The sequence below is a fragment of the Nipponia nippon genome, unplaced genomic scaffold, assembly GCF_047370975.1.
Source record: "Nipponia nippon isolate SJK-2023a ecotype South Korea unplaced genomic scaffold, ASM4737097v1 scaffold_2, whole genome shotgun sequence".
Lineage (NCBI taxonomy): Eukaryota > Metazoa > Chordata > Aves > Pelecaniformes > Threskiornithidae > Nipponia > Nipponia nippon.
In genome coordinates, this window is record NW_028262336.1 from 56,501,527 (window position 1) to 56,789,884 (window position 288,358).

The following is a 288,358-nucleotide window of genomic DNA, read 5'->3' on the forward strand; positions in this document are numbered from 1 at the left end:
ATCAGCAGCCCTACTGCAGTATTCACGTTGCTGAGAAATCACAGTTTCTTCATACGTGGTGCAATTAGAATACTCCAGTTTTTAGACCAGCACACATTGCTTTGCACCTGTTTCACGAGGTTAATGCAGGTATCATTTCAATACTCCATCACCATCCATTTTAATATCATTTTATGTTACACTCTCTACTGTAAATAAAGAAACATTGTCTAATGAAGTCCGGAAACTGCTACTGCAATGGCGTAGTCACAACTGGAAACGGAAGACTGGAGCAGCAGCTTCTCAAGAGAGTCAAGACAGACTCCTCTGCCTTCTGTGAGGTTTCTGGAAAAGGCAGTTGTATAAAAGCACAAGTTTCATCTGTGATTATAACTGGAGATGAAATGCGGGGGCACCACATTTGGTTCAAGAACATCCTCCTCCTCCTTTTTAGCCCTACTTAATTTGTGAGCTCTTACGAAAGTGGATAGTATGAGAGATGGATATGAGATTAGATAAAGAACAGAAAAGAAAAAGGTGCAGCAACAGAAGGAATAGAAGGGTGATAAAGAGAAAAGGATTTCCCCTGGTCAGATGCATCTGAGCTCCCAAGGTGAACGGGACAGGACAACCATTGACTGAACAGCTTCGTATCACAAAAGTTACGTATGGTTTACCTTCATTTTTCAAACTGATAACACTTCAGAGTCCCTGAGTATGAAGTGCTTTTTTTAATCAATAGAAAACTTTATGGGGAGAAAAATCCCAGCCTTGCACACATTGTGTTGTGCTATGAGAGTATTATGAGCTTTTTTTAAAAGAAAAATGCCACACTAAGTTGTGTGTGCCTGGCTGAGAATATGCACCACAGCCTTTCATCAATTACACCCAAAATATGGTCCTCTAACGCTGTATGTGCCTAACCCTGTGTGGGCACTTCATTGTATCTGTATTATGATTTAGAATATAAAATAGCACAGAATTTACTTCTTATCTTTTGATGTGCAAAAAAAAGGTATAGTGACGTATCATACATGGTCTATCGTACTACACCAGAGAGAAAGGCTATGCCTGGCACATCCTATTCTCACAACACACCCTCCAAGAGAGAGGCTCTCATTGTGAAATCCTGCGAAGTACACACATGTGTAAGCAGTGGTTTCAGACATCTCAGCTCCTGCAACTTTGTGGTTCGCCAGTCACCTATTTAAAAAAATGTTTGGCTTTATTTACTTTTGTAGGAAACATCCATTAAAAGTGAAAGCAATAACAAAAGGTGTGCGTGAACTAATGCCCTCCAGCTAGAACAATTTCAAGACTCACTTTTAGAAAGAACAGGTGTAATTTCAGACTGCTGTTTGGCCATTAGGTGTCAAATTTCACTCTTCGCATACAATGAAATTAGCAGAAATGACTGACGGAGACCAGGCCTGTCTTGGCAGGGGCAGAGGCCCTGCCGTCAGTGCCTGCCTGGGCAACCTGCTGAAGGGCTTTTCACAGCATCTAGCTTGGAGCGCCTAAAGAAGAAGCCGGGACCACGCTTCCCCACTGTCCCTCCAGGAAAGCGCGGTTAAGTTCTCTGGCACTTCGTTGTCTCGGATCTGGCCGTAAAGCCCGGCACTGCGACGCCTGGCACCGCAATGGTGAGGAGGAGCAGGTGGGCACAGAACCTGGAAACAAGGAGATGCCTTCGACCAGCATTACCCTGAGGGTGGCGAGCACGGAGCAAAACCCGCTGGCCCCAAATGCGCTCCCCCCCTCCTAACGGCCGCTGCCGCCCAGGGCCCCGCGCAGAAAGCGGTGCCTCCATCCCGTGCCGGCCCCCCGCCGCTTCCAGCGCCGAGCCGCCCAGCCCGCCCGGCTGTCCGCGGGACGCGCTCCCTGACCGCCCGGGCTCACAGACCCCACACCCGCCCCTCCGCCGCCTCGCACTCGGCGTCGCCTCCGGCCGCGCGGGGCTCGGCGCTTCTGCCAGATGTGACCCGTTACGTTGCACCGGTTCCTGCGCGCTCCGCCGAGAACGGCGCAAAGCGACGGGGAAGACGCTTCAGGAAGCGACCGTCGTGGAAAAAACGGTGCGAGCAGCGCCGATCCTCGCGCTCCGCTGCGGCCCGGGCGAGGCCGAGGCGGGCCCCGCTGCGGTGCCGCGTCCACCGCCCCCCTCCCCGCGGGGGCCGGGCGGGGGCGGGGGCGAGGCCTGTCGCCCTGCAGCGCTGGAGGCGGCGGCGGCGGCGGCGGCGGCGGCGGCGGCGGCGGCGGGCCCGGCGGGCCGGGGCGCCCTGGGCGACGCGGCGCTGCGCCACTGGCGCCGCAGGGGCGGGGGCGGGGGGGGGGGGCGGGGCCGGCGCCGCGCGCCCCGCCGCCCGCCATCACCGCCGCCCTGAGGCGACCCGGCCCCGCCCTCCCCGAGGGGCGAGGCCCCGCCCCCGGGGCGGTGCGGCCAATGGGGCGCTGGGGGGCGGGGCCGGCGGGGCCCGGCATTTAGCTCATGCGCGGCACCGGTCCCGCCCTTTCGGCCTGAGCGGCAGCGGCATCTCTTTCCCGGCGGCTCCGGCGCGGCGCGAACATGGCGGACCAGGCCATCTCCTTCCTCAAGGACTTTCTGGCGGGCGGCGTCGCTGCCGCCATCAGCAAGACCGCGGTGGCGCCCATCGAGCGGGTCAAGCTCTTGCTGCAGGTCAGCGGCGCGGCCGAGCCCGGCGGGAGCGGGGGCAGCCCCGTCGCCGGCCCCCGCAGACGCCCGCGCAGGCCCGCGCGGGCCGGGCGGGGGGGGAGAGGAAGTGAGGGCGGGCGGGCGCGCGCCGCCCCCGCGGAACAAAGGGCGCGCGCGAGGCGGCGGCCCGGCGGCCGCCGGCCGGGAGGTCACGTGGGCGGCGGGCGGCGGCGGGGAAGCCGGTTCCGCTATGCGGGGCGCGGCGTTGCGGCGGGGGCGGGCCGCGGGAGGGAGGGGCGAGGGGGCGGCTCCCGGTGTCACTTCCTCCCGTCCCGCTCCTGGCGCCGAGCGCGCAGAGGGCGAGGGGAGGAGGGCGGCAGCGCGCCGCCATCTTGGTGACCTTCACGTGACGGCGCGGCCGGGCAGCGCATTGGCCCGCCGGCGGGGCACGCGCGGGGCCTCGCGTGACCCCTGCGGGCGGGGCGGGGCGCGGGGCGGGCGGGCGCCCCAAGGTGACTCGCCTGACCTTCGCCGGCGCTGGCGGCCGCCGCTCCGCACCCCTCTGCCCCCGGCCGCGGGCTGGCCGCCCTCTCGGCGGCATGCGGCTCCCGCAGGCGCCCGCAGGCCCGCCTCGGTCCCTGCGGGCTCTCGGCTCCGGGTAGCCCCGGCCTTCACGTACGTGTCCTGTGCGTGCCCTTGTTCTTCACGCCCGGGCCTTCCTGTCTTGGCACGTCCTGAGGTCTGAAGAAGCTGGGAAGCAAGGTTAAGGCTTTTTATGGTTCTTAGGATTGTGCCAGGCCTCCTGTATCTATGGTTCTTCCTTCACATGCATTCTCTATTGTGTGTGTGTAAAACCTAGGCTTTTAGTTCTTGAGAATTAAGTCAACCAACTCTCGAGTTCTTTCGTCTCCACCAAAATACAAATAAATGTCAATTCTTTTCAGTCTCAAGATTCAGACTCTTCCAGGAGCTTTTGCTTCTTGGAAGTTTGCTGTCACGGCTGGTTTGTCATGGCAAACAGAGGCTTAATCTCTGTGTATAACTGCCATCGAGCATTCAGGCTTAAGAGCTCTTTGTTTTATAATATAAGCACACTAAGCCCAGCTGTAGTGCAGGCCTGCCAAGGCATACAGTCAAAATACATCTTTTTATTTGCAGGTGCAACATGCAAGTAAACAAATTGCCGCTGATAAGCAGTACAAGGGTATCATCGATTGTGTAGTGCGTATTCCAAAGGAACAAGGAGTGCTGTCTTTCTGGCGAGGAAACTTGGCAAATGTCATCAGATACTTCCCAACTCAAGCTCTCAACTTTGCCTTCAAGGATAAGTATAAGCAGGTGTTCTTGGGAGGTGTAGACAAGCACACTCAATTCTGGAGGTATTTCGCTGGTAACCTGGCTTCTGGTGGTGCAGCTGGAGCCACTTCCCTCTGCTTTGTCTACCCCTTGGATTTTGCAAGAACCCGTTTGGCTGCTGATGTTGGAAAAGCTGGTGCAGACAGAGAATTCACTGGTCTAGGGGACTGTCTAGTCAAAATTACCAAGTCTGATGGTCTGCGTGGCTTGTATCAAGGGTTCAATGTCTCTGTCCAAGGCATCATCATCTATAGAGCTGCCTACTTTGGGATCTATGATACAGCAAAAGGTAAAATTTCAGGGAGGATCTGATAACCCTGTTTTCAGAATTGTAGTGTCTCTTCATGTCTGTTCCTGGATGTTACTCCATGTCTGTCTGTAGTAACTATAGTTTATGTGAGTGTGGTGGAAGGGGGCAGCATTGGTGCGAACATCAGTGACACTGCAGTGTTCAAGGCAAAACTCAGGCACGTATTGATGGCAGCAGGCTGCTTTCAAATAGTCCTGGTTTTGTACTTGTCCTTAAAGGAGTTTTTCCTAATGCCAGCAAAGCATGTTGGTAAACATATGCAATTACAAGTTCTTTTTTTGTTCAGGGCAGTCCTGTAGTTATATTAAACCAATTCAAGTATGTTTAGCAGAATGGGATTGAGCAATGCTTTTACAAAGCACTTGTTTGTTAAGCTTGACATCTGGGCACAGAGGTCGTTGATACTAGCTTATAGTTCAGTGTAATTCACGGGGATGATGACTTATTTCTACAGAGTAGGGAATAGTTAGATTTCTTCTTATGCCAGTCTGTAAAGAATCCTGTTGCCTAAATGTTACCTGTTTTGATTACTGAGAAGAGAATCCTGTGAATTTCCATGATTTTTTTAATACTGCTTCAGCATGTTTAAATTTTACCAAGTGTCTTGGTGCAACTTCAAAAGTATGGCTTTACCATGTTTCATAATACTTTGTCCAGTAAAGTAGCTGTCATGCAGTGAGTGAAATGGAGGAGGATGTACAAGATAAAACGCTAATTGCTTTTTTTATTGCAGGCATGCTCCCAGATCCCAGGAACACTCATATTGTTATCAGTTGGATGATTGCCCAGACAGTGACTGCTGTGGCCGGTGTGGTCTCCTATCCTTTTGATACAGTGCGGCGTAGAATGATGATGCAGTCAGGACGCAAAGGAGGTAGGCTCTTAATTTGTGCAGTTCTTTAAGCAGCATTAACGAGATGGAGTGCTTTTTTGCTAATAGTCATCCCTCAGCACTTACAGTTCCTTGTTCCATAAATCTGATTTAAGGTATAGTACATTTACATGATAGGAGGAAATGCAGTCGGGCCATAACTTGCAGTGTTTGTCTGGAATTATGCTGAGGACTTTTCTTTATAGAATATGAAATGGGCAAATGGACTACCTGTTTGCCATGACAAATTAAATGAAGGCAATCAGGGGACAGTGTAATTGTCAAAAAGAGCACTTAACATTTTTGTTGTATGACTTCGCTTTTAATAACTAGGCAAGCAGATAGGAAGCTTTTTTACTGCCTGAACTAGTATTGTGTTACAGTCTTAAAATGTGGTTTGGGACAACACAAAGTAGCTAGAGAAGTGAAGCAGGGCAGTTGTTAAAAACATCTTAGATACAATTATAGGAGTTAAAAATGACTCTTTGCTCTTTTTCTACAGCTGATATCATGTACTCTGGAACAATTGACTGCTGGCGGAAGATTGCAAGGGATGAGGGAGGAAAGGCGTTCTTCAAGGGTGCATGGTCTAATGTTCTCAGAGGCATGGGGGGTGCTTTTGTGCTTGTGCTGTACGACGAATTCAAGAAAATCATTTAAGCAGCCTAACTAGAATTGGAAATCAAGTTGAGCAGATCATGTAGAGTAACTACCATTATGGACCATTGACCTTCAAGAAATTCCTGTGAGTCTTATTTATCGGAGCCAGATGATATTTGTAGATGGGGCTAGAAACTGACATAAAGGACTGATCCATTTCTCAGTAACATACATGAAGACACTGAATCTGGCAATTCAGTGTGGTGATTTTTTTTTTTCAGCAATGAGGAATCAGTGGTGTTGGTGCTGGGTCCAAAGTGGCTGGGTCCAATTTAGGCAGAAAAAATTGTTTGCCTGTGGATCAGTCCCCGGTTTCAAGTCCTATCTTCTAGGACCATAAAATTGTATTTGAAAGTACTTGCTAACAAATCATGTTCTTTTCCACTTGTACTGAAGCACTATGTACCATTTTGCACAGCTGAACATCTAGCAATTTTGTTCTTAAATTGGGGCATTCTGCTGTAAAACAATAAACATACTTACTCTGTCTGTGTTGAAATTATTACATAAAAGCTTTGGGAAAGCCTCTTTTGTTTGAAAACTTGTTTCAGATAATGGTTCCTCTGATACACTTACACTGCACTCTGTAACAGAATAAGCTTGATTTTTTTTTTTTTTTAAGAAATAATTGAATGTGAGAACTTTGGGGGGGAGGGAAGCATGGGTTATACTAATAGAAACCACTCCCATTCTTTGTGCCTGATAGTATATGATGGGCTGCTGCAAGTGGCTTTTTGCATGATTCTTAGAAATTGATTTGCAATTTTTCATATGATTTAAAAAGGGGGGTTTTCTGTTGTAGTGCTAGGAGAACCCAAAGTCCCAAGGACAGTCAAAAAGTAGTACTCTTGCCCTTGGTAAAACAGCTTAAAATGAACAATTTTTTTAAATCAATATAGAGAGCAACATGGCATTCATGCAAAAACCCAGGAACCTAGTAAATGCCTTCAACTTCCGAGTAACCTATGTATTGTATTGTTGCTGCTATTTGGAAATGCTGATTGTGCCATTCAAGATATTGTTTGGCCTGATCTGTAGCAGTGGTCAGTACCCTCTGTGGAAGGTGAATTTAATCTGAAACGAGGCTCATTCTAAGAGGTGAAGTTGATGGGGTGTGTGGGAGGAATACGTATGCTTCTGTGTAGCTGTAAAATGTAGATCAAGGTAGGTCAGCCCTTCAATATTAGCTGATTGATGTCTAGTTCTGAGGATTGTCAGAAGACCAAAAACAGCTTAAATAATTTCTCATACTGCTATTTGAGATGATGTAATACTTACGTGCTGTTCTTCATATGTATATAATCTTACTTTTGTACTTTGTAATCTGCAGACATGGTAGGGGGACCAGTAAAGGAAATCATGTTTTTAAGAACTCTCCCTGTATCTTGAGAAGGAAACTGTGTCATTTTATGAGTCATTGAAGGCTGACTGAGCTGTCTTGAGTTCTTTTGTGTGCCTTCTGAGGTTGCTGTTCAAGATGAAGTATTTAAATTACCCACTTGGCTTTGGCTGATTATTACCTTTCTCTTGAGCATAACTTACCTTTTTCCTTTCACTGTTGCACAAGCACTGCTTTCAGCATCTGTATGTGAATGTATGTATGTTACACAGGTACTTTGTACATGGACTAAGAGCAAACTTTACGTACCTACTACAAGTGTTTTTATCCTGTTCAGTAATGGTAGCTCTCTCTTGGTGCGGGCAGGTCATTTGATGTTGACCTTGCCAATCAACCTGCTGTTTCAGTTATATTAATTTTGGAGGGTAGGGGAAGAGGGTTTTTGTCTAGATAAATACGTTGCTTAGGTTTATTTTCTATATCGGAGGAAGAGATAATGATGGAATACCTCCCATAACCTCCCTGCGGGCGTATGGCGGCCCTAGCTTTGTGAGGAAGCACCAAACATGACAGTTACTTCAGCTTTCTCCCTTCCCTCCAGAACTAGGTTTTAACCAGAAGAAATAGGAAAAGAAATCAATGCAAGTGTGGGTGTGGGGTTTTTTTAAGTGGAACTGCAATTTACCTATGCTGTGTGTTCAGCATGTACTACTTGGTGTTCATTTTTTTAGTATATGGCTTCCCTTAGTTGTGCAGCAGCAATTTTCAATGTGTGATTATGCAGTGTGGGAACATAAGAGGCAAACAATAAATGAGACTTTTAAAAAAAGCATTTGTTTTCTGCCTTATTGAAGCACTTGATGAAATGTATTTATTTTGAAAAATATTTTTAACAGGAAAACATCTAGCATTTGTAAAGAAAATACTGGCATCTAAAGCCTATATTATTTTAAAAAGGTGTTGAAAATAGGGCTTGCACACTTAGAAGGGAATAAATAAAATGCATTGGTGTGAGGGAATCTTCACATCTAAAATCCAGTTATTAATCTTATTACAGATTTAATTCCAGTTCTTACAACTGTTAACTGGATTTTTTTGAAAACTTAAATGCTATATGTGTGTTGAGGCCATACTAACATTGCAGAGGTTCACATTTGCATTGGCAGTACTGAGCTAATGAAATGGCTGGCTGGCAGCCGAACATTCAGTTACTTTTGGCAAGTGTCGTCGTATTTCCCATTTTCTGTTTTGCGTCAAGTTTGTTGAATATGCTGAGGCAGTTTGGTATTGCTGGTTGCAAGGTTGAAGGGCAGTTTTAAACACATTTTTGAATAGCTTCCCCTTCAGAAAATACTCTGAGTATATAAAAATTATAAGCTGGGAAAACTAGCTACTGTGGCATTCTCAAGCAGTCCTACCATTCTGTAGGAAATCATTATATTCGGAGGAAAGAAGCATCATAACAATAAAGATGGGAATTAATAACAAGTTTCTTCTGTGTTGTGGGTGAGAGGCCTTGTCTCGCATGGTGAAGACAATCTCAACAGGGTTAAGCAGGTCTTCACAGTAGGTGTTTGCAGAAAAGCTTGGCTGCCAGGTACTGTGTTTTTGAAAAAAGGGAAAAGAATAAATTTCACTGATTTTTCTCCACTTTTTTTCCCCCTGCTCCATTTTAGTTGGATTTTTATGGGACAAATAATTTTATAGGTGATGATATTCACTTATAGTCTGTGCTTTGAAGTAATTGTCAGGAGGATCCATGATTTTCTTTCATGTTGGGGAATCCAAGTGTGTTTTCTTCTCGGAAAGTTAAGTCATCTCTTCAACCATAGTTATTTCCTCGGTAGGACTTTTTTTTGGTAGATTTACGTATTCTGTCTAAAGAGAAAGAAAATTCTGTAACATGCAATAAGCTACAGACTCACTGTTGGTCAGAGAACTTTTCTAAATGTTAGATACACCAGTACCAAAGGCACCTCGTCTTGCTACTTTAATACCTAAGAAATGCTTGCAAAGCAGGAGAAAACAGTTAAGGATTGTTTGACTTTTAACATGTATGATCAGTGCTAGCTATTTGTCAGCTGAAGGAAAAGGAATAAAAGTTGATTTAAATGCTGGACGATCTTAACTGAGACAATAGAAGAAATTTATTCAGTGAGTATTGCCCGAGTTTTCCATGTGTAGGCATTAACTAGACTTAGAGAAAACATTTTGGTTGCTGTCATGAGGTTTTACGTTGGTTAACCTAGAGTTCTATGAGAGTGGAAGTTGCTGGGTAAGATCATAGTACTGATACAGGGCTTGGGGCTTAAAATATTGAGGGGAGATAAATTTGATTTTTAAAAAAGTAGGAGGGATAGTACTGGAAAAAGTAAAAAAAAAAAGGCAAGGTAAAAAAAAGCAAGCTTGCTGTCATATTGAGGGTGTGTTGCAGAACATGGAACCAAAAGGTCTTGGGGAATTTTGTCTAGGAGATCTGTGGGCTTGGTAAGCACTGCAGGGCTTCATGGTCACGGTGTTTTACGCTACTCAGCCATTCACTGAGGAAAGCAATGCATCTGCACGCAGAATGTCTCTCGCAAGTTCTTGGAATGTATTTAATTCAGGAAAAGAGGAAAACGAAGTATTAAAAGTGTAATTCTGAGTGAGGGTGAGGAAAGCATTTGGGGTGAGAATGACCAAAAAGTGAAGGAAGAGGAGTAAAATAAAATGGGTTAGAGGAATGCAAGGTGTCTGATGAACTGAGTGAATTGGTTGGTAGGATCTTGCCCACAGCAAACAGGAAAACTGGGAGTTCTTGAACACGAGCGTTAAGGGTACAAGTGCAAACTCAGTGCAGAAAGGTTAAGGTTGTAAACCATGAGGTTTTTCAGTGATCTAAGGAAAAGTTGTCTTGTGAAACAGGAAATATAATGAGAAAATGTGAAAGGTTGAGTAAGTAGAGACAAAATGAGGGAATGCAAGCTTTAAAAAGGTGTGGGCGTTTAAAAAGGGTATTACAGGTTCAAAATATCTCATAAATATATTAGCACTAAATGCCAGGAAGAGATAATCCTGGTATTCAGTAGAGAAGGAGAGGTCTCCTGAGGTAACCTATTTGTGCTTTATTATCCACTTTGAAGAATTGCAGCATTCAATCAGTGTTAGATATCTGAGTGTGGAGAGAAAAGGTAAAATAAAACCAGGCTTTAAGACTGGATTAAAATAGGCAAAGAAGAGTCTAGAGACTGTTTAGACACGACAGACTTATGAATTACCTTCACGGTGCCTGTTGACAGGTATGAGGCAACCGGAGCTGAGGGCTTCACTTGAACTTTGACAATTACTGCTGCTAAGTTGCTGCCTGCGTGGAAGTGCCTGTGCCACCGTTTACAAAACCACATCCACAAAGGCTTATGGGTTGTAGCGGAGTGGTTTGAGTAATTCCAGCAGCATATGCACAGGAATAATCTGATAGACTATGGACTGCTGCTCTGTAGCCTTAGCTCTGGCAGCCTGATATGAAGTATCGGGTATTTATGACTTAAGATAGATGAAGAAACTCATCCAAGTTACATTGCTACCTGCCTTTCTATTAAAGCCAAAGATGGTAGGATCCACGACAAGTAAGTTAGGACAATGTGCTGGTATACAGTTACCAAAATTGGGAAGATTTAGTAGTAACAGCTTTGAGGATTCTTTTTAAAGGATTGATGGAAAACTTCTGTGTCACTTTTGAAAGCCTCATTGAAAAGTGTGGTGGTGGTCACTGAAACATTGTAGGCAATAAACAACTGGTCTGATTTATTGACTTGCAAGTACCTCTTCGCTTTAGGCAGTTGATACAAAGCATTCCCTCACTATGCAGACACTGTGCAAACTGCTCTTCAAGTGGACGAATGAGCAGAGAAGCATGAATGGTTTGAAGCCGGGTTGTCCTGACATGTGAAGAAAGACTGGAAGAGTTAGTTGCTGTTGACAGTGTGCAAGTGTGTAAGATGCTGTAAACAGGAAAGGAATAAGGATAAGATGTAATGGATTTTAAGTGCAGTAAAACAGGCTATTAAAAAAGCTTTCTAAAAATAAAGATAATTAAACATTGCAATAGACTGCATAATGATGCTATAGAATTTCAACTGAACACAATTTGCACAAAACGTCAAAATTGTCACAGCTAATCCCATGTTGAAGCAAAGAGGAAGGCTTGTTAAGCTGGTGAGACTTTCCAGCCCTGCTTTTCATGATTCAATGCAACAGGGTTTTTTTACACGGGTATAGGTCAGACTTATAAAATATATATTCACATTGTATTATGATCATTGATATTTGAAAGTGCTAATGGCAAATGCTTTCTCTCTTACGTTATTTTCAAAGTATGAACAGCAACCTAGCAAAGCTGCTACACGCAGAAATTACTGGTCTCAGTAAAAGCGGTAACTGGCCTTAAAATATGGCTGCAAATACGTACAGGATAATCACTAGTCTCAGCGCTGGCATAGAGCATTTCTAGTTTCAAAACAGCATACTTTGCATGGGAGCAAATTAGTTTTTAATGGACCAAATTTAACTCTCATCTTTATATACCAATTATTCTAGTCTTTGACCTATTGTGGTTTATAGTTAACAAATTTGACGGAATTGAAAAGAAAGCATACCTGGATATCTTCATCAGTTGATGCATTAAATTTGTCTCTTGGCTGCGGAATGGGAGAAAATATGCTTTTGAAACTGCAGTACCTTTGGGTAGAAAATGGGATTGTGAAAGAATTAAAAATAGTGGTAATATAACTTACACAAACATTTTGTGTTGTACCTTAAGGACATTTTTTACTTTCAAGATTGAATAGCTATTGCTCTACAAATCAATAAGCGAGAAGGAAAATATTTTGAATGTGGACTGGTGGGTAACTATCTTATCACTTGGATAACTAAAATTTATTTTGTGACAAGAGTCACAGTAAATACTTTATTAAAAAATTACTTTCAATAAATCACATGACATAACTTTCTTTCACCGCTAAGTGAGAAGTTTTATCAAACTAGTGACACGTTCACTTGTCCTCATTCCCTCTTGTCTGGTATTGTATGAAGCCAATGGCTTCAAAGCAATGTGGATGTTAAATGCTTAAAAGTAAGAACAGAAATGTTTTTGCAGTATCTAGTGGAATCAATCACTTACTAACTTTAACATTCTTTCCCTCTTTTTCACCTGTAGTGGTTTTGCATGTCAAAGTGGCATCCAGAACAATACTGATAATAATACTTTATGACATAAATAATTTGATTATTAAAGCTTGCAGGTAGGAGATAGGAGGAATGTGTTTCATAGAAATACTACTATATCAATAGTTTCTACATCAATAAGGTCGATTTACCTTTTGAAAAGACAATATTGGATCAGTGCCACTGAGATTGTTCCAAGTGCTACCAGAAATAAAATCACAAAAATAAAGTAATATTTCCCTTGACCTGAAACATCCAAGAGAGAAAAATATCTTAGCATGCTGAAAAGCTACCTTTGTGACTGCCAGTAATGAATGCAAATTTCACCCAATTTTTCAAATAATCTGAAGGATTTCGACTTGAGTTCTTAGAGAACCTTGTCAAAAAGTTCAGGTATGCTTGATGCATTTAAAACCATTTTGAACATTTAAAATGTAGAGAAAAAAGAAAAAATCCAGAGAAGCAGAAACAGTGTCACAGTACAAAAAACGGAGCAAAAGTGGTGGAACTGTAAAAAGAGTGTTGAGAAAAGGGTGAAAAGGAAGATGCAGAAGGAAGAGGATTATATTCGTGGCAAAAACTTAAAGAACTGAAAGGTAGCCTCAGCACTGCAAACTGATGACAAGACTGGGTCTGCCTCAGCCTGTTCCTGTAGCCCTGACGTCTGAGAAACTGCTGCCTTCACAATCCCAACTAATCAAAGGCTGGTATCAGCCTCCATTGCTATAGTACTGAAGCATCTCCTCCACATTAATAATTTCTACCCGGTTGCTTCCATGTCATTGGGAAAGAATTAAGATTTTATTTGTAACTGTGAGTGTGAGGGAAAAAGGGAGGCAAACATGGTAATACTGAAAAAAAAAGGATCTATATTAAAATAATATTTCACAGTCTTACCAAACTCGATGGGTCCACTCCATTCCCCCCAGACTGAGCTTACAAGACAGCTTTTTCCACGTGCTCTGATTTTCAGAATGTATTTTTTTTTCTCGTTGTAATTTTGGAATTCATATCTGTTTTTCCGTACCTAAAATCAAAGCAATCAGACTGTGCATTTCACCCCATAGGCAAATATAAATAAAATTTGGGGTTTAGTTTCCTGATACAGTTTCTATAAAAAACTAACTTGTATGACTTTGTAAGTATGTAGTAGTTGAATGTTCTTCTCCCCAAATTTAAAAACGTGATAAATTAGTTCTTCCTGCCACCGAATCTTTCTGTTTTTTGAAGTTTAAAGTTGGATTTTGAAGTTTATTGGGTGATTAATTTAATTAGATTTATTATGCTTTAAGGACATGTTTTTTTCCCTGTCCTTGTTTATGGATCCTAAAAAAAACAGGAGGACAGAAAGCTGAAACTGGAGAAGTACCCTGTAAATTCACCTTGGTAACCTTTACGGGGATTAATCCTGCAAATATTCCCTGGGTGGTGTCTGTCTTTGCTAAACAGACTTAATGTTTCTAAGACAATCCAATAACAGATATCTATCATCTGGCCTCACGATACTTTATACAAAGTCTGGAATCTGCCAAGCTTAAGATGCTTCCAGGGCTGAAAGGACCACTCATTTGTCAGGAGAAGACCAACAGTGTGTATTGGAATCCCAATTAACTTTCACAGATTTTGAAGATCTCGGCATTCCCTCTGTCTAGCTGTCCTGAACTACAGTGGTATTTTTCCACCAACAGGGAGAAGAAAGAAAATGTTTCCAATTATATTAAGCAAAATGTCACAACTGCCTTAATCAAAATCTATTTGTGTGATAAATGGAAAGTATGAAATTTTGTGAAATTCATCGAAAATTTTGCCTAGTGTAAGCTACCCCATCCAAAAGGGATATATTAAGAAGTTTCCACATAAAGACACCACAGGAACATTTCTTTCTGAATTCTTACTGCTATATTGATACAAAAACTATCGTTCTAGAAGTAACTATATTGTATATAATTGTATTTATATGCTTAAGTGGGCAAAAGCACAAATTTGTGTAGGACAAGAATACTTACCTTTACAAGATGATCCTTTTTCTCTTGTTTGGGCTCATCCTGCAAACCAAACACAAATATTCATTTTTATTATTTTCTTGTCAAATAATCAAATATTTCTCCCTCTCTTGTTCTCATTTTCTTGCTTATAAAGATCATAAGTAATTTTAAACTGAAAAATCAATTGGATATTCTGCTCCAGTAATGTCCCAGAATATAGCACTTTATTCAGAGCTTTGGCTTCCTCCATTTCATTTTAGAAAAGGAAGGAAACATTATTAACATGAATTATATATCAGTGGTTGTGAGTAACTGTATTTGCCTCTAAGGGCATATTTACACTGTGCATTCTCATCCAGCAGAAATATATTCAAATTACACAAGCAATCAAATCATCCTCCAAACACAGCAGACCTGGAAGCTGTGATTTCTCAATAGTTTGATAACATGGGGCATAAAACTGATGTGAACAGCAAATTTATCCTCCTTCCAGTCCGAGTCTCTGTTAGACATCTGAGAGATCCATACTCAGGGGCTTTCCCCAAAGTGCTGTGGAGAGGTACTTATGCATTCCGTACAATCAAAATTTAATTATCTAGCGTCAAACATTGACCTGGATCAAAGAACCTGAAAATTTTGAAAAAAGGATAGGTTCAAAAATGAGTGAACAAAATCAACAGCAGTGATTTTAGCAAGGATCCCAGAAAACATTAAAAAGCTGAGGCCCTGGAAACATCTACCACCTGTAATGTCAGAAGGATAGCTAGCATGATAGAAAAGTCAGAAAGATGTTATTGCAAGGAATGTCTCATTTCAGAAAATTCACCTGTCATGTATGTTGTGTTATAAAGTATCGTAGAATCATAGAATACCAGGTTGGAAGGCACCTCAAGGATCATCTGGTCCAACCTTTCTAGGCAAGAGCACAGTCTAGATGAGATGGCCCAGCACCCTGTCCAGCTGAGTCTTGAACGTGTACAGCGTAGCAGAGTCAGCCACTTCCCTGGGGAGATTATTCCAATGGTTGACTGTTCTCATTGTGAAAAATTTTCCTCTCGTGTCCAATCGGAATCTCCCTGGGAGTAACTTGTACCCGTTACCCCTTGTCCTCACCATGTGACTCCTTGTAAAAAGGGAGTCTCCATCTTCTTTGTAGCTCCCCTTTAAATACTGGTACATGGTGATGAGATCATCTCTAAGCCTCTAATGACTTCTTTATCTCTGCTGGTGATGCCCTTTTTGATGCAACCCAGCATCCTGTTGGCCTTCTTGGCTTCAGCAGCACACTGCTCACTCATGTTGAGCTTCCCGTCCACCAGGACCCCCAGGTCCCTTTCCACGGAGCTGCTCTCCAGCCAGGTGGTTCCCGGCCTGAGCTGCACTCCTGGATTCTGTTTTCCCAGGTGCAAGACCTTACACTTGTCCTTGTTAAACTTCATAAGGTTCTTGTTAGCCCACTCTTCCAGCCTATCCAGATCTTCCTGCAGGGTGGCTCTCCCTCCCAGAGTGTCTACTTCCCCCCTCAGTTTGGTGTCATCTGCAAACTTCATTGGGCTACACTTGATCCTGTTATCCAGATCACTGATGAAGATACTGAATAGTGTTGGGCCTAATATCGATCCCTGGGGGACCCCACTTGCGACGGGTTGCCAGTTTGAAAAAGAGCCATTTACCACCACCCTTTGGGTGCGGCCCGTCAGCCAATTCCTCACCCACCACACAGACCACTTGTCCAGGCCATAACGCATCAATTTCTCCAGGAGGAGGCCGTGGAGAACCGTATTGAAAGCCTTGGAGAAGTCCAGGTAGACAGCGTCGACCGCTCGCCCCATGTCAACCGAGCAGGTCACTTTATCATAGAAGGCCACCAGATTAGTCAGGCACGATCTGCCTTTTATGAAGCCTTTTATGAAGTGTTGGCTTTTCCCAGTCACATGCTTCGTTTGACTCGTGATGGCCCCCAGGAGGATCCATTCCGTAACTTTCCCGGGGATTGAGGTATGACTGATGGGCCTATAATTACCTGGATCCTCCCTTGAGCCCTTCTTGTAGACAGGGGTAACATTCACCTGCCTCCAGTCCTCTGGGACATCCCCCGATCTCCACGACTTCTCGAAGATTATGGAGAGTGGCCCCGGCATGACATCAGCCAGCTCTCTCAACACCCTCGGGTGGGTGGTGTCAGGGCCCATCGATTTGTAGGGGCCAAGCTCCTGTAATAATTCACATACTAACTCCTCCTTCACTGATGGTGGGTCTATGTTTGGATCATCCTGGATTTTTTTTCCCAATGCCTGAGACCCAACAGTGTTGGTAAAGAGAGAGGTGAAGAAAGTGTTGAGAACCTCTGCCTTTTCAGCATTGTTGGTGACTGATTCACCTCTGCTGTTTAACAGTGGGCCTATGTTTTCCTTCTGTTTCCGCTTGCAATTTACATACCTGAATAACCCTTTCTTGCTATTTTTGACATCTCTGGCCAGTTCCAATTCAAGCTGAGCTTTTGCTTTTCTAACTGCATCTCTGCACACTCTGGCAATGCCCTTGTAGTTCTCAAAGGATAATCTTCCACTTCTCCATCTCTGGTATGCATCTCTTTTGGTTTTAAGTGGACCCAGGAGCTTGTGGTTGACCCAAGGGAGCCTCTTGCTCCATGTATTTCCCTTTCTTTTATAGAGGATGCACTGCTTTTGTGCTTTCAAGAGAGCATTCTTGAAGAACTCCCAGCACTCGCTAGCTCCTTTATCCTCCATGGAAGCATCCCCCAGAATCCCTCCCAACTGAGCTCTGAGCAAGCTGAAGTTTGCTCTTCTAAAATCTAGAACCCTTGTCTTGGTGCTAACCTTCAGCATGCTCAGCCAGATCCCGAACTCCACAATATTGTGATCACTGCAGCCAAGGTTGTTACTGACCAAGATATTACAAAGCAGGTTTTCTTGGTTTGTGAATAACAGGTCCAGCAGCACCTCCTTCCCGGTTGGCACATCTAACATTTGTAAGAGGAAACAGTCCTCTACGCATTCCAGAAACTTGACGGATGACATGCGAGCTGCTGTGTTGTATTTCCAGCAAATGTCTGGGTAGTTGAAGTCACTCATAAGAACCAGGTTCTGTTGACCAGAAGCTTGCTTTAGTGTCCCAAATATTGCTTCATCAGCTTTATCATCATGGTTTGGAGGTCGGTAGCAGATGCCCACTGTAAGGTCCTGCTTGGAGAAGACTCCTCTGATTTTAACCCAGAGGCATTCCATAGAGAACTCACAATCACTGTAGTTGACTTCGATACATTCGAGTTTTTCCTTAATATAGAGGGCGACTCCTCCACCTCTTCTTCCCTGCCTGTCTTTGCGAAACAGCCTATAACTGTCCATCATGATTCCCCAGTCATGTGAGTTGTCCCACCATGTCTCAGTTACTCCTATGAGATCATAACCTTCTGACTGGGCACGGAGCTCCAGTTCCTCCTGTTTGTTTCCCAGACTGTGTGCATTTATATACATACACTTGAGGTGGTTGCTCTTCTGGTTCACATCTTGGGAGACAGCTAAGGAACATTTGTCGCTGCTCTGGTTGGCCTGACTTACTCCCCAGTTGGATGTGATGGCATGAGCATTTCTGTTTTGGACCCCGCCCCCCAAGTCCTTCAGTTTAAAGCCTGCCTCACCAAGTTAGCCAGCCTGTTGCTGAAGATTCCCTTGCCCCTTCTAAACAGGCAGATTCCATCCCTCCCTAGCATGTTATAGTCATCGAAGAATGCCTCATTGTCGTACAAGCCAAACCCCCCACGACGGCAGCAGCCACATAGCCAGGAGTTGATACGCGTTATGCGCCTATTTCTGGCTACCCCCTTCCCTCAAACTGGCAAGATGGAAGAAAAGATAACTTGGGCACCAATGTTTTTCACTTGCACCCCCAGGGCTTAAAAGTCTTCCTTGATTTTACCCGGGTTCCGGCTTTCAGTGTTGTTCATGCCTACATGAAACACTAACAATGGATAGTAGACCAGTATTTCCCCATTACTCATTGTCAGCTGAGCTCTTTCAATTTAGGACATGATGGAAGTCATCAGCCTTTGCTGTGAGCAGGGAGGGTGCAAATGAGTTGCCTAAAACTTAGATGTATAGTGCCATTTTAGCAGCTACGGGGTATCCTGCCTTGCCTCTGATGGCCCCTCCCAAAAGGTGTGAGTTATATCTTCCATCTCCATGTTAGGTACCCCTGGTACCTCCAGTACCTATAGCACCTTAAGGGGCATGACGCACCTACTGCTCAGCTGCACGGAACCCTAGGTGTGCATTGACTGTTATGGGATATCTGTGCTCCTTTGCAGACACCTACATTAAGGTGTCTCAGTCTGTGAGATGAATGTCACACCTCGTGAGCTGTAGCTGGGAAATGGGGTAGATAGGAAGTCCTAATTTGTCACGGCACAGACGTTATCCATGTGTGGAAATCATGTAATGGTGAAACAGGTATCCCAGGGATGGGAGGAAGAATGGTATTTCTTGCCTTCTTGTCAAATTCATGGACTCAAAGAATTTTCCTGCCCTTTGTCCTAAGGGGTGTTAAAATCAGGTCCTTTAGGCTCTGAGATTTGTGGAGGAGGATTTGATACCTCAGCCTCTCTGTTCTGTCGTACTTGGTGGAAACCAGACATACTTCAGCTATGGTAAAATGACATGCTCTGTGTTGCCCTGCACTTTTCCTGTGGTCACTATGGTAAATCGGTAGTTGTCTGCTCATAGCGTAGGAGAAATCCCAGCTCACTTTTGGTACAATCATGTTTACACCTGAGATAGATAGCCATCTTAGGTTCCTCTCTTATAGCAAATGGAAAGAAAGAAGGACTTTAAGGACATGATTTGTCTGTCACCTACCTTGGAAGCAGATGGGTAACACCACATCTGACTGCAGAGAGAGTAGAAGGTAACCCACTGAAAAGCAAACGCATCCATTGCGGATGCCTACCCTGGGCCTGAGTGAACTTTCCCCTGAGTTGCTGGTATTTAATTTTTCAGAGGAGTGGTTTCTATTTCATCACTGGTTTCAACCTGGAGGTTTTGGCAGACACTGTGTAGACAGGCAGGGGTCAGGTTGGCTGAACTGGGCTCCAGGGGAAGGACAGCATCTAAGGGAAGGCTGCCAAAGGGCAATAGACAGCGGAAGAGGTGGTGGAGGAGAGGTGTGGAGGCTGCGAGGGGCAAAACAGTCCCACATGTTGAAATTGAGGGGCAGTTGTGAGCTTTCCAGCATCTGCAAAATGCCATCAGCGTGGCTGAAGCCGAGGTACCCTGGGAAGCAGGGCAAGCATGAGGGACTCTGGCCTGGGCTGGAGGCTGTCGCCCAGGCCATGGCCTCATTGCAGATCACAGACTGCCATCACACGGTCATCTCTGTGAGATGTACTCATGCAGGAGAGCATCTTAAGTGCTCTCCCAGTCTTTGGACAGAGACCCCTCATAGCATTTCCCTGCTCTCCTCTGCTTTTCTGCTTTGCACCTCTCGTGAGTTTGAAATAAGGTCATAAGTAGTAGGATGTGAGATCAGCAGGGCCAGAGGAGGAGGACACTACAGCTTATGAGAGAGAAGTTAATAAATAAAGGAAACAGAAGTTTGCACGTTATAGATATACGTGTACATAGGTATGGTGCCAAATACAAACCAAGAAATTGTTTTTACCTTATTTTGTATCCTAATTTCATACTGAAAACAGTTTACGTTTTCCACATGACTTGTAAGGGGTGGTTGCCATGTAATTATGCAATCTTTAGTACAAATGACAGTGACATTTAATGGAGGAGTGAGTATTTCTGGAAAAAAAATGAAATAATTAATGTAGACTTGGTCAGTAATCAGCTACAACTCATGTGCTTATAGCAAAATACATGTGAAGTTGAGGCAACTGATGTACAGCTGTGTGCTACTGATGTTAACAAATGTTATCTGGTAAACAGGAGTAAAATACAGTAGCAAAACTTGGGAATATAGCACTTCAGTTGTTGGACATCTGAAGTAACTGAAGTTTATGTAAAAAAAGTATGAAGAATTTTATGTAATTCAGTAGTACAACCATCACAGTGCCATTTTCTTCTACATCTAAATTTCACATTGACAATACAAGTCTCCACAGGAAAAAAGATAGAGGTAGTGTGGTCGTATTCAGTTGGAAGACCAAGTCATCGGAATTTCAGTGCCTACAATAGAGTTGACTAGGTGTGATCTAAGTGCCTAACTGCTGTAGTCAGCAGAGACCTCATCAGTAGTGCCCACAATGTCTGCAAAGCTGTTTGGCGTACCATGGAGCAGGCGTGCTTGGCTGAATAGCTCTGAGCTTTACAGCCTGCATCACCTGCAGGCAGGAGTCAGTCTCGCACTGTGCATTTCAGACCACGTAGGACACCCAGGAGGACCCTGGTCTCTCACAGGTCCTGGGCCACATCTGCAAGCCTTGTGGGTGCCTCAAGTGTCTAAGGGTGTCTCAAATGGCACTAGAGGCATGTTTTTAGGCAAGTGAATCCTGTCCCAGATCTCTATTGGAGCTTACACACCTAGCTCACACATAGGTACCCACATATTTAACTAACACAGTCTTAATTTGCAAGTTGAACCCTCCCTCTGGTTTTAGCACACGTAGCTCTTGTGGCTCTCAGAGAGGTGTGGAATTAAGGGATGGCAAAATGAGCCCATCAGAAAAGTGTCCTTGAAAGTTTAACCAATGCATTTCATCATTTGGATTCCATAGATATGTTCACACCACTTATCTGAGACATTATTTCAGGCTGCCTCTACCTTTGCTTGTTTTAGTTAATTTTTGGAACTATATTCTGTCAGCTATCAGGAGCGAAGTCTGTCCTGCAGTGGAGGATTCTGTGATGGCCACAGACTTTGTTTTATTCTTCATTTCTCTTCAGAGAAAAATTACCTGCTTCCTTATTCTATAAAACAGTAGGAAAATAAAATTGTTCGCTTACTTACCAATTTCATACAGTTGAATGTACTCATCATAGAACTGGATCAGGGAGTCTTTGCTAGACCCGTTCACAAGGAAGTAAGATTTTTCAGTCACTATGCTCACATTTTTGAATCTACATCCTGTGTTTCTGCCATTTTCATCTTTAATGTAAAGCTCACATTCCATTGCATCATCATCTCTGTATATAGCAAGGTATTTTAGTTAAACGTGGGCAGTGCGATGCGTTGAATGAGAATTCAGACTTCGCTAGACTCAAGCAGACCTACTTACCTCGAGTTCTGCCAGTAGAGAAAATATTGGGTATCTCCTGGAGCATCCCTACCTGCCTGCCAAGTGCAGTTCATGAGGGAAATGTTATAAATCACACAGGAGAAATTTTCAATGGCCGACCCATTCATACCTGCAAACACAGGAATATCTGTGGTGAGGAAAAATTGTGTGACTGCTTCAAGCTGGAGGATCTTGGCACACACTTAGCTATGTTAGACACCTGCAACTCCAGCTGGTTATTGTTTGGGTTAGGCATGACAACTGAGAGAAAGCTGGACTCTCACCCTATTTTGACTACCTCTGAACTGCAGTCACACAGGTAAAGGAAGGCACATTGCCTTTTAGCATCATCCTTGGTGCTACAGAGAGAAGTATTTCTCCTTTTGGAATTAATGCCCAGGAATCCACTCCTGAAGTGTTTACACACAGCATTTAAAAAGCTAAGTCTTTTAAAAGTAAGGTGGGGCTTTTTTCTGCCCTCTGATCAAATAGCCTCCTAGCTAGAACTTTCCACCCTGACGTGGGCGACAGCGACTTTATCTCTTCCTTTTCTGGAGCACATTGAAGTGGGAACCTTGTTTCTTTGGAAGCTGCCTCGTGGCTGGGCTGTGCAGGCATGCTCAGCCTCCTTCTCTCTTCTCCTTCAGCCAATTTCCTGCTTCTTTCTGTGGTGTGCCTCAACGTCAGTGAAAGGGTGGAAGCTTCCTCTCCTGCTGCCTCCAGCCCCCTCCAGCCCCCAGTACTGAGGACACCCTTGTGGAAGCAGGGGGGGATTCCCCTGGGGATTCTGCATGCTTGGAGGCTAGGGCCAGCTGGGGAGGAACACCAAAAGCAAGAGGTTTTAGGAAGCAGTGTGTCCTGGCCAGTATTTTGAGAGTCACTGTGAGAGAGTTTCCTCTGTCAAGTCCCCAGGAAGAGATGAGTAGGGAGCGTTTTCTCTGCTCAGATAGGAGCAAGCTGCTAATCTTATCACCTCTGTCAAGTCTGAAATACCCCAGTTACGCACAGCTGTGTGACAGAAATCTTAGTGGAGAACTCTGAGTTCAGAAGGAAGGGGAAAAAGGGACATAAAAACTTCAGGTTTAGAATTATGAACGTAGGATCTGCCTAAATCCCACTGTGCTTAACTCTCACACAGGGCAGACTCAGAATATCTTTGTAAACAGTTGCCTCAACTCAATGGGTGCACAGCAACCAAGAGAACCCGTGTGTATGTGTGTGTGCATGCACGTGCACACCAGGGCCAGATTAGGAGATTGCTGTATTCAGTTTGCCCCTTGTTGCTTATCACCAGTATTTCTTTTCCTCTTCTCCTCCCATTTTATGGGTTTCACTGATCCCCAGACTGTGCCTTTAGCTACCTCTGTGGTCTGACTCCTGACAAACTCACCAACAGCCCAGCAGAAAAGCATTTAATAAAGAAATGGGCGCTTAATTTGTAATAGTCAGAACACTTATTTGAAACCACCCTTAAACCACTGTAATTTAGTGGCATTTTGGAGCCCTAGTATGAAAGAGAGTAATGCAATTACTGATAGATTTGTAGTAATGCATCTCTTGCAGAATTGTGGAAACATTCTTCACCGAGCAAATAATTTCAGAAGATCTGCAAAAAATCATTTTTAACAGAAATTAAAGCAGTTACCTACCATGTAAGGAATTGTTTTCTAAGGCAATGATTACCTATAAAAGATTGCAAATGGAGAAAACCTTACCCAGACCATAGACCTTACCTCCAGGAATAAAGTTGCAGTTTTTTGAGATGTTTGTGTTTGGCACTTCAATGGTGAAGAATACGCCTTTGTGCAGAGGCAGGTGTTGTTCCACTGAAACCCTGCATAGTGGACTATTCACCTGAAAAAGAACATGTTGGTGGTTTATTTCTCTGTTTTTCTTCTGGTGGTGTTAGATGATGCTGGCTATGGAAGTGCAACTCAGAAATTCAATTTGCAGGGCCAAAATCTTGTGTGTATATGTATGTGGTTTAGGTTTAAGTGCTAACTTTCTCCTTTACCACTTGAGGGTGATGTAGAATGGAGCTGGGTGATCAAAAGCATAACTACACAAAAAGCTTTGCAGCTGAGGAGTTGGATGCTACACTAGTGTGCAACTATTAGAGAAGGCTAATAGTACCCCAGTGGTGTAACAGAAGATGGTTAATAAATGGGGGAACCACAATGGAATTTAATCAAGGATTAAGCAAAATAGAAGTCCTCATCTGACCTCCCCAGGGGTCAGACAGGTGTCTATGGCATTATAATCTTCAATAAAGATGTGATGTGCTTTTGTAATATGTATTTCTAATTAAGGCATCTGCTTTGCTAGGCTAAATAGGCCGTTTCTAGCTTTCTTTCTGTCAAGCTTCCTACTTTTCTTCTTGGATAATGTGGGCTTGTAACAACCTGAGCTACAGGCTTCATCCAATTTACTGGGAAACAAGTGAAGAACTTGAGATAACGAAAATCCATGGCAGTGTTTAGGGAATTCCTTATTTGAAGGGTCTCTTGCTCTGTCTCTCTAAATTCTCTTTGTCTCATAGCCCTTTTTTTCAGCAGCTACCTCCCTATTGATGATTCAATGTAGGCCCAGTTCAGGCTATCGCCTCCTTTCCACTTTGGTGCCAGAACTTCAGTTCTGTGGTATGCACAGGATGCTCCTCCTGCAGTAAATGCACCTTGGCATTGATGACGGCTTTCCACAGCCCCTAACAGATCCATCTGTAGACTGCAAACAATCACTGATCAGATTTTACCTGCAACTGATTCATTTTTTCAAAGTAAGTGAAATTGATAAAAGGTAAAGAAAAAGGTGCAATTATTTATCTCAACAAATAGCAAGTTTACCTCTTTCAGTACACTTCCCGTGTCCCTGCCCATGACAGTACATTTGTACTTAGAGAAATTCTTGCTGCTCTCCCAGGAGAGTTCCATTTTTCTCCAATTCATTGTCACATTCGTAATAGGTGATTCTTGTGCTTCAGCTGAAAATGTTACAGAATAAGTTCAGTAAGTATATGCCATTGCTTTTTGTTGAATGCAAAGGATAGTATCTGTCAGGCTTTAGATGAAAATTGCCAAATTAATTGCAAATATCTCTGATAAATGAAGAATTAAACCCTGTTTCTCATATTATATCTGCGAAAACATACTTACACCCCGTACACTGGATATCAGCATGCAAGGGATGAAATAGCATCATAGACCACCAAATCATGGAAATGAATCCAAGACTGTCAAACATCTTTTCTTCTCTGGAAAGAGAGAGTGAAGCCTTCAGGGGAAAACAAAAGAAAAAAAAAAAGAAGAAAAAAGAAAAGTGATGCCCAAGTGTACTTTGGTTTTTCCAAAGCTTCGTTTTTTTTCATGGGGAGAGGCAAAGATGCTGTCTAGTTCACCCCTAGAACATATTATTTAGAAAAGCCAAGCAGAGGGTGTGCTTCAGGACTTCTGGCAGGCACCTCTTCTTTGAAAGAACTGAGTAGGCTCACTGTTGTCAATTACAACACAGCAGTTTGAGATAGAGAGCCCATAGACTCTTGCTGTGATACATATGCTCACTGTATTTGGTGCAGAGACCATGACTTAGGATTACTGTTGTCCCACATATCTATCCTAACCATACCATCAGAAAGTCCGGTTTTCTTGCTTTCTGATCCTGTGCACATTACTGCAGATTTTCCTATGCAGTGTTCCAGTTTCTGCTGCAAAGTAAGCATTTAGACTGGCTTTCAGCCATTTGTTGAAGGCACCTTTTGGGAAGTGGATGGCTTGGCTTTTGGTTGTGTCAGGGTGTGGATGACTTACTTCTCCGTGAGTGCTCTGTTGAAGCCAGCATCACCACCAGGCATGTTCAGAGCCTGTACTTGCTCCTGCCAGCATGTCTTAGATGTGCATGGAAAACGTCCCTGAGATCTGAACTGTCTAAGCAAAGCGGGAAGAGAAAGGTCTCAATCTCCATCAGGTTTTAGCAGGAATTAAATGCTGACCTGCTTGCTTACCTTTTCTTGACTATGGCAAATCTACAGTCTTGCTTGAAAGGCTTTTGGGGCTGATTTCAAGATTTCGCATAGTAAGGCCTTAATAGCCCTTAAAATAACGTTTAGAGCAATGCCCTGAATCACTTCTCATTCCTTTCCTGGAGGCGACAATCAAAGCTGACTGCAGACAGACTGTTGGGTTTCTATATGTTATTTATCAATTTCAGTGCTATTTTCTATCATCTTTTCTCCTTTTCTTTTCTCACCACAGATCAGCTAAGAACAGCTTTCCATTCAGAAAAGTACCTTAGGAGCTGAAATTTTGATGGGCCTTTCCAAAGGCCATTTAGCACTGGATAGCCCTGGATTCAGCTGCTTTTTCATTGTCCTGAATATCCCAAATAGCAGCATTTATCATAAACTTGATGACACTTCTGCCAGTTCCTGACTAACCTGAATGAATTTTTCATTTTTATATGTGGTCTCTCACTTCTCACCTCTTTTCACAGAAAACTGAATAAACTAAAGAATCCCAGTTGTTAAGTGTAGTTTGCTGTATCTCACTATTAAATAAGATACTTTTTTTTATGCTTTCTTTGTAATTATTTGGTTTGGGTCCAGAAATTGTTGAATCTTACTGTGGACATTATTAAGCTTTGAAGATGTCTGCTCTGTAATCAAAATATGATGCTAGCTCATAGAATATGTCCATAATAATTTTAAACTAATATAACTACAGTGATGCACAATTGAGCTTGGGCTATAAAATCTACTTGAGAGGATAGGAAAAATGCTAAACCTGCTTAGAGCTATTTTAGAGAATGTGACTCTCAAGTCTTCAAGTACAGTTCATTTGAACAAAGATTTACATAATTACAAACGGTGTACACCTTCATTCTTGGTATTCTGGTCCTCTGCACCTACAGCTTGCTTTCTGTAAGTTGTGAACATTTTCTAGAACTTACTTCTGTCTTTGTGTCTTTTTCAGTCTAATTTCCCGAAATGAGTTAGTATATGCTAATGAACCTTTTCAATGAGGAATGCTACAAAAGACGAGATATTTCTCAGTGTTTCTTTCCCCTCTTGACTTGCTTCCATTATGTCTTGATAGTGAGACAGACCTATTAGCGTATCTATGGATATCCTGTGTGGGATGAATTTTGATATTGAGACATTTAAAAGTAACTACAAGTTGGTATTTACATAAGCACAAGTTGTTTAAGCTCCTGTCATAGTCAATGGAGATCTGGTTGAATTCCATTCACTGCTTCTGCTGCACATAAATAATTTCTCACTACTTGTTTTAAAGCCTTTCACTATTGCTATATAGAAGTCTTATTAACCTTTTCAGTATCTTCCTATTTTTTATACATTTGATTTTCTGTTTCCCTCTGCCAAGTTTATTTGGTTTGGAAGTATTTTCTGAAAGGCATTTTTTTAAGCAGCAACCAAATCTTACAGCTGGACAGACAGCTGTAAGATACAGGTTTCTTTTGCCTACTTTTTTCTTTTCTTGTCTCTCACAGAGTGTGTGAATATTGTCTCTGGTAAAGCAGTATATAGACCATGTGTAGGAGGTTATGCCTCCCGTTCCAGGCTGTGTGGGTGTAGGAGAGGGCTGGCGTTGCTGAATGGTTCAAGAAAGTAGTTCATGGCTGTGCTTTCATGTGTTGTCCTTCTCTAGCTTAAGAAGCACTTGGTTCTGGCTGGGCTGGAGTTAACTTTCCCCAGAGCAGCCTACATAATCCTGTGCTTTGTATTCATAGCTAGAACGGTGTAGCTAGAAGTTATGCCACCACTGAGTGCTGCCATACCAGACATGTTGGAACTCCAATATAAACTGGAGTTAAAGGCAGCCAAGTGGTATGCTACAACTGATATTGCCAATGTGTTTTTCACAATTCCTTTGGCAGCAAAGTGCAGGCCACAGTTTGCTTTCACATGGAGAGGTGTCCAGTACACCTGGGATCAACTACCCCGGCAGTGGAAGCACAGTCCTACCATTTGTCATGGACTGATCTAAACTGCGCTGGAACAGGGTGATGCCCCTGAACATCTGTGATACACCAAAACCACCACTGTGTAAGGCAACAAAGCAGAAGTGTTTGAGAAGGGAAAAAGAATAATTCGGATCCTTCTGAAAGCTTGTTTTGCCATAAAAAGAAGCAAGGTCAAAGGACCTGCACAGGAGATCCAGCCCTTGGGAGTGAAATGGCAGGATGAATGTTGTCACATCTGTAAGGATGTGATCAATAAGATAAGTGCTATGTCCCCACCAGGTAACAAGAAAGAAATGCAAGCTTTCCTAAGCCTTGTGGGATTCTGGAGAATGCATATTCCAGGTTATAGTCAGTTTGTGAGCCCTCTCTATTGAGTGAGCCAAAAGAAGAACTATTTTGAGTGGGGCTCTTAGCAACAGCAAGCCTCTGAGCAGATCAAACAGGAGACAGCTTGTGTGGTAGCTGTTGGGCCAATCTGTACAGGAACAGCTGAGCAAATTGTGCTCTACACTGCAGCTGGGGAGCATGGCGTCACCTGGAGCCTCTGGCAGAAAACACCAGGTGAAACTCGAGGTTGACCTCTAGAGTTTTGGGGTATTGAGGACTGGAAGCCTGCTACACCCTCACTGAAAAAGAGATACTAGCAGCATATGAAGGGGTTTGAGCTGCTTCAGAAGTTGTTGGTACAGAAGCACAGCTCCTCATGGCACAGCGATTGCCTGTACTACACTGGATGTTTAAAAGAAACATCCCCTCTACACATTATGCCACTGATGCAACATGGAGTAATTGGCTAGCATTGATCATGCAACAGGATCAAATGGAGAACCCCAACCACCCAGGAATCCTAGAAGAGATCATGGACTGGCCAGAAGGTTTTGGAGCATTGCCTTAGGAAGCGACTTGTGCCCAAGAGGCGCTGCCATATAAGTTATCAGAAGATGAAAAGCATTATGCTCCGTTAACCGATGGATCCTATCATGTTGTAGGAAACCATCGGAAGTGGAAAGCTACTGTGTGGAGTCCCACACAACAAGTCATTGAAGGAGAAGGTGAATCAAATCAGTTTGCAGAAGTGAAAGCCATCCAGCGGGCCCTAGAGACTGCTGAACAAGAAAAGTGGCCAGTATGCTGTCTCCATACTGACTCCATACTGGATGGTGGCAAATGCCCTATGAGGGTGGCTACAACAGTGGAAGCAGACCAACTGACAGTGCAGAGATAAACCCATCTGAGCTGCTGCATTGTGGCAGGACATCACTGCCTGGGCAGAAAACATTGCTCTAAAGGTACATCATGTAGACTCTCATATGCCCAAGAACCACACCAATAAGAACATTGAAACAATGAACAGGTAGACAAGACTGACAAAATTGAAGTGGCTCAGGTGGATGTGGACTGGGAGCATAATGGCGAGCTATTTGTAGCTCGATGGGCCTATGAAATGTTGGGACATCTAGGGAGAGTTGCAACATACAGATGGGCTTGTGATCAAGGGATGGACCTGACCATGGTGCCCATCATGCAGGTCACCCATGAATGTGAAAAATTTGACACACTCAAGTGAGCCATGTGAGTAAAGTCTTCCTGGAATAGAGCGTGGTGGCTGGGTTTTTGATGTGGCAAGGACTGGCAAATTGACTATGTTGGGCCACTGCCACGAACCTGCCAAGGCAAGTGTTACATACCATGATGGAAGCAGCTACCAGGTGGCTAGAAACATACCTGTAAACCATGCCACTGCCTGAAACACCATCTTAGGCCTTCAAAGGCAAGTTTTATGGCAACGTGGTAGCCTAGAAAGAATTGAGTCAGACAATGGGACTAATTTCCGAAAAAACCTCATAGACTCCTTGGCTGAGAAACACAGCATTGATTGGGTGTATCACATCCCCTATCACCCACAAGCCTCCGGAAAAATTGGATAGTATAACGGGCTGTTAAATACTATGCTGAGAACATTGGCCACTGGGACATGGAAGCATTGGGATTTAAATTTAGCAGAAGCCACCAGAGGATCTGCTAACTGTCCTGGTCCTGCCCAAACAAAGGCCCTGCATACCGTGGGAGGAGATAAGGTCCCCGTAGTGCACATAGGGAAGTTGCTGGGGAAGGCGGTGTGTGTTCTTCCTCCTTAGGAAAAGGTAAACCCCTTAGTAAGATTGTCTTTTCTCAAGGACCTGGGTGTACTTGGTGGGTAATGCAGAAGGATGGGGAGATCCAGTGTGTACCTCAAGGAGATTTAACCTTGAGGAAACACAACCCATGATGTGAATTGTATGCTGTAGGAAGTAACATAGCAGCAACTACCTGAAACAACAAAGAGTGACCTTCGCAAGGAACCTGTGAGCACAGCGATGAACAAAACCACGCTGGTGTTGGAGCCCAGCAATCAAACATGCTACTTCCCCCTTCCTGAGCAACGACCTTGACAGATGGGCCAAAGTCTTAGCCTCTTCTTATGGACATTTTGGGGAGTGACAGAGGCCCATGGAATGGGGAATAATATCTAGCTATTTGTTAAGGGACAGGGGATATTAATTAATGAGAATGTATAAATTTGTATGTTAGATATAAAGGTGCTTTAAGTATGTAGTATAAGTTGTAAGTGTTGGTAAGAGGGGGTTTTAGGAATGAAAATGAGATACAATGGGATGGTCAGAAGACATGTGAATGTATCAAAGTATGTGGGACCTGAGCATGATAAAAATAGTATGGAATAAGGGGTGGAGATTGCATTGGGTCTGGCTGGGATGGAGTTAGCTTTCCCCAGAGCAGCCTATATAGTGCTGTGCTTTGTATTTGTAGCTAGAACAGTGTTGATAACACACCTATGTTTTGGCTGTTGCTGAGAAGTGCTTGCACAGCGTCAAGGCTGTCTCTCCCACCCCACCCTACCCACCCCACAAAGGCCAGTAGTCTGGGGGTGGGCAAGAGGTTGGGAGGGGACACAAATGGGACAGCTGACCCAAACAGACCAAAGGGATGTTCCATACCATATGATGTTATGCTCAGCAATAAAAGCTGGGAGAAAGGAGGAGCGGGTGCAAGAAGGCATTTGTTATAAAGCTTCCGAAGCAACTGCTGTGCATATTGAGGCTCTCCTTCCCAGGGAGTGGCTGGATAATGTCTACTGATGGGAAGTAGAGAATAAAGAAGAGGAGGAGTGAGAGAGCGGCTTGGTTGGCACCTGGCAGCCAGCCAAGGTCAAACCACCAGAGTATTTTTTTCCTGTTTGTTATCATATATGGCTCTACACTTTTCAAACTAGATTAACTCCCTCTGTTCTTAGAGGTTTACATCCCTCACCCCAGAACAGTCAAATTTTGCTTCTTGCAGTGCCAGAAACTGAGGAGTCAGATGTTACAGACCACTGTAGGAAATTTAAATTACTAAGGAAGTGTGAGTACCTGCAAAGGGTGACTCCACATTCATTCCTGTGGTGTGGAGGTCTGAGCAGAGCTAGTCAAACACTGGCATCAATTTTTGTCAAGCATATCTGTGTCTTAGGTACCATTTTCCTTTTCTCAGAGGAAGTTAAAACTCTTTGGAAGAGACATCTCTATTCCCAGCATTTGTTTTTCTGGTTTTTTTTCTACATGAAGAAGCAACACTGGTTAATGTTTTTTTTTCTTTTAGTATTTCCTAGTAGTGTCACTTCCTAGTAGCAATTTTCTTGACTGCAGGTATTTCTAAGGTTAATTCTAAGACTGTGAGGTAAATTCTTACAAATTCAGGAAAAAAAGAAACATGGTAATATTTTGTTACTTGTCAGTTCTTTTATATTAATTTTTATGATCATTTCAGAGTGCTGATTCCAGATTGACTCCATTTGTGGTGAAAGCAAAAACCCAGACAGACCATCCAAGCAAGGTGGAGAGTTCAATATTTCCAGGAGGCACCTCACATTTCATGGAAATCGGCTTGATGTGACCCATCCATCATGGTGTCCAGCAATCAAGCCAGGACAGGACATCATGTCAGTGTTGCAGCAGAGTGAGATTCTTCACTGTAGCCTGATTCTTCTCTGCTTATCTCTTGCAGCATCAGTCTTTTTTTTTTGTAAATCATCATGCTACAGTAAGGATGTGGCCACAGCTGTTGGGAAGTGATACTGAAGAATCTTAAGCACAAACAGTATGGCAGACTGGATGCGAAATTCTATGTGAGATATTGATCTCAACAGTTATTTCCACTTTCCCATGCTCTCAGTGATCTCTCCAGTAATGCACATAGGAACCTTGAGACGTCTTGTCCTTCTAGTCTGCCCCTTTCCATATAACCATGTTTTTCTCCATTTTGTGCCATCTGTTCAGTCACTCTTAACACTTTCTCCTTCCTTTCCTCATCCCACATTCCTTTTTAGGCACTTATTTTCTTACTCTCTGGCAACTGTCTGCTCACCTTTCCTTAATATGCTTCATTCTTCTTGTCATCTCCCTCTGTCTGCTCTGATGACGACTCTGCTTTCAAAATCTTCCTCAGGTTTCCTACACATGACAGCAGCCCCATGCTGCAAGCAGTCTCCACGTTTTCTCATGGAAATGCTTGTCTGGAGCACTGCCGAAGGAGTCGTCTGCAGCCCTGCCTGCTTAGAGGAGCGTTTGCTTGGAACCATTGCCTCCAGGCTCTGGATGTGTCATTGGGCTTTCAGTGGGAATAGCAGGGCCTGTAAGTGTTCACTTTCCTCATAAGAAATGACCATTTCCATTGACCACAGCACTAAGGCAGTTTGCTTCTCAAAGGATTTGTGTTTCATGGTTAACTGACTTTTAAAACAAATTACATGAGAATGAATTAGTGTTGGCTTGTACTTATGTTCTCTCTATGGCCCCAGCTGAAGGTGCTAACACATAGCCAGGTCCCTTGGCTTTTCTGTGGCCTGCAGGCAGGATAAGAGATATAGGTGCTCTGGTGAGCCCTAAGCCATTTCCCTGACCCATCCATACCTTCTGGCCCGTGGCCGAGCAAATGGCTCCAGCATCACGTCTGTAGGAGCTTTGAGGCTCCAAGACCCCCACCTTCTCCCAGACTGGTCTTTTGCAGAAAGTTATGGTAAAACTCCCTCTGCTCTGAACAGACCTCAGTATTGAAGGTGTCAGAAGGAACACATACTTATGTCAAACTGGTTGGGAGTGTTATTTGGAGGATCAGACCAGAAGGGTCTGATATATATTCTTGTGTAAGTAAGTGGTATTTCCTCATATTTCATTAGTATAAGAGAAAATATAGAATCTATTATTAGGATGAAACCCCCCATCCTTAACTCTATGCTTGTTTCTGCTTTGCTTCTTTCCTTTTTCTCTCCTGGCCAGCCTCACAAGTGTCTTGACTTCTCAGCATGTGTCTACCCTGCTATGTAGGGGAGGGCTCCAGAGAGGACTCAAGCACCTGGTTTCCCCACTCCTCAATTCTTAGCTCACTCCCTATCTCTCTCCAAGACAGGTTTGCTATAAACCTAATATATCTACCTAACCTATGTGAATATGAGCCAGCCAGTGGTACTTGGCCTTGGAGCTTTCTTTTATTTAGAGGTACATGCATAGGCTGTATGTTTAAATTTTCCGCTAGCAAAATCTTATCAAGGAAAACATTGCTAAACTTACTTACTATCTAATGTTACCAGATGTATGATGTGTCTTAATCAGCAGTAGTGATCATATCCCTGCTAAGTTGGATGCTAGCAAACATGAGTCTCTTTGGCCTTTTGTAGCAATGCATGGTCAAACTCAATCTGCTCTAGAATGATCTCAGTATCAATGTGTCAGAAGGAAAATACAGTCACATTTAAAAGCTGTGGTATGCCTATAGCAGTTTTTACAGAAAGCATCCATTAAATACTGACTTATGCACTTTCTGTTCTTACCCTCGTAGTCTGTACAGCCTATTGTCTTCGCTCTTCGGTTGTGAGTGCAGGATATTACCAGAAAATGTCACCTGCGACCAAGGTTCCTTGGTTCTAATTCCCAGCTTTGCCAGTGACTTTATTTTCCTGAGTGTCATTGGGAAAGTTGCTCCTGCCCATGACACACTTCCAGAAATGAAAATTTGAATTTTACTCATAGAGTGATGTGAGGATAAACTGATGCTTATACATTGCAAACAAACTGATACTTATACATTGCGGACATACGGAGAGTACCATACACTTGCTAAGCATCCCAGGAGGCATAGAAATAGGAACAAAAACCTTACAATGCATACCAGGCAATGAAATAGTCCTCTCAAATTGCTGCCTAAATGCAACTTTCCCAGAATCAGTTCAGTCTTTAGATCAGTATTTTGATTTCTGTAGATGATAAACTGGAAGAAGTGGTTGATATACCACTATTGCGCTTCAGAGGGACCTGGACAGGCTAGAGAAATGGGCTGACAAGAATCTCATGAAATTCAGCAAAAAGGGAAGTGCCGAGTCCTGCACCTGGGGAGGAACTGCCCCTGGCACCAGCACAGGCTGAGGACGACCTGCTGGAAAGCAGCTTTGCAGAGAAAGCCCTGGAATCCTGGTGGACAACAAGCTAACCATCAGCCAGCAATGTGCCCTTGAAGAAAAGAAGGCCAAAAGCATCCTGGACTGCATTAGGCAGAGCATTGCCAGCATGTTGAGGGACGTGAACTTTCCCCTCTGCTCAGCACTGGTGAAGCCAGACCTGGAGTGTGGGTCCAGTTCTGGGATCCCCAGTACAAGAAAGATATAGAGCTACTGGAGAGAGTCCAGCAAAGAGCCACAAAGATGTTTAAGGGCTCTGACATATGAGAAGAGGCTGAGAAAGATAGGACTGTTCAGCTTGGAAAGATGAAAGCTCAGGGAGATCTTATCCATGTGTATAAATACCCAGTTGTGGGGAATAAGGAAGATGGAGGAAGACTCAGCTCAGTGGTGCCCAGTGACTGGACAAGAGGCAATGGGCAAAAACTGAAATAATGGAAATTCAATTTAAACACAAGAAAACACTTTTTGCTGTGAGGGTAGTCAACCACTGGAACAGGTTTTCCAGGGAGGTTGTGGAGTCTCCAATGTCGGAGATTCTCAAACTTAACTGGACAAAGCCCTGAGCAACTTGCTGTAGCTGACCCTGCTCTGAGCAAGGGGTGGGACAGAACAATCTCCAGAAGTGCCTTCCAACCTCCACCATCCCAAGATTCTGTGATTTACTTTTTTTCAAGAAATAGAAATCCACATATTTCTAGTTAGATTAATTTATAGAAAGGGTACAAAAATAGCATTTCTTTCAGTTATTGCAAAATAGATGTCAGATAACAAATATCAAATAGCAGACCAGTCATCATGGACATTTCATAATCTTCCTTGAATCTTGCAGAAATCTTTAGAAATTTTATATATACACAGATTTACATTTTTAATCAAATAGGCTAAACCATCACCAAAATTTTGCCCAGACTTTCTCAAACAGGAAGCTAATCCAGATTTTTTACGTTTGCTAGTATAACTGTATCTAACTTAAGTCTTGGCAAACATTTGTATTCTGCACAAAATCTTCTGTGGCACAAGAAAATCAATAGACAACATAGAGACATACCTTCTCTTGAAAAAGCCCTCCTCCTTTATCTTGTTTGATTTTGGATCACAGCAGCAAGGACACTTGAACCTCTAGCTGTGGTCATGCAGGCATCGGTAAGTGTCTTGCTCTGCCAGTTAACTTTTTTTACTGCATGCTGGTATTAAACAGCAAATGCTGCAAGTCCGAAAGTGACACAGTTTATCATTTCCCTTGCTGCTTTCAAACTTCCTTAAATTTCCTAATTTGCAGATGTTAATGATTTCACACGAACTGATCATGCAACTAACTCTTCCTTCCTGTTATGTTGGATGAACTAAGCCTTGTCACAATATGCAAACTCATTATACAAAAATACATAAATACTTAGTAGTCATAGCACACAAATATGCTCATAGAAATACCTCTCCTACAAATAAACACATTTTCATAAATAATATGTTCTAGAAATAACAGCAGTGTTGTGCGGCTAGTCCGTGTTGAAAGTGCTTACAGCATGGCCAGTTAATTCTGTCAGGACCTGACTGGCTGTATGCATCATTTATGACCGCTGCACCAGCCCACATTCTCCTTTGAGGAAGATCAGTCCTTAGCATGCATTTGCAAACAGCCAAGAAAGTTAGGTCTTACATATTTGCAGGCAAAGAAGTGGCAAGGAGAATATCAGATCCAAATTTCTGAACTTCCTCACTGCCCGATTTTGGGGTGGTTTTGTTTGGTTCATCTTAGGGTACAATATCATGGGTTAGGTGCAAAAGAATTAAAAGAAAATATGCAAAGCATTTGCTGAATTTAGCAATGTCAAGTTCGCAAAAGACTTTGCAGTCATATAAATATGAGAGTCTAAGCCACAGTGTTTGCTTTAACTTTCAGCAACTTTAGATGTGGCTCTGGGTCATGCTGAGTGTTAGCCACTTCCTAGTTTGGTTTACATGATATCTGGCATGAAGGTATATAATCTTAATTTAATAGATTCTTTTCACTTCTTGCTGTTCTAAGTGCATGTAGCAAGAGTGATTTGAATTACTCCCTACCTTCCACTCCCAACACAGGCACAACAGCAGGAAGGTGAAGAATTCCCCAGGCTTCTTAGGAGTGAGGCAGGATCCTTAGTAGTTAGTCTGTTAGAGGAACTATTCTTAACCCTGCTTTCCTTGAACCAAAATAATTTTTTTTTTTTTTTGCTTGTGTATGTGGTCAGATCCACCAACAGCAAATTGCTTCACAGACATTTCAAATTTTAAATGTCTCTGCTTTTCTGTCTACACTTCTCAGTCTTGCCCACCTTTACCCAGTGATTCTCATCAGAAGGGCATGTTAGTAATATTTTCCATTTTAAAACCTTGAGGTTATGGATGAAAAAAACCTATAGCTAAGTTAAGTGAGTAATACTGAAGGCAGTGGCTCAGCTGCAGAATTTGGCCTCTAGAACCACACACCTGACGCTGATGCAGTCCTTGCCAGCTTTCTCAGTACCTTGGGAAGAGGACTGGCATGTTTCAAATCTTATACTTACTAAAGGATTTAATTTGCTTATTTTATGTAGCCTAAAAGGAACACAGCTAGTACATGTGTCATTGTGGTCTGGAATTGCCTATTCATCAAATATGCTCTACTTGGGTACCACCAGCCACCTCAGTGACCACTACTACCTTGCTTAACTTTTCTATAACACCATCCTCCTGTGCCACACATATTTGCGATGCAAAGTGTGTGTCAGTGTGCCTGATTACTTTTGATGAAGGGATTTGCATCCTGTTGTGGTGGGATGTTTGGACAGGTTCTGGGTAACCTGAGGGTGGTCTCACAGCGTCATCTGACCAGTACCTTCAAGCTGCCCAAACAGTGGTTGAATTAGCTTTAATTGATCCATTTTAAACTCTAGCCTGGATTAATTCATCAGGGCTCTGTGTGCACCAACTGGTGCAGCCACCCTTCTCCTCTTCTTGGGGTCTGGCTGCCTGTGCTCCCTCGCTGGGTGGTATGGGATAAGCCCTGGTCAGGGAGGGCACAGCCCTGCTGGCACCGTGGCTGCCCTCAGGTCCTGGACAAGACCAGGTCTTTCTTCGGGACCATCTCCCTTCAGGACATAGGAAATCTTTTGTGTCCCCCTTCAACAGGCCCCACCTTCTCCTGGGAACAGTCATCTCAACAGCTTGTGAACTGCCGCAGTCTACAGCCTGGTGTTTATGGTGAGAAACGATTTTGCTTTTGTTTAATGTGCTTTTCTGTGGTTTATTCTAGTTTGGTATTGGCAATGTGAGTGGCTGAGACTCCCCCAAGAGTAGTCAAGGGTGGGAAGAGGCCTTTCTGGTTCTCCCAAGACAGTCCCTTCCAGCACCAGAGCTCTTGGTCCACGGGTATAGGGTGGTCTGCTGGGATCCCTTGCAGGTCGTGTTCCACACTGTTGATGTAGATGTTGCCAGCCAATTCATGAACAGCTTGTCATAAATGAAAGTCAGAAAATTCATTCTACATGTTCTGAAAAATCTGTTAATAATAATGTCTCAGTTTAGCATTAACATTTGCAGTGTTAGGAGGAGCTCTAAGAAAAACACCAGGCTAATTAAAGCTTTGGAAAAGTTACCAACCTTTCATAAGAAAGGAGCAGGTGGAACAACTGTGTTCATATCTTTCAAGAAGTTACCACATGTTGTATGAAGCTCTTTTGTAACAGACTAGCAAGGTCTGTAACACAGAGTTCTAGGAATTGCATAGCACGATTTTTCAAAACACTGTTTTTGAAAAAGCTATTTTAAAAGAATTATATTTTTTACCTTTTCCTTTTCTGTACAATGTACATTCAAGTGAGTAGTGAATGATTTCAAGGTTCCTTTTGGACTATTCCTTCAGCCTGTCTGGGTCCCTCTGGATGGCAGCCCCCGTCTTGAGCAAAGCAGCTGGTCACCCCAATTTGATGTCATCTGCAAACATGATGACAATGCACTCCATCACCTCCTCCAAGTCATTGATAAAGATGTTAAACTGGATACGTCCCAGGATAGACCCCTGTGGTACCCCGCTTGTCACAGGCATTTATCCTTGGTAAAATCGTATTGACTGTTCCCAGTGACCTTCTTCTCCTTAAAGTGCTCAGGAATGTGCTCCAAGAGGACTCACACCATGTCTCCCAGACTGATAGGCCTGCAGTTCCCTGCATTGAACTTTCAGACTTTTTTTGAACATGGGTGTAACACCTTTCCTGAATAAGTTGAAGTATGTTATCCCTTTCCAGGAGAAAACAGGAAACAAATGAGGAGTTTGTATAGCATCTATATAACAAGGCCATAATGCCATCTCCCAAGTGTCTCGATATTGTCTTTCTTATACCTTCCTATTCCCTTCCCTACAGAGAGACAATGAACGGATCATAGCTCATGGCTAGGTTTTGGTGGATTAGAGCCAAACTATGCTGCACTCTGGCAATTTTGCCCAAGAGTAAAGATATCATGAAAGGTTGTATAAACTAGTGTACAACATGTGTGTGTGCACACACATCATATCTAGTACAACCCCATCACTCTTTTAGCAAGTGATTGTGAGCATTTCAACTCTGGCCAGTGCTGCGTACTGAGAGAAATACAAAAATGGTTTGCATGTGTGTCCAGCATGAACTCAGCCTCATTAAGAAATTGTCCTTGTTCTGATCTGCTGCAATAAGCTTCCCAGGCAAGTCTTCGACCAAAAAGCAATCATTAATTTTGTCAAAGGCAGTAGGTGTGCCAAGAGCTGTTTGCATCAAGATACAGTAGAAGCTGGACAGTGTGGGGGATAGCCCCTGGCTGCACTGGTAACTGGAAGGCTCCCCACCGCTGGAACATGTCCAGGAGCAACTGTTCCCAGCACTGGTTCGGCCAGGATTTGCAAGCAATGTCCTCAACAACTGCTGGACATAGTCCAGAGGTTAGCTCAGGTCAGGGCTCATTTCTAAAGGCTGTTTTCATGTGTCCACTTTATTTAAAGGTTCAATAAAATGTATCTGGGCTCTTACATGGCAATTGGCCTCAGTGCAAGAAAGTAGTCCTGGGAGTATTTAGTCTAATAATCAAATGTCTAGTATCATTATAAAACTAGTCTAATAATCAAATAGCTGTGTTCAAATGTCTAGTACAGAAATCGGAGCCTTTGAGTCTCAAAGTGAAAAGCAATTTTACACCAAATCATAAACCTGATGTGTCAGTGATTCCTCATCCAATTATGAAAAACATTGTGAGACCCCCAATATCTGAATCTCAGAGACCAAAAGGAGCAGCAGGAAATATTAGTTATCAAAATTAGTGGGGCTACTCAGAGGATAAAGTTCTTTTTCTTGTGAATGAATGTTCTCAAAGGCTAATTCTGTTAAGGGGGAAAATTGCTGAGCATTTTCTCTTTGAGTCTTAAGGATCACCTTAGGAGTCCTAGTGAGCTTCCAGCATTGCATCCTCAGGTAGGCACAAGTAGGTGGTTCACCAATCAACCATCCAAACTAGGGAGGTGGATGAGAAGACTCCTTTGGTATAACTCCAGATCAAGGCTGAGCCTTGTATGGAATTAGACTTTAACAGAAGATGGAAGTTTTGTTTGTGCTCTGCTATTACTTGCTCAAATTCTGACTTCCTTGCTGGAATATGCTTCTTTCCCAAAGAAAGGAGCCCAGAAATCTAATTATACCAGTAAAATAGAGTTTGTTGCTGTGCTCCTGATCTCTGTCAAGGGTATCAAGAGACACCCCAGGGAAATGAGAGTATTTGCCTCTTGTCTTCTGTGCTGATGTCATGGTCTCTACTGATTACTTAGCTCTTACAAGGATTTACAAGGGCTTACATTGTCTGCCTGTTGCTGCACTTTGTAAGGGATGTAAAGGATGTAAGGGAAATTAGGTTTTTGCCCAGTACTGGTAATACTGTAATTCTGTAGAAATGTTACCTAACATTCTTTGCTTCTACAAAGCCTTCACATGTGAAGCCACTATGGCAGTACATGATAAGGACATGGCTATGCCCAGTCTGGTATCTTCCCACACAGTTAAATCAAACATTGAAATGTATTCTTTGGGTCCCATTCATAATACAAATAGATCAAATAGTAGGTTTTTTTGCCTCTTTAAAAAGAAAAATCTCCTTGATCCTGGCATAGCAAAGTAAAAGGGTAAGGGAGGCTGTACAAAATAAGAATGCATTTGTCAAAAAGTTGGAGCCCTCACCACAGAAGGAAAACAGGAAAGCATATGAATTCTGACAGGGTAAATACAAGAACACAATAAGTCAGGCCAAAAACATTTTTTTATGGAACAACCTGTAAAAGGAATAAAAGAAATCTAATAATAAATAATTTCCCAAAAAAGGAATCTTGTCAGAAACCATTGAGCAAATAGATGATTAAGGTAAATTAAAAGATTTGTTAAAGGAGGTAAGGTGACATCCGAAAGTATCAGTGAGTATTTGGTACTACAGATGCCCTCAAGGATGCTGTCATGCTAGGACTTTTCTTCAAGAGGAATGCCAGTCAAAGGGTTTAGGGAAAAAAATCAACATCACATCGTTAAACCAGGAGAAAAGTCTGAACTGCTCTGAGATAAGAAGAGGATCCTCACATGGATAAATAGTTACAAGTAGTTTGAGATAATAGAAACCAAAGATGACTGTGAGGAAGTTCAATAACCTGATAATAGTGAGTGACTGAATGATAAATTGGCAGATGAAATGCCAATTTCATGTCCAATGTACAAAAATGTAAATTTTCACACATGATGAAGAAAAATCCTAACATGCTGATGTGATGGATTGGCTGGCTGGACATTTTACCCTGATGCGGTACAGCCTTCATGCCCCTGTATATTGCTGTTGCTATATGATAAATTTCCAAAGATTTTTCTGTCTGGTCTAAAAATGCTTGACTTGGGAGGCTGCATCGTCTGAGCATGAGAGAACTCCACTTGTCCTCTGGAACAGGGAAGACACAACCAGCAGGACAGAATCCCTTCTGAAATCACTTATGCTGATAAATCGCGTGAGCAGTTCAGTGTAGGGATCCAGCAAAGCAAGAGTGTAAAGAAACCCAACAATCTAACATTGGAAAGAATAGCTACTTGTAAATTAATAAAAGTGTTAGCAGAAACGTGGCCCAGCGTTATCAGAAAGAGAGGAGAACATTAAGGGCTGAAATGATAACAGTTTTCTAAGGCTTCCTTCGAGAGATTGGCTGCAATGGTCAGCTAAATCCAACATTTAGCGACGAAACCTCTCAAGCCTGTCACATTTAGATACTACTGCTCTAAGCAGAGAAAACAGGCAATAGCGCTTTTACAGTATTCTACCCAGCAACACTAAAGGAGGGCCTCTCCTGCAGAACATAATTTCAAATTTGAAATATAGCAAAGTAAACCTTAGGTCTCCCAGCCTTCTGGGAAAATGGCCTAACAGAGCCTACATCAAGAACAATATCCCAGAAGATATCCCTATTCACATCTCTTCAGAAATAGTTCCCTTATGTTTATCACTTACCTGAAAAGGCTGTTTCTAGCCCTTTCAAAAGTGCTCCATCCATACAAATGAATTTATGGCAAGGTAAGGCCATGTCAGACACCTGCGACCAACAAAGGAATTAGAAATATTTTTCTGAAAACCTTTGATGGAGCTTATATGTTTACCAGGAGTGAACCTGTAAGAACAGAGGTTGGGTATACAATTCCCATAGAAAATGAAAGAGGAAAAAACAGTTGGTCCAAACCTAATGTACTTATCCTCCAAGATGAACCATTATGCTGTGCACATGAGTCTGATCTTTTTCAAACAGAAATGTAAGTCTGTGCTTGTCTCAAAGTCTCAGTATTAGGTATAGCACTTTCCAAGGAATACATGTAGTTGTTGTCTTGTGAGGATATGATACTTCTTCATAAGTCTGAGAATCCTCCAGTGGTCAGAAGAATCTAGGCCTCCTCAGGCTGCTTTCTCCAGCTGTATCTCACCTCATACTGGGAACTGTGAATGCTATTGGAAATGTCCAAACCCTAAAAAGGACAAAAGTTCTCACCAGACTAGTCCCTTTCCTTGCTGATAAGGATCTGCATAATTCTCAAATTCCTTGGTCTGCAGTATTGTTGGATCAGAAGGTGAGAACTATGTTCCTACATCTATATAAAATGAGCATATTATCAAAATGGGTTACATTCCTCCACAATAAGAAGACCTAAGCACCCTGTTTTTGCTACTGTACCTTGGTGCTTTCTCCTTTGAATAAGAGTCACAATTTATGATGCTTTCTGACTGAAAAGACTAGTACTCCTTTGGGGATGCAGCTTTCCTATGCTTCCCCAAGCCCTAACCCTAAGGCTGTATATTAGGTGGAGAATGCATCAGGAAATGAAAAAGAAGTGCTGGCTCAAACTGCCAGCTCAGCACTGAAAAGAAACCAGACCTTTCTGAGTCAAGCCCTGTTCCCAAGTGGAGGAGGCATGTGTTATGCAGTAGTTCTCTAAGCAGCTGTACCGGTACATAGTACGACTCCAGCTCTCCCAGTTGCTTTAAGTGTACAAATGGGTACCACTGTTTCACAACAGGGACTTAGAAAGACTGACCAGCTTTGATAAGAGCCATTTAGAGAAATACTTAGAGAAATATTTAGGTTGGCATGTACCTCTGAAGGTCATTGAGTCCAACCTCCCACTTAAAGCAGAGCCAACTTCAGTGTCAGATCCAGTTGCTTGTCCAGTTCTGTTTTGAATATATCCAAAGATGGAGATTTCGCAGCCTCTCTGGACATCTGTTCCAGAGACCATCCAACCACTCTCACCTGTAAATCATTCTTTTTCCTTATATCAAACTGGACCTCTTCCTGCAACTTGTGACTGTTCCCTCTCATCCTCACACTGCGCAACTCACAGACAAGTCTGTTCTGTCTTCATTACATGCAGCGGAAGACAGCGGTAGATCCCCTTAGCTTCTATTCTCCAGGCTGAAAAATCCCAGGTCCTTCAGACCACCATAATCATCTTGGTGCCCCGCTGCTGAACTAACCCATTTTGTCAATGTCTTTCTTGTACTAGGAGGCTGAAATCCGGACATGAAACTGCACATGGAGACTCAGGAGTGCTGAGTAGAGGGAATAATCACTGCCTGGTCCACTCCTCCTCGTATAGCCTACTATGTGGATAATTTTCATTACCATAAGGAAGCACTTCTGATTTGTGTTCAGCTTGTTGCCCACTGGGACCTCAGAGCCTTTTCTGCAGACCCCACAGTCAGTCATTCTTGAGGATACATGCAGTTAGTTTTTCCCAGGTATTTGGCTTTGCATTTGCTTCAGGAGGTTCTTATCAACCCGTTTCTTCAGCCTGTGAAGAGCCCTCTGAATAGCAGGCAGGCCCTCCAGTATATCAGGCAGCATCCTCAGTTTGCTGTCATCTGCAGTCTTGCTAAGGCCACATTTCAGCCCATTGTCCAAGTTACTGTTAGTACTAAACACTATGAGTCTCAGCATCGAACCATGAGGAGTGCTGCTCATAACCACTCACTGCATTCAACAACAGCCTGGGCTGTTTTCCCAATACCTTGTCCTAACCCTATGGCTCTGAAAAATTACTGTCCAGCTCAGCAGTAAAGGCCTCTGAACAAAAGGACACAGAGATTAACTGAGTCACGCACTCAATATTTTAAAATAGTAAGAAGTTAAAGAGGAATGAAAGTAGTAAAAAGTTAAGTGAGCAGTAAGAACATAAAGGGTTAGATACCTACAGAAGTAAATTCTGGGCTGATATCAAGTTAATAGTGGCTGATCTCTTAACTTGCAAATAACACACCTAAGCTCTAGGATTAGTTAGGGGTTTAGACATATGCCTGTCCTTTGAGATTCCTGTTGATTACAGGCCACCACTCAATGTGTCAGCCTGTTTTCAATCATATTCTCAATTTTCTGGTTGCCCACGTGTACTTTAAGAGATCTGAGGAAACTTCAAATATGAATAGGCCCATTCTTGATAGTAGAACAATGGCATTCAGGCACGAGAATTTTTCTTTTTAATTTTTATTCATTGTCAATAAATTCATATTCTTTTTAATATGAGACAAACCCATTATTTTTCCTTGAACAAATTAGAATGTAACTAAAAGTTCTTCACTGAAATACTTCAATCATATTCACAAAATGGAACATATCCAATAAGGACAAGTTACCCAAACAGTTAAAGTTAGCCAAAATTAAAAGCAAATACAATGGCATTTTAAAAAATTACGTGAGGTATCATTCTCTCTTGGCTGCACTACGTTTTTGTCAAGAAAAGGAAGAAAGTGAAGAAAGCCTATATATTATTCCAGACTTTCCACAGGAATATACAGTTGCTTGAGCTAAGAAATGCACTTTCAAATTCCTCAGTTTTTTTTTGGTTATTGCACTATGTCAGCAACTAATATTATCTCTTCCTTTTCAGATGTTTTTGACTGAATTTTGCTCTTCATCAGCTGAAAGGAAAATAAAAACTTCCATTAGTTTTATGCATAAGGTTAGGTTAGCCTCTACTTACTTATGCACAATTCTGAGAGTATTTCAGCTTTTGTTGCATATTTCACTTCTTTTTTTCTTAGCTGACAAACTTTCCTTAGCTGAACATAACAGTGAAATTTCAGCAAGTTTGTAATGCTGACACCTGATTTTTGACTGCCCTGGAAGTGGACAGGGACAACATGTGCTTTTCTCCAATGCACCACATGGATTACCACAAATCATGTCAAACAAATTAATACAAAAGGATTAACTTTGCTAAGGTGTCAAAGTAGATGAGTACACATTGGCCTGAAGTTTAGCTAATTGAACAGACCATGAGAAATTAATGGACATAACATGATAAACTGCTGGACAAGAAAAGGGCGCATGTGAGCTGCTGGCCAGTATGCTGGTCTGGTCAAACGCTGTGTATGACCACCGCAGTTTATCCTGTTACCTTACAAAATCCTATTTTGAACTGTTTTCTGTGTCACCTTGCTTTCTGTCCTGTGTGTCTAACTTGCTAGTGAACTTCATTGAAGCTGGACTAGTGGGTGAGTAGGAGAGACCTGTACCTGGAGAGATCAAAGGTGAGAGCTGGTGACCTGGTGGGGGGACCCAGGGTCCGGACACAGAGATCAGATGTGAGGAACTTGTGAATTTATGGTTGTGAATGAAGAGAGTGAGGGTGCATGCACGTCTCACTGGCAAACTTCAGCCCTGCTCAGTTGGAGAGGAGCAGGAGGACTGGGATGTCTGTGACCCTATTTATGGGACTGCTGCTGGTGTTGACGTGGTGCCAGCAATGGCATCTGTGCTGGTCGTTGTGGCTGGCTGCATTTGTGTCTTCTGTGTATGTGTATTTATACATGTGTGTGCCTCGTGTTGGGAAAACACACATTCCTTGCTGCTGTCTGGACCTACCAATGGGAGTATCAGTCCTTGTACCTGTGAGACTTGAACAGGAGAAACCCCCTAGTTCTGAAAGAGCACTGCGTTTGACTTCCCTTAACAAACTTGCCCGCTGATTTTCTCTTGAAATTCCTCAAAATATGGCAAAGAGAAGAGTTATTCTCTATGTTAAGTTCCTTATAATTTAATAAATACCTGCAGTGGAGTCTCATATGTATTTCACACATTTAATATAACATCGAAAGAACACATACCTCTGGATTTGTATCATGCAGTCCCTGAAATGCATTTTTTGGCTCTGGGATTTGTGGAAATGCTGCTTTCCAACAGCCAGTCCTGGAGATCAAAAGAAATGGAATGGAAAAGAAAAATTAAGTAACTGTCAAAACCATTGCACCCTTGAACCAGCTCTTATCTTCCTCTTCCAGGATGGAAGAGAAATGAAAAATGTACATCATCTCAGCACAGAATGAACACGTATTAGGAAAACACTAAGAATTTGGATGGTAATAATTTCTTTTTTGGTTAAAAATTCACTAGTAGTTGTGTTCTTCTTTAAAAGGAAAAGCAACTCCAAATTGTTGTGCTCTTTAAGTCACTATAACCAGTGAAAAGTGGATGTAAAAAGTTTAACAAGTTGGAAGAACCGTATCTTCTCCTCACTGCAGGAAGGACATCGAGGTGCTGGAGCGTGTCCAGAGGAGGGCAACAAAGTTGGTGAAGGGTCTAGAGCACAAGTCTTACAAGGAGCGGCTGAGGGAGCTGGGGTTGTTTAGTCTGGAGAAGAGGAGGCTGAGGGGAGACCCTATTGCTCTCTATAACTACCTGAAAGGAGATTGTAGCGAGGTGGGGGTTGGTCTCTTCTCCCTAATAACAAGCGATAGGACAAGAGGAAACGGCCTCAAACTGCACCAGGGGAGGTTTAGGTTGGATATTAGGAAAAACTTCTTCACTGAAAGGGTAGTCAGACACTGGAACAGGCTGCCCAGGGAAGTGGTTGAGTCCCCATCCCTGGAGGTATTTAAAAGATGGGTAGATGTGGTGCTTAGGGACATGGTTTAGTGGTGGACTTGATTGTGTTAGGTTAATGATTGGACTTGATGATCTTAAAGGTTTTTTTCAACCTAAACCGTTCCATGATTCTATTATTCTATCTTCTCTAAATTACTGTATATTTCTATACAAAGTGTGTGATATGGCAGAACATCCTTTTTCTTTCTGTTTCATTTCCATAGTTTATTTCAAGAAGCAAGCTGCTTAGCTTATGTGCTTTCAGATATATTCAGTTTGCTAGGACAATTCTAGTGAACGTTGTAAAATCTTTACTGGTAAGTACAACCAACCTGTGTGTCTGCAATAAATTCAGCAGTTCAAGAAATCAGAAACCCTATTGCATAGACAGTCTACATTGCAAATATTCAGAGCAGCTGTACTGTTAATAGGAGTAATTGCATATAATTGCTCTCCTCGCCACGTTAACAGAAGAGGCCCTGGAAAAAGTTATGTGGATCAGCCAGGGAGGGACACTGGGCATCACCATTAGAGTACCTGCCTCAGGATCATTCATATGGACTAATTTCTACTACAGTGTGAGTGAAAAAGTTTTATCTCTACTACAGAGACACCTCTACCTTATTTGCTTAAGAACTGCAGATATTTCACACACCCACACAAAATAAAAGAAATTCATAAATTAAGTTTACCTTTTGCAGAACAAAATTGTGACAATTGCCACTAAGAGTGTTGCAGCTGCTACCACAAGTAAAATCCATACTGAAGAAGAAATAATTTCTTCATTTCCTGAAACAGTCATAAAGTGTTATTTTTAATAAAAAGGAATAGATGCACAGCTGGGTCAAACATTTACTCTGGTGACCAACGGGTGAATGTCAGTCTGAAAGGTTTGTCTTGGAATAAAAATCAACTCTTTAATTTAGCACCTTAGCAGTAACGTCTGCTGGGAGGGATTAACATTGAGCCTGTTTGTCCATCCCCTGCAGTAAGCAGGTAAGCATTTCAGCTGCAAATGTGTAACTTTTTATGTTTATTTCCAATGTCAGAGTGTTAAGAGATGCGCTGTGTGCCTGTAGATGTGTGAGGTAGACAGGGCGTCACTGGGAGCAGAGTTGCCCAAGGCATAGATATTTGTTGTTACCAAACTCTACAGGTGCACTCCACTCCCCCCAGGCTGGGCTCACGAAGCAGGCACTGCCAGCTGTTCTCATTTTCAGGAGGTACTTCTTTCTTGTATTGGATCTTTGAAATGTGTGACTATTTGCCCATTCCTAAAAACAAAACAAAATTGAATTGTTTTTCTTTGTTTCTTGTCTAGGTGTTCATAATATGCAAGCGCCACTTACCAGTGAAACTTTTACAAGGCTAGGAGATAATTGCTTGTTAAAGTAGACTGGTGTTACAAAGCAAAAAATAAACATATGCATATTTATTATGTATATAATATGTGCGAATCTGTGTATCTCCTTTAAAAAATAACCTGTCACTCAGTAAAATTTTTATGTTTAGAAGCTTTTCGTCTTTTAAACTATATCCTGTAATTTCTTACAATATAGTCTGATATATTGATAATTTCCCTTGGCACATTGACGGAGGCAGAAAAATATCTTGAATTGTCTCATTTCAATACTGCTAGAATTGAGTGATTTGAGGAATAAACTCTCTGCATGCACCTCACCTTCCTCAGTCTTTGCATTACGACTTTCCAGGAAAAGCATAACTTTCCAGCCTAATCTGTAAAATGAGTAGAAAACTGCAATACCTAGTGTCACTACAATTTACTGAAATGTGCTTGCTCTTGGATACTTTCAGGATAGAGGTGGAATGTGCAAGCTGCACTGATTAGAAGGAAGTACAGCATACCTGAAGGACAGCCTCCATCCAAAAGGATCCCAAAGGACCCCAAAGGACTTTTGTGGTCTTTGTTTTCCATAAACAAAATTAAATTCCTAAGAGGTGTTTTCTCTGTGTCTCTTTTCTCTGCTGTCACTGATGTGTAACTTCAAATTCTGATCCAAATATTTGAGGGGGAGAGTGGAAAATATAATGTAAAATGCAAGGTTTTTCAAAAAACTTACAGAATAGTAATAAAGTTCTGCCCTTGAAAGTATAATAAATGACATGTCATGATGATTTAGCACTTTGACACATTCATGGAATTTATAAATAAGGATCCCATAAAGCATAGGAAATTGGACACATACTGATTTAAAGGCATTTGCATGCTATTCACTTTTCACAAATGACTACGGAACTAACATGTATTGATAATTAATAGAACAAACAGACTTACTTGTATAGAAATATAATTGGGTTTTCCCTCAGCTTTGTCCTGTAAATTGAGAAAAAAAAACCCTTTATTTTAATGATTGCTTGGTTTGTGTTTAGATAATAAGTAATTTTTATCTACTGTCCCCTTTTTCTGCATTACTCTTTCTTATCTGCTTGACAGTTTTTCAGAAGAACTGGTAATTTATTTAACATTTAGTATCTAATATATAATTCATCTACAATGCCAACTTTATATAGTAACTAATTCTTCCGTGGAAAATTATTTGTTTTCCTTACCACCAGAGTTGAGAAATAAATTTTATTTCAGATTGGTGATTAAACTCAAACACAAGCAAACCAGACCTGAATGAAAGCTGTAACTTCGTTCTTACACACACCAGGAAAAAAAAAAAAAGATAAAAATCTGTGAAATAAACTTTTTAGTTTACACCTAGTGTTTATATTTTCCAATAAATGTCACTATATTTAATTGCAAATGTTATATAAATATTGTTTCCTTTTCCCTCAGATGAAAATATTCAGGACTGACATGAATTCACAGATACTTTAGGCTGCCCTCCAACTACATTTTTGATAGCTAGAAAAAAATTCACTCATCTCTTCCAAATAGCCACAATGACTACCACGTAATGTAGTGACCACATACAACTGATGACTGCAGACTGTATTATCTTTGTTAGCCTGCCAGAGTTATGTATTTTTTATTTATTTTGCATTCTGTATTACTCCATTTTAAAACAAAATGAAATTAATCCAAACTTCTTTTGTCAAATAACTGCATGCATGCTCATGTGGCACCTGAACATGAGTTTGCAAGGCACGCTGCTATACGGGACAGCTTCTAGAATCTGCAAACGAGCTAGCTTAAGCACAGGGATCAATCTAGAAGAAAGTGCAACAATACAGTCTCCCTTTTTTTGTGTTTATACATGAGAAATGAAAACAGTGAGGTCATGGAAGACTTCAGAAATTGGAATTCCAGAAGGACAGCTGGTCTTTTGCAAAATTTGGAAGAAGAGATATATTAAAGGGCACTGCATTTGAAAAAAAATGAAGGAGAAAATGTGTATGATAGTTAAAAGAGATTCCTTCCTGCAGGGGATGGTGGCACCAATCTAGTGACCTGACCTGATGGAGGTCTGTTGCTTGCCAGGGGCCGGGATCCAGGATTCTGCAGAAGGACTGCCAGACTTGTCTGGCCATTGAACTATCACCCCTTCCTGCTCTTCTGTGTCGGCACCAATGATAAGGCCAGGGGTAATCTGGATGACTTGAAGGGTGATTGCAGAACACTGGGGGGATGGTGAAGGGCAGGAATCCCAGATGATGTCTCCTCAGTCCTTCCAGTGAGAGGGAAAGGCTTGAGCAGAATTGAACTCATCCAGCAGGTCAACATCTGTCTGAGTGGCTGGTGTCACAGGCAGGGCTTTGGCTTCTACAACCTTGGGAACCTTTCTGAGAAACGAGGGCTACTGAGCAGGCATGGGATGCATCTCACCAAGTGGGGTGAGTGTCCTTGCAAACAGGCTTGCTAACCTGGTCCTGTGCTCTACATAAAAAGGTGCCTTGAATACACAGAGCTCTGTCTTGGGACAAATGATGAACCAGTAAGAGAGCTTGTGAGTGGGCATCAGAGGACAGATCAACACAGGTGACAATGTAGTAGGTGTTTGTTCCAGATCTCCTGGTCAAGAAAAGGAAGCAGATGAGACCTCTTCAGACAGCTTGAGAAAGCCTCACAGCCACAGGCCTTGGTACTCAAGGGAAATTGCCCTGGAGGGCAAAGTTGCTGGTTGATCTACAAGAACAGCCTCCTCAGGGCACAAGAACGGTCCATTCCAGTGTGCAGAAAGTCGAGTAAGTGTGCCAGGTGAGCATGGCAGGACATGAAGCTTGAGGCTGAACTCAGAGACAAAAAGGAAGGATGCAGAAGGTAAAAGAAAGTATTTGGGAAGAATACAAAGACACCATCTGCACGTGTGTCAGGAGTCAGGAAAGCCAAAGCTCAGCTGGTGTTGAGACTAGTGAGGGAGGTGAGCACAAGAAAGGTTTTTATGACTGCACTGGCAGCAAAAAAGAGGTTAAGGAGAATGCAGGCCTGTTGCTCACTGAGTTGGAGGAACCTAGTGACAAGGGGCATGGGAAAGGCTGAGGTATTTGGTGCCTTTTTGGGTCAGCTTTCACTGGTAAGGTTTGCCTTCAGGTTTCCCAGATATCCTGATCTATAAGGCCTTAACTTAAAACATCACTGAAGAAAAATCCAAGATTCTCAGCAAATTCAGTTTATTGGTGTCAGACATGAAAAAATGTGATTGAAATTATGTTACTCATGGTGTTATCCTTTTTTTGTTTGCTCTCAAGTAATTTCCAATTGTGAAAATAAAGTTTAAAGGCTAACTGTAATACCATATATGTTGGTCATAGTGTATTGGTAAAACAATACAAGTTGACACCTGGTAGCGGTAAAGCAATAAATTTTGCAATACAGTAACTGCTGGACTTTGACAAAATTAGTAACATGAAAACTGCTAATGATTACTTAAAAAATGCTAGGCAATCCAGACTATGTGTGAATTGAATATTCTTTATAAACAGAATATTAGGCATATTAAAAGACTTTAAGAAGTATGTATTGCTTTACTGCAATGCCCTTTTATGCCAACGTCACACAAAGTTTTCAGTAAGCTTTCTTTGCTGCAATGGCCAAGGGATTTGGAGAAGTAATGCAGTTTTGTAGCAGTTAGTTGGGCTTGCAAGAAAGCTCATCTATAAAATAGCAAGCCTGATCCAGACTAAGAAGTTCCGATTGGCTTCAATCAGCCACTAAGTGGCCAAATCTGGTTGTAGTACAGACAGGTTTTTCTTTTGTAGTCACTATCTGCCACCCTGTGGTCATTTGACGCAATTCTGCCACAGTTACAGTAGTTTAGATCTACTCTTGCAGCGGAACACAGAGCAACTCCTTCCCTATTGCTGCAAAAAGACTTGTAAAGCCAAGGCCTGAATTTGACTTTCAGTAGCTTAAATGATTCCCTCAGTAACCTGTGCTTATTCACACTGCCTTTCTGCTTTCTCTCACATTTATTTTCCTTTTATTTAACATTATACAGCTTCAACTCTTGGGCCAACAGGTGTGTTGCTTATATATGATACCTGGATAAACTATTTACATTTCATATATATAGAAATTTCATTCACCTCCATCAACTCATGTTAAGTGGATGCACATTTCTCTGTTCTGTATTTAGAGCTGAGCTCTGCCCTTTCACAGAGATGCAGTCACCACTGGAAGGACTCCAATCCAGGACAGCTCCAACAGGTCTTAGTGAAAGAAGTACCTTTTCTGAGTTTTGTCACAGCCAAAGCTGTCCTATGTCCAAGTCTTGATTAACCGTGTTTCTCCTCTTAGTCCCACACAGTCACAGTCAACCAGTGTATCACCAACAATATCTCACCCAGCGGAACAGAGAAAAAAAAATTGGGCAGTATGGCATAACAGGGTGCTTGAAAGGCACACCCACAAAGGAATATGGTGCTACGTATGAGGAAGGCTACACCATACAAGAGAGATTGATATTCTTTCTGTCCATGTGTATTGATAAATGCAAACATATGTATTAATGTTAAATGTAGATGAAGAAATTCCTCTTACCTTATACTTTATGTTGATTTCATATTTAAAACACCCGTCTTTGTTAGAATGACTTATTTGGGGTCGTTGCCATTGAATTATGCAATCATTTTTAATTTCATCACAGTCAACAGTGATATTTGATGGAGGCATGAGCTTTTCTGAAATGATATAACCAGGAATTCAAATAATTAAAATCACTTGATCTCTTTTTTGCTTTGATAAAAGAGAATGCAATTGCAAGTAACACATCTATGAAGAAAGAATACTAATTTGTATCTATTTTTCTTAGAAACTCTGTTAGAAATAATTGAAAGACAAAAGTTCTTTAAATCCTGTCCCCAGGATCAGAAAAAACAGGAACTAAGCCAGGGAACATGACTTCGGAGCATACAAAGATACAAACCCCCTCCATTTACTTTTCTAGATGAATAAGGTAGACTCCTGTCTTCTTTTTATAAGGATGTTTTTTACCACAGAAGAACAAGCTGATGGTAACCCTAATGTAAGAAATCCACAGGTCGTTCCTTTCTTCAAGCCTCCTCACACTGTGCTGCTGTAACATGAAGGTGTTGCTTGCTTGGTGTTGTGAACTATGCAGTTTATTCCCCCCCTTCTAAAAAATTAGCCATACAAATTTAAAAATGACACTTCAGTTTTAAGAATCTAGCCAACTTCTTCAGGTATCTCTCCTAAATTCACAGTCGTGAGCAAAAATATGAGGACCTTTATATTTTGATCATCGCCAAGGACTTAATTATTGTAACAACAACAGACAGCCACTCATGACAGAAAGGGTGATAAAAGACTGATAGAGGAAACCTTACTTTAAGCTACTTTACATCAATATTTAGAGACAGGCCTGGCCTATCTGTGATGAGCTGTTTGGTCAAAGAACAGTCTTGTTTCATCTGTCATAAGTGATATCACAGCTCAATTCCTTCTCCTTATAGAATGAAGCCTTGTTTATCCATTTTCTGGAGGCAATACCAAAAACCGTGGCATTTTGCCAAAAAGGCTTTGCCACAGTAAAAGTAATTGCACAGGATGCTTCTAAGTAGAGCACCACATGTGAAAGAGCATGTGAAAACCTGGGGCATTTTCTATGCATATTAATTTCTTTAGTCAAGTGTATGGTGTTGGTGTATGCCATCCCCACTTGCAATGAGAAGGAGAAATCAGTACTCAGATAAACTTATGAAAAGTCTCCTCTGTTGAAAGGTCTTTGGCCATCATTGAAAGGACAGCAGGGGGAACTGCAATCTCTTAAGTCCTGTGGACCTTGCTGGAGAAAGACCTAAAACCAATAAAGGTAGATTGCTAAAGAATCTGAGACAGGCTGCAGCTGTGGAACTTTCTTGCTTAATTTCCCTCATTGCTCTTTTGCCTGAGGAATAGGTTTTCTTGAAGAGGCCACAGTCTCTTACTTTCAGCTCTAGGTGAGATAGGCTACTTGGCTCCTTTTCAGGGATAAATGCTTTACTACCCTCACACAATAATGAAAAATAAATCAGAAAGAAATTATATACTTACCAAATTGATACAGTTGAATGTACTCATCATAGAACTGGATCAGGGAGTCTTTGCTAGACCCGTTCACAAGGAAGTAAGATTTTTCAGTCACTATGCTCACATTTTTGAATCTACATCCCGTGTTTCTGCCATTTTCATCTTTAATGTAAAGCTCACATTCCATTGCATCATCATCTCTGTATATAGCAAGGTATTTTAGTTAAACGTGGGCAGTGCGATGCGTTGAATGAGAATTCAGACTTCGCTAGACTCAAGCAGACCTACTTACCTCGAGTTCTGCCAGTAGAGAAAATATTGGGTATCTCCTGGAGCATCCCTACCTGCCTGCCAAGTGCAGTTCATGAGGGAAATGTTATAAATCACACAGGAGAAATTTTCAATGGCCGACCCATTCATACCTGCAAACACAGGAATATCTGTGGTGAGGAAAAATTGTGTGACTGCTCTAAGCTGGAGGATCTTGGCACACACTTAGCTATGTTAGACACCTGCAACTCCAGCTGGTTATTGCTTGAGTTAAGAATTACTTGCTTCATTTTAGGTAGTAACACTGGAAGATATTTGCACTGACAGATTCAATGAAGAATTTGTTATGGATAAATCCTCCAAAGATATGATTATAGCTGCATCTGATTGAATAAGTTTCAGGGGAGCCTACACTGCTCTAGTACAGGCTGACACCTGAACTGGCTACCCCTGTGCTTTGAATTGTTCCTATTCAAAAGGAGGCACTGGCGCCACAATGCTACAAACTGAAACATTTGCCTGTCATCCTTCAGTACTCTGCTGTAGCATTTCTATTTGAAGGATATTCTTCAGCACCCTGTCAAATGAGTGGAGAGCATGAGAAGCTTCCCTGTAGACTCCAGAGAGGGAGAGAAACCCAAGTACAGAGCTGTGAAGTTTTTCAAGACTTTAGGAAGGTGTAGACGCAAACTTGTGAGGTTTTTGTGCTCTGCAGTGATACCTGGGGAATCTTCTCCTGATCACAAACATATGAATTTACTCCTTAACCCCCACCCCCAACAAAACCCAATAAGGAGACTAAACATACCTTTTAACAGGAAGGAATACTTATCCGTCCTTTTATAAGGAATCAGCAAATTGAGCTTGATGAGGCAGGAAGTAGTGCCATTTTGTATATGCCAACTCCATGTTGCTTAAATGAACACATCTTGTACCTCATTCTCTTAACAGTCTCATATATATTACCCCTCTTGTACAAATAGGAGTAAATTCTGTCAGACCTTTCATTATTGTGGATAGGACACTGAAAAGTGTTGGGCATTACACCATGAGTCATGCCATGATAAAATTCAAGGTGTCACAGATTTCTGAAGGAAGAACTTCAAAACTACAGCCACAAACCTGTTTCACTTGAATTTTTAATAACATTTTAAAGGCACTCAAATGCAGTCAATAAAATATTAGCACAAACAATTAAAAGAGAATTGGCAATTAAAAAGTTCGGGTTGCTCAGCCTGGCGAAGACCAGGCTCTGAGGAGACTTTGTTGTGGCCTTTCAATATATAAAGGGGGCTTATAAAAAAGACATAGAGAGACTTTTTACCAAGGTCTGTAGTGACAGAACAAGGGGCATTGTTTTTAGACTGACAGAGGGTAGATTTATATTGGACATAAGGAAGAATTTTTTTATGTTGAGGGTGGTGGGATGCTGGAACAGGCTGCTCAGAGAAGTTGTGGATGCCCTGTCATTGGAAGTTTTCAAGATCAAGTTGGATGGATCTTTGAGCAACATTATCTAGTGAAAGATGTCTCTGCCCATAACAGGGAAATTGGAGTAGATGATCTTTAAAGGTCCCTTCCAACCCAAACCATTCTATGACTGTATGAGCCTGCTTGGCCCTCAGGAGCCACACCAGAAATATTGTGTCTTCACAGGCTTCTGTGTCACACCAATCAGCCCTGAGCAAGCACATCTCTGCATCTCCAATGTCCCTGAATGCTTATGTCTTGTTTTTAGGTAAGTCAGTAAGGACCCATGTATTGAATTCAGTCTGTCCTTTGTACTTAAAATTTCTCATCTGCCCACCATGAGATGCCTCTCACCAAAGTTCCTCTGAAACCAGGAAAAGAGACAATCTAACACTTCAGTCCCATCAAGGGACACACAAGAGTCCTCTGAAGGCAAGAATCTCACAAGAATGGCCAGAGAGGACAGACATGCCTCAGTACCAAGACAGGTCTTAACAAATTCTAGAAAAGACTGCTAGAAGAGAGACTATTTTGTTCCTACCAAGGATACTTCTTTCAGTTACTTAAGGACATGAAAGAAAAAGAAGAAAGTGTAATGATTTATCTCCATTAAAACTTTACATAGCAAATTTACCATTGCAGTCCTGGTAAAATTACAAATTACCAAAATTTACCATTACAGTCTTGAGTCGGCGAGGAGCACAGCGGCGGCAATGGTAAGTTCTGCGGCTGAGCGCGAGGTGACGAGGATGAGGGGGGCTCCTGGAGCCCGGGAAACCCGCGGGCGCGCGGGGAGACTGGCCGGGAGCCGCCAGCTCTCGCGAGCGAGCCTGATGCGGCGGGGGGCGTAGCCAGGAGCAACCGCAGGAGATTTAAACGGCCCCTAGGGAGCGCGAGTGACCAGGAGCACGGCGAACAGGACGGGCGAACAGGGCGTGGCGCAGCCGTTTGCGCAGGCAGGGCATGCAGAGAGGGCGCTGAAGCTCTGCCAGCTCAAAAGGTAAGTTCAGCCGGTGGTCATCACCCTCCCAGAAGGACCTCAGCTATGGTTTCTACCCGGCAGAAGGCCATGTCCTCTACAACCACCAGAATGGATGTGGCAACCCAAACTGTGCTCCCAACAAACCATGCAGCCGCCCAGGTCTCAGGCTGCAGAGAGTGCCACAGCCTTTCACTGGTGACAGTTGGCAGTAGTGAGGACAGCTGTGTGAGGTGTGAACAGGTGGATGATCTGCTCAGCTTGGTGGCAGAGCTATGAGAGGAAGTAGAAAGGTTAAGGAGCATCAGGGAGTCTGAGAAAGAGATAGACTGGTGGAGCCAAGCTCTGCCCTCCCTGAGACAGAAACAGGAACAGCCACCAAAAAAAAACCCAAGATCAAGGGGATCCTGTATCTTCTTCCACCAGGCTGAAGGGAGTAGCTTAAAGGAAAGGAGTGAATGGAGGCAAGTCCGCACTCGGGGTGGCAGGCAAACTCCTTCCTTGCCCAGCTTGCCTTCCCAGGTGCCTCTGTCCAACAGGTATGAGGCTCTGGATGTGGAAGGCCAGTCCATGGATGATGTGGATGACAGTCCATCTACAGCAGAGGCGTCACCAAGGTCAGAAAGGCCTACCCCCTGTATCACGACCACCTCCATGAGGAAGGAAAGAAGGGTTATAGTTATAGGTGACTCCCTTCTGAAGGGGACAGAGGGTCCAATATGCCGGGCAAACCCTCCTCAAAGGGAAGTCTGCTGCCTCCCTGGGGCCCAGGTTAAGGACATCACCAGGAAACTTCCCAGCCTGGTACAGCCCTCTGACTACTACCCATTATTGATCTTCCATGTAGGTGGAGAAGAAGCTGCAACTCGTAGTCCAAAAGCTATCAAGAGAGACTTCAGGACCTTGGGACAGTCGGTGAGGGAATCAGGAGCACAGGTTATTTTTTCCTTCCTCCTTCCAGTTGCAGGCAGAAACATTGAAAGGAACAAATGGATCCAGTCCATTAATACATGGCTCTGTGGCTGGTGTCAACATCACAATTTTGGGTTTTTCAGCAATGGGATGGCCTACACGGCACCAGGCTTGCTGGCATCTGACAGGATTCACCTTTCTCAAAGAGTCTTTGCTCAGGAGCTTGTGGGGCTCATTGACAGGGCTTTAAACTAGATTTGAAGGGGGAGGGGGTTGATATCAGGTTTGTCTGTGATAAGGGGTGGAATGGAACACCATGGTTAGAGGGACAGGGTACTAGTGGGGGATGGGATGCTAGCAGGGGCCTTCAGCCTGTTGATCTGAGGCATGCTGGAGACACTGCAGCACAATCGAAGTCTTACGGGAATAAGCGAGGTGCTCTTGAGGTAATAGGAGCCAACAGGGAAATATCAGAGAAATTCTTCAAGGGAACCATGAGGTGTTCCTCCAAGAAGCTGACACAAATGACAGCCCAGCTGAAGTGCCTCTACACCAATGCACGCAGCATGGGCAACAAACAGGAGGAGCTGGAAGCTACCATGCTGCTAGAAAGTTATGACCTAGTTGCCATCACTGAAACTTGGTGGGATGAATCCCATGACTGGAGTGCAGCTATTGAAGGCTACAGGCTGTTCAGAAGGGACAGGCGAGGTAGGAGGGGCAGAGGCGTTGCCCTCTATGTCAAGAAATTGATAGAATGTGAAGAACTGTCCCTGAAGAACAGCCATGAGCAGGTTGAAAGTTTATGGGTAAGAATTAGAGACCGAGGCAACAAAGGGAACCTTGTAGTTGGTGTCTACTACAGACCACCTGATCAAGGGGAGCCTATTGATGAAGCCTTTTTCCTTCAGCTACAGGAAGTTTCACGCTCACAGGCTCTTGTCCTGATGGGGGATTTCAACCACCCCGACATCTGCTGGGAAAATAACACAGTGGGCTGTAGGCAGTCTAGGAGACTCTTGGAGTGCACGGAGGACAACTTCTTAAGCCAGGTAATAGATAGCCCTACCAGAGGGGATGCAGTACTGTACCTGGTGGTCACCAATGCAAGTAAGCTCATTGGTGATGTCAGGATTGGAGGCAGCCTTGGCTGTAGTGATCATGCATTGGTAGAGTTCACAGTCTGGAGAGGTAAGGGTCAGGTGAAGAGTATAGTCAGGGCCCTGCATTTTAGGAAAGCAAACTTCCAGCTCTTCAAGGAGTTAATCAACAGGACTCCTGGGAAATGGCTCTCAGGGAGAAGGGAGCAAAACAGAGCTGGCAGGTCTTTAAGGACACTTTCCATAGAGCGCAAGAGCTCTCAATCCCCAGGTGCAAGAAATCAGGCAAGGAAGGGAAGAGGCCGGCATGGCTGAGACATTACCTGTGGGTCAAACTAAAGGCCAAGAAGAGAATGCACAGGCAGTGGAAGAAGGGACTGGTATCTGGGGAAGAGTACAGGGACACTGCCTGGTTGTGTAAGGATGGGATCAGGAAGGCCAAGGCTTGGCTGCAGCTGAACCTGGTAAGGCATGCAAAGAATAATAAGAAGGACTTCTACAAGTACATCAACCAGAAAAGGAAGGTTAAAGAACGCGTACCACCTCTGATGAGCAAAAGTGGCAAGCTGGTAACAACAGACAAGGAGAAGGCTGAGGTACTCAACAACTTGCAACCTCTCTCCTCACACCTCCCAAGTCAATGGACCATTTGATGGGGATCAGGGAGGCAGAGGTCCTCCCACTGTAAGAGAAGATCAGGTTTGCAACCGCCTGAGGAACCTAAATGTACATTAGTCTATGGATCCCACTGAGATGCATCCCAGAGTCCTAAGGGAATTGGCTGATGTAGTTGCCAAGCCACTTTCCATGATACTTGAAAAGTCATGGCAGTCAGGTGAAGTCCCTGGGGACTGGAAAAGGGAAACATTGCAGCCATTTTTAAAAAGGGTAGAAAGGAGGACCCTGGGAATTACTGACCTGTCAGCTTCACTTCTGTGCCTAGGAAGATCATGGAACAGATCCTTCTAGAAGCTATGGTAAGGCACATAGACAACAGGGAGGTGATTCAAGACAGCCAACATGGCTTCACCAAGGGCAAGTCCTGCCTGACCAAACCTAGTGGCCTTCTATGATGGAGTAACTGCATCAGTGGACGAGGGAAGAGCTACGGATGTCATCTACCTGGACTTCTGTAAGGCCTTTGACACAGTCCCCCACAATATCCTTCTCTCTAAATTGGAAGGATATGGATTTGATGGGTGGACTGTTCGGTGGATAAGGAATTGGCTGGATGGTCGCATCCAGAGCGTAGTGGTCAATGCCTCGATGTCCAGATGGAGATCAGTGACAAGTGGTGTCCCTCAGGGGTCCGTACTGGGGCCAGTGCTGTTCAATATCTTCAACAATGACATAGTGGGATCAAGTACATCCTCAGCAAGTTTGCAGATGACACCAAGCTGAGTGGTGCAGTTGACATGCCTGAGGGACGGGATGCCATCCAGAGGGACCTGGACAAGCTTGAGAAATGGGTCTGTGTGAACCTCACGAGGTTCAACAAGACCAAGTGCAAGGTCCTGCAGGGCAATCCCTGGTATCAATATAGGCTGGGGGATGAAGGGATTGAGTGCAGCCCTGAAGGCTTTAAACTAAAGGAGGGTAGATTTAGACTAAACACAAGAAAAAAATTTTTCACAATGAGAGTGGTGAAACACTGGAACGGGTTGCCCAGAGAGGTGGTAGATGCCCCATCCTTGGAAACACTCAAGGACAGGCTGGATGGGGCTCTGAGCAACCTGATCTAGTTGAAGATGTCCCTGCTCATTGCAGGGGAGATGGATTAGATGACCTTTAAAGGTCCCTTCCATCCCAAAGCATTCTATGATTCTATGAAAATCTCCTTGCAGTCACTGAACACCAGTCCTCAGTGAAATTCATGCTGCTCATCCAACTCAGTTCCATTTTCCACTGAGTCAACATCAAATTTCTAATAGGTGAGTCTGGCATCTCCACTGCAAGTGTCACGTAATACGATGAGTAAGGTGCAGGACTGATTCCCAGATTTTTGGGTGCAGAGGTTACTGCCTAGCACATGTAAGACAGAAGGCAACTTAAGCACAACTACCCATAATGAGAAGCACGTTACACTCCACCTTGGAGGATTGCCCCATGGAAGTGTTTTACTCACAGTCTGTGCAGTGCCAGCCAACACACAACTGGGTGATCAGCAGCATCCACTGGGTCATGAAGATGAGTGAAAGAGGAGCACCCATCTCTTCCTCCTTGGAGACAGAAAACAGTGAAACTTGCTCACGGTGAAAGATGCGTGTATGAACCACTCTCCTCTGAATTTGTATAATCTGACCTGCTCATATGCCTGCTTCTACACCATCTGACCATCTCTCAGTTCTGGTGGGAGGAAAGATTAGATAGGCAGTCAGTCTGGTGGGAGGAAAGATTAGATAGGCAGTCAGAGAAATGTTCAAATAAACAGTAATAAAGTTAAAGAAGTCATCCTTTTCTGTAACAAAACAGTTTACGTGATGATTCGTAAAGCTGGTGATCGTGGGAGCACTGTATAAATGTTACATACATTTGATGACTGCTGTCTTAAGGTCTATCTATCTGCTATATACAAAGGTTAGGATGAATACACATCAAGCAGATGGGTAAGCAGCTGCAAACAGAAAATATCAAAATAGGTCACAGCAGTATCAATCAGCTCGAGTTACCCAATGGTGAATATGGTAAGTTTGGTGAGGGCATTAGTTCATGTACTTTCAAAGATGTTTTTGAGTATATGCTTAAAAATGGGTCTAGGAGTGGTGTCTAATTTCTACAAATTCAGTATCAAACCCATGAAGAAAATAAAAATTGTAGCTAGGACCTTTCTTAGCAGGCAGTAGATACTTTATTTGCAAAAAACTTCATTCAGTTTAGCTCCATGTATTCCTCTGACAGCTTTTTAGATTTTGCCTGGGACATCACCCCTCCACCCCTGGACTTCCTAAAGTCTCAGTGAATACCTCAGCAAACAAAATAGCTGGAAAGACAAAGATGAACCTACCTTCTATTTCGAAACATCTTATCGCATTTATCTTTCTATCATAGTCTTCAGGCTCAAGGACGGTGGAAAGACTTGTATTTTAAATGGTTGTATAGCTATATATAGGGCTGTGTCTCTTGCTGCTTGTGTTTTGGGGAACTGCCATACCATCGGAAGTGTTGCAAGACACAACGTTCATCACTTCCCTCCTGATTCTTACCAAATTCATGTAATTGCACAACTCATGATTTCACATAACATGAAAAAGCAGTTAGCTGGTTAAATTTCCCTTTCTGTTGTAGAGTCCACTGGTGCTTGGGAATCTGGTGAGTGCATAAAAATCTTTTCTTTTCCAGGTATTTCTCTCTAGCTCTAAATAATATTGAGTAGTACAAAGCATCTCTCAATACAAACCATCTCTGGGGGCTGGGAGCAGTGGGAGCTCCCCATGGTGGGTCAAGGCAGGGGCTGGCAGCCAGGGCCCATCCCACCCCAAGTCCGGAGCAGGGCAGCCGGAGAGCACCGGGCACCTCCTTGAGGACAGGGATGGGCCAAGGCCAGGCTGGGACATGGGCCCACGGGTGGGCCCGGCACAGTGAGGCCCATGGCCAGGCAGGGCAGGGCTGTGGGGAGCTGGAGACTGGCCCTGCTGCGGCATCACTGGGGCAGGGGCTGACAGCCCTGACATGGGGTCCTGGGCCCTGGGCAGGGATGGTCTATGGGGGCACTCAGGGAGATGACAATGCAAATTGTAAAAGTTTCTTAAACCTGTGGGAAAAGAGGATTTCAAATCTTGGATATGAAGTCTTCAAATAAGATATCTCACTATCAAAAGTTGTGATCTGGGTTTGTTCTCAGTCTGTTTCTCCCAGCATCAAAAAACCCCAAACCACAAACCACTGCAAAAACAGACAAAAAATTGCAAGTAGTAAGCATCTAACTACAAAAAGCCACTCCGGGGCTTGCTGTTGAGCATTTGTTCCCTTCTCAGGTCACAGATGTGCATTTTCTAAAGGAGAGGGTTAGTATAAACAGTATAAACCATCAAAAGTTTCTTTATACCCTGAAAGGCTTTGCTTCACAGAAGACAATGTAATTTACTTAATATGGAGTAATTTACTTAATTTGTAATCCATTTAAAGTAATTTCATTTCTTCACATGTTGAAATTGAAGCATCACTAGAAAATATGACATTTTTCAAACAAGCAAAAACATTTTTCCTCTGAAAAACAGGCAGATCTGTTCTGCTGGAGTTAAAAACTTGTAGGAGAGAGAACTGTCCAGGTGCTTCTCTACCACTCCCATTTCTTGCCTGCTATATTTGGAAAGAAGTCACCTGCTGCCCAGCACCCTTCCAGGATGCTCCAGAATTCACCTTTATCAAAATCCCAAGGTCATTCCTATCCTACTGTTTCTTTACTGACATACGGAGTGATATAACCGTATCAGCGGTAGTTCATATATCAGCTATTCATACATAACTACGATATAGTTATTTCCAAAAGAGAAAGCCAAAGATAGTGCAGTGCTGACTGCCTTTGAGGACAAAGAGGGCTTACTTTCTAGACACCCAGAAATACCTAGGCTCATGAGTATTTCTGCTTCCTAGATTCCTGCTAGAGTGTGAGATTGATGACTGATGAGCTATAAGTGTGCTGTCATTTTCCAGGTTCATTCTCTTATGTTGCTTGTAAACATGAATGATACCGCGTTATCACTGCGACCAGCCAACACCTCAAAGTGGATATCTGACCTGCTTTCTTCTCTGCAGCTCATACAGTATAAAGGGAACAGGTGTAGCACAGCAAGTTTACTCATCATATTAGCAACTTTTTGACTGCAAAAGTATTTTCTATAAAAATAAAAATTGAACCAACTCCACTTCTGCTCACATGCAGTACTAGAAGCCTAGAGCAAGGCCTGAACTCAAAAGCAATGTATTAAGTGACACCCTATGGTTCTGTTCATGCACTTGATCATGTCTGTCATGACAAATCAATACTGAGTATTGATTGAGGAGATGAACAACTCACCTTGAGCATCCAGAACTTAAAAATGCTCCAGTCATCCCTAGAAACAGTAGTCACGAGAGAATCAATAGAGCCTGGCCTGGTCTTTTGTGGTTACAGAGGGAAAGGTCTAAGGCAGTGGTGGCTTTATAAGGACCAGTTCACGGGAGTTCACTTTCTTCATATGCCAGGAGCAAATAAAAATGTAACACAGTTTTTCTGAAGCATATTTATGAAGGAAACAGTGGGAATGAGGAACAAATAAGAATAGGTGGATATTCTACCAAAGAGTAGATTTAGTCATAGAAGGAGCTCTTTTTGATAAGAATCACTATCACTATCATATAAAAAGTGTCAACAAAGCAACTGAAAGTTTAGACTTCAGGTTTGGGCCCAGGATAGTGTGACGGTGTGTTCCCCTCACCCCGCCACCCCCAGCCCCTGACCTTTCTCTCCCGCTCTGGCAGTAACCACCAGTGGTGGTTGGAATGGACATGCCTGGTCATGATGGCTGCATCTGACTCAAAGTGGATTCGGAAGACAGATAACAACACAATATCCAAAGGCTATTGTGCAATGCACCCACGTAATCACAGTGAGGAAACTAAAATCTGTGGTCGGTATGCGCATATGACTACAAGTCAATCATCTTATCCCCATGAATAGTGAGCAGCCCAAGAGCCCTTTGAGCTCTCCTGCACAACAGTGGGCTGCATGCCAGGATCTCACCTTGAGTAGGGATGCCTCTCAAGGTTACTCCTCAAGGCTGAGAGATTCCTTGCAGCAACAGATCCTTGGTAAGTGACTAATAGCATGCTAAACTTTGAAATCTTAGCTAAGTGATATAAAGGATTGATTGCATGTATATTAGACATAAACTGTTGACCAAGTCTGGGACTAGGATTGGATCCAGCTGCGCCTAGACTCCTCTCTGAGAAGGAGTTTAGAAAGCAAGGGGGTCCTTTCTGAACCTCATGACTCAAGAGGAGGGTCTCCCTGACAGTTTTGTCTGACCCTGTCCTCTATGCAGTAAGTAATCAAGTGTACCTTGCCATTGAACCTTATTAAACCACTGTCACATTTACCATTGAACTTTGTTAACTCAATAAAGTATATTTTTGCTTCCCTCTCACTCCATGCGCAACAGTCATTCAGAGGGAAAAGTAGTCCATTGTCAGAAGTTTCACTGCACTTCTAGGTTAAAGAAATTCCATACTTATCCATGTAGGTATTATTTTAACACTTACTGTGCTGTAAAGGTGGAAGAAAGGACTTCTGATCACAAAGAATGAAAAAAACACACTTTATTGTGTCCTCGTCTTTGTAAGAAAAGCACTCGATTTTGTGGTGGTAACAGACTACCTTTCATGGAGAAGTGGGGGGGGGAAGTGCCCAAGGTAATAAAATCAGAGCTGTAAGAAATGTCACAGAGAATCAAATGAGGTTCCGGAAAATGAAGGAAGACAGAGTTTCCATGCATCTGCCTTTGTCTCTCCTTTCTCCCAGCCTTTCACCTCCCTTGGTCTCCCTCCTCCAATAGGTCAGTTCCCAAGTGTTATGCAGTCTCCTATCCACTCCTGCAGCAGACACATCTGAACCAGGAGCTCTGCTCACCCTCTGGCACCTCACACTGCAGGAGCAGAGAAGGGAGGGAGTTGAGGTGAGCCATGCAGCCCAGACATTGAGCTGGGGAGAAGGAAGACTAGGATCAATTGCACTATAGTTGCATTTGATGATCCTGCACCACTTAGGGATGGTGTTTAAGGGCAGTTGTTGCTGTGAGGGGAGCATAGCTCCACAGACCTATGGAGATTTCTTTGCAGAAGCAGCTGGACCACAAGGCCGTGCTTGCTGACGGCTGTGGCTGGATTGTTGGGCAGTGTTTGTATCTTAAACACCCTTCAGCACATTGTTTAGGGCTGATGCAGTTGGATGTTGACTGCCCTGGGCAACTGTGTGTTTTTTCTGGGCTTAAATCTCGTTATGGGAAGTGCTGTCAACTTCCAAACTTTCAGTCATCCCAATTACACATCTTGCAATGGGTGGACAAGGACAAAGACATCTGTCCAGTGCCGGGTTCCCTTTCTCCAGTTGAACTCTCAACTGTGTGACAACGTGCACCCTAGGCAAAGCCCCATGCTCCCACTCTGAAGATCTCCCGAGCCTGTAGAGCAGGCAGCAGAAGAGCAGAGTGCTTTCTTGTGTTCCCTCAGATTATGCACCTCTGTAACAAAATGAGGAAGTCTGGGTTTTGAGGTTTTGGGGCTTGGGTACTTTTTGTTTTTAAACTGGAATATACTGCAGCAGAACAATTCAAACAGCCCACAAGGACAGTGATGTTACCACAGACAAAGGAACTCTCCTACCCAGGGGATTTCTTTGCTTGTTTATATTTAAGGCAAGTCCTGACATGAGGCTTTCAAAAATGCAAGCAATTAAAAAAATTAAAAAATCCCAAGCAAAGCTGGTGCTATTGATGGTGCAACCATAGTTTGTTATCTTTTCGAGGCCAGAAAACTAGTGTTGAATGGCCTCGCCATTAGCTGGAAGAGAAAAGAAAAGAGAAAGAGAAAGAAGAAGAGAAAGAGAAGAGAAAGCTAGGCAGAGACACTAGGGCTGTTTTCCAACTTTTGGCTCTACAAGGAGTAGAGTCACTGCAGGAACGTGATTAAAACCAACCTTGCTTAAAACTCCCAAAAGCTTGAAGAATAATTTATTGCTCCAACAACAATAGGAGTGCTCACAAGAACTACCTGGGCATTTTGCTATGCTGGTGTCTTACAGCTTTTGTGCAGACTACAAAAATACAAATGGGAGACAAGGCCTTCTCTTTGGTCCTTGCAGCAAGAACTTTCTAGTTTTTAGCAAATGCCTTTCTCTACAGAACACAGGAACAGCCATAAGAGACCAGAATACAGGACTTCTATCTGTGTGAATATTTGAACCACTTGGTTAGAATATTGTATAGCCTGCCCATCCTTTCCCAGTGTTATACTGGGCCTTTGCCCAGGGGTGGGAAAAGGATACCTTCACTCCACTGCTGCTCCCACCTCCACTACTCATTGACAGGATTTCTGGTGTTTGCATCAGGGTGCTAGTAGTGAATTCCAGTTTTCTGAACGGTTTTGCAGCCTCAGCAGCTTTCGTAGTGAAAGCAGTGGGGATGTAAGGGGTGCAATAATGGCCATGATCAATTGTGAGTGAAGCAGGATGGAGAGGATCCAGTAGACCCTATCTGTTTCATTCCCCTTGGATTAAAGTAAGCTTTGGCTTTAGTGGGCCACTTCTGATGAAGGTGCTCTTATCTTTTGGCAGTTATAACTTAAGTGGAAGGCTTCTTCTCTGGTTATATTTTAAAAAACTATTCAAAACAAATTGTTAATGAAACCTTATTTAGAAACACAAAATCATATAAAAAATTGGTTTCAAAGGTGGCCTCTTGGAGGTCATCTGTTCTAGTGGAATTTTATCACCCTGAGAGAGCTTTATCTACCATGAGGGAACTTCAGCCACCTGAGATGACTTTAACCATCCTGACACCTGCTGGAAGGGGAAAATGGCAGGGTACAAGCAAGCCAGGAGAACTATAGAGATCACCAGGAACAATATTTTGATACACATGCTGGACAAGACAACTATAGGAGGTACTCAGCTGGATCTGCAACTCATCAAAAAAGAACTGATCATGGATGTGACAGTGACAGTCTTGACTGCAAGGATCATGATGTGGTGGACTTGAAGCTCCTGAGAGAAAGGAGGAAGGCAAATAGCATACTATATATGTTGGATATTATGAAAGCAGACTTCAGCTTGCTCAGGGCAGGATAAGATCTGAGATCCAGTGCTCTGCCCACCTCTCAGCCCTTAACTGAGAGACTGGCAGTAATTCAGAGACTCCCACTATGGATGTGCTGGACAGAAGTCTCCTGCCAGCAGCTTGGGTTTAGCCTCCAGCACACCCTTCCTGTTCTCTTCTGGATACCGTGACACAGACCACAGCTCATCCCTTTCAGTCCCAGGAGCCTCTCTAAACGGCTCATGACATCTTCCACCTTTCCCCTGGCAATCTACTATGGCAGAGGTGTCCTCGCATACCTCACAGATCCAGGCCTCTGTGCCCTCTGCCACCACTTGCTTCCTCCTGACCTTGTGGATATCCTCTGCTGCAGGACCCCTCTTGGTGTCTGTCTGCTGGAGCTGTCACGGATGAGTGGTTAGGCTGCTTAAAAATCACCGTCAAAGATATTTGCAAATAGAGATTTTAATAGAAATCTATAAAAGTGTGATTTAACAGAGTTCGATGGCAAGGTTCACTCTATTACTTATTAAATGAATGGAATATATATATAAAGAGAAAGAAAGAGGAAATGAAGGCCGAAGAAAATACATGGAGGAAAAGGGGAGCCCTCCTGTTGAGTTACAAGGTTCAGAATGGAGCCCCTTGCTTTCTTAACTCTTTCTCAGAGAGGAGCCCAGGTGCGGCTGGATCCAATCCTAGTCTCAGACTAGGTTTATGTCTAAGGATTATATGTTTAGCAGCAGTTTAATGTTTGTTTGCAGCAAGGAGAGAATAAAAAAAATTAGCAATAACTAATCATTAATTAATCTAGCATCTACAAAGTGATTAAATGAGGTTTACTATAGTATTTGAATCGATTCACACATTATATTATACTCATTATATGCACAGTTAAAGGCACCAATAAAAATTCCCCACCGGGTTTAGTGAAATACTCACTGTAAATGACTGTGTCAAGGGGCGACAGATGAACCTTGAGGACCAAGGAGTGTCGGAGATCAGGTGAAAATCAAACCTCAAGGAGCAAGGAGCACCAGAGATCAGCTCATGCAAACTTAAGAGTTTGCAGCTCTGAGAGGCATCACTCTCAGAGGGAGATTCTGGTGCAGCCCGCTGCTGTCCAGGAGAGCTCAAAGGGTCTCACTTGGCACCACTGTTTATAGAGTTATGAGATGATTGACTTTAGGCATCAGTAAATTTCCATTCTACTTTCACAGCCTGTGTTGAAAATTACTGAAGTTCTCAAAAATTGCAGTGATGCTGGTACAGATCCTCCCGAGTTACAGCCTAGATAAGATAGGCCCCAAGGCTGCCACATGACGACTAGTACAGATGAAAAATATGTTCCAAGGTTGTCAGGGCTGCCTCCCTGGGACAGACAGGGCTGCTCCCACTTCAGCCATGTAAGAGTTTTGATATGGTCAAGGGATGCTTAACCACCAAACTCATTACACAAAGGCCAAGTTTAGATGGCAGTTACTGAAAGTGTAAAGCAGCTTCGCTTACCATGCTCTGCCAGGTGCACAAGAAGAAAAGGGGCTGGAGGGGGATGCACCACCACAGGAGCTCAGTTTGCAGTATGGGATGGCTGAAGGCATGCCTCCCTCCAGCCAGGGCTCTGCTCCAGACAGAAATGAAACTCCCATATGAAGCTCTGGTTTGATGAGGACAACTAATTGCAGCTTCTCCGTTTCAGGGCCACCATACTGAGTTTTTTTCACCTGGCACAGTCTTTTCTTAACCTTGACAACATCTCTTCTGTTTTGTAGGGATCCAATTTACCAGAACGTGCAAATCACTCGAGACGTTCCCCTGTGCTAGAGTTTGTCCTATGTATTTTTTTCTGGCAGAAAAGCAGAAACAAAGATCAAATCAATTTCAGAAGTCATTTTAGCAGCCTAAGGTAAAGCTTTGGAAAAGCCAGTCAGGAACAGAATTGCCTAGTAGGCATGGGAGATCTTCAGTGTTTATTCTGTAGAGACACTCTCCAAGTAACGCTGACATGAGGAAAAAACAGATCATTTGTAACAGCAGTATTAGTGAACTTTGTTGTTGTAACCATGAGGCCCTGTAATATGGTATTGCCATTGCTAGTAATGGACCATAAGCTTTGTAATGAGTTTTCAAGGCCTCAGGGCTGAAGTTTGTCAGGCTTGCTCTGCTTGAACTTTTCTTAACCTGTTCGTAATTTTGTTGGACCAGGTGTCCATGGCTAATTTGTTTTACTTTTCTTTATCTTTGCATGGTACCACCAAGGTTTTACAACTCCAACGTACCAATGCAGTGTAGGTCTAGAAGACAGCGGAGGCCTTTAGAAGTGGAGACACAAGGATATGGCATAGAGGTCTAGAGGCATAGGGCTGGATAAGAGGTGGGACTCAGGCACGGCACTGGGGACTTCATGGCTATAAATGGCCTCTAACCTTTGGTTTTCCAAATCTAAATAATCCATCCACAGAAGCACAATGTGTGATTAGCCTCCAAATTGGTGATTTTGTCTCGTATCTCCTTATTAATTGGAGGATTCAGGACATGCTGCTTCTGTTTTGTCCAGGTGTTATTAAACCACATAACCATCCTGTACCATTTGCAGCTAGCAAGTTGCAGGCTTCTCTTGGAGGGTTCAAAAGTTCAATTTCCAACATTTCCCACCCCACACATACACATCTGCTACTTGTTAGCAATCACATTTTAAGGTATTTTTTCATCTACCATGGATATGAAGTGATGAAAAGTGGGAGTAAATTTTTGGTTTTGTAAACAGCTGTGAGCAACATCTAGGGCATACGCTGCTGAAGGATGGAGCAACATAGTTTAAGGCAACAAACAGACTTATGAGAAAATCATAGAATCATAGAATCGTTAAGGTTGGAAGACCCTTAAGATCATCGAGTCCAACCGTTAACCTATCACTGCCGAGCCCATCACTATACCATGTCCTCGAGCACCACATCTATATGTTCTTTAAATACCTCTAGGGATGGGGACTCAACCACCTCCCTGGGCAGCCTGTTCCAATGTTTGACCACCCTTTCAGTGAAGAAGTTTTTCCTAATATCTAACCTAAACCTCCCCTGGTGCAGCTTGAGGCCGTTTCCTCTCATCCTATCGCTTGTTACTAGGGAGAAGAGACCGACACCCACCTCGTTACAACCTCCTTGCAGATAGTTATAGAGAGCAATAGGGTCTCCCCTCAGCCTCCTTTTCTCCAGACTAAACAACCCCAGTTCCCTCAGCCGCTCCTCATAAGACTTGTGCTCTAGACCCTTCACCAACTTCGTTGCCCTCCTCTGGACACGTTCCAGCACCTCAATGTCCTTCTTGTAGTGAGGGGCCCAAAACTGAACACAGTACTCAAGGTGCGGCCTCACCAGTGCTGAGTACAGGGGCACTATCACCTCCCTGGTCCTGCTGGCCACACTATTCTTGATACAGCCCAGGATGCCATTGGCCTTCTTGGCCACCTGAGCACACTGCTGGCTCATGTTCAGGCGGCTGTCAGCCAACACGCCCAGGTCCTTTTCTGCCAGGCAGCTGTCCAGCCACTCCTCCCCCAGCCTGTAGCGTTGCATGGGGTTGTTGTGACCGAAGTGCAGAACTCTGCATGTCTCCTGAACTCTTTAACAATATTAATTTTTTATGAGTAAATGATCATTTTAAGAAGTTTAATCTTGGCCAGTTTTCAGTGGATTTTCATACAGATGACAAATTTTTATTCCCACGACAGTCTCAATATAGCTGTACCTTTTCCAAGGCACTGGACCACAGGAGATCCTGTATAAACGCCTTAAGTTTGGTTGTTCTTAGAATCATCATAGAATCATAGAATATCCTGAGTTGGAAGGGACCCACAAGGATCATCGAGTCCAACTCCTGTCCCTCCATAGGACAACCCCAAAATTCACACCATATGTCTGCGGGCATTGTCCAATTGCTTCTTGAATGTTGTCAGGCTTGGCGCCATAACTACCTCCCGGGGGAGCTTGTTCCAGTGCTCCACTACGCTTTGGGTGAAGAACCTTTTCCTAATGTCCAACCTAAACCTTCCCTGGCATATCTTCCTACCATTCCCTCGGGTCCTATCATTGGTCACCAGGGAGAAGAGATCAGTGTCTGCCCCTCCTCCTTCCCTTGTGAGGAAGCTGTAGACCACGATGAGGTCTCCCCTCAGTCTCCTCTTCTCCAAGCTGAACAGACCGAGTGACTTCAGCTGCTCCTCATACGGCTTCCCCTCTAAACCCTTTACCATCTTTGTAGCTCTCCTCTGGACACTCTCTAGTGGCTTTGCATCCTTTTTGTACTGTGGTGCCCCAAACTGCACACAGTACTCAAGATGAGGCCACGCTAGTGCAGAGTAGAGCGGGACAATCACCTCCCTCGACCGGCTAGCAATACAGTGCTTGATGCACCCCAGGACACAGTTGGTCCTCCTGCCTGCCAGGGCACACTTTTGGCTCATGTTCAACTTGCCGTTGACCAGAACCCCCAGATCCCTCTCTGCAGGGCTGCTCTCCAGCCTCTCCTTCCCCAGTCTGTATGTACACTCAGGGTTACCCTGTTCCAGGCGCAAAATCTGGCACTTGCCCTTGTTAAACTTCATGCGGTTGGTGATTGCCCAGCTCTCTAATTTGTCCAGTCTCTCTGCAGGGCCTCTCTGCCCTCGAGAGTGTCAACGGCTCCTCCCAGTTTTGTGTCATCGGCAAACTTTGATAACAAACCTTCCAGTCCTGCATCCAAGTCATTTATGAAGATATTAAAGAGCACTGGCCCCAAGATGGATCCCTGTGGAACCCCGCTAGTGACTGGTCGCCAGCCCAATGTAACCCCATTTACTATAACCCTCTGAGCCCGACCCGTCAACCAATTGCATACCCATTGCATTATGTGTTTATTCAGCTGTATGCTGGACATTTTGTCCGGGAGGGTACTGTAAGAGACAGTATCGAAGGCTTTACTGAAGTCCAAAAAGATTACATCGACTGACTTCCCTTGGTCAGCTGGGTGGGTAATCTTGTCATAGAAGAAAATCAAGTTTGTCAAGCAGGACTTTCCCCTCGTGAATCTGTGCTGGCTGGGACCAATGACTGCATTGTCTTTCAGGTGTTTTTCAATAACTCCCAGCATAATCTTCTCCATGATTTTGCCAGGCACAGTGAGACTGACAGGCCTGTAGTTACCAGGGTCATCCCTGTTGCCCTTCTTGAAGATTGGGACAAAGTTTGCCAGCTTCTTAGTTTATGCTTTTGCATGGTGCTGAAAAACAGTGTAGTAACTTCCAAAGCACTAATGAAAGATTTTTGCTGAAAAATTGCAAGAATACTTATCATAAGAAGAAACAAAACTAGTCCAAACAACTCAAATTATTTATGGAAAATGCAATCAAATACAAAGATGCTTTTAAAAATAGGATACTGAGGAATTGTCTCCACAGGCAATGCTATTTTCTCTGCTTGCAAGAGGGAGAGAATATGAAAAACCTATAAATCACTGCCAACAAGATATGTATGTTTGAAAAAATCCAAGTTGCTTGTTTCACTTGCATGCCATTATGCCACTTCTTCAATAATTATTATTTCTTCAGTTTCATGCTTTATTAATTGATTCTTATATTCTGTCTATTAAAGGAAGAACAAAACATTTCATTAGTGTTTCATGCATGAGGTTAGCCACTAGTTTACAATTTATGACTCTCCTGTTATTCAGGGAGTTGTTATTTATTATATAGAAGCTGTAGTGGGACTCTGCCAATGAGAGGACTGAAGTAGACATGTCTAGATCGTGCCTCCATAGTGAACTCCCCAAAGAAGAACAAAAGACTTTTCAACTCAAAACCCAGAAAAATAATCTTTTTAAACATAGTAAAGTTAACATGACAAAGGAAAAGAAAGTAAAAGGACTTATAAAGGCTCACCAGTGATCCAGTGTGTCCTTGCACACAGTTTTGCTTCCAGACGTGGCTGTAGCCAACTTAAAGACTTTCAGCAAATTGCAGCAAACTTTGCAACATGCACTCTATATAGGTAGCTCCCCTCTGTTGCTTGTAATGTCTGTCTGTCTGTTCCTTCTTCTTCTCATGAGTCTCTCAAGCTCTCCACATGAGATAAAACCTCTCAGTTCCCTGCAATACTTTCTTGCTTACCATACCCTAGAAACTTTTCCTCCTTCAGCATCATTACCAAATACTAACATGGGTCTCAACAGCTGCTATGGCACAACTATTTTTGGCCAGCAGTAGATTTTTTTTCCCCTTCTCTCTTCCCATAGCTGACCAACTGTCTGATTCTGCATTATTATTGGGCTGAGCAGCTTAGGCTCAGCATTGTTCTAGTGACAGCATATAGCTTATAGGGAGAGCAGGGTGAAATTGTGTATTTTCTCCAATGCTCCAGGTAGACAAATGACAAGTGTTTCAGAATGGAAAAGGAAAAACAGAAGAATTGTTGCATATGGACCTTCTCTTTCAGTACCCCAAGAACAAGAAAAAGAAAGTTTATCCTTGCTTCTGTGCATCTTTCTGACACTTAGGTCATACCTTTGAGACTGCAATGGATCCTTATTTACAACAAATTTCAGGCGAATGGAAGGAAAACATACCTGGAAATCCGTTGGAGAGATCTCATGGAATTTGTTTCTTGGCTGTGGTACTGTAGCAGATGTTTTTTTCCAATAAATGCTTCTACAATGACAAGAAAGGTTGGTGAAGAAAAAACTGTATGCAAACATATGAACATGTACTATGTAATAATGATCCTGAGGTATTATTTTATTCCTCTAAGACAAAAGCAGTGAAAGAGTAACTAAAAATTACATCGTCTGAATACAATGGTATCATTTCATTATTCAGAATTTGGATGATAATAATTTATTTTATGACTTATTAAAGAAGCACAGGAAGTTGCTTTTTTAAGGGCAATATCCTCAAAACAAGGAAACAATTTCATGTACCACCCATCTATATTGCAGGGTCTGATGGCAGGAAAGCAGCACTGATATAAGGCCTTGTCCCAGTACTGGAAAGCATTGTGTTATACTGATCAAGTGGATAACAAGGTTGGGAATCAGAAATATAGAGCCCACTTGAGAAACATCCAGCAGGCCATGATGCCTGCTATAGTTCAATGTCGATTTTCCCCCTCCCTCCTCTCCTTTAAAAGGAGACCAGAAATTTTCTGTTGGGGAAAGAGGTGTTGTTTCAACTTCAGAATAAAAATTTTGCACAAGAAATAAGGCTTACACTGTGTAGAGAAAAAGTACGAGACTTGCTGCCAACACTGGTATCAGAAATAACATATATGATGAAGCAGATGTGAGTTGTTCTTTTCCTGAAAGACAAGCAATCATCAAAGTATTGATTAGTATCACAGAACAGGAATGATTGCAAAGGTATGTGCAATCTGCTTTGCATGACAGTGTCAAGCACTGGTATGAAACGGCTTCTTCTTTAGCTTAGCACCTCATTGCTTTGTAACATGTGAAGGAATGGGATGGATGACAGTATGTAGACTGTTTACGGTAACCTGAGACCTTACCAGGCATCTTGTGAGGAACTGAGGCCTAGAGAGTACTTCAGAATCCAAGGTGGCAGAGAGTAACAGGGGAAAAGAGAAGTTTATAAAGCCAGAAGTAGGAATGAAAGAAGGAAAAGAGCTAGCAATGGACCTCAAAAAGGTCTGCTTTATTCACTGCCTCCTTGCAAGAAGCACCCACTGTCACATCAGAATGCTTGGAGGCCTCCTTCATACTAAGAGATATGCCAATTCTTCTCTCCTTTTCATCCTAGCAAATTAATGTGCAAATATCAATGTGTTTTCACCTGTAAGTATGAAGTAATAAATGAAGCAGACAAGTAAGGACTGAGGGAAAACTAAGTCAAGGAGGTGACTTTCATTCTTACCAAACTCTACGGGTGTACTCCACTCTCCCCAGCTTGTGCTCACTAGACAATCATTGTCAGTTGCTCTGATTTTGACGCTGTACCTTTTTTCTGCACTGAAGCTCCCAAATATGTAGGAGTTTCCTGTGATGCTTCTTTCCTAAATACAAAACAACTAGACTGAGAACCTTTTATTCACTAGATGTATGATGTTAAGAATGCATCAGGTTCATTTAATGATGCAAACAATTACAAAAGAAAATTTTACACATAATTCTGTGAAAAGACTAGAGTGAAATAACAAATAGAAAATTATCTCTGAATAAATTGGCTTGTTCCATCCTAATTCCTTTTTCTGAATATTTTTGTTATTGGTGTTGTGAAGATGAAATTTGCAATATTCTTCCCCAGCTCCTTAGCCTCTGCTAAACAATGAGACTTTGGGAAAAAAAATCCAATAGTTTATTTTCAGTCTGTAAAGGTTTTATTCTGCTATAAGGTAATTCTTTAAAAATCTGGCATTCCCTTACCATGGGTGTTTTCAAAACCGAGGCAGAGTTTAACAGCCAGATTATACAGAAGGGAAAAATTTTACATATATTGAAATCCTTCTCAGAAGAATATTGAGCCTTCTTGAAAACCTGATTTTTTTTTCTTCCTTCTTTATACTGGCTTAATCTTTCAGGTGATATTTTCTTGCCTTCTGCATCTCAACCCCTTCCAGAGACCATTAATAAAGAAAAAAATTCTCCACATTTTGTGTGTCTAAGTGTAACATGGAATTATGATCCATATTTATATATATATATATGAATTTGGTAGGAAGTACAAAAGACTGTAAAATAGAAGATTTTGTGACTTGCACAGAAGTAATATAAAGTTCTGCATGTGCAGGTATTTTTTGTACCATGTTTTATAAACAACAGTTTAAAACTTTGAGTTTAGGAAAATTGTCAATAAAGAGCATACATAGTATACTGAAACTGGTAGTGTGAAACCAAAACAATTTGGTTGGAGGATGCTCTGATATAGGTGACATTTCAACACAGCATAAACATTAGATTAATACAGTAATAAAGACTTACTGTTTTAGTTGTGGTTTTCATGTTTTTCTCAGGATCAGCCTAGCAACAAGAGAAAATTTCAATTTTTATGATTGTTCTTTTTGTTACTATATAATAAGGGGTCCTGCCTTATGAATGTTTGATTTTCAGGAAAAAAAATAATATTTCAAATGTATTCTTTTAAAGACTATAAAGTTAAGCTGTTTGTATCGGGTTTGCATGGCAAGGGTTTGGTAGCAGGGGGGCTACAGGAGTGGCTTCTGTGAGAAGATGCTGGAAGCTTTCCCTATGTCCGATAGAGCCAATGCCAGCTGGCTCCAAGACAGACCCACCGCTGGCCAAGGCCAAGCCCATCAGCAATGGTGGCAGCAGCTCTTTGATAACGTATTTAAGAAGGGGAAAAAAAAAAACAACACTACACGACTGCAGCCGGAGAGGGGAGTGAGAATATGTGAGAGGAAAAACCTTGCAGACACCAAAGTCAGTGAAGAAGGAGGGGGAGGAGGTGCTCCACGTGCCAGAGCAGAGATTCCCCTGCAGCCTGCGGTGAAGACCATGGTGAGGCAGGCTGTCCACCTGCAGCCCATGGAGGACCCCATGCCAGGGCAGGTGGATGCACTTGAAGGACGCTGTGAGCTCATGGGAAGCCCATGCCGGAGCAGGCTCCTGGCAGAACCTGTGGACCCATGGAGACAGAGGAGCCCATGCTGGAGCAGGTTTGCTGGCAGGACTTGTGACCCTGTGGGGCACCCACGCTGGAGCAGTCTGTTCCTGAAGGACTGCACCCCAGGGAAGGGACCCACACTGGAGCAGGGGAAGAGTGTGAGGAGTCCTCCCCGTGAGGAGGAAGGAGCGGCAGAGACAACGTGTGATGAACTGACTGCAACCCCCGTTCCCCCTCCCCCTGCGCTGCTGGCAGGGAGGAGGTAGAGAAAATCAGGAGTAAAGATGAGCCTGGGAAGAAGGTAGTGGTGGAGGGAAGGTGTTTTTAAGATTTGGTATTATTTCTCATTATCCTACTCTGATTTGATTGGTAATAAATTTAATTTTTTTTTTTTTCCCAAGTGAAGTCTGTTTTGCCTGTGACAGTAATTGCTGAGTGATCTCTCCCTGTCCTTATCTTGACCCATGATCCTTTCCTTATATTTTCTCTCCCCTGTCCAGCTGAGGAGGGGGAGTGATGGAGTGGCTTTGGTGGGAACCTGGCATCTAGCCAGGGTCAACCCACCACAGTGTTCTTCCACTAAAAAGTTTTTTTCTCATCACTGGTGCTCTGAAATACTGTACTCCTTAAATTTGTTTGCATACCTGATTATCAAAGAACTAAACAAAAACAGGTTCACGTTGCCCACCAGTTAAAATTGTACATTTTACCTGTACAAAACAAAGTAAAAAAATACTAGTAATCTAGGACAATGTTTTTTTCCATTAAAACTTTTGTCTGTATAGTTTTTACATTCTTAAATATTTAATTTAGTTATATTATGTCTCTTTTTTTTTATTTTTTTGGTGTTGGAACAATGAACTCACAAATATTTTCACAAATATTTCACACTTTGTTTTTGATGGATATAATAATACTTTCCATATTCATGCAAGCCTTTAAAACACTTGCAATTACTGAAATGTATAATAACAACCATCTACAGTTAAGACCCAGAAAACCTGGATATTCTGTTCCAATAACCTGACATAGTAGAGTATTTCTTTTTATTCAAAGATGTGGATGGCTCTTTCCACAGTTAAAAAGAAAGGACACAGAACTTAATAAAACCCCATAATGAACAGATGCTGTATTACTGCCCCTTACATCTGATTGTGACAGCTGTGGTGCAACCATCCTGATTGTGTATGTTGCAGACCTACTTTAGATAAACTTAAACTCATAAACTTTTCAGCAACACCGTGCTGGTGTCAGTAAATGGAGGCAATAGGAAAAAGAAGGCAAGGTTGGATACACAAAGGGCAGGATGGAAAGTACGGGGGTCCAGGTGGAGATACTTAAGAGCTCTTGCAGCACATCCTAACTTACAGCTGCACCTTGGTAATAAAGCATGTGTTACTTCTTTGGACCTAATTTAGTAATACCGTAAACCTGACTGAGCAGTAATGATGACTACAAGAATTAGGAACAAATGCAAAGTGAGTTTGTGAAAGACATGATAAAAAGTGACTGATGGGATAGGAGACTGCAGAGAGGAAAACTACAGAACAGAAAGTTCTGACCTAACCATTGTAAACCAGCAGTAGGACTGAAAAACTACACTGGGACTCAAACAGCCTTACAGGGACACATAAAATTGGTTGTATCCAATTTAACAGTAGCTTTTATTTTTTTGTAGTATATTTAGAGTTCATTTGATGTATCCTATAACTGTTCATAATAAAGTTGTCAGGTAATATTGTCCATCCCCCTATATGTGCTAGAATAGCTATTCACCCTCAGTGTGGGGAATCCCTTGCCCAGTTTCTTTAAGGACCAGCTGTACAGTGGACTGAAAGCATTCTCTCAATTTGCTGCCCCTATTTGTGAGTGCCAGTAGTCTTCAGCTCATGTGCAAGAGGGTCACTACATATCAAAAAGGAGAGATTAGTTAAGTAAGGAAAGAGAACAGGGCATTGGCTGTATGGTAGTATGTGTGGAAATACAAGCATACAAAATGCTAATAAGAGTCATAATTATTCTTACCTTGTTTTCTATGACAATTTCATATTTGAAACAAGCTTGTCTTTTCACATGACTTGTGCGAGGTGGTTGCCACCGAATTTCACAACTGTGAGAAGCTTCTGAACAGTTCACAGTGACATTTAATGGAGGGGTGAGTTTTTCTACAATAATATAATTAGAAATACTATTGATTAATAATCAGATCTCTTCACTCTGCCTTTTTAAAATATAGGTTGATTTTCAAGCAACTGGTCTAAAAAGATGTAATGCAGCTTTACCAGAATTATTATATTAACTCCGTATTCTGAAGCACGACTCCCTGATTTAACACTCCAGTTGAAGAACCTGGAGTATCAGATGCAACAATAGATAAAATTAAACAACACAAACCATTTCTTAGACTTCACTGAATTCAGCATATAATCTGTGCAGGGTTGTTTTTTTTTTTTAGTACTGTGTTCATATTAAACAGAAGTAATATATATATTTTTTTAATTAGCAACATTCTTCCATTAAAAAAAAAGAAAGTTTTTGTTCACATTGTTAAGGTAATTAGTTCTTTTGTATTATGTGGATGAACAGAATTATGAGATAATGATATAAGACCAACGTCTAGATAGTCCCGCTCCTTAGCTTGTTAATCCCAAAAGATGACACCTTTCTTTCAGAGAATAAATATTTGACTGAAATGTTCACAATTCTCTGACCTATGATTTCAGATTGTCTCTGCATTCATTTGTTTTTGTTCATTCTTACACTTTTGACTTTTGAGGCATCAAGGCTGGGGAAAAGGAAAAACAATAAACCTGTTCTGAGGAGCAGTATTTTAAAAATGTATGCTTTATCCCAGGGATGAATTTTTCATTCTCTTAGCATAAAACTGGAAATAAAATTGAAAAAAAATAATCCTTACCGATTTTGTACAGAATAATCTTCTCCTCATACGACTGAATGTTTTGTCCACTTCTAGACCCATTTACCAGGAAATAAGCTTTCTTATTTTTTATGGTCACATTTTGGAATCTACATCCTGTGTGCCTTCCAGAATTATCTTTGATGTAATTCTGGCATCCTGTGAAATCTTCCTCCCTTTACATGATATATTACATCAGTTAAATATTGACAATGTCAGGTGTCAGGCCAGAAATCAAAATTCCCTAGATTCAAGCAGACCTACTTACCTTGAGGTCTTCCAGTACAGGAAATATTGGGTATCTCTTGAAGCAGTCCTGCCCACATGCCACGTGCAGTTCATGAAGGAAACATTAAAAATGACACAGACAAAATTTTCGATGGCTGTCCCATTCATGCCTGCAAACACAGGAAGAATATCACATGTCCACTCTGTGGAAAGACTGTATGACTGCTCAAATCGTGCAGATCTCTGCAAGCTAATTTAGTAACTTTTAGCACCTGATTAGTAAATCCAACTGCATATTGTTTGGGACTTGCAGTTACGTGCTTAGTTTAAGATAGCAATGATTTTATTTGTGTTGAGCCATGAGGATAATCTAGCATTGTTACACATGCTGAAGATGAGACTAGGATTTAATCAACTCTTTAATCAAATCAGGCACAGTGATGTAGTGGAAGCTAATAACAAAGGCAGTAACTAGTGTGTCCTTTGTTTGTCTAAGGTCCAGTCTACAGTGGAATATAAATTCTGCAACCATGAGCAAGGCAAGTTGTCTCTCCTGTGTTTGTCTTGGTTGACTTATAAAGGAGTAAGGATTTAAAATAAGCTGTCCACCACTTTCTTCTGTGTAACAGTCGGGTGATTACAACCTAACCCTGAGACTGCTTCCTGAAGCTAACCCCTGCAGAAGTGTCACGATTTTGAGGAGACAATGGCGTATTTTTCGATCTTGAATTGAAAATGGTTGCTAATCCATTCTGGCACTTCAGATTCAAGGATAGGGGGAATTTTGTTTGCACTGAACTTGATAGAAGCAGGCCTGAATATCGATGTCATTAGTGAAAAAACAAGACAAAATTGAAGCAGAAGTTGATAGCTTGCTTAAGTTAAAAGACTATTCGAGTTGTGTATTCACATGAGGAATTAATTTCTTGTGTGTTTCTTCCCTATCAAAAGGTGAGATCTCCAACAGGAAATAATAATCATGCAGTACCTCTTCTTAACTACTATCATTATGGATTGAAGGACTGGGTCATAGCTTTCTGAGACGGTAATTCATTGAGCTTAAGCACCAGATGTACCACCTTTATATGTACCTCCCCAGTTAGCCTTAAAGCTCCCTGTGTGTCTAACACAGGATCCCAAGCAAGGCTCAAAAGCCACCGTATTATGAGACCAGGTGACTGTCTCCTGTCTAAGCTTCACTGCAGTCCAAGCTGGAAGCCTCTTCTTCCTTATATTCTCACAAGCGTTTGATCACGACAGCACAGATTTCAAAAGAAATGCTGTTATTGAGCAGACCAAAACTTCTGACATCAGTGGATGCTTAGGGAGAAAAGTACAAGGAGAGAGAGAGCACCAAGCAGGCCTTTTCTTATAGGGTCTCTCATCTACCAGCAAGCAGTGCCCTATGGACTTGCAAAGTTAAAGGCTACCTCATAGATCACTGTGCTTAGCAGTCCGAGAAAGCCCGATCCCCCATTGATTTCCTTCATCCCTTTTGAACCCATTTACTTTTTTGGCTTCTACCACACCCCTTGCCAATGGAGCGATGGGAGAATTCAAAAGGTCTGTTTTCCTTCTGGCTCCTTTCCTCTCTTTAGCTGTAATGTGAGAAAAAATAATTCTTCTCCAGAAAAGAAGGAGCTCAAACACACTCTTGTACCTAATATTTTTTCATGACTTGTTCCAGGCAGCTATTGTGCTTCATGGAGGCTTTTGGGACTACTCTACAGAACAAAGTTTCTTTCATTTGTGTGTACTACAAGTGTAGGCATATAATAAAGGTGGCTAGGATCACAGTTTCCAGAGGGAAAGGCTATTATCTAGGAGACCTGACCTGTTGTGTAGCTTGGCTACAAATAGAGCTGGATGAATTAAACTCCGTCCCTGAGAACACCTCGGTCACACTCATCACACCCCAGCAGTTTTTGTTTCTTCTTGTTTTTTCATCTGGCTTAGCATCCTTTACCACAAACAGAACAAGCTCATCTGAGATGACAGTGGAGGTTAGCAACAAAGACCCAGAGGACAGCTGTCTAAGCTATTTCTGCTGCTGCAAGAAATGTTGATCCCTATCTAGTCACTAGAGGCACCTAAGCTCTCAGCATAGAGTCACTTATATCCAACTTATGTGTAAGTTTACATATATATGTATAATAAACCACTCTGGAGACTCCAGTGATTATGGTACTGTACTGAGGTGATGGACAGCCTTCCTCAGTTCTCTGGTCTGCCACAGATCCACTTTATGACACAGGGTCAATCAAATCTGTGTACTTCACTTCCTCATTTACAAAAGAAATAGAGAAGTTTTCTTCCCATCAAGAAATTGTGAAGTAACTGCAGCAGTCTGAAGTATGAACACAGGTGCTGTGCAAGAGTCTTAGGGGGATGGGCTTCATAAAGCCTTTGGCAATGCTGAAAATCTAAAGAAAAAAGGGTTATTCTTATTTCAAATCAGGTCACAACCTGGTTCATGTGCCCAACAAGCAGTTGAGTTGGCTGGCGACACAGGAAATAAGGTGAAAGGAACTCCTAAAATGACATTGTGGTCAAGGAAAAAGCAAATGAAACCACATTCTTGGCCTCTTCAGCGATGGCTTCAGGTTTTTTTATCCAAGAGAAGCATATATACAGCCAGAACATTACTCTGCCTACAAAACAACCATGATCAGCTGCACAGTGTCATGTTCATACAACATCAAACACATGCTGGGAAGATCACTCAGATATGTGTGAGTCACTCTATTCCCTTTGCTGACAGGATGTTTTTCCCAGGTTTTGAGGGGATTTATTTTTCATTTTTTCTTTATTCACCTTTCTGTGCATATGCCAAAGAAAATCTAGCAGAGTAGACAAGTATGACTACCTTTTTTTTAAGGTTTATTTTGACCCTACTGTATTCACCCCTAGTGTAAGTTTTACAGTTTTACTTTTTTTTTTAGCAACACCTGGAATGCAGCTAAGTCTTCATGAGACATTTCTCCCATTATCTCCCATTATTTCAATGAGACACTGAAATTTTTCTCTTTCCAGTTTATATACTTGAGGACTTGCTAAATTGTCCTAGTGGCTTCTTCCTTAACCACTTGTCATGGTTTAACCCCAGCTGGCAACTAAGCACTCGCTCGCTCACTCCCTCACCTGTGGGATGGGGCAGAGAATCAGAAGAGTAAAAGTGAGAAAAGTCATGGGTTGAGATAAAGACAGTTTAATAGGTAAAGCAAAAGCCACGCAAGCAAGCAAAGCAAAGCAAGGAATTCATTCACTACTTCCCATCAGCAGGCAGGTGTTCAGCCATCTCTAGGAAAGCAGGGCTCCATCACGCATAATGGTTACTTGGGAAGACAAATGCCATCGCTCCAAACGTCCCCCCCTTCCTTCTTCTTCCCCCAGATTTATAGGCCGAGCATGACATCATATCGTATGGAATATCCCTTTGGCCAGTCTGGGTCAACTGTCCTGGCTGTGTCCCCTCCCAGCTTTTTGTGCACCCCCAGCCTTCTCGCTGATGGGGTGGTGTGAGAAACAGAAAAGGCCTTGACTCTGTGTAAGCACTGCTCAGCAATAATGAAAACATCTCTGTATTATCAACACTGTTTCCAGCACAAATCCAAACCACAGCACTGTACCAGCTCCTATGAAGAAAATTAACTCTATCCCAGCCAAAACTAGCACACCACTCCTGTTTTAATAACCCCATATTTGTCACTTCTTTATCATTATTTCCTTAAAAAAGAGGTAGGACCATACTCTCATGATCCTCTTCTGTGAGCTGTGATGCAAAGAAAAGTTTAGTTTCTCTGTAGTACACTCTTCCTTCTGAACTACCTCCTATATTCTTTGATAATGATAATAAAATACATATGCAAGTATACTAATATCCTCACAAGGATCCTTTATTTCATACATGAATAAGATATTTTCCCATATTTCAGTATCTTTAGCTATATTTGAAAAATTTTTTGACATGATTTATATCTTTTCATGAAAGAGGTAAGGTACTTAACTGAGACAGATGTGATGATTGTGATTGCACCCAACTGCATAACAACCCACTGTTTTAAGCACACACAGTGCTTTCTTTTATTTATTTATTTACTTTTCTTGAGTCAGCTTAGATTACCTCCATCTCTTGGGCAGATGTTAGAAACTGTGTAGGAGTAGTAGCTGCAGAAAAATATCAGGGAAAAGAAAATCTGGCTCTGCAATCCTTTTTGGTGATCAGGATTATTAACAAGGAAGGACAGGATCTCACCTCTTGGCCTTGAGCCCAAGAGAATTTTTACTTTTATTCAGTAGTGCTTGAATAGAAAATGCATAAACTGCTCTTGATTCTCGGACACAATGGATCATATAATTTGTAAAGCGTTGTAAATAACATACGTGCTATTGGAAATGAATAAAAGGAAATTAAATTGCTTTAACCTTTTTCCCTAACTCCGAAGATGCTGTCAGTTGTGGGGTAGAGTTTGTCTTACCTAAACTTACCCAAGTGCTGTATAGATATGCCCACAAGGGAACCAGTAATTTCTACACTGCCTTAATAGTGGCTGGAAAGAAACAGCTACTTGAGACACAGGTTATTCAACCTAGTCTAGGACAAGATGAATGAAGGCTTCACTATGTTTATTTCCTGCCAGTCATGGAAAAGATAGCCCAGGGTGACCAGCCCGGAGTGATCCCTCTAAGACTAAGCTATCCACCGTGGTCAGGTGAATCCAGGAGGATTTATTCCTTTCCCCTCTTACATGATCTGGAATCCACATGTAAGTACTAAACAGAAATGCTGCCACTGTTCTTTTCTTACTGAAAACTGCAAATTTTTTTTTGAAAATGCCTTTTCCTCCTCTTTCTTATACCTGTGTTAGTATCATGTGCTGCTTCTCTTTAGAAAAACAGTTGCAGTAGAACAGTGCTATTTTCCCCAGAGGTGGTCCAAACTTTCTTTCACATCTCAAATAATTCCTGTGCAGATTATTGATCAAAATCTTAAGGAAACATAAAGTATTTTTGTGTGAAGTTGTTTCCTTTCTGCATTGTAGTTTATAAACTTTCTATGAAAACTGGCTACTGCTAGACTCCGTGCTACAGCACAAGCCACACTCTCAGTTACCTCTCAGGGCATGCTGAATCCTGACACATGTCCACAGGAGATGGTCATGTTAGGAATTTGGAAAGATCAGTGAGGTTCAAATCATGGTGCAGTGGCTATTCTCATCCAGGTTGATTAGAGAGTTGATTAGATGAGAATAAAAACTATCCAATAACCTGCTGATTATAAGTAACATAAAACCATGTAGCTTATCATACCTCGATATTGCTATGATTTTTATAACCAATGAAAAGGAAGGTTTGTGTTTGAAAAAAAAAAAACAAAACCTGACACTTTGGTTTTATATCACTATTTTTTATTAAGGAAAATATCTTATCTATGCTGGGTATAGTACTTAAGACTAGGTCTTATTTCCAAGCTTTGCCTCTGAAACACTTGGAAAGTTATTTTTGTCTGAGGGAATATATGAAATTGAACTATTGCTTACATGTTGGATGTGCTATGAGGATAAAATTATGCCTACATTCCTGCAACATTTTCAGAGAACCGTGTGTATGTGAAATCTTCTACTTCAGTATTAAAATTGTAATAAGAGAAAAGACACTGGCATACTTCCATTCTACTTGTGCCTAAATGCAGTACTCCTAAAAGGGATTCACTCTGCATAGTGATTTTGCTCTATGGATGTAAAGAGCTAAAACATGAACATTTCCAGTTTGACTGTGTTTTCAAAAGAATACAGAAAGTGACATAAGCACTCTTCAGTGCTGTAATGCAGGTTTTGACTTAACAAGCAAAATACTGCTATGTGGATGAGGCCAGTAATACTGGAAACTCTGCTAATTTTAAAATATTTTTGTATAATTCATTTCAGACTGTAGAAAAAATACATCATCAAAATTTTGGCTAAGATATTCATCAGACAAAAGCATGCATTTGCAGGTAGTATCTATCCACGCCTCAGTTATTTCAACAACTTTAAAACTAGCACAAATAACAAAATGCCATATTTCTTTGCCTAGCTTCTTTGGAGTAAAAGTAAACAACAGACAAAGACAAAAGTAAACCTACCTTCTCCTTGAAAACCCATTTCCTTGTGGCAGTTACAGTAATGGGGCACAAAAAGAACAGAACCTGTGAATTTGCCTTGGTGGCATATATTTGTGTGCTTTGACAATGTGATTTCTTTATTAAGCTCTTTTGAACCCCTAGCGTAACAGGGTGTAGAAATCCCGCCTACGTCTTACTCATTTCCCTTACCCTGTACTTCTGTAATGTAATGGGGAAAAGTGCAGTTACAGCCATTGTTTTTCTACGGGGAGACAAATAGGTCAGAATAGAAGGGCACCCTTTTTAATCACTTCATTCACATAATTTTCACTCATTTCTGTCACACATTTTTCATATGGGCATTTGTACAGGGCACAACTTCAAAGGTACGTGAATATATGAGTCTACCTTCTGGCTCAGGTATAGGTCAGGTACCATTGTTTCAAGCCATGCCACTATTTTCTGCTTATTGCTTAGGGTTACTGCCCTGCACAGGAGAATAGGTCCAGTGCTCTGGACTTCGTAACAGCCGTTCCCAGCTTTGCACTAGCCAGCCTCATTTTCTGTAGATGGGTAACGAACCAATGTCATCACCTTCCACAACTTTTCCACTTGATGTGTACACATTCTTCTGGGCTGGGTGAATTCAACACACAGACCAGGAAACGTTTGTTCACGTATGCAAATGCCCTGAGTGTACCAAATCAACACTACGTTACTTGTCTGTGCTCATGTCCTGGTCCCAGGAAGGTATGCAGTCCCCCTTGCTCTCTGGCTGCAGAGTCTGAACATCCTCTTTCCAACTGCATTCAACAATGTGAGCACACACAGTGTGGTGTTAACACAGTCCGTTGTGCACTGCCCAGGCATGGAGATCCACAACTGCCTGTGTTAGCAGGCTCCAAAATGAGTAACCCAAGCCTTTTTTGCCATCTTTACTGCTTTTGACACTGAAGAGTGTGCCTGGGTCCTGAAAGATGTTTGTTCAGCAAAGTAACTTTCTGTGCCTCTTCTGGGCAGAGGAGGAATTGAGGGTGTTCTTTAGAAGATGTTTCCTCTTCTTCAGGTCTCAATTCCTCAATTTTATTCATAGAGTAGACAAGAGGACACTGGCATGTTTCCTGCTAAGACACTTCATGTCAGGAGCTGAAGAAGTAAGACCTTTTGTTCTCTTTCTCACTTTCTATCGTAGACACTTCTATAAAATTGGAGTGAATTATGGTTTTGGGATAGATTTGCGTCAGTGAACCTGAAACCTCATTTTCTATAAGGTATGTACAACCTGCCCAGCTGGACGACAATAATGCTGTGTAGGGTGGAAGTTAACAACTGATTCTCATATGCACCCATAAGGTGCACAGAATGAAACAGGTCTCATCTGAAAAGGATGTAAGTATGTAATCACACTGACATTAAAGCTTTTCAGTATAGCAGAAAATACTAGTTGTTGTGTAGTGGACGCAATCTGCAATCCTGTTACTATTATTTTCTAGTTAATAAATGAGAATTTCTCAGAAGGTTTAACATTGTTAGAGGGATGAAATATCCAGGAAAAAAAATTATAATAGTCCAGTGATTTCTTGGATTTTTCTGGTTATGTTCTTTAGCCCATTGGCAGGATTGTTGCTTTCCAAAGTGTCAGTTAATTCTACACTCACTTTTAATGAACTATTGACAAAGCACATTGCCACCACATCCTTGAACCTGTTAAGGGCAGATTGCCTAGGAAAAAAAAGGAAGTTAAAGAAATGGAAGGATTTAGAAAGGCCAGAGCAGAAAAGCATCCAGATCCCATCAGTAGTACATACAAACTTCTAGACAATTGGACACTTGATGTGCACTCTCTACGTGCCAGCCAGGAGGAAAAATATTGGACCTGATCCAGAACCATAGGCATCACTAGGTAATCTATCATTGAACACACGAGCCTTCAGGTGAAGCTACTCATGAAAACAGCAGAGTGGGATCATGCAGAATAAAACTAGGGATGTTTTCTTTGTCAACAGTGGCAAAGGAAGAACTTGTTCTTGCATTTGGTTCAGACCTTAGTATTTAATTTAGCTCCAAGATGTGGTACCTAGTGAACTTGCACATGAGTTGCACTCACTACGTCTTCCCTGAAACAATATATGAATTGCTTGCAACTAAAACCCCCAAATCATGACCTAACCTCAGGAAATAAGTGTCACTGCCAAAACAGAAACATAACGGCTTTCGTGATGAGAGTTCTAGGTAAGGTACAAACTGGTTCATCTTTCAGACCAACTGGTAGGTCTTAGGGAAAACAAGATTTTCAACACTATTTCTCTTTCACTGTTCTGTAGGGTACAAAAAGGTAACCATCAGGTTGTGAAGTGTGATTTTATATTATGTTCAGGTTGAACAAAAGGTAATTGCTGATCTTGGGGCTAGTGTGCATACTCTGTTTGACCATTGAGGAAATCTCATTACTTACGACATCTTGCAATGACTAGAGAAAATTCAGTCAAACTAACTCTGCCTCTGTAGCAGATGTGGCAAGATGCAAAGTTGCCACCAGATGAGCTGTAACACTTTGTAAGACAAGTGCTCTCATGGCAATCCAGCATGCAAGTTACTCGTGTTCTGTTTACTGATGAGATAAAGAAAAAAACCCCAAGCATAAAGTGGTAGTCTACAGCTGCAAGGCAAAGCACCAAAGTTATTACCTTTCTCTGAAGGGGATTGCATAAAACATTTCACAGGATAAACATACCAAGAAAGGTTAATGTTGTAATTTCAGACAGAAATCAAGAAAGCCTCTTTGAGCCTGGTAGGATGAGCAAACTGTTGAGAAAGCCAAGGGGTGTCAGTAAGAAAACATAGAATTTGTTTAGTCTTCCAAAGCTGATGCTGCTTCTTGCCAAAGTCCCTTCAGCAAGAGAAACACCCTCCCAAAGCAAGTGAGGGGCTGAAGCACATGCGTGCCAGAGCATGTGGGACAATAGTGGTACTGATCTGAGAAGAGCTATGTTTTGTGGCTATTTATAGTTCTTAAAAGAATACTTGCATCAAGAATGACCATAAACAGCAGGCAAAAAGGAGAAGTCCACAATTCTGCCAAAAGTTCAGTTTAACAAATAGCATTATGGCAATGTCTGGGAGGTTGAGAGACCTTGTGAATTATGGGCCGTTGTAGTTATTCAGTACAATTATTGTCTTCATGAAACAGAAAACGGGAGAGAAGAAAAACTTAGTTGTTCTGATTGCTGCTCTGTAGAGGAATTGAAAGAGTCTTGCTAGAGGATAAAGATAGTGCTGAGACTTTTGTGTCTGCTCAGCTTCTGTAATTCTTTAAATTGGACCCTGCAGATTCTCAGAACAGAATTATTCTTGGAACCCCAAGTCCCAGCACTGGAGAAGCTGAGTCATGATGTAACTGTTACAGTGAATTAAGACACAGGAAACTGGGCTAGTATAAAAGCCTTAATTTATTATTAAGTGAATTTCCTTATTTATGAAAATTTTTTATCTAGATTGGAAAAGTTAAAACCTTCAATATTTACACAGAGTCAACTGTATGCTATCAATTTCAGTATAGGCAATTTAACTAACTATATGGAATGTATGACTTCATGAAAATTCACAAAATGCCCAAGATCACCTCTGCAGAGGATTTGGGGTAGTACATATGCATCCCAGTCTTGTCATTCAGAGTCTCATAATGAGTGTTTGAACTAGACGTGGATGTTTTCACCAAACCAGTCAACTTGAAGATGAAGTTTCCCTTAGCTGCTGTACAGTCTGAAGGATGATTTGGTTTGCTTAATGAAAGGGAGGGGAGTTGCATGCCAGAGTAGTCTAAAAGCATCCTTTACTAGACCAGCACGTTTTACCACAGACTTTTTGGGTCAATCTGTATTCTTCTTAAAACCAAAATAATTGTACAAGCTTTATATGACTAGCTTTGTAATCTTTTATTCAAAACATAAGAATTCAAAGATTTGCATTTAGTCTTCTTCATAGCTAATGCTAAGAAAGAACATCGTTGTTATAGTCAAGAAAAAGTTGGTAATCAAAAGAGAATCAGTCATTTTTATTTTAGTTTCTGTGGCTTAATCTGTTTTAAATTTATCACCTTTTATGTGAGGTATCAGAAGAAGAAAGCAAGTGATATTAGCAACTTGGATATGGCTTAGAATCAATTTTTACTTTCTGTGGGTTTTTTAATTTTTTTTTTTAATTCCACCAACAAATATACATGTCTGTGTAGTAGAATTCCCCGAGCCCCAAGCTGGCTTCAGGGCCAGTGACGTTTTCTGTAGAACACAAACACTGGCTTCACCTTTGGACATGACTAAGCTATGCTTAAAATCTTAGAAGCAGAGTTTATACCCTTCCAAGAAACAGGGCTAAGAATCTATTGGCTGAATTTGGTTCAAATCTGCAAATACCACCAGGTCTCCTCAAACTACAAAATTGGCTGATTTTGTCCAAAACCCTCCTTTTCCTTTATTTGTGGCATCCAGTCATTTGTTTTTCTAATAGGCATAAAGTGATTTGTTTTTCTAATGACTAAGACGCTCTGAGATTGTAGCAAGGAGATTTGATTTTACTCCTTCTGTTTTGCACCTTAGAAGAAAAGGGGGAATTGCAGGCAACTGCAGCTGATGATATGTTGACCTCACACGGTAAGGGAAGTGTAAGCATAAGTTTGCTACATATAAATTTGTCCATAACAGTGCAGAGCTCCAGACACCTAGCATATCTCGGTATAGGGCTATCCAGCAGGTATACTAGATAGCCCTATCATGGATGTTACACTACTCGGAAGCTGAAATATAGCTCATCTCCTCACTGTGTGGTGGTGACTGGTCCCGACGTTTAATTTCAGTTTACAAGAATTAATTTTTCACAATTTTAATTTCATGGTTTAGCCTGCTTGTCTCTGATCCTAGACTACCATCATGTGGCCACTTTGAGAATCTGCCCAAGTAACAGAAACAAAGACTGATTAGCCTGGAAAGCAGCAAGGTACTGCCTGTGTACAAGATGAAGGCCACATATAGCTTTCAGAGGGCTTAATTTTGCTTCTTGATTGCACTCAGCCATCTCTTAGACACTCCACCCTTTGGTTTGTGTCTGTTTGGTTCTGCTTTAATTCTTCCCCCAAACACTGACAAAACATACCCTAATTTCAGAAGGAAAAGGTGCAAATTTTTCTGTAAGTAGCGGCATTGGGCCACTCCATGCATTAAACTCTAAGATACAGGTTTATCTATGCTGGACATTTCTGCCCAGCCATTCCAAACTCAGAGTTTCAAATCATCCCTATGTAAATCCCTTCTGTAAGGCCTTTGATATGGTCCCCCCCAACATTCTTGTCTCTAGATTGGAGAGATATCAGTTTGACAGATGGACTGTTAGATGGCTACAAAATGGCTGGATGGGCACATCCAAAGACTTACAGTCAATGGCTCAATGTCCAAGTGGAAACCGGTAACGAGTGGTGTCCCTCAAGGGTCCACACTGGGACCAGTACTATTTGATGTCTTCACCAATGGCACAGATAGTGGCACTGAGTGCACACTCATCAAATTTGTGGATGACACCAAGCTGAGTGGTGCAGTTGATTCGCTAGAGGGAAGGGATGCCATCCAGAGGGACCTTGACAGGCTTGAGGGGTGGGCCCACGCAAACCTCATGAAGTTCAACAAGGCCAGGTATAAGGTCCTGCACCTGGGTCAGGACAATCCCCAATCTTAATACAGACTGGGGCATGAATGTGTTGAGAGCAGCCCTGCAGAGAAGGACTTGAAGATATTGGTGGATGAAAAACTGGACATAAGCTGGCAATGTGCATTTGCAGCCCAGAAAGCCCATGGTATCCTGGACTGCAAAAAAAGAAGCATGGCCAGCAAGTCAAGGGAGGTGATTCTGCCACTCTACTCCACTCTCATGAGACCCCACCTGGAAGACTGCGTTCAGCTCTGGGATCCCCAGCACAAGAAAGACGTGGACCTGTTGGAGCAAGTCTAGAGGAGGGCCACAAGAATGGTCAGAGGGCTGGAGCACCTCTCCTATGAAGAAAAGCTGAGAGAGTTGGGGTTATTCAGCCTGTAGAAGAGCAGTCTCTGAGGAGACTTTATTGTGGCCTTTCAATATATAAAGGGGGCTTATAAAAAAGACATAGAGAGACTTTTTACCAAGGCCTGTAGTGACAGAACAAGGGCCAATGGTTTTAAACTGAAAGAGGGTAGATTTATATTGCATTTAAGGAAGAAAGTTTTTACGATGAGGGTGGTGTGACACTGGAACAGGTTGCCCTGAGAAGTTGTGGAAGCTTCTTCATTGGAAATGTTTAAGATCAGGTTGGATGGGACTTTGAGCAACCTGATCTAGTGGAAGATGTCCATGCCCATAGCAGGGAGGTTGGACTAGATGATCTTTAAATGTCCCTTCCAATCCAAACCATTCTGTGATTCTGTAATTCTATAAAATATGATTGTAGTAAACACTCTCCAAACCTCATGCTTCTGAGCTATTATTTCAGGCTGTGAATCAAAGCAGACAAATATGGAAACATCTGATGCTACAGATTCACAGCTGTCAGGGTAGAGACAGAGATCTCCAGGTCAAACACAAGCCTATACTGTGGAGCAAAACTTTGTACCAAATAAAGGCTCTTGTTCTGGACTAATTTTTATTCATATAGTAATGGAAATAGTATTTAAAAAGAAACAAATACTTAATATATTCACTGCAGAACTGACTTGGATTCTTTGTTGGAGCTCTTCGTGAGGAAATAATCTGTGTTGGAGTCTATTACAATTTGAAACCTAAATCCAGTCTCCAACCAAATGGAATGTTTATTGTGGTGTTAACATTTCACCTTGCCCTTTTTCTCCATGTACAACAAGTTTTTTAAAAATTGGAAAAATAGAGATAATTTACATAAAGATTTTTAGCTACATTGTTAACTCCTGGTCCTGGCTTTTATTTTATTTTATTTTATTTTATTTTATTTTATTTTATTTTATTTTATTTTATTTTATTTTATTTTATTTTATTTTATTTTATTTTATTTTATTTTATTTTTTTCTATTTTATTTTCTATTTTATTTTCTATTTTATTTTATTTTATTTTATTTTATTTTACTTTATTTTATTTTCTATTTTATTTTCTACTTTATTTTATTTTATTTTATTTTATTTTATTTTATTTTACTTTACTTTATTTTACTTTATTTTACTTTATTTTACTTTATTTTACTTTACTTTATTTTACTTTATTTTACTTTATTTTACTTTATTTTATTATTTATTTGCCAGAGTTAAAGATCTTAAGCCTTTTTACCAAAACATAAGTTCCATTACCAGAGTTTATATACTGACAAGGAGCAGATCAATGCTGAATTTGCAGGCAGACTGACTGACCAGACTAAATTAAGCTTTTTTTTACAGTCATTTTATACATTATAGCTGCACACAGTGAATGTTAAACAAGACTTCAAGGATGGGATTAATTTCTGAAGTGCAGATTAAAAACTGCATAGTGTAGTCATCTGTACATTAGTTACATGACTCTGCTCATTTCAGACTCTGGAGAGAAATGGATACTTTCTGGGTGCAAATGAACAGGGTGGAGGGGAATGGTGTTTTGTCAGAATGGATTTCTTTTCATTGACAATAATGATAGCCAAACCTGATTTGTGCAGATATAAATATCTCCACTGAAAAGACATTTCTTCATTTCAGAATCCTTTGCCTTTTAAGTTGCAATGATGACAATAATCTGATTATTCCCAGAAAAGTGATATGCATCAGTCTGAAATTGGGGTTATGCAGCAGTAACGTAAGTACTTTCATTTCTTTCCCATGAACTCATTATTGAACTCTGACCCACAGAGAATTGTGCTCAGGTTCTTCAGTCATTTCCGGTCGAGGCTATGCTGAGTATTGTGTAAAAAAATACTAAGGAAGTAAACGTATGGTGTTCCTTTGCTCTTCTGTATTTCTTAGTAAACTTGGGCTTATCATGTTCTAATCGTTACTTTCTAGTGAGGTTTTGCATTAGAGCAGTTTTCTTCTTAGAAGTACCTCATTCATTGGTCTGTTGTTCAAGTTTGTGAGATATACTATCCAAGCTAGTTCTGCTTCTCTTTTTTTCTTTCAAGTTTTTTTAACAACTTCTTATCCTTTATTTTTCAGGCTGGTGTAGTTTTTCCTTTGAGATATTCAGAAAAGATGCAATACTTTTAAAACTCTAAATATTAAATAGTTGTTAGTACCCTTTCCACCCATATGGGGATAGTCTCTGTAACAGCAACTCTGTTTTTAGCTGTAAAACAGCACACACTGCGCTGTTGACTCTGTGAGACTGCCTCAGCCTCTCTAATATGCACTTTGCTGTATCAGAAAGGGGATACTATTTCAACAAGACATAATTGGGTGCAATGTAGGTAGTAAATTCTTGAACGAGACCTTGTTTGTTTCTACGGCACTTCAATCCGGGGAGCTGTTGGGACCTCTTCTGGTAGCCTAGTGTATGAGCACCTCTAATAAGACACCTGGTGATGGTGATATGCTCAGCAGTGGCAAGATGCCCACAGTGTTCTTCAAGGCATAATTGCTACGTGACTCTCCTGTGCTTCAAACTCTGACAATCCCCTCTTACCACACAGCCTTTGCTTTAGTGATAATACTTATTTAGTCCAAATCACGTGCAAAGACCAACTGAAAAGGCCTTGACAGTCTTTGTCAAACCCAGACAGCCTGAACTGTTCTGGCAGTAGTCTCTACAGGACACGTGTCTGAATATAGTATTTTTACAGCAAGGTTGAAAGGGTGAGCAATGACCAAAGTGACATGGCAAATGAATAAAACAAATCTTCTCCAAAGATTAGGTTACAACCTTACAACAGTAATGTGTTCTGCATTGTCATTACTAAATCCATAAAGCCTCCTCTAATGTCTACAGCATTAAACACTCCCAGACTAGTTTTGAATAGAAAATATCCCAGGCCTGGCTGCAGTCCGTCTTCATCATACTGACATGTCTTTCTCAGATTTAGCAGCCTTCTCTACTGATCTGGTGATCACAAGTTTTTCTTGATTTGGCTAATCTTCTTTCTGTTCAAATAGGACATGTCAAAAACCCAGCTACATGGTCATAGGTCTGATCTAACATGAAGTGATCAATGTTAGTCTTCCACCCAGCAGAAGGGCTGCATTTGGAAGAAAAGCACCTCTTCAACAATTTCTCCTGCAGGTATTGGTAAGTCTAGGTGAGATAAGGTAAAAGTATGTACACCAGCTGCAAACGTCATCTGCTTCTGTACTGCTATATGATATAAATCATTTAAAAGTCATATTTTGGTGCAACAGTCTGGTGGGTTAGCTTTGGCTAACTGGCAAACTCCCACCCAGTTGCTTGCTCACTCCCCTGCCTTAGAAAATAGGAAAAATAGAGGAATGAGAGCTCATGGGTTGAGATAAGGACAGGGAGATTGCTTACCAGTTACCACTGTAGGCAAAACAGACTTGACTGTTTTGAAAATTTGAAAAATTAATTGAAAATTAACTTTCATTTATTGCCAATTAAAATAAATAGGGGTAGTGAGAAACAAAAAGACAAACATTAAAACAACACCTGCCTCCCCCCCACCCCTGCCCAGGCTCCACCTCACTCCTTCACTTTACACTCCTCTACCTCCCAAGCGGTGCAGGGCGGATGGGGACAGGGGGACTATGAGCAATACATGAACAGTTCATCTCCAGTGCTTTCCTCTTCATGCTTGTTCTCTGCTCCAACACAGGTCCTCCATGGGCTGCAGTGAATCTGCGCTCCATGATGGAGCATTTCCAACTCCTCCTCCTCCTCCAACCTTGGTGTTCCCTCTGCTTTTTCCTCACTCTTTTTGCTCCCTTCTCCTCTCTCTATCCAGCATTTCCCCCCCTTTCTTAAATATGTTTTCCCAGAGGTACCACCACCTTGGCTGCTGGGCTCAGCTGTGTCCTGCTGTGGGTCTGTTGGAGATGGCTGGAATAGGATACAGGACAGCCCCTGGTGTCTTCTCACAGGGGCCACCCCTGCAGTCCTGGCCACACCTATCACCACATCTGACCACGTACACCCACTGCATGTTAAAATAAGTTTCTAGTGCTTTGCTTTTTCTTATGAAAATAAACAGAAGGGTGAAAATTGAGCTAGAGCTCAACAGCACTTTCTCTGGGATGTCACCTGTGTACAGTCATTCTCACCAGCAAAATAGTTACAGGTCAGAGTATGCAGGGACATTTCTTGCTCCTTAACTACTATGCTTATCAGAAGTAATGACCCAGTCAAGACAGGTTACTAGCAATTTCAGGAGAAGAGGAAGTGTTGAATAGTCTTCATGTGAGGTACCCAAAAGAGGCTTTGGTTTAAGTATGGGGATATTTTCCCAAAGCTGAGATCCTAATAGATATCTACAGGCCAGTTGTTACTGGAAAAGTCATTCCAAACCCATAGGGTGGGATTTATCTCTAATGTTAACCATCTAAAAATTATATCCAAGTCTGATCCAGAGTCTCACCCAAGAGGGCAAGACTCTGAATTATCCAGGGGATAATTCATTTGCTCTCCCTCATGGGATAAGATTAAACTTGTAACAGACACCTAAGTCATAACAAGTTCATTAATTCTTATTCCCTGTGAGGGGAACCCAAGGTTATGAGCCCAAACTTAAGGATATTTGACAGATACCTAAGTCATAGCAGATGAATCTTATCCTCCTAATATAGAGATAGATCTTTGCACAATGCCACAAATGGCACTCTGCTGATACCAGTACTGGTAGTTTCAGTGATGAGGTTACCCATTACAAATTAGCTAGCTCTGTCATGTTTGCACAGTGTTTACTCTATCTTCTCCTTAGGTTTTTCCAGCTATTGGAAGACTTACGGTGATTCTTCAGAAAGAAACCTTTGTTAAACTAAGGAACAACTGATTAAAAGGAAGAAAAACATTTAGCCACATACACTTGTCAGCTAACGCAAAATGGAAGTGGCTAAATTAATGACTCAGCCTAAAGCAGGGAGCAGTTTAACAGAGTGATGACAACCCTGACTCAGCTGGACAAACTTTGTGTCCTCTTGCATCAAGAGAATTGGTGCTACTTGCATGATCAAGTGCGCTAGTAAGGGTTGGAAAAGGAAGTAGTGCCTGGGACTGAACAGAGATCTGACTGATTTACTAGTCAGCTGATCTCGTTGCGCACAAGGAGGTGAGTAAGCTGATCTATGGGAAAAGGGCAAGTAACATTGGACTGAGTGCAGGAGAGGATTTGGAAATGTTAGGCAAGTTTGATCCATAGTGGAAGCTACAGCTTTGAGAAATCACCTCAGAATGAGAAACATGTCTCGTTGGGACTCTCCAGCATGCTAAATGGGGAATTACCTAAGCTTCACAGTTGGAAATAGCACCATAGAGGGCTTTATCCTTTCATCTTCTCCATCAGAAAAGTGTGTGCCTTTCTTGTGGGACTGAAGGAGTGAATCATGGATGGACTGCAACAGCTGTGAACCTGTGCCAAAGGTAGGTCTTAATATCATTCCTTTTTTAAACTTCACACCAGGTTCATTCTCTTCTCTCAAATTCTTCCCAGAGGCAGAAACCCTCACCTCCTCCTCTGTCGAGGAAGTCAGAGCTGTGCTAGAGTAGCCCTCCTCTGACTGACAGATTTTAACTCAGCTTCTCCTCCACCTCCTTTGTTTTCTATCCAGTAATCCTCAAGCAAAAAACTTATTGTTTAGTGAGACAAATCAAGTACCCTCCACTGGGAAACTGAAAAAAAACATCTGAACTCTCAAATTATTTTCAGGCAAAGTTGTAGATTTCAGAAGACTCTTCTTACAAAACTTTCTAAAATTTAGAATAAAACAGATTTGTTAAATGTCTAACGTTTTAAGATTTCATCAAAATATTTCCTGTTTTTTTTTCTACCAATGACAAATAACAGTGCCTGTAGATAAGTCAGTCTTTTGGGTGAGAATACAGTTGCTTCAAAGAGCACGTGTAATGGCTGCTCCAAGCTGAGCTGCGGCAATGCTTCAGAAGTGTTGTGACAAATGGACACAGTTCACTGTCTTTCAGTGTGATTTCTTGCTCAGTGTCTTCTCACTGATAGGAGACTGAGAAACCACAAGAACGTAATGGAAGAATTTTTGTTGATGAGCTCCAGATTAGCAATAAGGAGACAGAAGTCCGAACAAGCACAATTATCAATGTTGACGAATATTTAAGAGTGCTGAGCAGAGTGCCTAGAAACTTATCTTTCTCTAATACAGAAAGAATTTTTTAAAATTTCTCTAGGTGAAGCAGCCAATGACAATGATTTTGTTAGACAGTTCAGTTGTAAAGAGGTTGACATGTTTTGGCTGAGATTAGCAAAAGCTGTTTCACAAACAAGTCATTTATTTACTTGCACTTGATAGAAGGATAGACGTTTTCCCTCTACCTGTCTCTAGTGAGTTTTATGTCATCAGACTGTTTGGCAATGAGTCAATTTTCTTTCAACTGAGTGGTAAATGCTGCTCTTCACTATTGTGATCTTAGGCAACTAGAGTTTGGTAGGGGAGGAGTGCCATGAGCATGAGGAAGTTCTTCCAAAACTGATGGCTACAGCAGGTAGATAGACATTTTTCCCCTCCAGATTTGGCTGTGTTAAGGACTTGGATATGCTTGTCTTCACTGAGCATGTCATCTGCATATATATGGTGCCTTTCTTGGCTAGGCAAAGAGTACCCCGTGGTAGCACTAGAAGACTCCTTATCAAATAGTGGCTTGAGAGTTGAAAGAATCAGATGGAGGATGCAGAAGGCAGCACTTCACAAAATCTTCAGTATTCTAGATAGGAAGCAGTCTTTTAATAATGATTAGCGAACCAATAGAAGCTTTGCCAGAGCCAGTTCTAGTTCTTAATGGCGGAAGAATGAAAATTAAGATTTGAAGTTTAAAGATGTTATAAGGACAAGGATTGGTTTGGAGCACCTGAAATCTTTTCTGCATACCAACTGGGAAGGAAAACAGAACGAACCATCCTGAAGGACATTATTAAATGAATTGTATAGAAGATCCATGGAGAGAAATTAACAGTGCTTCATTAAAGGAATGGAAAGAAAAAAATGTTTTTTATTCTAAGTCCATTGCTTTTTTCAATCTGCCCATTTTTAAAGGTTTTATCTAAACAAGGGGAGCAGGGATTGCGTTTGTAACAATTTTAGGGGTCTGAAATTCAATTGTAATGAGGAGAGATCTAATCAATACAGCTTACAGTTTGATTTATCAGATTTACTGTATGGGCCTACCTGAAGGTGAGATGAGTCTTCTCCTCCCCGCCCAACCTCTTCTCTCTCTCTGTAGTTCACTCATTACTTTAGATAGATCTCCATTAGCTGTAATGGAAACATGGAAAACTAGCTCCTTGTAGATGCCAGTTTTCAGGTGTCTGAATCCTAGTCCTAAACTGCACAAACCCAAACTGAGGATTAATCCCATCCCCAGACTTTTGACTGAGAAAAAAACTAAGCATATATCTTAAGGCCTTCCCCACCTACCTGCCGCCTCCCAGCAGGGTCTGTTCCCTCATTTGTTTTCTGTCCATACGCTACATACTCCAGGTAGCTGCTAAAGTCCTCTAGAAATGGAGTACAGGTCTAGCAGGAACATACTCTAGACTGATGTGGTGGGTTGGTAGCTCAGTTTCATCCTGTTAACTGGGAATGACGAGTGATAAACAGAATTAAAGGAGGCATTGATGTCTCTGCCTCCTTAAGATGTACAATGATATACATGGATCTTAGTAGTTCCAATACAGGAACGGGCACACCACATACCTGAGACCACGCAGAGTTTCTGCTTGAGGCACAACAGCCATCAAATGATTCAAACTGACTCTAAGAGCTAAGCATAAATAAAGACTAACATGACATGCATTATTAGTCTCTTATTTGATTCCACAAGTTTGTAGCTGATAAAGTGTATATATTAAGTATTCTGTTGTCAGTGCTTGAATATCTGATCAGGAATATTTGCATAAATTAGCAATCAGATGCCAATATATATGCTCATAAGCGTCTATGAATTTTCTCTGTGTTAGGTTATGTTTCATGAGTTCCCTTGAAAGAAGAGTAATGGTTATGAAATACAGCTTACCTTTTATAATACAGCAGGCTCTCTTCCTAGAAATATTCAGGATGCATATCTATTGTTTTCACGCTAACAGATAAGTTATTATTTCAACCCTTAGTCTCTTAGGCTGCTTGTCATCGCAATTACTGTGATTCATCATGGATCTCACCATCACCCCAGAGGAATTTGCATGCATAATGAGATATCAGCTCCTGATCAGTGTTCTGAATTTTTCTATGTAGTTCACAAATTTTAAAAAGGAAATTTCAGAATAGTAACAATTCCTAGCTATTTCAGCTATTTCTGATGTGGTTTGGAAAACTTGTATAATCTCTCCCTGCCTCAGTTCCTCACTCAAAAAAGATTAGGACTATGTTTTTTCCCATTTTTTCCTTTCCTTTCTCTCCCCCGTTAAAAGTAGTGCATATCCTACCATAGGTGTTAAATGGCTCTGATTTAGTCTAATGGATTTGTAGTCACAATACTGTCAGCACTACCTTTTTAATTCAAACCTTTCACTGATTCCTTCTGATTAGCTGAGAACAAGCATATCTATACAGTATTGCACTCCTTTATAGGGCTCATTCCCACCCCGATGCAAAGTCAGCGTACCTTACAGTGTGCCCCAAACCTGCACATTGCTGTCTCATAAATCTCTGTAAGTAGGATTTGACTGTAATTGACATTAACCTCTACAGATGTAGAAAAACAGAGAAACTAGAAGAGAGGCATTGTATCTGAAGTTTACTTTCACTGTCAACAGATGACTATTTGCTGTAGCTGATAATATTTGGAAAGTAAAGAGACATCTTCTCCAAGAAATTACTTTCTCTGGCAAGACTTGTGTTGGTATATGTACATATGCAACTATCTAGTTTGAAAAGTGTTATGAAAGTAATCCACAACAAAAGAAACGTTACATTTTGAGACTGCAGGTGCAGAGTAGGAGGCCACATAGACAGCTGCCATCCCTATTATGTGAAACAGAAACATGAGATCAGCTTCAAAACAGGATTAAGAGACCCAGATGGTGGCAATTTAGTCATTCCAGTAGAAAACTATGATGTCAAAACTCCCTTCTGCTAACAAGCACATATAACTTTCAGGACATGCCCTTTACCTTACTGATATCCTTCAAGCCTGCCTCACTACCCCTTTGCAGTGAAACATTTCATTTTCAACAGACCAAATCTCTGAAACATCATTTTCACATCAGTGCAAAGCAAAAGATGAGATTTTCCCCTCTTCCTCTCTTGATGTAAACAAAGGTGGAATTAAAGAGCACCCCAAATGTCCCCAGCACGATTACAAACACTAGTTGTGCTAACACAACAAACTAGACGTCAAGGGAATGTGAGAAGGGAAAACCCATGTCCGTTAGTCACATGCATGTGACTTCGCTGTTGAATTCCTATCATTCCTGCTTTTCTGAATAAATTAACAATGTGTGAAAATTAAAAAAAAAAAAAAAATCCCTGAGGTGTAGCTTTCTTCCTTTTCATCTTTAATTATTTTAAATTATAAGAAAACTCCAGAAAACATACCACCAGGTAATGAATGGCTTTTCTCTGAAGTCAGCAATGGTAGTATTTTATTGATGTAAGAAAACTGCAACAAACATACTGCAATTACTAATGTGCTACCATCAATTCAATGTACAAACCACACTTAAACCAGATAAAATGTACATGTTGTCATGGTTTAACCCCAGCCAGCAACTAAGCACCACACAGCTGCTTGCTCCCCCTCCCCCTCCCGGTGGGACGGGGGAGAGAATCAGAAGAGTAAAAGTGAGAAAACTCATGGGTTGAGATAAGAACAGCTTAATAACTGAAATAAAATAAAATAAAATAAAATAAAATAAAATAAAATAAAATAAAATAAAATAAAATAACAATAACAATAACAATAACAATAACAATAACAATAACAATAACAATAACAATAACAATAACAATAATAATAAATTGTAGTGAAAAGAAAACCAACAATAACAAAGAGAGGAACAAAACCCAGGAAAAACAGGTGATGCAACCGCTCACCACCCGCCGACCGATGCCAAGCCAGTCCCCGAGCAGCACTCAATGCTTCCTCAGCCAACTCCCCACAGTTTATGTACTGGGTGTGACGCCATATGATATGGAACAGCCCTTTGGCCAGTCGGGGTCAGCCCCCCTGGCTGTGCCCCCTCCCAGCTTCTTGTGCACCTGGCAGAGCATGGGAAGCTGAAAAGTCCTTGACTGGTGTAAGCCCTACTCAGCAACAACTAAACCATCAGTGTGTTATCAACATTATTCTCATCCTAAATCCAAAACACAGCACTCTACCAGCTACTAGGAAGAAAATTAACTCTATCCTAGCTGAAACCAGGACATATGTTTTGCTAATAAGCAGAAGACACAATGGGAAAATAAGTTTTCTAGTTTGTAAAAATTAAGTACTGGGCCTGTGGTCAGGTTTGCTATGATTACCATGGGATTTGAGATTCACACCCTTCTCACTTAAATACAACATACTTCTAAAAATAGTCGAAGGTCTGAAGAATCATTTACCTCCCTTCATCTCGTCCATTGTTAGAAAAGTATGGGTTTTTTGTACACACCCAGCTTAAGCTCATGTCTGATAAACTTCAAAACAGAGGTAAAAGCTGTTGGTTTGGCCTTATGTTATATAATTGCATTATAAGCAAAACAGAAAAGCCAGTTTCTATGCTCTGGAAGGGAGTGCACCAGTTAGTAAATGAAAGAAATTATATTCCTTGATCTCTTCAGCCTTTTGTAGCAGTGCTTGTGAAATTAGACTTTTAAGAGGATAATAGCTTGTCCAAATTTGGGATTTTTTTTTTAAAAAGGCAGTAAATAATTTATTCTTGACACCTTAGGCTCATTTTTGCACCAAAACCTGATGTCAGATTCTCAGTGAATATACTTTTTAACATGAATGAAGAGGCATATCTGTTCCAAACCACATTCCCAGAAAAAAACTGAACAATTTTATCCATTATTCCCCCTCCAAATTCAGCTTAAAGTGGAAAGCTGGAATGCAAAATATCAGCTTATATCAGTAAAGTGATAAGCTGATTTCAAACCCACTTATTATCAAGGCAGTCAAACCCCCCAGAATGCCAGTCATAACATGGCTTGCAATTGTATATGTGATAACTGCTAACTAACCGCATTTATAAAGTAAATCAGGTAAAAGTAGGACAATTTCAGAGGCTAGGCTGGGCAAAGCTTCAGATATGGAGAGTTAAATAGACAGTGATACCTGTTCAAAATGTGTTCGTTCTTTTTCCTCCATTAGTTCTGGGACTTTTGGTTATCTGTCTAGTTTGTGTTATTTCTTTTTTAATTCGGTGTGTAGTGAAAGATGCTTATTAGCCACCAAAAAAACAGGAGAAAAATGGCAGGTGGGGTATGATCTTTCTGAGATTTTAATTTCACAGCCACCACTTGCTCTACATGACTTAATTTCTCCTATGAACTGTCTTTTTCTTAAAAGATGATCTCTTTACAATATGTAAAATGTTTTGATATCTTTCTCTTCTGTATGAAAAGAGAGAAAAAAATAGCAACAGCTCTGACCACTGAGTTACTCATCCAGAAGTGCACCTCTTTCAAGGTATTTTGAAGAACTTGGCTAAGGTTCCAGCTAATGTTTGTGTATTCAGAGGTATGCTACGGTCCCACAGCAGGAAGTGGCAGTGGAAATGGGCTCTTCTGAAGTGGTGTCTTATGAAAAGGGAAGTCTCTCAAATCAGTTTCTCATTATAGTCTTAAATCAAGACATTCTCCAGTGCTGATCTTTCCTGCTTCTCAGCCCAAATGATGCATAGGTATCCAGGATTTAACATACATTAAAATGAAGGTAAGATTTGAGAAAAAGAATGTAAATGGTACCGCTGTTTTGACTTTTCAGCTACCCAGGCCTTTAAAATGTATTTGACCTATATTGTTTATTTCATTATTCCTTAATCAATTTCTACATTGTCTACTACTAGATATGGGGGCTTTGAAAAATATGAATCGACAGCCTTAAATGAAGCATAAATTTTAGGTAGTCTTAATCAGACAAACAGTCCTAGTGATTCCCCTTAGCTAAGACTGTGCATTAGAGCCAGGAATAAAAAATTTCCTTGCTTAGTGATTGAATTTACCCTCTAAATCAGGCATAATATGTTTTTCAAGAGCACTTAAAATTGTCTTTTTGGACAACTTTGTTATTTTTTCCAAAGAAAATATTAAAAAATGCTGTTTCTTGAAACGTTAACTTTTGTATTTAGGAAGATATAATAATCAGCCCCACAAATTTTTCAAAAATTACTTTATTCAGACACATGGACAGTGAACAGATCTACACTTCAGGAAACTCTAAGGTCTCCTGAATTTTTAAAATTAAACAATTCATTTTCCCCACACTCAAAGTAACTGCTCTAAGTTTTGTGAAGATTGGTTTCACTACTTTCATTTTTCTTGCCCTGAGTGTCTGCTTCCCAGATTCACCAGGTGGGTTTTGCACAAGCCCTTGCAATCTCTGCAGCTGCTGCGGTGTATGGGTTGGCAGCTCCCCTTAGGTTACCTCCCCTTTCTCTTTCTTACTTCAGCAACCCACTATTGTAGAACCAGACATTGCTGGGCAGCAACCAACAGGCATTGGCTGTAGTTGAAGCTCAGCAATGAAAGCAAGAGGACAAGTGAAATACTAAAACCAAAGTAAAATGTAAGTGTAGTACTGTTTTAAAATATTAAGAATACTTTCCTACTAAAAAAAAAAGTATTTTCTGACAGTACATTTTTTGGAAAGCAATTTTTTTTGCATTATGGGGTTTTTTTTGGTTATTTAGATTATTGAGATAATTTCTATCTCATTAGATTAGCTGGACTGTCTGTAAGTATATTTGGCTAGTGTGCATTACTCCAGAGACAAAAGAACTAGAGGGCCTTTTTAAAAAAAATTGTCATGCAGTGAATTTTATTTTGCATGTCATAGACTGAGTTTCAGCACCATATGCTAACATAAAGCTCTTTGTAGCACAGGATGAGACACACACAGTCCTGTCTGCATGTATTTGAGAAGAAATGGTCTGTCTTTCTACTTAGCTATGCTGGCATAAGTGGAAATACGCATTCTTTGACAAGTGGTGGATCAAAAGTTTTTTCTGTATGGATGGCTTTTCGTTCCCTCCTGATCACCTTGGGTGTGCTTATGTTGCAGTTCTTTCGCTTTGCTGTTTTCTGGGAACCAATTCATTGCATATAAATATAAGAAATACCCTATGGGGTCAGCCCAGTGGTCCATCTGCTGTTCTGTCTGCAGCAATGGCAATAGCAGGTGCTACTTAGATATAATCCACAACTTTGGCCACCTACTGCAACCCATCTCCACGTATTCCCCCAGCATCTTCAGCTGCTGAAATAGGGTTGTTAGAGGGTACATCCATCTCTAACACTTGTTAGTAGCTTTTCATAGACCTGCTTTCCATTAATTTCTCTAGTCCTATGCTCAGCCTGCTGACACTGTCTGCTATCACAATGCCTGTGGGAGCAAGGTGCAGGATTTTATTGCACACTGCGTGGAGAAGTGCCTCTCAGTGCTGCACGAAACGTACTCCTAGGAAGAAGTCACCTCCAGGAAACAGCAACGATCTCTCCTGAAATGCCTTTCTTTGACTCAAGTTGGTTGGCTTTTTTCTAAGTCTATTCAGGCTTACGTTAAAAATCTTCCTTCTCTGCCTCTGTGTTTCCTTTCTCCAACTGAATGCATTTATATTACCTCACAGATGATTTCTATTTTTGTTTCTAGCACCAAAAGTTGTTGCTACTTTAAGATTTATTTTGTTCCTTTTCCTGTTTCAGGTCCCCCTTTGACTCGTATTTTCCACAAAAGTAGTCATGTTACTAAGAGCCACAAATATTTTAACTTGCTTAGTGTTTTCCATCCTCATCTTTTCCCTTTCTCCAAATTTAAATAAAGTATATACATGTTCCGAGGACTATTTTTGATTGTTTCATGAGAATGGATAAGCCCTTTACAGCCACTGCATGTAAACTCTTGAAAGCTCCTTGTTTCAGTTGTATATTTTCCCTGATTTTTGCCACACACCCTACCATTCCCGGGCCATCATTAATGAGAAATTAGGGTGAGAACAGCTCACCCCTTCCCTCTCCAGGCAATTAGAATTGGCTTCTTTCCTGGGCACACCAGCAGAATTCACTCACATTTTTCTTTGCCGTGCGCGTGGTGTGGCACACATACTACAGCTGCTGCTGCTGCTGCTACAGCTGAGATCAGTACCAAAATGAACCAGGTGGGGGAATCTCTGCCTTAAGGCAGATGTTATGCTGGAGATGGACTTTTTACAAGGGAGCATAGTGATAGGAGTAATGGCTACACACTGAAAGGGGGTAGATTTAGATTAGATATAAGAAGTTCTTTACTATGAGGGTGGTGAGACACTGGAACAGGTTGCCCTGAGAAGTTGTGGATGCGCCCTCCCTGGAAGTGTTCAAGGCCAGGTTGGATGGGCTTTGAGCAACCTGGTCTAGTGGAAGGTGTCTCTGCCCATGGCAGGGGGTTGGAACCAGATGATCCTTCAGGTCCCTTCCAACCCAAATCATTCTATGATTCTATGATTCTATGATTCTATGATTCTATGATTCTGTGATTCTGTGATTCTATGAAAGACCCCGAACACAGAGGTGTATTAATTCTGTGGAGAACTGGTAAGGTCTCAGAGGTTGTTTTACATTAAAGCAACCTTTGAATGAATACTCAGCCACCAAACAGCAATTATGTCTTTCTAAAACCAGTTCTGACAAGCGCAGAATCTGTTTTCTCACTGTATGCCAAATTTAGCAAACACCTGATATATTCTTGCTGACAGTCACTTTTGCAAATGGCAAGATTCATCTCTCCTCAGATAGTTACAGTTTGTATCCTTCTAAAGCAGATACCTAAACCAGGCAACATGAATCACAACCTAGAAGTGACAGTTGCTCTACTGCAACTAGAGGCTAGATAACTCATACAGTGACAGCTCCTGGTTTTGTACCTAGCCAAAGTTATGTCAGATGGCTCCTACCCAGGATGTCTGCTTTCGGTATCAGTAGTGTCATTTCTGTGGTCTTGCCTTGCAATCTAAGCGGTACTGCCATTCAAAACCAGCTCAGCATGGCACACCTGTCCCCTTGGGCCCTGGCACCCAGTTAAAGAGTGCACGTAAATACAAACATCCTGGGAATAGAAGGCACTGATCAAGACAACCCATTAAACATATGTCATTTCATATTTACTTCTTATACTTCAGACATCACTTAAGTGGTTGAGTGACTGTTTCATATTATTTCACAGATGCAAAATGAAAACATCATGTTCTAAGTGCTTTTTCAACTAAACTTGGAACTAAAGAGTCTCAGTGTCTGCAGACCTGTGGCCCAAAGCATTTGTTATGGCACATATTACAGTCGTTCCTGTCATCCTGATATTAAGTTTTTTCCAGCATAAGACACTATTTTCCACTAGCCTGGCAAGTGGACAACCAGATGTAGTGGGTAAGTAAAATATTAAGTAACAGTTCTTGTTGTCAAGGCACTTTCTACAGCCCATAGAGAGAAACAGAGACAACTAGGAGAGGTGTCCAAGATAGGTAAAAGTAAATCACCTAACATTTTGGGAGCTGCAGATAAGTAAACATGAATCTCACTGCTAAAGTCAGTCATATTCAACAGAGCTCAGCAACCACCTGCTCCATGTAAGAACAGAGCTCCTGGGGGAGCTACTGGGTATTCAAGCCTTACTGAGAGCCAAATCCTTTGTGTACACAGTGGTGGGACCTCTCTTCCTCTATGCAATTTCATTGTAATTGCAGATGGTCTTGGGCTACATAATGTTCTGCAGATTACCAAGCATGAGCCAAGAGTTATTCTGTCCTGGAACAATAACCTGACAAAAGAAGAAACTGAGAAGTACACTGTGAAGTATATTTTGAGTTATAAATTCTTCAATACCACTCATGAAAGGAAAGTAAGTTGTTTAATGGTTGCACATAGTTTAAAGTGAAATCATGTATTACTTCATTCAGTAGATGAATTTGCATAATTTCCCTCTCAATACTTAGTACCACCTACCTTCATGCAATTCCTTCTTCTTCCTCTTAGGAAAGACTGCAGGAGAAGAAAAAGATAATACGTCTTGAGTTACATTCTGGTTTTAATGCTAAAGTTAAAACACAACTTTTTGCAAAAGAAACAGAAGATGTAATTAAGGAGAGTGGCTGGACAGAAATTACTTACAAGGCACCTCCAGGTCAGCTATTTCCTACATGTTGTTAAGACATCCAAGTGTTCGTGATAATGTTCTGTCTTACTTGGAGACTTACAATTTCTGAAAGCTTATTATTTTCTTATGCTACTTTTTTTTGGTATGAATTTGTTAAGAAGATGACACATAACACCTTGGAATATTGCAGAATTATTTTCTTTATTAGACATGTTCAGATTCAGAAAACTCCAGCTCTCCTGACCAAGATGACAGAATGACCCAACCACTCTCTCCATTTTCACTAGCAACTCATGTTTCTTGAAGATTGCCTTCTGTATCACCTGGTTTCAAGAAATCTTAAAAGAGTAGAGCTTTTCAACTACTACTCTGGACATTTTTTTTCTTTAAGTGGGCTAGTAAGGCTTTTGGTGGTAGTAGCAGATGTGCCTCTCAGCTGTCATTCATTGTCCAAAAAGCTGAAAGACCCATTTGTTCTCACCTACCACTTATTCACGCTTCTAGAAATAAGACTGCATAATGGGTTTGTAAAGGCAACCATCATGGTGTTATTAGAAAATCCACGTAAAATAAACATCATTCTTTCTTTTTTCCCATTTCTTTGTTGCAGTATATATTCAGAATCTTTCATGCATCATATATAACATTTCTTTTTTCAATTGCACCTGGCATATTAAAGCAGAAGCTCCTGAAGACATCCAGATCTTTTTTTCATACAGGTAAGGGTCTTGTGCAAAATAAGTATGAAACCATGGTTTTTGTACCTAAGTCCTTGATTTACAAGACTCGTATTTCCTTCTCACAGACATGTAGGAAAAGATTTTGAATGCCAGCAATATATAAAAAATGCAAGGAAGAAAAATATTGGATGCCATATGAAAGAAATATATTTCCAACCATCAAGAAAAATCAATTTAAACATAACTGTAAGAGATCTGAGAAATAATTCAAGAGGACTGTCTTATTACAAAGCTTTTACACCTCAAACAATAGGTAAGTATTTTCTATTATTACCTATTATGAAAAGTTCATTTATTTCATTGGTTATTTCATTGGTCTGGAAAGCAAAGGAAAGAGGGAAGTGTGACAAAGTCAGAATATTAATTCTAACTTCTTATGCATTCATCTTGCTGGGAATTTTACACAAAGATTAAACAAAATGGATTGCTCAAAGGATTTTATTTTTTTCTCTGATGTAATATCATTGTTGATCTATAACTGGCATTTTAAAAATTTGATAGGATAGTGTGAGAAAATGCAATTTTAAAAGCATTATACCCTTCCTTTCTCCAGTTTTTCTTTTTCCTATCCTTTTTCTTTTATAATGCTGAAGAAAATGTGATTAAAAAAAAGGAACATATATAGACACAAGTGTCATTCGTAGTTGAATTTAAGAATAGGAATGTTCTCAAATATTAGTAACATTTTTATTTATTTATGACACCATTTTTCAGTTAAAAAGGCTTTGACAGTTATTTTTAATTATCAACAGTTTTGAATGATCATATAAAATTATTTTTCCTTACTTCTCTGGGAAGTTTGAATTAATCTCATGAGTAAGAAATTCACCTGAGTTTTAGCACAGACTGCAGACTCAAATACCTTTAAAACTATGAACATGTTGATCATATTCTGGACCTGTAACACGGGAATCAGTCATAACTCAAGGGATAGAAAAATGTCATTCAAAGCTATCAAAATCTATTCTTAGTTAGATCTCATTTATCTGTTCTAACATATTAGAATTATTGGCTTTACCTGAAGATTTACATTGCAATCAAAGCCAGCTATAAGCAAGATTTAATTTTTAGCAAAATTAAACATTTTCGAGAAAATCAGATTTTCCTGAAAAGACAACAGGAAAAAAAAAGGGGGAAAACTAATCTGCAGGAAGACTGTATTAGGTGTTTTCGTAGCTACCTGGGAAGATGCTCACTTCCAGACAGGATGCCTGGGTGTCATCCCATCCGCTGACTCCAGAGCAGACAGCTGCTATAGTACATCCAGTCTTAGGATCAAACGCTTCACACAGCAACAAAAGATTTCATATAATGTTCAGAGGTGATGCCTGAACTACTCTAATTTGCCTGATGACCTCCTGAGGGCTTGCCCAGCCCCACCTTGGCAGTTTCACATTTTCTCCCACCCCTCTGCTACTCCTGGGACAAACTTCCGACCAAGGGCCTCCCTGGGGAGCACAGGGCTGGGGTGGGCAGGAGCGAGCAGGGGGATAAGTAGGAGGGAGCAGGCTGTCCCTTCCCTGCTTCTCTCTCCATCTGCTCGATCTCCTTCCTTCTGCTCAGAGCAGCCACCACCTCCTCTTTGCAGAGCTCGGATCGCCAGCGTTTCCTCCCTGCCCTTCTTTCCTTCCTGTCTTTGCCATCTTTAGCCATCACAGCTGGCTCAGCCAACAGCTTCCCCTCCTGTCTCAGCTCCAGACACAAACCCTGTTATCTCTCCTTGCCTCTAAAACCCATTGCCAAGCCTTGGTAGGGCACAGCAAAATCTAAGTGAGTTTGCAGGGGACATTGTTCCCATTATAAGTAGTGGAATTACTCTTGCAAGGCTCCAACGTTACCAGGGCTGTCTTCTCCCTCCTGAGAAGGCAGTTGTACCTTTTTGGCTAAGAGGCATCAAAAAGGCTTGTTCGTATCCAGGCTTCCCTTCTTAAACAGGAAAGCCTCCAGCTGGGCTTTACCCAGCCTAGCCCTTGAACAGTTCTGGAGGTCCACTGTCCTGCTGCGAGTTACCAGCCCCTGCAATCCAAGCTTCCCTCTAGTAACATGCCGTACAGTCTGACAAAACAGGACTTACACACACCCTGTGCTGCAGGCAGCCCAAAAATAACTTAGTCCTGGCTGTCTGTGTGTGGGGACTGAAGAAATTTACAGATGACAGGTGACAAAAGGGTGAAAAAAAATTGTTTCCTACTCTTGGTATACTCAAAGAAGGGCGAGATGCTCTGGGAATAGTATTTCAGAGGTGAAAAATATATCTTTCCTACTACAGAGACTAAACAAAAAAAAAGCTGCTGCTTACTCTTCTCACCTTTCAAGGCTCATGGTGTGCCTCCACCCTCAAAGGCAGGTGTTGGTCACTGCCAACAGCTTCGGGGACAGGCAGATGTGAACAATTTTACAAGCTCGAGGTAGCCCTGGGATAAATGTTTTTGCTAAGTTTATGAGATCATTACTGAAAGAGAGGAGAGTCTTGCTCATCGGCTCATTTATAAAAGAACAAGTAAGCACATAGCAAGTGCTCTTTGGCTCATTTACAAAAGAGAGAGAAAGATTTCTAAAGCCTGTGTAGGAAACCTCATATATTGCATAAGACCTGCCAGGAGCTGGTACCCTGTCAGTAACCCCTCAGGGAGAGATGAAGTTCCATTTTTTTCGCAGTTATACTACCAGGCTCATGGGCAGACTTGGGGTATCCCACAAGACACAGTGGAAATAATCTGACATGGCATGGCAGGGAGCCTGTAGCATCCTGGAGGTCTCCTCAACACCCACGCAAACTCTGGAGGGTGAATTCAAAGGGCCCCAAAGGGCCTGTTCCTCCTGCCCACCCTCACTACCTTCCCTGGAAAGATACATGAAAAAAAAGACTTCCACTCTAGTTTGAGGCAGCAATAGATGCCACTTAGTGAGCAGCACTTTTAAAGAAAATGTGTCACTCACTGAACACCTTCTTTGGGTGTGATTGATATACTCCATTTTGTATTTTGTTGAACTGTATACTTTAGGGACTAATGAACTCTGTTTGTTTTGCATCATCATAAATATGACAAAGAGCATGAGGTACAGAAGGTCTCTCTGTGCTCCTTTTTCAGAGAAACTGAACCCGCCGATCAACGTTTCAGTTTCCCTTGAAAACAGAAGTATTAAAATTCACTGGAAACCCCCGCCTACTATTGGTTCTGCAAGTAACAAGTGTTTTTTGTATCAAGTGAAAATAACAGATCATAAGGTAATAGTTTTTTTGGTAATAGCATAACTTCCATAAAAGCCAGGCATCCCTTGAATTTAACAGAATTAAAACTCAAGCAAACTTTAAAGAAATCCCAAAGTCTTTCATGAAGAATCCAACTTTTCTTGTCTTTCTGGTCAAAAATGGAAAATCAACACATTTCATGAAGTCTTTCAGAGTCATGCTTGCATTTAGGTGGACTGGTTGTTTTTTTCTTTTAATCTTGAATTTGAATTGTACATTAGCTTCACATAGGTTATTGACTTTTTTGTTGTAGAAAAAGGAGTATTGATAAAAAGAAAAGTTTAGTAGCTACTTTGATAATATTTTTAAGAATAAAAATTACATGTTATTGTTGTTATTTCTACATACATCACTAAAAACATCACCCCTGTTCTTTACATACATTATATATATTTTAAAATCTTTCATGGTGTATCAGCAGTTTCTCTTAGTCTTAACAGTAAGAAATAGAACAGTGTTATAGTTTAGGTTATGCCATATGGTGACTAAATGCACCTGGCATTACCAGGTAGCATTTTTAAATTACCCAGAAATAAGAGCTGAAAATTTTTCATGCAGATTCTTATTTTAAATCCCAAAGAGCAGAGAGCCAAACATTTAATTCAGACTACGATAGGTATGAAATTCAGATGTGCATTGGAATGTGAATTTTCTGAATCTTTGGTGTTTTCATTCAAGCTGTCTTTGAAGCTGTGTTTTTCTTTAAGAACCTAAAACTTAGCTAACACTCACCTCAGTCAGCACACAGTACTCAATAAAAGGCTTAACTAAGCTGGCTGCAAACATTTAAGAGACAATTAAAGCCTGAAAGAACATATGACTAAATTGATATGCATCCACTCTGTTAGACACAGTAGAAAGGAGAAGGGCAATGAGGCAGACACGTTATTGATCACATAATGTTATCTTCATAAATTACAGTAGGGCTTATTAATTCGTGTGCAGTGGCAATACTGCTAAGCAGCTTCTAGAACAGGGCTGGCTCTTCCCACATTCCTTCAGTGCAGCATGCGGAAAAGGAGCTCAGGTCTGTACGTGGACATGATAAACCTTCCCAGTCCTCTGGGTTTTTCTGGAAGAAAGACAGGTAGCCTCCTCCACCTCTGCAAATAGTTATCATCCCCTTAACCATTCCCAAGCCCAATACTTCAAAACCCCTGCCAGAGACATCTGGGGGCTTGTCCCTGTCCATTCACAAAGCTCCCAATCACCAAAGGCTGCAAGCAGAGTGAGCAAGGGAGGTTCATGCTGGATCTTTGGCATCCTGTTCAGACACATCCTGGGGCCCCTCTGATCCCTTCCTGCCCATGCACGCAGATTTCCTTCCTGTTTCAAGACTCAGAGCAAAGGAGGTGGAAGTGGGAAGGGCTGGGAGTAAGGGGTCGCTTCCCACTTCAGGGCTGGGACGTGCCCAAAGTGAACAGCGGGATCCTGCAATCCACAGTGTGTTCATGTGACCACTGCAGCCCCTGTTTCCAGCTTCCTAACATCTTCCACTCTGTGGAAGAAAATGTCAAATACATAAAATAGTCCAGCATCCTTACTTAAATAGAATAAATCTATTTTATTTTCCTTGTCTTACACAGCTGCTCCTCTGCTTTGTACACATCTGCAGGATATAAACATAGGAGAGGAAAGCAAAGAAATATCATTTGGGCGTGGAAGTGAATAAACACTTACAGTAGTGGAAAATCATGGCTTTTTCTTTTCCACAGATGGGATGGTTTGGGAATACATGAGAGAGGCAGCTGCAATAGCAACAAAAAAAGACATAGAAGGGCACGAGATAAAAGAGGGGGCTTTAAGGTAGGTTTGAGGAGAATCAGTGTCAAAGTTAGTAATGACTAAAATGGTAGTTACCTAGCGAAGGAACAAAAACAAGGGGTGTGTGTGCCAAGTTAAGGAAGAAAACTGAAGCAGTATTACAGGAGACACAGGAGGGAGAAGAATGGAACAAGCCTGAGATTCTGTTTCCTGGTCAAAGTAAGGTCTTAATTGCTGTCATAGAGACTTAATGAGTTGAGGTATTAGGGTGTTCCTAAACAGGCTTGTAGATATTTGTTGAAGAACATGTAAGAGTGTAATGATTAAAATATACAAGTCTATTTATTTATTCTGAACACCTGAAGAGATGACTTGCTGAATACTTACATGCATAAATAATAATACTGTAATACAGATTGATAAAGCTTGAAAATAGGGAGTTGATTCTGCAGATGAAGAGAAGATAGGAAGGGTTGGCAAGTACTATGGGAAACAAGATTAGAATTTGAAATATTGGGTAAAAGTCTGAAATCAACAAACCAAAATTCAGTAATGAGGAAAATCCTATGTTTAGGAAGTACGGGTCAAATGTGCCAGCACAAAATAAGGAATTAACGTGTAGGCAGCAATGCAGAAGAAAAAAGGTCTGTGGATTACACTGAACCACAAACTGAGTCAATCATTCCCTGTTATTACACAAAGGTCAAATGTTATTCAAGTGTATATGACAAGCATGTCACACGTAAGATGTAGATTGTGACTAATTTGTCCTTTTAGCTACTGAGTTTCACCTGAAGTTTCAAACTGTGCTTTGGGCACCACTACAAAATATACGTATGCTGAAAAAGTGTTCAGAGAACATCAGTGAGAGTTATCAAAATGAGCATAAGCTTTGAAAACATGCTTTAGGATTGGAAGACTGAGGGACATGGTCTAGAGTAAAGAAGTGCAACTTGTATTAACGGTCTTCTGGTAAATAAAAGAGCATAGGGGTCACACTTACCCATGCCAACTTGTGAGTAGGATAAAAAGTGACTGGCTAAATTCGAAGTAAGGGAAACATAGGCTAAAAGTTAGGGAAAGTGTCCTAATTCCAAGGAAAGTTTAGCACAGGAACAGGTTTCTGAGGCTGCCTGGGGATGGCTCTATATAGAGTTACCAGCAATGGATTAGACAAACATCCTCCACGAATGTTCTGGGTAGATGTGTCATGACTGCCAGAAGGTGGCCTATGTAATTTTATGAGAAGTCTTTCAGCCTTGCATTTTGGTAATTCCCTACGATGACATAAGCTTATTATTGGCTCCTTAGGAAGAAATTTTCAGGCACAGCATTTGGTTAGCACTTAACCCTCATAGTCACTTGCAGCTTGCTTTTGAAAGCCCAAGGACTTTCCCACATTTTTACTTACTTTGGAAAAACTTAGCATGTGAACTTTTGGACATATTTTTAGCATCAGATCTGGAAAGATCTTAAAGAGTGTGGAGGAAGAGAAAGAAATGTCATTGTACATAGGCTCAAATCCACACCACACCCATCAGTATGAGGAGAGCAGAAGATCGCTTTTTCTTAAAGTTGGCCTTATAGTACTACCTCATCATGCTTTCCTAACACCAAAGAGGCAAAGATTCTGGACCCCTCTGCATCTGAGATGCATATTTTCTACTTCTTTGAAACTTCCTAACATTATTGTTAATTTTTATAAGCAAGAGTTTCCTCTCCTGGTTTCTTTTTTATTCCTTCTTCAAGTCTTAGTGTTGTTTATTTACAGCAGTTGGCTTCAGTTTTCAAAAGTGATGAATGATTTAGAGATCCCTCTGTCTTGAACTCTGACATTCTTTCTGTGGGCTTGATCTTTGGAACTGATGTGCTTTCTTATATAGGCACAATTAAAGATGTTTCAAGATAGTCACTAAAATAGTAGGCATCCCTCACCACCAGTCAGCTGAAAAATGCAAGCTTTTATTTTACCAGACAACAACGTATAGCAGACTACCCACACCAAAACCTTGAAACTTGCAGTTTCATAGTTACTGTACTCATCCTACACTTGATGTGACAAAAAATGAAAGAAGAATCAGTGTTTCAAATTCTTACTGTCCTACTATAGCTGATACCTCTTTCCATCTTATCAGTTCCAGGCTCCCCTTCATTTTCAGTCCTGAGTTTTAACACATGCCAGGTAAGAGTCAGATTGTGTCTGGACATAAACACTGGTTCTGAAAATCTCTTAATACTAGGTTTGAGATGTAAATAATAGTATTTGACATCCCTACATTTATATCAGTTTGAACCGCAATGTGAAATCACCTAAAATAACCCCCTAAACCTATCTTGATAGATTGTAGATGTCACTGCAGAGGAATATGAGTACCCATTTCATAAGCCAGCAAAAAAATGTGCAGCACAAGTGAGAGTAAAGAAAGAGATATGCATAAGAAACAAGATTTGGAGTGAGTGGAGTGAACCAGTGTTTATTCATGGTGGTAAGTTATCATGTATTTATTATTCATAACCCTTATCATTAGATATGTTATTACTATTCAACATATTTACTTCATTATTGCACCTGTTCTTCTCCTTGCTGTATTATTGTACCATAACAGTACCTAGAGGTCCATGGCACGCAGCAGGCTCATACAGCTCTAAGTGCTGCAGGGAAAGGCAGTCCTTGGTCTAATGAGTTATACTTCCTTGGTCCTAAGGCTGTCTAGCACAGGGCTGTTCTCCTGAGGTAATTTACATCTGATTCTTGACAGCCTTTAGAAAACAATAAAGGTCAGCAGCCGAAAAGCTCACAGTACCCCCCTGACTGCCCTGCAAAGGACAGCCCAAGCATCTCTACAAATGCTTTCAACTGGAGTTAGTAAGCCAAGAAACCCACAAAAGTCATAACATTCATCAAATCACATAGTCCTTAAGGACTAAGTCTAACATTTCTTTTACTACATCAGGGGAATAATTTCTTATCGGACAGAGGTAGGAAATGGTTTAGCTCTCATTTAAATATATGTGCTCTGGCCCCTACAGCTCACTTAAGCACGAATTAAACAAGAACCTTGTAATACTTTTCCTTCACCTCCTATGACTAAATTTTAACATTCGTGTGCTAACAAGAGAAACTTGTGCTTTCTGTGATGAGAAAAATACCTCCACATGCAGCAGCTTCCTGATGTCAGGTTAGGTAAAGCGGAAGTAGTATAATGGAGTGATTCTCTATTTATGGAGAGAAACTGGTGCATAGACTTGTCTCTGTATGTTGACACACAAAATAAAAAAGTACAATACTACTGGTAGTAAACCAAAACAAGATAAATATCTTTATTTAATGCGACAGACTGTGTATTTTGGAATATGTCTTTCTGAGCTATTAAGCTTCAAGTACATATTTACCTGAAGACACAGGAAATACAAGGCCAGACATTATTATTTTTGCAATGCATTGAATGTAAATTCAGTTATAGGGTTTACAGGATGTTGCCTCCCTACTCTATCAGATGCCTCACCACATGCCACTGGTCTGCTGGCACCTCTCAGCTGCCACCTTTTTTGGCCTAGATTCATCCATCTAATTTCAAAAGCATTTCACTTGTGAAATGCTTGGAGAGAGAAACCTAGTTGCGCCACAAGCTCGCTGTGGTGAAGGAGAGAACATGTTTCAGGCCATCAGAGACTTGAATTGCCCTTTGGAGACGCTTCTTTCTTCTCATTGAAGACAGGTCTGCCTGGTGTCAGGCCGGACACATCTGATGTGTAGACAGTGGAGGGAGGGGAAATTAGAAAGGCTTTTCCTGGTGGAGGAATATAGATTTACTCACTCCCTGCCAGCCTTTCACCAGAAGAAGGAAATGGAGTTGAACAGTCACCCGTCCTGGTTCCAGCCTACCAAACGTTGCTCTCAGCAGCTGCAACTCTCCTTCAACTGTTTTCAACAACGCTACTTCCCCAGCTTCTGCTACAGCTGTTGTTGAGGCTGAACAATCACAGCATGTTTCCTCCACTTCAGAAGAGTTTATGGTGGACAAGACTGCCATTGCATATAAGCTGTAATATCTGCATGTGTTCAGTGCATCATGTTGATTTACAACTGGAGTATACTACACATATACACGAGTTCATGTGATGTGGCAGTTTCCCTTCTTCCTTCCTGTACTTGGAGAGGATCGGTGGCTGTTATAACATGAAACTATGAGTATATTACATCAAGGAGTCACACGCTCAGGCAAACCTCTTTAAATATCTCCTTTGATGCCTAGAGAAAGTTTTCTGTCCATTTTATTTTGTATTCCGTTGAAATTATTTTGTCTGCTTCTAATTGGGAACATGTATAAGTGGACATTATGAAATGCATTTTAATACTGCCTAGATTTTAAAAAAAACCTGGTATTAGTAGTATCATTCATGGTAACTCCATGAAGTCATGGACCTAATTTCATAGACACAGTGAACTGAAAAAATTGAATCTCTTTGTGGAGTAACCTGAAAGAAAAAACATCCATTAGGTATTTTTACTTTGGAATGTGTCAAATTGTCTGCTGAAAGCTTTGAAGGAGTGTGCAATGACCTGCTTTTTGTTTGCTTCTACATGACATTCCAGTGTTTCGTTTAGGAAATGTGCTACATTTCTTTAAGAATGTATTTTTAAGAGGCATTTCAGCCTCTATTTAAAAACGCTGAAACATCAAAATGAAATAACATAATTCAAAACATAACTAAAATATTTGTTCTGAAATGTTCCTTTGACATGAAAAGAATTTGTTAATTTTCTCATGGGAAACACATTCATTTTCCATTGGAATTAGCATATGCCCTTGAAAAAAACCCACAATTTAAACTGAACTGAGCTGCTTAGTATAGAAACTAGCTGCTAAAAAAGAAGTGTTTGATCAGCTTTATTCATATATAGAAACTTGAAATAATTGGTCTAATTTTTAGAGCTGCTGAGCATTCATAGATCACTTTGAAGTTAATAGTAATTCAGAGGTGTTCTGCATTTTTGCAAACCAAGCCAGTTGTCTTGGTTTCCAAGTACTGTTATTTGTGACTTAGTTTAAGCATTTGCATCTGCAAAAACCCCACCATAAAATGGTCTGCCTAAAAGAATATATGTGCTTCTTTTTCTTCCTCCTTTCCAAAATGCATGAGGTAAGAAAGTAAGAGAACCAAGCCTCTTTGTGGTTTGGCTGATGTAAAGACCACTGCTTCCTCTTCTCTTGGGTGTGTACGTGATACAGGGCTAGCAGAGTGATGCAGAACAATTACCTCAAACAAAATAATTTCTACTACACGGTCCAGAGATTCTTCAGAACATATTTTCTGAGCCCTTATCTCAAAAGACAAGAAGGGAAAAACTCCCTTTTCATCTTAAAGTGAATAAAGAATAGTTTTGTATTTTAGTAGTGCATAAAGATTATTCTTATACACAGTTTTGCCCACAGGTTTGTGAGTTTTTCCTTGGTTTCATATAAAATTTGTGGAAATTCATAGTATCCTTGGTTTAAACTACAGATGGGTTCAAACTAGGAACTTTTGTACAATTCTTTTGTTCTTTGAATTTGATCTAGATTGATCCTAAAGCCATTGTGTAAAACTGGCCTCGGACTATTAACATTTTAAGAGCTGTTCCTGCCTGTTTTTCTTCAAAGTACTTAGTTCAAAGCAGTCCAAACTAGTTTTGGTTTTAAAGCTAGGTATTAAACAAAAGATAAAATTTGCCAAAAATACATTTTTGAGTCAACCAAAGACATTGCTTTTTGGTATTTGGGGTATTTTGGGGGAAGGAATGCAAGGTACAGAGCAGTAGTATTCGTTGAACAGTATAAATATGTATTGCTGGCATTTCTTTAGGACTATGCCTAGCAGGCTTAAAAAAGGTAAATATAATGAAAACCAAATGTTGCTTCTTGAGTCAAAGAGAATATTTTGTTTGACAAAAAGCTTTTACTTTCATTTTGCCTTAAACCAGTTACAGCTGTGAAGGGGTGAGGCAGCAGCGGCGGGGGGGCTCATGGTGCGTGGAGATAGGAGGTGGCAACAGCAGGAATCCAGAAACAGCTGGGGCAGCAGCAGGAGTGTCAACAGCAGATGGACAGAGGGTTTGATATCCAGAGGAATCAAGGCTGGATGGAAGAAGTATCCAGTGACAGGGCAGGTCATGCCTGGCAAGTGAGAGCAGAAATCCAGGAAAAGGAGGGGATGGAGTCTACTGGAGCAGAGGAAGCCAGGGAAAGTGCTGAATCAAAGCAGCAGCAAGGCTGAGAGCTCAAAGGAGGAGGAAGGAACAGTGCTGAATTCAGAAGCCCCTGTTTCCCCTAAAAAAGCTCCAGGAAATGCTTCTTTAAATCTGTGGCAGTTCAGGAATAGTGCAATATTTATGAGTCAATATATAATTCATCCATTTATGAACTACCTTTTCGCACATTATTAACATTACCTTTCCCTCTTCTTTTTAAGAAAAGACAGTGGATGTCATGCTGCTAAACGTCACATTGTTTTGTCTCCTGATTTTCCTTGGAGGTTTGCTGATATGTACATGTAGAAGGTAATGTACATTTCTGGAAGATAGTATAAATTTCTGGTGGAAGAGAGGTCAGGGTGAGGGTAAACAAACCATACAATGGATTAAAGTCAAACACAGATCTTCTCAGATAAATTATGTTTACAAGAAGCAGTTAATTGTGCATTTCCGACTATTGTTCTAACAAAGGAGTGCTAGCTGTTAAGACCTAGTGTAAGACACTGAGCCCTATCACTGTCATCTCACAGCTCCCATCACAGTCCCAGGAGCTCTAGTCTCACACCCTACTCGCAGATGTTTTTCTGCCACTGTAAATGACATTTTTTCATCTTCCTCTGACTGGTGCCTCTCTACCCTCAGTGTGACTTTGCCCCATGCTTTTGCAGGTTCTGCATTCAGGGCCACCAACATTAATCATGCCAAAGATGATGAACTGCATTTGCCACGTTGCCCAATTTCATTTCATAATCCATGGGTATCACTGAGAGCAGTCTTTTACTCTAAGCTGGACAGTTTACGAGAAATAAATAAAAAAGGAAAGTCAGGCTAATGGAAGGAATTTGCTTTGTTGTACTAAAGTAATAGCAGTGGTCCTACACACACCAACAATTAATGCAGCCAGCTGCCTCCATGCCACCACTTTTCTGCCTGGCTACATAGCTTTCCTGTTGACATGGCAGAGAAGGCTATCTTGAACTGAAAAATAAACTTCTTCAGGATAGTATTATAATTCAAGATGCCTTAATATTTGGAAGGTGCAATATGTAAATGGAACCTCTGTTAAAAGTAAATTGATTATTTAATTAATAACTGAATATTATTCCTGATTAGGATAAAAGAAGTTATCATGTGCTGTATCTTCTTTCAGTAAACAAAGACTCAAGGAACTATAGATGTGAAATAGCTAATATAAAAATACACAATAAAAATTTTTCCCTGGGGCAAACAAAATATGCAATTGAAAGCCATCTGCATCTAAACATAAAAGAATATTCTGGCCAAATAATGAGGAGTGACTCTGGCCCCAAGAGAGCAATTCAGCTGGTAGATCTTCTCAGTGGAAAATGTTCATAATACTCAAAACCAACAGATAATCCTTTGTGATGAAACAAAATGTTTTCATGGTTCTGTGCAGACACCACTCACACTCAAACCCGAATTCTGCTAGACCTCAGCAAATGAGTTACAAGATGTTTCCGATGCTATGCCTGCTCCCTGTCATCCGATGTTTCTTCCTTTGATTATTGCACTTTATAGGTAATATTTTTAATTATGAAAAGAAAATGTAGGAGTAATTTTTAGCTATAGACATAGTACATGCCGCAAGCTCTTGCTTTGCTTGGAAATCATATTTTTGTGCATATCTATACAGGTCTTAAATCTCTAGCAGGCTAAAAAACAGTCAAGCTGAAGAAGAGCTAGGAAAAATGTTGAGAAAAATGTCTGCAGTGAAACAAAAAAGGGTAGAACAGCTTTAGAAATGGTAGATGCTTGTCTAATTGGCATATCTGTTACAAAGAATTATTGACTGATCTGTTCCTGCAGACATTTGAGTCGCGTGTCTGTGTCACTCTCTTGTAGGTATAGATGCCTGGAAGTTATAACCATGCCTGTTCCACATCCTTCAGATAATATCAAAACTTGGTTAGCTGCAGATGAGACTCTCCACCAGGTAGAGTGTGTATGTCTTTTTTCTCTCACTACATTGACATGCATGATATTACTTGCAATCGGAATGGTGCAACATTACCTTTAGAGCAGCAGGTCATTTTTAAGAAAAACTGGGAAAAAGGTATGCACAATATTTGTAGTGAAGCCAGAAGAGAACAGAAAACTTGGGGAGGTTACAGGAGAGCGATCTCAGTAGACAGGGTGGAGAAAATCCTCAGGGGACTATTATCTCAAGTGTGCCTTGAAGTGTTTCAGCATATCCACACTCAATGAGCCAACATTTTAAGGAGCGATCACCCTGACTCCCTGCAGAATAGTCAGTTATGGGATATTACATGTATAAGCATGTGGGCAAGTTATCAAAGGGAAAGTTTTTGTGGAGATCTGCAAGTCATTGGCTATGTTGTAGTAAATGCACATTCTTATGGCAAATAAGAGCAGGCTTCACAATGTACACATCATAATCTACCCCAACTGTGCACCTGCTGTGGGATAAAACTGTGTAAAGAGGTGTTTACTTTGGAAGAGCTGATGTGTTGTAAGTTCAGATGCTAGCTTATGTGATGGCAAATTACAAGTCTTTAGTCAACTGGGCAAACGAGAAAATAAATGTTTGCAATATTTGTGTGGCTATCATTAATGGAGCTCTTTGGCTGGCACATGCAATGCTTCTTATCACTGTCTGTCATTGTGTGAGTTAGAGGAAAAAATGTGCTAGTCAGGCAGTGGTCTAGATTCCTATCACTCTGGTGAAGCTACAGAGTGAACTGTGCTCTAGGAGGCATGGTAAGGTTGCCTCTTACCTGGTTCTCCTGCAACACATGATGAGAAGGTTCAGGTGTACCCAAACTATGTTTTTAGGGGGGAAACATCATTTGAAATAGAAAACTAATGATGATTTTCTCTGTCCTATGTACGCAAAACATTTGTTCAGATCCTCTGCAGCATTTCTATTAATTTTACTCTGTTCTACTTCATTATTGTACTTACCCTGCAACATCAAAATGTATTCTATTAGTGCATTCAGCAATGTCACTAACAGTTGCCAATGAGAGCTGTTATGCCATCTTCTCTCCCAGGGGAAAAATGTATGTCTTCCAATATTGTGTTTCATTTTTTGTATAAATATACCTACATGATTGCAAACTCTGACAGAAACCATGGACCATCTCAATTCATTAATCACAATTTGAATTGTGAGGCAAGAGGCGTGGGTTGCTTGTTTTGTTTTATTTTACCTTTTCCAATACAAATGTATGGAAAAATGGATGTGCATATGCTATATAATCATATTACAAATTACAAGATTGAAGTGTTTTGAACTTGCACCTGGAGTTCATTCCACAAGTCTTGGGCTGGCTCCGAAGAGCAGTCTGTACTCCTCTTCTTCATTACAGTCATTTTCTCAGAAAAGAAAAGCCCAAGAGCTCCAGAACTGGACTGAAGCCAAGTCTCTTATTCTCAAGATTCAAAGTCACTTCTATGACACGTTTGGCCAAAATTATTTGACCAAATTTGTCCCAAAGGGTGCCACATTTACCACTTTTTCTGTGCAAAAATCCTTTGGCACCCTTTTGACCAGGTGTGGAAATTAACTAATAATACCCCTTGGGGCCATCACATATGGACTGGAAGAATGTAAAGATAAAATCATCACCATCAAACTTATATTCTGTATCTCCCTCCACCCTAGAACTGCATACACTGCTACTTAGGGCTCTTTGTATTCCATATGTAAATAAGAAATCACAGCAATCAATGATCACCACAAAAAATATATTTAATATCACTAACAGAGAAAGAAGAGATTTCTGTCCCCAAACTGTTACAAACACTGAATATATGTTCGACAGGAAGACCTCAGCATAGCTGTGTAATTATTGTCTAGGTGATTGCAACTAAGTGGCTGAGATGACTGTTGATGGCACTTCTAGGAAATATAAATTGAATAAAACATATGGAACAGATCAGTATCTGAAATATTGCTAACACGTGAAATAGCAAAGACATTGGCTTTGGACATACTGTAAGAGTTAAGACGACTGAAGAATGGTGCTGAGATAAGCTGTTTTATCCAACAAATAAATATAGCCCTTGAAAGCTAGACTGTGACTTTGACAGAAACCTTAGGTACATCGTCATATCATCCTGGAGGGTGACAAACAACAAAATTAGGGCGCAGAACAACTAAGCAAATTTGCCTGTGAGCACCTTTCAGACTGAGAAAGTAACTCATATGATCTCTGTATTCCAGCTACATGACAGAGTAATTAATCTGTACTAATCCCAGATACACCAAATAAGGAGCATGCTTGTAACAATATTCAGAATTTGTAATGCCACTGAATGCAGATGTTGTGCATAATGTAATTTTTGTCCAACAGAAACAAATATCAGTGCAAATGGAGACGCACTCAGAGGTTATTATGGGACTACCAGAAGAGAATGGAGATGAGAACGTTCAGCAACAGAAATGTTTGAAGGAATCTGGATTAGAAGACCTGTAGTGATGATACGCTTTTTTATCTGCATGCAAGAGTTACCTTTCTGTGAGGTGGACAATATTCTAATAGATCTAAGAACAGCTGATACTGGAGCTTGTCTGAGCCCGATAATTTGAAGCATTTTGAAGTCTGACATTGTGCAACTCTTAAAATGAGCTTTGGATCACAAACACAAAGCAGTACCTTGCAGTTTGTCTCTAACTACTACTGATGTTCAGCCCAGTAAAATTACAGCACCTCAGACAATATGATCTAATATTGAGGTCCGCTTGGGTTAAAATGGAATTAGAGTTAGTGTTTCATAATGCTGCAATAGTTTCCAAGTACTGTCTGATAGATCAATGCCTTTGAAGACTGGCTGTTCATACAAATCTCATACTAGCTATTCAATATCTGATTGGTCATGAGAAATGGTGGAAGAAATGAATGTTTCTGGAAACAGCAGCAGAAGCTCACAAGGGTTCTCTAAAGCTAAAAAAAAAAAAAAATCACTTTCTGAGGCACTGCATTGTGTAAGCAGACATCAACCAGAAACAAGAGTCATGTATGAAGACATATGGTCTTTTCATGTGATGGACTTATACCTTTGCAGTTAGTAAAAAGAGAAAACTCTAGACAAGGTAAAGAAAACAAAATTTTTAGCTGTATTGTGATTGTTTAAATAAGTATAACTCAGAAAAGTTAAAGTTCTGAACTGACCAACTATTGCTATATATTTTTTCCTGTCTTTTTAAAGAAATCTTTCTTTCCATTTCCATGAGGTTGTGAGCCATGTCAGTTCATTTTGAGGTACACAACCAGAGCAGAATATTTTAACTCTTAGTTGAGATAGTATTTGTTTGACTACAAGGGAAGGAATATAGGGCCTTGATTTTGCAAGACATTTCTGTAGACTTTTTATTGTAGGCAGGAAATACAAATAAATGATGGACCTAATTTTCTGGAAGGCTTGGAAGCTACCTAAAAAATTCTTGCTTTCATTTCTGATAAAATTCCTCCACATTCAAAATAATATTTGTTGAAGGAAATATTTGAAATAACATGTTTTGTATTATTGTAGGGGGCAATATAAAACTTTCATTTGTGCTTTTTTGAAACATTCCGTTTATAAGATACACTTCTGTGCAGACTTTTGACTCACCTGAATATGTTTTTTTTTTGGTAAAATGTCTCCCTCACCACAGTGGAGAACACCGCACTCTTTCTCCTTTGATACTAAGAATGACTGGTAACGTCTCGAGAGCCCAAGCTGGAAATGCCTGAACAACAAAAGGACTATCATGGAGTTTGTTTGCCCTAAGATCAAGTTCATGACCTCATGAAAAAACAATCAGCTTTACTAGGTAGTGTTACCTTTCCTGTTGCATTGTAATTTTTACAGAAGTTACGGGTGGCCTTACCTTTGAATATCAGTGCTCTTCCCCCCATACCTGATGCCTTCACAAATCCTCAGGGAGAAGATTAATGGGAGATATCAGGTACTGAATGAAGTTTCAGTAATGATAACTACTGTAATGTCTTCTTCTCTGTCTTGAGTGCAGATGGGAAAACCAGCAATCAACATACTCCTTTTTCCTCTTGGATGATCAGACACTGTCTCTGTGGGTAGACAAGGTAGTTTATCCCATCAGCCAAGGTCCAGACATGTTTTCTCAAGAAGCGGGGGAAGAATTACTACTTCAGTTAAAAATCATTACAGGAGGCATTTAGAAAACAAGTGTCATGAACTTAGAGATTCCTTTCTTGGTGAGGATACAGAACTGATATAATGAAAGAATCAGCATATGTGAGCTAAGTGGCGTAGAGAAGTACCACACATTGGCCAAACACATCTGGAATCCAGATTGCATATAGTGAAATCAGGCCACAGTGCATATTGTATCATTCCTTAAAATATATTTTATGTATGTATATTTTATATAGCTTTGGCTTGCAGCGCTTGAAGCCCACAACCAGTGCCAGGATTTAAAATAAGACAGAGAACATACAGATTAAAGTAATTTTACTATTTTACCTGAAAATAGAATAATTCTTTTAGATTAAAATTGTGTTGCTTACAAGAAGCCTCAGTTTTGGATAATACACACAGTTTGCCCACATGCACATGGCAACCTCCAGAGACATGCCACATAAAATGAAATCTTATATCAGTTGTATGGAAAATTAATCCTAAAGTGCAAATTCGATAGTAAAAAAATCAGTATCTGGACCCTTCTGAGAAACACTTAACCAATTTGTTTACAAAATGATATCATTTTTTCTTAAAATAAGAATATTATTCCAAACCCATCCTAGACCTATTCTCCAATAGTGGATTGATGTGCCATATATACATGAAGAAATATAATTATCTGAAAATAAAACTGTACCATCCTCAGTATGGCAATAAACACTTAAGTATACACAAAGTCTTACTCAGCTCTGCTAGCTTGCTCCTGTGACTGAAGTACTTGCCTTCACCTTATCTGTGAATGAAGCTCCTGTGAATAAGATTTCAGCTTCTAGTACTCAAGTGGCACAACCTGATGAGACAGTGGGCAGTGCATTGCACATAGAGAGATTGCTCTTCCTCTCCACTTACGCACATGCAGAGGGCTCTGGAGTCAAAATGCCTTTGTCTGGATCATAAAGCCCTGTGATATATCATGACCAGCTATTTTCATGCTTTCAACTCCAAGTCCCCACTTCTGCCAAGTACATATAGCACACAGGGACTTAGGGCTAGGAGTATTATCCAACATCTGTGTTTCTTCCTGAACATCAGTGACTATGTAGATATCAGGTGTACCTTACGGTAGCTTCTGAAGGCACAACAGCCCCTTCCCTTTGCTTTGAAAGGAGGATAATTGCAAGAGGATGAAGGAAATCAGCAAAGCAACCCCGAGACTTGGGACGCTGCACGAAGGCTGGTCAGGTTGTCCGTTGCTGCCACCTACTGTACAACCAACCTGCTTTTAATGAGAAATATTCCTGAAATTTTCAAACTGTTTAACTCAGGGCAGGTCTGCTGCTTTAAGTGCACTGATATAACTAAAGCAGTGCATCTTCCTCTCTATCTTGAAGACCTGGCCTTCATTAAGGACAGGATCCATCTCCCCTAATTTTAGCCTTCTCAAAGTTGGGCGTCTAATCGAATGTAACTGGCCAGAGCCCTGGGATACTGAGAGAAGAGCTCCAGTGAACACTTTGCTCCAACCTAAAATAGGTGTCCAAGGCAGGATTGATTCTTCCCTCTGGAGATGCCCATCTCTTTCTCATTAGACCCTAAATGACCAGACAGATTAGATGCCTACATTGGCAAACCATAGTTTTCTTAACCTAGTTATTCTGACTCTCCCTACCCAGGTGAAAGGAGATACTTTGGCCAAAGAACAGCTTGGCAGGTGTAGCCTTTGCCGCTGGGAGTGTTTCCAGCACAGTTAAAGAAGTCACAGTTCATATCTCATCATGTTTCAGACCAACATTATTAAGCCAGCAACAGCAGTTTTGATAGGAAACAGCCTTCATCAAGAGCAAGGGCAGAGAAGCTCAGCCTGCAGTATTTAGGCTGAAGTCTGAGTTCACAATTTTATTCTTCTGACTATCAAGTGGAGAGGCTAGAGGACACAAGCATCTAACTTATGCATAATTGTTATACCATTATAAGTTTCACCAAAGTGAAATGTATCAAACAGATAAATAAGAGGGGGGGGGTGTGTGTGTGTGTATGCATGTGGAAAGAACATGGTCAAGGAAATGCTGTCTGTATGGAAAAAAGCACCAATATTAATCAGATCCAAGTGTATGGTGAATGTTGTGTTCTTAGCATACTGTCTGTATTTCTCCGTTACAGCTGTATACATTATCTGCTGGCATTTGAATAGCCAATGCTAGCTGACTGGTACAACTTCATCTACTTATATCTAAAGGAACCAGATGGCCCCTACAAAGTAACTCTAAAGATAAAGATGACATTAAGAAGATAAACATGCTTTGGTGGCTGGTGCAGCACTGGGTTGCACTAAGAGTTGTATTACTGCATCTCATCAGAATATACTCATGACAGTATATTTTCGGTAATCTCAGAAAAAATCCAGGTCACAGCTTTGAATGCTAATTGCATATAAAGCCTGTAACCATGCTTCTGGTTCTCCTGAAACCTGGCAGGTGGTCAAACCCTTAACCATTGGACAAATATTTAGAGAATTAGATTTTGGTATTTAGTTCAGGAAAACTTTCGGAGTGATATAGACCCAGCGAAGCAGTCAACAACTTTGAGTCAAAACTACCATAGCTTTACTCAGCTTTCCTATTATCACCCTCTAATTTTGTAAAAGCTCCTACAAAAACACAGTCATACTTATCTAGCTGCAGTAAATCCAAAACATGTAAGCATAAAAAAAGGAATGTATAATACCCAGGCAAAGCAAGACATTAACAAAGAAGGAAAGAAGAGATGGAAGTGGAGGGAAAGAATGAAAGAATTAGTATTCCAGACCATACAACAATATTATTATGTTTTCATTACCTCACAAAATTAGTTTGGACACAGCAAGCTGCCACTTTGCATTCATAAAGATGAAAAATAATTGTATTTTAAAGCTTGTTTTGGCTTCTGGCTGCCACTTGGTTTTTTGACCAATGAAGAAAATGAGAAATGTGGTGATTAGGTAAATATTCTAGACCACAATAGCTAACAGATACTCATTTCATCCTTGATTTTGTGCAAAAGGCTACTATGTGGGGAAACCTTTTTCCAATTTTTAAACTATAGAGCTGCTTGCCACAGTAAGTTGAAAATGTACATCAGTTCAAAAAGAAATGGGACAAAACCATGAAAAAATACCTGTCAAAGACTTGCTAGATACAAAGTCAACTCTTCTGTCTCATGTGGTCCTCCACTCATAAATTGCAAGACACAGAGAGAATACATCTGCCCTTTTCTTATTTTCTCCCCTAGGCACATGCTACTGGCACTGTTAGAGAGAAAATGGACCACTGGTCTAGGCCAGCCTTTCAACTGACCAACTACACCCATATTTTTAGAGCAGTTGGAGGAACCTCTGAGGCATTGTATGTGTTTCCCAACTGAGGGACTAATGGATTCACTGCTAATGTTGAAATCAAGTGTATGACCTCTGTCTTCAGGAGAACAACAAAGTGTGCTGCTCAGCTAACATCTAAAGCCAGAAAACCTCAGAGCTGTATGGCTTCATAAAGTCACCCAGTTAATCTTCACTGTGTTAATGTGGGGAAACTATTAGCCTGGACTTCCAGTGATAGTATGGAGAGGGGATTTAGCCACTTACATAATTTCAGTAGCATCTTGAATCACAGGGTGTCTTTTATAAAACAAAATGTTTTATTTAAAACGCACAGGATGGGAAAGCTTTATCTCTGGTCCCTTTTGGACATTTAATAAAAAGAAATAGTGATGCATATACCATAGACTGTTCCAACATTTGGCAATGATAGAAAGAGATGGACACAAGTAAAATTGTTCCCACTTTGAGCAGGCTGAGGAGAATTTAAATTAACATGTATTCATTATATTGTGAATGTAGTCAGCTTTGATGCATTGTAAACCAGCCCTACTTGACTGAAAAGTCTGTGAAGTATGAGGTATTCAGGGTTATACAAAAAATGTAAATTATGTGCATCTTTATATCTCTCAATTTATTTCTTCATGAAAACCAATAAAGAATAAAATAACAGAATACTTGTCCCATATGTAGCATATATTTTGGATTCCTTTAGATAGAAGACAGTGTATGTTAAAGGGAAAGGCTCTTCAATGCCTTGTGAGCAGTTGTTAGTCCTAGTAATTTGAAATTAAGAGGCTTCAAGATAACCTGTTTGGGGAATTTATGTTGTTCACCTCCTGCCATATTCCTAGCATACGGACTTGTCCTAAACATGGTGAGGAATGGCTTTCCCAGCAGTGGAAACCGGGGCACTGCTGGGCTTTGCAGGAGCACAGAGGTGCCAGGGCCACCCCACTGGTGAGTGACAGGTCACTTCCCTCCCAGCTCTAGAGTCACGGGTTAGTCGTAACGGCACAGGAAGGTTTAGGGTAGAGGCAGCACACTTCAGACAATTAAGTTAATGAAAACATGGTGATTATCAGGTCATGGTGACTATTGATTTAGTAACCCAGTGTATCCTGTGATCTCTGTAAATGCTACTTTTCCAGGGCACCTCAGCCCTCGACTTGAAGCATTGCTGATGGGGTGGTACTTTGAAGCAACTGGGAGCTCTTCTCATGAAAAATAGCCCTTTTTCGTTGTTTTTATGTACACTTTTTTTCATGTGAATTGATTTTAAACACTAGGTGTCAGTCAGTCACCTCAAAAGCAAACTCTCAAGCCATAGCACATTTGTCTTTGGCAGCAGAAACTTTTAATGGGAGCATGTACATTAACGTACACATTAAATAATAACTGCAGTAATGCCAAAGCCAGCTGCAGCAATTATTCCACTGGGTTGTTTAGCAGCCACAGAGATTCCAGAGCCAGGGCATGTGGAGGAAACCCTTTTGTAGAAAGACCCTTGCACACACTGTGGTGAGTATTCACACTGTCTCTGTAAAACCCCTGTTAATCTGTTGTCTAATGCTACAGGTAACTGGTAAATTCCTCTGGTAAACCACTGATGCTACTCCAGCCTCTGGAGCATTTGTAAAAACTTCTGTTTCAAAAGAAAGGGCACCCTTCAGCTAGGTTGAAAAACAGGAGTTAAAGCAACACTCTTCTCTTTGCATTTCCTCCTAGGTAAGTTAGGACACTGGCAAGGCATCATGCATTTCAAGAAGTTTTGGGCCCCTCTTGTTTATCTGACCTTCAGAGGTTGCTCCCCACAGGGCAACATTGCCATACAGAAACTTACACCTGCAGCCAAGCTGTTGTGGCAAGTGAGGGCTGTTTAAGCAAAATGCTTGCATTGACAGTAGAGTTTGAGTATTGCTCCTTTTGCCAGTTCTCCAGCAAAGAGGCCAGTTGCCTGGTGGTGAACTGCAGCAAGAGTCGCCAGACTTTACAAGTCAGGCCCCTCAGGCAGCTCTGCACTGAGGGTCTTCAGTTTTGTGGATCTGACTTTTAGTGATCTGATGCCACAAGAGATACAGATACCTGAGCTGTCTCCATAGAATAATGATATACAAGACGAGCTGTTTGCTTAAGCACTGCTGTGTGACTACAGATATAATGCCTCAGGACCCAAATTAATATGTCCTCACTCTGCTCCCAGCATGGATATGTGGCATCCTGCTGACTCTCTGCTGTGTGACTTGGGCACACAGCTTTCCTTTTGGATTGCATCATGGACCTGTCTCAAATGCTCACAGCCCCACTAGATGTCAGGGCACATACATTCTCTGGGTTGTCTAACAAGTCTCTGAAATTTGGCTTTGTAGTTACAGAGTTTTTTATTATTCTCTTCAGCTACATTTTGATTCAGAAATCTCAATAATCCTCCAAAAATCCATTACCTGTTCTTGAAACACATCAGACTGTCATTCTTTCCTGGAACCATACACGTCTATCATTTCAAACACTCAACTACTTTTAAGGCAATGCCACTGTGTAGCCCAAATGGAAACTTACTCTAGAGTGTATGAAGAAATGTGTTCTACAATTCTGATCTCTACTCTTTTACACATACATTTAAAATTACTGCATCTCTGCTGTGAGACTCTGAGAAATGTCTTTTAAGACATGCTGACCCCACAATATACACTTTTTTGTCAGCCAGCCTATGAGATCCCAGGATGCGATCTCACAGGGCTTATGCTGCTCTCGACTATCTGATCCTGGGGTGCCAAAGGTTGGGTTAGCGCAGCAATGTCCATGTGTCAGTCCACAGGATGAAGGATCACCTAGGACATGTTGTCAGAAAGGCAGGTAACAGCTTTCAGGCTAAAAGAACAGAGCTGGATTTTTCACTGCTCTGTACTTTGTGAGGCAGAATACCGCCATGTGCAGGGCTACCCCGTGAGAGCAGTCGTATTTCCACCCACTCTTCACTCATCCTGCCTGAGCATAGGTCACTGCAGAAGGCGAGGGGACTGGAGAACCAGTCCCTTTGATGTCTAGACGATCACTGCATTTGGGTCTTTTTTATATTATTTAGTTTGTTTGATCTCACATCAGGGCTTTAGTACTTTTTTTCCTGGTGATGGGAAGAAACAGCAGTGAATTAGTTCCTCATCTATGTACCTGTCTTCCTGCTGTGATCATTTGGCCATCCTTTCTTGCTCCCTTTCCTTCAGGGTAGTTTTACACCTGCACATCATCATGATGGCCATGACAGCCCCTCAAATCAATAAAAACTAGACATATTTATATGGCAAGCCTTCTACCAAGACAAAGGCTGCCTTGTGAGGAGCAGTGTGCAAACACCTATACACAGATTCATCCCACTTAAGTGAGGTGCCTCTTTTAGAAAACCAGAACCCCTCCATAGCCCATGGAGAAAGACTGACACCTCCACAGGATGGTTCATTCCACCTGAGGATGTCTGTTTCCTTCTGCTCCTCTCCCTGGACTTTCAAGATCTTCCTCTTACTCTCTCTCTTTCTGCAAGACCTCTAGTTCAGCACATAAAGTTAGTTGTAAAGAAATAAGGGAAAGATATTAGCTATATCAAAGATGTAGCAACATAAATAGAAAACATAGTTAAAAGGTAGAAAATGAAAGATGGGGGAAAGCACTGTAGTGGTGAATAAGAAAATGGCTCTCAGGTGCCCTGTGTCCTCAGACTTGTCATCAGCAGGTGCCTTGTCTTGGCCATATATACCTGCTAATTTGAAAGTTCGGTCATTTTCATAATTCTTCTTTTGAGCAGATGCAAGACTGATAACCATCACCGAAAATGTCCTCTTGATTGCTTGAAATAACCATTTATGACTTCGTCTAAAGTCAGTTCAGAAAAGTAGGATGAATTTTGGACTTATTATCTGCTTGAAGCCTAAGATTGACCTGGTGTCATGAGTACTGTTTTTGCCTTACTCAGACCCGGAGCTCAGAACATGAAGCATGTGATACTAAGCTGATTTGATCTGTGAGACAGAGCCATAAGCAAAAAATTATATCCTTCCAAATTATCATGTGGGTCTTTTGTTCCAAACTGGCTATATGAAGCTGAATTTGGTGTTTTACTGCTGAAGTAAAACAAATGAACACTGTAACAAAAGAACTCTACATCCTTCGCCTATGGGGATCCTTTCATGGCTATGAAGGCTGAATGAATTGGCCTGACACAGACTCTGCCCTCTCCCTTGATGACTACTTCTTTAATGTTTGTGAACACTGAATATTTATCAGTCTTTTACCTTCAGTCAAACTCTGGTTGAAGTTGGTGAGCAGGATTAAAAGGAAAAAAGAAGAGATGACGGAGAGACATAGGTTCACATACACACACAGCATGATCAGTCCAACCTCATTTACCCACTAAATGAGGCTCAAAGTTCTTGCAGACACATTGCTGCTCTGAAAGATGAATTTATCAAAATACTAATATACCATGTGTAAGATCTGACCATTAATGAGGTTAGATAAATTTATTGAACTCAATTAAATTAGTCTCACACATACTTAGAAAACTTCAGCAAATGAGCTGATTAGTATAGTTCATACCTAATAATAACTTTGAAGACTAAATTCTATTTTTGTAATCAATAAGGAGTAAAAGAATTCACAGACTCAAAATGCTGAAGTTTTTTTTGCCTCTGTCAAAAAAGATCTTTTCTTAAGCGAATATGAGTGAAAGGGCTTTCTGAAAAAAAGCAATTGTTTTGCAATGCAGGTAAAAGCATGACATTATTTGTCAAAGAAACCAAGTGAGATAAACACTGAGTTGTTTGGAAATAATATGGGTTTATTAAATATTTGATTTTAAAAGTATACAAGTCATTATTGTGGTTGCACACATCCTAAAGATGTGTTCAGCTCTCTCTGTCATTAAAATATAATTTTTGCACTTGTGGTGTATGCAAATCAAACTATTACATAAATTTTATGAGGGCACACCAATCTTGCTCCCAAATAAATTGCTAGCAAAATTCTCACTGAGTATATGGAATTTATTCCATTGAAACACTGGAAAGTGCATACAATTCTTGCACAAAGCCCGGCTGTTCAGCACAGCAAGGTAGAGAAGAATTTCAGAGTCCAGAGTCATCCACAGAAGGAGGGAGAGGTAGACACCACCTGAGTATCACATCAGGATGAAGACATATTTTCCTTGGCTTAAAAAGCCAGTATAATAGTGTAAGCAGGAAGTATTTCATAACAAATTTGAAGATCCTGAAACAAATGTTATTTCAATATTATAAAAATCACATAGGAAACAAGATTAAAAGATATTAGTTTTGGTCGGCTGGCTGGGGTTTGTTGTCCGGGGTTTTGTTTTGTTTCTGTTTTGTTTCATTCTTTTGCCAAAGCTAGATGATACCTGATATAAAGCAGCAATTTGATCTGTTGGATCATAACACAAACATCCTGTCAAGGCAAACTGCTGGTCTATCTAGTTTTTCCCTATGTAGTGTGTGGGTGTGCTTTTTATCTACTTATTTATTGGTTTCCAGAATGTTTGGAATTAATAAGAAGGTAATGAAGAGCAAACCAGAAAATATTATAATGACATTGTAAAAATTCAGGGTGTATCAGTGGCTCAAAAACTGCATGCAGGTCTGGTTGTCCAACGTAAAAAGAATACAATAAATCTAGAAAGTGAAAGACAACGGCAGTGAAAGGTGTGAAATAGCTTGCACCTGAAAAGGAACTAGGTGGACTAGGATCCTTCAGACTGGAACAGAGGTAGTTAAGGGGAAGGATGGTTATACTGGCTATAAACTAAACAACTGGCTATAAACTAAACAAATCAGATACACCTCTTCCAACAACATGCATTGTCAAGCTGTAAAAATCTTTGCCAAGGATTGGTGTGGATGCTGATGGTCAACATGGGTTCAAAAGGTGATTAAAAAAATCTCATACAGTAACCCTTGATCCATCAAGAGCTATTAAGCCCACTTCTGTGACTCAGGAAGCTCCTGAACTACAGACAGACAGGGGAAGGCTGCATGCTACACTTGTCCCCTTCTTATATCCTTCCCTTGGCCTTTTGTGGTATGCCAGATGGAGGAGCAGTTGGGTTGGCAGTGCCAGGTGCCCTCTCCAGCTGCCCTGGGACCTCGTGCTTGGCATGGAGTCCTCCAGACTGAATGCAGAGCGGCTAAGGGGCTGCCCTGTCTGCCTTGGGAGGAGTGGGCTTTTGGGAGACCAAGCAATGCCCTCCCTGGGAGGGAATACAGAGAAGGTTTAAAGCTGAGTTCCTGCCTCTTTTTTCTTGTGCACCTCTTGGCAAGGGGAAGAAAATACAGTCTTTGAAGTGTAGATAAGCTCATCATCTTTGATAGGGGTGTGAGCAAGTTCTGGAATCTGTTCACTAAAAGGCTATAGAAAGTTCCTAAAAATGGTGAACAAGGTTAGAATACAACCTGGCACAGCAACAATGTCCTACAGAGAAGCCACCCATGATTTTGGGCAGGGGCACATGACCTTCTGGGGGCCCTTTTTAATGGCCGCACTGGCAGGGCTATTACCACTGGGTTGTGGGTGCAGGCACAACACTGGCTATGGCAGCTCACATCTCTGCATGAGGACACATGCCATTGCAGACGTGTGTAATCTGCAACTGGTGGGCATGTTTCATGTTTTGACTCCCTCCTCTATCTTATTCCTCCCTTCTTGGAAAGAAAAATGCCTGTCCAAAGATGCCTCCTGAGCAGGGATGTGGAGCAGAGAGAATCTATTTTGTTCAAAACAAAACTTTAAACTTGCTCAGTGTGTTCTGCTATCTCTACTTTGCTGCTTGATAAAGGAGATAATGAAATTGGAGATAAGAGAAAAAAGAAAAAAAAGGCCTATCTTGATCTGTTTGTTTTTTTCCCTGTAAGTACTGTGTGTTACATGTCACTACATTTCTCTTGCTTAATGTGACACTGACTTCAGCAGAAATTATTAGTTGCTTTTGTCATTTGTCCAGTTTGTCATCCCTACTAATCTGAATTTATTCATCCCTAATTTAAGTTTGTATTTAACAGAGAACTGGGACAGAGTGTGAGCCTGACTGACAGTTTGCTTCCCATGGTGAGAGGGATGGCAGAGATGGGCTGCAGCCTGGGCTGGCTCCCCTGGTGCAGCTGCCAGCCCACAGTTCTCCTTACAGCATAAGGTGGGCTTCCTCCTTCAGTGAAAGTGAGGAAAATCTTGTCTTTCATGGTTGATAACTGATAGATGGGGCGAAAAACTGAAAAATTGCCTTTCATGGGCTTGCACTGAAGACAGCAATTTACACCAGGGGAAACCAAGATAAAATTGAGGCGTTCTGTAATAGTGTTGTTTCACACTCAATGCAGAAGAGCAGTGAATCAATGCAGGCATTACAAAGCACTGAGCCCTCAGGCTGACCCTTCCTGAGCTGTGAGTGAAGGTGTCCCAGTTTAGTCCTCTTGCCACATAAGTGAACAAAGCAAGCTTCTGCTCTGAAAGCTACTCAGTTAAAATAAATGGGTTTATATTGGAGAGGGGCAGTGCAAAAGAGGAGCAGTGGAGGTGGGCAGCTTGTATTTATTGCTTCTAAATCACTTAAAGATAGAATTTTTTCCTTTTAGAAGTGTTTTTCATCAGCAATGCAAATTGATAGAGGTGTGACATACCAACCTCTTGTGAGTGTATGATCTCAGGAAACCCTTTTTATTTAGGCTCTCCAAGACTAGTTTTTATGACTACTCCATATCACTGAAGCACCTTCTATTGTAAGGATGTAGCTGAGACTGGGCAAGGGGTTCGCTCAAACACTATTTCACGGGAGTTATCCATAGATTGCTTAAATTCTCTGTAGCTGAATGGATTTCAGAAAAGAAAAGCATGGAATATGACTATCTAGCTATAAAATGCCAATGTAGCATAAGAACTACTATGCTTACATTCATATGCACGGGGGCTCTGTGATACCCAAACACCAAGTCAAAGGACAAAATTTTCAGGGAAAGCAGACACAACTTTTCAGCATGATTTTCCATAACAGTAGCACAATTTAAACTGAAATAAAGAGGAAAGGTCATCTTGAAAAGGCAGAGTCCTCCTTTCCAGCCCCAAACCAATATGATCTTTCTATGGGCTCTCCCAGCTTCTGCTTGCCCTTTCCAGGTTGCCTTCTAAAAACCACTAAGAAAAAAAAGACCCTAAATACATGTTCTTCCCCTTTAGATATAATTTGATAAAAACTGCCACCCTCCATTCCCCATATGGCTGCTGGTCATGGCCATCACAAAGTTAATACTGTTACCAGAAATGAGCTTAACTTAACTCAAAACATGTGTTTGCTTGTACAACAGCATTTTAGAAAACTTTGCTTATATTTCACCATCCTGAACTTTTCTATGGTTTGTTTGTTTGAAAATAACATTTGAAATTCAATTACATTTACTACAATTCTGAGAAGGGCCCCTGCTTCTTTTTTAAAACAACTCATGGAGAAAACAAAATGGGGACTTTCAAGAAAAGAAAACAAGCTGCTGCTGGTGCAAGAGACTGTCTCTAGAGGCTGGCTTTCCCTTTCTTCCTTTCAGCAGATTTACCTATTTAAGAATATTATCTTGTTCATACCTCACTTCCAATTAGTCTTGTACTGAAGAGTCCTCTCAACAGTCAGTAATAACTGCAGCTGGATCATATGGTAAAAAAGCAAGAAGATATCCTGGCTGAAGAGTCCTGTCCCCCCAGCCCGAAAATAACTGATATTTGTGAAAAAATAGACAAAGATCCAAACTCTCCCTGGACACAGTGACCTAAGATATCACACTGCTTTGACCATACAGTCCTCTTTCATTTTTTGTATGATTGCTCTTCTAGATACAGGGGATCTTCAGTTTAATTAGTCATTAAAAGGCACAAGAACATTTTGTTATTAATAGCTCAAATAGCAAAATATGAACGACATGAACCACATTCCCTGATGCAAAATCCTCTTCCCTGAGGGCAGAGGATTACCAGATCTCCAGAGTCTAGAACAGCATCTCCATCCCCTTTACTGAAGGAAGATCATCTACAGAGTATATAAATAAGTCTCTTTTAACTCTCCCCTCCACACATGAGCAGCTCTCCCCTCAAGACCTGCTTTAAAGCTTCAGTACTACTTGCGGTACAAATAACAGTAACAGAACAACCACCTTCTGAAATTTGAGATTCTGATACAGTTTTCCAGAAATACAGGTAAATTGGGGCCTGAGGGAGCAGAAACATCTTTAGCTACTTGTATGATGGGCAGCCATTCAGTCAGTGCAAGGGAGCATCATTAAATGTCCATTTATCTCCCTGCTTTCTTTGCCACTACAAAGTCTTCCACAGTTGCAAACAGTCCAAGCTCTCCCCAGGCCATTATATCCCATTCTGGTATACTGGACTAAGCTAATGGCAGGCAGGATAAAAAGCTCTTACAAAGCATTCAGCACTGTCTGTTGAGTATTGAGACAGCATCATTCTTAGCGACACCCTAAAATTTCAGATGGATGAACATGACGTGAGAGTTCTTAGTAAATCATGGTAGGTAGATGTTAGGAGCTTCCACTATACTAGAAATTCACCTCTAATCCACATGGGAAAGAAAGCCAAGAAATTAAATCTTATTAAATAAAGTATGTGCAAAAAATTTGAAATAATTAAAACATTAAGCATAAAATACAAATATTTAATTCCAGCGTAGACTTTAAAAAATACGTAGGATTACTATCACTTTTTATTACAATGGAAAAAAATGTGTAAAGGAAAAAAAATTCTGGCATTGAATTTTCATCACATTTTTCTTCTTCTGAAAAAGTTGAATTTTACTATCATGGGCTGAAACAAACAGGCAAATAGTTCAATTTAGAGTTGGTCAGGTATTTTTGTTCAAAGTTCAAACCAGAAGAAAGAGTGAATGAGTGAAGTTAACTTTCCTTTGCAACGTTAAGTTCATAAACTTTTACATCTATGGGTTCACTCGAGAACAGATGAAGGAAGTTGTAAAACACCACAAGAAGGACATGAATCAACATAATTCTGCATCAACCAGTAGTATGTAAAAGAGAAGTCTGGGGTTTGTGAAACCTCAAGACACTGAAAAAAGTGAGTTTCATTAAGCATTTCAATTTTTGCTACTTTGTCTATTACCTGAAATAGTACTTTTTAACAATTTAGAACTAATTAAAATATATGACTACAAATAAATAGACAGCACTAACCAGAGATCTTAATCAAGCAAGAGACAGATGTTTATATATAATCCTTGCATATTTTTATGAAGGCAGAACTGCTGGATAAACATAGATGCCTGAACTTTTCTAACCAAAACCCAGTCTGGAAAAGCTGCCAAATGACGAAATCAAAAACTATATACTGTATATATACACTTACCAGAGTGGCACTTTACAAGTGTTCGGAAGATTTACCTGAAATCAGATCTTTCACATTTAAAACAATTCTGTCTTTGTGAAAAACACACCAATGCAAAATGTTGTCAAAAAGGAAAAAAACATTTTTAGATTTCATTTGTCATTTTTCTACAAGAAAAGTAAGAAAAATGGCTGCTACCCATGAAAAAAATCATTTCTGTCATACTCCCATTTTTAATAGGACCATTTTAATATTAAAGATGCTTCATTAGGTCTATGCAGGAATATGCAGCAACACAAGGTTTGTCAGGAAAGACATTGTCTTTTATGAAAGCAACTCACAGACCTGGATAAAACACGGAGAAGCTTTTAAGCACACAAACCTTTTACAAGTCTGAAGTGGATGCAGCAATCCTAAGGCTGCTCAGAGGGTGAAAACAATTGCTACTGGTTTAACGTAAGTACGTTCATCAGAAAGTTGTAGTGAAAAGAGATGTACCACAGGAGGAAGTGATAAGGTCTCAAACCTTGTCATAAAGAGAGGGAACTGATGTCAATATGAACTTGAATGAATAAAACAGATTGACTGTTGAAGAAATTCAAAAGAGATGACTACTCTTTTCTGAAACCATGGTAAGCCAGGGTGATTCGTTGTTTCCTTTAATTTGCCTACAGACAAAACTAGGATTTTTGCTAATCAGACTCAATGTGTTTTTCTTTGGGGATAGGGGAGGGGAGAGGAAGGGAAAGAAGAGGGGAAGTCAGAGAGTTTTGGGGGTTTTGTATCGGTCTGGCTTGTTCTGTTTTTAAAGAGAGAACTACATTGTTTCCACATCTTTGGGAGCCCACCAGTGTTTCAAATATAATTATGCAATATGAATCTCAAGTGCTGAAATGCTGGAGCATATGTTGTCAACACTTGGCGCAGAAAGGAGGACAACTTAGGCAATATGCTTAAGGTCTCCTCTGCTGAGCTTTCCATGGGGGCTAAAGGATTGATCCCAAATCCTTCTATCTTGTTAGACATTCCAGGGAGTTAGGTTTTGCCAACATATTCTCTTGGTTTTACTAACATGAAAAATATAAACTTCTAATAGCCCAAATAATTCAGCTATAATCAGGACCTCCAGGCAATTTCCTAAATACATGACTTATCCTCATGACTTGCACACATAGCCTTACACATGTAAGCAGTTCAATTGAAATGAATAATACATCTTCAGTGGGAAAAAACAAATTTGTGAGATTAGGTCTGGAAGAGATATCTTTCCTGTTTGGTGGCCTTCATTTGACAGTTCTTCAAACAGTACTAAATTATTGATTGTATCACTTGGAATAGTTATAAATGTTTATAAAATATCTAGTTTATAATTTGAAACAATTATAACTATTTTATAAACTATGATACATAAATAGGTTATAAATTTATAAAATAAGTTGGTCTGGATCTTCTCTTTATATTGACATTTCTGTTTAAGAATTATTGATACCTAATTAGCATTGTGACTACAGACAAAGACACCACAAGGATGAACTAAATACAAGCTTTTGCTGTTCAAGTTGACAAATGCATATTATGGCTTCATTTGCAGCAAATGCTATAACAGAATTGAGTTTTTACATATGCATGCCATTTTGAGACTTAGAAATCACCAATGAGTCCATCCAGACCAGCCAGTGGTCAAAGCACTCTGAAAGACTCCGGATGATCCAGGAGTTATCACACTGTGCAGGTGGTGTCGTGGTGCCGCTTGATAGCACTTCTCAGATCAGGCATAAAAATGCAACCTGGCAATCTAAGGCTGCCAAACATCCGAAGGCAGAAAGCATCAGGCATCGCTCTGGCTAAAATTTCAGCTTCAGTGTGTTGGCTTTTCACTCTCTCCTCTGCTCTACAGTATGTGGGACTGCTTAATCTGCTAGTGGGGCAACCAAAGTTCAGTAGAAAATTAAGAGCTCTCCACAGATAACTCTCCTTCCACAAGATTTGCACAGAAAACTTGAGGAGTGCCAAAGTAATCAAAATGACCATTCATATGCTTAGCTAGGCACGTGTCTAGTTTTACTGAGCTTATTTAATTTTCTAAATCACTTTGGGGCATAAGCTGGTATAAATGTAAGAAATTCATATAATGAAACTAGAATTTTATGCCTAGGAACAATGCCAAGATTCATAACCATTCCCTCAGCTAAATTCTACTTTGCCTGATTTTCTGAATTAAGTGGTGGTAAATATGTGCTTAATATGCATTCCTAGTTAACATGCTTGTCTCTATAAATTCAGTAATTGCTTATTCAAGCAATGCAACAGGCATGTAACACATAATTGGCATGCACAATTGCCTCATTTGCATCAGCAGTCACTGTAATTTCATGTCACACTGATTATGCATGAAATCATGAGTGTATTTTGGAAGACATTTGAAACCCAAATGCAAAACAGAGACACAACATAAGTTTCTAAATCAATAATCTTTTCCTCTCCCTTTAAAAATATTTTATTTCCAAGGTGATTGTCTTCATTTTTGTGCATTTACTCGTGTTTATTTATTTGTTTTTCCTTTCCTTAGCTCACTGTCCTGTAATCAGGTCTGTAGAAGATTGTGAACAACTAGTCCCATGAGAGTGATAGAGCTCCTGTGACTGCCTGTGCCAGTTAAATGTTGCTTATGTTCTTTCACATATGTTCAGAGAGGCCTAAAAGTTTTAATAAGCAAAAGCTGAAGCATTTTCATCCAGGCATGGCTGCCTTCTGAAAAGGAAAGTTTACTCTAAACATAGGTGATCTTATTGATGACTAGGTATTTGGCTCTCCCAATTATTGACATTCTTATTGCTATTTTTTAATTAAAAACATTTAAATATGTTATTGTAATTATGATTTAATTTTTCATGTAATGAAACTGGAGCTTTGGAGAAATTACCATTTTCATTTCCGAAAGGTTTACAGTTGGTGATTTAAATACTTTAATAGTGTCAATACATAGAAGGTTAAATAATGTTTTTAATATGCATTTTATTTGTTAATTAAATAAATATATTAAAATGTGGTTTTTTTTTTTTTAAAAGACTGAACCCCTTATTGATGGAACAAGTTAAAGGAAGCTGTGCTCCATTTTTCATCATGGAACATAGTACAGGGGGAAAGCAGAGCATTAGAGTAATTTAACAACGTGAAACACCGGTAACTGTAGTCTTGCTGGTGTCTCTAGGATGGGAGAGCTGGAGCTGATTCAGCTTTTTCGATGCCTGCACCTGGCTGTATCACACTTCTCAGCTCAGCTCTGCATGAACTTAAATGTTCTGTTTTAAAATTTAGCTGGTTTTCAACTTTTCAGTTAGGCATTCAAAGCCATTTTATTTCCCTGTATTCCCTGAAGTATCCCTGCTTGAGATCCATGAGGCTGCTACTCATTAGTCCAACATCTTATCTTAACTAGTGACAGCAGTGTGTTAACTTAGGTAGATGCTATTTTCTCTTAAGAAGTCTGTGCAGGACTTTATCCCTACGCAGTTCATCCCCATTCTCACTCTCGAAGATGCATGTTCAAATGGCTGTGTCCTCCTACAGAAGAGGCTGTTTGAAGCCTGAGCACAGAGCTGGAGCTCCTAGATCTGCTCTGGACCCACACTGGATGGAGTTCTGAGGAGCACCGGGCAGAGGCTGGTGCTGGTGGATGGTGGTGCATCCCTGAGAGCTCCCCGAGAGGTTGGGACTAGCACAGTCAGTAAGTCAGGACACTTACCAGCTAGCACTAACCACCTTGTTAAACCTAAGGAAAAAGTGTCAGATTTTGGCTCAGTCTGTGATGCTTAAGGTATGGAGTCAATCATCTGAAGGCACCTCTGCGTAGACAGAAACTCCACCTGCTATGTGAGTTCTCTCATTTTCTGTGTGTGTAGCATTTATATGAAGTAAAACAACCCCAACAGTGGAAGAGAGCAAGAAAAGCAGACTAACTGCTAGGTTAGTCTTCCAGGACAGTGGAGGATATTGATTATGCAGTATTTCTAGGGGTGCACTGAAGTCACTTTTAAAATCTGATTTCATTGGATCTAGAAATATGAACAATAAGTGCCTGATTCATCCCGGGGTAAAATAATAAAATATATATAAGTGTATATATGTTAATTGCTCATCACTAGAACACATGATTTCTCTTGATCCCTGCAATGACAGCTTTCATGCCAGCCTGCTTCTGTAGATCATCTGCTCCTCCTCGGACAGCCTCAAGCAATGCTTCAGACATCTGGGCATTTGCTAGGGTGCCCCGTCTGCTCGTTTTAATCACAGCAGGCTTGTGTGAAAAGTACTTGTTGTTAGTCAGGTCGAAATCACCCTTCATGAAACGCAGGTTAAGTTGAAGTGGAAATATGTCTGTTCTGGAGGGTACATTCAAAATAGCTGATGCTTATAAAAGAATTGGGAGAACTGAAGAAAATAAACAATACAAACTTCCTAGAGCAAGCACAAAACTTAAAGACCTTGTTTATCTCTCTTTTCAGGTCACATGCTGTAGATGCCTTCCTGGCCTGTCAGATCAGGGTTCTCTGCTCCCTGCTTGCTGCTCACTGCAGATAACAATCTTCGGAGTGAACCCTTTCCTGATAAAACACTAACTTTTACAGCTAATCTGCAGCTCTTCTCAGGGTCCTCCAAAGTTTAAGTACAATTCAGTTCCTCTTCCCAAAGCTTATACTCTAGCAAAACCCACTAAGCATTCAAAGTCCTGGAAAATTAAGGACTGTTGCTATCTGTAGCAAATACTATTAGTGTAGTGCAGGTGCTATTGGCACAAAAGGATATGTTTGTATTTCCTTTACTCGGCGAGAGGTACAAATCCACCACTGTGACTGAGGTGTATTTTTCTCTGGGTAGCAACATCAACATAAGGAGATTCTGTTCCCTACATGTTTCCCCTTCATGGTCCCCTGCTCTTGTATTCCGATTCCTGCACTGCCCTGTAACTGACCTAAATTCTTTGTTGATTTTAATCTTAATTTAAATTAACTCAATCCCTGACTTCAAGGTCAAGAGAAAACTGTTCAATGTATTGTTGATGTTATCAGATTTTGTGCAAGATGTAAACTCGAGAGCACTAAAATATACTCAAACAATAATTGCAGTCTGGAATATTTTTAGGACAGTGTCACCAGCAATGGTGGAATGTGGGAGTTTTCAGGAGTAGCAAGTTCAGTTGGTTCATGAGACATTTAATCTGTTACGAAAACCAGAATGAACTGTTCGGTGCATCACAAGTCCACAAGGCTCAATTCCAAGTGCCAGCTTTGTAAATCTTTCTGTGATTGAATTTAGGCATGTTAGAGGTGAATAATGCTGATTCTCAGTCAAACTCCATGCAGAAAAAGAAATCTAATGATTTGAGAAAGCAAACAAAAATTCTCAAAAAGAAAGTACCAACAGAGATCAGTTCCACTTCTGAAAATAAAATCCTATGCTCCTGGAAGTCCTTGCTCAGTAGCTTCAGAAGAGTGAAATTGTTATTATACTTTAATTTTTGGACTGCTTATTCTTGTGAAGAGTCAATCGTATCTAAAAAAGGATAAAAGCCAATGCAATAAACTGCCTGATGAATGAAATGAGTGTGGTACCTGCATCTTTCAAAGCAAATACCTGACACAGGGATTAAAATGCTTTCCAAAGATAAGAATCTGCAGTCATCTCAGTACTTCCTGAGATTACTGACTACTCAGTCTAGCATTATTTCACACTGATTAGTTGATTTTTTTTTAAAATAAGTTTGTTTCCAAATACCACAAAAGTTTGCTGTTAACAGTTGACAGTAAGTGTGAAAAGCACTTAACCTGTTTCAAAACACCCTCCACTGGCAAGCTGTTGAAACACCAACAGCATTGCACCATTGCAGCCATAGAAGAGGCAGCAGGAACCATCTGTCACTTGGTCTTTTCTAATGAAAAGCCAAAAGAACTGTAAACAACAAAACAGATCTATTTCATTAATCTTATTTGACTCAGAATGACAAATTTGGCACTCAGCAGCAGAAAAATCCAACAATGTATGAAAACATCTGCATTCTTAAGAAGTTAAAAGTAGTATGGAAAAAATAATTCTTAAGGTTCTTATCTTAGTTTCAGTATCTCCTATACAACTGCAGATGCTTCTCAGAAAGAGCTCTTAAACTGAATCCTTATCTCCTCCCCATCGATTTCTGCATCAGTGGAGGGAGGAGGGGGAGGGAAGCCGGCTGGAAATTCCAGGGTGCATTTCATGGAGTTTCCCCACCATTTGGGACTCGCCAGTATGAACAGGCACCTGCAATGCTTTACAAGAACACCGGCATTAAATCAGCGCCTGTCTGATGCCCACCTCATGCCCATCTTCTTCGTGCCCCAGAAACCATCTGCATATTGCAGGGAAAACCCTTTTGACTGTCAACCTGCTTTCCTGGCAGGCTCATCCCTCACACAGCACCCTTGGGGATGAGTAACTGTTCTCTACAAACACAGAAGCAAATCAAGACCAGATCTTATTCTTTCCCTCCCTTATCCTTGCTAACTTCTTCACTTCCATTAAAGTTAATTTTCATATGAACTGGCTAAATGAGAACCGAATACCATTATGGGCTCCAGAAGCTGAAACAGTGACAGTGATAGTTATGAATCTCTGCGATAAATAGGTCAATGCACAGTTTCCTTGTGTGTGGGACATAAAAGTTTACTTTCAGAAATGGTGCTGTTTCTCTCATGATTTGAAATGCAAGCCAGGATTTCAGTAGTGCAGCCCCAGTCAGTGAGTAACTCATGGGACAGGCTATGAACCAGGCTCGAAAGAGTTGTTTAACCCTCAGGTCTTCTCCGTTCACCCTAGGATTTCTAAGAGGTGTTTCACGACTTTGCCTTGCAAGTTCTGTTGAATGTATTCCAAAATAGTTCAAACTCTGAAAGATTAAATACTGCCCTGATGTATTCCTGGCGTGGCCTGCATGCAGCAGGTGAGGACTCAGGGAGAAATGAGATAGATGGGATGAAATAGCTTTTCGGTGGGAGAAGGAAAGATTACTGGTTTGGTATTTGCTCCTTTTTAGCAGTGGAAACACTGGTGGCTAGTTTGAGGATGTTTATTTTCTCCTCTTTTTTTTTTTTTTTTTTTCAAATGCGGGGAAGGTACACAAAGAGGATATACTCACTTCAATAAAACATTTTTTCTTACAGGTTACAAATGATTATTTAGGTTTCCTTTCCTCTCCCATGTAATCCACCATAATTTCCTACCTATTATTGTTTATGCATTTTTTAACAAGTCAGATCTTTTTCCCATAGGTATGTGTTGACCACCAGTTCAGGTTCCATTCCTCTCAGCTGCTTTATCCTTTTAGGAAAGAGGAATAAAGCCCCATTGCCTGCAACGCAGAATTGTTCCGGGATGATAGGAGCTCTGCGTTTTACCAGGAAAGAGCAAGGGAAGTTGTGTTGGGTATTTTGCAAAGGAATGTGCCAGAGGATTAGAAATTTCAAAAATAGGTCCAAATATTCAATGACGGGAGATAGAAGAAGCAGACTTCTTTAAAGAAGAGTAACTGAAAGGCACAGAAATTATTTTTAGCCTATAATCTTTCCTAGCATTACAAGACTATAATGCTGTAATTGCATAATTACATAGTCATTCATTATTATTATTAATGTATATTATTTGAATCTGAAGGATCTTAATCTTACATAATCTTATGGATTATTAAAGATTACTACATAATCTTAAGGGTTATGTAACCAAAAGATCATCACAAATGCACTCTTACACAACTACTCCTCTGTCTTCTATAGATTGTTTTATAGACTATATGGTAAAACTTGCTTTGCCGTCTTTTCAGTTTAATTGTGAGACTAAGGCAATATTTTGACTTGTAGTTGAAGGGCTCCACACATGATAATGTAAGTAGATGGGAAAAGAGAAAGAGAATAGAATTGACTGTCAGGTGTCCATTTGATGCAAAATACTCCAAAAATTGAGGATGTCCCAAAAAGAGAAATGAGTTCAGTTGCATCCCTGAATTTATAATTCTACTACTTTCTTCTCCAGAAAATAAAAGCATAATACTAAGAATAAAAACATAGTACTTATCACAAGTATTTTTAAGGATACACATGGCAAGTATGAAATTTAAGAAAGTGATATGGTAAAAAATTAAGCATGCACTATTGGCTGGAATAATGGAAAGACTTTTTCTGAATGAAACAGGTAACCCCTTCTATTATGCAAATTGTTGTATACTACTTATTCAAACTGTTTTCTTTTGCTTGTAATATTTCAATACTTTATAACTGGGACTGTTTGTTCTTAATTTTTTATGTTATGTCAGGTGCTTGCTTGTGTCTGATTTTTTTTAAGGATACTACAGTCAAAATATGTCCTTTTTTTTTTCTTTGGAGGTTCAGACTTGACATTGTGAAACATTTCTTTACCGAGAGGGTGGTCAAACACTGGAACAGACTTCCTAGAGAGGTGGTCGACGCCCCAGGCCTGTCAGGGTTTAAGAAGCATTTGGACAATGCCCTTAATAATATACTTTAGCTTTTGGTCAGCCCTGAAGTGGTCAGGCAGTTGGTCATTGTAGGTCCTTTCCAACTGAAATTATTCTATTCCATTTCATTCTATTCTATTCTATTCTATTCTATTCTATTCTATTCTATTCTATTCTATTCTATTCTATTCTATTCTATTCTATTCTATTCCATTCCATTCCATTCCATTCCATTCTATTTTTTAATTACTAACTTGTGTTATTCACTGACATTGAAATATTTTTGCTGATACATTTTTTGCAATGGCTAAGCATGCTTATTCTTTTAGGTAAGGACTTGAAATTTTATATGGGAGCTGCTAATGTCAGTAACAGACCTTATCAACGTGAAGAACTTCCAATGTGTAGACAAATGCCCTGCACAGCATGTGACTATCCTTATCAGGACACCCTCTTCTTTGTTTCTGTAGCACTCAGATTAATTCAGCGTATACCTTCCATATTCTTTAGCACATCAAGCGGGGTCTTACACATAAAAGACTCCTTCATGATCCCAGTGTGATCCATTCAAAAAGCAGCTTCTTTCTGCTTTCTGGACTCATCTCTCTGGTTAAGTTGTATGCAGTATGCAGACAGAAGGAGCTGAATAAAGGGTTTATCTTATACATCACTCTTTATTCTGACTTTGGGATACTTCACTTGCAGCTCTAATAATGACCTTCTGAAATAACTTTGTGTGAAGCAGCTTTACCTACTGATGCAGTATATATGGAGTCTGGTTTTAAAGTTACCCTTCCCTTGGCATAGGTATAGCAATTCAGTACCAGGCAGGCATAGGACAGTGCTGAATGAGAATGGTGCTGGTACAAATGGCTGCAGATCAGGGTTTTACCCACTTACACTGCTCTCTGCAGTACTTTTGGTGAGTTCACAGTTTTGAATGCTTGCTTATTGTGGCTACTAGTAGCTAACAGGCAATGCCTGACAATCATAGAATCAGAATCGTTTAGGTTGGAAAATATCTTTAAGATCATCAAGTCCAACCGTTAACTCAGCACTGCCAAGTCCACCACTAAACCATGTCCCTAAGCACCACATCTACACGTCTTTTAAATACCTCCAGGGATGGGGATTCAACCACTTCCCTGGGCTTGATAACGCTTTCAGTGAAGAAATTTTTCCTAATATCCAAACTAAACCTCCCCTGGAGCAACTTGAGGCCATTTCCTCTTGTCCTATCACTTGTTACTTGGGAAAAAGAGACTGACACCGACCTTGCTATAACCTCCTTTCAGGTAGCTGTAGAGAGCAATAAGACCTTGTGCTCTAGACCTTTCATCAGCTTTGTTGCCCTTTTTTGGACACGCTCCAGCATCTCAATGTCCTTCTTATGGTGAGGGGCCCAAAACTGAACACACTATTCAAGGTGCAGCCTCACCGAGTACAGGGGTCCCTAGTCCTGCTGTCCACATTATTTCTCATACAAGCCAGGATGCTATTGCCCTTCTTGGCCACCTGAGCACACTGTAGGCTCATATTCAGCTGGCTGTCAACCAACACCCCCAGGTCCTTTTCAGCCAGGCAGCTCTCCAGCCACTCTTCCCCAAGCTTGTAGTGTTGAATGGGATTGTTGTGACCCAAGTGCAGGACTCGGCATTTAGCCTTGTTGAACCTCTTACAGTTGGCCTCAGGCCATTGATCCAGCCTGTCCAGATCCATCTGTAGAGCCTTCCTACCCTCCGGCAGATCAACACTCCCAGCCAACTTGGTGTCATCTGCAAACTTACCGAGGGTACACTCTATCCCCTCGTCCAGATCATTGATAAAGATAATAAATAGAACTGGCCCCAATACTGAGCCTTGGGGAACACCACTTGCGACCGGCCACCAACTGGATTTAACTCCATTCACCACCACTCTCTGGGCCTGGCCATCCAGCCAGTTTTTTACTCAGCAAAGAGTATGCCCGTCCAAGCCAGGAGCAGCTAGTTTCTCCAGGATAATGCTGTGGGAAATGGTGTAAAGGCTTTAATAAAGTCCAGGTAGACAACATCCACAGTCTTTCCCTCATCCATTAGGCGGGTGACCTTGTCATGGAAGGAGATCAGGTTAGTCAAGCAGGACATGCCTTTCATAAACCCATGCTGACTGGGCCCGATCACCTGGTTGTCCCGTACATGCCACATGATGGCACTCACAATGATCTGCTCCATAACCTTCCCCAGCACCGAGGTCAGGCTGACAGGCCTGTAGTTCCCTGAATCCTCCTTCTGGCTCTTCTTGTAGATGGGCATCACATTTGCTAACTTCCAGTCAGCTGGGACCTCCCTGGTTAGCCAGGGCTGCTGACAGATGATGGGAAGTAGCTTCCTGAGCACTTCCGCCAGCTCCCTCAGTACCCTTGGGTGGACCCCAGAGACTTGTGTGCATCTACGTGGTGTAGCAGGTCATTAGCCATTTCCCCTTGTATTATGGGGGCTTCGTTCTGCTCCCCGTCCCTGTCTTCCAGCTCTGAGATCAACTGGTCTGACTATTAAAGACTGAGGCAAAGAAGGCATTAAGTACCTCAGTCTTTTCCTCATCCTTTGTCACTGTGTTTCCCCCCATATCCAATAAAGGATGGAGATTCTCCTTAGCCCTCATTTTGTTGCTAATGTGTTTGTAGAAACATTTTTCATTGTCTTTTATGGCAGTAGCCAGTTGGGCTTTGGGCCTTCTAATTTTCTCCCTGCATAACCTCACAACATCCTTGTAGTCCTCCTGAGTTGCCTGTGCCTTCTTCCAAAGGTCATAAACTCTCCTTTTATTCCTGAGTTCCAGCCAAAGCTCTCTGTTCAGCCAGGCCAGTCGTCTTCCCTGCCACCTTGTCTTTCAGCACATGGGCACAGCCTGCTCCTGTGCCTTTAAGATTTCCTTCTTGAAGAAGGTCCATCCTTCCTGGATTCCTTTGCCCTTCAGGACTGCCTCCCAAGGGACTCTGTCAACCAGGCTCCTAAGCAGGCCAAAGTCTGCCCTCCAAAAGTCCAAGGTAGCAGTTGTGCTGACCCCCCTCCTTACTTCTCCAAGAATCAAAAACTCTGTCATTTCATGATGGCTATGCCCAAGATGGCCTCCAACTGTCACATCACCCACCAGTCCTTCTCTGTTTGCAAACAACAGGTGCAGTGGGGAGCCTTCCCTAGTTGGCTCCCTCACCAGCTGTATCAGGAAGTTATCTTCCACACAATCCAGGAACTTTCTAGACTGTTTCCTCTCTGCTGTATTGTATTTCCAGCAGACATCTGGTAAGTTGAAGTCCCCCATGAGAACAAGGACTAGCAATCATGACACTTCTCCCAACTGCTTATAGAATACTTCATCTGCCTCTTCGTCCTAGTTGGGTGGTCTATGACAGACTCCCACCATGATATCTGTCTTGTTGGCCTTCCCCCTGATTCTTACCCATAAACACTCAACACCATCGTCACCATCATTAAGCTCTAGACAATGAAAACATTCCCTAACATACAGGGGTACCCCACCACCTCTCCTTCCTTGCCTATCCCTTCTGAAGAGTTTATAGCCATCCATTGCAGTACTCCAGTTGTGCGAGTCATACCATCATGTTTCTGTGATGGCAACTATGTCATAGTTTTCCTGCTGCACAATGGCTTCCAGCTCCTCCTGTTTGTTGCCCATGCTGCATGCATTGGCGTAGATGCACTTCAGTTGGGCTATTGATCCCACCACCTTTTTTGAAGGATAAGCCCTAATTCCCACATGACCATTCTCAGGCGCTTTCATGGTTTCTAACACATCCATAGCCCTTGCGTCTTTGCTGCCGCATGGCTCTCCATCCCCTACCTCCACTGAGATAGCAGACTGAAGGACCTTGCTAGCACACCAAGTGTTGGTGTGCTGCCCCCAGGCTTATCTCTAGCAAGCCTGGTTTTACCCCCTACCCCCTTCAAATCTAGTTTAAAGCTCTTTAAATGAGTCCTGCTAAATCCTGTGCAAGGATCCTTTTCCCCCTTTGAGACAGGTGTACCCCATCTGTCGCGAGCAGGACTGGTGTCATGTAAACTGACCCATGATCAAAAAAACCAAAATTCTGCCAGCAACACCAGGCTCGGAGCCAGCTATTGATCTGCTGGCTCTTCCTGTGTCTTCCCTCATCATTCCCTGCAACTGGAAGGATAGAGGAGAACGCTACTTGTGCTCCTGATCCCTTCACCAGTCACCCCAAGGCCCCAAAGTCTCTCTTGATTGCCCTTGGACTTTTAGTTGCAACTTCCTCGCTGCCTATCTGAAAAACCAATAATGGGTAGTAATCTGAGGGCCATACCAGGGCAGGAAGCTTTCTCTTCATGTCTTTAACTCAGGCCCCATGGAGGCAGCAGACTTCCCTAAGACGTGGGTCAGGTCTGCATGTTGGGCCTTCTGTTCCCCTCAGGAGAGAGTCTCCTATGACAATGACCTGTCTTTTTTCTTTATGGAAGCAGTTTTGATGCAGGGCATAGGCCGACTTAACCTCGGCGACACCTCCGAGCTAGATGAGCCATCATCGTCATCATCATTTGGTTCCACTTGCAGAGCTTCATGCCTATTATGGAAGGGCACCTGGGAAGGTGGGGCAGTCACAGAGGACATGCACCTGCTACGCCAGGCAGGAACTTGTTGCCATTGCCCCCTATCCCTTAAGTCACTGTGTTCAGCCAGGCGGAGAGAGGATAGGGAATGCCCCGTATCACGCATCCTGTCTGCCTGCTGGGCTTGTCTCAGGGAAGGTAGGGTGCCATTCCAGTAGTCTCTCTCTCTCACTCTCCCTGATACTCCTCAACCTATTCACCTCCTCCTGGAGCTCTGTCACTAAGCAGAGGAGCCCCTCTACCTGGGCGCACTTCCCACAGGTGTGCTCACTACTGCTTTCCGATACTGGCATAAAAGCAGGGCACACCCTGCAGCCTGACACCTGGGTAGCAGCATGCTCCTGCTGGAGCTCTATCTGGGAAGCTGCGTGAATGAAAGCTCAAAGTTTCCAGTAAGTTCAGAAAATAAGTATTGCTGGGCAGATTGTAATGATATCATGCAAACAAGTGCAAAGCAGTAGGAAACTTTCAGTCCTCTTTAGTGATACAACTCTGTAGTGCAATCATGTATAGGATCTGTAATTAAGCTTACTTGCATTTTAGAGCTAGAAAGGCAATGTTCTTAAACACACAAGTTAATCATTGCTTCATCTAGAACAACACCTAGTTTCCTACTTCAGGGCAAATTCTTGCAACAGAGAGATCAGTCTGCCAATTTAAGATAGTCAGATTTTAATTTTACTCTCCACGCACATTGCTTGGATGTAACTGTTGCAGATCTGTCCAGAGAAAGAGATATGTGAATGTTTGTTGAGTTTTAGACACTGAATATGCCTGCATTGCTAGTCCAGGATTTATGAGATAAAATTGACTGTTTTTTCACATGTAAGAAGTCAGATCTCTTGGTCATAATATGATATTAAAATCTATGACTAGGTCCCACTTTGTGCAATTTGTTCCTCTTTCTTATCCATACCGATGAAAATTTCAGGTTCCAGAGCATACCTCCTCCGATCATGTCAGCTTCTATTTCTTGTGAACAGACAAGTGATATTTCTCTCTTTCCCCTTTCACCCGCTGTCTGCTGACTCTTATTTCATGCTTACTGGTGTTGGCCGTGTCAGCATTCCTAGACCTACCAAAAATATAGTATCAGTTGCCAAGCTACAACTTGCTCATTATGGAGCACACTCTACTGTTTGAAGATATATTTTCATAAATAGTGTTATTTGATGTTTGTTCTAATCTTGCTGCTTCATAACTTCATTTGTCAGGAAGTCCTACATTGTGAGAAAAGGCAAACAGTCAGTCCTTAGTTACCATCTCATTATTCATGAACTTCTAGACCTTTATCTATTCTCCACTCACTTATCTTTTCTCCAAGTTGCAAAGCATCATTCTCTCAATTTTTTCCTCATACAAAAATTGCTCCCTGCCTCTGGTTGACTTTGCAGCTTTTCTCTCTCTTTTCTAACTCTACCACATCCTTGGGAAATGGGGGATAGGGAGGTACCAGAACTCCAATACTTCAGATGTGTAAATGCAAAGTGGTGTGACATTTCCTATGTTTTCACAATATCGCAGAAGGGTTGAGGTTGGAAGGCACCTCTCAAAATCATTTAGTCCAATCCCCCTGCTCAAGCAGGGTCAAATAGAGCCAATTGCCCAGGACTGTGTACAGTTGGGTTTTGAATATCTCCACAGATGGAGACTCCGCAGCCTCCCTGGGCAACCTGTGCCAGTGCTCAGCCCTCCTCACAGTAAAAAGTGCTTTCTTGTGTTTAGATCGAATTTCATCTTTTTTAATTTCTGCCCACTGCCTCTTGTCCTGTCAGTGAGCATCACTGAGAAGTCTGGCTCCATCACCTTTACTCTCTTCGGCTATTTATACACACGGATAAGATCCTCCTGAGCCCTCTCCAGGCTGTCAGCCTCTCCTAGTATGAAAGGTGCTCCAGTCTCTTAATAATCTTTGTGGTCCTTCACTGGACTTGCTCTCCATCTTTCTTGTACTGGGGAGCCCAGCACTGGACCCAGCACTCCAGATGTGTCTCACCAGGTCTGAGCAGAGAAGACTCATCTCCCTAGATTTGCTCGTGACACTGCCTAATGCAGTTTAGGAGGCTGTTGATCTTCTTTGCTGCTACAGTGTATTGTGGACTCATGTTCATCTTGTTGTCCATTGGGACACCAAGGTCCTTTTCTGCAGAGCTGCCTTCCAGCCAGTCACCCCTCAGCGTGTACTGGATCCCAGCGTTATACCTCCCCAAATACAGGACTTTGCATTTCCTCTTGCTGAGTTTCATGAAGTTCCTTTCTGCCCATCTCTCCAGCCTGTTGAGGTCCCACTGAATGGCTGCACAACCATAGAATCATAGAATGCTTTGGGATGGAAAGGACCTTTAAAGGTCATCTAGTCCAACCCTCCTGCAACTGGCAGGGATATCTTCAACTAGATCAGATTGCTCAGAGCCCCATCTAGCCTGTCCTTGAATGTTTCCAAGGATGGGGTATCTACCACCTCTTTGGGCAACCCATTCTAATGTTTCACCACCCTCATCGTGAAAAATTTTTTCCTTATATCTAGTCTAAATATACCCTCTTTTAGTTTAAAACCATTACCCCTTGTCCTGTTGCAGCAGGCCTTGCTAAAAAGACTATCCCCATCTTTCTTGTAGACCCCCTTTATATATTAAAAGGCTGCAATAAGGTCTCCCCACAGCCTTCTCTTCTCCAGGCTGAACAACACCAGTTCTTTCAGCCTTTCCTCATAGCAGAGGTGCTCCAGCCCTCTGATCATCTTTGTGGCCCTCCTCTGGACCTGCTCCAATAGGTCCATGTCCTTCCTGTGCTGAGGACTCCAGAGCTGGATGCAGTACTCCAGGTGGGGTCTCACCAGAGCAGAGTAGAGGGGCAGAATCACCTCCCTTGACCTGCTGGCCACACTTCTTTTGATGCAGCCGAGGATATGGTTGGCTTTCTGGGCTATGAGAGCACATTGCTGGCTCATGTCCAGCTTTTTGTCTATCAGTACCCCCAAGTCCTTCTCCTCAGGGCTGCTCTCAATCCCTTCATCCCCCAGCTTGTATTGATACTGGTAATTGCCTCAACTCAGGTGCAGGACCTTGCACTTGGCCTTGTTGAACCTCATGAGGTTCACACAGGCTCACTTCTTAAGCTTGTCCAGGTCCCTCTGGATGGTATCCCATCCCTCAGGTATGTCAACCGCACTGCTCAGCTTGGTGTCATCTGCAAACTTGCTGAGGGTGCACTCAATCCCATTCTCTATGTCATTGATGAAGATATTAAATAGCACTGGCCCCAGTACAGACCCCTGAGGGACACCACTAGTCACTGGTCTCCATCTGGGCATCAAGCCATTGACCACTACCCTCTGGATGTGACCATCCAGCCAGTTAGCTATCCACCGAACAGTCCGTCCATCCAATCCATATCCTTCCAATTTAGAGAGAAGGATATTGTGGGGGAATCATATATCTGGTGTATCAGCCACTCCTCCCAGATTTTTATCTTCTGTGAATTTGCTGAGAGTGCACTTTGTCCCAGTGTCCAGGTCATTAATGAAGATCTTAATCTGTATGCACCACAGTATCAGTCCCTGGGGTACACCACTAGTTGCTGTCCTCCAACTAGACTTCATGCCATGGATCACAACACTTTGGGCCTGGTAGTTCAGCCAGTTTTCAATCCACCTCAACTCTTACCTAACCTGTACTTTGTCGACTTGTCTATAAGGATGTTGTGGGAGACAATGTCAAAGGCCTTTCTAAAGTCAAAGTAAACAGTATCCACTACTTTCCCACCATCCACCAAGATAGTCGCCTTGTTGTAGAATGTTATTGGGTTGGCTGAGCATGATTTCATGTATTTGGAAATGGTTTCCTGGTTTAGTTGCTCCATCACCTTCCCAGGGATTGAGGTGAGGCTGATCAGCCAGTAATTCCCGATCCTCCTTCTTCCCCTTTTTGAAGATAGGAGTGATGTTGGCTTTCTTCCAGTTCTCAGGAATCTCTCCCATCTGCCATCTCCATCAGTACTCATGGATGCATCCTGTGAGGCCCAATAGATTTATGTACATCCAGTTTATTAAAGTGCTCATTAACCTGGTCCTTCTCTGTTAAGGGTGAGTTTTCTTTGCTCCAGACTTTCCTTCTGGTCTTAGGGGCCTGGGATTTCTGAAGGTTGGTCTTACTAGTGAAGACTGAAGCAAAGAAGGCATTGAGTACCTCAGCACTTTCTGTGTCATTTGCCACCAAATCCCCCGCGTCATTTCTTTAGTCTTCCTTTTACTTTTTATGTACTTGTAGATCCTTTCTTGTTGCCCTTCACAACCCTTAACAGAGTCAACTCCAGGTTGGCCTTGACTTTTCTAACCCTGTCCCAGCAAGATCAAAGAGCAGCTTTATACTGCTAGGTCACCTGCTCCTGCTTCCACCTCTTGTACACTTCCTTTTCATGTCTCATTTCAGATAGGAGCTCGTTGCTTATCCATGCAGACCTCCTGCCATCTTAATTTGGTTTTTTCCCCCCATTGCTTTCCTGTCATTCATAAAGAAGGCTGGGACAGGCCAAGCCATGGTGATGCTAGGGAAGTCCAACAAGTGATGTTTTTTTGAAGTGATTGCATAGGAGCATGAATTTTAAGAATGCCAGGGACCCTTGAGGATTAATCGCCTAAGCTTTGCCCATGGGTGGAAGATGGGCCCAAAATGTACAGTAGAGGTCTTTACACATGCACTTTGTAGCATTTTATGAAAGGGAACCAGGTTCTTCTGTCAGAACAACATGCTGCACTGACTCAAGTTGACTAAGCTGATTTGTAATGGAGTGATGGGACTCACTATTTTATATAAAAGGGTCATTGTTCCCCTTATCCCACCCACTCAAAGCACACTGAAATCACTTCCTGTTAATGCTAAAGATGACAAAGTATCATCATTGCAAAAAAGAGATAATCTCTGCTGTTTTGTAGGGCTTTTTGTCTGTTACCAAGGCCATGAGTAAGTAAATAACATTAAATGGAAGTTACTGACAGGCTATTGATTGTTTAGGTTCTAAGTGAAGGAAAAAATAAACTGAGACAATTTGCTTTGCTGAACTATGTGGTGATCAAAGACCCGTTTTACACCGCTGATGAAACAATCAAAGGGGAATAAAAAGAGAGGAAGGAAGTTGATGAAAGTCAGTAAGGGTGCTGGAGTTTGCAGCTGGCAAGTGAAGCCACCCCTGAGAACTGCTGTCATGGGTGGAGGAGTTGGCAGAGGGCCAAAGGCTGTTTGTGCAGTTTGATCCGAAGCACAAAATGAAGTCAAAAGGGCTTCTTTTGATTTACTTGCTTTACGTGCATCATCCTCATTCTCTGGTTATCTTGTTAAGAGTTTTCTCTACTGGAAGTCAAAATCATAAGCCCTGGCTGCTAATTTTCAGCTCACTCTTGCTCTTTGCTTACCCTGTTCCTGAGTGAATTTGTAACATTAGGATGGATCTTGTTTTCTCAGGCCAAACATGCCAATCCTGCGGTGTGTGTGAGCCCTGAAGAGGGGGCACACTGTGCAATGCTCCGTTCTTGTCCTCATGGGACTGATGACCCAGAGGACGTGGGCAAGTTAATCAATTACACTTCTGCAGGGAGGCAGAAAATGTCAGGGGGGAGAACAGATCCCGTGGCTCACAGACAGCTTTTCAGTTCATGGACTGGGATCATACGTATTTGAAAAGATCAAACCAGGTAATCAGAGTTGGCTTCCAGAAAGCAGAACCTGAGGCAGGTGGTTGGGCCAGTGTCTGCCTACATGGGGGGGAAGGTGGGAGGTGCCCAGGCCCTACAACCCTCAAGTGCCAAATTTGATGTTTCTCTCAGCAGCAGCAAAAATAGCTCGACAGTGCATCAGCTTCATGCAAGCAAGTTTGTTTGACCCAGTCGTGTTTTTTTATTCCCCAGGACCTCAGCCCTAGGTTTGGTTTCAAAAGTAGTAAAAGGAGTAATTTTGTTTGACTTCAAGAAGTCCTCAGTGTCTTAAAAGGAAGTAGAGGCTGGTGGGAGGGAAAATTACTTGAGATATCAAAATACCTGGCAGGAGGACATGGTCAGTGAAAATGCACTGTTGTCACTTGAGAATTAGATCTTGTTTTAGATGCAGTGTCTCAAAATCAGAATAACTATAAGCCAGAAGGTATTTTAGATACCTTTTCTTTACAGGTTGTCTCCCCACACCCCTTTCCCCCAAAGAATGAACTGTTTTAAGAGGTCTGCTGTCCAGTGTGTTTTACCTGTAGGACAAATTCGGCTCCATCAGAGTCAAGACACATGTTCTGGAAGGAAAGATAAGACACATGTTCTGGAAAGAAAATGTGTTTTTAACTCAAATGGGGACATGTGGGAGTTGCCATGTCCTGGGGAACCAGAGAAATTTGGATCTCTGCCTTCATTTGTTTATCTCACTGGCTTCTGCAATGCTGACTGTGGAAACCATGAGCGATTTCAGCTTTCCATTAACTCTCATCTACGACCTAGTTTAGTATTTCAGTTCTTTGTTACTTATTTCAGTTCCGTGTTACTTATTTCAGTTCCAGGAGGAACTTGATCAAAGCAGGGGCTAGACAGTTAACAGAGTACTGTATGTGTGTCAGTCAGTCATGCTGGATTTTCCAAGAGTCACTGAGATTTGAATAGGTCTTCCTGGGATATGCAATGGATAAGCCAGTGAAAGTAGCCAAAGCAAGAAAAGTGAATAGCCAGATCAAAACTGGTATCACAACACCTAGCTGGAGACTTTGATTATATGATAAAGCTGATAAGGGTCTCATCTGACAAACAGTACTGTTGGATTAAAAAGGAGAGTTAACGTGTTAGGGAAGGCTCTAAGAGGAATAAAAATAAGCCTAAACAGAAATCATGGCAGCACTTCTGGGTGTATTCCCAGCCACGATCCAGCTCCCTACCTAGTACTATCTGCGGCAGACAAACTTCCACTCTCCCTACTTGAGAAACTGGAGGCAAAAAGTAGTCTAGGGGATGAGATCTCCAGAAGGCAGTATGGTGTGTGTGCTCAGGCCACTTTGCATGCAGCATGACTGAGTCATTCATCTGGCCAAGCATGCCCCTGCATGAGAAGAAGGTTCCTATACTTTTTCTGCTGCAAGCACAGAAAAAGCTCGAGACCAGCTAGGAAACAGAGATAGGAATTGAGGTCTACCATTTATATTTTTACCTGTTGATTTCATGGAGCAGGTTATTTTCTGTGATGCTTAATGAAGGGAGAGACTGGATTTGAAGGGAGTTGGTGTGCTTGCCTGTTTCACGTGTCCCTAGAAAAGTAAACTGTAAACCTTTACCAGGGCATGAAGGGAGCAGCCAGCAAGCCCAGAGAAGAGTGCACTTTGTCACTCAGGCCTGTCTTCCTGAGCTCTTGCTGGACAGGGAAGCAGGCTAGGGCCCCACTGACTTGTCAGTTCAGATTAGGACTGTCCTTGTGAAGTGAATCTCCTAATTATCCCCATGCTTTTGTTCACACAGTGGCGCACTGGGTTCCTCTTCAGTGAGCCTAGCCCAGAATATGCGCTCCAGGAGGGCATCTAGCAGACTCTGACAGCTAACAGGCATTCAGCCCGTGGGCCTGGACGGGTGCTAGTCTAGCTCTCTTTTGTCCCCATCCACACTGTGTGGCTCTTGAGTCCTCAGCACCAACTGCTTCACCCCACTGCTTCACTGCTCCTGTGTGCTGCGCTACTATGTGGATGTAGTCTCAGCCCAGTTTACTGCAGACCTACAGAAAATAGGTCTCTTTAGACATGATAACTGTGATTATTATAAGATTTTAAGTTCTGCTATTTCTAAAATATGTTTAATCTCAGGCAAAACACTGTTCTATTTTCCACCTTCTATGTATAATTGTAGGTATATGGATACATAAGGTATAGGTATAGTGTATATATATCTATGATGTTAGGTATATGGATATATTTGGAAGCTATAGCAGCATATATGAGTCCAGACAACAGAGGAGGAAATTCATCCTAGTGCTACCTCTTGTGTAATAGCCTCCCTACCTGTAGGCTCTCAGCTCTCTCTGTCACAAAAAGGCCCACAACTTCTGCCTCTGATCTGGGGACAGAAGTGGCTCAAGTCAGCTGAGGTGCACCAGGCATGTGGAGTGGCAGTATAAACATCTGCTAGCAGGAACAGCTCCTGATTTGTAAGTGGGGAGGCAGGCTGTTTGTACCTCTCCTACTCTCAGGTCACTGGGCACGTTGAGGTCAGTGTCTTCATCCGTGGTATGATACGGCCACAGCTACGCACAGCTACCTGGTCCTCGTTTGGATCAGGGCTACGGTCCACTCTGATTGATACAGCTGTGAAAAGATAAAGCAAAGTGCTGACAAGAGAGAGACTCATATTCTGAGAAATTAATTTTATTTTCTTTAACATAGTATGAAGAAGGTGTGCATTCCGAAGTCCTGCACTTCTCATTTGTTTATAGCATGAGATATGTCAATTTTTTATTTCCTGTAGTCATTTCCTCCAGTTCCCCTCAGCCTCTGGTATAAAATGATCAAAGAGTAAAGTCCAGAGATTACAATTACTCATCTCTTCGCAGTCTGTTGTGTCATTCCAACCATGAGACTCATCTTTCAAGCATGTTCAATGATCTTCACACTGGGCAACCTGCTGGCTTCTCAGTCACAATCTCCTGGTAAGTTCAAGTCCACAGATATTTATTTAAGAAATTGATATACTAGTGAGCAATATTTCTGTGCGTACTTTACTTCATGTGTTACAATATTCAGTACTTTTTTTGGTGAAAAGAATCAACCAAACAGAACTTGATATCCAGCAGAGATGAAAGTGGATTTTTTTAAAAAAAGCAGTAATGATGATGATAGTAACAGATTTCTATGAAAGTTTTCTAATTAAAAATCAAGGCAGAACTTGCTAAGCTTGTGTCTGTTCTTTAAGCAGGACTACTTACTGTCTAAGGCATAGGTTATAACAGAGTAGACTGCATCCAAAAAAGACTAGCCTTCACAATGGACAAAGATGGATAAAACAGATTCCAGGTAAGACTTCAGCACTTAGTATTCTGGAAGAATGAACAGAATGGGAAAATATCCAGCATTATCTTTCACCTGAGAAAGCATCAAAGTAGAAATACTATTGTCCTGGTTTCAGCTGGGATAGAGTTAGTTTTCTTCCTAGTAGCTGGTAGAGTGCTGTGTTTTGGATTTAGGATGAGAATAATGTTGATAACACACTGATGTTTTGGTTATTGCTGAGCAGAGTTTACACTAGTCAAGGACTTTTCAGCTTCCCGTGCTCTGCCAGGTGCACAAGAAGATGGGAGGGAGCACTGCCAGGACAGCTGACCCAGACTGGCCAAAGGGGTATTCCATACTGTATGACATCCTGCTCAGTATATAAGCTGGGGGAAGAAGAAGGAAGGGAGGGATGTTCGGAGTGATGGCGTTTGTCTTCACAAGTAACCGTTACGTGTGATGGAGCCCTGCTTTCCTGAGGATGGCTGAACACCTGCCTGCCAATGGGAAGTAGTGAATGAATTCCTTGCTTTGCTTTGCTTTGCTTTGCTTTGCTTTGCTTTGCTTGCGCACGCGGCTTTTCCTTTACCTATTAAACTATCTTTATCTCAACCCACGAGTTTTCTCACTTTTAGTCTTCCGATTCTCTCCCCCATCTCACCGGGGGGAGTGAGCGAGCAGCTGTGTGGTGCTTAGTTGCTGGCTGGGGTTAAACTACAACAACTATTAAACAGTAAAATTAACAAAGACATTAAAGACCAGTTATTTAGCTATCTAAATACAAGAATGTCTCTATTTCATGTGTTTGTCTGCAATGCCATTGCTTATAGCTTGCCAAAGATAAATGGATTCTTACAGTAATCTAACATAAAGCCTAACATATAGACCGATAATCTAATCTTCACTCATTAATTTATCAGAAGTTCCCTGTCATTCATTTTATAAGGAAAAAGAAATACTTTAAGGTTATGCTCTCATCTTATCAACCTATAAATCAGCTCTCTGTTCTGCTGTACGTATGGTAAGTACCATTTTTGGCAATGCAGCACCACCTGATTCTCCAGTGTTAATTGCTCGTGTGAGTCACTGGCTCTCCTGTGAGGGGACATGAGTCTTACCTGTCCTGAGATGGCAACCACCTACAGCCATGCTAGACTGATGGCACGACTTTGTGGAACAAAAGTTGAAAATTATAGTTCTGGTGCTTATTTGATGCAAAGCGTCATGATGCCTAGCAATGGTTGGCAATCTTCTGAAAAAAAAACCACTCAGTTTGATGGGTTATAAGAATTATGCTATAAGGATTATGCCTCGCCTCAAAATGTCTATAAAAACCGCTCTCTTGCTGTCTTATTCCTTTTCTTGAAAAGAGATTTCCTATTCAGTCTCTGTCCTGTGCATTCAATTCAGCAGTCTGGTGCGCAAGGAGTTGCACTTTTGCCTACATGTGTTCCTATTAATGAAATGAAACTGTTCTCATAGATCAGTAGTATTAAGGGTAACTAAAGACTGTAGACTCAGATCTGGGTCTTACTCTCCAGTAGTTTCTATACAGTGTGCTGCAATATGTGGAAGTTCAACATGTGGTTACTTATCAGGTTTCATCAATGTAAGGAAATCAAAAGTGGTTTTTCTTTTTTGTTATGCTTCAATGAGGTTGCAACTGTTCCAGTACATGCATGTTCCATTCTGTTATCTTTGCAGATTGACATTTTGCCTCTTCTTTTTCTCTTTTTTGATCTGTTCCATGACATTCAGCCTTTTGACAATGTTCTCCTTCAATAGTATTTTTTCTCAGTAATAAACTTTGAAAAGTGGCTTGGAGGTGGAATGTACTTGCTCATATTCTTGCTCATGGTTGTGTCTGCACAATTTATTGCTCCAGGAAATTTCTTTTTTTTCCCCTGTAAAAGTACTTTCTCCACACATCATAAGTGGTATTTTCCACACTTCTCTGTTCTGATAAGAGCAAGGTGCCCAGCAGTGCCTGTGAGGTTAAAGACTTGTGTGGAGCCCTATCAGTCCCTGTCTGGTTTCACTGAAGATGCAGACTTGGGTAATTGTCTCTGAAGCTCATGCTCCAGGGCACTGGTATGTGTCCTACAGCACTGCAAAATACTGCATACCTAGCTAGACGAGCAGGCCATCCTCAGACAGAAAGTTGCTGCCACCCCTCTTTAGCCCAGGGACTGCCTACTCATAATATTTTTGACCTTTCCATCTACCCATTATCATAATACAAAGAAGAATCATAAATGTGTTACTTTGGTCTATTGTGTGCCTTTATGATCATGAATAGAAGAATGCTTTAAATAATTACAATTGCTGTGGAAGAGCTGGCACATTACCTGAGAACAATCTGGTGTTACCGGGTGGATTAATAAAAATTCCGTCATAAAGAGGGGGAAAGAAATGGTCCCCTCTATTCTCTTTCTCTCTGTCTCTTTCCATTAGCAAAATATGTGAATGATTCTGCGTCCAGAAATATAGGTGTATAGGTGCTTATAAAAAAAGAAAAAAAAGAAAGTAAACACCTTTTCAGTTAAAGGCAAAGGAAAGATCATCATAAGAAAATACCATATTTCAGATAACCTGTACATATCCTCGGAGGATTTGATGTCAATTTAATCCAAACTCTAAAAACCTCACTTAGGCTATGCATCTTTTCATGTTGAAATGCGAATTATGCAACATATACATGCTATAATTTGAAAAGATGCACGCAAATGTTTACTGAACATTTACACAAAACACAATTCATACTACATTCAAAAAGGCTACAAATGAAATGAGAAAGCGCAGTAGAAAATTGCCCTGACTAGAGCTCTAGAAACACAGTCTTTAATAATAAAAGGTTGGTAAAGCCTTTTCTGTCCTACATAGCTAGTTAATTATGATAAAACTGATTTCTTATGAAGTTCTTAAAAACTAGAGCACAGGAAAGAATATATATATATATATCACCAGATAGTTTCTTACAATTTCTGTTCCATTTTTATAAAATGGTTCTATTTATTGTTAAAGTATTTGCTAAAGTATTACCTTCTATTTTAGTATCTAAATAACTGCAGTTGCTGGAGTTTATATTTAAATGTTAAAATCCCAGAGTTTCAATTCATAATATCTAGGTTTTTTGCAGAAAATTGTTCTGATCCTAGAAAGATTTATATGTGTTTTTAAGTTGATGTGCTCTGAGTAATCCTGCTGAAGTCAAGTGGACTACTCAGAGTGTCAAAAAGTTAAGTCCATCGATAAATCACTGCAGGACTGGAGCCAAACTGATATTCTTCTTTGTCATCCAAAAAAATATGCATTGCCAAACCCAAGATTTAGTGTCCATCTCTGAATTGCAGCTTCTAATAAGTAGTATAGACCTATCATAATATAACTGAAAAAAAGAATAATGAGTGTTGTCCAAGTTTCAGAACGAATTGGTGGCTTTTGTTGCCTTCCAACAGGCCAGTCAGATCAGACCCTCAGGTTTTACTTAGTGTCTGCTCCTTAGTGTGCGGAAATCCCGTGTGGTCCCTCTGGTTTCCTTATGATCCATCTCTAGAGCCAACCACACCTTGACTCACCCACCGCAAGTTTGAAGAGATTGAACACTCCATTAAAGGAACTTTATAGGATTCAGGGGTTTCATGCTGGTGTCCTTTTTGCATTGGAATTGAGGGAAAATGTGGCACCCTGAAAAAGGATTTCAAGAGCTGACCTGTCCGGAGGGGGAAGGGTGGGTTACCACTTTACTGAAATCTTTTATTTCTCTGCTGGCAGTGTCAGGGATGTGGGATACATGGTCACAGGTTCAAGGAGCTTTCCAAGCATACATCACCTATTCAATGTAAATATTGGCACCATAGTTTTTCTCAGGTGTATACAAAAAATTTGTATGAGCAAATTCTGTGTGCTCTCTCTCGCAATTAATAAACCAGTGATATCTGTGTTAATTCCACCAATTTCCCTATAAACATAATTTTAAAAAAAAAGTTATTTATACTGCCCAGTAAGAGAAAATTCATTCCGAAAGACTAAGCAATACAATATTATTTTACCACTCTAAACTTGGAGGGATAAAACTTATAGCATTGCAGTATTTTCCTCTTGGAGGTATTTAAAACAAGCTTTTTCTCTCCTTTCTTCTCTTCTTTTAATGGTGTTGCCTGTTTAGGTTATAAACTCCCTTTTTCCTCTTCCTCCCTTTTTTTCTGTACCTGTACAGCCCTTGTGACCAAACTGACTGAATACGTCAGACCAATTAGAGCCATTTTTCATAGCAAATTCTACAAGACCCCCCAAAACCTTTACCAATCATTTGACATCTGCAAACACCTACTTTTCACTAGTAAAGTTACCTCTTTGCTTTACAGTTCCCTTCAGACTTCAGATACTAGCAGCTCCATGGTACTGAGCAACCTGAGACCAGCCTCATATATAAACCCAACCCGCACCATTTGCTTAACACTAGAAGTCAATGCAAGCAGATCTTTCACATTGTGAGCCAACTGCTGCAACCTCACAGCCAGAGAGCAATGGGATAAATGCTAGATGTCGAGCCCACTCTCCAAATTATGGAAAAATCACTGCTGTGTTTTTCAATGCGGCCACCCAGGTGCCCAAGTCTAAGTGAGGGTTTTGAGCTGGCACCCTTCGTCTGGTAAGGGTCCTGGCACAGCCTGGATTATTTGGCTATGACCAAGATAGGATTCTCAGATATCCACTCTTTGTTACGACCTACTGGTGAGACTGCATGCCTCTCTGCTTAGCACATAGCCTGTTTGAAATCTTTTTGTCAAGCACAGGAAGACTTGTGTGCACAGCTCTCTGCAGAGATGTTAAGACATCTTCTGAGATTAAACTGTAGAATTTCGTTCATGTTTGACTTAAAAATTGATTCAAAATCATGCCCTACAAACAGTATTTTGCCATCTGTCATTGTGCCAAACTATTGTGCACATAGAAATATCTACCCAGTGTCTCTTGGATTTCTGTCGTAACTGTCTCTTGAATGATTTTGACAAAATGTGTTAGAACACAATTACACCTATACAAAAATGTTTTGACTAACTTTAATTACAGAAGTTATAAAATGCCTGGATGCAGATATATAGGCAAAACAGTTACTTGAACCCACATGCCTTTCTCACATTCTTAGTGTTGATTATGGAGCAAAAGATAGCAAGCATGACGACAGTTAGGCCTGATTCCCATGAACATTCAAGATCACTGTATGCAATAAAAGGCTCATAAGAAATGTTTTAAAATTTTTCAACTTTAAACCCCTTCAAAAGTCCACAGTGTTATGAAATGTAGATAGCAATCAAAGCTAAAATCCTCTATTCTCCTGCTAGGCAGGAATATTCCAGCAAAAGTTTTTAGTAGTAGACACTTAATGTCTGGAGAGAGCAGTCTGCAAATTTTACCCTCAAGTGATTTCTTGCTGATATTCAAGATATAGTTTCTTCCTCTTGGTTCATTCAAGTAAATATGATTTCATATATTATAAAATGCAAAATAAATAATTCGCCCTTCTCTTTGATATAGAATGGATTTCTAATCCTTCTGCCTTCTTAATTTCTCCAGTTTTCAATGTCAGATTTATTTTCAGTGTCTGTGGAATCCTGATGGACACAGAATTAAAATACCTCTGTTCCTAGTAAGAGGTATAAAAAGGAGAAGGTCAGAAGAGGAAATAAGATCTGTGTGCAGTCAGAGGACATTAAGTGATCTTGCTTGTCTGTAAGGTGGAATTGGCCAGAACCACATAGATCAAATACGCAGTACACCTACTTGTGCTGATCTCCTCTGGGTTCCTATGGGTCTTGACCCGTGGTGTTAGTCCCTTGTTTCTTACAGTAAATATTTGACAGTTTACACACAGGCTCCATGTGGGATTAGTTCCCAAATAGTTTTCCTTAGCAGGAAAACCTTAGCAGGTATTATGGGGGAAAGCTGGCCTCAAGGTATAGACCCTATGCATTGCATACATGTGAATCAGTCTATACCTTTTGGCCCAGGGACTACGGGGTGCTCTCTGGTGTTGCTATGCATGCTTTCATTTTGCTATATTGAAATTCTAATTTCAACCTCTCTAGGTTATTTTATTGTTTCCTTGTGTTTTAGATATTCTTATGTCTTCTTATTTTATGATCATCTGAGTCTATCACGTACGTATCTTTGAAATACTGATTGCCTACCAATGTCAGGAGTTGCTTTTCATATTCACTTCAGAAATCATATTCTCTGTCAACGTTCTGGGCAGGTTGGAAAGATGCCATCAGCACCACAATAATCAATTTCAATAATGAGAAGATGCAGATCACATGGGCAGCAAGAGAACTGTTTCCCAGCGAGAATGTGTCATTTTCTTATACGTGAGTATTGACAGTGCCTATTCTTCCCTTCTTAAAGGATTTACTTTGGGAGGCTGAAACACCTAAGTCCATTGGAGTCATCTGTGAACTGTACCTGAAAATGCTTTTAACATTTGTTAATCATCCAGTGTGAAACCTGTTTGTATTCACAACCTGCTACAGAATTGTACAAATCAATAAGCCTGCTGAACAGTCAGTCACAACAGACATTATATGAAAGATTTGTCCCTCTTCTGTTGTTGTGCTAAATGCTAATGCTAATTACACTATTGAAAATGTTTTTTCCACATGTGTGTATATTTTCCTTATTAACTGACGTCATTAACGACTAACAGAAATTTAATGTTTTGGTTAAAGACAGTCATAGCACTTGATCTTCCCTTTTCTTTCTGGGTGGTATATGTGAAAGAACTTTTAGCAGTACAATCTTGGAAACAGGTTCATGAAAACATGTGTTTCAGCCAGTCATTCTCTTATTAAAAAACAACATGAAGGAAACTTGATAATTTCAGACTGCATCAAAACCCAGGGCTGGAAAGTCAGTGAGGTCTGGGTAATGAATTCCCTCACATCACTATGAAATTTGACACTTCAAGAAATTCCATATGCAGACTTTTCTTGGTAGGAGCATTTGAAAAAGAAAGAAATAAAGAACAGTAACAAAATGGAATTAGCTTGTGTTAACTGGTAAGAGTGTTCCATTCACCAAAATTATTTCATTTATAGATTTGATGAAGGCAAGCCCAAAGTTTGGAAGCCATGTCCCATCTATTTATTGGATCAAGGATATAATTCTGGATGTCTTTTTAAGACTGAAGGACCCACCCTTGCCATCTCTATCAGGAACAGCAATGGAAGTGAAGAGTTTTTTTCTAAAAAACTAAAATCTGATTTTTATAGTAAGTATGTAAAACCACAACTACTTTGGTAATCCCAGTGTCTTCAGTGATTCTCTAGTTGTCCTTAGTTTGAGAAGAAATCAGTTATATTGGTGTATAAAATGTTATTAGTGTGTGTGCCAAAACCAAACTATAGTTATTTCATGTTGATTTTCATCCCTTGTGGTCATCAGTAGTTACACAGGCCTGTGTGCAGCTGCAGCTGAGTGAGATTACATGGGACAGTCAGATTTGTCCGAAAACACAGTTTCAAAATCAGGATGAAAATACTAAAATATATGTGTGTCCTTAGTCTAGTGCAGGTCTGCTCCATATTCCTAACAGGAAAATGAATAAAAGTTGATAGTTTCTTTTCTTAGTGCTGGCTGTGTGATCTTTCTTGTGTTTTCAGCCTTCCATTCTTTTGTCATCTTCCATGGGATGTAAGGCAGAAAACTACTTCTTATCAAAGACGTTGTCATAAAACCATCATCAGATGTCAATAGAAATTAGTTGAGTGGCTCTGGTACATTCTGACAGCATAAAGAGACATCCTCCTACTAGTAGAGAGACAACGGTCCCGTTTTACTAAATCCCTCCTGCCCCCAAATACATATTTCACTTCTAGTGTGAGATTGGTTTATCAAAATCTTCTGGAATTGCACATAGTTACAGCATTTAAAGTGGAGGGATTTTTTCTGATAAAAATCATGCAGAAAATATACAATGCAGAATTATCTGAAAAAATAGATATATTCCAAATAAACTATTACCTTTTATTAATAATGTTTTAGCAAAAGGGATTAAACAAAAACATGTCAAGGCATCTAACTTTGAGAATACTTTTATATCTCATAATTTTACCAATATCTGGTAAATTATGGAAAGCTGCAGCCTGATCCTCAAATTTGGCTATTAAGCACCCACTGATAGTAAAATGAATTCCAAAAGGATTAGGTAGCAAAGCACAAATATCAAGGATCAGACTTAAGTCTTTAAATTAGGAAGGCGGAATTTTCATAATACAAAAATGCAACTAGAAGGATTGAGAAAGCAGGTAACACTCTTCTCACCTCTTTATTTCCCACTGCTAAAGACTAATCAGCTACATGGATCAAACCATTGCATGCTCTTCGGACCATCTGAAAACAGTGAGGGGTAGATTCAGCTGTGTACAGGCAGGCACCCAGTGATTTTTGCAGATGCCCCAGCATACTCCACATAGCCTCCAGCAGCTGCACAAGTGTGTCTTGTAGGTTTTACGGTAATCTGTCAGTCCCTTTCCAGTGAAGAAGCCTTTTTCTTTCTCTTGATTGCAGCGAGTATAAGGAGACTAGAGTCCTTCCTTAAGTACTTGCAATAGGTTTCTGACATGAGATAGTATCTGCCTTTGAATGTGGCATCTCGAATGGTGAGCAGTGTCATGGTGTCAAGCTCCATTTTGATGTTTAATAGGGAGGTCAGCTACAAAAATGCGCCCTCCAAGAAGAAAGTCCACCTTCTTCATTTACTGCTCAGAGAAAGATTGGGACAAGGAAGGAATAACAATAATTTTAACTGAAAAGTATTTCTTTTTAAGACCCTGTAGCATAATTTGTTTCTTTTCTTCTTAGTAAAGCCCAATCGACCAGAAAATGTGACCTTCTTCTGGAAAGAGGACACTGTTACTGTAAGCTGTAATAAACCAGAGCGACCTGTGAGGTGCTTGAAACTTGAGCTTCAATACAAAAGCAAGTTTGACAAAGACTGGCAAGTGAGTTAGACATGACATTTTTAATCAACAACATTAGAAGGAGCTGGAAGTAACATCTCCACAGAATGTAAAATAGAGTTGTTTTCAAATTTTTCTCCCATCCTATATTTTCAAATACAGCTGGTAGCAGAAAAGTTAGATTTTTAGGATCCTGAATCCCTGCCATGCCAGAAATAATTTACTTTTTGAGTTGTCTCTAGTTGTCACCCAAAGAGCTGATGACAATCTAAGGGAAAGGTCGTACATTCAGAATAGAGGAGTTTTGGAAGACAAAAGCAGAAAGCAGAGTAGAGTTTAAAAGAGAGAAAAAAAGGGAGGGAAAAAAATTAAATAGAATGAAAGAAAAGAGACGACACAGGATTTGTATTTATTCTAAAGTATTTCTCAGTATTATTTCATTCACTTAAACCTTTCCAGTCTCAAATATAACTTCTAAATATTTTGTGGATTGAAGTGTCTTTGCATATTGTAAATATGCAACTGTAACATAGTGCACTATGTAATGATTGTTATGACCTTCAACTCAACATCAAAGAATGAGGAATGCTGTGAATAGTGAAGAGTTAGTCAAGAAACAGAATTCCTCGAAACTCAGAGAAGTTAAAATACAGTTCTAAGGTTTTGGGTTGGCCTATCCATTGTTCTAGTTGTGACCATGACTGAGTGTAGCATTCTGAAGCACTGTCTTGAAAATCGGAATTAACGATGATACACCTTCCTTGTCAGTCCAGAACTTCTAAGTGTTGCAGTGTTGGAGAACAAGGCTTTGATCCAAGGAAATGCTACTCTTTCCGGGTCAGACTGAAGAGGCTAGCACCCTACTGCAACGTAGTTAATTACAACAGTGATTGGGAAGCAGAAACATTTTGGATGAATGGCACTTTATTAGGTAACAGCTGTGCTAGATTCATATATTGTCTAAGTACAAATGGGGAAGGGGTGACTGCAAAAGAGACTGGGAACATGAAGCAAATTAATGTTGCACTGTTGTGCTCCATCTTCTGTTATGAAAGAAAGTTCATGTGGATGTCTAATTGCCTGTGTTTAACTCCTGTCCACTTTGTTCCTGATGGCCCATAACACTATAAATTTATGCCATAATCAGCAAAGTTAAGAGTGTCCTTATTATTTGTCTTACAATAGTGTCTAGGGTCCACCAATGACAGCAATGTGATGCATATGTGTGTGTGTGTCCACATATGATATGTGGACATCAAACCTGAACCCTAAGAAAATCCTTAATGCCCCATTTTCGAAGGCAGTTTGTTTTGAAACTACATCCAGTTGAACTACAGAACCAGAGGTCATAGCAGTCTGATGCTCATATGTGCTGGATTTATCAAAACAAGGAGGATAGGGGAAAAAAAGATGAAATGGAAGCAAAGTCAGTATCAGGACTGCTTTCCCACCAGACAGACACATTTAACTGAGTGTGATTGACCATTTTCTACTGGTTATCAAAACCAAAAAGCAGATTTGTTGTAATAAAGAAAAGACTGTAAACCATCCCAGCACATTCATATCGTATCAGCTAAGCACAAAATTCTACCCATTAGGCTTTATCAGAACTATGAGACACCCAGATGTCCAGTGTACCCAGATCTGTGTTCTCTAAAATGCAATGGGTTATTAGCTCACCTGAAGAAAATCTGTATACACAAAGCTGGGATGAAATCCTGGAGCATGGGTATGTGTAGCCTGGGCACTAGTAGTAACTACAGTGCTGACCTCCAGAGAAGCCTCCTCCACCATGCAAATTGTGAGTCTGCAAGCACGTCCTCAGGTGTTGCTGGCAAATGCCCTTTAGAAAATACTGAGGACAATGTGTCCCTAAGCACCTCTGAGAGGTGAGCACATAACCATTCGACCAGAGGCTGCCAGCAGGTAACTGCAAGGACAGAAAGCATGGAGGGTTCAGTCACTCTCGGTGCCCCTGGATCAGAAGCAACATTTGCACAGTCCCTTCCTTGGGGCAAACACTTCACTTCAGGACTTTAATGAGTTATTATTGACTCCAAATCTAACGTCAGAGGAAGCCATGAAGAAAACTGTGCTCAAGAATTTTCATAGACTCTGAGTACTTACTCGGGGATCACCTTTCTTGTGGCTTTCTGGCAAGCTAAACAAAGCAGGCAGGTGGAACAGGCTAGACAGTTGCTCCTGTATGAATAATCAGGTTAGTTTTTACAGTATTTATGTGGAGAGCAGAAGGTCAGTAGTAGGAGGTAGAGTTTTGAGGTGGCATTACAAAAGCTGGAGGAAAAACACTGAGAATGCCAAAAAGTGAACAAATGCATTAGTTAGTTTTATATACCTGTATGTTAGAAGATATCATGTCACTAGTTACTTTCTGGGTATCAGCACTTGTGGTTTGCTGGCTTTTTGTTCGCTGGGGTGGGGGAGATGTTGTTTGTTTGTTCGTTTTATCTTGGGAAATAAGACATTTAGGCTACATGTAAAATTGCACTTGCAGTTTAGTGATTGTAAGTAGGTATATGTAATATATAGATCTTAGCATAAAGTTGCTGTATCACTGTCAATGCAATGTGGTGAAGATGAGAAGAAATACTAGATTCATTCATAATGCCTCTACTCTTTTCCTGTAAGCCCTCTCCTTCGTCCTGTACCAGGTCAATTTAGATAAATAAAAGCACAATTTTCATTTGTTGCAAGATTTGGAGAAGGATGGCTTTTCTTTTCAGTTTCAATTGAACAATTGAATTTGTCTTATCTGTACTTAAAAACATTTTTTTCTTTTTTTTAAATAAAAGTTGATGTTCTGGCGTGATTAGGAATATTTACTGTTAAAGCAAAAAATAATTTTTTCACATACTTTTTTTGTGATTATTCCTAGATTCATGTGATGATGATATAAAATCTCAGTCAAACACAGTAATTGTTTTAAGTTGTTTGCTGGCAGTACTTCTAATGATACTTACCCTCTTGATTCTTCTGTGTAAATGGCAGAGGTAAATATAATTTTATTGGTTACTACTAAATAACCATGTCATGAAAATAGAGCTATCATTCAGGATCAAGTCTCTTAGCACTCAAAATTCTTATCTGATAAATGAAATCATCATGAAGATGTAGAAGTCAGTAGCTTAATTATTATTTGAGCGATAATGCATCCTGGCCTTCCAAACACCAAGGCCTTTAATTTTCAAAACCAGAACAATTCTGGTAAAAGACAATGTTTCAGGATAAAATTCTGTCTCTTCCACTTAATTTCTTATCTTTTTTAGAAATCTAGTTAAATCCTGAGAAGCTAATTATTTTGGTTATTTCTTGTGAATTGACATTCTTTTGTGCAGTAGGCTGAAGTAAGCTTGAGTGCAGTCAACTTTAATAAGACTATAAGAATATCTGGATTTGCAGTTGAATGACTCTGTGCATGTTTAAAATCTAAAAGCCACCAAACAACAAAAAAAAACCTGCAAAGGCCCCAAGTTTTGGCTTTTTCTGTGGGGAAAAAAAAAAAAAGCCAAAAATGCAGTATTTCAGAAAATGATCTGAAGGTATATGGGACTCTCATAACCTTTTTAGATCATAAGTTGAGTTTTTTCTCCTATACTTTCATGTTTCAAGTTTACATTTGTGTTCACTAAGTCAGGCAGTACAGCTGGTTGCTGCACCATCTCCCCTGTCTAGGGGACTGTAAAGCTTTGACTACTGCATGAAGAAGAACAGCACTTGCTGACTAGCTGGAAATTTGTACAGAGTCCAGATTTTACTAGGATGGGGCTGGTTGAAAATCCATCAGAAAAATCACTCTTAGCCTTATGGTGTTATCATACTCTTATAACTGCTTTTTGACTTTCAAACATATTTAAAAGAAATCAAGCCTAGAGTACTGTCACGTAAAATATATTTGTGGCTACAGAACTGTGCTGAAGTAGATTTTTGCATGAATGACTACACTATAACAAAACATCGATTTGTATTTTTCTTTCCTCTTTGCAGACTTCAAAAGTCAGTCATGCCTGCTATACCGGATCCAAAATACATATTTGCCGATCTCTTTAATGATCATAACGGAAACTTCCAGGTAAACATTGCCTTCCTAGCAAGGCTGTGAACTCTACAGTATTGGGAATAATTTGAAAGTAGCTAATGATACTTCCTTTGCACACAATACCACAAGCGCTCTCTGACCCAAGAGAAAAGCATTTCCCCTCGTGCAACATCATCAAGAGGATCCACAGACCACATACCAGAGCTCATACAATCAGTGTCGTGCTACTTTGGCACTGTGAAAGGACACTTGCTATACAAAGAGACAGAGAAATTGCTGGAGAAGAATTTAAGGGTGTCCAGAGGCACAATACCCAGTGAGATGCCATTGTGGTGTTTGCATCCATTCCTGCACACACTAGCTCAGGGAGCTTGCTTCAACCTGATCTTGCCCTTTATGTTTGTGAAGTGCTGTGAGACTTAGAACTGAGCCAGTGATGGCACTCGTGCCTTTGGAGGCATCAGTCACAGTAGGAAGCATCTTTTCTTACCCAAAGAGGTATATGGTTGGTAAACCTTTAGACATGAAATGGCTGTCAAATAAATAGATCACAGTTTTTGCTTTTGATTTCTTACTGCTTCTTGAGTTCATGACATCACATATGTGACATATTTTTCTGTATTAATTGGGCTGTCTTTATGCTAATTACTACTAAGTTTCCTCTGAGTGGAGACAGGTCAAATATTTACATTTTCAAACCCAATGACAATATCAAAGAGCAGTAATAATGTTTCAGTGACAAACTGAAAACTTTCTAAATATAAGATAGCTTTAAACTGAAACTGAAGAAGAAAGATATGAATGCAAATTAATACTGAAGCTTCAATACAGAAATACTGTGTTGTGTAAATCTCCATGTAAACTCAGTCTCAATTTAGATTAAGTCAGGGCTTGGGTCAAAGAATGCATGAGTCTATCAAGGAGGGAACACCAGTTTTTTTACACATCCAAGGCTTTCTAAAGACCCTGATTAAATACAAAGATGTATTTAATGTGGTCTCGATAATAAGTAGGAGTTTGTATGCGTTTGTGGAGTCCTGTTTGCTGTCCTGCCATCCTGCCTTTCCTCCATCATGCTATCTTATGTCCTGCTTGTTTATATTGCTTCCTTTTCATCTTCTCCATTGTGGCTTATCCTGGAAAGATGCCATTACTAAAGGAAAATCAGTCTGTACAGCCAGGTTTCTTTTGATTGATATCTCAGTCCTGCCAACATCAACATTCATTTTCCTAGGAATGGATAGACAAAACTGAACATGCAATGATACAAACCAAGCTAGAATATGAAGAGCCAGAGTGCATCATTGAGGCAGAAAGCCAGCGAGAAGATGAGAAGAATAGTGACAAACAGGGGTCTCAAGAAAAAATCTACAGTTTTTCAAGAGCAGCTGAAAATAATGATCCCAAAGCAGCTCAGATTGCCTGCCTGATGCCAACATCCAACACTATAGCTTCTTTTGCTGGCTTCCAGATCTTAATGAATGATGACATGTATGTGATGTTATAAAATTTGCATAATGCAGAAGGTGTTAGGAAATTACATAAAAGATCCTGATGAGTTTAGGGGAGTGGCTACATAGAAAAGTTTGTCATGAGTAGACTCACATCAAGAAAGACATTAGGCTGTGTTATTTAGTTTCAGATCTGTTGTTTCCCAGTGGTTATGACCACTTGGGCAGGCTCAGTGTTTGAAATAAAGGGCTGATAATTTATGGAGTTAGGATTTGTTGTTCTAATTGGGGTTTATGTCTAAGACAAAACTGAGAGCCATTTTCCTGCTATGGACAGGAGAGAACACGAGCTGTTCCATAATACATGCTCGCAGAGCTGAGACTCAGTCCTTGCACCTATGGAGTATGTAGAGCAGTGCAAACTACACTTTTATTCTTCCCAAATGAAGAGAGAAAATAAAGGGATTTTTCTGCTAATGGTCTTTGTGAGACCATATACTGCTCATTTTCACAGGGACATGATAGTGCTTTGCAAGCCCTCCTTAGACTAGAAGTGCTTGCTTTTGTAAGCTGCTTCTCCCATTGTGAAACTTTGTGCTGCATGGCACACATCAAAAGTTTTATAAAGAGAAAGAATAAGCCCCATGTCTAAGAACAGAAGAGTAAGGATGTGCAGTACTGAGTCACATTTTACCCTGCAAGTGGTGCTGTGTAGGCAGCTTCCTCCAGAACAGTGGGGCTTCATGGGCCTCCTCTGAGGTCAGATCTTCAGTATCTTATAGTCTTTGTATGACTAAGCAACTTCTTCTAGAAAGCTGAGGTTCATTTTGAACAACATTTATATTTAACTGAGTCGCATTTATTTCAAACTATTTTTTAGTGCAATCAGCAGCTGTAGACCCAAATTAGGACTTTTTATTCACATTGCATATACCAGCCTGTTGTTCTCAAACTATGTTCTAAAGTTTTCTAAACATACCATCTTTTAAAATGTGTTTAATTTTAAATTTAAAATGCAATATACTATGCAATTAGACCCCAGAAAAAAAATCTTGAGTATTCTGAGTTTCCCTGCATCACTTAGCTTACATGCTATTTGAAAGCAAATTTTGTAAAAAAGTTTAAGTGCTAAAAACATCTATGATATGGGTAAGGTCTTGTAGATATACTGTGATTATATGTTGAATTAGCTCCAGTTATTTACCAGGATATCGGTCAGTCATTAAATGACTTTATCAGTTGACTAAGCTTTGCCAATTGCATGCTTTCATTGACTAATTTATAGTGTAACTTGGAAATGGCACATATCAGGAAATTACAGTGATTAATAAAATATTTTTAATTCAGTGCTTAAAAAACTTCAGATCTCCTTGGGAATAGTAAACAATAATACAGATCATTAGGCCTCAAAATCTGTTTTTAGGTGACCCAGTTTGCCGTACAAGGAAAAATCCAGAAATTTTCTGGCCAATAACTGGGAAACTTAACTGGAAGGATAGTTCAGGCACATTCCCCAAGGTTTTCTTGACATTACCTCAGATTTGACTGTTCACTAACAAGATTAACATGCTAACAAAGGATTTTGCATAATCCTGAAAACATTTCTGCCTTTTCCTATCTAAAACAGATGTATGCAAGTTTCTGGGGGCTTTTTGTACACCCCACATTTCTGGAAATTTTTTATAAAGGTAACCATGCAAAGTTTCAATAGCATCATAAGAATGCAATGGATTTTAAACTAACGCAAGCTGCATATAATTTGATGAGCTGAATCTAGCTCAGGTCAGATCTTCTCATCTGATATAAATTGGCATTATTGCATGAGAACCAAAGAAGTTACAGCGATTTACAAAAGATAAGAAGCTGTTCCAGTAATGATTCAAACAATAAAGAGGGAAGTAAAGCCCAGAATGTATTGCTAAGTTACTTCATGTTTGAAGCATGCATACATATGGTTGCCTACAGAGATAGCTAGATACCTTAATTAAACCACTTTCTGTTGAGCAAATACTTTTCTGTCTGAATTCAAAATGTTTTAGTATATTTTCCTGAAATTTTACTGTGGGAAAAAAAAAAGAAGGAAGTCATGTTGAAGTGTACTGTTTAAGCAGTGTTCTTGAACTGAAATGTTATAATCATTTCAGTTTTTAGTACAAACTATAATATCTTGTATTATATTTTATAGACATAAAGGTTCTTTTTGTGTATGCATACAACCGTATTCACATTGTATATAACAGACTAAAAATAAAACAAATAAAACACCCACATACCTCAAATATTTATTTTAAAAACATCCCCTTATGAAGAAAATAAAGGATAGGGAATTATTGAAATTCATAACAAAGCATTTTTTCCCAAAACAAACTTTCATTCTTGAGGAACTCTAGAAAAATGTCTACAGAAAGAAGAAGAACATGATTTAAGCAACAGAAACGGTCCTTCCGCAGATACTGATGACGGTTCTGTCAAACGCAGTGCAACAAGGCACATTTCAGATCAGCAACACTCATAGCTTGTGGGTGTTGGGGGTGCTGGGGAACCCAAGCATATCCCTGAGCTCTGCTCTCCTAGCGCCTGCTGTAGCCCATCTCTGATGAGATGTAGACCCTGGTAGCCCTCAGCCACACCAGGCAATGCTTCCCCAGGAAAGATGCCTGGGGCGCATGACGCCCTCCATTCCAGCTCCTGGCATGAAGAGCTGGGAGCCAGAGCTCCTGGGCACACTGCATCTTTGGGCTGAACCACTGCTTAGTGAAAGATCAATGAGAAGATCAGTCAGATTATGAGAAGCTGGACCTGAATAAAAAGTGTCCGAAGGGTGAAACAAAATGTCTTTATGAAAATACGATTGTATGCTTTCTACACCAAATCTAAGAGGGTTTGGATGGATCTGGCACTTCAGAGAGGAATATTAGCAAGCCAGATAAGTTCGAGAACACAGTTTCCTTTCAGTTACGCTGTATAATCAATCACCCCATCTTCATATCAGGATTAGTTTTAACTTTATGACATATTGACTGAAATAATACCTTTAGCTTATACAGGTTATAGACTTGCAAGGGCATCACTTTGGTCCCAAGCCATTCAGGAGAGATAGCTGCCTACAACAAAACTCTTAGTCTTCTAAGACTGTGACAAAGTGCTGCATATTACCTTGCTGTTCAAATAAGAGGCACTTTCTTTACACTACAAAAATGAAGCTTCCTCATGCATCTGCCTGTTGGCCTAATGCTCATTTTGCAGGAGAGTGCTAGGCAGCTCTGTAGCAAAGTTCAAGGGCCTTTCCACCATGTGATTTACTGAACAGAATAGCAGGCTGGCTTGCTGCTTTCAACTACTGTCACAAACAGTGACTAGTTGGAAGGACAGTAACGTGAAGCTTCCCTAATCGCTCATCTGCCATTTTCCATCATTTTGTCACCACTTTTTCTTCTGTTCACTCCCCTCTCTTCCCCTCTCTTCTCTTCTACTCTCCTCCCTTCATGTTTCCCAGATGGTCACACAGCCGTGCAGCTCGTCTCTCAGAGCAGGCTTGCAGTGATTCATGCAAGTCTAGCTACAAACGAGCAAATTAAATGGCCAGACAGGAAAAGGCCTATTCAGCTCCCCACAGTGAGAAGAAGGGTACCCGGCAACTTTCACATCTTCCTTCTTATTTATTAAAAAATTGTCATGTTCTTCAAAGGCGTGAGTCCCTCAGATGCTACATCTTGTTCCTAATTATATCCCACAGAAAGGGAGAAACTGTGTATCATATGGTAGTCCAGACTAATTGAACTGTATTTTCTCAACAGCAGAACAGACTGTATATTTATTCCTCATGCAATTTATGTGCTAGCTATACCAGTGCTGAGCCAATTTACATTGATAGACTGAACATCTATACTGCTTGCTTTGCTTTTGATGTCTGATTTTCAGTGAGAGGAAGAATAGGAGGAAATCACATGTTTTTTTTTAAACAAATAACAGGACTTATTGAAGCCAGTCTTGCAACTTCTGCTCTCCCTTATTTTTGTTGTTTATTTTTTTAATTACATTAATGTTTTTCAACTTACTTGGAAATATGTTTTGCACAATTATATCAACTGCATAATTTTGAGCAGAAAATGGTTGCTTCTTTTGCAACGAACTTAGAAGTTTCTTACAATGTATTCATAAAAGCTCTCAAAACCTTGCTTTTTTTGGTGGTTTACATTTTTACAGTCACTAAACTCAGCCATGCAAAGCATATAGTTTATTTTTTTTTCCCTTTTCCTGAAAACAATGTGAGCTGCAAAGATGAAAATGGGGGGTCACACTCACTGAATACTGGAAAGACTGGACTAGATACAATCATTTTTTCTGGAAAAGCCACACAGGTCTAAACCTGTCAAAATACCAAGGGCAAATAGTCAGCATTTTCCATGGAAAAGAAAACACGTCCCTAATTAACCTTTTTTCACTGAGTAACTAAGCAGACATCTATCATCGACTAATCTAGTGGCCAGAAGAGTGGTATTACTCAATAAGAGAAGAAATGCAATAATAAATCCTCCTCTCCTGGAGATTTCTCATAACTCTTATGATTTGTGAGCTGAATTAGTGTCACCTGCAGGGCTTGCTCCTGCTCAGTTTCTTGCTGGCAACTGCTGGCACAAGGTTTTGTGGGTGGGAAATGGCAGGTGTACGCTCACGCTGAGCATACACCTGGTCCCTGCGTGCATCCACGCTTGCCATGTGGCGAGCCTGGAGAGAAGCCCCAAACTTGCAACAGGAGAAGCTGCAGCTGCTTGGGGTTCCTCTCTCCTCCTCACCTGGGTGCGGCAGGGCCAGGGGAGCAGGCAGAGGCAGAGCCTGGCTTCCTTCTGTGCCCCGCAGCCCCACAGGGAATGCTCTACCATGGGCTGCAGATGAAGGAGTCTGTGTCTGTTTCCCAGTGAAATAACACCATTTCTTTCTCAAATCAAAATCCCTGGGATTAGTGATAGGATTCATGCCTACCTGCTCTGTGGCTGGAGCTTCTGGTTTCCTAGTCTTAGAAGATAAGTGTGAGAAAGAAGCAATATGCACCATCTTAAAAACAATCTCCTGGTATATATCTAGGCAGGCTGAAAATGTTATCAGAAGAGGGACCAAAGGAATATCTTTATCTTCCTGTATTATATACTATTATAATTATACAGAATAGGAGAGAAACAAATATTCTCTCATGGCTCTATTTTGCTTTCTTCCTCTCTGTTTTTCTTTGTATCAATATGCCCAAGGATCACCATTTTTTTGATAAACGTTTTCCTGCTTTAGATTGCTCTGCAAGACTTCTATTAAAAAGTAGCCTCTATTGCTGTGTTCTTGGAAGGTTATTCAAGGGAAGAATATAATCAGTTTCAGCTTTTTAATAAGAAAACAAGATGGGTTGATAAATTGTAGGCAATAGGTCTTGTAAGGTCAAGAGATAGAGTGAGCTATATCCTAATATCAGCTCTCTGCAGTGCTAGGTTATATAAATAAGAGGAAATATGTCAGCACAATCGCCTTAAAGCATGAGATACCCCTAATACCTGTCACTTGCACAGAAGCTCAGATATCCATACGAGGCATATGACTCCCTTACAAAGTGTCTTTAGTATACCTCTTAACTGGGGAAGAGCTTAAAGTCACCTATAGTACGATGGAGGGACATGTATTACCTCTGTATCTTAGCACAAACAGCTTTGCTTTGTCCAGTGACTTTTTAGTGTGATGAGGTCTGTGGAAAAAGGATCAGCCCCCCTTTTAGTGGGCATCTGCATCTCTGGGTTGCAGAGCCATATATCCTCTTACACCTCTGAGCCAGCCAGGTTGGAAGAGTTTTATTTTTGTGAAAGAGCTGAGCTTCAAAAAAAAGGGTGAGAACAGCATACACAAATGCACCATGGTTTTTAACGAGTATAGAAGGTACTTCTTACTAAAAAGGAGAGCAGTAAGAGTCTGACTTCTACACATCCTGTGAGTCCTCTAACTGCAGAGCTACACGGTTAAGCAGGGAGAGGGTGAGGGAAGGGTCACTCCGTCCCCCTGGTAAAATGAAGGGAAAATATCAATTTTACGTGCACAAGGAGGCCTAAACTTCAAAGCTGTATTTGGCTAATAATAACATTAAATAATGCATTTCACCTGAAATTCTTAAAGGGTGGATTTTCTAATATTAATTCTACTACCACTTAAATGCATTCACAGAAGCAGTGGGACACCACAGTCACTTACTGGGTCACACAGGTGTTGCCCAGCATCTCTTGGATATCCACGCAAAACACAGACCAAGACAGCAGAACCAGGCATGCTGGTCTGCTAGGCAAACCACCGCATTTCCAGTGCATTAAATTGTCATAAGCCAGATGAAAATAATAGATACTGACAAAAGTCTGCCTCTACTTTACAGCAAATTTTGCCACGAGCAATGGAGTTACCACTAGAAAATGGACGTGTTTTGGGATTTCTCTCTCATTAGGTAGCCAAGACCTCAATCTTCATTTCCATCCAAAGCATTCTTCATCCAGAGGTTGCGAAGCTGAAGCAGGCTTACTGTGGGCCTACTAATTCCTGTTCCACCTCTGAGTATCTTAACTCTGTGTATTGAGTTTGCCCAGGGCTTTTTACATAATAAAAACAGAGAGAACGCCCCAAACAGCCTGGCTTCAGGTTTGCATATGAGTCACTAGAAAGGCACAATACAGCAAAGCCACTGGAAACAGATGTTTTTATTTCCTATCATATTCTGCAGATGTTCATAAAAAAACTAAATCTGAGTTGGGGGGCTTCTTGTGCAATTTTTCCCCCATTCATTCCAAAATATTTGAACTTCAGTACAAAGAGCAGCAGTAAACAAAGGGTCTAGCAGATGGTTGAGAGCAGAGTTATCGCTCACGGTATCTCAATGCGTGCAAATGTCTCATGTCTCTTGCATGCTGTTTTGCAGAAGGTGTTAGATCACAATCTATAACACAAACGACTTGAACACCCAGGTACTGGAGAAGATCTCCACATCAGAAAAGTCTCAGTGGGTTATCACCCCCCAGACTAAAACAGGTAGCACAGCTAATATGGTGTAGATTAGAAACAAGAGGTAAAAGAGGCAGTCAAAAGAGAGTCTGTACTTCTTCTTAATTTTGATTAAACCCACAACTGTGAAGTTATTCCACATCTTGGGTTGAAATCAGTCAAATCAGAATTGTTTTCAAAGTTTACACGCCGTCTGAGGTGCTGCTTCTGCTACCATGGGACTCGGTTGGAGGAGGGACTGTCCTCAGCAGTGAACTCAAGGGAATGGGGAGAAAGTGGGACCATCTAAGGGTCATAGCTTTAAGAGATAAAGCTCAGACAACTGAATGGTGTGTTTCAACAGTACAATTTTATCTCAAATGTTATATATCAGCCTTTTACAGCACCATTTGGTTTGATGTGAAAGTGTCTTTAAAGAAACCAAGTAAAAAATTTTGCAACATACCCATAAAGCTACCTCAGCATTAATGGGCTCTGTTGTATGTCAAGGAGGAATTTGGCAACATTTCCCCATATTCTGCTGTGCGGTTGGAAGAATGTGATATCTGTTGAATGCTGAAAGAAAATCTAGTTGGTGTTTGCTCTGTTGCAAGATATTTTGATGTGGCTCTTTGAAGCTGAGAAACCAAAGGAGTTGAAAGACAGAGAACTTACACAACTTTTTGTTCCAGTGCTGCTTATGCAGCAACGGGGAAATTAATAGAAAAATGAAATTACTCTTTTAAGAAAAGGAAGAGCAATCTGACTGGAAGGACACTTTTGAAAGTGATGACTAAAAGTCTTGCTTATATAACCCGCTATGTGATTTTGTACTGCAAGTACATTAACTGTACCACAGAGTCAGAAAATTTATAAGCAGTGCAATATAGGCATCCTTCATTAGCTGTTAAAACTTAAATTTTATTCCAGACTTCCAGGTATTGTTTAGGAAAGACTCTTAGACAGTCATGCCTAGAGAATAATAAAACCTGAAAAAAAGAAGAAAGTCAGAGGGTGTGTTCCTCTTCCTTTCTTCCTCCTTCTGCAAAAAGGCAAAAATATTTTGTTTTCAAATTTGTGGCCTTGCTTAGGTAGAACAGAAATCACAGATCCACACAAAATCACAGAAGGGCTAAGGCTGGAAAGCATCTCTGGAGGTCATCTAGTCCAACCACCTGCTCAGAGCAGGGTCAGCCACAGCTGGTTGCTCAAGACCATGTCCAGTGGGATTTTGAGTATCTCCAAGGATGGAGACTCCACAGCCCCTCTGCACAATCTGTTCCTGTGTTTGACCATCTTCACAGTAAAAAGTGCTTTCTTGTGTTCAGACTGAATTTAATCTTTTTTGGTTTGTGTCCATTGCCTCTTGTCCTGTCACTGGGCACGACTGAGCAGACCCTGACTCTGTCTTCCTTACTGCCCCCATTTGAGTATTTATATACATGGATAAGATTCCCCCTGAGCCTTCTCCTCTCCAAGCTGAACAGTCCCACCTCTCTCAGCCATTCCTTGCACAAAAGAAGTTGCAGACCCTTAATCATCTTTGTGGTCCTGCACTAAACTTGCTCCAGTAAGGCTGTGTGTCTTGTATTGGGGAGCCCACCACTGGACCCAGCACAGCAGATGTGCCTCACCAGTGCTGAGCACAGAGGAAGGATCACCTACCTCTATGTGCTGGCAAAGCTCTGCCTAATGCAGCCCAGGATGCCATTGGCCTTCTTTACTTGCAGGGGTACATTGCTGGCTCATGGTCAACTTGTCTACTAGCTTTGCCTTACCTGCCAAGCTGCTTTCCAGCTGGTCAGCCCCAAGCCTATGCTGGTGCCTGAGGTTGTTCCTCCTGAGGTGCAGGACTTTGCACTTCTCTTTGCTGAACTTCATGAAATTCCTGTCAGCCTGTTTCTCCAGCCTTTCAAGATGACTGTCTAAAGATAAGCAAATTATTTTGCACAGGTGACACTTCTGTGTAAATGCAAAATGCATGGTTCATCCACTCTTTTGACCTGCACCGGTGTAAGAAATAGTACGTTGTGGAGTGTGGCAGTTGATAACATCCATCGTTATAACAATAGCATAATAAATTATTGCTTATCATGTTCTGTAAGGTGGTATTTAAGAGAAAACTGAGTGTGGGACACTGTTGTACAAGAAACCATGCAAAGAGTGCACAGAATTATAGGCAGCATCTACGGAGAGCAAAAAGCTGAACTAAAGAGGAAGCAGGGAGGTAGATGGGCGAGGAAGAGATAGCACACATGTTATAGTAAACCTAGCTCTCAAACAGTAGAAAAACAAACCCTTTTGATGTCTTGATGTGATTTTACTCTCAGGGCTCTAAAAGAAGCAAGGGTTGAAGATGGAATACAAATGCTCTGATGCCATTCACACATTCTGTCAGCATTTACATAGGCGTTTGCAGCTCAGTCTTTGAAGACAAGGAAAAAACTTTGAAGACAAGGAAGAAACTTTGCAAACAAAGTCAGCCTGAAGGGCAAAATGATTTAGCAAATCTAATAAAAATATGTCCTCTAAGATACAGATAAGCTATTGGACCACACACCAATGTAGAAAGCATCTTAGTAGTATCAGATGTATTTCTGTTCTTGTAGTACACTGACAATACAGTCAGCTGCCTCTGGATATTTTGGAAAAATATCATTATCATAACATCCCATGTTATTTTGCATAGAAGTTCAGTTTATTGCTTCAGTATATTAATTTTTTAAGTGCAAGAGGCCTAAAGCATTCTTACAGACTATATAACATGAGCATGCACATCATACCAAGGAAGGCTATAAAAAGTGCTAGACAGCTGAAGACAAAGAATAGCCTTGCTGGTCAGAAAAACTGGCAATGCAAGTTGCAAAGTTTGAGAAGATAAAGAGGTAGTTTGATTTCTGTAGGTTTCCAGTGAACACTACAAATTGCTTAAAACATCAATTCAGGAACCAACATGCACATCACATATTCTCAAAATAGCATAGTGTTTTCTCTCTGGTTACATGATGAGAATATCTTGAAGCAGCCTGTATTTCTTCCACCAAACCTGAAAAATTACTCAGGACACTTTCCCACAGAACATCCTCCAAACAGGTGGTTCTCCCTACTGCAACAATCCCATGAAGTGCAATGGAATCTTCAGGGATAAAATCTTTCATGCTGCTTATGTTTACAGTCCAGTGGGACATGTACACAAGAGTACTATTTTTTCAATTTCTGTCTGGCTGAATACTATATACGAGTTACATAATCATATGAAACAAGGTTTCAAGTGCAAAAAGCATCACAATGCTTTTTCTAGACAAACACTGAAAAAATAAGGCCAAAATAATCTTTCAGGTGTTTACAAATAAGAGAAAATTAGTTCTTCATTTTGTCTAGTGTTACTTCTAACTTTCTCAAAAAGTGAGAAATATGTTTGCTTGCTATTCTTCCCCTTTATTGTATTCCAGGATAATATTTTTTGCTTCTGGATCCCTAGTACTTATCTTCTTTTTCAAAGTCTCCAATAAAGATGTCTCACTGATATCACAGTATCTGGAAATAGAATGGTTAGTTTAAGAAACTGAAAAACTGTATAAAACTAAATTCACACTGCCTACTCTAAATTCAGATTAAAGCATGAATGTTAACCCTTTCAGCCTACTTGGAAGATTTTTCACCTATATGTAAACTGTATACTAGTAACAGCAGAACAGACTTGCAAAATTTTTTGTTTGGTTCAGTATGATAATTCCTATATTCTTGTTAGTCTTTAGACACTGGAGTTTGAAGGTAGTTTTCCATACACTGTGGTGAGGCATATGGTTCAAATACCCCTATGGACATCCATCAGTCTCACAGGACCCCATACAGTGAGCAACTAGCTTTCTCGCTCATTAGAAACTGCCATCATCTGAACACAAGTTTAAAAAATCTGATTGAGAAAAACTGCATAAAGATTCTCTGGGACTCTCTTACTCGTACTGGTGAGCCCATACACAGCTGAGGGAGAGAGAGGCAGCTTCCTGAATAAGTAGTGACAAAAGATAGCAATTGTTGCTTGAATTGGACCCTACTGTTTCCTCCCTGAAGAGGTTAAGGACTGGGCAAATACAGCAAACTCAGCTTTTCTGCTGAGCTGATATTGTAACTTTTAGCTGCAGAGAGAGGGCAGCTGTCATAGCCTCCCTCCACCACTTTCAGGATTAACAATGCCTCTATAAAGCACACTTTGTTTCAGAAACCCTTTGCAGAGTGCTGCTAGGTGGGTGGTGGTTCAGAGCAGGTGTAGTTCATACCATCAGATGTGGCCAGTTCTAAGGCAGACGTTACCTCGGAGCTAGTCACCCTCCACCCCCTTCATAGTCAGTACAGACAAAACAGCACTTTTAGGGAACTACTCATTTAATCCTAAAGAAGACATAAAAAGTAGGTCAGGTGAATTATACCCTACAGAGTTCTCCCTTTCTCTGTTGACATTCAAGCAGGCTCAGGACAATTAACTTAGATGTGAGTGTGCATGCTGTAACTGTTTAAACTGAGTTGGGATGAGTTATACCTGAGGTCCATTTTCATGTAGTATCCTTTCTCGGTAACCCGTGGGTGTTTCAGAGGGTATATACACCTCCAGAATCAACAATTAAATGACAGACAAAGGAAGTTTCTTCCTAATGCCAGGTGAGCAGTGCAGGTCAGATTGAGCTCCAAGCTGCAGGTATCTAAAAGTAAGTATCTGAATGCAGGGACTGGATTTAATTGTATACACATAGGTATCTGGCATCACCTGAGATGCCCGCAGTGTTGTGCTTGGTCTCCAGCTGTCACACCAGACTTCACAGTTCTTCACCAGGGAGGAAATAATCTGCCTACGGTGTAATGGTAAACACCAGTAACAGCCCATGAGCTGCAGTAAGATGGCTCTTTGAGTAGTACTTTTCCCCTTGATGCCTAAGAACAATGTCCTAGATAAACACTGTGACATCCCTTAGCAGTGTCTCCAAAAGCAAATTGGTATGAAAGCATGGCATTTAGCTTGCTGAGATGACCAAGTGTTAGCTGTCTCACATCCACTCAAGCAAATCATCTAGTGTCTCCTTATGGAAAGCAACAGGTATCTCTAGAGAGCAGTTCACCCCATCTGAAATATCTAAGTCAGTTTGGATAACTTCCGGGAGTTTCTGTTTCTCTCCATTGACTAGAGTGTAGCTAAGACAGCCAGCTCAGACTAGTTCATTAACTTTTACATGGGTGAGTTTGAAAGAGAGAAATCCTGCATGAATGTCCAAGGATACAGCTGTCACTGTGGTTATTGTGTTTTGCTTTTCATACAGGAGGGACTGGAACCCTACACAATCACATTAAAGACATATTGAAAATGGTCCCATATAAACTAAGAGGTTATCAGGGGCTTTTAAGAAATACGTACAATGAACGTCAATAGCCGTTACACAAATCTTTCAAAAAAGAGATTCCTATATACAACAGCTACTCATTAAAGAGCCTTTCAAATCATGCCTACACTCAGAGGCAAAACAGCAAAGAAAGCATATGGAAATGTCAAATTTCCCCAGGTCTATCATCAGGTTTGTCCATTAGAAACAAAACTTCTTCCCAGCAGTCACATGAAAGAAGTTCCTAAGTAATCATTCACACATAGTGTATGCTTTGCCTCCATCCCATCTTCAAAGCATCCTCTGGTGGTCCATTTATAGGTATGAGATAGTCTTTTTCTCCTCCCCCCACATGAAAGTCAGTCCCGAATCTCAACCAATAGCTTCCATGTGAACATGGGATCTGCCCAGGGGGGTACTAGCAGAAATCTAAAACAAGCTTTGATGTTCCAATAAGATAATATAAGACCACACGGACAATTGCCCCTATGAAATATTAAACACAGATTCTTTTGATCTCAAGAAATAAGGCACTATTATAATTTAATACCATTCTCTGAAAGATGAAAATAAATAATAGTAAATGAAAACATACCAAATATGAATATTTTTAATGTGGGTAGAGACATTCCACTTTATTTTTACTTGTATTCTTTTGAGGCAGGACTTTTCTGGTCTGGGTTATTCAAAAAATATTTTTATCTGAATAATTTATTCTTTCAAAGCTTTTATAACCATTAAGAAATTTTTAAAAGCTGAATATCTACTTTTATGGGTCTGTCTCCATATTTGGCCATCTAAAACCAGGTCCATGACATCAGAGCTGGAATATATTTCGAGCTTATTAAAAATGTTGCTGGCCAAAAATAAGATCAATAAGTCTATAAAACGTTCAGTGTAACTTGTGTGACAGATCTCACTCTTACAGAAGCATACCCTGGTTATAAGTGACATATTCATATTTTGATTATATGACTTCACTTACTTTATCATGTTACTGTGACGGAGGAACCAACATAGTTTATTATGCTGAGGGCATGGAGCATTTTTCCAAACCCAATTTTAAATATAAGGATTGAGAACATGCCATCAAGGGACAGGTCTTCATTTAAGCAAACATCTGTCACTGATGTTATTCCATGGTTTGCGGTAACTATACAAAATATGGTCGAAAATTCTTCTTTAGTTTCTAATGGAGCTCTGGTAATGTTTAGAGTGGGTTTATAGTGCAGGAGGTATGCAACAGATACGATGTCAGCTAAAATTCACATCACTACACAGTTTAAAACTCACTAGCTGTTTATAGCTTGGCAAACTTCAACCATAGAGCTGAAAAACCCTATGCCATAGGACTGCTGAAGGAAGGCTTTTGTTTCCATTACGCTTTTTATTTTTAAGGTTTTTAACTAACAGTGTCCTGGTTTCAGCTGGGATAGAGTTAATTTTCTTCCTAGTAGCTGGTATAGTGTTGTGTTTTGTATTTAGGATGAGAAGAATGTTGATAACGCACTGATGGTTTAGTTGTTGCTGAGCAGTGCTTACACCAGTCAAGGACTTTTCAGCTTCCCATGCTCTGCCAGGTGCACAAGAAGCTGGGAGGGGGCACAGCCAGGGGGGCTGACCCAGACTGGCCAAAGGGCTGTTCCATACCGTATGGCGTCATGCTCAGTATATAAACTGGGGGGAGTTGGCTGGGGGAGAGTGACCGCTGGTCGGAGATGGAATGGACAGTCCTTTTTGGCACCTAAAATGGGGCATGAAGGGTTTGAGACAATAACAGATTAATCAGAGCATATTAAGGAATTTATATCTGTTAACAGTTGCCGGTCACAATATTGGTTCATCTGTTCTCGATATTAGTTTATCTGGTCTTCACCATGCTTTTTTTTTGTTGTACAGGTTAAAGGTTGGTGTTGGTTTTTGCAGTTTGCTCTGCAGTGATTAGTGATATTTTGCCTGGGAGATTTGTTATTAAAACAAATAATTCGTGTTTTAAACAAATAAGCCTTGTTCTTAATGTGGTATTTGCGTTTTAGTACAAAACTGAAGCCAAAAGGACTGTCATGGTTTAACCCCAGCCAGCAACTAAGCACCACACAGCTGCTCACTCACTCCGCCCCGCTGGGGTGGGGGAGAGAATCCAAAGAGTAAAAGTGAGAAAACTCATGGGTTGAGACAAGAGCAGGTTAATAATTGAAATAAAATAAAGTAAAATAACAGTAGTAATAATAATGATAGTGATCATGATAATGATAATAATATTAATAATAATATACAAAGCAAGTGATGCACGATGTAATTACTCACCACCCACCAACTGATGCCCAGACAGTCCCTGACCAATGGTCACTCCCTCCCAGACAGCTCCCCCCAGTTTATATACTGAGCATGACATCATATGGCATGGAATAGCCCTTTGGCCAGTTGGGGTCAGCTGTCCTGGCTGTGCCCCCTCCCAGCTTCTTGTGCACCTGGCAGAGCATGGGAAGCTGAAAACTCCTCGACTAGTGTGAGCACTACTTAGCAACAACTAAACCATCAGTGTGTTATCAACATTCTTCTCATCCTAAATACAAAACACAGCACTATGCCAGCTACTAGGAAGAAAATTAACTCTCTCTCAGCCAAAACCAGGAAAAGAGGTTACTTTGCTGCTCAGCGTAAATGGTGTAGCTACTTCTGAGAATGATGTTACATAAAATATTCTTTAGATCACATTACAAAACAAAAGAGGAAAATAGAAAATTGTGTCTTGGAAATGTTCTGGCTTCTCCAAAATTTGCTATAACTTTCATATTCCTATAAAGACTGTGACTTGTACTGTGTAAATTTGCCCAAATCTGGCCAAGTTATAAACTTGTGAAAAATCATACACCTCCTACCTCTCTGAAACCTGATACACACTTTGTAAAGTCTTGCCAGTCTCACAACTAAATGGGATGCTGCTTGACCATGTGGCTGCCACTCTTTGGGCAGCTTCATGCCAAGTGCAGCAAAGTATGCTTTGCCAGCATTGGTCATGGATGCCACGCACACCCACTTTGAGCCCACACCACGTTCTTCTGTCCCTGTGGCATGCCGTGGGAGAGCTGCACTTGGAAGTAGAGTAGGAAATGAGGAGAGGGGTGGGAAGATGGGATGGAAGAGTGAGGGGTAGAGGCTTGAAAGAGATGTGGTGAAAAAGAAAGTGCAAGGGGCTGAACAGAGCTGCGAGATGGAAAATCCATCCCTGAGAGATGGAAAACTGTTAGGGAGGAGCATTAAGAGCAGATAATGAGAGTGCACAAGAAGTGGTGAGGCAAGACACCAGAGGGAAAAAAATGAAGAAAGGAAGACTTTGAGCTAGGGAGGAGCAGGAACACAGAATATATTGTATACATTAGGACATATTTCCCTTAGGACCTGGGTAGAGGAGAACGCGGTACAGCTATATCCAATGAAGGAATGATGAAGCTACTACATAGCTGTCCTGTGATCAAGAACATATAGTACATGTGTATAGGAAAAGGGGAAAATAAGAGTGCCACAGCTTTCCTACTGCTCTTCCAATACACCCACACCCCTTAACAATCCCACCCGTGTAAAATCAACAGCTTTTGAACCTCAACATTTCTGCTTTGTTACCAGGCTCCAAAGTCACTGGTCAAATGTGTTCCTCCACCCCCATCTAGTGGGAGGTCCTCACAGCAAGCGTTTCCTCCCTTTTCCAGTTTCCACCATACTTTGAAGAATAAAGGGCTGCTCTGCACACCTGACAACCCTGGGTCTTCTTCAATGAGTTTGCTTGTGTGGGAATACATGCATACGTGGGTGTTGTTCAGTTTTTTTCCCCACACCCTCTATGTTCAAATTAACTAGTTCTAAGCCACAAGGCTACATTGAAAGAATCTTTAAACTGCAAAATTGCCCAGTAGTCCAACATTAGAAAATGTCCAAATAAAGTTAAGTTTAATTCTTCACTATATGAATATGTGTTATGCCTGAGGATTGAAATTAAAGATCATAAGTCTCCCACTTCATTAAAAATATAGGATGAACAGTGCTTAGGCGTGGATCAGTTTTGTGTCATGACTGAAGATCACTAGATGCTTTGGAGATAGGCACTGCATGAGGCAGATGAACAAAAAGGATTGTTATAAAAGTCACTGAATGTTCCTGGAAAACAGATTCCATCCTGTCTTTGTCAGAGATTTTCTATGAAAATCATGTAAATTCTCTATTCTCACATTTTGGACATAGAACTTGTGATCCTGCAATCTTTTCTGAAGAATTGCTGAGCTTTTGCAGCAGTCACTAAGATAAATAGGAGCACTACTCTGAGCATGCATAATGCTATATACTCTGAGAAATCAGACCTCAGGCATCTCAAATTACCACCCCAAATTAGCTGGCACTTTTGACAATTCCCTATCTGTAAAATGAGGAGAATGATACCACAGAGACATTATGAAGATAAATTCATTAATTTCTGTTAATAAGTAGGATACTATGAAAAAAAAGCATCAGGGAAAAGCCCATTAGGAAATGAATAATTATGTATTCAGTGCAAGGTTTGGATGGTGTGCAGAAAATTAAGCATGGGGACATATATTAAATGATGAGAAGAAAAAGAAATACTGCATGGCTGCTCATTTTGTGAGCACAGTCTGCCTTGTGCACTGAATGAGGCAGGGGTCCTGTGGGTGGACATAGCTGTGTAATTAAAGACTGCATCATAATGCATGCACACAGGCCACTGTAATTTTTTTATTTCTCTCTTTGCATTGTGACTTTGCAATCGTAACATTTCTTTACTAAGTATATTGTGGGGTGATAAACATATATTTAGAACACAAAATAAATTCCTTAATGTTACAGGTGGGAAATTGCTAGCTCCCAGCTTAAGAAACACCGGGGTTTCCCTAATTTCTTTATCCAGTATAACCTGGTAAGTCTATGGGAGAGCCAGAAGGACTACCACTTTGGACACCACTGAAAATGCTGTGACCTTGCATGAACATGAGTCCTTTTCTTGCATCAGTATTGTTTGCTTTTTGAGTGAAATAAAGCACAGGTCGGCCTGTGTGTAACTGTGGAATCCAAGAAATCTTTATATTCATCAGAAGCTGAGCAAGGTGAGCAGAGCTGGCGTGCAGAAAGTGCCGCTGTGGGCATTGAGCATACTCTACGGAAAACAAAGGTAAAGAGTTCTTTGAGGCTGGAGTTTGTATAAGCCTTATTTTCATAAGCATGTGCACGTGGTTACTGAGAGACTAGAGGAGCCAACCTCTTAAGAAGTTCTGAAGAGGTGATTTCCAGAGTTTTATAGCCTGAGCATATATGAATTAATTTTCTTCTTACCCCAAGGAAAACAGTAATTATTTCTTAGGTATAGTAATATTTTCTTTAGAATTTCAAGCCATTTTCACAGACTAGAAGTGGGAAAGATAGTTCTATTTTCTTTTCAAATCTTTGAAAAAACTTTTTACAATAGTTCTCATGCTCAACTCTCTCCATGAGACTTCCCCAAATTTCTGACTGAAGGGGTGTGAAAGCCTGGGCAGCAGGCAGTGAGAAAAAGGTCAGCAAAGTTCAAAATGGCTGAAAGCACAAGCTTCCAGGAAAAGGTAGTAGAAGTTTGTAATTGTGTTACTGCCAGCATCACCTGTGATATGACTGTTGTGAAACATCACAGAAGCTTTCAGACATGTTGTATAATGAACACCAGGCAGATCTGAGGTCTTCCTAGTCAATGTGGCTATTCTGCCAGCATCTCAGGAGTTGATTGCTTTGCCAAGCTACCTTATGATGACATCTCTCTGCTAGGTTAACTGTTTTTCAAAATCTGCCTTAAAGTTGTCAAACAAGTTGGTTCAAAGCTCACTATAATCAATAAAAAGAAGTTAAAATTGGCTTCACTGCAGATAGCGTCAGTTGGCACTGATCTGCTCAACCACAGGGGCTGAAGGAGCTCATCAGCTGTTCCTGCATCAAGCTGGCAATGTCTGGGTGGCATCTGGCTACTTACTTTCATGGTAGTTGGAAGAGACAAGACTAAGGTCAGAAGGTCATCTTACCTTCTTCTGAATAAGGGCTAGATTAGATTGCCAGACAAATCGTAATATTTCTTAGCTGAATAAAAATTTCAGGTAGAAGAGAGTGTACAAGAGGCTCATTATGCAAGCGGGTTCACAGTAGATTTTCAGCCCTAAATGCTGTGGACAAATGGTTTGATTCTTCTTTTTTTTTTTTTCTTTTGTCATTTCTGAGGTGCTGCCCATTTTCAGTCTGCATAATACTCTCCCCAAAATGCAGTGGGGGCAAATTTGCTGATATGAGTAAGTACCTAAACATGAGGTAGTCACCTCCTGGGTGTAACAAAAGCCCTTTAGAGAGTGAAGCTGGTTAAACACTTCTGAAAGTCCTCCTTGAGGTCTACTCACACCTTCAGATGCCTGAAGCAATTGGGAAATCCAGTTGTTAAAATGCTCCTCGTATCTATGCTCTTCTGGAATTGTTTATACCTGAATTTCTCACAGTACTGAAAATGCAACTGATTTCTCTGCTAACCTAATATAGTCCTTTCTAGAAAAAAATATTTGGCATGAATTCTGTTTTTTCTTGGGAGGAAATGAATATACTTTTTTCTACAAATGAATGTGTGTATGAATGTATGCTTGAAAGTGTGTTTGTGCGTGCATGCGCATGTACATCCATTATATATAAAAAGCTTAATTTCACCTAGTAACTTATTTGCTAGTCATCAAGCTTAATAAAGATCATGCAGTCCATGCTGAAGAACAGCCTTTATTACTTTGGGTATTAGTAGCCAAGTTAAGTACCTCTGGCAGTTTGGATGGCATTAGACTTCATCAAAATAAATTCAAGACTATATAAACCTGACAAAGGCCAGTGTTAGCTGAAATGTGGAAAGGTTGCAACATGGAATGACAGACATGCTGATTTTCCAACATAAAATGAACATTTTTTTATTGAGCTTCCTGATTAAGCAAGTTAGCACCAAAGCAAATTGGCAACTTTGTTTTGTTTTTATTTTTGTTATTGCTTTATATTTGGTAAAATAGGGACTTCTGCTTTATATGAGGTTTCACCCTGTAAACAAGCCCATTTAACAATTCTCAGCTGAGTGGCGTATTTCCCTTGAATGATCTCCATTTCTAATGTGACATGGTGTAAGTCATTATTTTCATCTTTGTCAGGAGGCTGTATAGTGACAGTCATCGGTGCTTAGTCATAAAATGCTAATTCAGCAAACAGCAAATAAGACAAAACTTTTGCTGTGTGTACAAGGCCACATAATTAGCTGAACTGCTGCATTAAGTGTAACCGAATCACAGGAACAGGCTAAAACCAATGGTTGTGATGGATGACGTGACAAAAGAATCTAACTAAATAAGGGGTCTGTTCAGGAAAAATTAGGCTCCAGTGCTACTAATGTTTATTAGACCTGGACTGGCATCTCCAATCTCAGTAAAATCCACTGCTGTGGAGGAGGGAAGGAGGATGAAATTGGGTTCTATTACTTTAGGGTGAGGGAAATTGAGTTAACAATCCTAATGGATATAGTCATCAGCACAGGAACCCCAATTTGATGGGAGAAGAGTGAGAAGATACTTGAGACCCTGTCATACTTACAAACATGGTGGGTTATGCTGCGTCTGAGAGATAAAGATCAGTGGCAGCTTTCCATTGCTGCCCACGAAGAACCGCTCAGAGATGCTCTAAAATGCCTCGTAAGGCCCCTTTGATGCATGTTGTATCAGAAGGGGGATGGTGGGGGATAAGAAAATGATGAGTGACCAAATGGGACCCACGATGTGTGTGTGAAGCAGATGTGGCCTTGTAGCCTTTCCCTGCCCTTGCTCATGCAGCTCTTGGTGTGTTAGACCAGTATTCAGAAAGGGTCACTGGAGGTGAGGTGTGTCATCTAGGAGAGATATAGTGGTACCTGCTGCAGAGGAGAAATGGGGCGTTTAAGTCCCAGTGGTCAACTGGGAGCTTAACACTTCCACATCAATCCCTCTAACTGTTCAAACTGGCCCTTCTGAATCTCTGTTTCAGTGTTACCATTTTCTGTTAAATTTGACACCACCTGAAGCTTGGTCAGCTACTCTCTTTTTTCTAGAGTGGGTTTCTCAGTGCTCAGGACATTGTGTTGTTGCTTGGAGATAACTTTTTATTTCCTACAAGAACTGTCTAATGATTTTGTTACAACTGTGAACACTGATAGTCATCAAGCATTGCATTTATGCTTAAATAAATGCAGCAGAGGTGGTTTTAATGCCTTCTGTATATTTCTGAAAAGGGAAGAGAGAGGTAAATAATTCCTTGATAGGGTACTAATGAAGTTAAAATTTCAGTAGTTGTATTCTAATATTGAAATGTTAATAGTGAATGTATTTTTCTCAAAAGTATACAATTAACAAAAAAGAAGGCTGTATTAAAGGCATTGGTTCTTAAACTGAAATAGAAGATATATAAATTCATAAAATATCTGTTTTCTCAAAATTAATATTAGCCCAACAGTCACCCTTTTTTCTCCTCCATATCATTTGCTCTTTCAGGTTTCTCTTCCAGATTTGGAGAATAAAAGTTGCCTGTTGTGATGGCTTGGAGATATTTAGCAACATGAGACATTAGGAAAAGGTTCTTCACTGAGAGGGTGGTTGGTCACTGGAACAGGCTCCCTGTGGAAGTGGTGATGGCACCAAGCCTGTCAGACTTCAAGGAGCGTCTGGGCAATGCTCTTAGTCCTATGGTTTAGTTTTAGGTAGTCCTGCGAGGAGCAGAGTGTTGGACTCACTCAATGATCCTTATGGGTCCCTTCCAACTCAAGATATTCTATGATCCTATGATTCTATGAACATGCATGAATTCCACAAGGATACAACAAACGCATGCTTTCTTTCCAGCACAAAGAAAGAGGAAAAGTCATAGAGCATATCAGGTCAGAAAACAGTGAATTCCTATTTGGGACTGCCTTATGGCAGAGTGAGAGAGCAACTACACAGTGAAACTGAGGACACTCACCTCATCCCTATTGCACAGTCACAGGTTCAGTAAGGAACACAGTCAGGAATGGTGCATGTATCTCTTGGAAAGAGCTCAATGACCTTTTTTATTCAGGAAACTCAAGAAACAGCAGCAAGTAATCCTACAAACACACCAAATAGCTAGACAGCTGCCTAAGGCTGAAGTTATTATAACTTTGCAGAAGAAATCATTGCTGACATATTTTCTGAAGTTTGAATCAACTCCACTATCTAGGAAAACTTTATAACATCCAATATTACTATTAGTATTCAAAGTATCTGATTTGGCATTTACGTTTACTGAATCTGTGGTATGTCTTGTGCATCCTACAATAAACATTCCATGTTTTTAAATATCTGTGCTTCTTTTGCCTCTTCTTTACAATTTGCCTTGACAGAATCATTCCTTTGTTATCAGGATATCCCATATCATAGTTTCATGACTAACAGGAGAGAGAGGGATGAAAATTTCCTCACACATTTGAGCAGCATCTTTACCAGAAGTTATTCACTGGAATTATAGCTGATTTTTGTTTGTTTGTTTGTTTTCTTTTCTATTCTGTACAAAGTGAATTTCCTTACATGAGGACTTATGAGACCTGTAAGGATATTGCTATCCACTACAATGGTAATTTCTCTCCAGCACACTCGTACTTCTGAGCATAATCACCAGAGACAGAAAAAGGAGTTTCTTTCTCTACAGCTATTCCAGAATATTGCATTGCTCATAGGAAATGCATTGATCTTAACTGGAGACAGCTCCTATTGGCATTTTATTTCACACTATTTTCTCTGTGTAAAACAAGTGGGAAATACACAGTCTTACTCCAGTTCCATCTCACTATCTTTCCTAAGGTCTTCTTCCAAAGTCATCTTCTGCTTAAATCTCCCTATTTCCTTGTTTTTCTTTATTTTTTTCTTTAAAAAATAATGCTTTTCCTCTTGAGTTATTGGTATAGTACAATACGAGTGCTTCAGTGAGAGTTCAATGTGTCTATCTCGGTTTTTAAAATTCTTATTTGAAAATATTTGAAAGGAGATTTTTTTTTCTCTCCAAGGAGTTCATCAGCAGTTTCTTGGTAAGAATTCATTACTTTTAACAAAGTTAGTTAGTGTACATGAGAAAGAAACTTCTAGTCATTATTCAGCAAAATTCAAATAGATTGACTAAATTAGTAGCTTTTACTTTTTACTAATCAGAATTTTTTATAATTCCTTATGTCATTCTGCTCCAGTCCATACCTGTGAATAAAGTGTGATCAACCGATACATGGATTTATGTCATTCTTCAATTGAGCTGTATGAAAGAAGGGCTCACTAGGCTAAGAAAGCTGTGAAAATTCTCTTATTTGAACATCAGTATAATGCAATATTCACATGCTTGGTCATACTTGGCCACTCTTCCAGGTGACATTTACACCCACCCTTTAAAGACCCACCTATCTATTATACCTAAAGATCAATGTTGAAATGGAAAAAGAAATTTAAGAAATACATTTCCTGAAACTATAACTGCTCTTTCACCCTGAAAAGATCTTTCTTCCTTCCCATTACCTAAGTTCTTTCATTATTTTAAACCTGCACCAGGTGTTGGGAGAACTAGCTTGTCAAAGTATCTCATTTCAAACGTTACTGCTGCATCATGGTTAGTCTTTATTTGTCACTGAGAACAAAATGGTTGTGGTCCTCCTGAAAGATTTTATTTTTCACAATATGGCAAACCAGTGTCTCTTCAGAAGGCTGCAACACATAGATGAGGAACTTTACATGCTGCTATATTTTCCTGTAAGATTTATATTTAGGCATCTTACTGCCTTTTTAACTCAATTGAATTTGTAGTTTTTCTCACATTATTTCCCATTCTAGTTAAATTTTCTTAAAAATGCAGCCATCTAACTTTTCTAGATTGTCATTGTTTATTTTATATTGAGAAGCACAGCTAAATTTACATGTTTACAGTACTATTACTTTTAAAGAAGAAGTTGTACAGAGAATCACATGACCTGTGCAAATTGAACTACCTTCACATTCCCTCCCAGATCCATGCTCTATTCTTTTCATATGAAAATGACTAAAGCTGAGGATTCCACAGGTAGTGCAAACAACAGTGGTGAAAATATGCATTACTCTTATTAAGTGAGAAGATTTCCCTTCCCTGCCACAAAAACATTGGGACTTCTATAAAAAGCAGAAAGATGCAACTCCTCATTTTATCTCCAAAATCCCTAAAAAATGATTTATGCTTTTACTTCAAATTATTTTTCTTCACAACAGAATATCCCTGAAAGATATACTTTCAGTTTTTCCAAAATCATTCATTTATTTCGCAGCTTCAGATTTTGACAGATACCCTTCTTGCTTGGAAGGGAAAGAATTTGTTCCTTAAATCATCAGCTTTCTCAGAGGTTTGTAAAATTTTGTTATCACATTTCTCTTCAGGTTCCTAAGAATGTTTTGTGTAATACAGCTATTCAGAAAGTCTCTATTTTCTATTTGTAACCAAAGCAGGTATAAAACATGAAGACAACCTCTTCCCCTGGCCTCCAGCTTTGAAAATTTGAGATCCACAGAATTGCTCAAATAATATGTCGTCTCTTTTGATTAGTGTCTTACTATTTCGAATTAAAATGATTGCCGAACCAGGCATTTTCTCTGAAGCCCTCTTGTTACAGATCTGCCTGTCCTTTTCTTTGTCACGTTCTTTGTTTTAACTGTATCTTAATGTCTGTTCCATTTTACTGATTTGCAGGAGGTCCAGTTTTTTCTCACTTCCAGTAATTTCTTATAATCGTTGGACTCTCGAAGCTTATTCTAATTCCAGGATTCTGACAGATACTGTCTCTTCTTAGTTCTTGTTTTCTTTTTAAGGATGGGAAACTTCAGTAATAGAGATTTCTTTCATTACTGCTTGCCAGAAGACCACAACATTTTTTAATCTATTTCATCTTTAGCATTTTCTCTTACAAATTTCTGAAAGTCGCCTGTATAATTCTTGTACTTTTATGAGGTCACAGGATATAATTCTGCTCACTCTTCATCTGTACTGTTTGCTTTTTGATTAGCAGTGTATTAACACCAAGTGTGATGGTGGCAGCTGATCACTGAGGAGAATTTGGGAGGGAGGATATCCATATATTCTATATTGTGGCAGTGAACAGTATGTGTGAGTTCTAATTTCAAAAAGTTCCTCATTTTCCAAATACTGTTCAGATCTCATTTTGCTAACATTTTACTAGCTTTTTGTATAACCTCCTTTGTCCAGTTCTCAACTCCCTTGACCTACAAGGGGCAGTTTATGGCATTTCAGCAGCCTCCTGCTACCTGAATTTATTAAGATACCTTAAAAATAATAAAAAGAAAAAAATTGATTCTGCCTATGGCTCATAGGAAAACTATTAGTTTCCATTCCTCTTTAGATGACCTTTAATCTACCTCTTCATTCTTCAGGCTATCTCCTAAAACAAAAGTGACTTTTAGCTAATAAAGTGGCTTTAATTTTCTCAGTTAGCTCTTGTAGAGAACAATGTGCTCTCAGTGTATGTTGTTTCTAGTTATTTTTTATCCCCAGCTTGCAAATGGGTTTCTTTTACAGTACATTACCTGGTATATCTACCTGTATTGCTTGTAAAACCTTCTTTTTCTTGACAGGGCCATTTGGACCTTTAACTTTTACAAATACAATTTTTATTCACTCACAGATACACAGTTTATCAGCCCATATTCTCTTAACCTTTTTGTTTCTACAATGTAATTCCAACCCTGTCAGACTAAGACCTGACAATACAGTGTTAAGCTGGAATACTGAGTGTATAACTTAAAACTGACTTTCATTTTTTACAATGAAGAGATAATAAATGTCCTGGTTATTTATCAGTCTCCCAATATAAACAGGTTGCTTTTTTAATCTTCTTTCATCATTTTATACAACCTACCTCTAAAATTAACTTTCTTAACTATAGTACCAAACAGGTAAATATGTCTCCTCCCATTATTCCTCAGCCTTTGTTGCTTCCTCAGTTCAATGCCCATTCATGTGGACCCTCAAATAATCCTTTCCACAACTCCGTTTTCATTTTCTAGTTCTAGTTTGAGCAACTGCATTCAGTACAGTCAAACAGAAAAAATGTTTTACACAAATGTCCTGGAAATGGATGTGTTCATTAACTGCTCCAAAATTGCTTGGTGGCATATGAGAAATACCTATAATAGTCTCATCCTATTTCCATATTTTCCAGGTTGGCTATTTACAGTTTCATCCAGTACAATATTTTCTGCCTCTTCTATTCTTTCTGCATGAATAGAAAATATTTCTCTTTCCCTCAGCCTCCAGCCCAATGTAGAATTCATCTGAATGAATGAAAAGCTCTTTACCTGTCCTACTAAACTCCTTGTAAAGCTGATGGAGGGAAACAGGAATTTCTAGGACACAATTCATCACCTCCTAGTGGATATAGCTGTAGTGAGGCAGGTAAATGATGAATGAATAAGCCTATATCTCTCTATTAATTTTAAGGAAAGAATGGGATGTCCAGACCAGACACAAGCTACAAGAAGGATCCCCCATGTCTCAGTTATACTTATATCGACAATAAATAACATTAATTACTGGTAGATGCACATGTTCTTGAAACTGAAAAGGACCATTACAATCACATAGTCTGATTTCCTGCATAACCCACACCTAGTATTTTACATGATAATCCTTTCACTGTGCCAAATAACTTGTGACCCAATGAAAAAAAGTCAATTTTTTCCTTACCTGCCTTCCTCTTCCTCTAAGATCAAACTCTTAGACCGTCTTAAATTTAAAGTCTATGAGCAATATTAAAAATCTATTTCCTAGAGTCTAGGGCATTTCCATGACACAATTAGTAGGTTTGCTTTCTGCCCACAGTGTGCCCCCTACCCAAAAATGTGTACTGCCTACTTACTTTACAGCCCTCTTTGTAAAACAACATAACCCAGTACTCAATGCCCTGAAAATCACTTCATATTTCCAAACTTAGGGGGAGAGTAAGATTGTTCGGGGTTTAGAGTTACTCTATTTTTGGTATTTTATATATATTTCACTATATTGTGGAACTGCTTTTGTTTTGTCTTTTTATTGTAGTGCTAAATTTGGCATTAGGTTTTAATATCTGTGCAGTGCATTGAGACCATGCTGAAAGGTATTTTATCAATTTAAGTTACTATTCCATTATTACTTTGCCCCAAGGCTCACCTCATTTTCAGCAAAGCCCACTCATTTTTTGTGGAGTCATCACTTTTTCCCTCTGTTCATTCACCCTCCCTTTTCCCCAGCCATTTCTTTCTCATTGAGAAGGGCCAAATGAACAGCTCTTTCTAAAGCATGGCTCCATCTGGTAGGATTATTCTGCGTTGTAACTTGCCTGGTCCCACCCTTCTCAGAAGCCAAAGGTGTCAGGTATCACATCTGCATGTACCCTGTCTCTAGGAAATACAAGTATACAAAATGCATGAAGGTCCACAGTTGTGATTTTATATTGGGTTCAAAAGTACTGAAAATATACATCCAGACTTTGAAGCATTTCATCCCTGCTTTCATGACTCTCCCAGCTACCAAAGCTAGACTTGGGGAAGGTAGGAGAGTGTTTAATCTAGCAGCAAGGGATGAATTTCTTACATGTCATTTGTGTTAAGGGATGGGAAGTCTCACAGAACCACAAATCTCTTAAGCATTTTCATGGGAGAGAAGACCTTTTCAGGTCCTTGCCTTGAAGCTTTTAACTAAACTCTCTTAAAATTCACCTCTGGGCCTATAAATTGTGAGCTCTGCTGTGGTCACTAAGGTCATAGCTTTTTAGAGTGAAGATGAAACTTTCAGAAACAGGGAAACTGTTTTGGCCCTGACAGCATGGGGCATCTATGGCCCCATGGTATCATTCTGGATGAAAGCTCAAGTCAGTCTTATACTATCAGTCTATCTTCAAACAATATATACTGAAGGCCAAATACCAGATAATGACAAAGATCAGAGGCAGGGGTATAGAGGGTAAGAAATCCTTCCAATGAAGCATATGAGCTTTTAAAGATCATGGAAAAGAGGAATCACAGAAATAGAAGTTGGGAAAGAGAAAGTTCAAGTCCATTACAGAGAGCAAATACTGTGCTTGGGCCCATCAGTCATCATTAAGGCCCATCAGTGTAAATACAAAATTTCTTTTCAACCTACATCAGTAACAGTGGGCTAGTTTAAGTGGGAAGATCTAACAGATAAGAAAAAGCCACAAATCTATAATTTCTAAACTAAAATTCTCTGACATCATTAAAGAGTCACAGAATGGTTGAGGTTGGAAGGCACCTCTAGAGGCCATCTGATCCAACCCCTGTGCACAAGCACGGCCACCTAGAGCTAGATGTCCAAGACCATGTCCGGATGCCTTGTGAATATCTCCAAGGAAGGAGACTCCACAACCCCTCTGCATAGCCTGTGCCAGTGCTCGGTCACCCGAGCAAAAAAGTCTTTCCTGATGTTCGGAGGGAACCTCCTGTGTTTCAGTTTGTGCCCATTGCCTCTGGTCCTGTCACTGGGCACCACTGAAAAGAGCCCAGCTCTGTCTTCTTTACACCCTTCCTTCGGGTATTCACATACATTGATAAAATTCCTCTGTCAGCCTCCTCATGTCCCGGCTGAACAGTTCCAGCTCTTTCAGCCTTGCTTCACATGACTGATGCTCCAGTCCCTTGATCATCTTTGTGGCCCTTTGCTGGGATGTCTCCAGTATGTGCATGTATCTCATACTGGAGAGCCCAGAACTGGACACAGTACTCCAGGTATGGCATCACCAGTGCTGAGTAGAGGGGAAGGATCACCTCCTGAAACCTGCTGGCAACACTCCTCCTAATGCAGCCCAGGATACTATGTGGTTCAAAGACTGATGGAGTCTGACAACATGTTATAAACCAAACTTTACTGAGGCAGTAAGAAAGATGAGCAACGACGCACCCACACAGTGACTCACCTGATCACCTATAACAAAGACAGGATCATAAGCAATGCCATGGCTCTGGCGGACTGTCAGGGACACTTAATGTCCAGGTCATCTGACAGCAACAGTCAATTGTGCAAATGCCTTTTGAATGTGGATAAGAGTCACTTCACCCTTTGGCTCCACCAATGGTAATGTGATTTGAGAGAATCGTACCTTACATGGCAGTAGCATGCCCTACACGTCATTTCAGATGATGTGTGTGGCAACCTGCCTACATGCTGGTCAAGGGGCAAGGTGTCAAGGGGCAGTGTGTCACACCATTAACCTTCTTTGCAGCAAGGGCACATTGCTGGCTTATGTTCAACTTGGTGTCCACCAGGATCCCCAGGTGCTTTTCTGCAAAGCTGCTTTTCAGCTAGGCAGCCCCCAGAACACATTGGTGCGTGGGGTTCTTCCTCCCGAGGTTCAGGACTTTGCACTTCCTCTTGTTGAATTTCAGGAGGTTCCTGTCAGCCCACTTCTCAGCCTGCTGTGGTCCCTCTGGATGGCATCATGACCCTCTGGCATATCAGCCACTCCTCCCAGTTTTGTGTCATCAGCAAACTTGCTGAGGGCATGCTGCACCATCATCCAGATCATTAATGAAGATGTTAAACAGGACTGAACCCAGTATTGACCCTTGGGGTACACCACTAGTTACTGGCCTCCAACTAGACTTCATGTCACTGATCACCACCCTCTGGGCTTGGCCATTCAGACAGTTTTAAATCCACATCACTGCTTATTCAGCCTACACTTCATCAGCTTCTCTATGAGGATGTTATGGGAGACAGTGTTGAAAGCCTTACTGAAGTCAAGGTAAACAATATCCACTGCTCTCTCTACCAAGGGGAGAGAAAGAACTTTCAGAAAGTCTTTGTCTAAGTCTCTGATGGAAGCCGATCCATCAAATCAGCTGTCTTATGGTGTGGAATAAAAAAAAAGTCATTAATAAATTGTCCATTATTGCTGCCAAGAGAATAGTCCTGTTGGCCCTTCTTTATAGAGAGAGGGAGAAAGGTAGACTCTTCCAGGGTAGACTATTTATAGAGTACAGATGGGACACTTAGATTGGATTACTTACCTTGTACAAGTGCTTTTCTCTCTACAACAACTAGAAAGACAGCCTAGAGTACAGTTATATTTTTGAACCTCAGCTAATTTCCTAAAGCTAGATTGGCTGAAACCAGGCTAAAATTAAAAGTGCATTTTTCACCACTGCATACCTTAGCATTTTGCTGCCTCAGTGTGTTTGAGTAGAACTGTTTAACATAATTGCTAGTCATTTGGGTATGATGCTCAGTACTGAGATGGTAATATTTGCAGATGATGCAATTACTTAAACGACCAGAACTGAATTATCTGTCACTAGCCTTTCTTAGAAACAAAATATGAACTATGTAGAGAGCTAATCTGACTTGGCATTTCCTGTACAGCCTTCTCCCTGCCTGATGCCTATACTAAGCTTTTATCACTATTGACTAAAATCCATACAAAACACCAGCAACTGCAGCAGAAAATTCTCCAGTGGATTTCATGCACTGCTCTCTTTTACAGAATCAAAGTCCTGCTGAAGAGGAGACAGAAGTCTGAAGTAATTTTGGGCATTTAGGGTTTGAGAAAAGAAGAATATAATTGTATTATGAACCTTACTTCTGGTCAAGAGTTGTTTTTTTTCCAACAGGAAACTTTTGAAAAGTTTCCTGATCTTTGCTGTAACATTGTTCTGCAGCAAAATCCCTTAGCTGCATTCTCTCAGCCAAGAAAGCTTTATTCCCAGTTTTCACACATTTTGCTCTGGATTCCCAGCTCAGAGAGAGAAAGGAAAAGAGGCTCAATCACTCAATTTCGTCCAGGGAAGAAAGATGGTAATATCTTTCTTGCAGTATCTCAACACCTGTGTACCCAGTGCCAGTCAGAAAACAGAAGTGAAAAGGCATGCAGACACTTACCAATCTTGAAAAAGGTTCTTTTCATTTTTTTTTTCTAGAACTTTAACAACACATGAGCTTATGAAGGAGCTCTTATTTTATTCACATCGATTTTCAACTCTCAAAACAAAATCAGCTGGCAAGTCAAGGGTTATGCAAACACTGGACATTTTTTCTCTGCTGCAAGTCCAAAATACAGTGGGATGAGAACTAAAAGAATACCTCTTACTTGTTCTCTGCAGTTTAAAGACAGCTCTGTCTTTGGCATGGAACAAGCACAGAGTAACTTTAATAACAACCCAAGACATAGTGCTGCAACCCAGGTTCATAAGTTTCTTTTTCGTTGCCTTCAACAAAACCACCACTTAAATCAAACTCTCCTTAAGAAATGCTGATCTGCAGAATATTACCAGATGGGTCTCCTGCCTTCTGAAGAAAGGGGGAAATGAGAGAGCCTCATGTTTAACGGCATATGAAAGAAGAAATACAATGTGTAAACTTTCCACTGACGGATATAATAGTGTTCTCACTTTTAAAGAAAAACAGTACTTCCTAGCAAGAGGCCTGCAAGAAATTTAACAATTACTCAAGATTTAGTTGTACAGCATGGCATTTTCGAACATGTGCAGAGTCTGTTATTTTTTGTAATTAAATTAATTTAAATAATAAATAGTGTAATTAAAATACATTTGGACTGTGCAGTCCCTAGGGCTGGAACTGTGTGCGGAGAAGTGATGCATATTCAATGTGAAGTTTAATGAGTAAGAAAATGCAGAATCCTGGAAATCTGGTAATGTGCAATATAGTTTTGGCACCCTCCCCCTTCTCCCCCCGTTCTTTTTCAGAGTAAAAGAGGGCCCAAATTACCGAATCAGGCTTTAAAACATTCACAAGTCTCTTTACCTAAAAAGGAAACGTTGCTAGTGTTTAGGGTTTTTTAGCACAACACGTGGTTACCCAAATGTTTGCCTACAATAGACCTAGTGAAAAGTGATAGGAAATTGACTCTGTAACCCTGTAATAACAGTGTTTACTTTACTCTCATCAGAATTTTGCAGACTATAGGAAATCATTACTTTCTCTTCTTTACAAGGCTGACCCTGATTAAAAACTCCTGCTGAGATTTTTCAGAAGAGACTAATGCTGTCAGGGATTTGCTTTTAGGGATCATCACCCTTCTTGATTTTCTGAGGCTGGATTCTGAGCATTCTTTTAATATCAGCCTCCATTAAGCTCTGCAAAAAAACTGAGGGTCCCCAGTCCCTCTCCCTAACTCACTGAAGACTTTCAGTTTTGACATTGCCTGTCAGATGATAAACACAGTTTTATCTCTGTGATCCAGGCTGCTGAAGTCATGTAGAAGGACTTGGCTTTTCAGGCATGGTCTTCCCCATGACTGGATGAGGCACAGTGTACGACTCAGCTAGCTCTGCCTTTGGGCAAGGGGCTGAGCTCATCTTGCAGGCACAGCAGCATCTGGGGCCAGTGGATGCGAGGACCTACAATGCCTAAGCAGGGGTGCTGCAAGGTATATTCCTCCCAGGTGGCAAAGCTCATGTGAGCCTAAGCAGTCAGTCTGAGGAAGGCTGCCATCACCCCTGTAATGGGACAGCACCCATAATTAAATGGCAGCTTAAGGGGGCTCTAACATTCTGTGCACTTTGGTGGGCTGCAAAAAACTTATGCTCATGCTGCTGACTTTTCTGATTTCATAGACATCCAATATTTAACATTTTCATTGGGGTTCTTTTGTGTGTTTTTGTGTGTGTGTGGTTTTTTCCCCACTTAAAACCCCAGTTCCCACAGCCAGGTAATCACAGGAGAAGCTGAGTTTCCCTTAAAACTTGTCTGCCAGGGTGACTGATGAAAATTTAAAACACAGCATTGCAAAGATTCAAAAAACAGATGAAAATAAAAAAACCTCCTTACATCTTTATTGTTGTCTTAAGAGCTGATGATCGTAAGGCCTGTCTAATGGTTTCAGGAGGCCTGAGTCAGGGGTTTGAAATCATTAGCAATATTGATGCCTCTGAGAAGTGAATGCTTAATGCTGTCTTTCTTGTGGCTGGCCAAAATTACTGTTCAGCCTGCTACTTTGCTTATGGACAAAAGAGCCTTTATTTCAAGTGGTAAAGGTCAGGAGTTTGGTTCTGAAGACCCAGGAAAATATCCTGACAGATTAATATGGTGTACACATGTGTATGTGGCCACTTTCTGTTTTATTTAGCTATTATCAGTATTTACATACCAGAATAATTCAAGGTTTGAAATAAGTGATTACAGGGCAGCCAAGGGATAGCCCCCTGAGTGTTTTAAAAACTCCATCAACAGGAACAGGCTATTCGCATATCTCCTTTTCCATCCCTGCCATGTCAAATATTACAAACTATAAACCTAAGAGGTTCTTAATAAATGAAAGTAGTGATGGGTTTAAAGTTCTTGTGATTGTTCAGAATAATCTGGATTCTGTGGCTCTTTCCAGTTTGGGGCATGACACACAAAAGTATTTCGACTTTTAACACTGACTGAGCTCACTAGGAACTTTGGATATCTACACTGGAGCTGGGCATGTAATGCTTTCCTGTATTTTATGCACAAAAGTGGGACCCCTTCCCTAAATATTTCACTCAATATTTTATTCATTCCAAAGTTCTCAGTGTATTTTTGATGAAAACTAATATAATGTACAGCTGTAGATGACAGAAGGATATTTTCAACATTTAATGAAATGTAGCCACTTCTATTACACAGCGCTGTTTCTGTGTTGGGGACATGGAAGGATTTCCAAGTGATCAGAAGGTGGCAGCAGATCTCTGTTTCATTTCTGAGGTGATTTCAACTTCTGTAGTAACTCAGAAAGAGAGAAAAGAAGGAAGGAGGGAAGGAGGGAAGGAAGGAAGGAAGGAAGGAAGGAAGGAAGGAAGGAAGGAAGGAAGGAAGGAAGGAAGGAAGGAAGGAAGGAAGGAAGGAAGGAAGGAAGGAAGGAAGGAAGGAAGGAAGGAAGGAAGGAAGAAGTATAACTTACTGAGGAAAAAAGGTATCTCAATTTTAATGCCACAGGTAGCTATGAGAGGACTGCCTCTCAACTCTGCTGATCACATCACACTAATTCAATAGCACGTCCCTAATCAAATGCATTGAAGATTCAGCAGAGAAGGGAAAGCATTCCCACCAGGATAGGAGTGCAGTGTGAATGGCAGCCTGGGAAGCGGCCAGACGGTGGTTAGCCTCAGTGAATGCGTGAGCAAGGGCAAAAGTGGCCCTGGCTCTCACACCAAACACGTCAGCATTGTAGTCTTCACTCACACTGAACAAATGCAAGTATACAAGCCTGATGCATCTGTAGTTGAGCCAATGTATTGGGTAATGCAGCTCTCAGCCCCTCCAAGAGCAGATTCCCCCATGCCCTCCCACCCTCTCTGGGAGCAATGCCTGGGCAGATGTAAAGGGAAGGCCTCTTTTATTCAAAGGGAAAAGTTGCTTCTTCTTTCTGTGAATGGTGTTGGGGAAGTCTCCAGGGTGATCACGACGGACCCTCCCCAGATGAGCACCCTTCCCTCCGTGCAGGGCTCCCCAGGCAGTGCCCATGCCATAGCAGAACCTGTGCCGGAGGCAGCCCTGCTGGGAGCAGGTGCCCATGGCAGTCCATCTTGCTTGCTTTGGGGGCTCACCTGCTGGAGACATGCCTGCAGCCTTCTCAGCTCTCCTAAAAAGGCAGAGACTCATGTGATTTAAACTTCCACATTTCTGTGAATCCTGATGGCTGTCCCTGCAGAGCCACCCCCAAACAATCCCGGCTAATAACAGGGTCAAAGAAAGAGGAGTCATTGCTTTGCCTGTCCGTGTACTGCCTCCTCCTGTCTTTGCTGCATTGTCCCTTTCCGGTGAATGTTTTTCCCCACTTTGATCTGTGGATGCTACTTACATGTTACAACTGCTCCAGTCTATGAGCCACTGACACAGAAGGTTCAGTGTTAGAAAAGGAAAAGAATTTGAAGGGGAAGGGGGGAACTGTTTAATAACAGCACTAAAAAGGTCATAATTAATGATTTGGCTGTAAAGGTGAGAGGCTGAAGCCCAGCATTTACTAAATAGTTTATTGTTAGAAAGAGAAACTTCATCTGTGGTAATATTTTTAAGCAGGTGAGGTGGAACTTACCAATGAAAGGGAAGCTTTCTTTCTCTAGGTTCTGCTTAGGTGTTAAAACACATTTTAAATGAATTTACTTCCACTGGTACAAGGCGGCCAGTTTTGTTTGTTTGGGGACTGTCTCTGATTGTTTTACTTAGTTTCTTTGGAAATAAACCAAAGCACTGGATTTAATCCAGGGATCCTTAAATCCGAAGGGGAGTGGCATGAGCATCTGCTCTGATCTGGGGCACAACATAAGCCACACTCTTCCGTTGCATTAAGTCCAGTGAACTGGGTGGTTAAGTTGGAATAAATCTGTTGACTTAAGGACACCATGTGAGCTAGTGAAATAGTCCTGATGATCAGTTACCTGCACAGTTAAAAGTTGTACCTTATTTCCAGTTTGGATGTTCCTAACTGATACAGGCAAGGCAGCAGCTACAGAGTCACAAGGACAGGTAATAAACCAGCAGTGACTTGGTCAAAAGAGCATGGGATTTCTAGAGCAGTAAAGGGAAAAACTTGCCCATCCATGAAGATGTTGCACATTGTAGTGCACCATGCACTCCACAGTTTTCGTCTGTGTCTGCTCTTTGCCTCCTACAGAAATGTATCCACACCAGGAAATCCTTGAGTCTTCAGTTCATCAATGTTCAGAACTTTGTTATAGATATGAATATATTTCACTGAACAACGTTAAAGAAATAAATCACAATGGGCCAGGGCAAAGCACATCAGCAAGTTAATAGTCGTCTTTTCCTTGACCAGCTTCTCGTGTTAAGAACCCTCCACCTCTTCTCATCTCTTCTGATTTTCAGTGGATACCGTCGAGCTCAGCACCAGTGCTGTCAGTGAAATTATGCCACACAACTCTCCGTTCACATAACTAAAAGCAGACACTAGCCTTTAGCTTTAAAGTCTTTTCATTCATTTAATTACAAGGTTAATTTTTATGATGGTTATTTTAATTTACTGTGAGTATAGCTAAAAATAGAATATACCTTGTAGCAATTATTATAAAAATTGTTTTGCCTCCTTCTTAGGAGAGGGAGAGATTTCAGAGAGATTTTTTCTAGCGGATCCTTTTAAAACATCATCTCAGTTGAAACAAAGGAAAACATGTGAAAAGCCTAACCACTGGCATGAAAAAAGAGGAAAATAATGAGACAAGCAATTCTTAGCAAAGGTTTCAAAAGGTAATGCTGTTTGGTGGGGCTACACCAGATTAGTATTACAGAACCTTTCAGAATAACTTACAGGAAGAAGCTCATTTTTTAGGAAGGGGTTGTCACTAGCAGAAACAATGCCAGTATTGTAAAAAAGGTGGTTTTGGAAAGGAGGTTGGAATCTAATCACTCAGATCCTTGAGGTAGGAAGAATAAAGGGAAGAGATTTGGAATAGTCTTGTGCCAAACTAGTCAACAGATGGCTCAGGGCCAGGACTCAGCCTGTAAGGACATTTTTCTGGCTTGGGGAACACTGGCCAGTAAGCAATTGGCCTGGTCCTATATCATGTTGTAGGAGGGAGAAGGTGAAGATCTGGGTTTGGTCTGGTTGATTGGAACAGCACTGTAGCAATATGTCTATATCTGTTTGGCCCCATAGCACCTGGCTGGGAATAAAAATAGCTTTTAGGATATAAAAGTTGGCCATCCATGCTTTAGAGGATGAAAGAAACCCCAAGCAGGTGTGAGGGGCAGACTCTGTGGGACATTGCCTGCACCTCTATCAACCCAAACTGAAACTGATGTGAACTGAAGACACTTTGCCCCTCTGGGGATTAAACCTGAGGTAAGCATAAGGACCACTTCTTTCCTAGTGTCTTTTTTCCAAGCTATTTTATAAGGCTGAAGGATGTTGATTTCCCCTGCATTATAATTATGACATGAAAGCATTTGCATTTACAAACGCCTTATTTCTGAACTGGTAACAACCTGAGCTGATTGCTACTATTATTTATAGACTTAGTCATACTTAAATATTTGCTTTCTAAGTTTGACTAAACTCTGCTTGGCTGCTTTTGTAATTTCAGGTTGTACAAAAAAAAAAAATCCTACTGTGCTTTTTACAAGTGGCAAGAGATGTATTGTTACACTCATAGCACCATAGAGTAACTAATACAAACACAAAGCACAAAGTACAGGACAAAGTTCAAATTAGGGATCAAAAAAAGGTATTATACTTCACACTGGTGGAAAAAAATTGTAGGTCAGTCTCCTGTCTGCTCATGTCATGTTGCCTTTACACATGCATGGTTGCATTGACTCCAGTCACATTTTTCCTGATTTAGACTCATGCTAGAGAATAACTGTAGTCAAGACTATAAAACTCTCCAGTGTATCAATCTCAGTGAAGACCACAGCCTCTGGTGTATTTAGAAGGTAAGAAGTAGTACAGAAATTCCAAAATGCATGGACTAACATTTACACTACTAATCTGAAGCATTGTAGACTAAAGATAGCACTGCTAAACCCAGACACTGAAGAATACAAGTTTTGAGTCTTTAAATATCAGGAAAGTATTCATATCAAATATCCTCTCTGAAGGATGAGTAATCTTTTTTTAAAGTGCCATTGGCCCATCAAAAGTTCAAAGGTTATTTACCTGGAAATTGAGAAAGCAGTAGGAAGTCCTAGTTACCTCTTCCAAACTATGACGCTTGAGCTACAACCCCACACCGTACTGCCAGCTGACAGAAGGCAGAGTGATTTCACCAAAGGGCCCTACTGAGGAATCTCTTTCCTGCCTTAGTTCATCCTGACCAGAATGCACCCACCTTCAAAACATACCGCAAAGCCCATTTATTCTGAAGGACGTTTTCTGGAGAAGAGAGACCATCTGGAAGAACATGGTAGGAAGAGTTTTGCTATTGCTTTTTAGATATTGATGTTTGCATCTCAGGACTAGGTTGTTTAGAAGTGAACCACTGGTGACACAGCAAGATACAAAACTCAGTCGGGCTTGTTGAGGTAGGCTGTACACCAGTGCAGTGAAAGCTGGACAGAGGAGGACAACCACAAGAAACTAAGAATGTCATAGTACATCAGATCAAAGATCCATTCAGTCTAATATCTTCTAAAAGAGCATAAAAAGGAAAAAATGAATAACAATACTTTTGTGAAACACATTCCCAGTCTCTATTGATTTATGGCTCAAGAGCTCCTTTGCACAGGACGGCATCTTTGCACTTAAATGAAAAGAAAGCTGTACAGCCTGCAGTGGAGGGAGGGGGCAGGCATTTTGGAAAAAGGATGGCTGAAGACATAGTAGAGGGGTTGAGAGCAGGAGGAGACAGTAGGTACATACCCTGGTTTCAATAAAATGGGGACACTGACCTCAAGCGCAGGGAAGATGCACGTGTGAGCTACTGAGAACTAGTATTTGTTTTCTTACTCTTAGTGTTCAGTAACTCTCCTCATATAAACTCTTGTTAAATCCATGGGACCATCTACAGAGTACAGTATTACCCCCTTGTAGTAGCAGGCTCAGAAGCTGTCCTAAACAACCAGAACTTTTCCTGAGTCCTATGGATTATGTAGCTTGGACTTTTGCTGATGTCCACCTGAATGATGTAAGCTATAGTGAAAAACTTTTAAATGTATTCTTTTGTATATCTACTGTTTGCTGGGAGGAGTGATGTTTAGAGCAGGGGAAGACTGGTGGTGCCAAGAATGTCTTACTTCACAGTAAAAAGGAAATATTTTGAGAGTACTTTATATGGCAGTAAAGCAGGAACTATTTAAACATGACATCCATATTCATAATGAGTGCACTTTGATCTGTAAACAGTCCTTAAAAATTAAACAGGGATATTGCTTTTAATAGTGCTTTTGCTAGTTCTGACCTACAGGTGTGCACAAAGAGAGCATGTTTCCTACTGCAGTCAATTGACTTCCCCTGATTTACAGCATTTTCAGTCCCTGTTCCATGTGCTCCAGAGGTTTGAGTTCTATTTTCTATTTGGACCTGACTTATTTATTTTATTTTATCCCCCAACTAGTCCAGGCAGCAAGATAAGAATTACTTTCACACATGACTCTGTTTGCATAACACTTGCTTCCACTTAGTAAGAAATACATGGTTATTTCAAGTTATATTTCCTTTGAAAAACAATGGTTTAAATCAAGGCATGAAATGTTCCATTGCAGTCCTTTTTTTACTGCTGTGTGCTATCATTCCCCTGGAGACTTTCCAGATGTGACTCTCAGTGCTTTGGATGGGTAAGAGGAAGGATAAGAAGGTGGGAAACAGGGGCCAGCCCTCTTAGCCCACAGAAACTCACTGATAAGGAAGCTGTGATGAATTTGTTGTGACATCCGACTTTGGGAAACCCCTCTGAGAGAGGACTCTGGGACAACTAGGGACTGAAGAGCTACTGAGAATGCTGTTTGTCTATGTAATCAGAAAGAACAAAAGATAATGTGAAAGTAAAGGGAATCCACCTCAACAGCAGTCTCCAGTAATGCCTTGTGGGCATAGTAGGCAACTTTCTCCAGGTCGTCACTTCTGTTAAATGCCATTTTACCTGGCAAAATGGTTCATTATAGCACACATTTTTCTGGAAGGAGTTATGAGTGTGTTCTTGTTAAAGAAAAACAGTACAGGAATTACGCTGCAGCCCCACAGACAGCAACATCTTCCCAACAAAGGACCTGTAGAAGGTCCCTTCTCTAAATCTGAAATCCAAATACAAGAATACCAAGATCCTAAGCAGTGACTTTGATATCTAAGCTAACTTTAAACAGGTTATTCCATTATCACTAGCTGTCCAATTGTGATGGAAAGGAGCTCAGCATAGATGCTACAAAGCTCTTCAGAGTGTTTTTAAGCCCTCAGCTGATGAAACCCACGTGAACACAGGTGTAGTACTGTTGGTTAGGGCAGTAGTAAGTTAAAGCCATCTGAGGTACACCTACATCACGTCCTTGGACGCAGTATCTGTGTGTCAGTACAACCCAACACTACATCCTGCTCCTCCTGGGTCCTGCTCCTCCTGGCACTGACATTTCATACTGTCTGTGCTGGGAGTCTGTACCCTGCACCTACAGCTTTTTCCTTGTCTGAGGGTCTCAACACACTTTTTAAATACAAGGTCTCAACAGGTGCTCTTAGAACACAGTCTTGCTTGGCTGCCTCAGGGGCCTTCAGCAGAGGAAGACTGCCCTCTGAATCTCCCTCCAGACTTTGCCTTACAATAGCACCCAGTTAAACTGTGCTTCTTGGCATACAGAGCAGCAGCAAGGTGCTTCTTGGCATGCAGAGAACTTTGGGTTTCTGGGAGTCTTCAGTGAGAAAAAATTGTGGTATCTTCACAGCTGGGGGCAGCTGAATCAGCATTTTCAAACATTTTTCAAATCACTTTAAGTGGCTAGTGCCTCGCTAATGCCTCATTTTGGAACCTGATCTCAAGTGTTGTGTACCCTTTCTTTTGGACAAAGGAGAAGGAAGCCATGTCAAGACGTGTCCACATATACGAGAGTCATAAGTTTGAGAAGGAAACGGAGAAAGAAAATAAGAATCTGTTAGGTTGTAAATACAGAACTAATTAGAAAACATTAGATGCATTTCAGCTCATAAGTTGTGGCTTAACCATCTTGTATTAACTATCAAGTCTAAACACTCCATTGGACACGTTATGTTTGAGGCAAAAAACTCGTAAATTGCCCAGACTACTAAACTACATCTGTTAGTACCATTTCCAACTGCAACTAGAAAGGAACAAGTAAAATCATAGGATGTGCAGCTTTTTCAATGCAATCCATACACAGCTGTTAGCTATTCCCCTTGCAGCTTTGACAGAACATCAACTACAGCCATTCTGTAACTTTAGGATGATAAATCAGAGGGGCCTATGGAAGGAATGGACATCAGTAAGATGCAGAAAATAACAAAAGAGTTCTCCTCTTAACTTTCATGTTGAAATCTGCACTGTCCTGTTCCCCAGAGCTATGGAATAAGGACAGCAAGCACACCTCTGCCAGAGCTTTCAAAGTTTGCAAAGTGCACTTCTGCGTATTCCAAGGCAGTGATGCAGCTACAAGCGCTGTAGAACACACGGTTGACTAACAAAGAAAAACTAATGAAATGTAGAAAACCTTGTCTCCTAGTAGAGTATAGAAGAACATAAACCAGATCCTACAGCCTCCTCACTGGCATTTTATGTGTAGGAACAACTTGTGTCACAGAAACTTAGATGTCAGAGTCAGAAGAGGTATGGCTTGCTTACAGTTTGTCCTCTGTCAAGAAAACCATTGCTGGCAATAAACTTTTGTGGTTTTTTTTTTTAATAGGATAATGTCTCTCAGTCAGGTAGAATCATTCCAAATCCTAAAGATTATGGTTTTAAAAAGTCCAGGCAGTGTCTCATAGTCCCCCAGCCTGCCCCAGCACACATATTCTCAATATATAAAGGAACCCACATCAGGTTTTTTTTTTTTTTACTTCCATCCTTTTACCAATAGATAAGATGCTCTTCACTATCCAAAATAAAACCCATTCTGTCTTCAGGTGTTTATGGTCTCGCACCTCTAATTCTTGTTTCTTCCAGCATTCTGAGACAATGCTTTTCTACCTTGTAATCCATTAAATGAATCAATCAATATCTTTGCAATAAAAACAACTTCAATATAGGAACAAAATGTTATAGGGCAGTGCACAAAAGTAGTACAGAAAGCAGCTTCATGACATAATACTTTCTGAACACAGACACACCAAGAAGAAAAAGTTGCGTGGAGCTTTTTACTATTCACTGTCATTCCTAAGTCTCTCTGCATTATTTGTTTCTTCCTCCTATGGAACATCTGCCTTCTGCATTACAATATTTTTCCCCACTTGCATCAGGTTTCTCAAACTCATCCTCACTTTATTTTGTCCTGTCCAGATGCTTATCTCCCTCTTTATTATTTCTCTATTGTTTGCAACTTCTTTCCAATTTAGCATTAACTGTGAATTTAATTAAACTGTAGTCATTAACATTCATTTTGTATGCCTCACTAACAGAATCCCTCTTCTAGTTCTTAATGACACTTAAATAAATAAAACCTAATGGAGATCCCTGTGGTACCTCACTAGACACCTTAACCTAGTTTGATACTTGCTACTTAACTGTTTACCAAGCTCCTTTGAACACTCTTCAAACCACAGAAGAGCATGTATATTCAAACCAAATTGAATTAATTTTTTAGTCCAATTTTCATGAGACTCCATATTGAATGCTTTAGCTAAATGCAAATAACTTACATGTCTCACTTTTCCTTTTATCTGTGGAGGCCCTTGTTCTTCAACACTTATGATTATGCTTAATTTTAAGCATGTGTTTAAAGTAAGTGTCAGTAAACACTACTTGCAGTTAAATGAGTCATGCACGTGCTTGCAGGCTGGTGGCTTATTTACCTATCTGAAAAATGACTACTGTAAATCCGGGCTCTTATTGTACATCAGCTCTTTATCTCCAGAAATATTATTCCTCCAAAGTTCAATGCAAAGGGGCATAGATTGTGCTGAAATCCTCGGTGACAGATAAATTTTGATTTTGCTTAGTAGTATATTTAAGAAAAAAAAAATCAGAAACAGTGCAGTAATAAAGGATCTAACAATAAACTCATATACCAGTAATCAAACTTTTTACAAAAACTCAGGAAGAAAAAAATTGAGCAAAAGCCTTTGAAAGGCCTGTACAATTATTTCCAGCCCAACTACTGGTTAAAACTGGTGTTATCCTATCAGAACATGCAGCTACATTCTTGCCAACATTAGTGTTAAACTTGTCAAAAGTGTGACCAAAACTTTAAAAAATATATGTCAGTGGCAGGCAGGCTTATCATTTTCTGGAGACTTCTATAAAATATTTCCAGTTTCTATAGTACTGATATCTCAGCCCTTTCAATTACAGGATCATGAAAAAAACATTTCACACTAGAACAGGAATTTAAATTTATAAAATTCCTTTAAATTTAAAATGTGAGAGTAAACTAAAATGTCCAAGCTGATTAAAATTAGGATACCTTCCAAAGGCAAAATTAAAAAAAAAAAAAAAAGGGTCAGAGTCAGAGTAGGGATTTACTGTGAAAAAATGTAGAAAATCATCAACCAATTTACAAGTGACTTTGTTCACAGGCCCTGCCATCTTTCCATTTCAAAAAGTAAAGTCCAAATTATCCTTGTTCTCCAGCAGTGGATCTGACATCTTCTGCACCAGGACTGACTGACGATGAGCCATGTCGTTAACACAGCGCCTTTTGTTGTGATAAATGGCTCATGGCAGGGATGCTGGCTGAGATGACGGATCCCCTTGCATGCTATACAACAGAAAGACTGGTACAAAGCTTTTGAAGTTGCCTGTGAATGGAATTGTTATGAAAATGGGTAAAGTAAAATGTTTAGAGATGGTCAGAGAAATGAAAGAATGAGCACAAAGCACATCCGGTTACAGACACTTTAAAAATAATGTTCTCAGAAAAGATTAAGTTGCCTGTGTAGAAATATTGTATGTATTATACGTTTGTACACACATCTGAGACAAATATGTTTTACTCTAATGGAGGTGAGTAGCCTAATTAAGGTCAACAGTTCCTTTAACTAAGTGTGTTGAGGAGGAAGTTTGCTTTTAATTTGGACAATACCAAAGAGATTTCTTCACTTAAGGCCTTTACTCAGAGAAAAATAAGAGAATTTTTAAAAGATAAATCAATGCAGAGGAAAGAAGTAAAGATGTTATTACTTTAACCAGGATATCAAAAGTGACTTTTTTTGTCCATTCACAAGTACTAGTGTAATTTCCAATAATCAAGACACATACACATAAATACGTGTGTGTCATTTTGCTCACAGTTGTCTATGTACTTTATAAATAGATACTATATTAGGAGGAATATATTATGTTATTTTAATAAAATTATATATATAATGTCCTATATATGTAACATTAATTTATATATAAATATTTAAAATAAATCAATCTCACTCCATTCCAGTGAACAGAATAAATAACAAAACAGGTTTTATTTAAAATAAATAAACTGAGATACACTGAAACCAGAGAAAATTAAGTGTAAGTGGCAGACTGGGGAACTGAAACCAGGAGTGCTAAGTGATGCCAACAGTGATTGCCTCTGAGAATCAAATAATGAGCAAAACTCTTGGGACAGAAATATGGGGAAGGAAACTCTCTAAGAAGAACTTCCTCCCTCAGATCTCCTTGCGTGCCTACAATCCTGCTCCCATTGAGCATTTCAGCAGCTCCCGTGTCAGCTCTGCTTAGCCATCTTCAAGAATCTTTAAATTTTACCCTGGTACCTTTTGCTTGAGTAACTGTGCTGCTCGGCTCCATTGAGATGAAAATGTAGAAGCGGGGAAAAAAATCACACGGAAGATCCTTATCAAAACCATAACAAAGAAATTAATGTTCTCTCCCATGGCAACCTGGTCACAGACCTCCTGCGAGGATTCTGTTTCCACTGAGGTCAAACAACTTCTGCCAAATAATTCAGTGGGAAAGGACAAGCTCAAATTTACATAGGAATAAATGTAAACCATATTTGTTGTAGCAAGTAAACTATAATTTTCAATTTGCTCTTCATTTCTGCCCTGTGCACTATGAGCTGGAAATTTTATTTTATCCTTTGAGAAGCCTGTTTTGTGTGGGTATAAAATATGGATCTAATGGTCTATGGGCCAGTGGAACCTAATGCAAAATATAAAGTTCAATTGGGCTGGACTCCCTCTATAATCTGGCCAACATTCTTCACATGAAAGAAAGTGTATCAGTTCAGGTGACTGAGGAAGGATTTCACTTTTATGACAGTGCTGTATCCTCCCTATATTGCCTACCATTTTTCTCTTGGTTGTTTGAGTGAGCAAACATGAGCAATATTGAACAATAAATAATAGTATTCTGTGAATACCAATGTTTCTATGCCTGTTTCATGTGTATAAAACTGAACATTCTTTCCATTCTTAAAATTTGCTAAAATTGTTTACTGCTTGCACATAGAATCACACATTTCTTTTGTTTTAAAGATAGCTGAAAAAATATTTTAGGGTCTGATCTGGCTTCTGTTGAAATCAGTGGGAATCTAATAATGTTAGCCTGAGTTTGATCAAATTCCATATGAAAATATTTTTAGTTTGGTGATTATTTTAGACGCTTTTGCGGGTTTTGAATGTTATCTCAAAATATTTTTCAGCTCCATTTTTCCAGTGCAAAAGTGGTTCTAGGTAACACCTTTCTCAGTCTAACTATGAAAATGTGTGCATCGTCACACCCTACTTTTTGTTTCATCCTACCTTTATTCTTCTAAGGGATGATGTGATGATGTCTTATCTGAACTCTTCATCTTTAAATCTTCCTTATGAGATTACCTATATGTCATGCTGGGTTATCAATAGTCATTCAAGCAGACACCAATCTGCACCGGGGAAGACTGCACATGTTACAATCCAATCCCTTTATATTGTATTTCATTTACTGCACAAACTCAATTATCTGGACTGCTCTATTATAGAATCAGCCCCAAAAGACCAATTTCCCATGTTTTATGCATATTTATAGAACTTGAAAACTTCCTGCATGTTATAGTATAATACTTAGTGTATTACCTTAGTGTTTGATTGTTTAAACAAATCACTTACCCTTTGTTGACAGTTAGTATGGCTAATAAACCCATAACTTTATACCTTTCAGAGGCTCCTTTCCTAAAGTATGCTCAAACATCATAGATGACACATAAGTTTATCCAACCTCCCTTCTTCCAGCAGACAAGACCGACCATATGTTTTGAATACTGACTATATTGACATATGTCTAATCTTTAAAGGAGGCCTTGCTTAACAGGAAAGATCTTGTGAGTATAATAAACTAATTCTACTCTATTCCCTGTCATATGTCACAGAACAGTGACACTTAGGAAACCCAGGTCTTGACCTTTGGTCAACAGCTACCCCAAATTCTGGTTATTCAGCCCCCAGCAAATAATTATGCTGGCTAGAAATAAAATCATTGAATTAATCAGTGTAATACCCTCTTATAAGAATTATCTGTTCTGCATGCACCTGCACTTTTTTATCATGGTGAAAGCATGTATTTACAAATATTTAAATGACCAAAAGGGGTCTGATTTTCTCCTGAGATCTGGAAAAAACATTTGCCACTTCTTACCACATCAAGTGTAGCTTTTAGGACCAAATATTAAGAAAGGAGACATTGGGATAAAACATTTCCTTTGGTAGATATATATTATTGACACAAGATTCAAAGTAATGAACTGAGATTGCAAACAAATGTAGTCCAAAGCCAACACGGAAAATGCAGTGTTTTCCAATGTGTTGGGTTTTTGTCTCTTGTAAATAACTAACTGGGCAGTGACCTACCAGAATGTCTAAGCATAGTTCTCTCTGGTTCTCCAGAGTATATAACAAGTTTCACTGTCTTCAGGAGAAACCTTTCAAAAGAAACAATATGCTCCTTCCAATGTATTTTTAAATATTGAATTAACCTCCTCCAAGCTGTTCAGCCCTGCTACAATACTCAGCTGGGCAGCCATAGTAACACCTTTTTGGTACCTGAAAGATAAGCACCCCCTCCTCCTAGGCAATTCCCTACCAACTCATTGCGATCCCCCCAGCATCCTTCTACCTTGCAGAGTCTTCTTGTCCTCATATCTCTTTTGCATGTGGCTTGTGGCCTGGAGAGGGCCCCCTGAGAAGTCATGAGGTCCTTATAGTCTCAGTAGCCCAGGACTTGACCTCTCAGGAATGCTCCTGCTTTCAAATCTTCTGCAAGATGAGCGCAAAGAGGTACACACTGGCTTAGGGCAAGTCTGGGGGTAGCACCTTTTCCTGTCATTCTTAAGCCTCCACTTCACATTAGATAGCATCAGATAAAGTATTGTTTTATGTTATTGTGCTGGAGTCCTGTTTCAATGGCTTTTTGTTGGAGGGGATGACCAAGTGTCCTGATTTTAATGGCAGTTAAAGAAGCTCTGAAACCTAAAGAGGAGGTCCAAAACACGTTGATGAGTTTCTCTTGAAAGGCTTTGGGGTTTGGTTTTCTTTTTTTTTTTCTTTTTCTTTTTGTAATTTAAACAACAAAGGCAGAGGCTGAGATGCTGGATTCTGAGATGCCCTCAAATGCTATCTTTTTATTAAAATGAGATAAAAAGCAAAATGTTGTCAGGGAAAGACATAAGGAAAAGAGTAGCTCCTAGAGAAAAAAATGTTTTAAAAACGCAGCTCACGGGACTCTGAAAGCTTCTGTCTATTACCTTTTTTTTTTTCTGTTTTACAATTTATACATTTTTATTTTAATTTTATTCATCTTTTCTTTACCAGGACATTCAGTAAACTAGCTATGCTCAAAACCTATTCACATCAATAGGAAGTCAGTACCTGAAATAATAACACATTATTTTTCCATATTGTAGCAATAAGTTAATGTACTGTAGTACATACTGACTTGTCTTTTCTACATCAACATTACCAATAAATACTTTACTTAGGGTCTTGGTCCTTCTTTCACTGAGATTAATTCACCAAGGTTCCATTTCATGATACGAAAACAATGTACAGCTCGCTTGCCTAGGGAAGAGATGAGCACGGCTTGCCTTTGCATTACATGTCTGCTCCAGTTTCCACTGGCTGCACTGAAGGGCTGGACAAAAGTGCTGCATGGCACCACCAGCTCTTCTGGTCACTGTCCAGGACAGGAAAAACTTCATGCCTCTTATTCACCCTGCATGCTTCTGGGACTTTTTTTTCCCCAGTAAAACAAAACAGAAAACAAACAAGCAAAAAAGAAAAAAAAAAACCAAACACCAAGGTTCAGGAGAGGATCATGTGCAGCTGGGAGTCATTCTAACCTGAAATCGTGATGGGTCAGAGTATGTTTCATGGGCCAGCAGTTGAGAAGCACCACCTTAGGCGCACGCAGCTTCGGCATAACCTCTGAGGCTTCTGACTTCTTATTTTACTGAACGCAGTGGTTTACACTCAGGCAAGCTGACACTATAAGATGCTAATAGTGTAACCATATGCTGCCACACTGTGCTATTCTAGATAAATATTCCCCCAGCTATTCAAGCATGATAGTATCCAAGTTTGGCTCACAACTAAAGGAGAAATATCTTTACATCCACCTTCACTTTGCAATGAATAATGTCATCCAGAGTCAAGCTTGGTCCGGCCATATCTGGCAAAATGAAAACACTACAAAGCAAACTAAGTAGGAACCACCAGGAAAGGAATTCAGAGAGCTACTTGTAGTCCAAAGCAGAAGTCTGCTAATCATCTTGGGCTGGGTAGGTCCTCCGATTGCATTCTGTGGCTGTTGTTTGGGAATTGCTCAGGAAATGTTCTTTAGTACGAGGCAAAGCACTCCAACAGCTTGACAGTGTGCAAGATTGCATTTTGGTGCTATGAAATGTTACAGGCACCATTTAATTTATTAGAACATGTCCACCCTGCTTTCCTCCTTGCTTTTCCAACAGGAATAGTCTTCCCCCCAGTGCCAGGACTGTTGAGCTGTCGTTTCCTGAATCCCTAGCCTCTCTAAGGGGGAAAAATGCAAAATACCAACCAGCACAACTGATCTTAGTGTGGTAGAATGAGTATCATCTCTTGCATTGTCTACCACAGGGACAGTCAAGTCTATTGGGTCTGGCTGAGATGGAGTTAATTTTCCCCACAGCAGCCCTCATAGTGCTGTGCTTTGTATTGGTAGCTAGAAACATATTTTGGCTACTGCTGAGCAGTGCTCACACAGCATCAAGGCTGTCTCTCCAATGTTCCCCCCTCACCAGTAGGCTGGGGGTGGGCAAGATCTTGGGAGTAAACACAGCCAGGACAGCTGACCCAAACTGACCAAAGGGATATTCCATACCATACGGTATCTGCTCAGCAATAAAAGCTAAGAGAAAGGAGGAGTCATGGGGGGCGGGTATTCATTGTTACAACATTTGTCTTCCGGAGCAACTGCTATGCGTACTGAAGCCCTGCTTCCTGGGAAGTGGCTGGACATCACCCGCTGATGGGAAGTAGAGAATAAATCTTCTGTTTTCCTTTGCTTACGCCTGGCCTTTGCTTTTGCTTTATTTAACTGCCTTCATCTTGACTCATGATTTTTTTCCTATCTCATTTTCTCCCTTCCTCTGTCCTGCTGAGGATGGGAGTGATAGAGTGGCTTGGTGAACACCTGGCATCCAGCCAAGGTAAACCCACCACATCAAGCTGTGATCTTGCATCACATCCAGCTCTTGGGAAGTTACAGAATGACCTACCTAAAGAGTTACACCATATGATGGGTATCAGGGCATTCTAGTCTCAGATGAATACCTAAAATAAGGACATATATATATACAAGCTCCACAGTCCAGTCAAATTTCACTATTAAATATCTTTTCTTCACTATTCCTTATAAATTCTACCTTACGCTGAGGATTCACAAAGAAGAGAAATACACAATGATTTGCCAAAACCATTATGATGTTCTAATTTCATGTCTTTCATCCAGACCTTTGATGGGCTTTCCCCTCCAGAATCAGATCAGCAAGATGAAGCATTGTATATTATAATTATAATGCAATTCTTTTTAATGAGTTCACTTTAATACCACATTTATTTCTATTGCAGTACTGACAAGACATTCCAGTCAGGAGTAGGATCCCAACGTGCCAAAGCTACGTAGACACATAGGAAGAGACAGCTGTCACCTGGAGAACCCACAGTCTAGAGCAAAACTAATCACAGATAGGAAAAATAGACCTAGCAAATTGTCTAAGGACAAGCAACAAGGTCAAAATCAGAACCAGTCTGCAAGATGCCAGTGGTTGACGGTACCTCTCAGAAAGAAACTATGGGCTGACAATTCAGACATCCTAGTTATTGCTGTTCAACCTGCAGGCTGCTGCCTCATAAAAGTTTTGCTAAAAAATTGCCCCCAGACACTGCACGAAGTGCTCTGAATGGATCTGACGCTTATTGCAGAGAGTGCACCTTCTACTTCATTTACCTCTGAGCCAAGAAAGAAGAATATAATTGAACATGCTTCCCTCTTTAGTGCAATTTGTCCATGAACATTGTTGCGCTGAGAGCAAGCGGGCATAAAAAGCACTCCTTTCTCAACGAGGGAAAGAATGTGTGCACATTCTTACACAGCCTGTGTACAGGAAATCATTCACAAACCTTCAAAGGCATTGATGGGGGAAGGGAGGAGGCTGAAATGGCATTCCTTGGGTAAAAGCACATGAAAGTCTGGTCAGATTAGTGTAATATATTACACAAATGTGACACAAAAATGTTCATGGATTACACTTCCTTCGCTGTATCATATTAGCACCTCATCATCCCAGCCTACCACAAACAGATGCTAACAAGATATGAGAAGAGAGCTAGAATACGCTGAGGTTTCTGTCTCACATTAGTAGTGTGCGCAATATACTGTGATTCTGCTTGCCAGCATGTGATGCACAAATTACTAATGCATAATCTATGAAAACGAAAACCAAAACAAAACAAGACATTACCATGAAAAGTGTGTTTACAGCGTGCTGCAAAATGAAGACGTGTGCTCTATGTGGGGAAAATCTATCCCATCGCCTGCAAGGTCACCAAGGTACGGAGGAGCATGTTAAAGTCCCTAACTGGTACTCACTAGCAATGCACTGTTCCCTTTCAATGAGTTTCTTAAGATACTTTTGAGAAAGTCCTAAGACATCGATTTACTCAAATTGTATTATTTTAGCAGGCTTCATATGGGTTTTATTTAACTGGATCTTTTCTTTGCAAGTAAAGTTGGCCTTGGTGTTGAATCTGAGGATATAGAAAAGCATCAGTCGTGCCAGTCCAAGCTCCAGCAAAGCCTCTGGGAGATTTCAGCTCAATAGAGTTTCTTCCTCACATTCAGTCCTACGATTCATTAAATATGATGATATTACACATAGACAGCAGCCTTATTATACTGGCTAATTACCTTTTAAAGGGCCAGAAGACCATGCAGATGCACATGATCACATTTGCACAGTAAAACCTACTTTTTCCCCATACAGCCTCGCTTGCCATGCAGAGATAAAATCAGGGAAAAGCGCATGTGCGTATTTGAAGATGCCTTTTTTTTTCATGAGCAACAGATGAAATTTGCAGCTGCTGAAAAAACAGCCTTCCAGACTGCCATCTCAAGTGCTTTACTGCACATGAATACGTGGGAAATTATTATTATTAATAACAATAATAAAGAATGAAATGCATACTATATAAACTGAGTTAAGCTCTGTGCATGAAAAGTTTATTTTTGTTTTGTTTTAATATATTTACATGGGGGAAATAAATATGACAGATAAAATCTCTTTGGCTTTCTCTCTCCTAACGGTAATTATGCCAGGCCTTCAGTGCAGTAAGGTTACGATTATACAACCCTGTTTCTGGTTTCCTCTAGACATATGTGCAATATATACATTGCACATAAATTGGCTCAAGCTAATTATTTTTAAATAACATGTATGCTTTTAAAAATAGCAAGCAAAAATGGAACTGCCTAAACTTATTGTGGGTCATATTTTGTTTTTCCCCAGGCATTAAAAACCTGTGTCTGATCTTTTCTTGAAAACATTTTTGTGGGGGGCAGGGTAGGGGGAAGATTTCCTCCCAGGCTGAAAACCAGATATACTTTGCCCTGTTCTGTGTCCATCACAGCCACAGTGCTCCGGTTTGAACAGAATCTCATCTGTTAGAACTCAAATAAGAAGTTGGAGCCCAAAAGGATTTTTTTTCCCACTTGATTATAAATAGGGAGTTATAAGGGACGTTTGGATACAAACCCGTTTTTATTACTGTAGAAAAACTTGCTTGTCAAACAGCTCAAATATACATTTTCAAAACCTGGTTATTTATAAGGTAAGCCATAACACATTATTTCATAATGCATGAGAGGAAAGCTGTAGCTGTTGGTGGCATCACAGTGAATGAGCATGATGACAACATTTCGAGTCCCGATAGGTACTTTCTTCAGGGACCTCAAAGGCGCTGGCAACAGCAAAGTCACTACAATCATGTGGAAGTGCTGGGAAAGGTGCAAAGCACTGATGTCTCAGCACTGCTGTCACCTATCCACAGGAGTCTGATGCTCCCCGGTGCTTCAGGGAGAGGCTGGGCTCCTTCCATTACTTTTGTAATGCCATTACTGAGGGGCATCTGCTTTTTCCTCAGGTAATTTCACTGTTTATAGCATCCTGCAGCAATGGGAGAAGCTCAAAGAGCACACATTCGCAAAACAGCAATACACTGAATTACTAGGAACTGACGAGCCCCGTGTTGATGAAGATCACACACCTAACCGCTCGGGCTGAGCAGCTTCCCTGTGATCAGAGAGCAGGAGAGCAGGGGGTGGTGGCAGTGGAGGAGAAGCAGACAGAAATCCTGATTTCCAGCTCTCTGTCCAATCCCACAGGTCCAAACGCTTTACACACTCCTTTTTGTAACTGGTTGTTATTTCACACTTAATGTATTCAAAAAAATAAAGAGAGGAAAAAATGGGTACATTGATGGTATTTAATTGAGTGACCTGAACATTAAATAAAAAAAAGAGGGGGTTTATCACCATGATTCAGACTGCATTCTCTTTGTCACCCAAAAAAGGCAGTGAGCGAGGAGCCCAAGGCACGCTGCCAAGTGTGCTCACTCTCGAAGGCTTTTTCCTATGGAGAGTTGGATGGGAGGAGTCTGAGTTTTCCTCACATGTTATTTGTTTATTTGACTATCCTTCGTTGAAACTGTGTCAGCTGGTTAATGAATGAATCTGGTTTTATGGCTTTTGCACATGTGTCTAGAGGTCACCCTAGGCATATTTTCACAAATTAGAAAAATAAATTAATTAATTAAACTTATTTTCTACTGGGAACCTGCGCACCTGAAATAACAACTATTTTCTCCAATGTATTTAGTTGTGCTCTGCCAGGAGGCATTTCTTCCCCCCTTCTTAGCTGAAAAACTGTACTAGCCAGTAGGTTGCAGTCCGGCGCTGTTGAGTAATAAGGACTTTATAAGCTTTCATATACACAGATAGTCACATGTTACTAGCTACTTCCAAGCAACACATTGTAATTCTCTAACTAAATTAGGCAACTTTTTCTCCTTGCACTATGCATAGATTTTGCAGGTAACATTAGTCTGCCTGAATTCAAGCCACTTGTGCAGGTGCAGAAGGAAGGACGTTCACCTCCACACAGAGTTTCTCCTGCCTTGCTCCCTCCACACTCGAGGCCCATCGATGGGGCCAGGCACCTGGGTAACAGTGGTCATCAGTGAAAGGTTTGGAGATTTTATTTATTTGGGAAAAAGGTGACAGATTAAAGCCCTATCTCCCAGGTTTATTTTTATTTAGAAAAAATCCCCACTCCTAGTCAACCTGCTTATGGAGATAAATGTGAAAAAAAGAGAGTACTGAACACGTATTTACTACAAATCAGAAACCATTTTCATTTTTTTCCTCTGCTCAAATTTTCTAAGATTCTTCTCTCGAACTTTCCACCATTCGTCTACATCCTTCTCAAAGAATCGTGCCCAAGATGATAATGCAGCAAAAACCTTTCTCATGAAGTAAGATAACACCTCCTTTGGCTTATATATGATATTCATGTTGGAATTAAATTCAACTTTTTTTTTTTTTTCCCCAGCCCAGCCTCATATTGATTTTGTATAGCTCTCTGGTCACTCTTTACAGAAAAATGTATATGAAATCTGCTTACTGTATAATAAAGCCAATTTTATATCTTGTTTTCTACATAATTTCTAAAGGAACATGGTTATTTTTAAAACTGAGACTTTCGTATATACTCTGTGTATACTCAGCTGCATCCTGGGTGAAAGAACACAGTGAGAAACTTCCTCCTTGGTCCCTCTTTTTTTTTTTTCTTTACGATCCTAATTTGCCTTTTGCGTTCTTCCTGAGAGATTTAAAATCACAATGCTTTCTCCAAACATGTAGGTCAGTCTGGGAGGGAAAAGGATCCACAGCACATTCCTGAGGTGAACAATCATCCAGGATGAAACAGGAATCCCAGTACTGACAATTAAAACAAGGAAGCATGATTCAGGAAAATGCATTGTCCCAAACATCAGGTCTGCTCATTAAAAAAATTCAAAATATAGCTTTGAAAAATTTCAGCCATTCTGTAACATTATATATTCTGATATTGCTGTATAAAGCACTTTATGAAAAAGAAAAGTTCCATACAAACACAAGCTAAAATAGTAAACTTTCTTATAGATGCAGAAAACATAACTAAGAGGCTTTTTTTGCCTACTTTTCGGATTTTCTGGAAACATTTATGATGATTTTTAGCACTATATTTATTTAGTCTCTCTCTGAATAATTGTTCAACAAGGAGATTTTATGAAACTATAGATTAGATCCAGATGAAAAATTGCATTTCCTTAACGTTGATGATTGTTTTGTAAAATTCTTTTAAAAGTGTATTCCTGTGTGATTTTTCTTCCTTCCTTCCTTCCTTCCTTTCAAAATACTTAAAAAAAATCTCTAAGTATATTTGTTACTACCAAGGGACTTTTATGATTAATACACATTATTCATATTCCCTAAACACAGATTTGACTAATATGCTCTATACTCACTGCCATCACACTTATAAATGTACATTAAATGAATGCAATTTAAAAGAAAAATATTCCTAATCTTTTCAATAAAAGAATTAATAACTGGCAATAACTGCAGTATTTGGTACATTTCACCTCTTTTTCTAAATGCAAAGTTTCTGTAGTTTATGATTTTGGCAGTTCTGGTAAGTAATTTTCATAAATTTTGTTCGATCCATGGCATAGTATTATTCACTTGCACTGTGGCATATCTGAACAATGTCATTAGTGATTATTGGTCTGTTACATGACATTACTTTTGTCCTGTCACTACATAACTCTTGAGCTCACGGAAACGAAATTCATTTTCCATTGTATTGAAACATGCTAGCTTTTTTTTTTTTTTTTCCTTTCATGAGCAAACTAGACTGTACAAATGTTCACATAAAGCTAAGGCAATAGGGGGATAAAAGCAGATGAAGACAATTCATTTGAAAATCAAAGCAATGCTCACAGAAATATGTTGGCAGGATTCACCCAGCTCTATTTCAGAGTTGTTTAAACACCATACAGAGCAGAAGAGGAACGGGAGTAATGGTTTCTCCTGGAATCAGTTCAATCAATTAATCTGTCTCTTTTTTCCCCTCGCTCATTTAATTACCACTGCGAAAAAGCAGGGGGAATTAAGTCACAAAATAACCATTCAGATAACATGATGGATCTAATTGAAGCCTTTGTAAGTGATCGAATCCTGGGGTAAGGCTGAAACAGCCTCATCCCACCCAGTTGCACGCTAGCAGGGTGCACTGCACCAGCTGCTGACTTTGGATGACAGTTTCTGCACAAAGACCAAATTTTCTTGCCTACGTGGCTAAAACCAGACCTCTCATGCAGTCAGTGAAATTTGACAGTGGTGGCGATGGCCAGGTCTCCTGTGAAGGAAGGGGCACCACAGCATGGGGGAGCGCAGCCATGGCCAAGGAGGCCTCTCTGGCACTGCTGCGCTCCGGGCTGCCCCTCTCGGGGCTAGAGGAGAAGCCGTGGGCCCACCCACACCCAGAAGGTACTTCCCTGCTGAAAAGACAAATTTCGTCCCCATTTTTCATTCCCTTTTTTTCACCGCTGAGCACTCCCCATCCCGCTTGGCTGCAGGCCTCGGGTCCCTGCTCCTGCAGGAGGCGGGAGGCGCTCTCCTCTTCACGGGCACCCCGAGGCCGGCCTTCCTCAGGCCAGGCTCGTTTTCAGACCAGGACTGCTGTCCTCCAAGGATCCTTTGGCACTGGCCTCCCAACTGCCCTCGCCGTGCCAGGGGCAAGGGAAAGGGAGGTGCCATGTGTGGACACGGGCCCGCCCCGAGCGGCAGGGCAGGGCGGACCGCACCGCCCCACGTGCAGCTCTCCCGATGCCATCTTTCTCACCCGTTGCTGTGTGCAGTAACCCGCCCTGCCTTTGGTTTTGGTTTTCCGCCCCCCCCCCAGACTCAAGGGTGTGATTAAACTTGTGACTCCCCACGCAGCCCAGGCCGCCAGAGCTCACTGGCACAAGTGGCGTGTGCCACATCAGGCTGGGGGTGAAACCCTGCACCCCAGCAGCAGGGCTGGACCAGGGCAGCCATCTGCCAAGGGCAATGCCAGGGCAATGCTGAGGCAATACCAGGAGCAATACTGGGGTAAGAGGAGCCTGACGTGCCTTCCCCTGCCTCCCTCGCTGAAGCAGCATGGCTGCAAGGTGCACCATTGATTTCCTTCCCGCCTACTGCCCCGTGAGAGAACGTCGGCATTAATTAGGGTCTTGTCCTTTCTCGTCCCCCGTTATATTTTGGTGCAAAGAAGGTGTAGGTGAAGCGGGTAAAGCCTTTCGCGCTCTCCAGCCTGGGCGGAGGCGGGAGCGGAGGCATGGCGGTTAACCGGCGGATCCCCCGGTAGAGGGCATCCAGCCCACGCCGATCCAGCCCGGGCCGGGGCAGGCCGCGCTCCTCCTCTGCCGCCTCACCGCCGGCGCCCGAACGCTTCTATCGCTGCCTGATCCCAGATCTGCCAGGATGCACAAGGGTATATATTTTGTATTAATATCAAAAGACTTTTAGTCAGAGGTTCTTTGTTGTTCTTGGGGTTTTTTTTTTCGACCATAGATACTGCCCCGGGTAAAAAATTTCCTGAAATTCTTCAAGACTTCGTAAGCCGTAACAATGAAAATCATAACCAGCAAGCCTTTTAATTTCCTTATTGTGTTATTTAAGGAATAAGACATGACAAGGTTTGTGTTATGCTGGGATATCGCCGTGCCTCAGGTGAGTTGTGTTAGGCAGGAGGCTGAAAATCGAAAGCTGAAGCCACCTGAAAAGAGGGGCTGTCCTGGGACACCGGGCGGTTTTTAGCATTAGTCTGCAGACCTGTATGAATAGGCTCAGGACAAAATGAAAGAATTAAGGAAGAAACGCAAAAAGATAAATATTATCTGTCTTTTCATTACACCATAAGCCATAAAAGCACATCTCTTATTTAACCTTCATTTAATTTTCGCCCTACTGGCTTCAAAGTGAAAAATAAGCATTATAAATTAATTAAAAGTAATTAATTCTCTAGTATTCTAATTTCACTATTTTTTTAATATCCTACAATTTCATAAAACCTTCCAAAATCTCTAAACTAAACATATGTAAAACAGAATTAAGATTGTTTAAATCTTAGGTTTCAACTTCATCTAACTAAAATTCTGGGTTTTTTTCTGTTTTTCACTGAAAAAAAAGTGGTTTGGAAAAATAAAACTTTCCTCTTGTCCTTGCTACAAAATATTTTACTTAGAAAAAGAATGTAGTTTCATGTTTCTTCCATCAGCTATTTTATTATATTTCTTATTGTCTGCTTTCTGTCTTCTGCCACTTGATGGTTAGCAATGTGTATCCCATATTTGTTTCTGAAACATTCCCCCGGTTAAATTGTTATAGTACCAGTAAAATCAGTTAAATATCCTGGAAGAGAAACCAAAGGAGTTGTTCCTGTTGGCATCAGCAGAGGAGTGGGGAGTTGTCCTGCACTGCAAGCACATTCTGAGGGAGGGATCGTCTCCTTAGACACAGTTCACTTTTAAAACCCACCTTTGAAGATGGCGGCACATCGCACAAGTTACACAAGGTACTGTTACACCAGGGCAAAAGAATCCTTGACTCTTTGTCTGCAAAAAACCCCAGTTGAATCATAAGTATTTTGCAAAACTGTGGCTCAGTCTCTCTCAGTCTCTCTCAAGCCATAACAGATGCAACTCACACAAAGTTACACATGTGTGGAAGTGTTTGCAAAATAAGGTGCTTGACTTTTGAAATTTTTTTTCAACTATTAGCTTTAAACTCAAGTGCTTTAGGAAAGGAGAGACAAAAGTGAGGAGTATGGCACTTAATACCCAAAATACTCACTGATTTCAGTGAGTTGGATGTGCAACAAAACTCAGAATGAAGCCCCACTAGAAAAAGCCGGACACAGATGCAAAGTATGGAGGGAGAGAGACAGAAGGGAAAAGGAATCCTATAGAGAGAAAAGAAGGCAAAGGGAGGCAAAGGAAGAGAAACATACACAGGGAGAAGAGAGAAACAGGAAAAAGAAGTGGGAGGCAAAACCAACCCAACAAGGTGACTTACCAGACAAAAGCTAAGAGTGTCATTAAATATATAAATATGGCTGGTTTTTTTTCCTAGAAATGTAAGAGAAGAGTTGGAAAAAGTGAGAAACAAGAAGAAGCCTTGTCCAAAAAGTTTAATTACATATCACCTGTTCAATGAAGTATCATTAAAAACAAGAAGCCACAGCGATATCTAGCAGTATAAAAGCACCCAAAGCCAATGGCTTGGTCTAGTCGATGGGCATTACCTTGATGTTTCAGTGAAAACCCACTGATCATCCATGTGAAGTGGAGCAGAAAAAACAAGTAATACAGTTTCGTAGGACAGCTTCAAGATAAGGTACCCTTCCCTTACAACAGCTGTAGCTCTTAGTGCCACTTGACGTCAACTTGTGAGAGTGTTTGGGTGCTATTTGTAGAGAAATCGAAGGACCTTATATTTTTTGATAATTTGTCTCAGCATGGAGGAATGAGGAATTGCTTCCATTGTGTTGGAGTCAAAGTAACATGGAGAACTGTATTGCAGGCCATCCTGACAGCTATTTATGTTAGCCAAAGTATACTATGTACTTTTAATTATAGCTGTGCCATTCTTACTGTGATAGATGAAGTTGTGTCAGCACTTCCATTACAAGACCCTATTTTTAGGGGTTTATAACTCAGCTGTTAAATTTCGCTTTAGGCTGAAACTTGGCATGCAAAGCCTCAGCCTGCAAGCACTTTTTTTTTTACATAAATATGAAAAAAATACTTCTGGTCACTTTTTATTTTATAGGAAAGCAGATTTTAACACTTAGTCATTTCTAACTCTGAAAAAGTTTCATTATTTGCATTTTACAAGCTTGTCCATTATATGTCATGCTGCATTTTTAAAAATAGTGTTGCTTTTATTCATGTTGGCAAATTGGCTACTGTCCATGAGCAGTAACTATTTTTAATCGTGTTTTTAAGCATATATCCATATTTATATTGTTATGATCCGTGCTCCGGACTCTGTAAGGAATAGTAAATGACAGGCCATGCAGGCTTGAGCACAGAGAAAGAACTGCAACAGCTGTTAGTTTGCAGCAACCACACAACTCGGAGTGCAGTCTTCAACTCATTAGCATAATTAATTTTTAATAATGACAGCATTCATTTGTTGCCTGAAAAGTAGAGTGTAGGGCCTTCTCCCACCAGTCCTTACTTAGACAGATCTCACTTTGTCTAAGTCAATTTTATCCTATCAGTGGAAAAGTGCTCACGTCCTTCACTAGTGACTTGTGAATAAAACTGTGCTCTCCCACTGTTTGTGTGGTTATGCCCTGGCACCTACACAACTGACCCATAGGGAACAGAGGTTCTGGCAGGTCTGGGATCCCTCCCTGAGTCCTGCTTGTTTTTACAACATACACCGACAGGGAGATGCTTACGGTATCTCAAAATGGCCCATAGAGGGAGATTCTATGATTCTATGTTTCTATGACTCTTCCAGCCTCAACCCACTAAGTGAATTATAAATCATATCCTTTGACAACATTATTCTGCTTCAAAAACACCATACATGACCAAGGAAGTAAGAATTTTAGATTATATGGCTTACCTTTGGTGGTGTCTCTACTTTTAAAACAATTAGCTAAAATATTTCTGATCTGTCATAAAAACTGAAGGATGTATTTGCTAGCAGATTTATACTGCTTTCACTCAAGTCCATTGATAAAATTAAGCTCTGGATGACATTCTAGTCTACAATCATGACACGTCTTTAGAAAGCAGCATATGTGAGTGCAGAATTTGTCCTGCTCTGCTAAGTAAAAATGAATAAACTTAAAAAGCACCTGATCTAAGTTCATGTCTGGTCAACAGCACTGATTCCATTCATGTCCTGCCCTTGCCTCACTTGTTTTAATTCAGCTGAATGGCTATTGCCTCTCTCTCAAGAGATGCAGAGAGAAAAAAAAGAAACGAAGACCCACCAAATAGCAATATGTGTACGGACTTGTAAACATGATCGGCTTGATCTTTGAGTGTCTATCAAGTCAGAGCTCACACAGACTTCAGAGGGGTTCTAGCTTTGTGGCTGCCTGAGAATCCGGTCCTTTGATTGAGCACCGAACCGCAGCAATCCTTTCCCACTGAAAGCTAATACATCTCCATTCTGACTGACCACTTTTGCTTTTACTCATCACAGCAGTAGGACTTAACCTGAGCAATTTGTGGCTTGCAGTTTCGACATTGCTTTAAAAAGTATTTCGAACTGATCCTTTTACATTCCAGCGAAGTAATTACAGCATGCGCCTGATACCATTGAAAGAGGACAACATAACCCTCCTGACAAAGGGCATCCTCATTTCCCCATTTTTTCACAAGCTGGCAAATATGGATCTGCGGGGATCCAGGGGAGCACAGACATTTCCTCACTTTTACCTGACTATAATCCATACTAGAGAGGGAAACATCAGCAAACTCACGAGAACCCCTAGTACTGACAGCCTAAACTAGAACCTCACTGGATGCTGCAATAGGCAGGCAAGAACAGGTAACCAGGTAATTAGTCCTGGCACCTACAGGCAGCGCACCAGCTCAGAACATTACACCCCTCTTCTAAATAATTATACCACCACCGCCAAAAGGAAAAGCAAAATGGAGCCAGGTTTTACTACCAAGAAGGCGCTCTCCCTCTCTGCTGCAGACAGGAAGGGGTGGGGTCTGGTTATTGTTGCAGATTTTTCCCCCCTCTTTCTCCGGGTCTTTAATCCCAGACTTGGCTTGTTGCGCTTCAAATTGAAATATCCTGAACAGATGTAAAAACACATGTGAGCCACTGCTCACAAGCTGTGCAAAGCTTTGTTTCATCTGCTGATGATGTGAGCCTAAAGGAGATCTTTTTAAAATTTCATCACTATTCAAAAGGATAATTAATACGTACCCCCAGGCTTTGATTATGCTATACCCAGTGTGTACTGCTGGTACAAAAATAATGAGGCTCTCATCAGGCCGAATGAATACTTGCAGCAAACATTCAGTTTCCATAAGAAATTTAAGATTCAGCGGCGGTACCATGTAGGTGGCTTAATCTAATTTTAATTTGTAACACAATACAATAGATAAGATCATTTGTTTGTAACCAGCACAGGCATTTTGTTTACATGAAACCCCAGTCAGCATTCAGCAGATGGTCTTTTTAAAGGCTTAATTGAAGTTTTCTAATCTAACCTTTTTTCCCTCCATTATGAAGGGGAAAATAAGACACACACACAAAAAAAAAATGAAAAAGAAAAAGAAAAGAAGGAAACTACAAGGAAGCAGAAAAATGGCTCTAAAACCCTTTGGCAGGGAAAGCACAGAAGAGCATTTCTGCCTGCTGTCAGATGCAGGTTCAGTCAGAGCCTGGAAGATGCTGAGGTCAGAGGTTTTAAGCGGCTCCGGAGGTGTAAGGATAGGGCCCTTTGCCCCCACCTTTGTTGCTAGTGCAAAGGTTGGCAACAAATCACTACCCTTGCCGCAGCAGCCGTTCTACCTCTGCCAGGCTCCTGAAATTAGCTACCTGAGCCTTTCCACAGATCAGGCATCTCCTTCTCATGCCTGCCTTCTCAGAGGCTCATTATTAGATTATAATTTCTGTGTACTTTCCACATTCAGCTGTTCTGGTTTCACTCTCCTTCTGGTCTGTCCCTGCTGCCCTCGATATTACCACGCTGACCACAATAAACACTTTTCTCTTCGCTGGCTCCAGGCTGCCTCTGGCAGCCTTCCAGTGATGTGCACTGGAATACAACCTTTCCCAAACATTTAAATCCTCCTCACATAATGTGTATTCGAAGAGTTTGGCTCATTGGGGTTTCTAACAAAAAAATCAAGTGAGGCATTTGTTTTCCTTTTCAGAGGCCGTAGGGAGCACACAGAGGGCAGATGCCAGGCTTTGGGTCCTTTGGGAGTGATGTGCTACCGGAGTGCTGGTGCAGAGGAGCCCAAGTGCTCCCTTGGCGTTGCTGGTGCCATGGCCTTGCTGGCATGGCAGTGAGCTCAGCAGGGCAGGCACCACGGACAGGGTAACTCCCTGACTACCTGTGTTGATCCAGCCTCACTACCACCACCTCTGTAATAGGGATGCTATTAATGCCCCCATGGCCCAGTTCCAGAGCTTTACTCGCTGAGTTATAGAAGAGGTAAGGAACTATATCACATAATAAAGAGAAATGAGTTTTACTCATAATAAATGACTTGAGAACAGTGGCTTTGGGCTTTTTTTAAACAGAGAACTAGTCACCACTGAGGAATAAACAGGCACTGCATGCTTGCAACATCATCATAAAAAATGGTGTGGGTTGGATTGCTGCCTGGTAGTTCACACTCATAGGGGCAGAAATCAAAGAAGAGGGCAATCAAAATAAAACTGGTAATTCCACTGGCCTCATTTTCCTTAGGTACAACCCATGCCTACCCAGCTGTCCATGGAGAGAGATGCATTCATATCCTTGTGTGCCAGGTCAAAAGAAGACAAACCATCTTCAACTCAAAAGCCAAGACACTGTGTAAGAACAGTGAAGGGGCCAAGCTAATAACACTACACATTATAATGATATAATGACCATCAGTGTAAGTGGAGGACTGTAATGGAGTGATTTATATGCTGAAAGAAAACAAATATCAGTGTTAGGATAAAAATATCCTCCAAGGAGCCCACAAACCAGCTGGGCTTATAAGGTCAGGTTCAGCACTGCATTCATGCAGCTATGTGGTTTTTGGCAGGGGACCATTTAAGTCCTGCTGACTCAGAATCCGCCACATGGAGGGGAGACTAACAGATGTGCCCACACAAAATTTGGAAAACTTCATAGGTTCTCACAGAAAAAAAAAAACAACTCATAGGCTATTGATCTATATTCTAAATCAATGTTGTTCTAAGTCCATATTCTTTTCCTGCAGACAATGGGATTGCTGAGGAAATGCTATTATTGTCGAGGTAAATTTGATTGGGCTAGTCATTCAGGAAAAAGGCACAAATGTCAGCAGTGTTCATGCCTAGAAGCTGACACCGTCATTAATTGCTTACTGGGGCTGCACCATGGAATTGCTTCACTCCCAGTGAAACAGTAGTAATTTACAGGAGATTAGATCTTGTCCATGCTTCACCATCGCCATAGGAGATTCTTTTCCAGAAGACACCTGTAACACCTGAAGTGATGGAGAATATCCCTTTAGCTGTCAGCCATGTCTGAGCTGACTTTATATCCCCTTTTTAGGCAGCCCTTATGAGTTAGAGATTATCATACACACTCGAACACATCTCATTCCAGGAGAGAGCAGTGACGAACATTAGCACAGATAGGATGCCATGGGTTATGGGTGCAGCAGAAGGATGAAAAGAGACATTGAGAGATAAATACACAATAATTGCAATTATTTCCAATTATATAAATGGAGGTCTCTGTACACAGGGTGATTTAGACACTGGAAGCAAATTCATACCAGTTTAGGATTAGGATTTCTCCCAAGGAGAACATAAACTAGGGAGCATTTCTTGAACTGCCTTTCTGAAATGAAACACAGCAGAACCCGTTAACCACAAAATATGTAACCTGATGGGGCTTTTTCCTAACACTAGTATTTTGGTATGCTGTAAGGGCATTCAAACAGAGACCTTGATGTAAGACGTTCTATTCAAGAACAAAGAAAACATCTTTAGATATTAGGTTTCACTTTGTTAATTTCATCATATTTCATCAATTTAACCTTCAAAGACTCTTGGCTGTGCAATACTGCGATACTATAATGTTCACTTTAAACCTCATATTTTCAAGGTAGTGTGCAGAGATTTATCCTCATCCTAGCGAGTTACATAATTCAACCTCTGTGTAAGTTATTTGAAAGCACAGGTACAAACCTAATGCTTACCGTTCCTGTAACTCTACAGGAACGTGGAAAATAAAGGTATGGAATGCAAATGTTTATTGACTGTAAAAAGTACATCAGACATAACCAGTACCACATTGCTTTCCACTAGCAGATTAGAGGGGAGGAGCACAAGAAACACAGAAGTGGGCTTCTATACTTGTTTGCATAATATAGCCCCCAAAAATAAAGCTTATTCTGAGTGGCGGGCCTACCCAGTGGGAGTACAGAGGTAGCCCCAACAAAATTAGGAATGCAGGTGAGAGTTCATTGCCTTTTCCAAACCAGCCATCAAAATGGAGCACTGTCACAAAATACTTCCATGGCAACACTCTGATATAACTTCAAGGAGCATAGTTTCTTCTCTGTCTTTTCATGTGTCTTAAACCCACAGTTTAAGACAAATTACCTGGACTTCAAACTGGTGTCACTCCTTTTAGCCTTTTGCATCTCTGGCTAGGCATCACCCCTCCAGAGCAGCTGGAGGCTCACAGTTCCTTTGAAGATACTCACTTAAGGGCCTTATTCTGTGAAAATATCGGGCCTACAGATTAAATCTGTCTGACACATCAAAGAGGCATGTCACCCTAGTTGTTTTATACAAATCATTGGATGCGTGATCAGAAGCACTCATCTGTGTGGTGTTTCTTGCAGTATGAAGAACAGCAGTCATTCATAATTCCAAATCCCATGTGAAGTACCATATCCGGTAACTAAGAAGGAGTAGTTCATAACCAGTTGGAAAATACATAAGAAAGTATGTCAGACATAAAATCACTGTTTTCATTGGCTGTGCATGTATCACACATATAAGTCTCTAGATTTAGATTGAAAATCATATTCCTTAGATAATACGTCCTTCTAGTTAAAGGACATTGTCTCTTTTGGGACTGGTTTAATAAGGGACTGTGGCTTTTTGCATGTGCAAGATTCATTTCATATAAGTTTCTTGGCTGTAGATCTTAGAAAAGTTGGCATTTTTGCAAAGCTGCTTTCCCCCAGTTGAATCTGAATGCAAACCCATTGCCAGGCTGGGATTCTGTAACTTGACATCTGTTCACATTGATTTGCCGGTAGACCTGCACTGAAGGTATAGCATGTAATGTCCAAACTCTTAGAAAAGAGGAAATGTATTCCCCTGTGATCAGATTGAGATATAATTGTCACATGAGCTAAAGAATCAGTCTGCAGTATCTGAGGAATTCTGATCTACTAAGCCATTGAACCTACGCAGTTCCTCTCATGTCATTCAGCATTTTACATGAACCTGGTCAAACCAGAAGGACGTAGAACAGGGTAGTTATGTTTAAGGTGGAGGTTTCCACAGCTGAGTTCATTGCAAGATGCTTGTCTCCAAACTGGCATGCCTAGTGATTAGTTACTCTAACTGCCTAATTCACATCCAAATATCTTGGTACTGCTGCCACTGAGGACACGACTGATCTGCTAGGGAACTACAAGTAATATGACACTATCTACACCATGCAATGTAAATTGAATAACCAGGTTTGCATTCAGAATGCACTGGAAACAACAACCTGATAAAGTTCAGAGCTGAAATTCCCTGGAAATGGAAGGTTGTGAAAAAATACTCCGAACTACCTATGGACAGAAAAAAAATGAAAGATGTCTATGTGGCTTGTAGGTGGGGAATAACACCATAGCTGAGTACAGATACTTTCCAGTTGATGATGAAAGAGTCCCCCAGATCTGAATATTGTTTTGTTCTTTCTATTAAAAGTATGAATGGGCAAGCAAGCTTTAATGTGCACACAAACCAGGCATGGGAAGAGCTGCAAACCAAGCCTGCACAGAAGAGTTACAGATTTGCTGCATTTCCAGTGCTGTGAGGTTATTTGAGAGAGGACATCCTTCCTCTCTCTACAGGATCCATACACCATCTCTTTTTGCTGAGCATCAAGGGGTGTTCTGCATGAAGCAACTTGGGATGAGCACTAATAAGGTTGCATAGGAGAAAGTTCCAATGGTTGTTGGTTTTTTTTTCCCCTGACACTTAACAGCTAAATACCTTTGTCTTGTTAGTATTATCTTGATAATGAACAAATTGTACTGTTCTTATTTTGTACAATATTGTTCTTTTTAATGTCCATTGCTTTATACACACATGAAGATGCTGAAACACCTACTACAAGACTTTCTGTTGAGATCCCTGTGAGCTAAAACTCATTAGAGCCACCACTGGCTTCACAGTCACCCTTGGGCCACTTTCAGGATGCAAGAGCCACAGTTGTCCCATTCCGGAAACCCTAACACACAGGGATCTGAAAGGGACAGCCTTGGTGAGACCAGAATCATGAAACAGAGACTGCTTTTTTCTGGTAATGCACTTATACATGGAGAGTAAAAGACAGGGTTGAGCTTGGTCTGGAATTTGCAAAAACGTTGATAAGTACCAAAGATGATATAGGGGGCTCCCTGATGGAGCATGACTCTGAAGCAGTCTTCTAGATACCATACTATCCACTTAGTCACTGCCCTGTGCTTCTCCCTGAACCAGCACCGGCAGACTTATGTGAATGCACTAGTTGTGATGCAGAAATAAAAATGTTTATATGTCAGTCAATAGATGTTGAAAGGTCACATAAATAATCAACAGGCACTAGGAAAGACAACTGTGAAGGCGGTATCAAAGGCTCATACTCTAAATCACACTCTACGTGTTTGGTCTGCCTGCTAAAATGCTGTGTGACAGGGACTTTGGCAATCATAATACCTGGCATTAGGCATACTTTAGTGAGGATCAGAAGACGCCACACATAGCTGTCCAGATAACATTGCTGGGCACAACCGCAGCTGGGCATAAATGTCTGCAGCAGAGGGTAGGCAGTGGTGATTGCCTCTTGCAAAAGCACAAGCTTGACTATGGAAGTCAGAAGTTAGTCTTCTGGACCTCTAGCATGTCTTCTCCCACTCTCAGCAATCTAACTTCAGGACATCAGTCATCAGGATGTACTTACCATAATGAACAAAACACACAAACAGAAGTATCCATCAGGAAAAAAAATCCAAAGAGATGTTTCTATTTGAAGGAAAACATTCAAATCACCTCATAGTGCATGCTATTTGGTCCCTTTGAGTGAAGACAGATACGGTTTCAGGCTTAACATTGAGATACCCATTCTGCAGTTGATCTCATTTGTTTCTTCCAAACAAAAGAACATTTTGCAGTCCTCTCCCTCCTTTACCCCTACACATTCTCCTACTAAGGTAAATGATCAAATCCAAATCCCGGGTTAATGAGTGCCAATCATAGCTTCAGCCCCTTTTTCAGGCTTGGCAACAAGTTCCCTGAGCCTTAGCAAACAATTATCATTCAGCTACTGTAGAAATTGATTCTTGGGTTGACGAGAGCAGTCCTCCCTCGGCTGGTGAGGTCCTGCCATGGGAAGCAATTACTGCAAGATGCCAGCTGACAGACTCATTCCGTGGAAAGTCAGGTTGTCTTGATCCTCAGGCACTCTCTAGGCAAATTGTATCCTTACACTCATCTCAAACCTCTTACGAACTGTTGGCTTCTATCAGGAAAAATGGATTGTTCCCTTTGTTTCTGTGGCATTTGATAGAATAAAACTGGACATCCTGCCTGCACAATAAGGAGATTTAATTTTAAAATTCTCACACCAAAATGCTGCAGTATGATAAAGAAAAAGAGAATCATAAAGCAATGAAGATTGCTACTTGCCTAGGGAACAGTAATACAGCGCAGCTAGTATGACATTTTTTGTGTATAAAAAGACCCAAATTCCATTAGCAGTGGCCTGTCTCTACTGATCATAATTTTCTTTTCCCCTAATTTTCAAATGGTTTGTAGTAACACTTTCACATCACTTTGACATCTTTTGTTTATTAGTTTTGGGGTTTTTTTAATCTTTGATATTCCAAGGTGGCAACTGGGAAAAAGCAAAGATTTTTTACATAATTAGCTTTTGTGACAACATCTGAAGGGTGATTGAGATTTTGCCAAACACTGATGAGACAGAGACACATAGCCAGTATCAGCTAACAAAAGAAGGTGGCATTTAAAATGAGCTGAAAGTGATTAGTCTTGATATCTAGGATTAGACGATTGAAATGTAAGACTGGCTAAATAAACAAACAGTAAACCATGCAATCCACTTCAAATACTGTCAGTGAGAAAGAACACTCTCTTCCATAAATTTATAAAATAACTCCTGGACTAGCATATTTGTTGTTGGTTGTGCCAGAAGTTCATGGAAGGCTTATCCCTGACTTTAAAGACTGCAAAGCCTAAAGACACCAAGATATATAAAGAAAGATAATAGGAAGAAAAAAACAAGATGTAAGGACTTCTTAACCTCACCTAGATTCTAGGTTTTACCCTGAGGTACCTGGACAAGTGCTGGAAGCAGCGTGGGTGATGACAGCCTTTAAGGAGGTAAAGATAAATATACTGTAAATGGGCATTTGCAGTCACAGATGCCTGAGAAAAGAAGGAACCCATGATAGCCAATTTAAAATGTGTTTTGATTGAGAAGTGCCACATCTGCAAAGAGAGTCTATAATGCCTCCAGAGAGTCAAAAAAGTTCACTTAGAGTAATATCAGTTAATGTTGCTACCATTGCTATAGCTATTAATCCATCAGTTCTGCTAAAATCCTTAGGACTGAGAGATTTAAAAAAATATATTTCATGACCAAATCTCTATAACATCAAGCATGCACTGTGCTCAGTAGAGATAAGCAGGCTTAAAAAAGCTGAGAATCGGGCTAGGCTCTTTCTCAAATTCTGACGAAACTTTTGTCAGGATTTTTCCTAATTAATTTTCTGTCTTTTTAGACGTTTTATTCCCCTTGAAAAAACCTTTTACAATATATTTTCACCTTTTCTTTTTGCATTAACTGCATTCCAGATTCACTGAGTGCTGAGTGCACCCTTAGAAAGCCTTTTAACCTGGCTGGTAAGTTAAAACTCTCTAAATCTCACATGCCCACAGGGTTTCCCACCTTAATTAATTAATAACCCCCTCCTTGTCCTTTTAACTGGGTCATGAATTAATTTTAAAAGTTAATTATGCAATTCTTTCCTTTCCCTTTACTTATGCCTTTCATCCCTGTGTCCATTGGCTATAAACAATGTGGAAATACAGCCAAATAAGCAGGAATGGATGTTGTAAGCTTTGGACTGCTGGGAAAAGAGGAAAAAACCAAACATATCTCATCCCTATTTTCCTCTTCTCTCTTTTTTGTTCTGCTTTGTATAGCAGCCTTTTGTAGGCTTTGTGAAGAGCAATAAATGCCACCAATCACTTTAGCAATAATTTTTTTTTTTTTTTTAAAAAGAGAGATAAAAAAGAAGTAACTGTAGATGTAAGTAGGCCTCTGAGGAAGCAGAGACCATCAAGTGGGGAAAAAAAAAAACAAAAGCAGCAAATGGCTTTGTTATTCCCTTCAACTGATGTACTCACCACATTATTTAGAGTGTAAAAGGGGTTACAGAAAAGAACTGACTCCATATAGGATATGCAGTTACAGAACATGCCTGTTTTGCTGTGTTTCTTTCTAGGCATATAGAAAGAAGGAGGATAACAGTCTACAGAGGCTTTTTATACCCTCCATGAATGATGTGTAGAACAAAAAACCTGTTGGATTTTTTTTAATAATCTCTAAAAAAATCCACTCTGAATTTTAACTATCAATGGACCTAAAGAAAAGGTGTAACCATTGTTTGATCTTTGTCACTGCCCAAAAGATGAAAATGAACTGTGAGACTGTCAATCTCCCAAAGCCTCACAAATAGATCCTTAAGGATGTGCCTTCAAACAGAAACATACTGAATTATCCTGAGCAATAACAGCAATAACTTTTCAAGAATGTAACATTGGAAAGTAATTCTTAGGTCAGGATGTTCAAGGCTAACTATTACGGTCAGCCAACAAGATAACATGACGTGCTCTGTCCAGTATTAATTCTAGTTAGTATTATCAGAAAGCTTTACCATCCAGTCCCATATGGGGTCTCAGTGTGTTTTACCAACTTGTCTAGGTAAGGTACAGAAAACCCCCTAGGACTTAGTTAACTATAGTGTTTCCTCTTTGACAAGTGAAGGAGCTGAGACACAGAAAAACATACCCATTGAGACTATGGTGCAGACAGGAATAGGATCTGACATCTGAATCCCTGTCCACAGCTGTAGCCACCAGATACACCGCAGAATTCTTCTTTTTAGAATTACTGTTTCAGAGATTAATATTTCATACAATCATCAAGACAAAGGACAAAGGTTGTCATAAGGCTGCAATATTCTGTACAGGAAATAGTATCTACACAAAGAACACTTGCATCAAATCTAGCATGCACAGCAGGGACCATTTATCTTGGCACATTGCCCATTAAAGCCATTGCTTGCTTTTTCTTTTCCTCCTTCTTCTAGAGTAAGTGACAAATTTCAAACAGTAAGAACATCTTAACTTTGTAAGCAGATAGCAGGAAATACGACTATGAATGAACCTGCTCTGAGGACTAGCTAAGGTGAATGCCCATTGAAAATGCATAAAGGTTTCAAATGTTACTCATGTCACTAAGGGGATGCTGCATATTCATTAAGGTATCACAAGGAGCTCATTTCATATTAATGGAGAGGTCATACATCCTTCCAGAGGAATTCCATTGCAGAGCTGCACAAATCAACGTGCTATTATTTTAAGTGTTACCAGTTTAAACCTCTCCAAATTCACAGAACAGCCTGAATTTGCAAAATGATTTAGTCACTAGGAAAAACGTTAGTGACTTTTTTTCATCTAGAGAAGGTATAACAGAAATGTAGTAAGTGTCTTTATATATGGAAACTCAATTGAAACTGCACATTAGGTATTCCCTTTTGGTGCTCAGGAAAGCTTTAAACATTATGTTATATATATATATATATATATGCACACATATATGTGTGCATATATCAGTGTTCTGAGGCTACTTTATTTAACCGCAGTCCAGGAGTTTGAAAGTTTGGACTTTTTTACAGAGTTCGGTTTTCTAATCCTTTTAATGTTTACACAAGTTCCATTGCACTTTCATAACAGAAACAGCCAAAAGCTTCACAGATGTATACCATAGAAGGATCTTTAGAGCTTAATGTTTTGATAATTAGAAGCAGAGAATTATTCAGTACATACAAATTTGCATCCAGGTGTTACATAATTTCTTGACCCTGTTGTTACATGTTGGGATAATAAAGCAGTGCTGGCTGCAGCACAGATCTAAATCGTTCTCCCCTCTGCATGATAAAAGTACCCCAGTATTGTGCATTACTAAAATGTATTATCAATGGAGCTAACTGGAAACTATCCAGGCAGAGTACGTGCCATAAGAAAATGGTACTTCACTGAACCAGCAGTTCTTTGCGTTTGAGGAAGAGCCTGGAGGCCCGTTCTGGTAACAGTGCAAGGTGTCCACATGTCGCCACAGGTGGACATATGTTTGTGTCCACATGTTTGCCAGGGCAGCAACCTCTTGTGGTCCCACCCATCCTCATAGGTCTGTGGTTATGAAGGGGCTGCTCGCTCTCTGAACACGAATTTCACATTTTCAAAAAATCAGGCTGGCTGTCTCCCCAGAAGAGTTTCTACACCCTAGGCATGCCATCCTGCTGCACAGTGACCCTGCTTTGTAGCACATCAGCATGGCTGGGCATTAGCATAGGCAGAGCCAAACTAGCTTTAACCTCTAGGGGCGGAAACAGCACTGCTATACCTGTAAGAGTCTAGAAGCCAACACACGTCACAGCCAAGGAGTGTTTTGTCTGTTGGTCTTAGTTTGCTGCAATCTTGCCTGAACTGCTGTTGAGACAGACTTGGTCGCGACTACGCTGCGGTGTGAAGGGTCCAGCTGCCCTGAGTTTCAGGCACACAGAGAGCCAGATGCCTAGGGGGGAAGGGAGGAAACAGAGGGATGAGAAGGGAATTGTCCCAAGCCTAAATCCTACAAGCCTGGCAGCTGCCAAGGAAAGTGGCATGAGCATGTCAGTGCCTTGCAGCCTTCTGCTGAAGAGCAGTATAGAGCTGACGAGGGTCAAGTCAATACTTCTCTCAATAGCTCTCAGTGGAGAGAAAGGTAAAAGCGAGGAATGCTCTTAATTTAAAAAGCAATGGTCACATGAGTTTCCTCCATGAAATTTTTCAGCATTTCCATTTTGTGATGTGTTCTGAATAATTGGAAATTGTGTTAAATGAGAAACAAAACCAAAGTTGTTCCTGCCAAAATTTTCTGTGAAAGGTAAAATTTCATGTTTCAGCCAGCTGCAATTTCAAGTAGGTGTTCTTGAGTAAAGAAACATTTGCAACACATTTTTATATGAGAGGGAAAAAAGAAGTCATGGATTAGTGATGGAGTCTGAGGTCTGCCAGGATGCTTCAGGTATGTTCCTGTCCAAGACAATTCTTCAGACCTTGTTAATTGTATGCAGTGGTCCCTCAAATTTGGTCTGTTTTGACTTTTACTCTACTCTCTCATCCATTTTCCATGCCCCCCACCGCTTCTCATCCTCTCTCTCCTTCCATTCTGCCTTCTAGGTTTTGCAGCTTGCTGGGAAATGAGACCCTCCCACACAATGGTTATACAGTTAGGAATATATTTGAATACACATTTAGGAAACGTAGCCTGTGTCGTGCTGCTATGATACCCAATTCAAATTGTTTAGATTAATGTCAGCTACATGCTTAATTTATTACTGTAATTATTGTGATAATTTAGAGGAGATAAATTGAAATCTATTAGAATTTAATGTAAAAAGCTGTAATTAGTCTGCTTTGGAGAGGGGAGAAAGCCAATGCACATAACTGAAAATCCATTAAGCCAATTATAATGTTACTGAGGCAGAAAATATGCAGCCATCTAAAATATACCCATGACTTTAGCACAACTGTACCCTTAGCATACAAGCCCCTGTGTCAGATTCCTTCATTAATTTAATAAACACATCAAGGGAAAAAAATGAGAGAATTCCTTAATCATCATAATTAATGCACGTAGTTCAGATTGAGAGTTAGGGTGGGGAGATGGGGGAGAATAAAATTTTGTTGCCATTGAGCAATTATCATGTAAATAAAATAGCAGCAAAAGCATTGGAAGGGGTTTACAGGAGAGGAGGGTACACTGCTAATCATGGCATAGGCTTTCTGAGCTATTCCCAGAAGTGCTAAAAGCTGTCCTGGTGCAATTAAAAAAATAATAAAAATAATAAAAAAAGAGAAGACAGCAATTGCTATCACCTATTTACTGTCAAATTAATTCAGCTGCTCCTGAGATGCCATCTGTATCAGGAGAGCGAGGGTGTCACTAGCTTTACGATCCATCAGGAGAAGTAAGAGCGCTGTTCTGTTTGATGGCTCTGATAATGGAAAGAAGCTAAGCAATTGCAACAGATACATCATAGATTTTCTCATAATTACCTGACCTGTTACACTGTGTCACTCTGCCGCCAAACACACTGTTTTTATGTCAGAAGCTGCATGGGCATTCTTTACTTTGATCATTCTGTATTCTGCAGATGTCAGCATTACTGTATTTTAATTGACTCTGGGGTAGCATTAAAAAGCACCTTCTATTTCGGTTGCTTAGACCTGATGAGACTGACAACCTGGCATTTATGAACATTAGGCCTTCACGGTAACTGTGTCAGGAACTGTGTTTTTCCTAAATCCCCTAGGTACAAATAGCAAAATGATGTTAGTAAACCAGTTGAAAAAACAGTCTATGCAAAGAGCACCTCTGACATTCTCTAGCCATAAAGATGGCAAACCTTTTCATTAAATTAGACTCTGGAGTCAAAAGTGCATGTTGTATCCCGATGTGCAATTAGGAATTGACCAGTATGTTGAAAGAGGGCTAGAGCTGGCAAGGACCGAAGCTGTGGGTAAAAGTGTTGGTAACCGCAAAACAAGAATTTCTTGACAACTTCCATATTCCCAGCATGCCCCATTTGCCAGGATCATCTTTTCCTCCTCCTGTAGGAAGAGACAGCTAGCTTTTTCACTACTTAGCTTTCTTGCAGCATTCAGTGTAATCCTCAAAAATGACAGTTAAAATGGTAGAAATTTTACAGGCTGCTGTAGTGGAAATACTTTTTTTTCTTTTTAAGAAATATTCTTGGTTGAGTAAAAACAAACAAGACTGCATGTGAATTGTCCATATTTCCCACTGGGCTGTACCCAACAATTTATTTCCTAAGAAATCCACAAACTCTACAGATACCACCAAGGTGTTGAGCTTGCTGCTTGACTCACTGTCAATAGCTGCCAATAATTGCAAGAGAAGTGGAAATCTAACTCAAGAGCCTCAGAGTTCAGTCCTTACCTCCTTCACCGGTGCTGCTTTAATAAATGTTGAACAACAGATTGTGAAACAACTCTTGCTTCACGGCTAACATACGAGAACAACGTGCCTTTCCCCCACCACTGCCACAGGCAGGGATGTTCCCCTCTTTCCTCCTCAGGTTCCAGTGAACCTGGTTGGAAATTATGCTTACTGTTAAAGGTCCTTCCACTCAGATACCAATAGACCTGGGTGGTTGCTCCTCTTCAAGTCCCAGCAGTATCACTGTATTATCCCCTTGTCAATAAATTAAACTATGTCAGAATACTTATGAACTGGGGTAAACACATCTGCCTTTAGACATTAAGAAGTTATCATATTGTGCGTATGTTCATGTGTAACAGCGAGTGGTATTATGAGGCACCTAATTAGTACATTTATTTTGAGCGCTTGTTAAAAAAAGTTCTCCTAAGGCTTCCCATCAAGTCAATGGAGCGACATAAGTGCTCGTAAAGGTTATAAGAGAGAGATCCCAGGTCAGCTAATATATACACTTTAGCAGTATCACCCTCCAGAAATCTTCAGAAGCACTCACCATTTTCCATTAAACTTAGGCCCTTCTTTCAGGTGGATGTACTCACTAGGGTCCTAAAATGAATTTGCAAACTAGAAGTCTAAAGTAGTCATTTAGGCATCTAACTTAGTCTCCACTGCAACTTTCCCATAGCTAGCTCTTATGCATATCAGGATGACAGTGGATTCTGCTTTTGGCATTTGCTTTATGGGTAATTTTTGAGATGGCATTTATAATATACTGGTATGTCAATGAACACTCCCAACTGGTCTAGAGAGTTGACTTTGACGTAGCAACAAGGAAGGTGTCAGTATCAAGTAAGTAACACCCTCTAAATTTCACAAAGAATCAAAACTCTGTTTGCATTATATATCTGTAATTGTATCTTTGGTCCATTGTTGTAAACTGAACTGAGATTGGTTTTGTGACCTAGAGATCAGAACAAGCAAACAACAAAAGACAAGCTCTCTGTTCAGTACTGTAGTAACAAAGGATGTTCCCATCCCACTCTGTAAAGTTAGGGAAGCTGCTTTACAATTAGGGTAAAGCTGTAAGTGGGATGATCTACCTGTGCTGCAGCCCACAGTTTGGAAAGAATGACAGAAATTTGAAACATTCTCACATAAGAGCCACAGAAATGTTTAAAGACTGCAGAAAATGTTCACTGTAAGAAGCAAAGAGCAAGAAGGAGAGTTTTTAAAAAATAAGACTAAGAGATAGTTTGATTACAAAGTTTGAGAACCTCTTAAGGAAAAATATAGCAGCTCCTACCAGATTCAACAGTCTTACTGCCACTGCCTGGATTTTGAAGGCAAAAATATTATGGCATGGTTTTTCAACAGTAAGTGTGATTATCCACTGGAACAACCCAAAGAAATGATGAATTGTGCATCTTTTCCTTCCTAAAAAGCAGCTTTTTCATTTGTGAATTACTGTATTTTAACTCATGTTTATCTTTTCAGCAGTGTAGGTGCTTGGCTGATTCTTTCTGGCCTTAACACTGGCTTTTCCCCTTCTCTCCTGCCCAACCCCAACCCCCATGCTACACAGCATGTGAGGAAATCCTGGTGGAATCATTCACTAGGCTCTCCCTTAGGCTCACAGAAACCTAACTGAGCATCCTAGAGCTCCTGCAGATGAAAAAGTTCCTCGCCTATAGTGATGAGACTCATTCAAACCCTTGAGTTTAAAAGCGAAAGAAAGCATATTTCAGGGAACATATTTCAGTTCACAGTCGGCTATAATATTTCACATAAAATATATAAGAATGTCTGGACTAGGTCAGACCATCTAGTTATATATCCTGTCTCTGGCTGTGAATATCAGCTATCTGGGGAAAATAATGAAAATCGGAATGTATGTAATGATGCTTCCTCCCCAGTACAGACTTCCAGAAAACAGCTGACTGAAGCTTGAGATCTTCCCAAGCAAGAACTGGTATTTTTGTACTGCAAAGCCTTGCATAGACTTTTTTCTTCTGCAGCTATTTGGAACCCCTGTATGCTTTCACACTATCTGTGGCAACAAACTACACATTTAGCAAACTACTTATTTGTTTCTTTTGAACTGCACAGCAGCATGGTGATGCCCCTTACTTCATTTATTGGAGGAGACAGTGAACAACTGCTCCAAATTGACTTTCCTTTCAGAATTTTTCAAATCTCCATTATTCCTTCGCTTACACCTTTTTCCAGATCTAAGATATTGTTTGGATACGTAGTATCTAGTCCCTTACCTTGCCAACAAAGGATATCTGGTTTTCCTAGTGCTTTATCTGGTACAGAGAGAGCTTTCAACAATGGTGAGGCTTCCCCACATGTCCTATGGGGAACTATTCTGAGTTCTGGCAGAGCTCATCCCAAGGAGTTGCTGTATGTGATAGGAAGGGAAAGCAGACATGTTGCTGCAAACCTGCTGATGACTTTCTACTACTCGTTACCCCAGATTACAAGAAGATGAATACCACTAGAAGAAACCAAGACTGCGTGATCAAATGAGGCTCTGCCAATTGTTTAATTTCCATCACAATAAAACCAATGTCTTTTATATACAGTATTTGCAGAACTTCTCATAGATATTTAGATGAATTACCATACTACTTTTGGATATCGTAGTCTTAACAAACTGATCCAGGTTGTTTTTTTTTTTCATTTGGTTTTTTCCCCACCAGAGAAAATTGTCATGTACCTTTCTCACTTCCTTCCCATAACATCTTAAAAGCAATACTGCCAGGATGTGAACAAATGCAATATATAGAAAAAGCATATATATGGCTTTGCCCATAAATTAATAGAAGATTTTGCCACCTAGGACTGCCAACTCCAAGATCTTAAAGCAGGCATGGAAAGTTAATTGAGAACAATTCTGAGAGAAAGATGGATCCCAAGGTATTTGAAGCCCTGAGGTAACCAGCTGGCCTGAAAACCTAGTGGGAGGGGAAAAGTAATTAGAACTTCCAAGCAAATTGCCCCAGACTTATTGATATTGATTTAAAATCCAGATAATCTTCTGTATGATTTCCGAAGGAACTGAGCAACTGCCTTATTTTAAAAAAAGATGATAAAACAGCACTAGTCACTGATTGTATCTACTACACACACTCATCCACTGTAATACTTTCCTCTGACAAAATGATACAGCCAGCTTCACAGAGACAATGGGAGTGTCTCCTTCTCTTCAGTAGAAGGCAGGCAGGCGTGTAGTAAAGTTCCCATTACAGTTATTCAAGTTTCGGCAAAACTGAGAAACAAAATAACTTCTTGTTCTTGTCTGCCACTGATAGAGAAAATATCCTAGAGGTATGCCACACCATTACTGAAATCTTTCAGCTGATCTGTGTTGTATTTCTACTTACCGACCTTCTTAAGCAACTTTCCACGGTATAGGATAAAGCATGAAAGGCAAATCAATCTCACCAAAATCTTAACGTTTTTATATTGAAAGGAGTAATACATGTTCTGAGGGAAACAAATCCCATCTGTTTAATGTCCTTCTGGCGATGACAGTCTTTAAGCATTTGTTTGACTATTCCCTGAGTTTTAAAGCACTCTGAAATGATGACAGCTGCTCTGTGGAGTGGCTAGGTGTGTCAGGAATTACATGAATGGATCAATCCTGAGGTTCTCCCTGTCTCTGCCAAAGGCCAGTACCAAGGTCTTCAAGGTTTTCATCCAAAACTGTTGCTACTAATGATGATAACCAAATATTCTTGTTACAAGTGTGCACATCTAGTCACTTCTTTGAAATAATTACACAGAACAGCTATGGCAGAAAATTACACGGCCTAATTAAATAATGTATAGAAAAGCATTCACTTTCATTGGGTTTTAATTGCACACCTTCCAGTTCATTGTGCCTACCTTTAAGAGGCAAGGTCACCAGCAGTGCCTACTCTGGACCGCTTGTTACTCTCTTTTCCTTCTGGGGACAGCAATAGCACCAAAACGCAGCTTGAGAGGAAATGACAGCTTGTAGGGGGCAGCCCACAGGCATCAGGGGTGACGCCTGCTGGGGTGACAGACCTATTGACAAACCGTCTTCTGGGAGTCTCCTTTGTTTTAAGAACATTTCGAGCTGAGTATGGGGCTACCAACCTATAGTGCTTGGTATTGCCAAAGCAGTTCACTCACCTGTGTATTTTCTTTGACATCGTTTCATTGTTCTGCAGCCACTGTATATAGCAGATGAGCAACAGCATCGCGTGTGGCACTTCTGGGAGACAGGGGAGTTATGGGAAGCTATGGAACAAGGAAATGATGCTTAGACAAATGCCAAAGATCTCTATATAGTTTTCCACTTTTGTGGTTGGCTGACCCTATTGGATACCATAGTGTCTCAGCACTCTCCATTTGGTGCTGATTTTTTTTTTTTTTTAAACCTTCCTTTAATGATTTACCTGACAGTATTTTACAGAATAAATTTTTCCTTGCATCATGCTAAAAGTATACTTTTATTCCTGGGGGAGGGAGGGGGAGAAGTGATTTACCTACATGCTTTCACTGAATCATAATCTTAAGAGTTTTCCTGAGTGTATGATCTACTCACAGTCTCCACAACCACTAGCAAATTGATCCATGACATTTCCCATTTCTTTTTATTCCTTTGTAATTCAGCAACATTTGTATTTTCGCTGCTGCTTTATACTGTAAAGTCCCTTCAGGTGGAAACACCTCCTTCCTCCTCATTTTGCTTTCATACATTATATAACAGACACGGACTATCACTGAAACTCTCTCAACTCTTTTAAGTTTCCCTGTGAGAGAGAGATGCAACTCAACTCATGAGTGACTTTATTGTATTACAGTACTTTGATTTTCTCATTTTAAGTCTAGTGACTGTCAATGTGAACAGGTCAAATCCAGCAATGATTTTCCTGTAGATCAACAATGGGATCTTATGAACTCCCATGTGGTGCTGGAGATCAAAGCAGATTACAAATGGTAGCATTTGTATGAATGTTTTGCTTTCAAAAAACCCACAAGCCATTTGGAAATGTCTGCTGTGCGAGGCATGCAAGAACTGTATCATGGAGGATGCTGATAGCTCTGTTCCACAGAGTTAGCACAGCTGTAGCTAAAGTGGAATGGAGAAATTTTACAAAGAAGACTTAAAATATTATCTACCAAATAATAGATAGGCAGATTACTCAATGTAATTGGATCGAAAACACAATTACGGACAGATTTCTGGCTGTAAATCCCAGAGATCTTATAAGAACTGAAAAAAACCCATGTGACAAACTGTCTTGGATCTAGAGCCAGCAATCACTGAGGTCAAGGGGAAGACTCTTGACAGGCTTCAGCAGAGACTGGGACCTGGAGTTTAGTCTGCAAGAGGAAAAATTCCTCACCTGACTTCAGTATAGTGTGGGTCATATAAAAGTGACTGAGAAATCCAGTCCTCATACCATTTCAGTGGCAATGTTACAGAGAACACTGCCAATTATTGAGTCACTGACCTAATTTAGACCTAAGGTATTACTGGAGAATTAGAGGATAATAAATACTAGAAGTGATGAAGGAAGACGAGAAGTTTTGAGCCAACAAGTCACTCTCTTTTTAGGGAATCTGGAAAACATATTGCTCAGTCTGGCAAAGAGCAGGCAATTAGCATTGCTCATATCTCACTAAAAGTGGGGGCTTAGCAAGCTTATTTACCCACTGCACTGACAGAGCCTAAAGGATTACTCAGATGGATGGATATGGGTTAGATGAATACGTCAACCAGACTGAAACCTTCTAGCTAATATGAATGGAAATCTAAGGTTCAGCCACAGATCTGTGTCGATGAAGAGGGATGGCCCATGAGCCTCAGACATCTATACGGGAGGCTGTTCTGCTGCTGAGAGCTCACCGGGGTCTGGCGTTTCACACAAGCACTTTCCCCGCTCTGCCCCACAAGCGCTTGCACTCAGTTCGGCTCCACATCCAGGGCAGAGCCCCGGAGGCAGCAGGGAGGCAGCCAGCCTGGGTCTGGCTGGCAGAGACTCTTTGCCAAGAGAGAAAGGAAAACATTTCAAGGGAAATTATTCTCCAGGAAGTACGTCACAGTTCAGGATCTAATGATAGGTTACTGAGGTGCTGTTTGTTAGTCTTGTTGGCATCCCTTGCCACCGTGCCATGGCTCACACACTCTCTCATTGATGCAGGAGAACAGAGCACAGTGAAATCTTGACTCCAGTGACCACTTCTGCTTGTGCTACCCTGCAAATACATATACCTTTTTTTTTTTTCTTTTCCAAGTTTCCTTGTGTGCTGCCTCCAGAGAGCAGGATAAGTAGCAGACATCTTCCAAGGATAAGACTAGCAGGCCTGCTAAAAATATCACATTGGATAAGAGAGGCAGCCCCTGACTGGTCTTGCAGAGGAGTGTTGGGGAGGAGGGCTGCGGTCAGGTGCTGGCACCCAGGGCATGATGAGGCATGGAGGGAGGGGAGGGCACAAGGATGCTTGCACTCCCAACTCCTGCTCTTTGAAGGCTTTGAGGGCCCTCTCACTTGGGGTGCTTTCCAGAGGCATGCAGTACACATATTTGGACGCACGAGGTTTTCTGATACCAAAAGAAGGCTATGGGACTTCTTTAATAAAGATGAATATCTGCATTCTTAGGGAATGTACGGACATGGCTTGTACATCCCTAGTAATTATTATAGCTACTGAGCATCTGGAGATCTTGGTTTGCTTTTCAGAAATAATTATTTAATTAACCAATTGAATAGGCCTTTACTTGACAGGATTTTTCTTCTGCTAAAGTAATATAAAAGTGTTCATTTTTTATTGAAACAACAAAAAATAAATTCATGTTTTCTAGTTGTTTTGATAAGAACAGTAGACCAAATAAATGGGAGGAAATGAGGAGGGAAACATGCAGGGCTGAAGTATTTATTCTTACTAAAGATAAAATATTTTTATTAAGGATTAAAAATAAAAATATAAAAGCACGTGTTCACCAGAATGAAGCAACGTAACAATATATAAAACAACCGCAGAAATGAGAATCAAGGAAGAGGTGATGCAGTTGGCAGTGTTCATTTCAGAGAGAGAAATAGATAGAACAATACAGAAGTAATATATGTTTTGGATTAAGAAAGGATAATATGCTGCAAAAGAGAGAGCAGTGTTACCAGAAATACATATGAAGATAGTGAGAAAGTCATTAAACAGAGTGGCATTTGGCAATGACCACTCATCTGAATGACTACATTCCCTGTAAAAAAAGTTTGCCCTTTACTCCATTTTGCTTACTGTGTGTTCACAGCCCTGCTGATAGCCTGTGTGGGAACACTTCTGTGTATATTTGATACTCATGAATTTTACCTGATGAAAGATTGCAATATTAGACCACGGGACAAAATCTTGGCTCTGCTAAAGCCAATGGCAAAGATATCCTAGCTTCTGGCTAATCTACTTATTGCCTCAACCAGACATATATTACAAGTCCTAATCCTTTGCCAACCTGCTTTAAAAAGGACTTCACTCTGACTGAATAAGTAAGAAAAAAATTATCCTGAATGTAATATTAATATTTGAAATCTGTCATTTTTCTGCTTACTTTTCAACTTTAAGTGTCTGCACATATTCTTTAACCAGAGGTATAAAACACATCAATAAGCCTCTTCCTGTGATCTGGTAGGTTACACCATCTGCTAAAATATGTAAATATATTAAAGAGATCTTCTTGAAAATAAAATAATCTAATTTTAGCATATATGATCCTCAGTAGTACAAGTAAAGAAAAGTAATATGTACGCGATTAAAGCAATGAGAGTTCATTCTGCAGCCGAGTGAGGTACCAACACAATTTCACTGTGAAATCTGGAACACTTGATATATGTAACCAAGATTTATGAATGACAGGCACGACCAAAGTCTGTCATGTACTCCTCTTCCGTTATAGCCACTGAATGGCTATGTGATGGAGCATCAAAGCCCTTCAAATGTATGCTTTTCTTGGCTGTTCTCAGGTTAGGCTTTGTCTGGATTCAACTCTGATGATAAGCCCTTCAAACTGCACAGGCATTTTGATCACAGAAAAGCAAAATGCTGTCTATGAATCTAAACTGCAGTGAACTACATCCTCCACAATGTTAGTGAACTAGGTAAGTGTTTCAAAGGCTGTCTAACTCTACTTCAACATCAATTGCCAAACTCCATCTAAGAAGTTTTTACACAGAAACAGAGAGCAAATATTTTAAACTCTCCCCTTTTTTTTTTTCTTTTTTTTCTTCTTTTCCCTCACAAAGGCATGCTGGAATGCCCATTTTTTAATAATAAGGAATGAGTACTCCCAATTGAAGCTCTCCTTTCACAATCAAGGCCACAGGCTAAAAACCTAAAAGACAATGGTAGCAGAAGCCTCCTGGGATCTTGGACTGCTGCATTATTCCATCTCCGATATGCAAGCCTAAGACATAACAAGAGTTAAAAAGGCTGTGTCAGGAATATCAACTCTGACATTTCTCTTTGTAACTAATTTTGTACAGTTATGTTACTGAACTCCACATAAGCAGTTCATTTATACCTTGGAAAAGGAGGGAAGGAAAAACAAACATCATGTGTAACGTTAATGTAGGAGGCAGCAAATTTTGTATCAACAATTCTGCCATAGTATATGGGCATTGATGTGTTTTAATGTTTTATAGGAAACTTGCATAAGTAAATCTTTAAAAACTAGGCATGCTACTGTACAGGTATAGATCTATTTGTCTAGCTTCAGCTTTTCTCTAAGGGCCATTTCCGTAGTATTTAAGTGCCTTACAACAAATTAGATTATATTCAGACAAACACAGAATCATTTGCTTCCTCCTCTGTAGGGCTTTCTTGCAAGTGCATGTATGTACACTCATATCAGAACATACACACAATACATACATACAACTGCATATATTTTTACAGTTTTTAATGAGAGAGGTTATTAAGATTTTATGCCCCAACGTCCTTAAGCTGACAATTTTTATGTAAATTGAATAAGACAAAAAGATCTATACATTTGTATTTTGACCATTGTTGTATCTGTGCCTGTAGATTGATACATTTATGAAAATTGTTTCAGGATCTAGATTAATTTAATTTGTTCTTTAAACTCAGTCCCTGAATGATTGCTGGTTTATTTTCCAATATTTGTCAAGCACTGGCGTAAACACTGTTTGAACAGAAAGGTGCTGAACAGAAATTGCCTGGTGACACCCAGTGCAGGAGCCACCCTGTCAGACCTTTGACCCTGTGCATGCAGCTGGCATCACACAGATGCTTGGAGACACGGTGAAATGTCCTAGCCCAGCTTCCATCTGCTGTAAAAAATACCCAGGCACAAAGGGGAGCTCAGTTAAGCCAGATGAAATTGCTGCTGTGCCCTCCAGATGCCAGAGACAATGTACAAAAGGCAGTGAGAAAGCTGCCCATGTGCCCTTTGTTTTCATACTGTCATAGCTAAGCTGTGCGGCCCTATTTAATAGGACTGACAGCATAACCTACATGGCACAGCTTTTTCAACCAGTTCTGAGCATTGATTGTACTTTATTTATTCGGCACTTGAGCTATCAAAGGGAAAAAGTGCCCGTGGCAAGCTAGGTTGCAGTAACAATCTGTGCATTTTAAACTGCCTGCATCTACTTAGTTACTATAACTACTCCCAACTGTGTGATTAAATACAAATGATGTTTCCATATATTAAACTGCAAGCTTCTTTCCAATATGTGCTGAACATGATACTTAAAACAGGATTCTCGAATGGAATAACATTTATGGGAGTAATTTCCCAAATGTGTATGATTATCACTTGCAAGGATGTATACACCAGTTAAAATCCACAGTATGATGAGAAATCATTTCCAATCTGCTGAGAATGGAAACAGAGAATTAAAATTCTGCTTCTCCACAAAGAAGTGTCTCATATAAATCATCTACCTGTTTGTCACTCAGACATTAATATAGTGCTCAAATTTTTTGCATTCTGCATGCTATTTATGTGTAAACATTACCTATTTTACTAAATCAATACCGTGTTTGGAAATTATATGGTTTTAAATAGAGGATTTAACATTTGAAATTACCTTAAATTCCTGTTCTATTTTTTTTTTTTAAATTAACTAAACTTTAGTCAATGAACTGCTGATCCCTAATGGAGTGGTTGCTTTAATGCATTTTGAACAGAAGAGCAAGAAAACCAGTGAGGTAAATAAAAAATAGGATAAAATTAAGAATGGTAGATGATTCTGAATCAACCAGTTATCTCCCTCTTCTAAGAGCACTGGCGTCATAAGCAAGGGAAATTTGATAGCTCTGTTTAATCTGAATTTTCATAACTCATTTGATAGGGCATGTGGAAATGGTTAGCAAAACAAGGCAAGCAACAGAAAGCTACCATTCAGAACATGGAGAGGGAAGAGGAAGGGGCAATGTGAAGTGCAGAACTTATTGCAGTCTGAGCACTAAAACTGATTTCTGAGTGAGCTACCAAGCCTTAAATTGCCTACTTTTGACCCCAGTTCATATCATGAGTTTTTATGGGTTTCTTCATTGGCTGTTTAATCACAGAATGAGCAGGATGTGAGAGACAGTGGCATGAGAGAGACAAACATGCTGCCAGGATGCAGGAAGAGACATGTTTCCACTAGAGGGAGGGAAGAACTGATGCCTTTGCACATAACATTGGGATTAGCTTAATCTGAAGTAACATGTACTTCACACCCACATACAAAAAGACTCACATAGGAGCAGGTGCAGGAGGGGCTCTGAGGACAACGGGGGGAGCAGGTCTCAAATCAAAACCATCAGCGGTCTGAAGGAGGACCTGCATGTAGTCAACTTCTTCAGCCTACTGTGATAACTAGGTACTGCTGAAGGCTGTCACTGAAATCTCCTCCCTTGCTGTGGTTTAGGAGTATTATCCTTTGATTTCAGTGCCTATGATCCACTCCTGGGATGCAGAGAACTGAGAATGTCTCCCCATATTTGTTCTTTTGGGATGGAGGATTGCTGGTCTTCAAAACCACTAGTCAGATTTAGGTACCTCTGATGGGTTTCCATGGCAGACACCTACAACTTGCCACAAGGATATTCAGGATGACTACTTTCCATGCACCCTGTTCAGAAAAGTGTTGGAGATAACTTGAAGCAGAAAACAAATAAAGCGGGGGTGTCTTTCATGTCATGGTTAGCGCACTAACAGGGAAGAGACAGTGTATCTGTTTCCAAGACCTTACTCCAGCACAGAAAAAAAATTACCCGTTGTATACCATTAAAATAAGGAACAAATGCTGGTGCTTGAAATTCCTTGCCCCTGTGTATCCAGGCTGGACTTACAAGGCAGAGCTGTAGAGAATTGCAACTTTCCTGTCTTCTGACAGATACTGCTGATCTCACTATCTATCGTTACTTCTTTTAGTCAACAGTGAACAAATGTATATCAATGCATCCCATGAAAATGCAACCACCTGCATATGACTCATCAACTGGGAGGATTGTTTTGTCAAAGCAAATAATGTAGTGCTCCTAAAGGAATAGTGAACTTTCTAAGGTAGAAGGGTTAGAAGTATTATCTCACTTTTGCAAAAGATGACGCAGGAGGAGATTACTTATCCATTCCTTCTTCTCCATATAATGTCTCTCCAAGAAGAGGCTGGACCATTACAAGCACTCAAAAGTAAATGATCAGCAAAAAGTAACATATCCGTATGTTGGAATTGCCTTTAGGAAATGTGAGCATAGTCTCAGGTTTTTATGTCTCAAAGTAATGGCTGTTACAAAAGATGAGGGGAGATTTTTTAATCTTAAAAATATTCCTCGGGCAAGCCTGAAACAAAATGGACTTATAAAGAAATAAAAAAAACCTGATATAACTGATATCTAGCATATTTTTATCTATTAAAATATAAGTAGACTAAGTTTTACATTACCTCATATTCTTTCTTCTCAGGTGTGCATGATTCTGAGATGTAGACCAGACTGAACATATCAAAGTCTGCAATTTCTGCTTATTTTTGTTTATTGCTCTTTCTTTTTCTTTTTTCTTTTCTTTTTTTTTTTTTTTTTCCTTTCCTGGCTGGACAACAAATGTTACACCTAACATTTCACATTTAAAAAATACAAGCTGTTCCTGTAATGATCACAGCATTTAGAGAAAAGCATTGAATCTGACAGATTTGTGTAAGATAAGAGTTTTGTAGTTAAATATTTTGTGTTTCTTTATCTTTGTGCTTACAATATAAGTTATATATTTGTTTGAGTTCTAAAAATATAGCCTTTTTGGATTCAGTGCTTAATGAAAACAGAGTATTATACCATGAAAGGTGACCTATTGAAGGCAAAGTGCTAATAAGTAGCAGATTGTTCAACATGACCTAAACCCTTTTTTATTGAAAAATGAGATCTACAAAGGTACTTTGTAACATGTTTCATAAGGACTTAATTTTGCCCAGCACTAACAGGGCCATTAAATCTACTTAGAATCTGGATTACAAGAAAACAAGGATATTCGTATTCTCTTTTACCTTTTTCTGAAAGTAAAAATGCATGACTCGTACTCCCTTAAGATATTTTCTAAAGAAACAAAAGAAACTTACTAAAATCTCCTGTCTGGGGGAAGAGTTAGAAAAAAAAAGGCAGGGCCAGAGGGGCAGAAGATGAGCTGTGGAACTTACTTACTTTTTTTTACCATTAGTTACAGATGATTGTGCAACTCACCAGAAGCCTAATGAGCACTCTTCTAATGCAGCCAAGTGGTTGTGTATGGAGCAGCCACATAGTCTTACGCCCACCAGTCCCTGCCTAATTACAAAGGCAATTGCATTTCATAGATGCATTCATGCAACAAGTGGAGGCAATGGCTGAGCAGAAAACATGCTGTGACTGCTGTGACTGTTGCTGACTAGGGTTTTTGTTGTGCCATTGCTACCTTGCAGGGCTACCCCCCACCCCACAACTTACTTCTTAGACTCACCTGTTGGCGCTGCTCCCACATTTGAACTGTAAACTCTTCAAGGCCACTACTTCACATGTCTTGGAAGAGTACATAGTGCCAGGGTGCCATGGCTCAGAGATGTCAACAGAAAATAAATCAAATCCGTTGCATTAGAAATTTAGCTGAACTGGAATCTCCATCTGACCCAACTTTACAGCTATCCCTGTTCAGCGAACGCTCACCTGCTGGGACAGCACCCTGCTGGGGGTCCTCCAACACCTTCTAAAAAATCAAAGGCTGGGTATTGTTCCCTAGATTTACAATATGTCAGGATCAATCATCTCAATCATATCTACCTGCAAGAAGGAAAATTAAGTTGGGATCTGTGAGGGCTGTAAAGACAGAAAGATCTGAGAGCATCTTCCACAATGTTTATACCTTTTCTGCTGCCTGTAAAGACCAACTGGCAGGCCAAACAAGCCAAGAGAGGAGAAGGACAAAGTTTTGCTTGCATCTGCAATGAAGAAGGGCAGTGTTTCACTCCTGTCAGCAGCCCTCTGTCCAGCCTTGAGCACGTCGCACAGGGCACAAACGGCTGGGAAGGGATGGGTGCAGCACCTAGCATCGTCCAGCCATGCTTTATCCTATAGAATTTGTGCCATTCATACAAGGTGCAAATGCTCCCCTATGTAACACCTTGGGAGGACCACACACTGTTGAGAGAAACCAAAATACTGAGCAAGAGGTGATAGTACACCTGTCCTCTTTCTCCAGTATTCATAACCACATGAATGTAGCTCCCCCAATATTTAGTGATTATGCACCCAGGGAGGGCTAGAAACTGGGGACTCAGATCTCCTTATGCAGTGTCATGGATCCTCACCCCCCTTATTTGGGTCAGTGAGTAGTGAGGGGCTTTTCTGCTTTGGCCGATTAGATGTGATTTGAGAGCTTTTACCATCACACCCCAAGATGGAGACAAGCAGTGGCAGGACGAGTGATTCCTGATGACCTGAGGCACTAACGAGGCCCAAAGCAGGACTATGTTATCAATATAGATGGGCTGGAGCAGATACAGACTTCTTTAGGCATATGCAACAGCAGAAATTTTTGGTGCCTCTGTAATTTTGTAGACACAAACTTGGACGCTAAGGATGTTCAGATGCCTAAGGGTTTTGTGAACATCACCTGGGCTTAAACGTAAGACTTAAACATTTTAGTTCTCCTCACTGCTCTTTCAAGATAGTCTTTGTTTTTATTGCGACACATTAATTCAGCTATAAAAGTATCAAAAAAATCCTTCCTTTACCACTTTTAAGGTTACCTGAAGTACATATTCATATTCGAAGGGGAGCTGCAGGAAACTCATCAGTGGGTATTTTGTTCACGTAATACAAGAGAATCATGACATCACTCCTGTTCCCCACTCATAATGCTGCCAGTAGCGTAGTGTGGGCTGCTTGTTTGTTCTTTTCTCAGATGCCCCAGCAAGCAGGAGAGAAGGTAGAAACTGCCTGATGCAGCTTTCTTGGACCTGTTTCCATTTACTGTGGGCACCAACTGGCTATTCCGAACCTCTGGTGCCAACGGTTTTCCTCTCCCCTTTCCTGCCTTATTTCAGTCACCCTGGTGCTGGGATCCCATTCGCGAACCAGCTGCAGCTCATGAGCCTGAGACTGGGCTTTTTGTGAGGTCTATCATGTAAGTGGGCTCATTTGGAGGGAAGCAAAGAGGGAAATGTTTGAGGGAAGAGTTTATGGAAATGGCTAAAAGTTTGCATTACGAGGACTTCATACTATTGGTCTTCTATACAAAGAACAGTTTACCTTAGCTTTTTTGTCTGCAATTTCTTATTCCTTGTTTATCTTAAAAAAGACCTCAAATCCTCCCTCTAGTAAACTCCTTCAGTTTCTGCTTTGCTAGACTTTTACTATAGAGTTTCTGGGATAAATTCTGGGATGGTTATATCCCTGGTCATTGCCTTGGAGGGACAAAAGAGTCCAAAGCCTATGCCCTGACTTCAGCAGCTCACAGGATAACTCGGCTTACACTTGCCTCTTATGGAAGAACTGAACGAGGTGATAAGAATGGAGATGGGGTCAGAATGACTCAGAGATGTCCCAGAAACACTTTGTAATGTGACCTTTTGTCATCATACAGACTGCCATGGTGACTACATGGGTAGTTAACCTCCTCAGCCTGAGACTGGTACCAGTTCCTCAGCACAGCTCAGACAGAAAGATCCACCAGCACAAAACCATCCCCACTACAGTATGAGTACAGCTGTGTGCATGGTGGTTTCTCTGACTCCAGGAAAGATGTGTAGCAGAGCAGGAAAATAAGGCAGCTCTCTTGACTGTCAGGCCTCTGCTCTAACCTCTAGAGCACACTTCATAAATGTTTGAATCTTTAATAAAATCTTCTGGGTGTCTGCTTCCTGCAACTCTAACTGTTTTAAAGTATTCATGGGTTATTTGTTTATGACTCTTAAACAAATCTATTAAATACTCTGCATTATTTTTAGTTATTTTTTCCCCTTTCGCTTTAATAATTTATATTGTTTTGGATATATAAATATGTCCTAAGAGTATTTGTCATATCCTAATGTTTACAGTGGGGATTTTTTTTTTTCTATAAAACTGTGGGATTTTTCTTCCATATAGAGTATGCTTTTCTGTTACATGCACATTTCAGAAACAGTCACAGAGAATGCATCTGGCAATGGCATGTGGATTTGCAGGAATTGCAGTTAATGCTGCTTGGAAAACCTCGTGTTTTAATTTCTCACTCATCATGTGGTCACAGAGAACAAGGACACCCCTCATATAAAATATTAGAGAATTCTGTTAAGTGATGGATAAAAAATTTCTGGCATGCTCTTATCTGTTTTCAACAATTACTGAATTAGGACTTTATGTCTAACATACTGGGAGTAGACAGGATGGTGCAAAGGAGAACAAAAGATTACAGAGGAACATTAGATAGATGTTACAGTCTTTTAGATAAGGGGTTTATTGCATTCAACTCAGAGATGAAACTGGTTTTAATGAACTACTTACTTTATGTAAAGAGTGGATGGAAATCCTGAGCTGCTCTCTGTCTAAATTTTGCAGATAGAAATAGTTAGGAAAGTCAACAAAGAGGAGAGTCAACAAATTCTTAGTAAGTCCTGGATGTTATGCTTCTGGTAACTTCAAGAAAAATAAATAATAAATAAAACAGATAAAGAGAAACTGGGTCTGCTCTAAAATGAGCATTTTTTTTTTTTTAAAAAAAAGGGTTCCTGAAGTCACTGGAATCATCTTGGCATGGAGCTGGTGAAAATAGTGTGGATTCACTGAGGAAACGCTCCTTGTAGGCACCTGCCAACTGATATGGTCACAAATGCAAAATCTTGCATTACTTGCCCCTCTCCCCCTGGAAAAATGAAAGAGTACCGTCTACTTCTTATCTCCCTCCTGAAAATGATTCTTTCGTCCCTTGTGCTCGAACAACTCCCAGCTGCAAGAATGTGATGAGAAACAGTAAGTGCAACAGGTCAAACCTGCCAGTTGGATAAGCAAGTAATGCCTGTTATTAGCCCTCAGGTTAGTTTAAACTCCACGGAAAAGCCAACGGACATCACAAAAGCCCAGCAGAAAATCTTCCATCTCCTACTCTTCTATCTCTTTGTATTTGAATCAAACTTTTCTGACTGTAGTTAATGCAGTATAAGCAATGATTTGTGGAGCAAGAGTGTCATTTTCCAGACCAGACTCACCAGGTGGCAGTGCTATATACAGTCTATCAGTGCCAGTGGCTTTTAAAGAAATGGCATGTTGCTGCCAGTGGCAAAGGGGACAGCAGCAGAGCAGTTTTGCTCAGAAAAAGTGGAAGGAAGAAGAAAAAGGAAAATGGATTTTAGCTTCTGAAACGCCAGAAAGGGCAGGAAGCATTTGGTTTATATTCATACGATGGTGGCCCTGTGTTGGGGGCAAGTTGGAGTCAGCTGAGGTGCCTGGGACAAGATCCCAGGGGAGGGATCTAGTTTCGTAGATGAGACCCTTCACTCCACTTGATGTCAGTGTCATCTTGCACTGCCCCTGCTCCTGTGGCAGAGGGGTGAGGAAGAAGCAGGTGGTGACAGTGGAGATTCAACTATTAGACACTCAGATAACTTCTTGTGACCGCATGGTACCTGGCCACTTGAGCACAAAGGGAGAAAACTTCACAAGATGTCATCAAAAACTAACACTAAAACTATGATATCTCCTAAACTAGAAACAGGAGAAAACACATAGGTATGGAAGAACACCTGGAATAATGCAACATACAAGCTGGATGTGGCTAATGTCCAATGCATTTCTGAAAAGGCCAAGAGGGAAATAAAATCACAACTGCAATAAACAATGAAAGACAATTAGAATGCCATTTAACTTGTCTGAGCAATATTAAGCAACAGGATAAAAATTACAAGTGCTTTTACACATCAGTACTAAAAAATGAGCTGGGACGTACATTTTCTGGAGACAATAGATGGCTGCTTCCTGGAACAACTAGCCTCAGAAACCACAAGGAAAGAGGCTATTTTGGATATAATCTGGTGATGCACAGGACCCGCTTTAGTGAGACCTTCTGTGATAGTGACTACAGTACTGAATTTCAAGAAAAGGAACTGTGTAAAAATGAGGTAACTAGTCAAAAATGAACAAATAAACAAGGAAAAAACTCATAAAAGCAGCTGTCCAAAATGAAAGAAGCCTAGGAGCAGCCTGGAGGCTGTTGAAAAATATGATGCTAGAAGCCACGTAAAAAGTGTGCCACCATTCAGAAAGAAAACAAAACAATCCAGAAAATCCCTTCAAGCCTTAACTGGAACGTTATGCAGGATATCACATGGAAAAGCATTTTTAAAAAAATGGAAATCTGGCCCAAAAAAGGGGAACAGGAAGGCCCATACACACAGCAAGCTGAAAGTAAATAAAAAATGAGAAGGGCTGAAAGGAATGTGAAGAGTATGACAAGGAGTTCCCCGAAAGCACCCGTGGCAGGAAGCAGGCAAAGGGATTAGTGGGACCATGTGGCCACCAACGTGTGGGGGCGCACACAGGCCAGGGTAGCTCCCATGTACTAAAGGGCTCTGGAGGGGTCTGGGAGCCACAGTCCCGTGACTCTGCCTCCACTTCTGCCCACTGAGCACCCATGCCAGTGCTGGCTGTGCTCAGCAATGACCTGGGAAAGGCAATGCGCAGTAAAATCTGCAAGTCTATCTTGGGTAGACAACAGATTCACAGATTGTAAGAAACCCCAGGAAAACCTCACAAAACTGAATGAGCTGGAAGAAAGGGGGCAGATGAGCTTCAATATCAATAAATGCAAGGTAATTCATCTAGGGAACAGTAATCTAAACCATGTTTGCATGACACTGAAACCTGAGCTGTAAATGCCAGCTGTAACTGAAATGCAACTACCAGAAAGAGAGCTTGGAGTCATCACTGGCTGGTTTTCAAAATCATTGTCTCAACGCACAGTGGCAGAGGCAAAAGGGAATAATCCTAGGTATCATCAGGCCAAAACATGAGCAAAGTATCATCACCGAGAGCAAGACAGACTTTATGCCACTGTATTAAGCTGGGATGTGCCACGCCTCAAGTGCTGCGTGTGCAGTCCTGGCTCTGTGTCTCAGGAAGGACTTAGTGGAGTTGGAGCTGATACGGGAGAGGAGCAATGAAAAGGATGAAGTAATTGTCTTCCAAAAGGAGACTACAAAAGTTTGGGACCCTTCATTTTGAACAGGAAGAATAAGCGTTATGGAGTCAGGAGGGTGCTGGGTAAGCTGAATGCAAAGCTGTTATTGACCGAGTCCTTGAATTTGATGAAGCAAGAGGCAGACTGGTTTAAAAGCAAGTGCTCCTTTACTGAGCACATAGTGAACTCTTGTACCTTGTTTCCATGGTGGGGGTGAAGGCAAGCAGTACCAGCAGGCTGAGAAAGGAAGAAGACAAATTCATGGTCAGTAAGTCTATAAACAGATACTAGAAGGACTAGACAGGAAAATACCGTATAACATCCCTAATCCAACGGTTGCAGAAACCGGTGCAGTGTGAGGGAAATGGCCTGCCATGAAGTGGTCAGGCTCATGTGTTAAATGTCCAGTTGCTCTTTGTGCAGACAGAGGGTGAGACTGGACAGACCACCGGTTCTATTCTGTTGGGCATCTCACATTCTCGTATAATGTCAGGGTTGGAGAGGGGAAAATGTGTAATTCCAGAGTGCACGAAGGAATCTTGCTGTCTGTCTTCATCTCCGTACCTTGCCTCAAATACCATTTGTGCTGAGATAGATGAAAAAAATGGTTATATGCCTGTTGATTGTAGCTATCTCTGCTACAGCACCAGCTCATGCCAACAAGAAATTACACTATAAATACACCCAGCCTCTAGCTGGAAATTGCTTAGATTTCTTCTATCAATTGACAGAAAAGTGGTATCATTGGAGTGGAAACAAAAACCTTACACTGGCAGAAATATGCTTAGTGGCCAAAAATACCTGGAGGGTGAGCTCAGGCCCATGGATTTGAGGTCAGCTTGTGATGGATTTTTGCAACTTCAGAGCTGTCTCTGTGTAGAAAGCAGAGCTTTTCCCTGCTATTTTTATAGCTATTCCTAGTTAGCTGCTGTTCCAGCCCTCATCCCTTTACTGGTATTTGCTAGGCTCTGTGATTATTTGCTCAGCTTTCTTCCATTTTCTCCTTGACCACATCTAAACTTTTTTCTTTTGTGATACTCTTTACTTCTCTGTATGGACTTAGAGGCAACCTGCCAGACCAGGGCAGCCCAGACCACTGCTTTTACATCTTCTCAGATGAAGTGAGAGAATCACTCTAGGTTGCCAGTTTCTTCTCCTTCCTTCCTTCATCCTTGCAAGAAGTAGCCGCAGACTTGAATTCCCCCCTCACTATTCTCAGTCTTCCCCAGGTTTCCCCCACTTTCACTCTACGGTACCATTTGCTTTCATGGAGTATAGTCATATATATATCCTGATATCGACAGGTATAGTCAAGGAGCACAGACACTGCAGGTTGGCCATTAGGAGCAGAAGTTTTGCTCTTTAGTAGCCAAATGACTGTTCCTGAAAGAGACTTGTGCGGTAGCCTAGGAATGTGAGGCAGCACAGTCATTTGGCATGGAGGAGCTGGCTTGCCTGGGGTGGTTTCAGAGAGTGCCATCACATAGTTCAAGTGGGGTGATGGCCCTGTGGTGTAAAGCCATACTGCCCTTTCATGTCAGGGCAGCTGGCTCATGTCTTCCCTTCCCCAGTGTTTGTCTGTTTGTGTGTCAATAAATTACTTGATCCATACTCTCGCACCAGTCTCTTGAGCTTAACTGCCTGAGAAAATTTGGAAGCATGAAGGCAGTCGATCTTTGTGGGCTGTTTAAAGTCTCCTTCTATCAGGAAATCTCAGTGTTTGCACAGCAAAAATCAGGGGAGAAAAAATGAAAGGAGAACATGAAAGAACTACAAATTATATTAACACAAAAGTCACAAGTAAAAAATTACTATGATGTATTAAAAGTGCTTCCCCCTACAAGCATTTCTATTTCCTCCTTAACTTTCAAGCCCATAAAACACATGAACACTGAAGGGAAAATGGTTTGTGCAAAGCCCATTGAATGCTCATTTACTACCAACACTGCTGCAGACACTACAGCACAGCAGCAGACACACTGCCCCACAACTATTGCTGCTCCCATTGCACCAAAATACATACAGCTCAGACATTGTCAGTAAATTTGCTTCACATTTTCCCAGGAATCTCTTGAGGCTGGTTTCCTAAAGAGAGCTAACCACCCACTCCCTCTTGGCAGCACCAGCCCATGGACCTGGGGTGATATGGTGGTGAGATTGTCCCCATGCTCTTGCTAAGGTCTCTTCCCCACCCCAATTTTAAGATGAGCTTCAGGTATCCTTGCTGCCTTTATTTGGGGTAGAATGGACAGCATTTTTAGAGTTATATACTTACTTTAATACTGTCATAAACAGATTTTATGGCAGCGGAATCAATTCCAGCCAAACCTTTGGCAAAACATAAAGAATCCCCACTAAGCTTATGACTTCTTCTACGATGTCTCGGACATAAAAAGGGAGACTAGATTTTTTTTTTTTTTTTGTCTCATATTGAGTGCCTTTCTGAGATTCTCACGCACATGCTGTTTTCCAGCGTAATCCTTCAGTATTTCTTTGCCTCCATCCATTCACTGTGCCTTTAAACTGCTTGCTTTGGCATCTCTAATAACACCTCTTCTGGCTCATAGAGATAGATTGTACTTTGCCTTTTTTCTTTCTATCTTTCCACAGTATTTTTTTTCCAGAGTAAAGTATATTCAGGAAATTACATGCTACTTTGAAAGTGGATTTACAGCTTGACTACTAGAAGAATCACAGAGTGGAGGAATTTTATTTTGACTATCTTCTCAAAGCTGGTACTGCTTTGGGGGTGGAGAAGTTATTGAGGAGGAGGAAGACAGAAAAAGAGCAAAAGAAAAGTGTTTGGTGATAGGAAATGGTTTATCCAGATAGCTTAAATCTTGCCACTTAGCTGGTACAGTTAGCTTGTGGCTCACAGAAATACTGCTGCATCTTCTGAGAAAATGAATGCTCCTTAGAAAAGTAAGATTCCATTTTATTGTTTTATACATACCTTCTTAGCCATTTTGAGTAGACAGCTGTGGCTTCAGTATTTTTACTGCTGTGCTTGAGAAGTTGTTCTTTCTTATTGTCAGGGCCTGCCACTTGGACCATGTCAGGTGGGAGGACAGAGTCTTTTACTCTTGATACCCTTCTCACATTTCCTGCTGTTCTGAATACTGTTACTTGTCTCTGTTTCCAGTCAAATGTGGATATGCATCCCAATTTGCAAAAGGAGCATTTTGGTATATCTTTTCATATAATTACGGTCTGCTTCATTCTTTAAGTTGGATGAACGTGAACCTGTCTAAACTTCCGTATCCCAAACTCTTCCAAATACAAACAGACGTGAGAGTATGAGGAGTCAAATTTGCAAAATGAAACTTGCCCTGACTACAGCTTAACACAAAGGAACCTGTTTTGGTTTAGGTTTGAATTATATTAAACTCTTTATTTTTTTCTCTCTCTGGATATTCTTTTTTGATATTCTAGCTGAATGCAGCCTGAAGAAGTGACTAAGACCCCCCCTTTTCTCACAGAGTAAAAGCTTCATGACAACTGCCTCTGTGAGATTTACACTCCATGAAATTTCAGTTCAAACCGCAAATCTACAAACCAGTTCCACTGCTGATGTCAAACCTCTTTCAGTACAGAACTTGAATCTAAGCACTTCTTGTCCCCATGTCTAAAGTATATGGATCATGTGTAAAAGTAAATTCAATGCATTAATTTCTAAAATGCTGTCTCAGTGTTCTAAAACCAAGTTTATTTTAAAAGAGAAACTCTATGAGTAATTAATATTGATGCTGTTTGATCTCAGAAAATCCTCTGAGTCTAGGGCAATTCAGACTGCGCACCATATAAAGTTAGGGATGCATGCTGAAACTCTAAAAATAAAACAGAGGATGCAAAGACATGAAAAATTGTCAAGAAATCTAGAAGAATTCACATGTCTCTATATGTTCCTTTTGAAAAAGAAGTTATAGGAAATACTGAGCTGTGGATTCCAGGGGGACAGGGAAACTCTAAGGTGGAAAGACCAGGAATATAACAAAAATGTGAGTGCCTTCTACAAGAAATATTTTTTATTTGAAAGGCAGCAAGGAAAAGAACTCAGTGGGTAAACTTTGCCAAAAATTAGAGCATTTCTCTGGCTGATAGAGCACCAGAGCAATATAAAATGGAATAAAAGCTGATGAATCACTGTCATTTCTATTGGTAAAAAAGCAATACAAGATCCTTCAATGTCAACATTAGATATGAAATGTGTTCCTTGCCGTATTAAATTGCATTTTATTGAAACAGCCAAGGTAAATTTTAACTCTTGCCTACTCAGAACGTTCACTTTTATACTGTATGGCATGGAGCATAATGTTTCTGGTAACAAAACAGTTCACAGGAGACCACAGACCCATTATAGCCAACCTTGTGGAGTATCATATGCTCGATAGGGGTCACATTCCTCCCTCACTGGGGACCAATGAATGGCTTTCCATATAAGGAGAAACAAAGAGCAAGGTGAGGAGAAAAGACCAGGGGAGTCTCTGGGAGAGGAATGGGTTTGCTGGTGATGAGCCCTGGAGCAAGGTCCAGATGAAAGCTGGCTGGTCTGTGCCTTGGCGTCCAGGAGCACAGGGAACAGGGAGTGCTGCAGGAAAAATGAGGGACAAAATCACAGAATGGGTAAACATTATTTACCTTTCACTCTTACTAGAAGTTTGTTAAAGGAACTCTTGAGGAAACCCTAAAAGATGTGTGAGGCTGAACAGGTACCAAGGAAGAGATCTTTGTGAAAAGCAGGCTTCGGGTTGTACCTGACAAGAGTTGTGAGTAAAATGTTGGTGCGTGAAAGATATATGGTGGAGCAGATAAGGAGTTGTACATTGTTTTATTGGGAACTTGAGATGCTTTATAACACTAAAAGAGAGGAGACAATAAAACTAATTGGCTGGAAGACTAGGTCCTCCACACATACATGTCTAGAGACCAGGTCCCTAGAGGCATTCCAGTATGGTGCGCTTTATCATACAGTATTATTATGGAGTATCAAAATAGTCTGAGTATCATAAAACACTGGTTTTAAGACTCTTTAAAAAAAATTAAATATGGTCAAGTCATTAAAAGGGGATTTTCAAATGTTTATAAATTTTCAAAATATGATGATTTTAAATATCTGTTCTTGCTGCAATCAGAAATACAAATAAATAATACCAGCATCATGCTGATGCTGCATGTCAGTTAATCTGTTAGGGGCAGATTCAAAATCCACTGAAGGTGATAATACAAATTCTACCTGGTCCAATAGGTCCTTAGTAATTCCATATACTTCTCATCACCTTTCATGCACAAGCTAGCTTCTTAACCCACAGAATACATTTATTTTCCCACCTATTAACAGTGCTTGCTTACTGGCTTTTTGTATGACTGTGGCTTTTTTAAAGACATAAAATGATGCATTGTCTTTGCAAAGGGCCTCTCCACTGCCCTGATGTTCATTACAGAATCCACATACCCATCACCCTCCTATCTACACCATCTTATTTGCCTGAAAGTAATATAATTACATTTATATGCCATCTATTTCATCTGTGTTTCGTGCTAGTTAAATCAGTTTCTTATGCATTTGTTCCATGCATTCACCACAAATTGATATGTATAACCTATGCATATATTCATCTCGTCAAGTATTCATGTACTGGGTTCCTGTGTTCATTATTGACAGAAATTATTCATCCTAACGAATCCATGGGAACACCAGAAAGAGCATATAACACAAAAATAACTTAAATTATACAAAATGTGCTAGGAAATGTGTGTGTGTATGCATATGTGTGTAAAACCAGCTCAGATTAAAAAAGCAGCAAACCTAAAAAAACACTTGCGCATGTTGGCTGGATGTGTGGATTTTTAGATCCCTTTTACCTCTCCAGCAGTGTGATCAGAAGGACCCATGTGCCAAGTGTACAATTTTTTCAGAAAAATAAGCAAACAGCATTTTGCACAGTCATTATGTAGGGGTTGGAGCCCTCCCAAATACAGAAAGGGGAAATCTGTGACTATTAATCCCTTTTAGCTCTCCAAGTGTATTCGATGATTAAAAAAAAATGCTAGTAGATGTATGATTGATAAAATGGACCTGTTTGGGGTGGTCTGTGGGAACAGTGGTTGTGGGTTGGTAGGGTTCTTTTTGAGAAGGAATGATTGTTCAGGTTCAGAGTGTATCACCAGGCAGCTTCACCCTGTTAAAAGGAGCCAGCCTTTGCTGCTGAATTGGCTGTCGTTACAGCAGCAGCACCCAGGATTCATGCTATATTGCAGTGGAGAGCACACTAGGGCATTGGTGTGCATGAAGATGGAGGGGACTGTACTATGGTCACCCTTGTTAGGCTGGTCAGCTTTGCAAGACAGTGCAAAGTAGCCTGCAGGCAAATCTTACAACTTGCAGCATATGTAGGATGCGTGGAGGATAATGTTTCTGATATTATGACAAGATGAAGAGAAGCAAGATACCATGCTGAAAGATCCCTGCACTATTCTTGTGCTAGAACAGAAACACCTAGGCTCCGTCGTCCAACTATCCTCTCAATTAATTCATAAGCTTTTTAAGGAAGGGCCACCTAGACATACAATACTCTATAAAATGGGACTTTGACACTTGAGTGGATTGGCCATGTGTTGCTGATTGCCTCTTTTTACTGCTTTGATCCAAAGATCTTAAAGTACTTTATAAATATTAATGAATAAAGACTCAGAAATATTCAGTCATTGTGTCTATGCTGTTGCTCGTGTCACAGATGGGGGCAAACATATTAAGGCTACAATTTATTCCACCTAGCTTTACATTTCTGTGTTTGAGTGAGTTATTGCAGTTCTCCTTCAAATTCAGGGGAGGAAATGAGAATTTTTAAGGTGTGACTCATTTAATCTATTTTATACATTTATTTATAAGGAAAGGAATGATGCTCTAGAAGTATCTGTTTCTCTCCATCAACTATGAAGGGACTCTTAAGGTGACTTATGCAGATTTAGACATCTGCATTGTATGAGTCTGTGTTTGCTAAAGAGAGGGACCACGGCTCAGTTTTAGCTGAGCCCAACACCTAATTTCCACCACCATGCTTTGACTATACAACAAATACTACATGTATTATAGAAAGTTCACTCATATTGTATCAGTGTGTTAGATAGCATCTGATATGTAAAACAGGAAGATGGCAAATTTTCTGTCAGTATTCGAAAACTAAGAGGTTATTGGTAAATTCAAAGGTTGTTAGATCAGCATCACTCCCTGGAAAATAATGGAAAAGCTATCATTGATTGTCATTATTAAAAAATGTAGGATTTTATCAACTGTCATTATGTTCTTGGGGAAAAGGTTATCAAACAAATCCCTCATGAATTTTTTTAAGCTTGCCTAATAAGAGTAGTCACATATATATACCTAAAATTTGCAAAGTAGTTTAAAAAGCATTGCAAAATATAAAGTTTAAATTAACACTATTAAAAAAGTTAGCGGTAATCGATCAAGATCATGTCAACTGCTGAGTATTTGACTGAGAAATTTCATGGCATTGCTACACTGGAGTGAATGCAATGATGTTCCAAAAAGATCCTTACCAGTGTCGGTTCTATTCAGTATTTTCTTAAGGATCTGAGAGAAAACGTAACCACTACTGTTAAGACTGGCAAGCTAGGAAGTAAAAGAACAGGAACACAAATTAGAAAAGTAGCTTGAATTGCTTCATAAGTTAGAATCATTTAAGCAAAACATATCAGTCCAATCAAATACACAAAAATACCTGTTATTAGAAATAGGTTGTTCATCTCTTTTCATTGACACACAAAGAGGCCTACTTTTCACTAGAAAGGCAATGAATGTGGGAAAGATTTAGGGATCTTATTGGAGAATCAAGTCAACACCAGCTGCTTTTGTGTTCCTCTTGTAAATGAGCCAAATCGATCCTTAGAGCAGTGAGTAGGAACAGGGAGCCTAATTTCATGTCTGTGATAAAGAATGGATGAAAATAACCTCAGAAACTAACAATACTGAACAACAATGTCCAGTCCTCTTGTCCATACTTAAAAGGGAATTGAAAACTTGCAAATGAAAAATTGAAGAGAGTACAGAAAAAAGACAAAAGAAAGATCTAAGAATTTCAGTTCTAAGCTTTTTAAAATGTTTTGAGATCACTGTCAGTGTTTCTACGGTAACACTGTAACATGCAATGTAACTTATTTTCAGGTCCTAAAGCTCTTTGCAGCAGCCTTGGATGCAATGTGCTTATGTGCACCATTGGTGCAGGGAGAATGATTTCTTCCTATAAATATCTTTACAGGAAGAAAATACAAGGGATTAGAATTCTAGATTTTGTTGAAGATGCTTCTCAGAAAGTTTTGAAACTATCTCTAAAATGAAAGGAAGACAGGGAAAAGAATGATGAGACTGATGGTTTCCAGTTGTGGAGGTTCATTTGGCTCACAGGTAAGCTGGAAGCTCTAGATAAAGTGTCTGGTTGATTTATGCCTCAAAGACAGACTTCAGGTTTTGGCTGCAGACTAAAGAAAGCTCTATGTTATTATTATTATCATTAATAGTCTTTGTGTATTGCTTTGTGATTCTTGAGGTAAAGCAAACCATGAGTTCAGCGGAAGTAGTCTAGTCTATACCAGACTAACATAATATGTTGCCATTGCTGAATTTAAACTTTTTATTAGGACTACAATAGGGCATCTGGTATGATGGGAAGGTATTAGTTATGAGAGGAAGATGGGATAGATACAGAATAATGACAGAAATGTAGAAAGGAATAAAGGAAAGATTACAATTAGTTGAGCTGAAAGAAACAGCTATTGATTTCAATTAAGATTCCTACTAAGAATCCTGAAGGCCTGATCTTGGGACTGATTTTGTCTAGTATTTAGCATTTAGTATTTTCATTAATAACTTCAGCACAGAAATCAGGAGGTTGTTCACTAAACTGCTGATGGCACAGAGGTGGCAATTATTCTCATCATGGAGCAGCATTGGAAGACCATGTAGGAAGAACCAGTTGACCAGGAGATCAAGAGAACTAGAAATGTGAGGAAGTAGACTATTACTGAGGACAAGGAAAGTGGGGTCTAGCAACAAGAACTTTTGCAGAATGCTGTTGCTGTGAGACAGAAGAGCCAGATCACGTGCATTAGACAAACACAGGATGAATTTTGGCTGATGAAATAGATACTGCTGCGAAAAAAGACATTGCAGTCATCACATGCATGTATCTGACAAGACATTTGCAGTAAAGAAGACCGATACTAACTGGGTGAAGCACTGATGAGAGCTAATCTAAGGATCTTAACATATGTCTGTCTTAGGATGAGGTTTAATGTCTTCCAGAGTTGACTGCTTCTCTACATTAGCTATAAAGATGAAGCTTTGTGTGAACGAAGACCTAACTTTCAAACCATTTTGCTGAGATCAATCCCATGCCTTGGCTCTCAGTGACTGCTTAAAAATACAGGGAAAACTGCCTTTCCACCTTGAAAGACAGTGTTGGCATAAGAGCAAATAGGTATAAAATGTCCATAAAATAATGAGGCTCAAAATGCAAAGAAGTTATATAAACGTCCAAGGAGTGAGAATCTCAACAGTATGCCCAGTATATGTGTAGGGAGTCAACAATCTAATTTTACAAGGGGATTTCATGAGTTTGTAAGCAGATGCTCATTGTGATATAATTGACCTCATGATAGTAGGGTCTGGAGTCAATGGTGTTTTCATTCTACATTCTCTGTTTCTCTCTGTGGAACAGAATTATTACTAAACATATTTGTTAGTTATTAATTATTAATTGTTTACACATCCATTGTAAGTGAGAGAGATTCTTTTTTGATATTATATGAACACCCTAAAATTTTATAGGCTTTCTAGCTGAACAATATTCTTTCCAGGAATGTCCCTGTAACTGCACAACATTCTCTTTCAAAAGCAGGTGCCATTTGACTTAAATAATTCACGCGCAGTCACAAATGTTCCATTTTCTAAAATGAAACGTGATGGTCAAGCATGCAGAAAGTTTTCACAACTTCATGTAGACAAAAGCTACCTGAGCGTGAAGGAAACAATCTTTTTGTGTGTGTCTGGAAATACTAGCTCTTTCATGTGGAAGTCATCAAAAATGTATAATTCTGCATACCCACATTTATACTATTGTATAAGCTTTTCCCTGATTTACATGAAGCAGAAGATAACTATAATACATAAAGTATGTCACAAGGCAATGCATAATGAAGCTACAACAGATATACTTTATGCTGAGGTACACGCACATATTGCTAGAGAAATATAAGTAGAAGTCTTTTCCACTGAAAAGGTTGCAACTTAAATGGAGTTGACTTGATAAAAATGTTGATTTTAGCCATTTGAAAGTTAAATATCTAGAGTAAACCAGTGATCTCAGCTTATTCCCTATATGAGGTACAAATAGACAAGCATTTCCAGCCAGTAATTGATTCCACCTCTCTGAGGAATTTACTGTATGTGCTCTCTGGTGATGCCAGTTATTTTCCAGAGAGAGATACTACATGATGCTGTTTTATTTATTGCCTTATGTCTTTTAAGCTAACATCAAGTGAGGTGAAATCTACCCATCAGTGAAAAAAATTTTCGTTTGTTTCCTACAGTAGCCCAGAGCTATTGAATTTAATTTCTGTAACCACAGGAACATAGACTGAACCACCCCCATCACTTGTCCAAACAATTTTGGTTACGTCTTCAGCAATGTGCCAGTACTGGCACATTGTTCTTCCTGTGCTGGTGGGGTTTAACTTTCTGTTACTGCAAATCCATCCCTTTTACACGTCAACAGGACAAATAGCCCAACAGAGCCAAGAAAACACCTTCTTTACAGGGCAAGTCATGAAATAAAATCTCCCACCAAATCATGAGATTTCCAGATCAATACTGGAGGACTTTGACTTTGGAAAAAGTAGCATAATTTGAGGGAAGCTTGCCTGCCTGATGAGAATATAACATAAAATTTTGCAATTTCTAGCATCATCACTTGGAGCAATTTATAACACATTGAAGAAATAGTTCAAAACTTTGTATGATTATTAAAAAATCCACTGCTTGGCCTTTAGCTCCCACTGTAAAGCATCCCAGGATATCTCTGTATGACAACATACTTTCATTCAAACACAACTTAAGCGTGTTAGGGGCTCAGAAGTCCTCAAGTGTGAGGAGAAGCTTATACTTGAATGGTTCTGTTAGAAAGGTTAGTTGGACAGGTTGCCATAATGACATATATGGTATGCAAAAAAAATCATGGTTTACAGGTCACTGCATAAGACTGCATTCTTGATATTTAGTTCTGGAACAGTGTAATCAACCATGTCTCTGGATTTCTTTTAGTTTTTAGCTTGACTAGTTAGAAGAAAATCCCTGACTAGTTTTTCTAGCTCAATGAAAATTTCAGTGTCAATTATGGTGATGTAATACAAATGTAAATGGCTGACTAGAAAGTGGGTGAACAAGCGCAGTAGAACCCCTCTTATTCCAGAATATTCTAGGATTGTGAAAGGGAATCAAAGATGGGGGGAAAATCACCTTTTAGCAGTTTCTGCTTGGATCACATTACTGTGATAAGAAATGCCATCATGATAGCTGCCATAGAGTAACTATGCAGGGAGATTAACAGACTCATTGTGCCTTGAAGGCTGCAATTTAAACAGTAAGATTCTTCATTTTGTAACCTATCACATTTAAACACTGATCAGGATATACTTTCTGAATAAAAGATTAAGACTTCATATATCAAAAAGACTCTTCCATTCTTCATGCTGCCACAGTGAGATAGCACAGCTGATGGAAGAGGAAATGCCCATTCTTAGGTGTACCTATAACATCTGATTATTACATTTCAGTAGCTGGTATTTTTTGATGAATGCCTGAACATCCAGCAGAGAGAGGTTTTTTTCCCCCTCTATACAACAGCTGTGCCTTTTGAATCACACAGATTGGCTGAGAGGAGGTGATGCTCCATAGGCCAAACATCATTCAGCACCGGCTGAGCTCACTAGAATGCAAATGCATCGTCTTGACAGTCTAGCTTGAAAGACATCTGTAGTCACAGCACAGATATAGAGAGCAAGGGCAGAGCATGACAGATTGCAGTTGTTGGGGAGAAAAAGACACAATTCCTGCAAATATTTAAGTCTACTGCAGAAGCAATCACCACCACAACAAATTCCAGTTGCAATGGAATGGGAAGAAGTAGGCCCAAGAACAATTATAGCAAATCTTTGACAATGCACCATGAATTAACTGCAGTTTTGATACAAATAACCTGTATTACTTTCTGTATGGTCACAAACATAAATACTAGAGTGGAGGAAATGTTGGCTCTTCTACTTGGATGATTTGTATTTCTATAGCCTGCTATGAAGATGACACAAAAGATTTATATGTCTGGTGATGCTTCTCAAAAAGTAATCCAGTCTAATATCTGAAAGCTACCTAGGTAAATTCCTACTACAAAATTTCTCTGATTTGGAGGAATCTTCTGTTTACCTCCCTCAGCAGTGGTATGTAGGCACCTCTTGTTCTCTTATTCACCCCACAGCAAGGATAAGAGCAGTTTAAGAAAAGGAAAAGAACTGTCTGGACTCTTAAGCTTATAGCTATGCTAATATAATATACCATGTGATAATAGGGTAGGTTTTCTCATGTACATATGACTAAATTATCTTCCTCCAGAACAGGGTGATCTCATAGATACTGCCTATTGGGAACAGTCTCTAGCTTACATTATCCCCCTGTTTCCCTAAGTATTCCTCAAGGCTAACCCAGCAAACAGCTATCTGGAATAGGGCAGAGCCCTGTCAGGGACTGTGCTAGGAATTTAACACTTATGGACATTTGCACATCAGCACTTGAGTCTGTGCACAGGCTCTGTGAAGTTTACTAGTAAAGTCCTGTTGCTGAAGAAAAACTCAGACAATGCTGCACAGAAGCATTTTCCATCCTCATCAAGACTTCTAACAGCTTTCAGAGTAGAGAGTAGCTGCAGATGGCTGCCGCAAGGCAACGTGGCAATGTGGGCTTTGCCAGGTACAAAACTTGCAATAACAGAAAAGAGGTTGTATGTTTTGCTCCCTTTTCATCTTTGTAATTCAGCTTGTGGGTACAGGTGAAACCTATTAAACCCCTGTGGCTAAGGCATTCACATCTCTGGCACATGCTGACCAGAAGTGGGATGCATATGGACAAGGAATTCCAGTAACTCCCTTTCTCCTTATTCATTGCCTTCTACTCTAATAGGAATCGTTGATTAAAGAGGAAGGGTTTCCTTGAAAGGTGCCACACACAGAGTTAATCTGCTCTTCAGTGGGAACTGCACCATCCCACCAGCCAGAAATACTTTCCATAACCTTCTGTGTCTATCAACAGCAGTGCTGCCAAAAGAGCATAAGTACCTTGTTGGACCATTGAGCAGCTGATAGAGTTAGCCCCGACTTGTTGACGGCTTTGAAGAACAAGAAGGCTGGTTAAAAATTAAATTAGGTAGAATACACGGAGAGACTATAAGGTAGTACGTTTAGTAGTAGCGGGAAGTAGTGGATTTAGAGGTTGTTTTGTTAGAAACAAAGTAGAGCTGAACAGGGCTATCTGATGCTTTCCTTCTGCATGACATCACATCTACGTGTCTGTCTTTTGGAAGGAAGTCAATGCTCTCCATTTCATGCTCTGTATGTTCCTATAGGATTCATATATTAAATTCACATTCTATATTGCCTTCTGCTGACCCACTGAATTGATGGCTCTCTCTCTCTCTTCTGCCACAGTGAGCTTTATCACACATATCCTGAAAAATTCCTTTCTAATTCAAAATCTGATACTTTTTCCCAATGGCTCTTTTTCTTTTGAAGAAGCAGTTACTTGCTCTGCCTTATCATGAGTGTCTTTTGCTTCTTGCTTTACCTAAAATATACACTGGTCACACCTGTCTTGATATTCATGCAATGATTGAGGCTAGAAGGCACTTCTGGAGATTGAGGAGTGGTCTGAGCCACCTGCTCAGAGAAGAGTCAGCTATAGCAGGTTGCCCAGGATGGTGTCCATCTGGAGTTTGAGTAAGTGCAACAACAAAGACTCCACAAACTCTCTGGGCAACTTGTTCCTGTGTTTGGCCACTCTGATGGTAACAGATTTTTATCTTACGTTTAAATGGAATTTCCAGTTTGTGCCCATTGCCTCCTGTCCCATCAGTGAGCACCATGGAGATGAGTCCGACTCCATCTTCTTTACCACCTGCCCCTCCTCCCCAATCAGGTATTTATAAACATGAATAAGATCTCCCTGAGCCTTCTCTTCTCCAAGCTGAACAGTCCCAGATGTCTTTGACACTTCTTATATGACAGATGCTCCAGTCCCTTAATCTTCTTCATGGCCCATTATTGGATTCACTCTAGTGTGTCCATGTCTTTCGTGTATATATCTACTGCAGCACTCAGCTGCGGAGCTATCCCATCACATCTCCCTGATCCTAGCAAGATCATAGCACTGTAACTGCACGTAGATGTCTAATTTCTCTTGTTTATTTCCCATGCTGCACACATTAGTGTATAGCACTTCAGACAGGTACCCAATCATGCTGATTTCCCAGGAAAAGTGTATGAGTTTCCCTCATCATGCTGTCCTCTCAGCACTTCTTTATTTGTGCATGTACACTTGGGGTGGGCACTCTTCTGCCCTGTTTTTTTGATGACAAGATCTTCCCTGTCCACATCAGCCTGCACCTTCTACTTGCCAACCCAATCCACACTGCTTGAGTACCCTCGATCTTCCTAGAAGAATGCAATTTTGGAAAGATCTGGTTGCTTTTTTATTCATTTTGAAAAGCTCTCAAAGATTACCCATATAATGGAAGTGCTCCCAAAAGCAGCTGTTCATTTAATAAAAGTCCTTTCTATAATGGGGTCTAATCAATGTCTGCAAAGTACTAAGAGACTTCAAAAGTTGTCATCTGAGCATGAAAGAGTGCAGGCAGATGGAAGAGGTTTTCAGAGTGTCAGGAGACATCCATGAAGGTTACAGAACCTCTGGAAATAACAGGAGATCATGGCCGTTGTCATGCATTTTATATGTTCTGTGATGTAACATAATTTTGGGAAATAAATTCAGGAAACTAAGAGAGAATATTACATTTTCAGATTGATTTCTGCTGTCTTAATTCTTCTGTGACAGCAATGGATGAGTTTATTCTCTTTCAACATAAGCACCAACCCTGTATTTTACTAATCATTTGGAAACAAATTTGTTTTGGTTCAACTATTACATAATTTTATATTGATTCTTCCCTTCCCCTCCCCTCCCTTCCCTTCCCTTCCCTTCCCTTCCCTTCCCTTCCCTTCCCTTCCCTTCCCTTCCCTTCCCTTCCCTTCCCTTCCCTTCCCTTCCCTTCCCTTCCCTTCCCTTCCCTTCCCTTCCCTTCCCTTCCCTTCCCTTCCCTTCCCTTCCCTTCCCTTCCCTTCCCTTCCCTTCCCTTCCCTTCCCTTCCCTTCCCTTCCCTTCCCTTCCCTTCCCTTCCCTTCCCTTCCCTTCCCTTTTCCTTCTAATGACAAATGAGATACACCACTGAGCACTGTACACCTCAGCTCAAGTGCTAGAATATTAAACTATATTCCAAAGGAAAACCATGTCATATTTGGTCAGGGAAATTATGTTCTACAGCACTTATGTGGCCCTGCAGGTAATGAAAGAAAGGGACTTTGGAGTAGCTAAGGTTTTTGGAGCTTGCTAAATAGTCAAAACTACAGCTATTGTAGGCACGTGAACTCACAGTCACCTTTTTTCTTATTGGCAGGCAGAGATCCTCTGGAGTGCAATAACGAGAAAAAGCCTCTCTGACTCTGTTGTGGCTGCTTAGCTGAGGGTGGTAGTGACAAGATCAAATGCCATTTTGGCACTAACTGTAAGTATGCTGAGTCTCACTAAGTTGTACAAATACACTAGCGGTCTTATGCTACCGGCCTCCGGATCAGCACAAAATACTGAACAAGATCAAAGAGGTGACGGAATCTACTGAAATAATAAGAATGGATGACGATAAATACCCACAAAGACCCTGGTCAAATATCACAACAGGACAAGTTTAAGGAAGAAATTCTTAACACTTTAAAGGAGCATATCCTGGAACAGCTACTTTGTCCTATGATATCTAAGCAGAGACTTTTTCTTTACCTTAGTCTCTTCTTCCTCACGCTACAAAAAATGCAAAGGCAAAATGCTTGATATGATATATCAAAATTATGTTCAATATTATCGGAATCTGTTAGTGTGCAACTCGGGTTTAGAAAGGGGAGACCGTGTAAACATGGGAAGTTAATTTGAAAGTGAGGAAATGAAAACCCTCCAGCTCAGTGTGGATGCAACATGAGCAAAGCACAGCATCAAGTACTGCATTGTTACAAGGCTATGAGCTCACATGGATCGTGAATGTGTGTGTAACTATGTACACACCTAATAAATGCCTCTAGCAGCAACTGTGTTTAAACAGACATTATCAGAAGGAAAACCTTCTTTACATTTTTAATTAATTAATTAGTTGCTTCCATTGGATGGATCCACCCAAGTACCAGTCAGAGCTGATCTTGAGTTATCCCTGCTCTCCAGAAACCAAGGAGAACTGTATTCACCTTAGTCATATTAATTCCAGGCAGTGGCTCAATCCATCCCTAATCTCTTTAAATTGCCAAAAAGCTTTCTGATTAAAGATAATTAATATGCACAGTGCTTCTGCGCAGTAGGGGAGAGTGAACAATTCCAATATTTTGGTAATTTCTAGGCCCACCAGACAAAATATTTATAATAACACACACACAGAGGAAGAAATGCAGCACTACATAGTAGCACTGCAAGGAAGAATGGTAATGCTAGGGCCAAAATATTTAGGAAAGGCCCTTGCTAAACTCTCATATCTAGGTAACACCTGAAATGCAACTAATGAAAAGGCACCTTATATCAGATATCATACTATTATCTAACAAACAAAACTGCTAAATACTCACTCAAGATGCAGGTCCTACACTTCTGTTAATTATTCAAATATTGCTTATCTATTCACTGCTTTCAACACTGAAATATTCGCAGCCACCCTACTGGGACACAAATACTATGTTGAAGTGAAGTTGGTAGTTTGCATGTATGTGACATATATAGGGAACTGGAAGGCTTCGTGTGTGTGGTGGATGATGGATGAATGCCAGTGCAGTGGCAGTTCCTGGAATACATATGCTCTGTAATGACCACAGTGGCACATACTCAAGGTGTGTGTTGGCAGGGTCCCATTGCAGACGTGCTGTTTGTGTGTTTGGTGCCTCTGCCACGGTTCCATCACTGTCTCTTTCAGAAGGAAAGGATTATTGCTTGATGACGTTGTGATAGAAGTTTCTTTCTCTAGTCACAGTTTGCATCTTAGGTACAAAGGCCATAACTCATCTCTGGGTCAGCAGGAAAGTTTTATTGATATTTGTGGAAACAATTGCTAAGACTGAATTCAACAGCCTGTTGAATAAAAAAATTAATCTAACAACTGGCACTACTAGCATTCAAGATGCTCCATCAAGAGTCTTAAAAGTAGCAGAACAAGTTTTTCCAAGTAAGTGGCTTCTTTTATAAAGTTAAGTAGGTTTTTGTCTGTGTTGTTTTTGTCGCATTTATGTGAGTGTTCATGCTTCTTTTGGTGTCTAATTTAACACATGGGCATTCCAGCCAGTTTTCACTGACTGGTCTGTACAGCCCTGTGGATTATGCACTTGGCTTTGTTTCAGGAATCTATGAATACAAAGCCTGTTGAATATGTGATTTCATTCAAAGCTCTATCCATACTTATTTGTTTTCTCCAAGCACTGAAATGGGTGAATGCATTCTTGTTATTTAATTATGCTGCTATCAAACCACCACCCCCAAGAAACTGTGATATCTGATAAAAAATATTTGACATCAATAAAAAAGCAAGTTAGAAAACTGTTCGGTCATACAAAAGGTGTGACAGCTACAAAAAGAGCCAACTTACAAAAGGGTTAGTGATTCACCCAGCCAAGTTAAACAAGACACAATTGGGGCTAATTGGCTTCCCTCCTTCGACCTCCCAAGTATGAGATTATGAAAGCCTGGAAAGCTAAATTAACCCCAATTGTGTCTTGTTTAACTTGGCTATTTAAGTTAAATGAATAACCGTTTTGTGACTTGGCTCTTTTTGTAGATATCACACCTTTGGATAATTAACATTCCCACCTTTCTAAATCAGCTTTTACTTTAGTTTACATGTTTTGATTTGCGGTGGAAGAAAAAGGAAAACTCTTTACATTTTTGAGCAGGCAAGTTCCTCACTGAATAAAGCAAAACAAGAAACATGAAAGTACATTAGAAATAATTAAAAGGTAGCAATTCACAGTAGGAATTCAAGGATGCTATGGGGACTGCAGCAAGAAACTGGTATGACATACAGTAGGTAAGGCATGACTAATATAAAAGAAGAAATCTCACCTTTTATATTTATCAAATAGCACTTTATATCAAGCCACCCAATTTACATTGTTGTACCTAAATTCAAACTTTTACTGGTAAGCACGTGAGTATGAAGCTGTTCCCTCTGACTTCAGCAGATGTTGTTAGGCACTCAAAGTATACCAGAATAAGATTATAATGCAAATGCTAAAATATGGGTTGAAGAGTCTTGTGTAGGTCCTCACTTTTCAGAAACTTGGTTTCTTTGTATTGT

General features: G+C 40.7%; 6 protein-coding genes and 1 pseudogene across 20 annotated transcripts; 4 read left to right on the forward strand and 3 right to left on the reverse strand.

Annotated features, from left to right (window-relative positions):
* The first annotated feature begins 2,473 nt into the window (after positions 1 to 2,473).
* On the forward strand, positions 2,474 to 6,316 carry SLC25A6 (solute carrier family 25 member 6). The gene is made up of 4 exons (XM_087757306.1): positions 2,474 to 2,656; positions 3,791 to 4,277; positions 5,032 to 5,172; positions 5,672 to 6,316. The coding sequence occupies exons 1-4, from the start codon at positions 2,546 to 2,548 to the stop codon at positions 5,827 to 5,829; spliced, it is 897 nt and encodes a 298-aa protein (XP_087613432.1). The 5' UTR covers positions 2,474 to 2,545; the 3' UTR covers positions 5,830 to 6,316.
* A 144-nt stretch (positions 6,317 to 6,460) lies between these two features.
* Positions 6,461 to 36,515, reverse strand: LOC104009839 (granulocyte-macrophage colony-stimulating factor receptor subunit alpha). 8 transcript variants are annotated; one of them, XM_087757298.1, is made up of 12 exons: positions 36,126 to 36,515; positions 24,748 to 24,865; positions 24,439 to 24,575; positions 23,329 to 23,449; positions 21,596 to 21,725; positions 21,328 to 21,503; positions 20,032 to 20,162; positions 14,377 to 14,415; positions 13,268 to 13,397; positions 12,523 to 12,616; positions 11,803 to 11,884; positions 6,461 to 9,046 (listed from the first exon to the last, which is right to left on the reverse strand). In XM_087757298.1, exons 2-12 carry the CDS (start codon positions 24,833 to 24,835, stop codon positions 8,978 to 8,980), a joined length of 1,197 nt encoding a protein of 398 aa, XP_087613424.1. In that variant the 5' UTR covers positions 24,836 to 24,865; positions 36,126 to 36,515; the 3' UTR covers positions 6,461 to 8,977. The 8 variants fall into 8 exon arrangements, with proteins under 8 accessions (XP_087613424.1, XP_087613426.1, XP_087613429.1 ...); XM_087757300.1 differs by lacking the exon at positions 36,126 to 36,515 and adding an exon at positions 35,113 to 35,978 and having other exon boundaries at positions 12,523 to 12,571; XM_087757303.1 differs by lacking the exon at positions 36,126 to 36,515 and adding an exon at positions 35,113 to 35,978 and having other exon boundaries at positions 11,803 to 11,844.
* Positions 36,516 to 44,082: 7,567 nt separating this feature from the next.
* Positions 44,083 to 61,782, reverse strand: LOC104009847 (granulocyte-macrophage colony-stimulating factor receptor subunit alpha). Of its 4 annotated transcripts, none has more exons than XM_087757355.1 (11): positions 61,644 to 61,782; positions 60,942 to 60,985; positions 60,765 to 60,858; positions 54,201 to 54,330; positions 53,933 to 54,108; positions 52,421 to 52,560; positions 48,770 to 48,808; positions 47,618 to 47,747; positions 47,166 to 47,262; positions 45,717 to 45,798; positions 44,083 to 44,528 (listed from the first exon to the last, which is right to left on the reverse strand). In XM_087757355.1, the coding sequence occupies exons 3-11, from the start codon at positions 60,847 to 60,849 to the stop codon at positions 44,454 to 44,456; spliced, it is 954 nt and encodes a 317-aa protein (XP_087613481.1). In that variant the 5' UTR covers positions 60,850 to 60,858; positions 60,942 to 60,985; positions 61,644 to 61,782; the 3' UTR covers positions 44,083 to 44,453. The 4 variants fall into 4 exon arrangements, with proteins under 4 accessions (XP_087613481.1, XP_087613480.1, XP_087613477.1 ...); XM_087757354.1 differs by having other exon boundaries at positions 60,942 to 61,018; XM_087757351.1 differs by having other exon boundaries at positions 44,084 to 44,528; positions 60,765 to 60,985.
* On the forward strand, positions 56,694 to 57,794 carry LOC148055794 (uncharacterized; annotated as a pseudogene).
* Positions 61,783 to 70,927: 9,145 nt separating the features above from the next.
* Positions 70,928 to 102,497, reverse strand: LOC148055795 (granulocyte-macrophage colony-stimulating factor receptor subunit alpha-like). 2 transcript variants are annotated; one of them, XM_087759021.1, is made up of 9 exons: positions 102,454 to 102,497; positions 80,218 to 80,347; positions 79,950 to 80,125; positions 79,058 to 79,197; positions 76,390 to 76,428; positions 75,326 to 75,464; positions 74,666 to 74,753; positions 74,026 to 74,107; positions 70,928 to 73,046 (listed from the first exon to the last, which is right to left on the reverse strand). In XM_087759021.1, the coding sequence occupies exons 2-9, from the start codon at positions 80,343 to 80,345 to the stop codon at positions 72,978 to 72,980; spliced, it is 861 nt and encodes a 286-aa protein (XP_087615147.1). In that variant the 5' UTR covers positions 80,346 to 80,347; positions 102,454 to 102,497; the 3' UTR covers positions 70,928 to 72,977. The 2 variants fall into 2 exon arrangements, with proteins under 2 accessions (XP_087615147.1, XP_087615146.1); XM_087759020.1 differs by lacking the exon at positions 102,454 to 102,497 and adding an exon at positions 86,302 to 86,399 and having other exon boundaries at positions 70,929 to 73,046.
* On the forward strand, positions 97,575 to 126,795 carry LOC148055796 (interleukin-5 receptor subunit alpha-like). Of its 3 annotated transcripts, none has more exons than XM_087759018.1 (12): positions 97,575 to 97,816; positions 107,762 to 107,961; positions 108,279 to 108,433; positions 108,568 to 108,715; positions 109,299 to 109,407; positions 109,494 to 109,681; positions 112,521 to 112,657; positions 116,787 to 116,931; positions 120,899 to 120,986; positions 122,544 to 122,643; positions 125,018 to 125,757; positions 126,322 to 126,795. In XM_087759018.1, the coding sequence occupies exons 2-11, from the start codon at positions 107,859 to 107,861 to the stop codon at positions 125,138 to 125,140; spliced, it is 1,296 nt and encodes a 431-aa protein (XP_087615144.1). In that variant the 5' UTR covers positions 97,575 to 97,816; positions 107,762 to 107,858; the 3' UTR covers positions 125,141 to 125,757; positions 126,322 to 126,795. The 3 variants fall into 3 exon arrangements, with proteins under 3 accessions (XP_087615144.1, XP_087615143.1, XP_087615145.1); XM_087759017.1 differs by lacking the exon at positions 97,575 to 97,816 and adding an exon at positions 104,183 to 104,278; XM_087759019.1 differs by lacking the exon at positions 97,575 to 97,816 and adding an exon at positions 104,183 to 104,278 and having other exon boundaries at positions 122,544 to 122,634.
* Positions 126,796 to 162,223: 35,428 nt separating this feature from the next.
* On the forward strand, positions 162,224 to 179,386 carry CRLF2 (cytokine receptor like factor 2). Of its 2 annotated transcripts, none has more exons than XM_009461870.2 (8): positions 162,224 to 162,332; positions 168,932 to 169,043; positions 169,770 to 169,942; positions 171,535 to 171,674; positions 172,401 to 172,563; positions 174,529 to 174,643; positions 175,638 to 175,722; positions 176,924 to 179,386. In XM_009461870.2, exons 1-8 carry the CDS (start codon positions 162,257 to 162,259, stop codon positions 177,194 to 177,196), a joined length of 1,137 nt encoding a protein of 378 aa, XP_009460145.1. In that variant the 5' UTR covers positions 162,224 to 162,256; the 3' UTR covers positions 177,197 to 179,386. The 2 variants fall into 2 exon arrangements, with proteins under 2 accessions (XP_009460145.1, XP_087614002.1); XM_087757876.1 differs by lacking the exon at positions 176,924 to 179,386 and adding an exon at positions 175,819 to 176,370 and having other exon boundaries at positions 162,237 to 162,332.
* Positions 179,387 to 288,358: the final 108,972 nt, after the last annotated feature.

Coding starts and splice junctions, on each gene's coding strand:
- SLC25A6 (XM_087757306.1), top strand. CDS start 2,546: ATGGCGGACCAGGCCATCTCCTTCCTCAAGGACTTTCTGGCGGGCGGC. Junction 2,657..3,790: donor GGGTCAAGCTCTTGCTGCAG/GTCAGCGGCGCG, acceptor TTTTATTTGCAG/GTGCAACATGCAAGTAAACA. Junction 4,278..5,031: donor GATCTATGATACAGCAAAAG/GTAAAATTTCAG, acceptor TTTTTATTGCAG/GCATGCTCCCAGATCCCAGG.
- LOC104009839 (XM_087757298.1), bottom strand. CDS start 24,835: ATGTTTGACAGTCTTGGATTCATTTCCATGATTTGGTGGTCTATGATG. Junction 23,450..24,438: donor CGGGAAGTGTACTGAAAGAG/GTAAACTTGCTA, acceptor GTTCTTTTTCAG/GTGAATAGTCCACTATGCAG. Junction 21,726..23,328: donor CTGCAACTTTATTCCTGGAG/GTAAGGTCTATG, acceptor CTGTGTTTGCAG/GTATGAATGGGTCGGCCATT.
- LOC104009847 (XM_087757355.1), bottom strand. CDS start 60,849: ATGGGTGCTCCTCTTTCACTCATCTTCATGACCCAGTGGATGCTGCTG. Junction 47,748..48,769: donor CCAATTATATTTCTATACAA/GTAAGTCTGTTT, acceptor TTTTGTTTTTAG/GAATGGGCAAATAGTCACAC. Junction 45,799..47,165: donor ACAATTTTGTTCTGCAAAAG/GTAAACTTAATT, acceptor TTTGATCTCCAG/GACTGGCTGTTGGAAAGCAG.
- LOC148055795 (XM_087759020.1), bottom strand. Junction 80,126..80,217: donor CTGTACTGGAAGACCTCAAG/GTAAGTAGGTCT, acceptor TATCATGTAAAG/GGAGGAAGATTTCACAGGAT. Junction 76,429..79,057: donor AAATTGTCATAGAAAACAAG/GTAAGAATAATT, acceptor TCTTGTTGCTAG/GCTGATCCTGAGAAAAACAT.
- LOC148055796 (XM_087759018.1), top strand. CDS start 107,859: ATGGCACATATTACAGTCGTTCCTGTCATCCTGATATTAAGTTTTTTC. Junction 109,682..112,520: donor TTTTACACCTCAAACAATAG/GTAAGTATTTTC, acceptor CTCCTTTTTCAG/AGAAACTGAACCCGCCGATC. Junction 122,644..125,017: donor CTCTCCACCAGGTAGAGTGT/GTATGTCTTTTT, acceptor TTTGTCCAACAG/AAACAAATATCAGTGCAAAT.
- CRLF2 (XM_087757876.1), top strand. CDS start 162,257: ATGAGACTCATCTTTCAAGCATGTTCAATGATCTTCACACTGGGCAAC. Junction 169,943..171,534: donor ACTAAAATCTGATTTTTATA/GTAAGTATGTAA, acceptor TTTTCTTCTTAG/TAAAGCCCAATCGACCAGAA. Junction 172,564..174,528: donor GATGAATGGCACTTTATTAG/GTAACAGCTGTG, acceptor GATTATTCCTAG/ATTCATGTGATGATGATATA.